Below are 288,358 nucleotides of genomic sequence, written 5' to 3'. Positions count from 1 at the left end.
ACAAGAAAGCAAAGCAAACAAGAATCAAACACTACTCCTACTCCTACGCTAAAGAGTCCATGGGCCTACTCACGTAAAGTGATATTTCCAATGCAGCTACCGGCCCATTGGTTGACCCATGTTGATGAAGGCATGGTTGACCAAAAATATATTTAAGTAAACCAACACACAAGAAAGATAAGATAGCAAAGACCAACACGGTCGAAATTTGAATGCATCCATAGGAAAGAAAAAAGTAAAAGCGCAAGACAAACACTCTGTGGACGTACCATGGTGTTGCAACTCACTATCCGCAGACAATGAGCATGTCATTAGGGGATTTTTGAGGTTTAAAATGGGCCTCCTAAGGAAATTATAAAATAATAGTGGAAATAATAAAACAATATTATATTACATCATCAAATTTTAGACTAAAAAAGAAAAAATTATTTTCTTAACTCGTATTTTCAACTTATCTCCCTATAGGTTTACTCAAATTTAGAGCGGAAACACTCGTTGGATGAAAAAATTGATTCCTCATCCAAGGAGTACCCATGTTTGCATACTTTCAATGGACCCTACTACAAGAAAAATGAGAAATACATGAAAAACATGATTGCAATCACGTTTTTTCATGTATTTCTAATTTTTCATGTAGCAAGGTCCATCGAAAGTATACAACATGGGTACTCCTTGGATGAGGAATTAAATTTTACATCCAACTAGTAATCCTGCTCTAAATTTGAGTAAAGACCTAGGGAGATAAGTTAAAAATACGAGTTGAAAAATTAGTTTTATTATTTTATTATTTTTTAATATTTTTACTTTTTTACTCCAAAAATGGTGAATCATCTCACATGGTTCACATCATCATCTTGAATATTATTGGTTCTTATAAAATTTATTTTGGTCGTAAATTTTTCTTAGGAGGCCCATTTTAGACCTCAAAAGCCCCCTAATGACACTCTTCTGATCATGACACATGAGCAAACATGAAAAAGGAAGACAACTTTCGCTTAGCAAGAGTACTCGTTGTGTACGATTCCTCCAATTCATGAGCCATGGGATTGTGTGGTACAAGTGGAGGATGTGAAATCTGTGGATAAGATTGATCTTCAATGCAAATAGGAGAGTGATGAGGATCCTATGGTGTTTCAGCAGATTTCTGATCAGAAGAAGAACTGACCTCAAGACAACGAGTGCCTGACACAACCATCAACTTTGGCTGAAGTGCCTCAGCAGCTTGAGGGGTTTCCACTTCATCAACGGGTATATCATCAAATACCGATGTCTTAGAAATATCAACAACGAATGAATCAACATCGTGATCTAATGAAGGAGTAAAGAGATCACGACAGCCACGATCAGAAAATCCAATATGTTCATCAGCAACGTCATGATCTGAAGAATCATACATAGAGGTTGATGAGAAACAAGAATGTTCACCCTCTAAATTTTTAGAAAGAAAATATAATAGATTGGGATGATTTTGAAAGAAATATGCGTCCTCTTCGCAATCAAATGAAAAACTAACATCCGTTGTGTTAGAAGAATGGCTGGAAGTAGAAACATCCGGGAATGAATTTTCACAAGATAAATAAGAAATGGAAGAATCACAAAAGATGTAACAAAATTGAGGATGAGGTGTGGATAGAAGGAGGTCATCCTTCGCCATAGGTTCTTCTTCAAATTCCCACACATACTCATCATAAATGACAACACAACTTGACTACTCAACACCAACTCCGTCATAAACTTGATCCTCGTGAACAACAAATGTGGAGTCTAGAATGGGAGAACATGAAAAAGTACAATTCGAAGGATCAAAGGAACCAAAGGACAGAGGTTGAAGACAAGATAACGTGACAACCAATGGGCTTGTAGTCCAAATCTACGCAGAAGTTTAGAGCAGGTTGGGTGGGAGGATGTGACAATTCAACAGATATGCGCGCACGTTCTCCCACCTCTCACTGTGGAGCTAGAGCAATTTGATGATAAGTAGATGGAGGGTCACTTGTGACAAAAACCTTGTCCATATTCTATTCGACAGTTCTAACACCGAGGTATGCTGGGAGGGGTTCGAATGATTCTAAGATATGAGTATTTTCAGATATGTGAAGAAGATATTGAAATATTTCATTGAGAAATGTCCAATTAATTTCATCTTCTGGGATTTGGAAAGAGAAATTTTGGAAGCATTTCCAAAATTTTAAAAGATATTCATTAGGTGATTTCCATAATTGCAAATTTTTTTTATTGAGTGCTTTATGATCATAGTGATAGAAAGAAGGGCCCAACTCTCCAATCATATGATCATAAGAGTGGATGGAGGTTGCGGGCAATGTGACACACCATTGTAGTGTGGTACCTTGAAACATGAATGCAAACAATGAACAAGCAATGTGATCTTCATGGATTTAATTCCTTTCATAGAAACCCATGAAGGCAACATAGTGACTAAGAAAATATGCTTCACCTTCACCATCATATGTGTTATGTGACAAGTCATCAAGGAGATCCTCCGACACTTCAAAATCACATCTGTGAGACAAACATGTCGGAGGATTAATTGTAATGTAAGTCATTAAATATGTGCAAAGATTCAAAATAGACTTTGAGGACTTGTCATATGGCACTCCTTCTAGCGCCAGAAATGTTGATACTGCTGGACCTGCCAACATGTCAGGGGATCTCCCCAGTAAGAAGTCCCAACTATACCTTAGACCATTTGGAGAAGGAGCCCCAGCAGTGGGTAGTAAAAAAATTCCTTGACTGTGATAGCGTGCAACGGTAAGTATGATATCTTTGTCGGAAACAAGTGTTTGACATTGCAATGAGTCAAGTGAGATGCATGGGGGTTCTAACACATGGAGGGGAAAGGAATTGTGTCCCTTCAAAGCCTATAATAGTACGTAGCCTGAAATGAACACATGAGCTGAATGACATCACAAGATGGAAAGAAGAATAGTCCACAATCCAAAGTGACGAGTTAAACCAACAACACGATTACAAAAAGATTCATACAATTACATACAAAATAGTTCATACACAAATGTTTAAGTTAAATAACATACACTGCTAAAGAAACCAAAATAGTCCAACTAAAATAACAACATGTGCATGAAAACGTGTTGGCTCTGTTTTATATATATATATATATATATATATATATATATATATATGTATATATATATATATATATGTATATATAGATAAAGTGAAAGTTCCATCCATACATAGACCATTGGCAGCTACTAGCCTCAATAGTGGAACATTACAATCAACTCTGCCTTCTCCTCCAAAAAGATGTACTCAATCTACAATGTGGAGAAGCCAAGGCTTGTCACAATACTCTCCAAGCCTTTTCTAAGCAATGCCTAACCAAAATATTGGCTCCCAAAAGCTTGTACTATGAGTTATGAAATTCTATATATAGCAAAGGGTGGGGTGACCCTTGACATTCCCCTTTGACTCTTGGACTATCCTCATGGCTCTTCATGTTACAATAGTGACTATTCACATTCTGCTAATGACACTTGAATTTCACTTACAACATGTTTACAATAATACAATTTCCACATATACCCATGTGGGAAAAAAATAAGCTTGAGTTAGCCCAACAAGAGAAACAACATCACTCGAGGTCTTGGGGAAAGACCAACTCAGTAACCTCCTCGCGGTGATCTTTGGTGACGAACTGATACCAAGCTTGGTACTTCTCTATTGTGTCCTTGTACTATTTGATGACATCTTTGTCGAAGAGGACCCTTACCTCCATGGATTCTGGGTATATCATTCTAAAACCTCTTTTAAGCTCATCCTGAAGCATGTGCATAATTTTCCTGAGTGTGGCTGGACCATTGATGTACCTTTGCATGTTCTCTTTGTTGAGCTGCAAGTCATTGCTAGTGGCTATGCACATCAAATGATCTATGTAATTGTCAACATCCAACATGACTTAGTTCTTCCTCATGGCTTGGGTGAGGCTTCTGATGGAAGGTATCTTATGTGCTCGCACTATGAAATCCAAACTCCTAAAAAACCATGCATAGGAAGCCTCAATGATCATGATGAGTAGAGGTTGCTACTCATAATTCTGAATTTGCATCTGAATCTATTATTTGTCTAGCTCAATCCATGGCTTCATCTTCTTGTGTAAGTAAATCAGGGCTCCCTTGTACCTCATTTTCCATTTTTGAATGTGCGCAATAGCAATGTGAATGTCTTTTAGAGTTTGGGTTGTCTACGCACACTACTGCTGAAAGCCATATAAATGGACATCCTCTTTGTGCATGGTTACAAATCTTCAATACGCTATCTACATGGTGGCCTCCAAAGTTGATATCTATTTCGTTGTTGCTTTCTTCATCTCTGTCATGGCATATCTTGTGGACTGCTCTGCTCTTTTCCTAGCTTCTTGCAAGTCGTTTGCCATTCGATCATTTTCTGCTATCAATAACTTGTCAATCGAACTCATGGATTTTGCATAAGCCTTAGAAACCTCGACCATGGGAGCTACATGTATTCTAACATAAGGTACAATCACCCTTTCTTGTGTGTGCACAGGTGATGTATGATTATCTAGGAGATGCTTTCTTCATGCTTTTACAATCCTCTGCTGTGTCTCGCCAAACGCGAGATTGTACACATCTGTCTCCAGATCATCTTCAAGGAGAACAAATTCTCCTTGCTCGCTTTAGATTGGTTGTGGTTCTGGAGGTGGTGGAGATTGTGTTATTCCCTCGAATTCCCTCGGCATGAGATCGATGTCTTGGTCCTCTAGCTCCTCTTCCATCTCCATTTATGCTACCTCAACAAACTGCTCAACCTGCTGAGCAAGTTCCCGAACCTGCACATGCTCACCCTGTTCATCATCTGCTGGCTTCTCTACTGCTTCGACTTGTATCTGCACAGTCTTCTCTATCAATGTTCCTTGTCCTTCTTCTTGTTCCTGTTTATGCCTTTATTCATTCTCTCTCCTCTTGAGCCCTTGTTCTTCTTTCAAATTCTTCTCTGTCTCCTGCAATCTCCTTTCCGTATCTTCCAATATTTGCTTCTACCTATTTCTCTACACTACTCTCCTGTCGCGTCTTCGCCTCTTTTCTTTTATATCAAAAGCTAGTCTCTCAATAAGTGGATCTTCTTTGAACTTGTAGCTTTGATCAACCTCTATGATGTCCTCAATATTCCTCTAGCCTTTGTCTTGCTCCAGTTTGTTGCTCACCTCTGTTGTTGTTTCTTCCTGTGGTACTGCTTCCTGCAGTGTCGCTTTCCATTCTATAGCCATGTTGACCGGTTCATTAAGCCTATAGGAGTTATAAAAATACCTCTAAGGATCTTCCTCTTGCCAATGAAATTCCCGTGGACCCATAGGAAGTACACCTTTACACAATGGTTCTTACATATGCAGTGCAAATCATACAGATTGAAACTCTTGGTGCCAAACCCGAACTTCTTCAAGTCCTCGGTTCGACATCTGTATCTTTCAAGGTACGGATCTCGTACAACCCAATCCACAAAGGAAGAGTGGGACATGGTGCCTCCTTCCTCCTGTGCAATGCTGCTGACAACCCTATGGAGATGTGGTATGCAATCTCTTGCATGACCAAATTGTTTGTGGAAAACCTCGGTAGCTCATGCGGAGGCTTCTCGGTGACAAACATCCTGATGAAGATGCCACCATGTGAGGCATACCAATCTGCAATGTTGAGAAACGCCTACATCTCTTCTTGGGACATGCAAGTTGGGTCCTTTTCAAATATCATCCTGTATAGCGGGGTGATGAAGTGGTCAGACAACCTCGTCATGACTCGTCAGTAGATACACTCAGAGAGCAACTTGCAATAAACATTCAAAGCTTCTTCTGATGGTGTCCATGTCCAACCCATGCTAGGAAATGTTGTTGGGCACAGATTGCATCAAGAAAGTATGCATACATATAGAATATTGCTTGTCCATCCTTAGGCAGATTCTAGGCATTTGACACATGCACTTTCAATTGAAGACAAAACATGTCCGACCAGTTAAAATGCCTTCATTCGCCAACTAATCTAACATAACAACCCAAATTTGTGGGAAGGTCTATGTGCTATCTTGGCCATACAAGTGACATGCGAAGATGACTAGGAGTTGGTAATCCTTCTTGAGTGACTTCGTCTTGTAGACGTGGTTGGGTGTCATCCTGAACTTTGATGGCTCTTTTACCAAATGCTTCAAGATATCTCTTGAGTTCACATTGTTGTTTGGAGTGAAGAACATCGCATCCATGTAGTTCACCAGTTGTGACAAGTGATACATCAGATGGTAGTTTTCCCATCTTGAAGGTTGCAAGTTGTGTCCCACTAGTGCTGCTCAATGTCATTGTCTCGAGATCAGTATGTGAGACAACCTAGTGAATGATATCCATGCACAAGAAGGTTGGGTACCTGATTGCAATCTTCTACAAGCCCGACATATGAATGTGGACATAGACTTGAAGATCTTCCATCTCTTCCTTGAATGTGTCTTGAAATATGTCTTTTATCTCTTGCAATGTGATATTCATGTCCTTCTCTACGAACAACTGCGTGTCTGCATAGATGGGCAAGTTTATTGGCACCTGTTCAACCATGTCTCTAGTGCTACTCTCTACACTTTTCTTTGATCCATCTCTCTTGGAAACCATGATGCCTGTACTGCTGAGAGACTTATCAACAATTGATATACCTGGAGATAGTGCAGACACTCATTACAAGAAAATGTAAGTTTAAAAACACAATGTTCTTCATGGATCGATCATGCAACAGACCGGGTGACTACTGGGAAAAATTGTGCAGTAGCGACTCTCAGGGATGGGAGAATATCAGTTGGAACTATGCATTGTGCAGTCTCAACTACTAGTGAGACTTGTTGTTGACTGGAACTACACAGAGTGCAGTCCAACTGGGTTGACTGTGCACTGCAACTATGTAATAAGCAGTTCAGTCCAACTTGACTGCTGGCTAGGACTACGCATTGTGCAATCCCAATGGGAAATACTAGGCACTGAGTTCCAAAAAAACATATATCAAAGCTGGAGGCTAGTGAAAAGCAATATCTGCGCAATTCCTGTGGCCAAGGCAAAGCCTCAAGTTCAGTGATGCATAGAGCATGCTGGTGAAGGCAAGATCTAAGCCAAGTCAACCCAGATATGCTCAAGGGCGACTTGGAAACGAGTAGATATGAAAGTGACATCAAAGGATGGTGTAAAAAAGAGTGAATGATCATACATGTAATCAAAATCAATGTAGGAATCAATCAAACGGACGAACAATGAAGCTGGTGGAGAGGGTCACCGCAACGATGATCGTTAGTGCAAAAAGAATGTTATCCTTGCGACACTTAAGAAAGACAATGAAAAACTTGAAACAACACTTCTACAAGTTAAAAAAAACTAAAAATCCAACGGTCATTCAATAAAGCATGAAAAACAACACTCATATAAGCCAAGGAAATAAAAGTGATAGAGAAAGAAGCAAAAGACTTGAAAAGAAAAACTTACCTGGCAAAGTTGCGCCCATTATAGCAAAGGTTCCTAGATGCCTTGGAAATGCTATAGCTCCAAGATCAAATGTGTAGAATGAGCTATGGGGTGTCGTTTAAATATATTTGGTAGATTTAGGGTTTATGATTCACATGCCACAAATCTAGGAAAAAGCGACACTTGGCGGGAAGTTTCTAAAAGCAACTTGAATCTAACTCCCAGTGCTAAAAATAGATCCCTATTTTTTAGGGATGCTTTTTGATTTTTTATTTTTTGGGAAAGGGATGACATGCATGCATGGGAAGATTGCACAGTTCTAGAGGGAACTGGGCAACTTTCCGGCACATGCATCAGACAACAACATGAGGAATGCTTCTGCACAATTCTTGGTTTGAGTGGCTCTGTCTGTCTCTCATGCTCTACACAATTTCCTAGCTAAAGACAAGCTACTAGTTGGGTCTGCACAATTCTTGAGTCGAAGCCCAGTGTCTGGATTCTCTATGCAACTCTTTGAGCAAGGTTGTCTGTGAAATGCTCTCCACATTTATGGAGAGTAGAGCTGACTGCCAGGATGCTCTGTGCAATTCCTGAGAGCAAGGTTGGTTTCCCTATAGGATTGGTCAATTTTCCAAGGCACTGCAAGAACTAGATGTAAACCAAGTCATTGCTTCAACTCGTGGTTGGAAAACAAGACAAGTTAGCAAACACATGTTGTCAAGCCAAAGATAAACTCAACTGAAAATGCAAGTACCTGAGCAGTGCAAGACATGCTGCTAAGATTTTGAGGAGGGAGGCTCCAAAACAAAGCAAAGGTAAAATTTTGGAGGGTGTGTTTAGCCGCTACAACAACATCATAAGCATGCGCTACTACATAAATTTTTACATCAATCAAGAATATTATTAAACTAGATAAAGTCCCCTGATAGTTGCTAGTGTGTTTACTTCCCTTCCAGAGTGTTTACTTTCTTGTAAGTTGGATTTACTTTCTTGCAAGAGGGCTTTACTTTCTTTCTAAGTGTGGTTTGTTTTAATTAGTGGTGGCTTGTGAAAGAATCCTTTTCTTTCCACTATAATGAAGTTTAGAATAGTACAACCACATAACACATGATAACATGCACTAACATAATATACGATGCATGATAGTTTGCAAGTTTTAAACAAATTCCAGTTTGAAAATTAAATGAGTACATTTTATTGCCTTCCTAAGAAATTAGAAGGATACTTAAAAACCACATGACATAATGAGCTCACTAAGAAAGTTACCTCAAGGAATGTCCAAGGTTTGAATAACCTTGACAAAAACGTATTTTTTGAAATATAATAACTCTAATTGGTAGAGTGCATATCATGTGTTTCGAAGTTAAAATAAAATATATTTTCTATGTATGACCTTATTATTTGGTTAAGTTCGTAATGCTTGTATTGTGGTCATTGTTGTAATCTACATTAGAGTACACAAAGTTACGAGTAGTAAGGACATTAAGCAATCACATAGCAAAGCACATAAATAAATAGAGAAGATAAGAGACATAAGTAGTGGAGATTCAATGAAAGCACACTTTTATTATATATCTCTTAAAGTCGAATAAAACCGATATATATTTATCTATATCTATATATCTATATATCGATATATATATATATATATATATATATATATATATATATATATATATATATATATATATATATATATATATATATATATATATACATATATTATTGAGACAATTATAATAGTCCAACTGTCCGACCCAACTTAGCTTGACCCGACTTAGTTGTCAATTTAACACAATTGTCGACTTACTTACATTATGTGTTTTCCAACTCAATTAGGCTAGCTAACTAATTTGACTTTCCCGTCCAACATCTCCCCCACCCTCAAATCCTTCTTTGTCCCGAAGAAGGGGAAATTTGGAGTCATTGTGGTCGTGTACTGTCAAGCGGTTTCTTGTTTCTTTGGATCAAATTCTACCTATTTCTTTGAATCTTCCTACTAGGTCGGTTATTTTATTATAATGGTCTGAAAATATTTCTCATTTTTCTTGTCTTCTTTCATATTTATATTTTTTTCAATCCATATTTGTTTGAACTTTGCTATTTAATAGAGTGCACATATTTGTTTCTTACTCCATGTTTCTGACATATCTACCTGAATGATCTGTGATTCCTCTTTTTAATCATTCTCCCACGGTTATTTTAGTTACTTTGTTTCTTATTTATAACTTTTTTTTATGATAAATTACTAAAATATGATTAAAAGGAAAAAATACTAATTTACAAGTAATTTGGTCAGTTAGCATGCAACAAAGTGGTTTTCAAGCTAACCCGTGTCCCTAGCACCTCAGAGATATTTTCACCAGGAACATGACAATATTGTCAAGAGATGTACTTCTTGAGTCAATAATCATTAATAGGTGACTTGAAGAAGTGCCCTTGTAATGCCTTCACCTGTATAGCTCTCGAAGCATAGATATCTTCAATAGAAAAGGGTCCAAGCAATGTAATCTCTAATTTTTTTGGTTTTTCCTTCATTCGAATGTCATAAAATATTACCAAATCATCGAACCTTAAATTCTTTGTTTGTAGGTTCTCTAACTACCATGCCTTTTGCTAATATTTGTTGGCTTATTGATAATAGAGTGCATGGAGTCAATCGTTGAACAATTGAATGTAGTGGCATATGATTTTTTTGTAATGGTTTCCTAGACCTTTGGCATATATCACACTTTTGTACTTGTACTTGACAATCTTGGAATAATGCTGGCCACCATAATCCAACTTGCAAAATATTCCTTACGGGTGTATCAACTTGATAATGTCCTCTAGATCCTCCTTTATGTGTTTCATTAATAATATTCTCTTTCCTGCTCCAAAACACATTGCTGAAGTGCCTCATCAATACCAAGTTTGTATAATTGACCATTTATTAGTGTAAATGGTGTTGTTTTAATTACACAAGTAGTTTTCTTTTTTTCAAAGAATCCCTAAGGTTCCTCTCCTGTGTGTAAAAATTTTGCAATATTAGTGAGATATGAAGGGATTACTTCATCTCTAAACAAATGTGCATCCAGGAGCTAATCTTCAATGTTTGACAATTCTTCTCCAGATTCTAGTAAGGATAAATGGTTAGGTCCGACATTCGTTTTACTAGGTTAAAAATTACTTCAAATTCAAATTCCTAGAATAGTAGTCATTAGAGAAATTTTGAGGTCTAAAATGGGCCTTAAAACAAAAATGTAAAACCAAAATCAACTTTATAAGAACTAATAGGATTGATGATGATGATACCAACCATGGGGGATGATTCACCATTTTTGGAGAAAAAGAGTAAAAAACAAAAAACAAAAAACTACTTTTCAACCCCAATTTTCAACTTATCTCCCTACAGTTTTACTCAAATTTCAAGTGGAAGCACTCATTGGATGTGGAATTTAATTCATTATCCAAGGAGTACCCACGTTGAATACTTTAGATAGATGTTGCTACATGAAAAATAAGAAATACATGAAAATACATGACTGCAATAACATTTTTCATGTATTTCTCATTTTTCATGTAGCAGGTTCCATCAAAAGTATGCTACATGGGTACTTCTTGTATGAGGAATTAAATTCTACATCAAATGAGTTCTCCCACTTGAAATTTGAGTAAAACCATCGGGAGATAAGTTGAAAATACGAGTTGAAAAAGTAGTTTTTTCTTTTTCCCTCTAAAATTTGATGATGTAATCTAATATTTTATTATTTCCACTATTATTTTATAATATTCCTTAGGAGGCCCATTTTATACCTCAAAATATATCTAATGAACCATCAACAAATGTGTCCTTGATGTACCCGTTTATTAATAAGATACTTCAACACTTGATGATCAATATCAAAGATGAATGGATTCAGAAGGAAGTAGTGTCAGAATTTCTTTAATGCAAATATCATGTCTAGAGCTTCCCTATCAGTTGTAAAATAATTCATTTCAACTTTCTTAATTCTTTGACTGATGTACACATTGGGATGGTCTGTTGGTTCATCATATGATTTTACCAGGGTTATGCCAACTACCACATTTGACATGTTGATGTGAACATGAAACTACTTTTACCAATCAGGGAATTCAATTATGGGTGCCTTGACTAGTTTATTTTTTAATAGCTGGAATGATTCATCGCACTCCTTCTACCAGTTCAATGGAACATCCTTTTTCAAAATTTCATCTATAGGAAATGTTGTATCAGAGTAATGCCCTATGAACCTTTTGTAGTATCCTATATGCCCCAAAATTATTTTGATCTGCTTTTGATTCACTAGAGTTTTCAGATCTAAGATTATTTTGATTTTTTCCATGTTGAATTTTATTCCTTCTTGTGATACTACATGTCTTGATAATATTCCTATAGGTGTTGCAAAGATATGTTTTTGAATATTCAATGATAAAAAAATTTGTATGAATCTCTCCAACATCAGCTTGAGCCATCTATATAATCCTTAAGCAGTGTATAAACTATCCAATCATCAAAATAGACTGCCATTTTTTTATAGATGTATTCTTGAAAATATTTTACGACAATCGTTAAGAAAAATGCTAGTGCATTTTTTAATCCAAAAGGCATTACTCGATATGAAAAAGGTCCAAATTTAGTGACAAATGTAGTTTTCTCTCGATCTTATTCTACTATTGGTACTTGATTGTATACTGAGAAGCCCTCTGTAAAATAATATCATTCATGACTTACAACTTCATTTATAATTTCATCAACAAATGGAATGGGAAATGGACCAATTACTGTAAATTTATTCAAACCATGATAGTCAACACATATGAACAACCTAGTCAAGTCATGCTTTTGCGGTTGCACGACCATAGGAATTTCCCAATATGATGTTTCTATTGGGTAGATGATGCTAGTGGAAACCATCCCCTCTATTTATTTTTTGACAATGGGTTTATATTTGTGAGAAAGCTTATAAGGTCTCTTTTTTATCGGCTTGGCTTGGCTCCTAGTTAGGTCATGCTTTTTGGGTTGCACAACCATAGGAATTTTGCTAGGTATATGAGCTTCTTCCATTTCTAATTGACTGGCCACTTTCTGTTTTGATGTGCATGACACATAATTACAAGTTGATGAGATGTGAAATGTTGATTCTAGATTGAGATTGTTGAGTGATTTTTTGTTTATAAATTCTTTTATTTGTGCAACATCATCAAGCATATATATATATATATATATATATATATATATATATATATATATATATATATATATATATATATGGAAAAAAAGTAGCAAGAAAGGTTAAATTTGACTTTAACCTTAGTTAAATTAAGTAAAATTGAATTTCCACATCAACATGACTACTTGGATGGAGTTAACTAATATGACATGGATCTTGACACTTAGTTACCTCAGTAAATTTGAGTTAGAGGGCTTGGAGTTCAATTATGGATGTGCGATTGCTAAATTTTAGTAATGCAGTTCAGTTATTTTCAGTTCTGTTCAGTTAACTAAACTCTAAATATTGTTAGAGTCAGTTGAAGGTTAGTTGTGCAGTGGGACAATAGTCTAACTCAAAGATTTGTTAGTTAACTGATTAATCAACCCAAAATAGCTAGTGCATGTATGGAATTTGATTTCATCAGTTTAAGTAAAAATGACAAGGCAATGTAACATCAGTTGTAGACTAGTATTAAGTGTATAGGTGTTGCATGAAATCAATGGTCAATCCTTGGGAATTACACAAACAATTTGGAGGAAATTCCTAAAGAATAAGGGATAATTTCCTCATGAATTTTGCAAGGAAATAAGAGGGTAGGTGAGTTTATATTTGGCTAAGTGTTGGCCAAAGTTGTTCATTGAGTAGAGAAAACATTTATTCTTTTGCAGGTTGAGCTCAAAGTTGGAGCTAGAAATTGTAATAGTTTCTTTATTCATCTGATTAATGCAAATAAGCTTGAGGGTTTTTCCCAATTGAGTTCCCCTAGAAATCAATATGTATTTGTGGTTTTTACTATTTAATGTCTATGCATGTTGTTCTATATTATGAATTTCATTCCATAGATCAATGGGGTAGAGTTGCGTCTCTTGATTTTAGATTAAATTTCTTGAGCAGTTGCAATTCTATCAAATTTTGACATGGTATCACAGTTGCAGAAATCACATTAGAACCAGTATTTTGAACTTGTCCCTTAGGAATTTCGAAGTGGTAACTTTAATACAACAATTTTTCTTCAGGATCAGGAGAATTTATTTCAATGGATTGAGATTGGAGTATGCCTTGGAGGGTAGCTTGAATTTGATAGCCTGGAAGGATTGAATGGAAGAAATGCTCAATGATAATGGTGTGTTAGAATATGTTAAAAATGACATTGCAAAACACCCACACTCGGATGAAAAACAAGTAGCCCAATGGAAGAAGGATGTTACAAAGATGAGGATAATTCTTCTGGAAGGTGTACAAGAGACCATGTGGTCTCAAATATCCATGGAAAAGAGACACCAATTGTTATGTGGAAGGAACTGACTCAGTTATTCGAAAATAACAGTGATCATAGAAAATCGGCCCTGAAAGACAAACCTCAAAACAGTAAGATGCATAAGAATGATATTATTCCAAAATATCTGTCAAAGTTTACACAAGTTCGAGATGAGCTTGGAGAGGTCGGAGTGAATGTATAAGAAGATGACCTGGTGAGCCTAGCTCCTCTAGGCCTTCTAAAATATTGGCACAACTACCAAGAATTTGTGAATGGAAGGGAAAAACTACTGAATCGGGAAAGGTTATGGTTTGATTTGGTTTAACAAGAGTTCAGGAGAAATAACAGAGATGGAACTTCATCAAAAGTTGAGGATGACAAGAATTTTTCATTGGTTGCAAAGGGGGAGAAGGAAAAAGGGTAGACGACCCAGAGAAAACTTGATACCATCCAAAATAATCGCAAGAAGAAAGACATGAGCTAGATAAAATGCTTCCACGGCCACGAATTCATGTGCTATCCAACAAAATGTCCCCATAAGAAGTCTACCAAGAAGCCTTTCGGAGGAGTAGCAGGTGAAGCATTGGCTTCAAAATTCGAATTAGAATTCACCCTAATATCACCCATGGACAACACTATTATGTGGAGTGTGTGGTACCTTGATTTTGGTGCCTTATTCCATATGACAGGGTGTAGGGAGTTTTTCAGCAGCTTGGAGTAGAAGGATATCTAGATGCATATCAAAATGGGGGATGATGGGAGGTATATTTCTACGGGAATTGGTATTATCACCTTTGAGAAGGAGAAAGCCTCTCCTCTTCACCTCAAAGATGTTATGTTTGTACTAGGGTTGAAGAAGAACTTGATCTCTATAATAGTATTGGAGGATTGTAGCTATGATGTTGTGTTCAGTAAAGGGAAAGCCTTTCTAAGAAACATAGCTACCAGGAAACTGAAGCAGATCTGGGTTCGAGTAAAGAACATTTACAAAATTGAGGTGGGAGATTACACTACATTGAGCAGTAAGGTGGGAAAAGTGCAGAGTCGCAATGTTGGAGAACCCTAACATAGGAGATTGGGTCATCTACACCATGGTTCCTTAAAAATCATGAAACAAATTCATTAGGGGAATTTTGAGGTATAAAATAGGCCTCCTAAAGGAATTATAAAATAATAGTGGAAATAATAAAATAAGATTAGATTACATCATCAAATTTTAGAGGGAAAGAAGAAAAACTATTTTTTCAACTTGTATTTTCAACTTATCTCCCTATGGGTTTACTCAAATTTCGAGCATAAACACTTGTTGGATGCAAAATTTGATTCCTCATCAAAGGAGTATCTATGTTGCATAGTTCTGATGGAACCTGCTATACGAAAAATGAGAAATACATGAAAAAAGTGATTGCAATAACGTTTTTTCAAGTATTTCTCATTTTTCGCGTAGCAGGGTCCATCGAAAGTATGCAACATGGGTACTCCTTGGATGACGAATTAAATTTTTCATCCAACAAGTAGTCCTGCTCAAAATTTTACTAAAACCTTAGGGAGATAAGTTGAAAATACGAGTTGAATAAGTAGTTTTATTATTTTATTATCTTCTAATGTTTTTACTATTTTACCCCAAAAATGATTAATCATCCCCCATTGTTGACATCATCATCTTCAATCCTATTGGTTCTTATAAATTTTATTTTGATTGTACATTTTTCTTAGGAGGCCCATTTTAGACCTCAAAATTCCCCTAATGTACCACCAGTCTCCCTAAAGGCTCCCTTGACTAGCAGGATGTCTGTAAGGGTTGCACATTAGGGAAATATGTCAAATCCACATTCCACGACTGAGATAGAAAAGCAGAACAGTTTTTGAGTGAGTTCACTTTGATGTTTTTGGACCCTATTCTATAGTCTCCACTGCAAATCATAGGTACTATGTTATTTTTATTGATGATTTCGCTATAAAATGTTGAATCTTCTTCATGCAAAAGAAGGATAAAGTTTTCTCAATTTTTTTTTAATTCAAGGAATTAGTTGAGAAGGAGATTGGGAAGAAGGAGAAGGATATCTGGAGCGACAATGGAGGTCAATTTGTTTCGCACGGCTTAAAGGATTTTTGTGCGAAAGAAGGTATTCGAAGAGAACTGACAACACCCCATAACCCATAGTAGAATGGGGTAGCTGAGAGGAAGAACGAGAGCATAGTGGGAGTAGCAAGGGCAATGTTGCATGATTAGGGGCTTCCATTACATCTATGGGAAGAAGCATGCAACACAATAGTCTACTTGCAGAATTAGAGTCCTCATAGGATACTTGGTATGATCACACTAGAGGAAGCTTTCTCTGGGAGAAATCATGATGTGTCTCATTCCAAAATTTTTGGAGCTTCAGTATATTATCATGTCTCCAAGGATTTGAGGAAGAAACTTGAGCCCACGGCATAGTTGGGAGTTTTTGTAGGATACACCAAAACTCCACACAATTACCAGGTGTATTATAGAGGATGAAAGTTGTAAGGAGATATGTCTAATTCAATGAGGAGAAGGCTATCAGATGCTCTCTTGAACAAAAACTAAGTATGCAACCGGAGAAAGAGCTTCTATCTCCAAAGGAGGAGCCTTAGGATGAGCTTCAAGAGGTTATGGAGCAGACATGAGGCAGAGTGGAGGCACCCACTCAACAAAAATATTCTAGAGAGGGGAGAAAGAGAACTATTGGGAATGGGTCCCCTAGGGTCAATTTTGGGGTTAAAAGCCCAAGTTTTGGGGAAAAAGCCCGAATTTTGTATAAAGGAATGTAAAGTCTCTGCATTTTTTGGTCGCGAAGGGCAAAGATATCAAGAGTCAAAAAGGGTTTCCACCCTTAGTTTAGATAGGTTGTGTTAGCTTGATGAGATCTGCCCTTGGTCTGCGAACTATTGGATTGTATAGAAAGGAGGTCTTAGAGGAGTCTAAGATAGTTTAGTTCATAGATGGAGTCATTGATGAGTCTGTGAAAAGCTAAGAGTGAGAGTCTTAGCGTAGGAAAGAGGCTCTGCAGCTGAGTGTGCAGAGGCCTAGGGTAGAATTCTCCAACTGAGTGCGCAGAAACCTGTAGCTGTATTCACAGGGCAGTTAGAGTCTGTACTGGAAATCCGAATCATCAATAAAGAGAAGTATTATGAAATTACTGTGCATTTTACTTCTATCAATTGCATGCGATTATGTTATGTTAAGCACTGGGTTTATGTTTTATTGCTAATTTGATGCACAAATATATATGTTTTCCTCTGTTATATGAACGCAAGTAGAGATATATGTTTACACGAAGACAATATTAATTGCATGGTAGAATTGGTGAACACTTAAGATAATTCGGGAAACTATACAAAAAAGTAGTTATAGAGGCGCGTAAGTGCCTAAATTGCTTGTTAGGGTTACGTGAAGGATGATCGCAGACCTTCGCGGAAGTTCTGAAAGACTAATAAAGAAGTACTTTGATAAGCCCTAAAGGCTTATCGTTCTGTGCGAAGGTATAGATAAAGTGTAAATTGACTTCACAACCACCTCAGGGTGCGAAAACTTGGTTCCTACATCACCCCATACTACTTCGGGTAAGACTTCAGTTCGCGTTCCACAGGCTGATGCCGAAAGGGCCAGTAGTGTAGGGATTTGCTTGGCTGACTAACGTTGAACCTGGGTCAAGGCCCATCAAGCCAACAAGAACTAGATAGGCTGAGAAATTGTTGTAGGATGCAAGGGAGAAAGTGGGAGACCCCGCATCATAGTGTAGGTAGAGGAGGTCACCTGAAAGGTAACTAGTTACAAGGATCTCATGATAGATCTCAATGAGAAAAATCCTTCTTCATTTGAAGAAGCAATTGCTCAACCTGTTTGGGTTTAATCCATGTTGGAAGAATATGAATCCATCATGAAGAACAACATATGGAGGTGGTGTCTAGACCAAAATGGAAATCAGTGGTTGGTTCAATATGGATCTACAAATTAAAGCATACAACTGACGTGAGCATCGAGAAGTTCAAGGTCATATTTGTGGTCAAAGGATTCTCTTATATATAGGGAGTGGACTATGAGGAAACATTTACACCAGTTGCAAGATATTCCTCAAGCAGATCCATTCTAGCACTGGCTTCACAAATGGGGTGGAAAATCCACCAGATGGATGTGAATACCACCTTTCTCAATGGTGTTGTTGAGGAGGAAATTTACATAGAGTAGTTGGAATGATTTGAGATATATGGTCGAGAGTCACATCTATGCAGACTCAAGAGAGCATTGTATGGTCTCAATCAGGTGCCCCGAGCATGGTACACATGGATAAAGAGTTATCTCATTAGATTTGGATTCACCAAAAATGAAGAAAATGTGAACCTCTATCAAATTATGGTAGATGGTAAGTTTCTTATTCTTGTTTTGTATGTCAATGATTTAATATTGGCAGGTGATGAGCAACTGATCGACTCTCGCAAATGGAATCTTGCAAGTGAAATTGAGATGAAAGACATGAGCCTCATGCATTACTTCCTTGGGATGGAAGTGTGGCAGGGTGATGGGGAATTTTTTGTGTCTCAAGGAAAGTATGCTACTGAGATACTTCAAAGGTTTCACAAGTTGTAAGCCCATAGACACACCTCTAGCTAAAAAATGGATTAAGTAGAATGCCACTTCAGGTGAAGAGGTTGATGCTACCATTTATAGGAAGCTTGTGGGCTCATTGATGTATCTTGTGAACACATGACTTGACATGTGATATGTAGTCAACCATATTAGACAAGTTATGGTGAGGACTACCAAACTATATTGGAAGGAAACAAAGAATGTATTACAATACCTTAAAGGCACTACCCAGTATGGATTATGGTGCAAATGAAAAAAGGGACTGAAGATGCAAGGATTCACCAATGCAAATTGGGTAGGGAGTCCATCCAACGGGAAAATTACATCAGGTATTATCTTTAGTGTTAGGTATGCAACTATTTCCTGGTACAAAAAGAAGCATAGGTCTGTGGCGCTTAGTTAAGCAAAGGTTGAATACATGGCTGCAAGTCATGCAACATGTAAAGCAATCTGGATGGGGAAAATATTGGTGGGACTATTTAGTCAGGATATGGATCCTATTGCGATATATTTTGATAATCAGAGTTGCATTAAGCTCTCTAAGGGTCTAGTATTTCATGACAGGTCCAAGCACAATGATATTTGGTATCATCATTTGCAGGACTCTATGCAAAGGCGAATCATGTTACTAAAGTACATTCCAATTGAGGAGAAAGATGTTGAATTATTCACAAAGGAATTTTCAAAGGGGAAATTCAAATTCCAAAGGTGAAGGATAGGGGTGGTAGAAAATCCTTTTCTTGCTAAGAGGGAGTGTTGAAAAAATGTAGCAAGAAAGGCCTAATTTTACTTTAGCCTTAGTCAAATTGAGTAAAATCAAATTTCCACATTAGTAGGACAACTTGGAGGTAGTTAACTAGTGTGATATGGATCTTGTCACTCAGTTAGCCCAGTAAATTCAAAGGTAGAGGGCTTGGAGTTCAGTTATGCATGTGTGATTGCTAAATTTTAGTAATCCAATTTAGTTATTTTCAGTTGTATTCCATTAACTGGCCTCTAACTATTGTTAGAGTTAGCTGAAGGTTAGTTTTTGTTATATACCTAGGGGGGATAATATGGGGTACAAAGGGAGGTACCCAAGGTAATAATGTAATAAGGGGATGGGCCATAGTAATAAATAAGGTGGTTAACCCATATCATGTAAGGGACCACAAGTAGTTAGTAATAACATAATGGGCCCATGGTATTAGTTCGATGATATGAGGGAACCATGGTAATGACCCATGGTATTGTATGTATGAGGCCTATATAGAGGCTAGAGACTCCACATGGAGAGGTGTCAAGGATTATTGTGTGAACAGGCATATGGCTTGTGGAGCGTTCTCCTTCCTTAAGGAGTGAATGTATGGTGTTGCCCTACCTTAAGGGTTTGATATCAATAAAGTGAATCATTTCTATCTATATTCAGATCTTGTTATTCTTGGGTTTATTTCTATTCTCATATATTTTTTGGGTTAGATCTATAATAGTTTTGCATTGACACAACAATTTAACTCATAGATATATTAGTTAACTGATCAATAAACCCAAAATAGCTAGTGCATGCAGAGAATTCGAGTCCCTTAGCTGAATTAGAGATGACAAGGCAATGTAACATCAGTTGTAAACTAGTCTTGAGTGTACAAGAGTTACATGCAATCAATGATCAATCCTTGGGAATTGCACAATCAATTTGGAGGAAATTTCTAAAGAATAGGGGATAATTTCCTCAAGCATTGTGCAAGGAAATAGGAGGCTAGGTGAGATGATGTTTAGCTAAGTGTTTTTCATAGTTGTTCATTGAGTAGAGAACAATTATTCTTTTGCATGTTGAGCTTAGAGCTAGAGATAACAATTGTAACAGTTTCTCTATTCATCTGATTAATGCAAAGAGGCTTGAGGGTTTTTTTTTTCCAGTTGGGTTCCCTTAGAAATCACAGTGTGTTTATGGTTTTTCTTATTGCATGTCTATGCATGTTGTTCTAAATTGCGATTTTCATTCCGCAGATAAGTAAAGTAGAATTGTGTCTCTTGATTTTAGATTAAATTTCTTGAGCAATTTCAATTCTATCAAATTTATACATTTTCTTCTAGTTGGAAGTCAAAATCCTTAATGAAATTTTCTTTTAGCTCTTCCATTATAGATATTTCCCTTGAAACTCTTCTAATTTGTAACATTTATTAGGTATGTCATATAAATTATTTGGAAACATGTGGGGCCAGACTCTCTCACATCTATATCCAACTCCATGCCATTTTAGTTCACAATTTTGTATATTAATGAGATGGTATTGTCCAAGACTAAAAATAGGTTTATTGGCTTGTGTTGAAGTTTTACGCCCTCCAAACCGTTCAATGAAATATGTTGTTTCAGTCATCCGAGTTTGGAGTTGAGATGAGTGGGTATCCCACCATATTGCTGCTTGACCTATAAAATTTTGCACTAGAAGTTTCATACTCCCTTGTTCTCCAATAGAATTGGTTACTAGTTCAACATGATTGACAGGGGAATCTCATTCCTTGAATCTAATCATACTTCTAGAATCTTGATTTAAGTCAGTTGGAAACATTGATGGTTTTTCTCTACAATTCCTTTCTCTAAGTATAGGCATTGGTTTAATAGAATAACAAAGTCATACTTTTGTTGTTGGTATTGTTCAATTGTACAACACTCTTTTTCTTTTGATTCATAATTTTTGACTTTCCATTCATAGAGATCTGTATTAGAACTTTGGACAATTAGAATTGTCTAGATGGCTTATGGAATTTGGTATGTTGGATTTGATGTCAAGAAGATGGGCTCAAAGCCTACATCGGACCCTCTCCATTGAAAAGTGCTTTGAAAGATATTTCCAACGGTGTGTTGAAGTCTACAAATGGCCTCATGGATCGAAAGTTATTGACTACCAAAGGTAGTCCTAATAAGGTCATAATATCGGAGCAAGATGGCATATCAGGACCTTGGGAGAATATAATACCAGAGGTTAAAGTCCGTTATAATTATTTTGATAAAAAATTTCGATCTGATATCAGAGGTCGAAGCACATCGGGACACGATATTAGAACCTCAGAGCAGGGGGGATATCAGAATATCGAAATATGGAGGCCATCAGAACAACAGATGTTAGAGAACATCCAGACCCAACATTAGAACCTTAGATCAGAGGGCATATCAAAAGATCAGAAGGTGGAGGCCATTGGAACATCAAATATTGGAGCAGACGAAACCTTGGTGGGTTGAGTCCATCAAAACCTTAGAACCTTTTAAGTCCTTATAAATTACAATTATTTGAAAGTGTCAAGGTTTGCGAAGGAGAAGAAATACAAAGGAAATCATTGAAAAACCAGGGACTGATGGACCCTTTCTCTCTCCTCCAATTGGACACATGGCAGTAGGTGATTGAACCTGGGCGGTTGACATGGCAAATGGCATCAACATAACATGATTGTATGATGGAAAAGTGTTAGTTTGATTCAACATTTTTGGTGGCCTAATGTGGAAAATCCAGGTGACATGTGTCACCACTAAGGAGGTACCATGTGGAGTGATGGTGACAACAAGCCATCATCTTAGAGGTCGACATATCAAAGGTTGGAGTTTTCGTAACTTCTATCTAATTATTTTGTAGAAAATTTTTGATCCGATGAAAGGGGCTCTAATGTGTTGGTGCATGGTCAAGGGGACTAATAGAAACAAGGGTGTAGAGTGAGGCTAGCACCTAAGTGCTATGGAGAAGATTAGACATCGAGGATTTCAAAACTCCAATTTAAATGAACTTTTAAGAAAGTTATGATGTAGGGAGCTCTAATGTATGTTGGTCTATGCCTGTAGAAACCCAAAAGAACCAAGGGTGAGAGCTATTCACAGGGAGATAGTCCCCCAACAAGAGAATAAAGGCCCTAACACCTAAGCACTAAGCTGGTGGTCTCAGACAATGGTCATATGAGAAAGAAAATGATAAGGGGGATAAGCACTAAAGGGATAAAGGAATAAAAATTATGTGATTTCATAACATTCTTTTAATATAAGTTATGACGAGTTATGGCTCTCATACCACAATACAAAGTGTTAAAGGATGGATGGTTCAGTTGCTGGAGAGTAAATGCATGTAGAAGGATGGTGTTGCTGGAATCAATAGCGATTATCAAAGACTATAGGGTCAAGGCAATGAGGACCACGATGTATAGAAAAGAGTGTTGAGGCTTGTCCCGAAGTTGAAAGAAATCCATCCCTGATCTTCTCATGTACACCTTATAGAAATAAATGAATAACAGAGAAGCCATGCTGAGGTATAGTTAAGGTCTGCGAGCCATGAATAAGCAAAGGGAGTCACATTGGAGTGTTCAAATGGATTGCGATTAAATTATTGGCATGGAGAATAACATAGGGATATGGTGAAGTGAACGAATCCCATTCTCATGTTTTAATGCAATGAAAAAATTTGTAAATGGGAGATGCAACAGAAGAATGTAGTTCCATGCTAAGAGTACACTCTCTAGCAGTGTGAATGTCGATAGATACAACATTGAGCCCAATGCAGTAGAGGAAAAAAACTATGTATTTCCATTGAGAAATGTGGGAATACAAATTATAGTGAATATGCTGAAGTGAGTGGAGTAGATTGTGTGAAAATTTGAGCATCTGGCCCTTGTGTTGAAATGAAGCAGAGTGTTATAGAGAGATGGTGCAATAGAATGTTGAAAAAAGTGCAACAAGAAATGTTAAATTTAAAATGTGCTAAAAATAGACATGCTAAAAATAGCATGCTTAAACATAGCAGTTTAGCTAGTGAGGTCATTGGCCACATTGGGTGAGAGGTGAAACTACTAAAAATAGAAAGTTCTAAAAATAGCATTTCTAGGTCCCTTCCTATTTATAGCAGTCCTTGGTCTATCGATAGGAAGTAAAATTAATTTTGGTCTTAACAGCAGTTGGAAATATTAATTAATTAATTCAGTTGAGTTAATTAGTTAAGGAAATTCGAATTTGAAGTCTTTATGAGCATGCATATGAGTTGTCCCACTGATTGAGGAATTTATCCTTAATTTCCTCGACTGATTGAGGGAATAAGTATGAGTTCTATAATGAGAGAATCAGTTGACTTAGTTCTAACTAGTCAAGTCCAGTTAGATTATTTTAACAAGTTGTTAAAATAATAAAATATAGTTTGTTAATGCTTGCATGCATGTGACAACTATTATTTTAGATAACTGAGGATTCACTCATGGATAACTGTTTCATGTCAGTTTTGTCAGAGACCTAGTTGAGATCAGATGTGGGACAATGTACTATCATATGCTTGGATATTTCTAGTAATTATTCCTTGCATGGAGAAGGATCTATTATATGAGATTGGAGGACTTGTGGCCTATATATTGAGGCCTAGGTAGTCCATGATTTTTATCTTCTGATTGAAGATCATCAGAGTACAGAGAGAGCAGGATAGCTATTGAGCTGATTCTTTTTGTATGTTGAAGAGGATTTCCACTTGATTGATAATACAAAGTTGGGGTTTTATGCTGGTGCTTTGCCCAGTGATATATTCTGTGTTATGTGTGATTGATTTCTCTTGATTAGTTATGCATGTTTATACTTGATGTTTCTCATGAATTTGATTATGATTCCGCTTAATGTTTTGTAGAAGTAGAACAAGGATTATGCTTTAGGACATTGCATATATCGGTTTGTTCTACAGGTGAAATTTCTACATGGTATCAGAGCACAGGTGATCAAGCAAGAACAATATACTAGCAGGAGAAATTCGAAGTTTATTATTCAGGATATAGACCTCAAGTTCTTATCAAATCTATTTCATCAATGGCGTTCTATGGTTTGAGGCTTGAGTATGCCCTTGATGGTAGCTCAAACTATATAGCTTGGAAGGATCGCATGGAGGCAATTTTGGAAGATAATGGTCTTAAGGATTTCATTGATCAATAAATCCCTAAGCCTACTGACAAGACTGAGCAGGTGGAATGGAGGAAGTGTGTGGCTAGAGCTAGGAGAATTCTCTTGAAGGGAGTGCGAGATCACATTCTCTTAAGCCTCCATGGGAAGGAGACTCCACATGCAATGTGGAAAACATTGAAAGATTTATTTCAGAATAGCAGTGATCAAAGGAAGCTGGCACTAAAGGACAAACTTTGAAAGATCAAGTGTGAAAGGGATGAGACAATCTCTATGTATCTGACCAAGCTCATCACATGCAGGGATGAGATTGCAAGTGTAGGGGTCATGACATCGGATGAGGATATGATGAGTCTAGCACTCCTTCGCCTTCCTAAGAGCTAATGTAGCTACCAGAACTCAGTGAATGGAAGGGAGAAACTACCGGATTAGGAATGACTATGGTCGGATTTGATGCAGGAGGAGATCAGACAGAGCACCAGAGGCAGTTCTTCATCCATGCATGACGAGGAGAATTGTGCCTTAGCAAGTAAGGCGAAGAAGGGGAAGGAGAAGGTTTCTCTTTCTGAATCCAGTTCTTCCAATGATGGGAAGAAGGTTGAAAAATCAAAAGTGCGATGCTTTCGTTGTCATGAGGTGGGCCATTATGCTACAAATTGTCCACAGAGGAAATCCAAGAAGGGATCCAGGGAAGGATCTGAAGGTGAGGCGCTTGCTTCACAGTTTGAGTTGGATTTCACACTCTTTGCATGCATGGTTTCATCCATGGTATGAAGTGGTTGGTTTCTTGACAGTGGAGCTTCTTTCCACATGACCGACGACAAGAGTTTGTTCAGTACTTTGGAGAGAAAGATCTCCAGATACTCATAGTGATGGGTAATGATGAGAAGTATAGTGTCTCAGGTGTAGTCACGGTTATTTTTCAGAGGGAGCATGGAGCTCGCCTCACCTTGACTGATTTCAAGTATGTACCAGGACTGAAGAGAAACTTGGTGTCAATCACGATGCTAGAAGACAGAGGCTATGATATAGTCTTCAGTAAGGGAAAGGTTTTCCTTAGACACATCATCACTAGACAAGTGAAGCATATTGGTTCACGAGTCAAGAACCTGTATGCTCTTGAGGTTCAAGATGCATGAAAAGCATTGAGTATCAAGGCAACTGATGGAGACTTGGTGGTTGAGAGGGAGGGTATATTACCTCTCAACATGCAGAGCTAGAAGAAGTCTCAGACAATTATGGAGGAGCCACGATTGGTGCAGCAGCTTCAGGAGGTTGTGGAGCAACCACAACAGGGGAAGTTGAGTGGAGATCGAGTAGAGACATCTACTCATGCAGAGACCTCCAGTAGGGGGAAACTTCAAGCTAGGTGGGCTAAGGTATTACATGCAGCCATACCTCCAGGTAGGAGGTGGGGCGATATAGAGTGATCATCCCAAGGAGGAGGGGCAGGATCCTTGAGGTACCCAACCTCTTGGATGAGACCTTGCTACGGGAGCCCCGATAAGGAGTAGCAGGAACTGACTGATTGGGTAGAGACAGATGTGGATGGAGTGGCAGAGAGAGCGATAGTGCAGGGAATCCCAGGACAACACATAGCTAGCAGGCTGCAACAATGCGTGAGGCACAAGTGTTTTGCACAGTGCTAGGTGGCACAAGGAGGTGTGCAATGGTGCGAGATGTTGTAGTAGCGCAGATGTCAGAGAGGAAGCACTTGTCAGCAACAAGTAGAGCTTCAGCATCAGAGTATGTTCCTAGCCCAACAAAGTGGTCAGTTGGGAGTGTTTTTGTTCCAAGTGTTGTTGGAGCAAGTGGACCGGGTAGATGTGTTGCATGCAGAACATTCCAGAGTTACAGGATTGGGTTTGAGAGAAAGCCTTTCTTGTTGAGAGGGAGTGTTGAAAAATGTGCAACAAGTAATGTTAAATTTAGAATGTGCTAAAAATAGACCTACTAAAAATAACATGTCTAAAAATAACAGTTTAGCCAGTGAGGTCATTGGCCACATTAGGTGAGAGGTGAAACTACTAAAAATAGAAATTTCTAAAAATAGCATTTCTGGGTCCCTTCCTATTTATAACAGTCCCTGGTCTATCTATAGGAAGTAAAATTAATTTTGGTCTTAACAACAATTGAAAATATTAATTAATTAATTCAGTTGAGTTAATTAGTTAAGGAAATTCAAATTTGAAGTCTTTGTGAGCATGCATATGAGTTGTCCCACTGATTGAGGAATTTATCCCTAATTTCCTCCACTGATTGAGGGAATAAGTATGAGTTCTATAATGAGAGAATCAGTTGACTTAGTTCTAACTAGTCAAGTCTAGTTAGATTATTTTAACAAGTTGTTAAATAATAAAATATAGTTTGTTAATGCTTGCATGCATGTGACAACTATTGTTTTAGATAATTGAGGATTCACTCATGGATAACTGTTGCATGTCAGTTATGTCAGAGACCCAGTTGAGATCAGATGTGGGACGATGTACTATCAGATGCTTGGATATTTCTAGTAAGTATTCCTTGCATGGAGAAGGATCTATTATAGGAGATTGGAGGACTTGTGGCCTATATATTGAGGCCTAGGTAGTCCATGATTTTTATCTTCTGATTGAAGATCATCAGAGTACAGAGAGAGTAGGATAGCTATTGAGCTGATTCTTTTTGTATGTTGAAGACGATTTCCACTTGATTGATAATACAGAGTTGGGGTTTTATGTTAGTGCTTTCCCTAGTGATATATACTGTGTTATGTGTGATTGATTTCTCTTGATCAGTTATGCATGTTTCTACTTGATTTTGCTCATTAATTCAATTATGCTTCCGCTTAATGTTTTGTAGAAGTAGAACAAGTATTATGCTTTAGGACATTTCATATATCAGTTTGTTCTACAGGTGAAATTTCTACATAGAAGGTTCAGAGTAGAGTATATGATGTTATGATCAGGGGATAGGGTGCTTCTCTGTGAGGCCTAGAGAGCCTGTGGGATAGTAGAGGACCCATAGCATAAGTATGACATTGAAGTGAGCCATATTGGTATTTCTCTATGTATATTTATTTTCCCCTGTTTTTAGTTTGAAAATTGTATGAAAGGTAGAACAATGGCTAGATCAGTTGGTGGTCTGAATTCATAAGAGGTTGGTGCCTCTTGGTAAGTAGGTGCTTGCTATATTAAGGGGGTTGATGCCTCCTATGAGTGGGTTCTCACAAAAAAATTGATGTAATTAAGTATGTGCTTAATTTACATCATAACAACAAACAAATTGGTGTTTTTATCCCTTTGGGTTTCCATGTAAAATTTTTGGTTTTTATGTACATGTGAATGTATTATATTTTTGTTCATTTGTATTATGTATGAATTCTCTCATAAGTAACACAAAATAGAGGAAAGAACTAAAGACATATTCATAAAAAGTTTTAAGAACCTAACTATTATTGATTCACCTCTCCCCCTTAGTAATTCCTTATTTCAACAATTGGTGTCAGAGGAAAATTCCTTCAGGAACAATCTAACCATTGGAATGTAGATCCATAAGGAATTATCTCAAAGTAAAAGAGTCAAGAGGCTTACTCATGCATAATACCAGTATTTCATGTGACAAACTATGCATTTTGGAAGGTAAGGATGGTAGCGTATCTTATGTCTTTGGGCGTAGATGTTTGGACCACCGTACTAATAGATTATGATTCCCCTGATGTTCCTCCCTTTGATGTATATGGAAAAAAAAGAATGGAAATAATGCTAAAGCCAATAATTCCATTCTCTTTGGCCTTAGTGAATCCAAACTCGTAAATGTTATGCATTGTAAGTTTTCCAAGGAAGTGTGGGTGAAGATCAATAGGATTCATGAAGGAGATGCAAAGTCAAGAAGACCAAACTTAAAACCTTCATAATGAGGTTTGAAAGTTTAGAAATGAGTGAAGAAGAAAGCAAAGAAGAATACATCCTCAAAGTTGATGAAGTAACCAATATGATTAGAGGAGTTGGTGAAGAAGTCAAGGAAGATATGATTGTTCAAATGTTCTTAAGATCCTTACTCATGAGATTTAATTCCAAAGTCTCAACTATTGAAGAAATGGCTAATTTAAAGGATGTAAAGATGGACCACTTGCTTAGTACTCTCACAGCATATGAGATGAGAGTAGGAAGAGAGAATTCTGAATCCAAGAAGGCCAAGGACCACAAAGACCATCAATATTGCTCCAATTTTGAATCAGATCAAGAGTTGGCTCAATTTTCCAAGACACCAAAGAGTGGCTCAAGAAAGTATAAAGGGAAGATTCCCTTTAAATGCTTTGACTATGGAAGTGCTGGAAATTTTTCATCCAAATTAACTTACAAGGAAAAGACAAAAAAGGAAGATGATAAAAAATTTAGAAACAAATATAAAAAACAACAGAAGAATAAGTTCTTTGAGAAAAAGGGATTCTATTCCAAAGAGGATAACTCAGCACCAGAATAAGATAGAGAGGACTCTTCAGGAAACAATTCAAATGAGTATTTACTCATGGAAGTTGATGCAAACTCCAAGAAAAAAACTATTATTGACTTTGAAGAGGAGGAAGAAGAAGTAGGAGTAGTGGACATTGAAGGGGAACTCATCGGTTCTCTTGATTAGTTAAAGAATGATTGGAAAAAGAATAGGTAGCTAAAAGAATAATTGCATCGTGCTGATGAAGGTATGTACAACTCAGACAATGAAAAGTTTTTTTATCAAAAAGAAAAACTTAAATAAGCCATTAAAATAAATTATAGTTCAGCACTTTTGCTAGAAGAAAAACAGGGAACATGTGAGAGACTATGAGAAGAGAACAACAATTTAAAACAAGAGTTGTTCAAGGTGTAGAAGGAAACAATCACAAAAACACGCAAAGATGAAATTCTGTCCTTGAAAGTCAATTTAGAAGAAGTTAAGTGAAAGGAAGAGGTTATTCGTGATTTTATCCATGAATGGGAAGAAAATTGTCAGGGTATTGAGGCAGAGCTTGTCTCCCATAGAATGGATCTTGAGAGAGTGGAGACTGAGAAAGGTTTAAATGAAAAATTTGAAAAAGACACAAGAAATATAGATCAAATTCTAAATAGTCAAAGATATTCAAGAAACCAAACAAGTCTGGGATACTAAAGAACACATGAATCTTCTATGGGAAATATAAACTTTAGGTCCGCAGGATTTGAGGAACTATAGACCTATGCAAAGAATATTCAAGAAAAAATCAATGAAGGCAAAAGGGAAACAAAGTAAAGAGGGGATCATCACTAGAATAATAAATCCATCCACCCCAAGGAGCCACACCAATGGAGAATGAATAAATCAACCATACAATAGAGGTACCTACATGAAAAAACTCATAGACCTTCCAACAATAGGTACACTTATTTATTTTATGGTTGTTATTACAAGTAACACATCTCTTGACATAAGGTTGTTGATTGTAGAACGATCAAAGTTGAAAGAGATGAAAATCGTAGATATAATAAGTATCAGAATTTTAGATCTCAAAACTCTCCTCTCAAAGATCAAAATTCCTTCTCTCCCTTGTTAAGTGATGTTGAGTGTTTCAAATGTAATAATTTTGGGCACAAGGCAAGTGAGTGCAGAAGCAAGTTTGAGTACCTATCTAAGTCCCAGAATATTCGGCAGCCAACTTCTCAAAAGGATAAGGAGAATTGGAAACAAAAAACTGAAAAGAGCATGCAATGTGGACTTTCTCTATTCACACATAATCAAGAGAACAGATGGTATGTGGATAGTGGTTTTTCCAAGCATATGACTGGGGATAAGAGCAAATTTATGTCACTAAAAGAAAAAGATAGAGGGAACAATGTCACTTTCGACAACAATGCCCCAACAAGAATTAAGGGTAAAGGCATAGTCAATATGGATCAAAATATGAAAGCTCAAAATGTGTTGTATGTGGAAGGTCTCAAGCACAACTTTCTTAGTGTAAGATAGATGTGTGATAATGGCTATGATGTGATCTTTCGATCCAAGGATTGTGAGATCCAAAATGAGAAAGATGGAAATCTGGTGGGAAAGTCAATCAGAACTCACAATAATGTATATGTGTTTGATTAATCCATAGTAAAATTCTATTTAAGAAAAACAAATGGAGCACAATTTTGGCATATGAGACTTCATCATATGAATTTTGATAGTTTGATAAGATTCAACAAGTTGGGAGTGGCGAGAGGTTTTCCAAGACTATGAAGGCCTAGTAATTCAATCTACAAGTCATGTCAATTTGGTAACCAGAATAGGACTCATTTCAAGTCAAAAGAATTCTCTTACTCTAGACCATTGGAGCTAATTCACATAGATATTTGTGGCCCAACTAGAGAAACAACCCTAATAGGAGAAAGTAATTTTATTCTACTCATTGATGATTTTACCAGGGTCACTTGGATCATGTTCTTAAAAGAAAAATTAGAAGCATTTAAGAATTTTAAAAAATTTAAAGCTCAAGTGGAAAATGAGAAAGATTTAAAGATCAACTGCTTAAGATGAGACAAAATAGGAGAATACACTTCAAGAGAGTTTGAATAATTCTTTTAAGAGCATGGAATTAGAAGGAAGTATTATGTGGCTAGAACTCCCCAACAAAATGGATTATTTGAGAGAAAGAACAAAAAAATATAGGAAATGGCCAAAGATATGATGGATGAAGTTGATGTATCCGACATCTTTTGGGGAGAAGCAACACAAGTAGAAGTACACCTATCAAATAGAACACAACTCATGCCTAATAGTGATAAAACACCCTATTAGTTGTGGAAGGGGAGACCAACATCAGTTAAATACTACAAGGTGTTTGGGAGCAAATGCTTTATCAAAGGGAGTAATAAAAATACCAGAAATTTTGATTCACACACTGATGAGGGTATATTACTTGGGTACTCTATTCGAAGTAAAGGATACAAGTGCTACAAAAATTGAACAAAGAGGGTTTAAGATTGCATTGTTGTAGTAGTAGATGAAATAGCTTCACAACCTAAGTCCTCCAAAGGAAACATGAACTCAAATGGAGAAGAGAGTCCAGAAATCAAGCCCTCAGATCAAGATGAAATAGATTTAGGGAACAAAGACGTGGAAACGAGCATAAATCCGAGACCCAAAACATTTTCTAGGTATGTACAGAAAGAAAAACCTGATAGTCAAATTCTTGGAGACAAAAGACTTGGTGTTTAGAGCAGGAGGAAATTTTTTAGTAGTTCAAGTTGTGCAAATATTGCTCTTCTATCTCAGATTGAGCTGAAAAATCTCAGCTAGACAAGTGACGATAAGTTCTGGGTGAAAACTATGAATGAAGAACTTGACCAAATTGATAAGAATGAGACTTGGGAGCTAATTCCAAGACCCAAAGAGAAACATGTCATAGGGACAAAATGGGTCTTCAAAAATAAGCTAGATGAGCAGGGTCGAGTAGTTAGGAATAAGGCTCAATTGGTTAGCAAAGGCTATGCCCAAATAGAAGGCATAGATTTTGAGGAAGCCTTTGCACCAATAGAAAGATTGGAAGCTATCATAATGCTTCTTAACTTTTCCAATCATAAAAATATCAAGGTATATCATATGGATGTAAGGTCTACATTTCTCAATGGAGATCTAGAAAATGAGGTTTGTATTGAGCAGCCAGAAGGATTCACACTCACAGAAGATAAATAGTTTGTGTGCAAACTGGAAAGGGACTTATATGGACTCAAATAGGTTCCCATAGCTTGGTATGCAAGACTGGAGTGATACCTTTAGGAACAAGGCTGTAACAATCTTGGTTAAAAATCCATGTAAAAATATATAAGACCACGGTCATGGCACACATATTCCAAGATGAATGGTGGACAAAACATCCTAGTGGGTGTTCATTCTGGTTATTATGGCTAAACAAAATTGGAAAAGGCAGTGACAAAGGCTTTCGAAGGCAAAATAACATTTTGGCACATTTATTTATGAAATTAATGGAAATTAGGAGAAAATAAAGGTGAAAGGTAATAGGTTGCATGTGAGGAGGAAAATGAAGAAAATGGAAATTGAAGAAAATAGAGGCCTCATTGATAAAAAGGATTTTGAGGATCACTGGGCAAGCCTGGTCTGTATAGAATTTTGTCAGTTCAGTTTTGGAGCTCTCCCATTATTCTCTCTTTTTCTCACTCTTGGACACAGAGTTTTCTTGGAGCACTTTGGCATTGAATCAAGAAAGGAAAAGAAGGCAAGAGGAAGGAAGGAGAAAGCAAGGAAGAGCAAGATCAAGTAGCTACACCATGATTCTTTGCAGGTATCAATTTTCATGTGTGTTTTCCTTGCTAGATTTGCAATGCATGTGGTTTTTTTGCTGTCATGGCATGGGTTTTTCTAGGTGTGACCTTGTTTTTAGCCTAGCCTTGCCATTTTTGGATAGTCATGGTGTGATGGGGTTCTCATGTTTTGGTTGAGATGGATTGCCATATGGATTCGAAGCTGAGTGAGGTGGATCTCCAAAAGAAAGAGCACATGGCCTACTGATACCTGAACCAGACAATGGATTGTGGTAAAGCCACTGGCCTAGTGACCCCTTAATCGTATTGTGGGTTGCAGTAAAGACAAGTATTGCGTGCATAGGAATCCTTAACCGGTTAATGGCATGATATACAGTAAAGGCAAGAAGTGGTTGCACTGGATTAGGCCTAGGAATACTTACCAGTGAATGACAGAATATATGGTAAAGCCTAGAGAGTGTTGCCTTGATTTAGGGCCTAGTGATCCTTGGATCAAACTATGGATTGCGATAAAGCTTGAGAGACTAGGAGACATGAAAATCCCTCATGGTGTAGGTGAAAAAATCCAGTGGCATCCATGCTTGTTTTGGCCTAGTGATATGGTGGAGATCATGGTAAATCTTTTTATTACATGTTTATTGCATTGGCCTAGTGATCTGGGATGGATTACTGTAAAGCCTGGTTTCTATTGATGAGGGTGAGGTGGTTTATCCTCTGGATGCCCTGGCTGATTCTTTTGGTTTGAGTCCCAAATTCATGCTTGGAATATGGCACGAGGGTGAATGGTTGAAGAGAGAATTAGCTCAACCATTCTATGGTTGAGTGGAATGTGGTAGTCCCATCCTGGGTTGGATTTTTCATCATTAATATGAGGTTATTTATCATTATTTCATGAGTATTATACTAGTTTATATGTGGATTCTATGGCTAATGTATCCTTTATATTTTTTTTGTTATTTTTATCGGTATAAGCATGTATTATGACAGTGATGATATATGGATCTCCTTGATATGAAATAGGGACCTAAAGGCTTCTTTTCTGCTTACAAGAACCTCTCCCACTCCAAAGCTTATATATTCCCAAGATCTATGCTTATGATTGACAATTGCGAAATTAAAAGAACTTGAAATAGGTGTATGCTTGTGTTTGCCTTTAACTATTAAGTGCTTATGTTCATTTTCTTAAACTGATATGAAATGCTTATAACAGTAAATAAAGAAGTAAATAAGCAAACCACAAGACAACAAGCTTAATATGGAGTTCACCCTGATATCTTGGGCTATGTCTCCTTGAGCTCTAATAAAATTGATTAGGCTCTTTGGGATTATGGCTTCAATTCTTTTACAAGTTCCACACTCAACTCCAATAGGTTAAGACTAAACCATTGGGCTCAAAATACCATTTTTATCCCTGGCCGTTTGGCTCTCTAGCTCTTGGCTCTTGGCTCTAGCTCTCAGCTCTGGCTCTGGCTCTAGCTTTGGCTCTTAGCTCTAGCTCTGGCTCTTGGCTCTCGCTTTGGCTTTGGCTCTCGGCTCTGGCTCTGGCTCTAGCTCTGGCTCTGGCTCTAGCTCTGGCTTTGGCTCTAGCTCTAGCTCTTGGCTCTCAGGTTTAGCTATGGCTTACTTTGCTTCTGCAACTTTGCTGTGCTCAAGCTCTCCGGCTCTGCAACTTTGCTGTGCCCAGCTCTCTAAGGAATCACCCCTTTTTCCATCGCCCCAACGTCTGGTGGCTTTTCTGGATTTCTTGAGCTCTTTAGCTCTACAACCCTGTGGCTCTTGGATCTGTCAGCTCTGCGAAGGGGGAGAGAGTACCATGTGATTCTGTCTCTACCCCTAGCTGTGATCTCCCTTGAGAGAGAACTCACTTCTCTGCTGCTACATTTTTTGTGAGCTCCCTGTGAGAGTCATATTCTCTATCTTTTGAGGAATCCTCTGACTCTACAGTTCCCCCATTCATTCCTCTGTCTCTCATCATGAGGAATCATTCCTTTCTGTGGCTCTACATCTCTTCGACTGGCCCTCTGGCACACTGGATCTATGGCTTTGCATCTGGCCCTCTGGTTCTCTAGCTATGTGGCTCTGCATCTGGCTCTATGGCTCTCTGTGTATAATGCATTCATGTTACAATGCCCGCTTATAGCGTGGCACAAATGAATGGGATCCATTACAAGGAAAATACACAGGCGGCCTTTTTTCAGAATGAAATATGCCAAATAACACATTCTCGTTCGTAACGGAAAAACAAAGGAATACACAGAAAAAACCATCATGGACCTTAAGCCTGGACTTCAAATGGTCTTCAATCACATCTATATCCCTCTCGGGTCCGTCCTGTGATCGCAAATCGCAATCGCACAGGCAAAATGCTTAAAACCTAAGAATTTGACAAATACACGTAAATACAAAGAAATCTCGTAAATCTGGATTTCAAATATTATTCAAGCGCATTTATAATCCTTATCGGGTCTGGGTTTGATCGCATATCACAATCACTCAGTGCATGTCTCCTTTGTGTTGCAATCCAATCGCCTATCACAATCACTTTATCGGCACTATCGCATCGCATATCGCTCTCGGTGTATCTCATTATGCACTAGCCCTTGTATCGGGGATTTGATGACCGCTGATCGCCGATATCGACGCATCAAATATCACATGTCGGCACTGTCACATATCAGCATATCACAATATCACTTATTGGTGGTTGCTACTTCCATGATCCGCAGCCCTTAAGCTTCCTTGATCAACAATTTCCGATTAGATCCTAACCGTTGATTTCCCATTTAATCCGATGGCTGACAACGCTCATCGCAATTGGCCCATTGCAAGTCTTCATGCCTTTGGTTAAGTCCTTCCCTTTGGCATTTGCGATGTGATTTTTGCATATAAGGCCTTAAGCCCATTTTTATAAGAATTTCTCTCCTTTCCGAAGGACAATGGGCAAACTTATTTTTACAATAACTTCATCATCCGAAGTCCATTTTAGTCCATTCAAATTGCATTAGATTCATATTGAAGAGATCTATGAAATGGGACTATTTTTAGAAGCATACTTTGAATTTCATTTTTGAGTAAAAATTCATCTAGGATCATTTTCTGATCATGCCTTCCCACTAAAAAGCTTTTGGACTCCAAAAGACTGATATACTGATCTGAACAGTAAATGAGAGTACCTTACCCTCTTCTTTAAGCCTCCATACACTTTCCTTGCATAGTGCCTCTAAACCAAAGCCTTTGAACACTCCCTTCTTGGATGTGCTTGTCCTCCCAGGAAGAACTATCTTCCTCCTTGACTTCCTGTAGAACTCCTGCTGAGAAGGTCACAGAAGGTAGTTTGAACTTCTCTGCCTTGATCATTGATCCAAGGTGGCTCAAACCAATGTGAAGTTACATCTGCTTCACTAAATTTTGATTTGCACCTGTTTGACATACTGTCAACAACAATTGTTAACAACAACATGATTACAGAAAACAACTGGATGGCCTAAACTCCTACTTCAACAAAAGAAATAGATTTCACATCTTGTGAACACCTCCATGTCTTTACATCTGCATATAAATGATTGACTAGATAACAAGCCAACAAAACATGCCTTTAAAACAATTGCCCCTTCAGGTCAAGTATGTAGAAAAAGAATTCTACAGTTCTTTTTCAAAGATGAAACACTTCATCATTATCTCCATCTTGGAGACCAAATCAACTTTTCTCAAGTCAATATTAACATTACATGCATGTTTACAGCAAAGTAATCAACCCTTCAAGTTAATCACACATACATGTTCAAATACAAGGAAATCATCAACATCCATGTGTTCATGCACATCATTCTCATGCATGCATTTCATCCTTCAACTTTCGCTTAAGTACATTGTACTTTCGAAGCTGAAATGAAATATAATGTTGCAGCAATAAAGTGAGTCTCCTACTCAACTTTTTCCATTCACCTTCTTGATAAAAACCTGCAACTTGCATTCCATTAACAAAGAAATGCAAATAGATGCATTATATCAAATAGACATCCAATCTTTAATTGGATAATAACTCTAACCATTTCCTACCAATCCATTTCAGAGGTCCTTCCTTTGTCTGCACATCAGCATCAACATGTGAATCATCTTGAAACACATCATTCATGGAATCTTTCTTTCCATTCCTGCCATTTTCTCTTTCCACCTTCTTCAATTTTCGTGAAAGCATTGTTGGATTCAGAGTCCAACATGTTGCAGCAATATGTCCTTGCTTATGGCAGTAAGTGCAACACATGTGCATCCTCTTGAGAGCATGATTTGCCTTGTCTAGTGGACCTTTGGCTTCTTGCTTCCTTTCCTTCAAAAGTTTCCTATATGTGGCCATTGTCTTCCAACATCTAGAAACATTATGGTTATCCAAACCACAAAAGGAACATGCAATTCTTTTCCCATACTTATATGGAAATTTACCATGCTTAACATAATCAAAAGGAATATGATTAGAACCAGATTTATACCTTTCTCTTTCACCTTTATTACCTTCATGAGGAGGTGAATCAAATGAAGAAGTAGCTCCCTTTGGAACACCATCAACCTCTTCAATGGTTTCAAAGTTTCCACAACTCTCTGGTTCAAGTGTATGCTGATATACACCTTCTTTCTGCAAAGTATGCTTCACACTATTGCATTCCCCAAGAATACAATCTTCACAATCTTGAGGTAGAAGACCTGCAATGAAACTCCTTCTTGGAGTTGTTTCAATGGTCTTCATGGCAGCTTTGGAACTTTCTCCATAAGCTTGTCCATAACCAAGGCCCAAATACTTAGGCCTTTCCTCAACTATTATTGGCTCAACAATACCCTGTGCATGTTTGCCCAAGCCTTTTCCTTCATAGCCCATCTTGGACATTAACTTGGAACCTATGCCTCTGCTATGTTTTTCAAAAGAACCAGTATAAACATTCTTAGAGGAAATTGAAGAAAAACTGGAATTATTTACCTCTTCTTCAAGTTGAAACTTGACTAAGGATTCTTTTGCAACAAAGAGCTGTGTCTCCAACTCATGCATCCTTTCCAGGTTCATATTTGCAATATGAAGTTGTCTTTCCATAAACTGCAATTTGTTAGAAAGCAACTGATTCTTCCTTCATGGAATTCAACTGCTGTCTAAGTATGAGGCTCTTCCTTCCATCCTCATACATTTCTTTCACCATATCCATCATGATGAACAAGTCTTGCTTCATGTCTTCATCAAAGAATCTTGTGAAGAAAGAAGAATTTGAGGACTCACTTGTAGAATTTGTCATTATCAAAATGAACAAAAGAATTTCAAACAAGATTAACAAAGAGATTATTTAGAAACCTTTTGCAACAAATCTCTTGTGCTTCAAGGATTTATTTGAGGTCCTTTGGGATAAGGAGAATGCCTTCAACCCTTCTTCCTTCATGTCCTCTCCTAGACTTAGCTAACAACAACTTTCCCTTCATCTCTGCAAACTCAAACAATAGTGAGTTTACAATCATCAAACAACAAAATCCTTGCTATTGTTTGGACACCTTTCAAGTCAAACAAGCATATAGATTTCTCTGTCAATCAAACATTTTGATCTAATACCACTTGCATCATGATGCAATCTGCTTCATGACCACCTGCTCTGGTATAACCAACTTTGATATCACCTTCTTTGAAGGTTGGGTTAGTCAACCTGAGGCTCTGATACCGCCTGATCTGAAATGGGGACCTAAAGGCTTCTTGTCTGCTTACAAGAACCTCTCTCACTCCAAAGCTTATATATTCCCAAGATCTATGCTTATGATTGACAATTGCGGAATTAAAAGAACTTGAAATAGGTGTATGCTTGTGTTTGCCTTTAAATGTTAAGTGCTTATGTTCATTTTCTTAAACTGATATTTAATGCATATAACAGTAAATAAAGCAGTAAATAAGAAAACCACAAGACAACAAGCTTAATATGGAATTCACCCTGATATCTTTGGCTACATCACCTTGAGCTCTAATCAACTAGATTAGGATCTTTGGGATTATGGCTTCAATTATTTTACAAGTTCCACACTCAACTCCAATAGGTTACGACTGAACCATTGAGCTTAGAATACCATTTTTATCCCTGGCCGTTTGGCTTTCTGGATCTCGGCTCTCGGCTCTGGCTCTCAGCTCTTGGCTCTGGCTCTCGGCTCTAGCTCTGTCTCTAGCTCTCGGCTCTGGCTCTGGCTCTATGGCCTTGTGGCTCTCGGCTCTGTCAGCTTTGCGAAGGGGGAGAGAGTACTATACGATTCTGTCTCTAGCCTTAGCTGTGAGCTCCCTCGAGAGAGAACTCACTTCTCTGCTGCTACATTTTTTTGTGAGCTCCCTGTGAGAGTCATACTCTCTGGCTTTTGAGGAATCCTCCAACTCTGTGGTTCCCCCAGCCATTCCTCTGTCTCTCATCATGAGGAATCATTCCTTTCTGTAGCTCTACGTCTCTTCGACTGACCCTTTGGCTCACCGGCTCTATGGCTCTATGTTTGGCTCTCTGGCGCTATGGTTCTATGGCTCTGCATATGGCCATCTGGCTCTGTGGCTCTCTGCATATAATGCATTCGTGTTACAACACCCACTTATAGTGTGGCACAAATGAATGGGAACCATTACAAGGCAAATACACAAGCAACCTTTTTCCAGAACGAAATTTTCCAAATAATACATTCTCGTTCGTAATGGAAATACAAAGGAATACACAGAAAATCCCATCATGGGCCTTAATCCCGGACTTCAAATGGCCTTCTATCGCATCTATATCCCTCTCGGGTCCGTCCTGTGATCACAAATCGCAATCACATAGGCGTAATTCTTAAAACCAAGAATTTGACAAATACACGAAAATACAAAGAAATCCCGTAAATCCAGATTTCAGATATTATTCAACCGCGTTTATAATCCTTATCAGATCCAGGTCTGATCGCATATCGCAATCACTTAGTGCATGGCTCCTTTGTGTTGTGATCCGATCGCCAATCGCATATCGCAATCTCTTTATTAGCGCTATTGCATCGGCGTATCGCATTGTGCATTGGCCCTTGTATCAGGGATTCACTGACTGCCGATTGCTGATCACCAATATCGACGCATCACATATCGCATGTCAGCACTGTCACATATCGGTGCCATTGATGATCGCATATCGGAATATCACAATGTCGCTTATTGACAATCGTTGCTTCTATGATCCACAACCCTTAAGCTTCCCTGATTAGCGATCTCTGATCAGATCCTAACCATTGATTTCCCATTTAATCCGACGAATGACAACGCTCATCACAATTGGCCCATCGCAAGTCTTCACGCCTTTGGTTAAGTCCTTCCCTTTGGCATTTGCGATGCGATTTTTTCATTTAAGGCCTTAAGGCCATTTTTATAAGAATTTGCCTCATTTTCAAAGGACAATGGGCAAACTTCTTTTTACAATAATTTCATCATCCAAAGTCCATTTTAGTCCATTCAAATTGCATTAGATTTAGATTGAAGAGATCTATGCAATGGGACTATTTTCAGAAGCATCCTTTGACTTTCATTTTTGAGTAAAACGTCATCTAGGATCATTTTCTAATCACTCCTCATGTTTTGGTCTATAAATGAATGAACAATGTGTCTATGAACTAATAGATGATAATGTAGCTAATGAGATAAGGGATCAATGATTCTTAGTGATTATCAGATAAGTATGAGACCCCCATGTTCAGATATATTGTTTACTCTTGTAGATTACATATTTGTGATATGTTTGACAAAATTCCTATCATCGTTAGTAGGGGTGCAATCAAGTGCTTGTTAATGTAATTTCATTTTTATCATTATTCCACTATTATATTTCATATATGAAGGTGTCATTTAGTTTTGGTAGTGATCCAGGCTCTGGGCTTGAAAAATTGGCTCAAATTCTAAGGATGCAAGGCACAACATTGGGCAGAAAAGTCCCTAGCTGTTGGCATACCCATGCTATGGGAGCGTCCAAATCCTCCTGGACGCATTGCGTGCCCATATTAAGGGAGAGCATGGGAGTTAAATGGTCTAAAAACTCAACGGAACTTAGGTGCTGGTTACCTGAGAGGTTGGGATGATTCCTGGGAGTCCTGTTGCTGATGTGGAAGGTATGTATGGTGTGTTTATGTCGGTTCCACTTCCTTAAGGTGACTTAGGATGTTGAATAATATCATAGTAACTTCTCATCGCATGTTTAACCCGGTTAGCAATTACTTGGGTAGATGTGAGAGGAGGGTGTTACAGAGTGGTATGAGACCATGGTACACCCCTTAGTCTGGATGGGTAGTGTGTTGGTCATGCATTCATGTCGATTGCATATGTGTTTCTTATGCTTGTAGTCCATGTGCTTGTTGCATTTGCATGGCGCTGATCATGGTTGTAATGATGTCACCATGTGAAGGTTGATGATGTTGTTGGTGTGATGATTTAGTCATGAATGCATGTTAGCTGTATATGCATTTTTTTATGCATGTTAGTGTCTATATGTTTTTATGCATGCAGATCGTCATATAGACTGTATGTTGGGCATGCAGGTATGTAGGTTAAGGATTGTTATATGCATTATGGTTATGTGTATGTATTTCATTCTATTGATGTTATGATTACATACATGATATATGCTAGTTGATTATTGTAGTCATATGGACATGTGTTAGATAGTCATGAATGATAGTAACATGTGGTTGTATGCATTGTTATTGTTGTTTTATGTTAGATAACTTGATGACTAAGTTATATGTTGTTGATGAGCATGATATATAATGTGTTTTTGTTATATGCCAATACCTTGATGATTAGGGTTATTACATTAAGATATTGATGTTAATTTGGGTTAGTCTATGCAAATGGTTAAGGTTATGACATTCAGGTATGAATTAATATGTTGTGATATTATGGCATACTAATCTAAATTGATCATACATACGTGATTTTTATGCATGAATGACAAATGTTTATGAGCTTATGATGTGAACATGTTAGTTAGTTATTGTTATGGATATCACGATCTTATTTGTGCTTGAGCTGATGTGTGGTAAATTTATATCGTGCTAACTAGATTGATTGTGTAGACAAGATAACCTCCCTTGGGATACATTAAGGTATGAGTTTGCTTATGTTGTATATTTGGTGCTTGGCTATTTTATTATGTTGTCTAGTTGATTAATTTAACATGGTATGTTTGCAAGTTGGTTGGATGTTTGATGAATTTCATACATGAGTATGTATCTATACAATTTCTTGCCTAAGTTAACTTGTTTTAAGATGGTTGTACTAATACATATGTGTTGAGACAACTGATATGTACTTGTAAGAAGGTGATAGTTGTATCATTATGTATTATGACTAACGAATGTGAGTTGTTTGTTGAGTATGAAATGGTTGTTAGACTTGGTAAAGGTTGATTTCAAATTAATATACATGATGTATTAATATTTGGAACGTGAGACTGACATGTGTGAGTAGTTGTAAGGAATCATACTTGGTATTAGCTTGAAAAGGTAATAGTTGATGTGTTTATATGACTAACAATTGGGTGACGTGACAGTGCATAGTTAGACTCTATTGCAAAAAAGTAAAAAGCTAAAAGAAAGGAGTTGGGTCAAAATTCCTTTGGCTATGTTTGGAAACTGTAATTTGAAATGAATGAGTGCTTTGCATATCGAAAGTCTTCTTAGCCTTGATTTCACCTGACATTATGTGGGTATGTGCTATATTCATGGACATGTATTTGATAGGTATAACAACTGGTGTCTAGTTATAGTTAGACCTGTCAAATGAATTGGATTCCCTTGAGAGATGGCGTGGATGTGTTTAGTTGCAAGAAAACATGTTTGTCACAAAAAGGTAAGGTAACCATTGTATTGTTATGCTTATTTATGCACTGACATTTATGTGTTGATGACATTGTGATGCAAGGGATTGCATGGAAAAGAGGCTACCATGAAATCTCAAAGAAGGCTCAGGTTCAACTTCCCATTGGAAGCACTGGGAACCATGGGGATTGAGTCATGTCGTCTATTTTTAGTCTTTTTCTTTTGGTATTTTGGTGATTTGTTGTGCTTGATTGCGGTTTTGTTTGCGTCTTATGCATGGCCATGCCACTTTTTTTGTGGTTTCGTATTGTTGTTGGTTTTCCATGGTTTTCTTCTTGTTTTCTTCTCGGTATTTCATTTATTTTTTTGAGAGTCTTGGGAATTGGTTGGGGAAGGATGAAGTTAATAGAGCTTGGGGAGAGTTGTGTGCTACCCGACAAGTAAGGTAAGACCTAGATGAATCTTGATGCATGTATAAGGGTAGTTGAAGGCAAGAGTATGACAACTAGTTGGATTGATTGGGTCCATTGGTGTAAATGGATGATGGAAGGAGCATCATGGGAAAGGTAATCAAAAAAGGTAAGGTGAATGGATTTGAGGCGTCATATGCCTTGGCTATGTTGGGAACTATTGTTCTCGATGTTGTGCATGTGTTGCCTGCATAAAGGGAGTTATCTTAACCTTGACCTTATGATATCTAGTAATTATGGTGTGATCATGATTATACCGATGTCTATATGTGTATACATGTATGTATGTATGTCATGTCTAACAGGGTCATCATGGATCATGATTTATTAATGCTAATATGTATATATATATATATATATATATATATGTCATTTTCTGAAAAATAGTTTAATGCTAATATTTATATGTACATATATGTATGTATGTATGTAGTTGTCTGACATGGTTGTTAGGAATCATTCTTGTAGAGGAACGATTTCTTACGCAGGTGAATGACATGAAGAGGTTCCTAGCTTATGAGGAATCAAGTGGAAGAGTAGTCATGAAAAATATATGAGGTCAATATCATGTGGTTATAAGTTGATATTATGTGATTATATTATGTCTATGTTATGGACAGGCTATACCGAGGGATACATCAGCGAAATGAAAGCAATGTGGTCTACGGGATGCTGGGATAAACATGGATGGTGGATAAGACGCTGGAAGCAAGGTTTCCTTATAGAAATAGTGTCATTTTGGATGTGTGGTAGTATTGTTGTGCATATGTTGTGTATGTTGTACATGTTGCATTTGTGATGTTATGTATATATAGGGTGTGTCCATGTTGTTTATGCAATGTTATGTACAGGGTGGTATAGATAGTGTTGTGTGAATATTTCATATGCAGTGTTGGGTATAGATGGTGCTATGTACATGTTGGATATGTGGTGATGTGTACATATCGTACTTGGTACATTTAGGATATGCAGCGTCGTTACATATGGTGTTGTGCACATGTTGGATATGCAATGTTGTGTACATATGATGCTATGTACATGTTGTATATGTAGTGCTATGTACATATGGTGTTGTGTGGATGTTGTACAAGTGGTACTATGTACATATGGTGTTGTTTTCATGATTGTACATGTGGTTCCATGTGCATGTGGTTCTATGTTCATGTTGTACATATGGTGTTGTGTACATGTTGTGCATGTGATGTTGTGTACATGTGGTGTCATGTACATGTCGTGTATGTGGTACTGCGTACATGTATTGTGCACATGTTGTACATGTGGTGTTGTGTACATGTTGTGCATGTGATGCCGTGTGCATGTGATGTTGTACAGGTGGTGTTGTGTACAGGTGGTACTATGTACATCTTGTACATATGGTACCGGTGCATGTGTGGTATTGTGCGCAAGTTGTACATGTTGTGTTGCGGGCATGCGGTAGAATGTATGTGCATTGTGTAGTTATGGTATCATGACATATGTATTCATTGTGTTGAACTTTGTGTATGTATTTTGTTGTGGTGTACACTAGATGTAGGAGTATGTATTGTGTTGTGTTATACAATGGATGTAGGTGTATGTGTGGTATGTCAGGTGTAGGTACATGTATTGCATGGTGTTGTATTCCAAGTGTACCTTATTGACGAGCTACCAATGAGGTATGATGTGAATTTATTTCAATTTATTTTAAATCTAATGGAATTTATGTGCTTGGTACAAGAAAGCATGGGAAATGCCCGAGTTGGGTGGTTGAAACTAACTACAAGCATTAGAAACAATAAAAAAAAGAATTGGAACAGGCAACAATATGTTGGTAAAGCATTCAGGAGAAGGGTCATTTTGGGACACTGGTACCCAATAGTGTCCATTGATTGCCTTGAGCATCCTATGACCAGTATGTTGGTATTAAGGCAGACATATGCCTTGGTTTCTAGACCTTCCAATGTGAGGAAACCTTGTCGAGCGATGGACTTCCCGGGATGGGGGTGCTAATGGAACTTGGAAGGTGTGTGACTGCATGGAAGGGGGTGACTGGATTGCCCGAGGAACTGTGGAGTAGAGAAGGGAAGGTCAGGGATATAATTTTTCTGGTCATCAACATTACCAGATGGAATCAAATGCACATTGGGAGTGTGCCCTAGAACAACTAGCCGGTAATTGTTCATTGAGAGGACAAGTGGTGTAGGATTGTGGCATTGGATGTTGGATGAAATTTTGACTTTGAAAGTGGATTTTGGACTTCCTGGGAAGGAGGTGAATCCTGCTATTAGGAGGTGTGAGGCTCTAGATTCCCTTGTTGCGTATGTAGGCATCATATCCTTTTATTTGTTATTGAGAAAATGTGCATATATGTATATGTGTATATTATTGTAAATATCGTAATGAGTTGTGTTATAAAACTCTAGTAAACGGTATGATTTTCATGTTTCAATAGTGGTCATTGTAAATATTGCAACGAGTTGTGTTATAAAGCTCCATGGGTAGTATGTTTTGTTTTTAGCAGGCTTGTTGGTTATATGTGTCATTGAACACCTAGGATGGTGTTCCCCCAAGGGGGAGGGTTCTGTAACAACCTGTTGTAGGGAAACCCAACACCCCCCATTACTTCAAATGATGGGGACCCTTTCCATTAATTTTTGGTTAAGCATCTTTTATGATTTTCATTTAAGTTAATTGTCTTACAAATTTTGCCATTTTTCATTTTCATCAGATTTCTATTTTCATTATTTCATTGAATCCAACTTTTCACAAGCTTTCCATCGATATTTGTTTCGCCTCATTTGGTCAACCGGTTTGTAAATGAGACTCTTTTGAAGTTTGATCATTTTCTCACTTAGGCTAAACAATGTAAATAAATGTATAATATTTCCATTTTTTGCAACTAATTAAGTTCAATAGTCATTCATAGTAAATATTAACTCTTAGTTAGTTTTTACTAATATTTTTTCATTTTTCACTAATGGTCCAACAAAATGACTCAGCTAAATTGTACGTTAGTTGAAAAACGTTTTGGGATCTTCGTAATTTACTCCATTTTTTTTTATTTTAAAACAAATTACTAAACTCAAAAACCCAAAATTGCAGTGGCTGAAGTACAATTTGTAGGATTATTAATTCACATGGCCCCACATCACATCCCTTCTCTTCCTTCCAAAAAATGTGATCTAAAAAAAGATAAAAATTTGCAATTGCGATATTGCATATCGCAATTTCATTTGTCACTTGTTCTAAAACTTTCGATCATGCGATTTACAATTTTAAAAAATATACGATGAGGTTAAAAAATTTTTATCATAAAATTTCTCTCCACCTTATAAGTCTCTACTCACTCACCCTCACATCACTTTCATTCCACCTGACCTCACCCCTTATCCCTCTGTTAACTTCCCTTATCCCTCCATACCCTACACTCCTTATAACTCAATTACTCTCCCCTCTCCAAATGGGCATACGTGAATGTCGTAAAAAAATTGTATTCTTTTTTAATTAGAATATAATATTGCTATATTAATATTATAATATTTATATATTAGTTGTAATTTTTAATTATATTTTTAATACAATACAATTATAATATTGATATAAAAGTATTTTAATTAATTATTAATTTATTTTTACTTAATTTAATTCTATTAATAATTAATTAAGTTTAATAATATAGTTATAGTTAATTAGTATAATTTTGAGTCTATGCAACAAAATCTCTAGAATTCTCGCAATTTTATCCAACTTTAGAAGCTTATAAATGAAGTTTTGCTTGGCTAAATGAGGCCCAGGACGGCTCATTGGAAAGATAAAATTATGGAGAATATTTCGTAGTTCCATTTCCATATTTGATCATTTATTGGGTCTAAAATCCAACAAAATATCAAGCTCCGAATTTTTAATAAAATTAATTTTCTGAGTTTAATTTTCTGCATTCTCATTTGCCCATGACTTCTTCTGAGTTTAGATCCATTCGTCAATGATCTCCTTGACCAATTAAATATCCACAGGCATCAACATAAAGCTATGATTTCCTTCTAAATTGTTTATTTAATTAAATTTGATTAGTTATGTTTTAGTTTCAGATTTGGTATTTTGATTTTATTTTTCCATTTTAATAAATCTTTGATTTGTTTTGCAGGGAAGTAGTTGAAGAGATGAGGAGAAGAAGATCTCAATCAATGAGAATGATCCAGCAATAGAAGAATGGAGTCTTCAACGAATAAAAATTGATAGAGAAGATTTATTTTTCAACAAACTTTCTTGTTGAGAATTCCTTTGTAAATTTATAAATAAAAAATTGTAGAATGTATTAAAGGGCTTCTCTCTTATGCAATTCTAGAATTCTAAAAGAACTACTGTAATAGGGATTTAGAGTTGTAGGTGAGAGGATAGAAAATATCATATTTGAGGATTATTGGGGATTTTTCTTTTGCATTTTCAATTATGCATGATCGACAGAGCTTGCACTACTACAACTCTTGTTGTAACAACAGAAGTTCAAAGATTGTAGAGGACTATTGGAGACCAGAGTCAGAGAAATGGATTCAATAAATTGGTATTTCTAATACTATTGTTTTAAATACGAGTTTCAGTTTATGATGGTAGGAATGTATCATTTTATTCATAGTTATGCATTATTGTTGATACGAGCAATTTGTCTCAATTATATGTTATTATTTATCTTTGCTCTTATGGATTGAATTTCGATTTCTAAGTAGATATTTACTCATAAATCTGTCTTTTAATATTGATTTAACAAATAATGACATGTTTTGAACTATTTCCTCATATTATTGTTTAATTATTCGAATTACTGATTTAACAATCAATATCATTTTGTGAACTACTTCCTAAATGTTGTTGGTTGATTGTTTCAGTTAAGAGGTCTCATAATAGAATGTGTTTTTATATTCATAATGTCAGTTAATTGAACTAATTTGTTAGCTTGATATTCATTATAAGCCAGAGATATTTAAATCCCAATCATTTAAATATCTTGCTCTTGATTGGGTTAGATCTATTTATGCCTAATTGAGATAGGATTAGGATTTAGTTTCCATTTTCTTGCATTTTAGAATAATTTTGCATTTAGATTCCTAGAAGTCTTCTTCACAAAGAAGAAAACTTTAGTTGTGGCTTGGATAAGCCCCAGATCAGCTTAAGGATCAATTTCTTGCCTGATCAACCAAAGGGCTGATCTGATGTCTCTTCTCCATTGGTGGATGAAAGTCATATTGTAAGCCATTGGAGATGGAAAGAAGGTAATTAGACCTAGTTAAGCCAGTCATAACCACCATTCCAAATGGAAAAGGAGTAGCTTTAAGGTTTGGATCGTGTGGTCATCCTTAATGTTTATGCAGTGAATTTCGAGGCACTAACACAAACCTGGTTAAAAATCCATGTAAAAATATATAAGACCACGGGCATGGGAGACATATTCCAAGTCGAATGATGGGAAAACATCCTATTGGGTGTTCATTCCAGTTATTATGGTTTAAGGAAATTAACAAAGGCAATGGGAAAGGCTTTGGAAAGTTAAAATGACATTTTGGCACATTTATTTATGAAAATAATGGAAATTAGAAGAAAATGAAGGTGAAAGGTCACAGGTTGCATGTGAGGAGGAAAATGAAGGAAAATAATGGAAATTGAAGAAAATAAAGGCCTTATTTATAAAAAATCTTCTAAGGATAAGTGGATAGGCTTGGTCAGTGTAGAATTTTACAAGTTCAGTTTTGGAGCTCTCTCATTATTCTCTGTTTCTCTCACTCTTGGAAACTCAGGGTTTTCTTGGAGCACTTTGGTATTTAATCAAGAAAGGAAAAGAAGGCAAGAGGAAGGAAGGAACAAACAAGAAAGAGTAAGATCAAGAAGCTACAACAAGATTCTTTGTAGGTATCGATTTGCATGTGTGTTTTCCTTGCTAGATTTGGCATACATGGTATTGCATGTGTTTTTTTTTGCTGTTATGGCATGGGTTTGCCAGGTGTGGCAGTGTTTTCAGCCTAGCCTTGCCATTTCCAGATAGTCATGGTGTGATGGGGTTGGCATGTTTTGGTTGAGCTGAATTTCCACATGGATTCGAAGCTAAGTGAGGTAGATATATGAAAGAAAGAACACATGGCCTAGCGATCCCTAAACCAGACTGTGGATTGAGGTAAAGCCACTAACCTAATGACCCCTGAACTGGATTGTGGGTTGCGGTAAAGCTAGGTATTGTGTGCCTAGGAATCCTTGACTGGTTAATGTCTAGATATACCGTAAAGCTTAGAGGTGGTTTCCATTTATTAGGCCTAGAATCCTTGTCGGTGAATGACGGGATATATGGTAAATCCTAGAGGGTGGTGTCTCGGTTTAGGGCCTAGTGATCCTTAGATCTGACTATGGATTGCAGTAAATGTTAGAAAATTATATATTACAGAGCAATGGAACACATAAAATACTGTAGAAACATAAACACAGAAAACACATAAAATAATAGAGACACATATAAATGGTTCACCCAATTTGGGCTACATCCATGGAGAAAGAACCAGTCCTTCCTTTACATTATCCAGCAAAATGAAGAGATACAACCTACAACAAATCCATTGTAATTTCCTCTTCGCTCTCACACAATCTCCTCTCTCTTTCTTGCTCAGAATACACATATCTACATAGCCGCAATACAATTCCCTCATGTATAGTGAGGGGTTTCCTTCTAGGGAAAAACCCCTAAATTAATCATAAATTCTATTGTCAAATCATCCACCTAATGAATGACTCATATTGACTATGAAATTACAACATTTTATAAGGAAAATTTGTATCTATTTTTAGCTTTGGGTGCACTGCCCCATCGGCCCCCCTAGACCCCTTGACGACGATTAAATGACGGGCGATGTTGTCGCCCCATTATGAACTGGGCTCCAAAGTGGCGATACCTCTGAATAAAGAAGGTAATCAGTCTCCACACCCAACAGTAAAGCCTGAGAGACTAGGAAAAAGGAAAATTCCTCATAGTGTAGGTGGATAAATCTAGTGGCATCCATGCTTTTCTTGGCTTAGTGATATGGTGGAGATCATGGTAAAGCATGTTATTACATGTTTATTGTGTTGGCCTTGTGATCCAGGATGGACTATGGTAAAGCATAGTTTCTATTGATGAGGGTGAGGTGGTTTAGCATTGGGATGTCCTAGTTGGTTATTTTGGTTTGAGTCCCACATTCATGCTTGGAATATGGCATGTGGGTGAATGGTTGAAGAGAGAATTGGCTGTACCATTCTATGGTCGGGTGGAACATGGTAGTTCCATCCTGGGTTGAATTTTGCATCATTAATATGAGGTTATTTCTCTTTGTTATTTCATGAGTATTATACTAGTTTATATGTGGATTCTATGGTTAATGTATCCTTGATATTTCTATTGTTATTATGCTAGTTATAGGCATGTATTATGACAGTGATGATGTATGGATCTCCTCATGTTCTGATCTGTAAATGAATGTACAATGCGTCTATGACCTAATAGATGATAATGCAGCTAGTGATATAAGGGATCAATTCTTCTTAGAGATTCTTAGATACGTATGAGATCCCTATGCTCAGATCTGTTATTTACTGCTGTAGATTACATATTTGTGATATGTTTTACAAAATGTTTGTCATGGTTAGTAGGGGTGTAGTCAAGTCCTTGTTAAAGTAATTTCATTGTATCATTATTCTGATGTTATATTTCATATATCAAGGTGTCATTTAGTTATGAGCAGTGATCTAGGCTATGGGCAAAAAAGTCCCTATACGCTAGCATACCCATGCTGTGGAAGCGTCCAGAGCCTCCTAGATGCATGGATTCCCATATCAAGGAAGCATCCGAGATTTCAATGGTATAAAAACTTAGTGGGACCCAGGGGCTAGTTACTTAAGAGGTTGGGATGGTTCCTGGGAGTCTTGTCGCTGATGTGGAAGGTCTGTATGGTGTGTTTCTATCAGTTCCACTTCCTTAAGGTGACTTAGGATGTTGAATTATGTCATAGTAATTTCTTGTCACATGTTTACATTGGTTTGTCGATTATTTGGGTAGATGAGGGAGGAGGGTGTTACAAAGGCTTTAAGAAAGGTACTGTAGAAAAAAATCTATACATAAAGGTTGAAGATGATCATCTACTAATTGTAGTTGTGTATGTGGATGAGATAATATTCTAGAAACAATCTAGAACAATTGGGATAACAATTTTCAAAATGTATTCCAGACAAAGTTCGAGATGTTCATGATCGGAGAACTATCCTTCTTCTTAGGACTACAAATTTCTCTGTCTAAAAATGGAGTATTTATCTCCCAATCCAAGTACCTATGAGAAAATATGAAGAAGTTCAGGATGGAATATTGCAAGCTAGTTAGCACTCCTATGGTTACAGGATGAAAATTGTGCAAGGAAGATGAGACACCGATCATAAATCAGATTGAGTACAACTCAATAATAGGAAGATTGTTGTATCTCATAGCTTCGAGAATAGACATCATGCAAGGAGTGGGTCTTGTGGCCATATTTCAGGCTTTTCCTCATGAAAGTCACGTCACTGTTGTAAAAAGAATTTTCAAATATCTTCAAGGAAAAACTGATTATGGACTGTGGTATGCTAAAAGTAGAGAGTTTAAGCTGAAGGCCTATAATGATGTTGATTGGGAAGGAAAAATTGATGATATGAAGAGAACCTCAAGTGCAATGTTCTTTTGGGGACACTGTTAAGTGTCTTGAACCAACAAGAAACAAGCCTCCATTTCTTTATCAACTGCTGAAGTAGAGTATATTGCAGCTACCACTTGTTGCTCACAAATTCTATGGATGAAGAATACCTTGAAGGAAATTAAGGTGGGGTTGATTGATCCTATTCCAATCATGTGTGATAATACTAGTGCTATCAGTATCTCTAAGAATCCTGCCATGCACTCAAAGACCTAGCACATCCCTATAAAGTTCCATTTCTTGAGAGAGCAGGTTGCAACCAATGTTGTTCGACTGGAATATGTGGCCACTAAAGTCCAACTTGCAGATATCTTTACTAAGCCAATGGCATGAGACCCCTTTGAATATCTCAAGCAACAGATAGGAATTGTGACTCCACTTCCCAAATGACTCAATGATAGCATGTGTTGGTAGCTACTCATCATGTGGGATCAATTGAAGAGTAAGCTGTAGTGGTTTAGGGGGCATATTCAAAGGAATCATTTTCCATTGATTCTAAAGGGGGAGAAAATTACTAGTGCATTGGAGAACAACATCAATGAATAAGACCATGCATAGATTCAATGGGAGCTTATTTTTTTGCCATCAATGCCAAAGGGGGAGATGATTGGACAGTTGGCACTGTCTAGATGGCTTGTTGAATATGGTATGTTGGCATTGATGTAAACTAGATGAGAATTGATACAAAGTGTTTGTAGCCATTTCTAAGGTAGAAGTGGCCTCAAAGCCTACATCTGACCCTCTCCACTAGAAAGTGCTTTGTAGAGCTTTCCAATGATGTGTTAAAGTTTGCAAATGGCTTCATGGATCAAAATTTATTGACTATCGAAGGTAGTCCTAAGAAGGTCATAATATCAAAGGAAGCTAGCATATTGGGACCTCGGAAGAATATAATATCGAAGGTTTCATTCCCTTATAATTATTTTGATAAAAAAGTTCTGATTTGACATCAGAGGTTGGAGCACATCGGGACCCGATATCAAAACCTTGTAGTAGAGGGAATATAAAAATATCGGAAGCTGGAGGCCATCAAAACATTATTGGTCATAGCACATCAGGACCTGATATCAAAACCTTGAAGCAGAGGGAATATCAAAATATCAAAAGATGAAGGCCATCAGAATATCCGAGGTTGGAGCAGAATAAAACCTCGGAAGGTCGAGGCCATCAGAACCTCAAAAACTCATAAGTCCCTATAAATTTCAATTCTTTGAAAGTGCCAAGGTTTGGGAAGGAGAATAAATACAAATGAAATCATTGAAAAACCAAGGACCGATAGATCCTTTCTCTCTCCTCCAATTGGACACATGGCAACAAATGATTGGTGCTGAGGGGTTGACGTGGAAGATGGCATCAACATGATGTGGTTGTATGGTGATTAGGGGAATTTTTATGTCTAAAATGGGCCTCCTAAGGAAATTATAAAATAATAATGGAAATAATAAAATAATATTAGATTACATCATCAAATTTTAGAAGGAAAAAAGAAAAAAAATCAACTCATATTTTCAACTAATCTCCCTCTAGGTTTACTCTATTTTCAAGTGGAAACACTCATTGGATGCATAATTCGATTCTCTATCCAAGGAGTACCCATGTTGCATACTTTTGATGGACCGCGCTACATGAAAAATGCGATTGCAATCATGTTTTTTCATGTATTTTTTATTTTTCGTGTAGCAGGGTCCATCAAAAGCATGCAACATGGGTACTCCTTGTATGAGGAATTAAATTTTGCATCCAACGAGAACTCCTGCTCGAAATTTGAGTAAAACCTTAGGGAGATAAGTTGAAAAAGTAGTTTTATTATTTTTTATTATTTTTACTTTTTTACTCCAAAAATGGTGAATCATCCCCCATGGTTGGCATCACCATCTTGAATCCTATTGGTTCTTATAAATTTTATTTTGGTTGTACATTTTTCTTAGGAGGCCCATTTTAGACCTCAAAAATCCCCTAATGCAACACATGGCAGTTTGATTTGACATTTTTGGTGGCCTAATGGGGAAATATGGGTGACACGTGTTACCACTAAGGAGGTTCCACGTGGAGTGATGATGACAAGATGACTTCATCTCAGAGGTCTGCATATCAAAGGATGGTGTTTTCGTAACCCCTTTCTAATTTTTTTGTAGAAAAGTTCTGAACCGATGTAAGGGGCTCAAATGTGTTGGTGCATGGTCAAGGGGACTAATAGAACCAAGGGTGTAGAGCAAGGCTAGAACCTAAGCAATATGGAGAAGATCGAGGATCAAGGATCTCAAAACTAAATTTAAATGAAATTTGAAGAAAGTTAGGATGTAGGGAGATTTGATGTATGTTTCCGTTCAGACGTATAGACCCAAAAGAACCAAGGGTGAGAGATATTCACAAGGAGATAGTCCCCTGATAGGAGCACAAAGGCTGTAACATCTAAGCACTAAGCCGATAGTCTTAGATAGGGCTCATATGAGAAAGAAAATGGTAAGGGAGCTAAGCAGTAAGGGGCTAAAGGCATCAAAATTGTGTGATTTTGTAACGCTCTTTTAATATAAGTTACGATGAGTTATGTGATGCCAACCTAAGCTGACTATACCCACATTATGCAAATAAAATTGCATGTCAATGGTGCCAGGAATTAATCACCTAATCCATGGTGAAAACCTTCACAAATAAATTTTTAAGGCTTCTTCATAAATCTTCATAACAACTTTGGTTAACTTTTATTACTCACTCCTATCAACCCAAACCTTGGTCTAAGACTTTGGTTAAACCCGACTTAACCCAAAGTACATTTAATTCCTTTATTTCTATTATAACTATAGTATAATAGAAATACACATAACTCGCTTAACTTTACCTTTCCACCAATCCACGACCTTTGCACATTTTCCGACGCTCACCTTTATCGCGCTCAGCCTCCACCGTTGATTTCACTCCATTAGATCAATGGCTGTTGTGTGATCTCCATTCATCCTCCAGAACTCAAACAAAATTTACTCCAGTCCATAACCCTATCAGGTTCCATCATCGTATTAACCTGCACACACCGTCTCCACATGATATCCATCCGATCAATCGACCAATGGACAATCCTGATCACCGGATCTCAACAATATTTAATCTCATTGAATAAAATTTCATTGGGTCTGTTTTTCAAAGATTCCTTCGTATTTTCTTAGCACACGATATCCGTCCGATCTCGGATTCAATGGATGAACCTGATCACCTGCGGACTTCAACTAATTAAGATATGGTTCATAAACCTCATCGGGTCCATTTTCTGGAAACCACTTATGGTTTTGATGCCACGCGAAACCCACTTCTGCCTAAGGAAACTGCTCTTCTATTCCACTAGCACTTGGGTTTAATCTCCACCGTTCATCTCTTTTAATTTATGTTGCGCGACTTAATCTTGGTCACCCATCATCTTCAACCTCGTTCATTTATATTATATATCCAACGACTCCTATGCATCGTCACCTCATTTCTTTGTCCTTCCCTTTACTTCTTTTTTATTCCATTTCCTCAGTGTTCTTCTGTGGTTTCGGGTTTCTTCCAGGGTTCTAGTCTTTAGTTGTTCTGCCACACAACTCTCTCCTGAGCTTAATCACTGTCACTCTTGAATCTTGACTGTGATCCTTCGAGTGGATTCAAGCGATCCAACACGATCCTTCATCCTCCACACTACTCTATGTTCTCCCTGAACTCCACCTGCATACATATACTATGCAGAAACTCTAGTTTTCACACAATTCATAGCTCCATTTAATCAATACACACCACACAATTTAGGAATCGAATTCTTTGTATTGATAATTAAATATTTACATCAAGAGTCTCTCTTTCTCTCTAGCATGATTTTCTAATTAGTGGCCTCTATTTTCCTACCTGCCCGTATGCTTAAACCTATCTAACTCTCAAACTAATTCCTAGTTAGCTAACCCTTGACTATGTCTTTTATGCTTACATTTATACAAAAGGATTCTACAACCAATTCCTGGTTTAGATCCATAACCTTTTGAACAAAATTCCTAAAATCTCTTCTTTATCCATAAGGATCCTCTTTAATCCACAAATCATGAAACCAACTCCTAATCTAAGATTTACAACTGATTCCCAAATCCTTACTCTATCCTAAATCTCTAATGTTCTCCAAAATTCGAGAACATTTACTGCTTCACAATACTTAATTAATTCCTATTCTCATTAAAATCACTCAAAAACCTAAATAATTACATTAATTTTAACAATTAGAAAACCAACTTCTTTAAAACACAAGACCCCCTATGTCTACTAAAATATAATCATTTTTCTTGAGCTGAATGCTCCTACATCATTATGGCTCTAATACTACATTACAAAGTGTTAAAGGATGGATGGTTTGATAGCTGGAGAGTAAATGCATGTAGAAGGATGGTGTTACTAGAATAAATAGTGACTGTCAAACACCACAGGGTCAGGGCAGTGAGGACCACGATATACAAAAAAGAGTGTTGAGGTCTATCCCGAAATTGAAATAAATCCATCCCAGATCTTCCCATGTACATCTTATAGAAATAAATGAATAATAGAGAAGCCATGCTAAGGCACATTGAAGCTTTGTGAGCCATGAAGAAGCATGGGGAGTCTCATTAGAGTACATTGGTGGGCTGAGATTAAATTCTTGTCATGGAGAATCACACAGGATATGGTAAAGTGAACAAATCACATTCTCATGGTTTAATGTAGTGACATATTTGTAAAAATGGGATGAAATAGAATAATGTAGTGCCATGCTAGGAGTACACTCTTGGGCAGTGTGGATGTTGACATAGAAAACATCGAGTTCAATGCTGGAGAGGAGAAAAACTATGCATTTCCATTGAGAAATGAGGGAATGTGCTAAAGTGAGTGGAGCAGCGTGTTTGAAAATTTGAGCAACTAATCCTTGTGTTGAACTAAAGCAGAGGGTTGCAGACAGCTAATGCAATAGAAGGCTGAGAGTAGAGTATATGATGTTGTGAGTTGGGTATAGGGTGCCGCTTTGTGAGGCCAAGAGAGCCTGTGGGAAAATAGAGGAATGAGAGAAGAAGTATGACACTGCAATGAACCAGATTGGTATTTCTCTATATGTATGTATTTTCCCATATTTTCAGTTTGAAAATTGTATGAAAGGTAGAACAATGGCTAGAGTAGGTGGTGGTTGTTGGGTGCAAAAATTGCATACTTTTTCCCTCCATTTCTACTCTCTCTCTCACTCCTTTAGATCATTTAATTTCAATAATCACCCTAAATGCATAAGGTAAACCCTCTTTGATTTCTTTCACAAAGTGTTTAATTAATGAAGTAATACTAGTTATGGAGAATTTGCCTATGCAAGTTACTAATCTTACCATTTCCGTAGATCTGGTGGTCAAAGGTTACGGGTGCAAAACACAATAGCAAATTATGAGTTTCCAGTATCATATCGGCAAGTGCTGTAACAACATAACGGATTCGAGCCTGTTCTAGACCTTTCTTGTCTTTCTCTGCGCAACTAATTGGCTGTTGTAACAATTGTATAATGATAGAACATTAGTTGCCATCTTCAGGAATAGCTTTGTCTTTGTATTGTATAAGAAGGGTTTCAATGCTATGAATCGGGGTTAGCCATGCAAGAGATCGAGATTGTAACATAAGACTATTTAAGTTAATCAAATGCAAGTTATTTTTCTGTTCTTTCTATAAGCTATGAATCCATCGCAACCCTGATCAAAGAGTTGGGCCCAATCTTTTGATCAGGTGCTGCTTTATTTTTGTGTGTTGTTATTTCATATGTGTTGAGCTAATTTGATTGTTGTTAATCGCTGTAAATGCTTTTTATAGTTATGCAATTCATTCTTAATTGCTGTCACAGTGACTCTTTCGTTAACTTTGTCTGCTGAATCTAAGATTAGAGATTAGTGATTGATTGTGGCATTTCTACCTGCATATATTTTGCGCGTTGCCTTGAAAAAAGTTACACACCCAGATTGATAAATTAATGTGGAAAAGAGTTGAATAGGTATTCACACTCGGACACCAACATTTTGGTGCCATTTTTGGGGAGGCTAACAAGGTGCAAGAACACGATCTACACTGATCTTTGGATCAATATCTCATCTTAGGGAGGGAATTTATTGCCCTACTCTGAGTTCTGAGCGTAGTGTTTTGTTTTTGTTTTTTGTTTTTTTTTTTTGTTTTGTTTTGTTTTTTGTTTTTGTTTTTGTTTTTGATTTTTGTTTTTGTTTTTTGTTTTTTTGTTTTTTGATGATTATGTAGAAACCAATCTCCCATTCTGGGGAGGGAATTGTTACCCTGCTCCAGATCCTGAGCCTTAGTTGTTTTCTCTGGGTTTTCTTTCATTTTCTTTTTGATTTTTATATAGGGGCCACTCTCTCGTCCTGGGGAGGGAAAGAGTTTCCTCACCCTACTCCAGTTCATGAGATCTAGTATTTTCTCCTAATTTATTGTTTTTAAACCACTCTCTTGTCCTGGGGAGGGAAAAGAGTTTCCTCGCCCTGCTCCAAGTCTTGAGCTGTGAAATTTTTAATGTTTTCTTTCCAATAAATGTATGAATAAGGGTTCGAATAAGAGGGGTAAAGGAGGACCCCAAAGGCAAGGAAGGAAGGATTTGGGGAGAAATACCTATATCCAGGAAATTATTACAAAAGCTACATCAGAAGCCTCTTCGTGAGCTGCTGCTAGGGTGAGGGTTCCCACAAGATCCGAAGGACATTTTGTGGAACAACCTATACAACCTCTAGAGGTGGAAGTATCCCTTTCAATAGCTGTAGGAGAAACAAGAAACAAGGCATCAGAGAAAGCAGAGACACTTCCTTTGGTATCAGATAGGGAGGAGGTAGCCAGTAGAGGGTCAGAAGAAGAAATCCACTCAAGGATTGAAGAAGGAAGCTTCAAAGGATTCTCTTCACCTCATGATCAAGGGAGTGCTGTCAAATATTCACAACCACCAGTTGTTACACAACAAGAACTTGTTGAAGTTCCAAGCGAGTATTGGAGGATATTTATGGCACCTGCAACATCTTCAATTGATTTCCCAATTGGGGAAATTACGGGTGATGCACCAATGAAGCCTATTCCATTGACCGCACTGCCAAACTTCCATGGGATTTCCATGGAGGATCTAGACACTTTCCTGTTCGAGTTTGATATCGTTTGCAGAGGGTATGACTATGTCAATGATGCTCAAAAGTTGAAAATTTTTCCTGCTACATTAAAAGGGATAGTGTTAGAATGGTTCATGGGTTTAGGAGGGAAAACCATTTCTACCTGGGATGAGATGAAGAGGACCTTCCTAGAGAAATATCAGGATTATTGTAAATCCTGGGACATTAAGGAATAAATTTTCAAGTTTATGTAGAAGGAGGATGAAAATATGGAGGACTATGTAAGCGATTTAAGTACACTCCCCATAGGTCTGGCCATAGTGACTTGGATAAGGATATTTTGAAAATTATTTTTCTTCGGGCCCTGAGGGAAGAGTCTTTGGAGATGTTAAACATATTAGGCATTGGGGATATATCTAAGGAAGACTTTGACACCATTTGTGAACTCTGTATTTAGTGTTCAAGAGGAGCTGCAAGGAATAAACAAGGGATCCAAACTTTCAAAGTGTCAAGCGGGGGAATCACAAAAGCAGAAATTAGGAACCTGCTGGATAATTTGAAAACTAATATCCTAAGTATATTATCCTCCCAAATGGATGCATTATAGAAAAACTAGAAGCAGATGGAGTTGGAAAGAACGATGCCTATTTTCTGCCCACGGTGTAGAAAGAAACACCCATTGAAGGAGTACCAACTAGAAACAATAAAAACATGTTCTATATGTGAGTAGAACCACTCCACCGGTGCATGTCCATCACTTCCAGCACTAAAAGAAGTATTTTAGGGAACAAATGAAGAACCAAATCATCTATTCATTATGGGGTTCAAGAAACCATGGTAGCCACAGTCTTCAGGCCTAAATCTAGGTACGTCTCATGATCCTTTTCAATATTATAACATGAATGCTTAGTTAGTTCCTTTTTGGCCCTATTATTATCAATACCCAACTTGGCAACCATGGTGTTCTAAACCTAATTCAACTTCTTCATGGTCTCAAAGTTGGCATAGTCCTGTTCCCCCTACTGCTCAATTTCCTCAACCTACACAGCAACAACAGTTACAACTGCCCTCTAACGTCCCCTCCAATAATCCTCCTCTCCAGCCTCAACTTCCTATTCAGTGAAACCCAAATCCAAACAATAAGGGCACTCAGCAAGCAGACACCCTCAACCTTCCTTCGTACAAAATTTCTACTGCAGGGTTTAATGAGATAAATCTATGATCTGGTCGGGTAGTAAATGCTCCTACATCACCCGTTATCATTGAACATCTTGATGATGAGAATCCAGAGTCTCAAGCAGTCAGGGATGAGACAACCCAACCATCTGCAGAACATTCTCCTTCTCATTTGACTATTACTCAGGCTTGTCAAACCAATCCTCCTTATCTAGAATGATTAGCCTTGATTAAACTAGTCCCTCAAAAAGAGTTTGATCTTTTAGGAGAATTGCATAATTTGTTTGTCAAAATCCCCCTACTTTAGGCTATGAAAGATGTACCTATTTATGCTAAAACTATTAGAGAATATTGTTCCAAGAGACCTGGGAAGAAAAAAAAAGATCCGCTTACAATTCATGTTATGGGGAGATTATCAGACATTATGCTGGGAAAGGCTATGCTTGTAAAATATGGGGATCCTGGGAACCCAATTCTAATAGTTCAGATTAATGGGGTAGATATTCCGAATGTACTGGTAGATTTGGGTGCTGCAATTAATGTAATCACTTTCGAAACCATGCTTACACTGGGATTGCGTGACCTCAAGCCAAACCTTACAGTGCTATAATTAGCTGATGGATCTACAATCAAACATAGGGAAATTGGAAGACATAACGATTTCAGTGGACTCTTGGCGCTACCCCGTTGATCTCCTAGTCTTGCATATGCAGTCCCCAGCTAGTGGTCATCCCCTTATTTTAGGATGGCCATGGCTTGCAACTGCTGATGCCTATATCAGATGTCGATAAGGAAACATGATAATTTATAATGGGGAAAATATGAAAAATCTTATTCTTTATCCCCTTGTAGAACCTAGCTCACAGAAAAATCCCAAGCAGAACTCTTTGTCCTTGGATGGGATCGAAATTGAACAACAGGAACTTCAGCCAGTGCTTACTATGGGGAAAGCCCTCTGCTTTAAAAATGAGACAGAGGATGATACTATTAGCACTTTTATTAGCAGCCCTCATGCTATTGTAGATCCAACTCGGTAGTTTTTGGAATCAGTCATGAGTTGTGAGATATAGGAAACTATCGGATCAGAAACCGAAGGTGAAGACATACCTGTAACAGCACTTTCTGACAGCATACCAGTGGAGATTGAGCCAGGGAAGACATTGAATATCAACCCAAATCTTTCACCGGCCCAGATGAAACAACTCCTTAAGATCCTTCGAGAAAAGAAATAATTTTTTTCCTGGGATTATATATATATGAAAGGTATCCCTACCAATTTGTGTACTCATCATATTTACATCAAAGAATATTGTCGACCTGTAAGACAACCTCAAAGAAGGATGAACCCTACTTTGAAGAACATTGTCAAGGAGGAGCTTCAGAAGTTATTGGATGCATGATTTATTTACCCAATCTCGGATAGCTAATGGGTATCCCCACTGGTCATTGTTCCTAAAAACAATGGTAAATGGCAGATTTGTGTAGACTATAGGGAGCTGAATAAAGTAACCCTGAAATGTCATTTTCCCCTTCTATTTATCGACCAAGTCCTTGATACCCTGGATGGAAAGAAGTTATTCTCTTTCTTGGACGGGTCAGCGGGTATAAAAAAATCCAAATAGCTCCTGAGGATCAGAACAAGACTACCTTTACTTGCCCTTGGGGGAAATTTGCTTACCGAGTCCTTCCATTTGGTCTTTGTAATGCGCTCGCCACCTTTCAGAGCGAAATATTGGGGATTTTTCTGATTTACTCAATGATAGTGTTGAAATTTACATGGATGATTTCACACCATATGGGGGGTCATTCAAAGAAGGATTGGAAAACTTGGAGAAAGTTCTTAAAAGGTGTAAACAAATGCATGTTTCTCTGAGTACAATAAAATGTCATATGATGAGAGAAGAGGGAGTAGTGCTGGGACATTTACTTTCAACTACTGGGATACAAGTTGATCCTGCCAAGGTAAAGGCAATTCTGCATTTTCTTGTACTTAAGACACCGACTCAAGTACATAATTTTATTGGTTGCACTGACTACTATAGGCATTTTATAGAATTTTTTTCTAAAATTGCATTTCCACTTTTTCAGCTATTAACTAAAGATGCAGAATTTTTATGGACAGATGATTGTGAAGTAGCTTTTGAAAAGATTAAAGAACTAATCTGCCAAGCTCCAATCTTACGCTGTAGTAACTGGGAACTTTCGTTTCATATCCATGTAGATGCCTCTCAAATAGCTGTGGGGGTAGTGTTGGGACAACAAGAGTAAAAGAAGCCGTATGCGGTCTATTGCGTCAGTGAGAATTTAACGTCTGTTGAGTTAAACTATAAAGTAACAGAGAAAGAGTTCTTGGCTATTATCTATGTTGTTAATAGATTTCAACACTATTATTGGGTATCCTACTTTTGTGCACACTTACCACACAACAATCAGGTATTTGAAAAACAAACCTGTAAATCCTGGGCGTATAACAAGGTGGTTGTTATTACTTCAAGAATTTGATGTCACCATTATAGATAAAGTAGATAAGGATGACGTAGTTGCTGATTTTCTGTCTAGATTAAATGATGATAATGAAGGAGAACCTCTAGAAGATAGCTTTCTGGATGAACATTTGTTTGCAATTTATACTAATACCCGTTGGTATGCAGATCTTGCTAGCTATTTGGCTATAGGAAAAGTACCTAAGCATTTGTCATACAGGGAACAGTGAAGGAGTATTCATCATAGTGCTCGTTACTCATGGATAGTAGGATATCTCTTTTATATAGGGGGTGATCAACAAATCCATCATTGTGTAGCATAAAGTGACATCTATGAGGTTTTAAGAGCTGCTCATGATGGCCCTTGTGGGGGTCATTTTGCAGACAAATGAACCGGCCACAAGGTGTTACAGATGGGATATTATTGGCCATCTATCTTCAGTGATGCATGGAACTATGTTCGAAGATGCGATAGTTGCCAATGGATGGGTCAGCCTCGTCGCTCAGACGAAATTCCATTACAACCACAAGTAGTTCTTGAGCCTTTTGAAAGATGGGCCATTGATTTTGTGCATCCATTTAACCCACATTCACATCAGAAAGTCCACATTTTAGTTTTCACATATTATATGACAAAGTGGGTGGAAACCAAGGCTGTAGCAAAAGAAACAAAGTAGGTTGTCTCAGACATTCTATTTGAAGAAATCTTTGCCAGGTATGGTACTCCGAGAGAGATAATTTCAGATGGAGGAGCATAGTTCACATCACACATGATAGAAAAGCTAATGGAAAAATATGGGATCAAACAAAGGATAACAACCCCATATCATCCTCAGGTGAATGGTCAAGTGGAGAGCAAAAACAAAGTATTGGAAAACATTCTCACCAAGACCATGGCAAATCACCGCCGCGATTGGGCTGAAAAAATTCCTGAAGCTCTTTGGGCATATAGAACAACATGCCAGAACATGATAGGATTTTCACCATTTGAACTTGTCTATGGAAAATCCCCATTGTTCCTGGTAGAATTTGAAATCAATACGCTCAGAACAATTCTATAAGTTGGACTGGATATTTCAGAAGCCCAGAAACACTGGCTGGAGTAGCTGAATGAGCTGGATGAAATTCGTTTAATGGCTGTCCAGAGAACTGTTGCCATATAGCAGCAGAGATCAAAATGGCATGATAAATTTATTAAAAATAAGGTTTTTCACAGAGGGAATTTGGCATTACTATACGGTGCCCGCTTTAAGGATTTTAAAGGAAAGCTTCGCTCGTGATGGCTGGGACCATATGAGATTGATGTGGTATTTGACAATGGAACTGTCAGAGACTATTTGAGAGCACCCTAGCTCATATGGTCTAGGTTGGCATCATCTTGAATTCTCCTTTGGATGAGCCTATGTATGCTGTAGAGCGCTTTGCACGTTTCTTCTTCATCTCCTGATTATAGTGGTTCCTCCCTCTTGATGATGTTGCATTGGTTACAATTGATGATTCCCATGTTTCTTTCATTGTAAATGGACATCGACTTAGACTCTACCATCGGCCAGCCTCTAGAGAAGCCTTCATCAAACATCTCTCTGAAAAATTTGGATTGAAGGTTGTTGGTGCAGAAGATAACTCCTCTGCACCGTTGAACTAATATATATATATATATATATATATATATATATATATATATATATATATATATATATATACATATAAATATAAATAAAATGTTGTTACTCCTTGGGTACTGTTACTCCTTGGGTGCTGTTACTTGTTGCTGTTGTTACTCGTTGTTGCTGTTACTCCTTGGGTGCTATTACTCGTTGTTTCTATTACACCTTGGGTACTGTTACTCCTTGGGTGTTGTTACTCGTTGGGTGTTGTTACTCCTTGGGTGATGTTACTCCTTGGTTGCTGTTACTCGTCAGGTGCTGTTACTCCTTGGGTGTAGTTACTCCTCGGTTGCTGTTACTCATCGGGTGTTGTTACTCGGTTTCTATTACTCCTCAATTGTTGTTACTCCATTGATGTTGTTACTCCACCGATGCTGTTACTCCACCATTGCTGTTACTCCGTTGTTACTCTGCCAACTATCAGGTAGGTCGCTAGGTACGTCTCCATTGAATTTTACGGATTTAATTAAATATTCCATGGATAAGACATTTACATGCCTTAGATGGCTATTTATTAGTTGGGGGGTGCCGTCATAATTAAACAATGACGTAATTAAAACCACACTAATTATTGAACCACTACCATCATTAAAACTTGTGCGATGGTATGATCCATGATCTTCATCATTATTCCTCATAATCATTGGTATGCGTCGGGATTTGAAATATATGCATTTTCATTTAATACATAGTAATTACCATACCATTCACCGCATCCACTATGATTCTCTTCGTTTCCCAAGAAATTACCCACCATTTTACCGTCGTTCCACCTTATTCATTTTTTTTACCATACTGTTACTGAAAGAAGTTGGTCGTTGTCACTCCTCCCGACGGTCTACTGTGTCCAAAGTGTTGTTACAGTTTCTACAAGATGGGTGGTCTGGATGTGCGTCATGAACCCAAGGGTACAATCCTGGCCCGCAACAATGTAGATGTGTGGCGGGTATTTGTAGAGGCAAGATGGGATGTTTACTTCAATAGACTACAGGGGTTCAACGAGGGGATCATAATGGAAATTGTAATGAATTTGGATGATAATTTATCATGGGTTAGAGGATTAGAAATCCATATCATAGAGGAGGCCATTGTAGAAGTCAGTGGGTTAACACAGCAGGGGTAGAAGTGGCTCTCAAGGAAGGCTCCACTGCCCAACTTCTTGGAATTATTTTTGCAGGTTGGAGAAAGCGTTGTTGTGAAGGGAAGGGGGTATGACCGAAAGTCCTTGCCACATCCATGGGGTGAAGTAGTAGGATTTATTATCAAATATATAACCTGCGAGGGGCGTTTTACCACCATGTTCAAATACCATTTCAAAACTCTAGCCCACCTCTGATTTCCACGGGCACAAGTTCATTCTCTGAACATGCCTTTCTTCTTGATGAAGAGTCTTCAACTTATGGGATGCTCACGCCAAGTACTGGAGATCCTCACAAATCATGGATTGGTTTGACTGCTAGTTATGCATGCAGTGACCAAATTGCAAGTACTTTAGGCGCAATACCTCGGAATGATGGAGGAGGAAGTGGCTGTTGTTATAGCTGCTAGAGAGGAAGAGCCTAAGGAATTGGAGGGGCAAGAATCAACATCTCTTGCTGGTACATCAGGAGAGGAAGAAGAGCTCGAGGAAGAACTAACATCTCCTGCTGGTACATTAGGAGAAGAAGGAGAGGAGCCTAAGGAAATGGAGAAAGAAGAAGAGGAACTAGAAGAAATGGAAATGGAAGAGGAAGAAGCAGTTGGTAACACAATCGAGGCTGTCACACAAGAACCAACCCTGGTTGTGGAACCTGTTAATGCAGAAATGGAAATGGAAGTGGAAGAAGTGGTTGGTAACACAATCAAGGCCGTCACATAAGAACCAACCCTAGCTATGGAACTGATTAATACAGAAATGGAAGTGGAAGAAGCTGTGAAACCCGTTAGTACAGAGATGGAGGTGGAAGAAACTGTGGAACCTGTTATTGCAGACATGGAAGTAGAAGTGGAAGAAGCAGTTGGTGACATAGTTGAGGCTATCACACAAGAACCAACCTCGTCTATGGAGCCTATTATTGCAGAAATGGAAGTCGAGGAGACGATTGGTGGTACAGTCGAGGCTGTCACACAAGAACCAGCCTCGCCTATGGAATCTATCGATGGGGCTACAAAGGCAATGGATGAAGTTGATGTTGTTTTGCAGGAATCAACTTTTATTAATGAAGTGCAAGGAGAGGAAGTTCTGGTCAAAGAGCTGGCAAGTGATGTTGTTACACCAGGACCAACACCACTTGCCCAAATAAATGTGGATGTTGAAATGAGTGGGGGTGCTACATAAGAACCACCACCAACTCAGTCAGGACAAGAAAATGTGGAAGAGGTGGATCTTGAGGTTGACGATGTTCCACAAGAACCAGCGTCGACTACAAGAAAAGAGGCACCACATGAAGAAGGCTCGGCCCAATTGAGGGATGAAGGCGAAGAAGAAAGAAAATTAGAAGTAGTAGGCGAGACCAGTATCGATGAAGCAGAGGATATTCCCCACTCTTTATTTTAGGCCACAGTGTGAAGAGGAGCAAGGAAGGTCTGTTCCTCCACAGACTCCACACAGGAAATTTCTATTCCTCCCATATTAAAGTACGTCGGCCTGAAGGAGGGCACAACCATTGTTGGCTCATTACTTGAGGATTCCCAACAGAGACCTCCTGAAGAATAGGTCAAGGAAGGAACTTTGACAGCAGGATTGGAGCAAGGGGAGATCACCGAAGGCACTATTCAGGTGACAAAAATTCTTGAATTGAGACATGTTGAGGAGGAAAGTTGATCCAGGTGGCACTAGACACATGTAGAAGTCCCAGAGGACTCAGAAAGGGTCAAAATTAAAAGTGGTCAGATTTCTTCAAAACTAACACCAGATGGAAGTGCTCATCGCCCTAAATCCAACGGTGTGAATGACACTCAAATTTGAGCTTGTATGAGGGAGAAAGAGCAAGTCAAAGTTTTGGTCAAAGTTGGGCCGTGGGCCAGGTTTAAGTGTGCTACAAATTGACCGAGTCTTGGACGTGGAATCTGGCTCCCGAGAGCAGTCGAAATTGTTGCCTCTTTAATTTTTCTAATATTCCTTATATTAGACAAAATCAAAGAAGTGGCCTATATTTAATAAAAATAATAATAAAAAAATATTAAAATAGGTGGCGGGCCATGACCCTCGCCACCTCCATCGGACCTCCCTCAATATATATTAAAAAAAAATTGAAATAAATATGGGCTGACAGGCCATGACCCCCATCGGGCCCCCAACAACGATACTACACACATTAATGTGGTGCGGGCCATCCCTGGCGGACCCGCCACCCACGGTGGAACCACCACTTATATAACAACAAACATTAATGTTGGTTACAACCCAAAAGCCGTCGCACCAAAAAATATTAACACCATTAACAAACCTTAATTGCACATTGTTTTTGGGAGAGGTAGGATTTGATCCCCTGACCCCTTGATAACAAACTGCCATTGTTAGCCACTGCACCAACGACCATGTGGCTTGGCAACTCTGCTGAAAAAAATTACTTAAACCATTGTTCAGCGAGGGGAGCGACCAATGGATCTATGATGAGGAAATAGAGAACGTCAAATAGTAGACGGACGGAGGTGTGGCAGCATAGAGGCGTCCCCCTAGGCATGATTCGCCTTCTGAGTAGTAGATTTGCAGATTCCCAGTGGAGGAGAATCTTCGAGAATCTTGAGGGAATCTCTCACATTCCTTGGAGGCTGAAATTCGCCAGAGTCAGAATGCAGCCAACTTCATACTCATTTTTCTCAGAATTTCGCAAGGATATTGATGTCGAAAACATAATTTTTATCTAAGCAGTAGATCTTCAGATGGCCCAGAGGAGGGAATCTTTGAGGAATCTAGGGGGAATCTAAAAGATTCCCGTAGCCCCAGATTTTCACTTTCTCAGAATTCAGAAATTTGACAGTCGATTTTACACTATTCAACGCCACGAATCTAATGGTGCAATCAGATTTTCCATTTGATCATTCCATTTTTTGACCACTTTCCAAAGTGGAGTGCAGGTGTTAGCATTCAATGTGTGAGCAGTCATTTCCATGAGATTCGATGCCACGAGATTGATGGTGCAGCCGGATCCTACAGTTTATCATCATCTTCTTCAGATGACTCTATGATGTGAGGTATATGAAGTGTGATCATGTACTTCTTTATCTATTTGTCTGAGATTCATTGTGCTATATAGATCCTTTTTTGATGTTTGATGTGGGATCTTGTTTTGTACTTGATGTGAGATGTACTTATTTTCATGTTTTTATTGAGATCCCTTTTTCATCATATTGACGGGATCCTCATGTGTCGCCATGTATGTATGATTTGATATCCCTTTGATGCCATGTTGGCAGGATGCTCATTATTAACATACATGAAATTATATCATGCTGATAGGAGTCCTTTTTGAATGAGAGTGTTCCTGCATGGGAACATCTTTTGGAGCCACTCCTGCGTGAGGGCATATTCCTTGTATGTTAGAGAAAACACATGCATGTACTTCATCACTCTTTCTAGCACTTAATGTAGTGGCCTACACCATCTTAACACCGAGCTCAAAGACATAGTCCCTCCTGGATGAACTCTGTTATCAACGTCTTATGTCTTATGATGATAATTCTTGTCATGTTCCTTCTTCTTTACAACATGCATTTATGTTCCTTTATGCTATTTTAAATGCAATTCTAATCACATCACGAAAGCAAAAGATTTTGGTTAAATCTGGGAGTTGAGTCAACTCGGATCAAGTTTTGTATCAGAGCGGTCTTTGCGTGGATGTGAGTTGCAAGCGTGTATAATGGAACGTGCAGTGATAGAGGATGAAAAAGCGATGTATGCGACCATGCTCAAAATGTCCCAAAGGGTGGAAATAATGTATGAAGCTATACAAAAAGAGACAGAGGAAAAGGAGAAATTGTAGCTTTAGTTGCGAGCAATGGAAGAGGCCCTGGAAGAACTGAAGCACAACAAATAGAATCTTCAAACAGAGAATGCTGAATTGAAGATGCTTCTACATGAAGAGAAAGAGGAAAAACAGAGTTTTCTATGACAACTGCAAGCTAAGGATGAGGCCTTGGAAAGGCTGCAGCATGACCCATGTGAGGTAAAACGTAATTCTCTAAATTCATGTATGTGTCCTGATGATGATTTTGCTATTTTTGAAAATCATACCATAGGAATTGGGTCCAAACTATTGAATAAAATGGGTTATGAAGGAAAAGGATTGGGCATTAATGGCCAAGGCATTTTCAACCCCATCAAAGTAGAAGACTTACCCCGTAAGGCAGGACTTGGGTATGACAGGAAGGAAGTTGGGGAATGTGCTAAGACAACTAGAGAACCACCAACAACAGATGATGAGAAGCCCTCATTGGTTCTTTCCAAATCGACAATGGATGTAATGGATGTTGATTTCCCTTTAGTTTCATCTTCACATAGTATGATTTCTGTTGGAGATGTGGAGATACCAATTACAGGGACAAACATGAGGCTCCTTACCAGGATGAGGTACAAGGAGGAAAAAGAAATTGGTGTTAATAACCAAGGCATAAGTCAACCATTGGAGGTTGTGCAAAAACCTCAATTTACAGGCTTGGGATATACTGAAGGAGAATGCTCGAGGGTGTCAGATTCTTCCGAGATGTGCCCATTGCAGGCAAAGAGCTGAGGCAAGCTCTCATCGCCGTACTTACACCAGATACGATAGGGAAATGTATAACCAATCTCGATATTCGAATGTTCATTTCAATTATAATCATGTTGTTAATGATGGACATAAATCAAGGCATCAAAAAACATGTACCTTTTGTGGATTACATAACCATACATTTTCTAAGTGTTGGAAAAGAATAGAAGCACCCAAAAGGAGGAGGCATGAAAGACCCTCTCAACAGCAGGTAAAGAAACATGTTAAGAAGATCTAGAGGAAGAAGATGTATTGTAGTCATTGCAACAAAGGTGGCCATAAAAGAGCCACTTGTTGGAGGCTCCATCTAGAGTAGCGCCTTCAAGACAAAGCGTCGGTGCATGAGCTAGATAAAACGGTTGTCCGACTAGCAAATGCACCACAAGGAGGCGACCCATTCACATTGATAAGTGAAAAATGGTTTCTAGATATGTTAGCTTGTCATGGTCATGCTTTTGTAAATCATTTGTTGCATTTTAAGATGTAAAAGTGATGATGTGTTTTCCATCACTTGTTGAGCAACAATGATGTCTGGTCTTGTTTTGTGTTGCATTTTTAAACTCTAAAAGTGATGTTTGTGTTTCCATCACTTGTCCGAACAATAATATTGATTGGCCTTATTTTGTAAATGATTTTTTGCAGTGATGATGTGTTTTCCATCACCTGTTGAAGCAATAATGATATTTTGGCCTTGTTTTCATAGCCGGGCTATTGTTTCCATTTTGATGTAAACTTGACCATTGAGTATGTGTTATAAACTCGTGGCAAGTATGGGATGCTTGGGTCATTAGTTTTTCATGTAAGTCAAGCATGTAATTTGAAAAAACAATGTATTACAGGTTTGTCGAGGTTGCAGGTGTTGGCTCATCTCTTATGGCCCTGAAGGACAAAGGTGAAAGGGAAGGAAGGGTGACTTATTAGACATTTGTAAGTGCAGACAAGGTACAAAGTAGTGGCAGATTATTTTCATGCTTTTAGAGGACCAAAAGCTCCTTAGTGGGGAGGATTTCCAGGTGGCTCCAGACACATGCAAAAGTCCCAGAGGACTCAGAAAGGGTCAAAATTCAAAGTGGTCAGATTTCTCCCAAACCAGCACCAGATCGAAGTTCTCATTGCCCTGATTCCAATGGTGTGAACGACACTCAAATCCGAGCTCGTATGAGGGAGAAAGAGCCAGTCAAAGTTTTGGTCAAAGTTGGGCTGTGGGCCAGGTTTAAGTGTCCTACAAATTGATCGAGTCCTGGACATGGAATCTGGCTCCTGAGAGCAGGTGAAATTGTTACCTCTTTAATTTGTCTAATATCCCTTATATTAGAAAAAATCAAAGAAGTGACCTATATTTAATAAAAATAAAAATAAAATATTAAAATAGGTGGCGAGCCATGATCCAGGCCACCTCCATTGGACCTCCCACAGTATATATTAAAAAAAAATTGAAATAAATATGGGTCGATGGGCCATGACCCTCGCCGGACCCCCAAAAACCATACTACACACATTAATGTTGTGCGGGCTACCCTCGGCGGATCCGCCACCCACGGTGGAACCACCACTTATATGACAACAAACATTAACATTGGTTACAACCCAAAAACCGTCGCACCAAAAAATAACAACGAAATTAACAAACCTTAATTGCACGTCATTTTTGGAAGGGGTGGGATTTGATCCCTTGACCCCTTGATAACAAACTGCCATTGTTAGCCATTGTGCCAACGACCTTTTGGCTTGGCAACTTCATCGAAAAAAATTATTGAAACCATTGTTTAGTGAGGGGAGGGGCCAATGGATTTGGACGACGGAATGAAAAGAATCAAACAGTAGATCGACAGAGGTGTGGCAGTGTAAAGTGGTCCCCCTGGGCATGAAAAACGAGGCAAATTCCTAGAATATTCCAGGGAATATTCTCATGCAGATTCTTTGAGGAATCTTTAAGATTCCTTGGGAGGTAAAAATTCTTTTTATCAGAATGTAATCAAGTTTACAGTCAATTTTCTCAGATTTTCGCAGGGAACACTATGTTGAGGTTAGATTCACCTTTTGAGAAGAAGATTTGAAGATTCCCAGTGGAGGATAATCTTTGAGAATCTTGAGGGAATCTTCTAGATTCCTTGGAGGCTAAAATTCGCCAGAGTCAGAATGCAACCAACTTCATACTCATTTTTCTCAGAATTTTGCAAGGATCTTGATGTCAGAAAAAAAATTTGATTTGAGCAGCAGATCTTCAGATGACCTGGAGGAGGGAATCTTTGAGGAATCTAAGGGGAATCTAAAATATTCTTGTAGCCCTAGATTTTCACTTTCTCAAAATTCAGAAATTTGACAGTCAATTTTACACTATTTAAGGCCACGAATCTAATGGTGCAATTAGATTTTCCATTTTATCATTCCATTTTTTGGCCACTTTCCAAAGTGGAGTGCAGGTGTCAACATTCAATGTGCGAGCAGTCATTTCCATGAGATTCGATACCACGAGATTGATGGTGCAACTGGATCCAACAGTTTATCATCATCTTCTTCAGATGAATCTGTGATGTGAGGTATATGTAGTGTGATCATGAAATTATTTATCTCTTTGTCTGAGATGCATTGTGCTGTAAAGATCCTTGTTTAATGTTTGATGTGGGATCTTGTCTTGTACTTGATGTGAGATGTACTTATTGTCATGTTTTTATTGAGATCCCTTTGTCGTCATGTTGATGGGATCCTCATGTGTCACCATGTATGTGTGAGTTGAGATCCCTTTGATGCCATGTTGGCAGGATGCTCATTATTAACATACATGAAATTATATCATGCTGATAGGAGTCCTTTTTGAATGAGAGTTCCTGTAGGGGAACATCTTTTGGAGCCACTCCTGCGCGAGGGAATATTCCTTGTATGATAGAGAAAACACATGCATGTACATCATCACTCTTTCCAACACTTAATGTAACAGGCTACACCATCTTGACATCGGGCCCGGAGACGTAGTCCCTCCTGGACGAACTCCATTATCAATGTCTTATGTCTTATGATGCTGATTCTTGTCATGTTCCTTCTTTGTTACAACATGCATTTATGTTCTTTTATGCTATTTTAAATGAAATTATAATCACATCACGAAAGCAAAAGATCTTGGTTAAATCCGGGAGTTGAGTCAACTCGGATCAAAATGCTCCCGAGGATAGGAAACCAAGTAAGGAAGACTTGATGAGGGAACAAGTCAATGCCTCGAAAGATAATCCACCACCTCATGAACCAGCTGCAGGGCTGGGAAATGAATTTACTGTTAAACAAGAGTGGGTGGAACAGTGTGAGAGGAGGAGACCACCTCTCAAGGAGAGGTATCAACTTCAGTTTGTAGAGACCATGTGGTTAAAAATGGAGGTTCAAAAGATGAGAAAATAGGTATCTTGGCTGAAAAAGAAGGTAAAGAAATGTAAATGGAAGGCTGTAAGGCCCAAGGTCGAGGTCTCCTTAGCAGATGTACAGACTGAAGATGTTCCCACAACTTCTGCTGCTACACAGATTGGTCCTATAGAACAGTTGTTTGAGGCCTGAGAATTCTTCTTAGTGACTGAAATTCAGAGATGGAAATCTACCGTGAATGCACAAAAGAAGGAGACAACAAGGGTTCCAGAATAGGCTGCTATGATTGTCATCGAGTATATAGACTAGCTGGATAAAGAAAAGTAGAGGTAGGAGAAACAACAAAAAAATATAAGGGATTTAGAAGGACAGATATAGGTATTGAAGGTAGATAAAGAACAGATGTTTACCCTAGCACAATAGGTAATTGCCTGTTGGACTCTTGCCCATAATTACGCTTTGTTTCTTTAGGAGTAGTTCGTTTTCTTCTACCTGGAAATCATCTACAAAGAGATCAACCATGAGATCGAGGACTTGATACAATTCATGCGTATAATAAGAATCCATGATATCATGAACCAACATCTGATGTGTGAGCTCTACATGCATGGTTATTTATTAAAGGATGACGAGAACTTCAACCCGATTCTGTTCATGGGAGATGTGCACCTAAGAGCCTTTACCTCCTACACCATTAACCAAGTTAAATGGAGGAAGGCTTGTGATACTTTTGAAGGAAATCAAGCTACAAAGCCACTGATAATAAGGAGGGAGAATGGCCAATCAATGACTATTTATAACAAGCACTATACCTTTCTAGAGATTGAGGGGTCTAAGGAACGAATGTTGGCAACACAGAGATGGTGTACTGACCTTTGTGTTAGACAAATAGTCACTTTTTAGGACAAAGCCCTTGACAGTTGCCAAAGAATATGGATGATGTTGTCATCAACTGTCAAAAACCGTGAGCCTTTCGGGGCACACAATTTTGCATGAGCATTAGAAATGGTGCCACATTTTGTTGCATGCATTTAGACCTGTGGGGTTCAATGGATGGGGTTGAGGTTTCAGTTTCCCATCATATGGCTGCCAACAGAGCATTACACTCCAGCATACAATGTGAGTAATGATTGGTGGAAGGATGTCCTTATGACAGAAGGATAAAAGCCTCCAGGGACAGAGATGGCCGAAGAATATGACCTTGCTCAGCTACATGTTGACTAAACGGTCCAACCTAGATCTGAAGAGATGACGAGTTGCATGAGGACATGCAGAAGGACTAGTTGGGGGGAGATGTTGGGTGCCAAACTTGCATACTTTTTCCCTCCATTTTTATTCTCTCTCTCACTCCTTTGTATCATTTAATTTCACTAATCACCCTAAATGCATAAGGTAAACCCTCTTTGATTACTTTCACGGAATTTTTAATTAATGAAGTAATAGTTATGGAGAATTTTCCTATGTGAGTTACTAATCTTACCATTTCCGTAGATCTGGTGGTCAAAGGTTACGGGTGCAAAACACAGAAGAAAATTCCAAGTTTCCAATATCATATCGGAAAGCACTGTAACAATATAATGGACTTGAGGCCTGTTCTATATCTTTCTTCTCTTTCTCTCGGCAAGTAATTGGCCATTGTAACAATTGTATAATGATAGAACATTAGCTGCCATCTTGAGAAACAATTTTCTCTGTGTATTGTATAAGAAGGGTTTCAATGCTATGAATTGGGGTTAGCCATGCAAGAGATTGAGATTGTAACAGAAGACTGTTTAAGTTAATCGAATGCAAGTTATTTTGTTGTTCTTTCTATAAGCTATGAATCCATCACAGCCTGAGTCAGAGAGTTGGGCCCACTCTTCTGATCAGGTGCTGCGTTATTTTAGTGTGTTGTTATTTCATATGTGTTGAGCTAATTTGATTATTATTACAGTGTTTTAGTTAATTGTTGTGAATGCTTTTTACAGTTCTGAAATTCATTCTTAATTGCTGTCACAGTGACTCTTTCGTTAAATCTGTCTATTGAATCTAAGATTAGTGATTGATTGTGGCATTGCTACTTGCATATATTTTGTGCGTTGACTTGAAACAAATTACACACTTGGATTGATAAATTAATGTGGAAAAGAGATGAATAAGTATTCACACTCGAACACCAACAGTGGTCTACATTCATAAGAGGTTGCTACCTCTTGGAAAGTAGGTGCTTTCTATATTAAGGGGGTTGGTGCCTCTTGTTAGTGGGTGATCACAAATAAATTGATGTAATTAAGTAGGTGCTTAGTTTAAATCTTAACAACAAACATATTGGTGGTTTTCTCCCTTTGTGTTTCCACATAAAAATACATTCATTATGTACATATGAATGTCTTATCTTGTTGTTCATTTGTATTGTGTATGAATTATCTCATAAGTAACAAACAATAGAGGAAAGAACTAAAGACACATTCATAAATTTTTTTAAGAACCTTATTATCATTGATTCACCCCCCCAGTAACTTATTTCAACAATTGGTATCAAAGCCGAGTTCCTTCAGGAATTGTCTAACCACTGGAAGGTAGATCCAAAAGGATTTATGTCTAAGCAAGAGAGTCAAGAGACTTACTCAAGCATAATATCAGTCTTTCATGGGACAAACTATGTCCTTTGAAAGTAAGGATGGAAACATATATTCTCGTTGGCCTTAGTCAATTCAAACTCCTAAAGGTTATGAACTATAAGGCTGTCAAGGAAGTGTGGGTAAAGCTCAATGAGAGTCATGAAGGAGATGACAAAGTCAAGCAGGCCAACCTTCAAACCTTCATAATGATGTTTGAAAGTTTAAAAATGAGTGAAAAAGAAAGAATAGAATAATACTTCTTCTGAGTTGATGAAGTAACCAATATGATTAGAGGACTTGGTGACGAAGTCCAGGAAAATATGATTTTTCAAATGGTCTTAATATTCCTACCCATGATATTTAATGCCAAAGTCTAAGCTATTGAAGAAATGGCTAATTTAAAGGATCTCAAGATGGGCCAGTTGCTTGGTACTCTCATAGCCTATTAGATGAGGGTAGGAAGAGAGAAGTTTGAACCCAAGGAGGCAACGTTCAAAGTATCCAAGAAGACCAAGGAACATAAAGACCATCAATATTTCTCCAGCTGCGAAACCGATCAAGAGATGGCTTAATTTTCCAGGAACTCAAGCGTGTCTCAAGAAAGTATAAAGGGAAGCTTCCCTTTATATGCTTTGAATGTGGAAGAGTTGAACATTTTTTGTCCAAATTCCCTTACAAGGAAAGGGCGAAAAATAAAGATGATAAAAAATTTAGAAACAAATCTCAAAAACAACAGAATAAGAAGTTCTTCAAGAAAAAGGGACTCTATTGCAAAGAGGATAGCTCAACACCAAAATCATACAATGAGGACTCTTCAAAAGCAATTCAAATGATTATTTACTCATGGAATTGGAAACAAACTCCAAGAAATAAAATATTATTGATTCCGAAGAGGAATAAGAAGAAATAGGAGAAGGGAAAATTTTAAGAACCACCCTAAATTTATATGTATAATAAATGGGAAAATCCCCATGATACATAGGAAAAATGGGAGGTGATTTTATCACTAATATATATATATATATATATATATATATATATATATATATATAGAGATATATTTGGAAAATATCTCACCAGGTTATATTATCTTGTAAAGTCATGGCGAATCTTTCACTGAATAATAAAACATTGTGAAGTCTTGGTGAATGTTTTGTTAAAGTATGAAACCATATATGATAATAATAAAACATATTCATTAAACTGTAATATACTAACATACATGTTTGGAAAAAAGAAACATAATTTTCACTTCCTACAAACAATGTTGCAAGTTTTAGTGCCCATGCTTGTCATGGTAGGAGAGATTAATGTTTTCTCTACCACTTTTGTCAAGCTACCACTTTTGCCAAGCTATCAATTTTCTTTCTTATTCCATAGACTCCAACTGCGAGTTAAAAAAAAACACATCAAGTTTGTTTACCCCAACACGCCAACAAGTAGCAAGCCCCAACTATATAATATAATGAAGTAGTAGGTATCCCAAACGCCTGAAGGGGATCTAATGTTAAGAAGTGACTGTTGTCAGAAGCCTTCCAATCAATATATAAATATATAAATGTAGATTTATTATTATTTTAATTGGAAATCTTCAATTAAATAATAAAATTTAATTACGTCTCTCCCAATCTAAATTTCTTATTAGCATAATTCACTACCTTCATACAATTTTTAACAACGTTGTAACATGTGGATTAATTTCCTTTTTGGTGCACAATGTCCACCTTTTAGGACAATATGGTGCAGTGACCCAACCCCTACAGATCATTACGACAAACTAAGAATAGAAAAGAAGATGAAAGGTTGTACAAACCAGCATATTTTTCAAACAACTAATCCAAGATCAGTACCTTAAATTTTTCATGAAGATATCATATTGAGAATGTTTGAAAAATGGTGGGAAATCTGGGCAATGACTATCTCTCTTCTGCGAGGGTGATGTGGAAAGAGTTAAGATTTCATTGTTTTGAATTTCTTTTTGGTTAAATCAGAAAAACCAATATTAATGGAGATATCGGTATTTTTTACTAAATTTTGTGAAGTGACTAAATGTAGCTTTAACCATTCACCTTAAGATTTTTTTTACAATATAATTTCCTAAGTCTATTTAATATCTTCATTATCATAAAAACCAACCTATATCCATCTTAACTCGACATATACCACTCTTAGAGGGATGAAATCTATATATCCCTCCCAACACTTGGTAGACCCGGAATTAAAATGGATCTAAGCTGATAGAATTTCCCCTTTAAATAGTCTATGCTCACATGAATACCATGGTATTACCATGGGCCAATACCATGGGTTATCATAAACTTGGAGCTTAAAAACTACTATTAGTAATTTATAAAAATTAATAAAATTAATAATTGATTTTTTTTTTAACCAAGTTAAAATGTTTAAGTGACATTAAATTACAAGATCCATTTTTACTCTTGATCTACCAAGCCCTGAGAGGGATCAAATATTTTTTCACTCTATGTTAGTTTACATATTATGATATTTGATCCAGAGTAAAGATGGATCTATGCTAGTTTAATTCCCCCCTTTAAATAGGCTGCATTCCATGTGAATACCATGGGTCAATACCATGTGCCATCTTTATTTTTATTAATACTAGTATTAGGGTTAATAATTTTTTTGCATGGTATTAATAATAATTTGGCCCATGGTATTTGGCCCATAAGCTTCACCTAAATATAACACATTTTTTGAGTGTTCGTAAATATAAGGTGGCTTATTGAGTAAATATAAAAAATGTTTTGTTTATTTACCATACCTCTCGTTTATTTATATTTTCTAGTTTACCATACCTTTTTTATAAATATGGTATTTGGCCCATAGGATTCAATTAAATAAAATCTTTTTTTTAGCCTTCTTAAATAGAAAGAGGGTTATGGACTAAATATAGAAAGAGGTTTTATTTATTTACCATACCTCCACTTTATTTATATTTTTATTTATTTACACCTTGCTTGATCATAAATATAAGGTGACATATGGAGTAAATATAAAAAATGTTTTATTTATTTACCATACCTCTCGTTAGTTATATTTTTATTAATTTACCATACTTCTTTTATAAATATAGTATTTGGCCCATAGGATTCACTTAAATGAAATCTAGTTTTTGAGCCTTAAATAGAAAGAGGGTTATGGACTAAATATAAAAAGAGGTTTTATTTATTGACCACACCTCTAGTTTATCTATATTTTTATTTATTTACCATACCTTTGGAGTAAGTATAAAAAGAACTTTTATTTATTTACCATACCTTGATTGTATTTATAATTATATTTATAACTATCATAAATTCATTTTCTTGAAAATGAGGGCTAATGAAAGATTGTAACTCCTAATTTCAAGGGCTAAATTTAATTTTTTTTACCGTCTCCCTTAAAATAAGGTGGGCTAACCTCCATACCTAATTTTTTTATAAAATAAATTTGAGGTGATTTGTAACAATGTACTATGATACAAAATATTTGCCCAATAAAAATATAAAACCCCTTAATTTAGCCCATGGGTGAAAATTCGCCCCTAAAATTTTCCATGAGTAGGAGTAGTGGAATTTCAAGGGGAACTCATAAGTTCTCTTTATGAGTTAAAGAAGGCTAAGAAAAATAACATGCAACTAAAAGAAAAACTACAGTGTGCTAAAGAAGGTACGTACAACTCAGACAATGAAGATTTTTTAATCAAAAAGAAAAACTTGAAGAAACGATTAAAATGAAATATAGTTTAGCCCTTATACTAGAAGAAAAACATGGAACATGTGAGAGACTAGAAGAAGAGACCAAGCATTTAAAACAAGATTTGTTCAAGGTGTAGAAGGAAACAATCACAAAAACACGCAAAGATGAAATTTTTTTCCTTGAAAGTCAAATTAAAAGAATCTAAGTGAAAGGAATAATTTCTTCATGATTCGATCCATGAATGGGAAGAAAAATGTTAGAGTCTCGAGGTAGAGGTCATCTCCCTAAGAACAGATCTTGAGAGAGTGGAGATCGAGAAAGGTTTAAATGAAAAATTTGCAGAAGGCACAAGAAAGATAGAGTCAGATTCTACACAATCAAAGGTCTCTAGGAAATGAAACATTTCTGGGATACTCAAGAACACAAGAATCTTATATGGGAAAGATAAACTTCAAGTCCACAGGAGTTAAGGAGTTGCAAACCTATGCAAAGAATCTTCAAGGAAGAGTCAATTAAGACAAACACCTATCAAAGAAAATAGGAGATCATCACTGGAATAATAACTCCATTCACCCCAAGGAGCCACGCCAACAGAGAATGAATCAATCAGCTAGACAACAGAGGTAACTACGTGCACAATCTCATAGACCTTCCAACAATATGTACTCTTATTTATTTTATGGATATTTTTATAAGTGTCACATATTTTGACATAAGGTTGTTGATTGTAGAAGGATCAAAGTTGAAAGGATGCAAATCCTAGATATAATAAATATAATAATTTTAGATCTGAAAACCCTCCTCTAAGAGATCGAAATTCCTTCTCTCCCCTATTAAGTGATGTTGAGTTTTTAGATTGTAATAATTTTGGGCACAAGGCATGAGAGTGAAGAAGCAAGTTTGAGTACATATCTAAGTCCCAGAATATTCGACAGCCAACTTCTCAAAAAGATAAAGAGAATTGGAAACAAAAAACTAAAAAGAGCATTCAATGTGGACTTTCTCTAACCGCACATAATCAAGAGAAAAAATGGTATGTGGATAGTAGTTGTTCTAGGCATATGAATTGGGATAAGTGAAATGTTTTTTCGCTAAAAGTAAAAGACAAAGGGAACAATGTCACTTTCAGCAACAATGCCTCAACAAAAATTAAGGGTAAAGGAATAGTCAATTTGGATCAAAAGACGAAATCTCAAAATATGTTGTACCTGGAAGGTCTTAAGAAAAACTTGCTTAGTGAAAGAAAAATGTGCGATAATGACTATGATGTGTTCTTTCGATCTAAGGACTATGAGATCTGAAATGAGAAAGATGGAAAGTTGGTGAGAAAATCAATCAAAACTCAAAACAATGTATATGTGTTTGAGTGACTCTAGAGAAAACTACTATTTAAAAATAATGAATGAAGAATGGTTGTGGCACAAGAGACTTGGTCATATGAGTTTTGACAGTTTGATAAGAGTCAACAAGATGGAAGAGGTGAGAGGTTTCCGAAGACTGTCAGACCTGATAATTCAATCTGCATGTCATGTCAATTTGGTAAGCAAACTAGGAGTCCTCATTTCAAGGCAAAAAGGTCCTTTTCTTTTTTGTGTAAGTTAGAATTTGTATTATAAAGAAAATATAGTACAAGACTTCTGCAGCTGCAGAAAACGGGCCGCTAAACAGCAGGCCTAGCCACAGTAGACTAAAGGAAAAGACGGCCCACCACGCAGGGCGGCAGAGAAACACTTAGGCTGAAAGGGCAGCCGAAAAGGATAAAAAATCCACCTCGGCTCCTAGGAGAGGCAGAGAAAAGATTACAGCTATGCTAACAGAAACTAGAAAAAGAGGGAGAACCGGCCAAAACCAAAGATTCTACACAACCAGGGTGGAATCATTTGGTCGTCCTTTTTTCCCTTTCTTTTTGCCTACTTTGACCCAGCCACCTGGACTTTGCTGGTTTGGGATGATCTGTAGACTGCGTTGGGCTGAGGGAGAAAGCTCCTTGTTTGAATCCGAAGGAGAAGTCTCATGAGAATGCTTCTAAGAAATAGGAGGGACTGAGACTTCCTTATGACAAACTGAAGTTGAGACCTGTGCTGGCTTTTCGGCCAAGATTTCCTCATCTGGCTCCTCATCCTCTTCATCAGAGCTGGAAGAGACATCCAATGGGGGAGGATCATGAGGTATCCATTTTTTTGACTTTGGCTTGGAGTTGGCCTTCTTTTTTTGGGGGGGCATGGAAGGACACGAATTTTGAAGGTGCCCTGTGAGATGACAAATTCGGCAACGAAAGGCTGTATTCTCGAAATCCAGGGATTGGGTCCAATGGAAGTCTCCTATTTTAAGAATGATTTGATCGGGGAGTCCTTTGCTTATGTCTATCTCTGCGCAGATTCTGGCGTAGGTGTAAATTCCTTTTTCCACTCTTGAGTAGTCTGCGTTGAGGAAACGTCCTAAAGAATTACCGATTCCTTCAAAGACAGCATAGTGCCATAGGTGCGCTGGAAGGTTGTGAAGTCTAACCCAGATTGGCAGTTTGGTAATGACTGCTGTGGATGGATCGAAATCTGGGAACCATGGAGTTAGGAATAAACCCGCAGAATTCCAAAACCAAGGGCCTTCTGTTAGGACTCTTTGGTAGTCCGCGCTCTCACCAAACAGGGTGATGAAAAATCCTTTTGAACAAAGAATGATCCTGCAATTCTTGGTCCAATTTGAGTGAATCCACTGATACAGATCTGCTGTGCGAGGCCAGAGACCATTGAACCTGCCTATGATGCCTGTTTCTGCATACACCTGGTGATTTATTTCCAGCGAAGGATCATTTATTTCAATGGATGGGACTTCCTCCAGCTTGTCTACTAAGAAAGGCTTAGGAACTTGAGCTGGTGGGATTTTATTCTTGGGCTTCTGAGCATGGACGACATCCTTATAAGAAAATGCTGCAGCAGAGGAAGACTGTCCAACAGCTCCCCCTCTTAGTCGAAGGGAAAGAGTGATGGATGCATTTCTCTAAATGTTATAACAGGACAGGGGACAGGAATCCTCCAGTTGTTTGCCTTCATAGATGAGACGCTGAAACCCTGTAGGAATCCCCGCCTTATTTTCCAGGAGTAGCTTGAGGTGCTGCACCAGATCTGAAGATCTCACCCATTGCAGCAATGTCTTGCCGGAAAAAAGTACAATCAGAACCTAGAATGGTTCTGAGACTTCTGTACTCTGCGGGCTGCTGTGACCCTGAAAGCCAGGAATACTTGAATGCACGCAACTATCAGCGCATTCCATTTGATCTGAAACAGAGCCCAGGGCTCTGTTTGGGAAAAAGTCTCGAAGTGGCATTTTGTCAAACAGATGCCACTCATCCTCCTTGGTTCCGATAATGACCTTGGGCATGATGGAGAATCGCCTGGCCTGGATTGCATGCAGGTTAGTGTCCTCAGACAGACCAGCCAGATATGCCTCCGCCGCTTCTCGCAGCGCAGCAACTACTGACGTCGGCAACCTCAAATCTGTCTTGAAGTCCTGGGCGAGCTTCCGCATCCATCGCTGGAAGGGCAACTTCCGCGTTAGCAGCTCAGTGCTCTTCTGGTGCTTTCGTGTTCCACGAAGGGCAACCGTGCAAGGCTTGAGACTGTGGGGTTTTCTCACTCCTCCCGTCGTCGGGGCAAACTTCCGAGTCGCCTTGGTAGCCAGTTGCTTCCTCGGCACCTTCCCGCCTGTGGAGTTACGAGCTCTACGTTTTGTTCTCGCCTCCTCCTCATATAAAACAGCTTGCATCTTTGACCAGCCTTTAGGAGCTGGAAGCTCCACGACCTTTGCAACGGCTGAGGCCTGCACCGCTATGGCCATGGCGGGGCACGAAACTTGGGCATCTTCCACTGTGCTCGCCATTTTTTCGCCGTTCTACAATCGTAAGTTCATTAGACTATGTTTAATCAAAGGGGCCATCCTGTTGAGTACATATCTGGCAAAAAGGTCCTTTTCATATATACCACTAGAGCTAATTAACACAGATATCTGTGACCCAAATAGATCAAAAATTCGAAGAGGATAGATTTTGTTTATGTTGCTTAGTGACGATTTTACCAGAACCACTTGGATCATGTTCTTAAAAGAAAAATGAGAATCATTTAAGGATTTTAAATGCATCAGTTAAACACTACATTGTATTTGTGATAAAATGCTTTATCAAAAGTAATGATAAAATTCTAGTAATTTTGATTCACGCATTGATGAGGGTATATTACTTGAGTACTCTGATCGAGGTAAAGGATACAAGTGCTACAACAAATGAACAAAGAGGGTTGATGATTTCATTGATGTAGTAGTAGATGAAATATCTTCACAACCTGAGTAATCAAAGAGAAACGTGAACTCAGATGGAGAAGAGAGTTTAGACATCAGGCCCTCAAATCAAAATGAAACATATTCAGATAATGAAGACATGGAAATGAGCACAATTCCAAGGCCCAAAACAACTTCCACGTATGTATAGAAAGAACACCTTACTAGTCAAATTCTTGGATACCAAAGACTTTTTGTTCAGAGCAGGAGGAAATTTGTTTACAGTTCAAGTTGTGCAAATATTGCTATGCTATCTTATATTAAGCCAAAAAATCTTAGCCAAGAAAGTGAGGACGAATTTTGGGTGAAAGCTATGAATGAAGAACTTGACCAATTTGAGAAGAATGACACTTGGGATCTTGTTCCAAAACCCAAAGAGAAAAATTGCATAGATACAAAATGGGTCTTAAAAAATAAGCTAAATGAGAAATATCAAGTAACTAGAAACAAGGCTCAATTAGTTTGCAGAGAGTATGCCCAAATAGAAGGCATAGATTTCGAGGAAACCTTTGCACCAGTAGTGAGACTAGAATCTATAAGAATGTTTATTTCCTTTTCCAGTTATAAAAATATCAAGGTATATCATATGGATGTATGTCTACATTTCTCAATGGAGATATGTAAGAAGAGGTTTATATTGAGCAACCAGAAGGATTCACGCTCATCGAAGATAAAGAGTTTGTGTGCAAATTGAGAAAGACCTGATATGGACTCAAACAAACTCCCAAAGCTTGGTATGCAAGACTGTATCAATACCTTCAACAACAAGGTTTTAAGAAAGGTACTGTAGATAAAAATATATACATAAATGTCAAATATTATCATTTACTAATTATAGTTGTGTGTGTGGATGACATAATCTTTGGCAACAATCTGTAACAATTAGGACAACAATTCGAAAAATGTATCCAAATAGCGTTCGAGATGTCCATGATCAGAGAATTTTCCTTCTTCTTAGGACTATAAATTTCTCAGCCTAAAAGTGGGGTATTTATCTCCCAATTCAAGTACTTACGAGAAATTATGAAGAACTTTTGGCTGAAATATTGCAAGCCAGTTAAAACTCCTATGGTTACAGGTTGCAAATTGTGCAAGGAACATGAGACACCATTATTAAATCAAATTGAGTACAAATGAATAATAAGCAGATTTTAAGTTGAATATCGGAGTATCCATAGTAATAATCATACTTGTCAACATTTCAAATCCCAACAGGGATCCATCATCAGGCCAATTACTAAATGATGACAGAAGAAGAGCTTAGTGAGAGGATAAATAGTATTAAGATAATTTGATTTCAAGGAGAAAATAGGCTTAAAATTTTTATCTATCTTTATTTTTATTTTTATTTTATTTATAATAATTATTAACCATGTTTAAAGTTTTATTATAATTTTTATAATAAGAAGCTTGTTGTATCCCACAACTTTGAGAACAAACATCATGAAAGCAGTGGGTCTTGTGGCCAGATTTCAAGCTTTTCCTCATGAAAGTCATGTCACTCTTGTAAAAGGAATTTTCAAATATCTTCAAGGAACAACTGATTATGGATTGTGGTATGATAAAACTAGAGTTTAAGTTGAAGTCCTATACTAATGTTGATTGGGTAGGAAGTATTGATGATAAGAAGAGAACCTTAGGTGCAATATTATTTTTGAGAATCTGTTTAGTGTCTTGGGTTAGAAATAAACAAGCCTTCATTTCTTTATCAACTGCTGAAGCAGAATATATTGTAGCTGACACTTGTTGCTCGAAAATTCTATGGATGAAGCAGGGCTTGAAGGACATTAAGGTAGATTTGATAGATCCTATTCCAATCCTGTGGGATAATACTAGTTCTATCAGTATATCTAAGGACCCTGTCATGCACTCAAAGATCAAGCACATCCTATCAAGTTCCATTTCTTGAGAGAGAAGGTTGCAACCAATGTTGTTCGAATTGAATATGTGGTCACTATTGTAGATATCTTTAATAAATCACTGGCATGAGAGGACTTTGAATATCTCAAGCAACATATAAGATTTGTGACTCCTCCTCCTAAATAACTAAACTATAGCGTGCGTTGGAAACTACTCAACATGTGGGATCAATTGAAGAGTAGGTTGTAGTTGTTTAGGGGGAGTATTCAAGGGCATCCTTTTCCATTAATGTCAAAGGGGGAGAATATTACTAGTCCATCAGAGAAGAAAAATAATGAAGAATACCATGCATGGTTTTAGGGTGAGCTTATGTTGTTTCCATCAATGCCAGAGGGGGAGATGATTGGACAGTTGCCATTGTCTAGATGGCTTGTGGCATTTAGTATGTTGGCGTTGCTGTCAACCAGACAAGCATTGAGTAAAGATTTTGTAGCCATTTCTTAGGTGAAATATGGGATTAAATCCTACAACAATGCCTCTCCACTATAAAGTGCTCTAAACAAGCTTTCCAACGATTTGTTGAAGTCTACAAATGGCCTCGTGGATCTTGAGTTATTGATTGTCAAAGGTAGTCCTAAGCAAGTTGTAATATCACAGAAAGCTGGCATATCAAGACCTTAGGAGAATAGAATATCAAAGTTTTGAGTCCCTTATAATTCTTTGGAGAAAAAGTTCTGATCTGATATTAGAGGTTGAAGCACATCGGGACCCAATATCGAAACCTAGGAGCAGAGGGAATATCAAAATATCAGAAGCTAGAGGCCATCAAAACATCATAGGTCGAAGCACATCAGGACCCTATATTGGAACCTCAGAGCAGGGAGAATATCATAATATCAAAACGTGGAGTCCATCGGGACATTCGAGGTTGGAGCATACTAGAACCTCGGAAGGTCGAGGCAATCAGAACCTCAAAACCTCATAAGTCCTTATAAATTGCATTTATTTGAAAATGATGAGGTTTGTGAAGGCAAAGAAATAAAAGGGAAATCATTTAAAAACCAAGGACCGATGGACCCTTTATCTTTCCTCCAATTAGACACATGGCAATAGGTGATTGGCTATGAGGGGCTGACATGGAAGATGATATTCGAATTCAAGCTTCTGTGATCCATAACTTATTAACAAGAAGATTTTTGGAAAAAATCACATTGAAAATATTTGGTCGACGCATTTCGAACAAGCTAGTGTGGTTCATATTCATGACAAGATGAAGAGACAGATCTCAGAAGAAGGCTAAATAAGAAGATAGGCCATCCTAAGCGCTAAAAAAAAACGACTATATTTGATTAGGGAGGGAAAATTGTATTGTTTATTTATTTATATATATTATTATTATAATTTAACCAAACAACTATATTTGACTAGGGGAGGGAAATATTTAAATTGTTTAAATAATTAATAATTAATAATTAACAATTATTTATTTAGTTAATTTATTTATTCACTCATATATATAGATATATATAGATATATATATATATATATATATATATATATATATATATATATATATATATATATATATATATATATATATATATATATATATATATATATAATACTAAACGGCTATATTTGACAAGGGGAGGGAAATATTTAAATTGTTTAAATAATTAAAAATTATTTATTTATTTAATTTATTCTCTTATTTATTTACTTATTATTCTAATTATTCGTTTACCTGACTTGGAAAAAAAAGGATTAAAAAAAACATTTAAAAATAAATAAATATAAAAATGAATAAATAAAAATATCAATAAAAATTATTAAAAGGAGAGGGGGTTCTTCTCTTAAAAATAATAAAAAAAATAAAAAATGATAATAATAGTCCTGAATAAATAAATACTGATAATGAATAAATAAATAATACTCATAAAAATTAATAAAATAAATAAAAAGAGAGGGTAATCCTCTCTAATGAAAAATAAATGAAAGGAAGAGTAAACATGGAATAAAACAAATAAGAAATGGGATAAAAAACACAGATAAAGATGGAGAAAAAATAAGAGGAGAGGGCAGGAATCCAACAACTACTAATTTTCCAGCCATCATCCTATTAATATTATTAGAAGACCTCTCAATTTCAATAGCTTCCCTAAACTTGCGATGATGAAAATGAGAAATCTTTGCAACGACCTTAGCCTCCTCAATGCATATATGATGCTTGGTCTTCATTGCATGTTCTGCCAGATCTGAAGATTTGGTCCTCAGCTATTAACCAAAGGATTAAGGAACATGTTGCTAATATCAAGCATGGGAGGACCAAATCTTCAGCTCTGGCGGAACATGCAATGAGTACCAAGCATCACATATGCATTGAGGAGGCTAAGGTCGTCGCAAATATTTCTCATTTTCATCACCGCAAGTTTAGGGAAGCCATTGGAATTGAGAGGTCTTCTAATAATATTAATAGGGATGATGGCTGGAAAATTAGTAGTCGTTGGATTCTCGCCCTCTCTTCTTAGTTTTTCTCCATCTTTATCTGTGTTTTTTTATCTCATTTCTTATTTGTTTTATTACATCATTACTCTTCCTTTCATTTATTTTTCATTAGAGAGGATTACCCTCTCTTTTTTATTTATTTTATTAAATTTTATGAGTATTATTTATTTATTCATTATCAGTATTTATTTATTCAGGACTATTATTATCATTTTTTTTATTTTTAAGAGAAGAACCCCCTCTCTTTTTAATAATTTTTATTGATATTATTATTATATATTCATATATATATATATATATATATATATATATATATATATATATATATATATAATACTTTTTTTCCAAGTTGGATAAATGAATAATTAGAACAATAAGTAAATAAATAAGTGAATAAATTAATAAAATTAAATATATAATTATTATTTATAATATATATATATATATATATATAAGTGAATAAATAAATTAACTAAATAAATAATTAAATAATTATTAATTATTTAAACAATTTAAATATTTCCCTCCCTAGTCAAATATAGCCGATTTCTTCTAGCAGTTAGGATGGCCTATCTTCTTATTTAGCCTTCTTCTAAGGTCTGTCTCTTCATCTTGTCCTGAAGATGAACCACACTAACTGGTTTGAAACACGTCGACCAAATATTTTCAATGTGATTTTTTCCGAAAATCTTCTTGTTAATAAATGGAAGATGATGTCTGCATGACGTGGTTATATGATGGAAACGTGGTAGTTTTATTTGGCATTATCAGTGGCCTAATGGGGAAAATATGGGCGACACATTTCACCAATAAGGATGTGCCACATGGAGTGATGACGACAACATGACATCATCTCAGAGGTTCGAATATCGAAGTTTGGAGTTTTTGTAACTCCTGTCTAATGTTTTTGTGGAAAAGTTTTGATCTGATCAAAGGGGCTCAAATGTTTTGGCACATGGTCAAGGGGACTAATAGAACCAAGGGTCTAGAGCGAGGGTATCACCTAAGCGCCATGGAGAAGATCATAGGTTGAGGATTTCGAAACTCTGATTTAAATGAACTTTGAAGAAAGTTACGATGTAGGGAGATCTGATGCATGTTTCTGTTCGGACATAGAGACCCAAAAGAAACAAGGGCGAGATATATTCAAAAGGAGATAATCCCTTAATAAGAGAATAAAGGCCCTAACACCTAAACACTAAGCCAATAGTCTCAGATAGTGGTCATATGAGAAACAAAATGATAAGGGGGATAAGAACTAAAGGGCTAAAGGCATTGAATTGTGTGATTTCATAACGTTATTTTAATATAAGTTACAATGAGTTATCGATTTGATACTACAGTGCAAAGTGTTAAAGGATGGATGGGTTGGTAGATGGAGAGTAAATGCACGTAGAAGCATGGTATCACTGGAATAAATAGTGATTTTCAAAGAACATAGGGTCAAGGAAGTGAGGACCATGATGTACATAAAGCGTGTTGATGCTTGTCCTGAAGTTGAAAGAAAGCCATCCTTGATATTCCTGTGTACACCTTATAGATATTAATAAATAACAGAGAAGCCATGTCAAGGTACATTCAAGTTCTGTGAGCTATGAAGAAGCATGGGGAGTCTCATTGGAGTATGTAGGTGGACTGAGATTAAATTCTTGGCATAGAGAATCACACAGTGATACAATGAAGTGAACGAAGCCCATTCTCATGATTTAATGCAGTAACAAAATTTGTAAAAGTGGGATGAAATAGAAGAATGTAGTTTCATGCCAGGACTAAACTATCAGGAAGTGTGCATGTCGACAGGGACAACATTGAGCCCAATGCAATAGAGGAAGAAAAATCTGGATTGCTATTGAGAAACGAGGGAATACAAATTATAGTGAATGTGCTAAAGTGAGTGGAGCAACATGTGTGAAAATTTGAGCAAGTGGCCCTTGTGTTGAATTGAATTAGAGTGTTGTAGAGAGCTAGTGCAATAGAAGGTCGATAGAAGATTATATATTGTTGAAAGAAAAGGATAGGGTATCGTAGTGAACTAGATTGGTATTTCTATATATATATATATACATATATATATATATATATATATATATATATATATATATATATATATATATATATATATATATATATATATATACATATATATATATATATATATATATATGTATGTATTTTCCCATGTTTTCAGTTTAAAAATTGTATGAAAGGTAGAAAAATGGCTAGATCTGGTGGTGGTCTACATTCATAAATGATTGGTTCCTCTTAGTAAGTAGGTTCTTGCTATCTTAAGGGGTTCGGTGCCTCCTATGTGTGGGTGCTCACAAACAAAGTGATGTAATTAATTAGGTGCTTAATTTACATCATAACAACAATCAAATTGGTGGTTTTATCCCTTTGGGTTTCCACGTAAAAATACATGTGTCAATATGTGTATGTTGCTCATGTGATGGATTGTATGTACATATGAATTTCTTATCTTTTTGTTCATTTGTATTATGTATGAATTCTCTTATAAGTAACAGTCAATAGAGGAAATAACTAAAGACATTCATAAAAAGTTTTAAGAACCTCTCTATTACTGATTCACCCCTCCCCTCAATAATTTCATATTTCAACAATTGGTATTAGAGCCAGGTTCCTTCAGGAACATTCTAACCAGTGAAAGGTAGATCCATAAGGAAAGATATCTAAGCAAGAGAGTCAAGAGGCTTACTCAAGAAGAATGCCAGTCTTTCATGGGACAAACTATGCATTTTGGAAAGTAAAAATGAAAATGTATCTTATATCTTTAGGTGTAGATGTTTGGACCACCATACTAGTAGATTATGATTCCCCTGATGTTCCTCCCACCGTTGTAGATGGAATACAATTGCATGGAAATAATTATAAAGCCAAGAATGTGATTCTCTTTGGCATTAGTCAATACGAACCCGTAAAGGTTATGCACTGTAAGTCTGCCAAGGAAGTGTGCGTGGAGCTCAATCAGAGTCATGAAGGAGGTAACAAAGTCAAGCAAACCAAACTTCAAACCTTTAGAATGAGGTTTGAAAGTTTAAAAACGAGTGAAGAATAAAGCATAGAAGAATAATTCCTCAGAAATGATGAAGTAACCAATATGATTAGAGGACTTGGTGAGGAATTCAAGGAAGATATGATTGATCAAATGGTCTTAAGATCCCTACCCATGATATTTAATGCCAAAGTCTCAACAATTGAATAAATGGATAATTTAAAGAATCTCAAGATGGACCAGTTGCTTGGTACTCTCAGAGCTTATGATATGAGAGTAGGAAGAGAGAAGTGTGAACCCAAGGAGGTAGCATTCAAAGTCTCGAAGAAGGCTAAGGAGCACAAATACCAGAAATATTGCTCTAGCTATGAATCAGATCAAGAGATGGCTCAATTTTCCAAGAAACTAAAGCGTGGCTTAGGAAAGTATAAAGGGAAGATGCCCTTTAAATGCTTTGACTGTGGAAGAGTTGGATATTTGCCTTCCAAGTACCCTTACAAGGAAAGGATAGAAAAGGAAGATGATAAAAAATTTAGAAACAAATCTAAAAAAAATAATAGAAGAACTTCTTCAAGAAAAATTGACTCTATTCAAAAGAGGATAGTTTAGCACCAGAATCAGACAGCAAGGACTCCTCACAAAACAATTCAAATGAGTATTTACTCATGGCATTTGATCTAGACTCCAAGAAACAAAATATTACTGACTATGAAGAGGAAGAAGAAGAAGAAGAAGTAGGAGTAGTGGACTTTGAAGGGGAACTCACAAGTTCTCTTGATGAGTTAAAGAAGGCCAAGAAAAATAACGGGCAACTAAAAGAACAACCAGAGTGTGCTGAAGAAGGTATGTACAACTCAGACAATGAAGAGTTTTTTTTATCAAAAAGAAAAACTTGGAGAAGCCATTAAACGCAAAGATAGTTTAGCCCTTATACTAGAATAAACACAGGGAAGATGTGAGAGATTGGAGTAAGAGAAAATGCATTTAAAAAAAGAATTGTTCAAGGTGCAGAAGGAAACAATCACAAAAGCATACAAAGATGAAATTATGTCCTTGAAAGTCAAATTAGAAGAAGCTAAGTGAAAGGAATAAGTTCTTCGTGATTTGATCCATGAATGGGAAGAAAACCGTCAGAGTCTCGAGGGAGAGGTCTTGTCCCTAAGAATGGATCTTGAGAGAGAGTAGACCGAGAAAGGTTTAAATGAAAATTTTGCAGAAGGCACAAGAAAGCTAGATCAGATTCTAAACAGTCAAAGGTATTTAGGAAACAAACAGTTTTGGGATACTCAAGAGCACAAGAATCTTCTATGGGAAAGATAAACTTCAGGTCTGCAAGATATGAGGAACCGTAGAGCTATGCAAAGAAGATTCAAGAAAGAATCAATGAAGACAAAAGGCCATCAAGGCAAAGAGGAGATCATCATTGGAATAATAACTCCATTCACCCCAAAGAGCCACACCAATGGAGATTGAATCAATCAGTTGGAAAACAGAGATACCTACGTGCAAAAACTAATATACCTTCCAACAATAGGTACACTTATTTATTTTATGGTTATCGTTATAAGTGTCACATGTTTCGACATAAGGTCGTTGACTGTAGAGGGATCAAAGTTGAAAGAGATGAAAATCCTATATATAACAAGTATCAGAATTGTAGATCTCAAAACTCTCCTCTTAGAGATCGAAATATATTCTCTACGTTGTTAAGTGATGTTAGAGTGTTTCAAATTTAATAATTTTGGGCATAAGGTAAATGAGTGCAGAAGCAAGTTTGACTACCTAAATAAGTCACAAAATATTCAGCAACCAACTTCTTAAAAGGATAAGGAGAATTGGAAATGAAAAACTGAAAAGGGCATGTAATGTGGACTTTCTCTATCCACACATAATCAAGAGAATATATGGTATGTGGATAGTGGTTGTTTCGAGCATATGACTGGGGATAAGAGAAAATTTATGTCGCTAAAATAAAAAGACAAAGGGAACAATGTCACTTTTGGCAACAATTCCCTAGTAAGAACTAAGGGTAAAAGCATAGTCAGTCTAGATCAAAAGATGAAATCTAAAAAATGTGTTGTACGTGGAAGGTCTCAAGCACAAATTATTAGGGTAAGCCATGTGTGATAATGGATATGATGTGATCTTTCGATCCAAGGAATGTGATATCCAAAATGAGAAAGATGGAAATCTGGTGGGAAAAGCAATCAAAACTCACAATAATGTATATGTTTTTGATGACTCTAGAGTAAAATTCTATTTAAGAAAAATGAATGAAGAATGGTTATGGCAAAGGAGACTTGGTCATATAAATTTTGACAGTTTGATAAGAGTCAACAAGCTGAGTATGGTGAGAGGTTTTCCAAGACTGTCAAGGCCTAATAATTCATTCTGCAAGTCATGTCGATTTGGTAAGCAGAATAGGACTCATTTCAAGTCAAAAGAGTTATCTTCATCTAGACATTGGAGCTAATTCACACAAATATCCATAACCCAACTAGAGAAAAACCCCAAGAGGAGAAAGGTATTTTATGCTGCTCAGTGATGATTTTACCAGGGCCACTTGGAGCATGCTCCTAAAAGAAAAATCATAGGCATTTAAGAATTGAAAAAAATTTAAAGCTCAAGTGGAAAATGATAAATATTTAAAGATCAAATTCTTAAGATAAGATAGAGGAGGAGAATACACTTCATGACAGTTTGAAGAATTCTGTGAAGAGCATGGCATTAGAAGGCAGTATTCTGTGGCTAGAATGCCACAACCAAATGGAGTAGGTGAGAGAAATAATAGAAAAATACAGGAAATGGACAGAGCTATGATGGATGAAGGATATTTATCCCACATCTTCTGGGGAGAAGTATCAAAATCAATAGTATACCTATCAAATAGAACACAACTCAGGCCTAATAGTGATAAAACTTCCTGATAGTTGTTGAAGGGGAGACATGCATCAGTTAAACACTACAAGGTGTTTGGGAGAAAATGCTTGATCAAAAGGAATGATAAAAATCCTGTAAAGTTTTATTCACGTGATGATGTGGGTATATTACTCGGGTACTATGCTCGAAGTAAAGGATACAAGTTCTACAACAGACAAAGAGGGTTGAATATTTCATTGGTGTGGTAGTAGATGAAATAGCTTCAGAACTTGATTCCTCCAAAGGAAACATGAAATCATATGGAGAAGAGAGTTTAGACATCAGGCCCTCGAATAAAGATGAAACTGATTTAGATAACGAAGGTGTGGAAATGAGTACAACTCCAAGGCCCAAAACACCTTCCATATATGTACAAAAAGAACACTGTGATAGTCAAATTCTTGGAGACCAAATAATTGGTGTTCAGACCAGAAGGAAATTTATTAGTAGTTCAAGTTGTGCAAATATTGCTCTAATATCTTAGATTGAGTCAAAAAATATAAGCTAGGAAAGTGAGGACACATTATGGGTGAAATATATGAATGAAGAACTTGACCAAATTGAGAAGAATGACACTTGGGAGCTTATTCCAAGACCCAAAGAGAAAAAATTCACATGTATAAAATGGGTCTTAAAAAATAAGGTAAATGAGCGGGGTCAAGTATTTAGGAACAAGGCTTGATTAGTTTGCAAAGGGTATGCCCAAATAGAAGGCATAGATTTCTAGGAAACCTTTGCACCAACATCAAGGCTAGAAGCTATCAGAATGTTCCTTGCCTTTTCCAATCATAAAAATATCAAGGTGTTGGGTGTGGAGCCTGATTATCTTTTGTATTCTAAGGTATCGCCGCATTGGACCCCAGTTCAAAACGTTGCCACCCGTAAAATATTCGCTGTAGGGGGGTCTGGGGGGGTGGCTGCAACCTTTTGGGAGACCCCCCCTAGTGGAGGGATCGGGGGCAGTGCCCTCGAAGCTAAGAATAGATGTAAACTTGCCTTGTAAAATGTTGTAATTTGGTAGTCAATCTAGGCTGTTCATTAGGCAGAAATCTAACGGTAGAAGTTATGTTTAATTTAGGGTTTTTTTCCATAGAAGGCAACCCCTCGCTATATATGAGGGAATTATATTGCGTCTATGCATATCTGTATTCTGAGTGAGGAAGAGAGAGGAGATTGAGAGTGAAGAGGGAGTTACAGCAGATCTGTTGTAGGTTGTATCTCTTCAGTTTGCTGGATAATATAATAAAAGAAGGACTGGCTGTTTCTCCATGGATGTAGCCCAAACTAGGTGAACCACGTATATTTGTGTCTCTCTTGTTTTATGCATTTTATGTGTTTATATTTCTACAATATTTTATGTGTTTCATTGCTCTATAATATATAATTTATAACAACTGGTGTCAGAGCCAAAGGTCTATTTGGCTGATAAACTTGTAGGAGAGAAGGGTTCCTGGTTCGAGTGGGAGCAACGGTGGAATATGGTAGGTTTAGGGTTGAAAAATTCAACAGCCAAAACTACCAGCTGTGGAAGATGTAGATGGAATATTATCTGTATCAGAGAGATCTATTCCTACCATTGAGCGAAAAGACAAAGAAGTTGACGAGTATGATAGACACAGAATGGAATATCCTCGACAGAAAGGCACTTGGAACAATATGGTTGTGCCTAGCGGCATCGGTAGCGTTTAATATTTCAAAGGAAATGACAACAGAGGGTTTAATGTTGACATTGGCCAAAGTATATGAAAAACCCTCAGCCTCAAATAAGGTATTTCTTATGAAGCGTTTATTTAATATGAAGATGTCAGAAGGTGGATCTGTTGCAGATCATTTAAATGATTTTAATACAGTTACAAGCTAGTTAAGTTCTGTAGGGGTAACTTTTGATGATGAAGTTAGGGCTCTGTTATTTCTGTGCTCATTGCCAGAAAGTTGGAATGGTTTAGTTATGGCCATTAGTAACTCTGTCTCTGGATCTAGTACTTTAAAGTTTGATGATGTTGTTGGTGCAATCCTTAGCGAGGAAATGCAATAGAAAAGCTCTGGTGAGACATCAGGTAATGCTTTGATTGTAGAGACTAGGGGAAGAAAAATGGAAAGAGGAAAGAGCCCAAGATATCGCAGTAAGTCAAGAAAAGGCAGATCCAAGTCCAGATTGGGGATAGTGTGCTGGAAATGTGGGAAGAAAGGACACCTGAAGAAAGACTGCAAGTCTCGGAAGGAAAAAGAAGGAGACACGCAACAAGAAACTAATCATGAAGCGAATGTAATAGGTGATGTGTTGCAATATGCTTTGATTCTTTCATTAGAAAATATTATTGATGCTTGGGTGGTAGATTCAGGGGCCTCATTCCATGCCACACCTGATAAGAAACATTTTCATGATTATGTTCAAGGAGATTTTGGACAGGTTCGATTGGGTGATGATAAACCCTGTAAAATCATTGGAATGGGTATAGTTTTCATAAAAAAAAAAATGGAAATCAATGGCTATTGAAGGAGGTAAGGCATGTTCTAAATCTGAAGAAAAATCTGATTTCAATAGGGCAGTTGGGAGGTGAAGGTTGCGTAACTACTTTCACAGATAAAACTTGGAAGGTCACTAAAGGATCCCTGGTAATAGCGAAAGGAGGAAAGGTTGGTACATTGTATTTATGCAATGGTATTTATAATTCTGTTAATGCTTTAACTTCTATAGGAGAAGATACGCCATTGTGGCATCATAGACTTGGGCACATGAGTGAGAAGGGGATGTAGATTCTTCACTCAAGAAATTTGTTGCCAGGTTTGAAGCATGTTGATTTAAAATTATGTGAGAATTGTGTTTATGGAAAACAAAAGAGAGTCAGATTCCTTAGAGTTGGGAAAGAAAAGAAGAGCGAAAAATTAGAGCTTGTGCATACAGATGTATGGGGACCTGCTCAAGTATCATCTCTTGTGGATCTTGTTATTATGTTACTTTTATTGATGATACCAGAAAAAATTGGATTTATTGTATTCGAAATAAATCTGATGTATTTGATACTTTCAAGAAATGGAAAGCTTTGGTTGAAAATGAGAGAGGAAAAAGGTTGAAGTGTCTCAGATCAGACAATGGAGGTGAATATTGCAGCAAAGAGTTTGATAGGTACTGTTATAAGAATGGAATTCGCAGAGAGAAGAAAACTCCAGGAACACCACAATAAAATGGTGTGTCAGAAAGGATGAACAGGACAATCATGGAGCGTGCAAGGTGCATGAGATTGCATGCAAGATTGACTTTACAATTTGGGCAGATGTTGTAGACACTGTTGTTTATCTAATAAACAGAGGGCCTTCAAGTTCCTTGGATGGTGGTATTCCAGAGGAGGCATGGACAGGTAAAAAGGTAAACTACTCTTTTTTAAATACTTTTGGTTGTGAAGCTTTTGTCCACATTAATAAAGAAAATAGAACAAAGCTTGAGGCAAAATCAAAGAAATGTACCTTTATTGGATATGGTGTTAAATATTTTGGTTATCGCTTTTATGATTATGAAAAACATAAAATCATTAGGAGCAGAGATGTCATATTCAATGAAAAGGTTTTGTATAAGGATCGGCTACAGGAAAAGAAACAGGAAAAAGAAAACAAAGAATACACAGTGCTTGACGAGATCACAGAAAAAGTGATGGCGCCTGAAAATCATAATGATCAACAGCCAGAACAACAACCACAACAACAACAAGTACTTCAAACACCTGAAAGTGGTGTTAGAAGATCTACCAGGATAAGTAGAACCCCTGAACGATACTCTCCTTCATTCTATTATGTATTGTTGACTGATTATGGTGAACTAGAATGTTATGAAGAAGCAGTGCAGGTAGAAACCAAGAAGAAGTGGGAGCAAGCCATGAAAGAAGAGATGGACTCCTTAGCACATAACCAAACTTGGGACTTAGTCAGGTTGCCTATAGGTAAAACAACATTACAGAATAAATGGGTTTATAGGTTGAAGGAAGAAGATGGAGTAAAACAAAGGTACAAAGCTAGACTTGTGGTGAAGGGGTTTGCACAGAAGAAAGGTATTGATTTTGATGAAATATTTTCTCCTGTTGTTAAAATGACTTCAATCAGAACTATTCTAAGTCTAGTAGCAGCCGAAGATTTGCATCTTGAGCAATTAGATGTAAAGACAACCTTTCTCGATGGGGATTTTAAGGAAGATATATATATGTAGTAGCCACAAGGATATGAGGTAAAAGGGAAGGAGAAACTAGTGTGCATGTTGAAGAAGAGCTTGTATCGCTTAAAACAGGCTCCAAGGCAGTGTTATCTAAAATTTGACAAGTTTATGTCTGAACAAGGTTATACTAGATGTCACTCTGATCATTGTGTTTATCTGAAGAAGAAAAATGATGGCAGATATATTATATTGTTATTGTATGTAGATGACATGCTTGTTGCAGGGTCTAACATGCAGGAAATAAATGTGCTCAAAAGGAAATTGGCAAACTCATTTGCAATGAAGGATTTTGGTGCTGCAGAACAAATCCTTGGTATGAGAGTAACTAGAGATAGGAAGAATCGCAAATTAACATTGTCTCAAAGTGAGTACATAGAAAAGGTGTTGAAAAGGTTTAATATGCAGAATGCAAAACCAGTTAGTATACCTTTGGCTATCCATTTCAAGTTAAGTAAGGAGGAGTGTCCCAAGACTCAAGAAAAAATGGCTCATATGTCTAAAGTTCCATATGCATCAGTAGTTGGAAGCCTAATGTATGAAATGGTCTGCACAAGGCCTAATATTGTACATGCAATGGGAGTTGTAAGTAGGTACATGAACAATCCAGGAAAAGAACATTGGATGGCAGTGAAGTGGATTCTCAGGTATTTGAGAGGTACCACAAATCAAGGATTATGCTTTGGTGGTTCAAACATTGCTCTACAGGGATATGTTGATGCAGATATGGCGGGTGATAGAGATAATAGGAGGAGCACAACAGGGTATGTGTTTACTGTAGGTAGAATAGCTTTCAGTTGGGTCTCAAAAGTACAAAGTGTTGTTGCACTCTCAACAATAGAAGCAGAGTATGTTGTTGCTACAGAGGCTAGTAAAGAAATGATTTGGTTACAAAGGTTTCTGGATGAATTGGGTAAGAAACAGGAGTTGGGCAGGTTATATAGTGATAGCTAGAGTGCCATACATCTTGCAAAGAACTCTGCATTTCATTCCAAGACTAAGCATATATAGCTCAAGCACCATTTCATATGGTCAGTGTTGGAAGATGGACAGTTGAAGCTGGAAAAGATACACTAGCCAGAATCCTGTAGATATGTTAACAAAATTTGTAACCAGGGAGAAACTGAGAATCTGCTCAGTTTCAATTGGTCTTCAAGTATGATGAAGAAGATGAGAAGCAACGAGGTCCAAAGTGGATTCATTGTCCAGAAAATGAAGCAGCAGTGGAGTTTCTATAATTAGTCTCCAAGTGGGAGATTATTGGGTGTGGAGCCTGATTATCTTCTGTATTCAAAGGTATCACTGCATTAGACCCCAGAAATAGTCACTGCAGGGGGGGTCCAGGGGGGCAGCGGCTGCGACCTTTTGGGAGCCCCCCCTAGCAGGGGGATCAGGGGTAGCGCCCCGAAGCTAAGAATAGATGTAAAATTTACTTGTAAAATGTTGTAATTTTGTAGTCCATCTGGGTCGTTCATTAGGTAGAGATTTGTCAGTAGAAGTTATGTTTAATTTAGGGTTTTTTTCCCTAGAAGGCAACCCCTTGCTATATAGGAGGGAATTGTATTGCATCTATGTATATTTGTATTCTAAGTGAGGAAGAGAGAGGAGATTGAGAGTGAAGAGGGAGTTACAGTGGATCTGCTGTAGGTTGTATCTCTTCAGTTTGCTAGATAATATAATAAAAGAAGGACTGGCTGCTTCTCCATGGATGTAGCCCAAACTGGGTGAACCACGTATATCTGTGTCTCTCTTGTTTTATGCGTTTTCTATGTTTGCATTTCTGCAATATTTTATGTGTTCCATTGCTTTGTAATATATAATTTTCTAACACAAGATATATAAGATGGATGTAAAGTGTTAGCGCTTGAATTTGGCCTCAGGCTGAAAAAGACAAAATCCAAGGCAACATCAAACCACTTAGCCTCATAGCTAGCCCTACGGGGCAGGAGAGGGCTCTCTCCGGGTCTATCTCGACAAAAGATCTTCAAAGGGTGGAGATGACCAATAAGAACACTGATTTTAGGCTAGTAAACTGATTGAGAAGGTTTGATTTCATATTTTTAGGGTTTTGGTGGAAAACAGGGGGAGAGCAATTTTGGGTGCGGGGATGGGACACAGCTTTTGCAGAGGTATTTTTGGGGCAAGGTAGGAGATTGTCTTGATGCCTTTGATTTAAGTGAATGGATAGGAATAACCGGTGAGGAGCTAAAGAGAGAAAGAAACCATCGAGAGTTCTCTTTAGACAGAGGAAAACATAGATATTAAGCAAACTTAAAGGCAGAGCATATAAATTATGAATTCTACCTTAACACTTCATTTACTTAATGTGCAGAAAAGAGAAATAGGAAATTGATACACATAACAAATCTTGCAAGTACATGAGAGAACACACCATCAACACAAATAACCACAGGAATCCCAAATAGTGCTGCAAAACCCTGGTCTTTCCTTTGCCAAAATTGCAGAGATACAAAGTGTAATACAATAGAAGCTAATCCCTCCAGAGTCCAACCTCTCCAACCATGAAAATGATTTAGAAAATACATAATATAGAGCATGCCAACCCATTCCCTAGCCTCTAGGGGTCGAGCTCATCATCCTAGGAGCTGTTTCAACCAATTCTAAACTGAGCACTACAATCTAGGCAATCAAAACAACTTGCCTCTATAAGCTAGGAAACCAATTCATTCATTAATTTTTTGCTATTTTATGAATGAATCTTCTAGAATAGGTAAATAAGTGTCAATTCAACATAAAATTACATCAATTACATCAAGGAGGGTGAAAAATCCCACCACAAGTCAAAATTGGTCAAACTTGGGCGAATTCCTGAGCTGAAGGTGCAAAACTGGCAAATTTCCCTGATGCGTAGCGCCCCAATTCTCAACACGTAGCGTGCCTTTGAGCCAACTTTTGAGGCACTTTCCGGAATCCAAATGAGGCAAAAGTAGGCTTTTTGGAAAGGTCTGGATGTCTACTTTCCCGCCCAAATGGAATTTCTCAATTTGGTGGTAATTTTCCCCTCCAAAATTGCAATCTCCCAAGACTGCTCCCTGTGTGTCCAAAAAGTGGCAGAAAGTCATTTTTTGCATGTTTTTTGACCTTCTGAGGGCTCAAAACCTGATGAAATGTCTTGGTAATTGCTGAGAAAGTGTAATTTGTCATGAGAAATCCAAAAATACTGAGTTTTTGAGGAATGGACTTGCCCATCTTCAGGGTAGCGCGCGGCGCGCTACGCGTTGAGAGCAAAAACCTGTGTGTGGCACAAAAGTCAAAATTGACTAAAATTGCTCAAAATTTCCTGAAATTTGAGCTGGAAGTGCATCATTGAGCACCATGCTCCTTCAAGGTAGCCTCAGCCAAAATATGAAGGGGAGTGGGCCTTTTCCTCCGTTTTAGTGCCTTGGCCAACCGTCCTTTGAGCACCTTCATTCTTGCTTTACACACATGCATTCGAGCCCATAAGTGATTCTTCATGTGTCGGAGCATGTCTTTGTCCCTGTTTGCCTTTGCTATCAACCTCTCTAAATGTGTGTTCACCTGAATGAGCATAGAGCTTTGCTCCTTAGGTGTCAAATCACCGGGTCTCTTGCGAGCCAATTTCCGGTCTTCTCAGATCCTCCGCAACTCATCAAGAGAGTGTTCATCCTCTAATTGCTTGTTGCGCTACTCCAAATAATTAATTGTCCAATTTTCCATCTCCAATTTTTGCTGCAACAAGTCATTTTCAGCTCTAAGCTGCTGGATGATCTCCTCTGACTCTAGGCTAGGAGAAATGATATCAAGGTCAACAACATCTATGCCTGGAACACCTGATGGTCCCTCATCAATCTTGGGCTGCTTGCCTCTCTCTGGTACCTGTGCTGCTGTTGAAAGCGAGGCCCCTTCCACCTGATGTGGAGATAACACTCGCTGTGCTGATGAAGAAGGCGAGACCCCTTCCACCTGATGTGGAGATAATACTCGCCGTGCAGATGCAAATAAGACCCTGTGGCCTCTCTGATATGTAACATAAGGAGGAGTGCTGACATGCTCGGGCTCTGGAATATCAAACTGATGTGAAGGCCCTTCCTCATCACGAACAACCTCAGGAGGTGGCTATGGCACTGTGAACAAGTCACGAGAAATGAAATCCTCCCATGGAATACCCTGTTGTGCCAACTGATGCATGACCACAATCTTGATCAGTGCATAATGATAGATGCTCTTGTGTTGCTGTGCTGGGCTCTTTCTTTGCACCAAGGGCACCATCCTCTCTATATTTCGGCACATGAAGAATGGAATGTTCATCATTCGTACCCATGTGAAATTCATCAACAAACGGATATGGTACGAATACAAACATGAAAATCTACCCTCACAAGTGAAATAGCGAATGATGATCCTCATCAAAGGTGCATACTCGTCTCTTAAGAATCTGAAGGGAAAAACACCAGTTAGGTACCTCATATATGCAGGTTTGATATATGGATCATAATGAAATCTGTCCAACTGCTGGCGCTTGTTCCATTCTTCTCCAATATTGGGTATCCCTGTTGCTTGAGCAACAATCTCAGGTGACAATGTGAAGTCCACTCCTGCAAGATTCACATGCCCATTGTGCAAATGTAGGACAAACAAGCGGGCCAATTCCTTGTGGTGTTGAATTTGGGAGATTCTCTCACAATATTCATAACATGATAGATATCGGAAACATGACACTGCAAGTGGACAAGCTTGTAGATAAGCCAAAGAGGTGGGTTCCTCCCTGACATGCTGACCACCCTTACCACCCCTGTGATGCCTCCTTGGCACCTCTACATCTGGTGTTGATTCACGGTCATCACTTTGCTCATAATCTGTTTCGGTTTCTGACATGGTTTTGGAGGCAAGTGACTAAAAAATAATGCTTACTGTGCACCCAATGAACTGTTGTTTTGACTTGTTTAAATGCTGTTACCAAGGGGAAAAACACACATGGGAAATGTTAGGGAAAAGGGAAAATTGAGGGGATTAGGGAAAAGAAATGTGAAAGGAAATTTTAGGAAAGGAACATGGAACATATACAATCATAATTTGTAGGATTGTAATGGGAAGTGGGGTTTAGGAAATTTACATAGGATTTTAGAAATTAGTAGGGTTTGGGGATTTTAATGATTTTTAGTAGGGAAATTATATGATTTGCATGGAAAATGTCAAGGAAAATGGTGAGGAAAATATGGGGAAAGAGGAATGGGAAAATGGGTAACCTTGGGCAGCAAATTTCAATGAAACCCTAGCACATTTGAAATTTTAATATTTGATATAGCAAGGTAGGGTTTTACTCCATATTAGCATCGCATTTTTGCATTTTCCTTGCTCATTCATCTTAGCCAAACCAAAACCACCATGGATTAGAGGCCTACCTGTAGAGCCTCTAACTTGCACCTAATTATCTATCATTACCTACAGCTTTTCCTCACTTATCCCTCTCTTTTGCCCTATTTTCCTCATAAACCTATCCAGATCATTACATTTGATGTCTTTAAGCATGATTGGTTAACTTTGCTAATGTTTGACTGTTTGTCTAGATTTTTGACATATGCACAGAGATTCCGCAGCTGTCTGGCAATTCCGCAGCTATCTAGTCATTCCGCAGCCTTTTCATTGATCTCTATGTTACACGTGTCATTTTGAAAAACGAATCACATGGGCACGTGGGAATGAAGGTGTTAAAGGTTCCTATGCTATTGGTTTGGTCAGCAACGCCACGCACACCTCCGGTCAACGTGGATCAAACTTCGGTCAACAAAGCCAGCTCAAACGGTGCTGCGTGAGCTGATAGGTCATGTCACTCCAGATGGCGATTCCTCCACGCTATGCAGGTTATGGGAGACAGGATCTAACCTTGGATTCAACCTCCATGATGACCGTACCCTCCAGATAACACACGGACCTGTTTACGTGTTGCTGTACCATTTAATTAGCATGACTGTCAGTTAATTTCTAGTTTCATGTTTTACGCAGTAGGTAGTTGTTCATACGCCTATAAAATCCAGCGTCTGCGCACGCTTAAGGATTAGTTTTTTAGTTGCTTTGTTTATGTAATTGCTACAATTTTAGTGTGTACAGAAACTCTGTTTTGAAGCTGCTGTTTCAGCACTTTTTACTGTAATTTCTGCATATGAGTTAATAGAAGACTGTGCTGTTTTGACTCCTTCAAGTAGCTGATCTTTCCTTGGGTTTTGTGGATGGAGGGCCCCCATTCATAACAACCTTTGTACAGTAAATTTACCTTTATGTTCTTGCCATTTCCTTCTTTTGAATTCAACAATTTTCCTTTTCTTTAATACATGTACAGTTTTGATTTACTTTCACTGTCATCTCATTTCCAACATTTACTTTAACTGATCAAGATTGTTTTCTGCAGGTGTTAGCCCGAGATTGTGTGTCTTTGTTGTATTTTCTTTATCTCTAATGGTATTTTTAGTTGTCATATTCATAGTTGCTGCCTTTATTCTGTTTTTCTAGCTTGATTTCTAGTTTAGTTTCTCAAGTTGTATGCTAACATATTGATGGTCTCCTTATCATAAGTTGTTCATATTTAAGAGATCAGAATACTAATAAATCACAGCTTGCTTTGAGTAGTTTTTGACTTATATCACTAACTCTTTCTTCACTTGTTACACATTACAATGTATGTTGGAAGCAAAATGTTGGAGAGAGGCACAGTGGTGTTATAATTTGTCATCTTAGAGCTTGATTACTTTTTAGACTTATATCTAACTACTTCTTAATCGTGTTTCACATAGCACTATATGTTGGAAGCAGAGTGTTAGGAAGAGATGAACATTATAATTGGTCTTTAAAGTGGTTTTTCTTACCTTTTTATTGCAGCAGCATGAGTAGTGACTAGTGCCATTAGAAAGTGGTTTTTATGCTTTGCTTTCAGTTTCATTTCAAGTTATTTCTTTCAAGCTCTTTCTTTGCAAGTTCCAAAAGTAGTTAGAAGCTACCATTTACACACACTCACTCATTTAGAAACCACCATACACACACAAATCACTCATTTGTTTATAAAATCATCACTCCATCTTAGGAAGTTAAATTGACCACAACACCCCCAAACGACAAAAAGATCTAAGAGGTTACTTAAGTATATACTGTACACCTTCACTTCATCAGCTTACGAGCCCCGGGTTGACAATTTATGATAGCAATTTAGACAACACTAAATTGAGTAAAATTTTTGGCGCCGTTGCCGGGGAAGTGAAATTAAGTAGCCATATTCTTAGAAAAAAAAAACATAAAATTTCAAGAAAAGAAGTTGATAACCTATCAAAGTATGCTCTCCTCTTGCACTTCAAAGTGATCTGGAGGATCAGAAAAGAGAAAGTTATTGATTTAGTAGTTTCTTGAGTATGCTCTCTTCTTGCACCTAGAGTGACCTGGAAGATCAGAAAAAGAACTATTAACTTGACTTGAAGAAAAATAATAAAAAAATGACATGCATAGAGCTAGAGATTCTAGGGGAAGGTTTTTAGCTAGAGCTCGAAGTTCAATTTTTACAAGTCCATCTGCTTCAAGGAATAGACAAGAGACACCTCCCTCATCTCCAACCGACACTCCTAGCCCTAGAATTCCTGGAATTCAAGAGCCAAGAATTGACTCTCCCACACCTTCGATTGAATTTGAACCAGGAAGAGACCCTTCTCTTTCTCCTACAGAAAGACCAATTGTAATTGAGGAAGTAGAATCATCTGAAGAAGAAGGAGAAATCTCTTCTCATTCACCCTTTGTAGAAGAACCAGAAGATCTTGAAATCCCTAGGGGAACCATCATGGCAGAGGAAGAAGGAGGTGGTAGAGGTAGAGGTAGAGGAGGAGGAGGAAACAACAATGGAGGAGGTAGAGGTCCCCTTGGAGGAGGAAATAGAGATGGGGATAACTCATTTGGGTTTCCTATTGTTAATGAGGATTCCCGGGCTACTATCAAAAACATATCGCCATCTATCCTCCCAAATTTCCATGGGTTAAGAACTGAGGACCCTGAAACATTTTTATTTGAGTTTGAAGTTGTGTGTCGAACTTATGACTATCTGGATGACTCTCAGAAACTCAAATTGTTCCCTTCAACATTAAAAGATCAAGCTTTGAAATGGTTCATGGGGTTACTCACTCAATCCATTAGGTCTTGGGATGAAATGAAACAAACATTTTTGGATAGGTATCTGGACTATTGTATGTCTACTAATCACAAGGACGAGGTATTTAAAATGATACAAAGATAAGATGAGAGCTTAGAAGATTTACTTGAAAGATTTCAATATAACCTGAAAAGAGCAAAAATGAGTAACTTGGATGAAGAGACCTTAAAAGCCCTCCTGTTAAAAGTCATTAGAGATGAATGAATAGATATCTTGAACATGATGGGGAAAGGGGATATATCTCAACTTTCACTCAGTGATATAGCAGAACTATGTATCCATCTCTCAAGGGGCAAATCAAAAACTCAAAAAGGGCCTAGAGATCCTTCTCTCCTTAGAGCAAAGAAATCTGCAACGGGATCAGTAAGTAGGGCTGAGATCGGCAATATGCTTGATGAATTCAAAACTGACATCTTAGGGAGTCTTAGCGAACAATTAGATACCCTTAAGATTCACAATAAACAAAAAGCGAAAGCTGAGGCTTTGGCCATTTTTTGCCCGAAATGTAGAAAGAAACATGTTTTAAGGGAATGTCCCTTGGATGCACACGTTGTAGAAACATGCGTAATTTGCTCAGAAACTCATGAGACCAAGGATTGTCCTTCAATTCCTGGCCTCAAAGCAGTCTTTCAAGAAGATCCAAATACACTTGAATCTCTCTGTTTTGTTGCAAGGAGACCTTGGCAAGGGCAACAGAATCAGGGGTTTAACAACTCTATCAATTTTCAACCCCAACCAAATTGGAATCCTTGGCAACAACCCTGGTCTCAACCTCAAAATCCTTTTCAATCATGGATGCAAAGCATGCAAAATCATTATGGGAGATTTGCTCAATTCTATCAATATCCTCCATCAGGGAAAATTTTAAGAACCCCCCCTAAATTTATAAATATAATAAATGGGCGAATCTCCATGGTATATAGGAAAAATGGAAGGCGATTTTATCAATAATATAATATGTATATATAATTTTTTGGCGAATCTCTCACCAGGCATGGTGAATATTTTACTCAATTATAAAATCTTGTAAGATCTTGGCGAGTCCTTCACTAAATAATAAAACTTTGTAAAGTCCTAGTGAATCTTAGCATAGGCTACATGCTGGTTTAATTCCCCCATTTAAATAGGCTACATTCCAGGTGAATACCATGGGTCAATACCATGTGCCATTTTGGTGAATACCATGGGTCAATACCATGTGCCATTTTTATTTTTATTAATTCTAATATTAGGGTTAATAATGGTTTTTTGCATGGTATTAATAACAATCTAGTCCATGGTATTTGTCCCATAGTATTTTGGCCATAGGTTTCACCTAAATATAACTCATTTTTTTGAGTGTTCGTAAATATAAGGTGAATTATGGAGTAAATATAAAAAAATGTTTTATTTGTTTACCATACCTCTTGTTTATTTATATTTTTATTAATTTACCATACCTCTTTTACAAATATGGTATTTGGCCCATAGGATTCACTTAAATAAAACCTCTTTCTTGAGCCTTCATAAATAGAACGAGGGTTATGGACTAAATATAAAAAGAGGTTTTATTTATTTACGATACGTCTAGTTTATTTATATTTTTATTTATTTACCATACCTTTTGAGTAAGTATAAAAAGACGTTTTATTTATTTACCACACCTCCACTTTACTTATATTTTTATTTGTTTACACCCTTACATGTATATAAGGTGACTTATGGAGTAAATATAAAAAATGTTTTATTTATTTACCATACCTCTCATTTATTTTTATTTATATTTTTATTTATTTACCATACCTTTTGAGTAAGTATAAAAAGACGTTTTATTTATTTACCATACCTCCACTTTACTTATATTCTTATTTGTTTACACCCTTACATGTATATAAGGTGACTTATGGAGTAAATATAAAAAATGTTTTATTTATTTACCATACCTCTCATTTATTTATATTTTTATTAATTTACCATACCTCTTTTATAAATATGGTATTTGGCCCATAGGATTCACTTAAATAAAACCTATTCTTGAAAATGGGCGAATGGAAGGTTGTAAGTCCTAATTTCAAGGGCTAAATTTACCTTTTTTACCCTCTCCCTTAAAATAAGGTGGGCTATTTGAGGTGATTTGTAAAAATGTACTATGATACAAAATATTCGCCCAATAAAAATTTAAAACCCCTTAATTTCGCCAAAGGGCGAACATTCGCCCCTAAAATTATCCTTGTCCTCCATCTTTTCAGAACTAGCAAGCTCCACAACTTCCAAATCAAGGTCAACAACTATCATTGCCATACCCTCAACAACAACAACCTCCTCCACAAAATCAAAATTCTCAACTCTTGCTTCAATCCCAACAGAAGTCAAATCAACTTCCCTCTCAGCCATTACCAAATCCCAATAATAGGAACCCTCAAAATTCTTACATGATGGAAGGTCAACCATTCCCTACCTATATGATTGTTCCTCTCAATGAAGTACAACTCAGATCAGGTAAAATCCTAGATCAACCTTCTATAAATGTTCAACAGCCAAGCATTTCTGAGGAAGAATCTCTTAAAGTCAATAAGGGTTTTGAAGCATCACTTCAAAACCAAAATATCCAAAAAGAAAAAGAATCAACCCCCACAACTCCCATAGTTGAGCAACCTACATCTTTAGCTACACCTCCTTTTCCTGAAAGATTACAAATTGACAGAGGAGTGGAAAAGAAAATTTGGTTGCCTGACTATAATTTTCTAGATGAATTGAAGAATGTCTGTATCAAGATCCCCTTGTTACAAGCCATTAAGGAAATTCCCATTCTAGCAAAGACAATAAAGGAGTTGAGTTTGAAGAAAACAAGAAAGAAAACCAGAGATACCAAAAGGATCCATCTGGTTGGAAAAATTGCAGACATTATGATGGGTAAGATTACCATGAAAAAATATGTGGATCCCGGTAGCCCTATTGTCAAAACTCATATTAATGGGGTTGAAATCCCAAATACTTTGATTGACTTAGGAGCCGCTATCAACATCATGAGTAGACAGACCATGGATCAGTTAAAGCTTCCTAACCTTCTCTTTACACCTACTTTACTGCAACTTGCAGATCGATCAATCATTAAACCTGATGGTGTATTGGAAGACATTCCAGTCTCCCTAGACTCTTGGGAATATCCAGTTGATTTTATGATTTTAACTCCCAAGAACAATCTAGGAGGACATCCTCTTATCTTAGGAAGACCTTGGCTAGCAACAGCTGATGCTTTTATCAGTTGTAGGTCTGGGGACATGTATATATCAAATGGTAATTCCACCAAGAAATTCAACTTGTATCCTCCAGCAAAGGCAATAACAGAAATAGGAGAAGATGAGTGGGTCGATGATGAGGATACTATACAACCTGTTCTAACCATCTCTGAGATCAGTGAAGACAGTCAAATCCTAAATACATTAGAAAATTTTGAAATATCTTTAGAATATGACTCTACACAGTTTCAGTTAGATGCGGACATTGAATATCTCTCCTCTAGACAGATGTCTCTTTTCTCAATGGAAGAGTTTGGTAGTTCTACAGTTGAAATCCTTCCAGGAAAAACATTGAACGTTAATAGAAACTTGGAAAGACCACAACAAGAAAAATTAACCAAACTTTTGCAAAAACATTCTACTTCATTTGCATGGGAATACATTGACATGAAAGGAATCGATCCTAAGACTTGTATTCATCGCATCTATATTGAAGAAAACAACATACCTATTAGGCAACCGCAGAGAAGGATGAATCCAAACCTTAGGGAAATCGTGAAAGAAGAACTCCAGAAATTACTCAAGGTAAACTTCATTTACCCCATTTCAGATAGCCAATGGGTTTCTCCCTTGGTTATAGTGCCCAAAAAGAATGGTAAATGGATAGTTTGCATTGATTATCGAGAATTGAACAAGGCAACCTTAAAGGATCATTTCCCTCTACCTTTTATTGATCAGGTACTAGACACTTTAGCAGGTAAAAAGTATTTCTCATTCTTGGATGGTTTTAGTGGGTATAATCAAATTCAGGTAGCACCTGAACATCAAGATAAGACCACATTCACCTGTCCATGGGGAACTTTTGCCTACCGAGTACTCCCTTTTGGATTATGCAATGCACCTGCTACTTTTCAAAGTGCTGTATTAGGTATCTTTTCAGATCTAATCCATGATTGTGTAGAGGTCTATATGGATGATTTTACAGTTTACGGTAATACATTTGAAGAAGCTTTGGAAAATTTGGAAAAAGTACTGATAAGATGTAAGGAAACAAATCTTTCTTTAAGTCATGAAAAGTGTTTTATGATGTTTACTGAAGGGATTGTTTTAGGACATCATATTTCAGGAGATGGGATTAAGGTTGATAGATCCAAAGTTGAAGTCATCTCTAAGTTACCGATTCCAAATTGCCAGAAAGATGTTAGAAGTTTTCTTGGGTTTACTGGATATTATGGAAGATTTATTGAAAACTTCACCAAGATAGCATCTCCTCTCTTCAAATTACTTACAAAGGACTGTGAATTCAAATGGGATCCTGAATGCCAATCTACATTTGAAGCTTTAAAAACGAGAATATCTGAAGCACCCATTCTAAGAGGGCCAAATTGGAAACTTCCTTTCCATATTTCTACAGATGCTTCAGATACAGCTCTAGGAGCTGTTTTGGGACAAAACGATTTGATCCCTTATGCCATTTATTACACCAGTAAAAATTTGACTCCCACTAAGTTAAATTATACTGTGACAGAAAAAGAATTCTTAGCTGTGGTACATGCAATCAATAAGTTTAGACACTACATAACCGGCTATGAAACTTTTGTTCATACTGATCATTCTGCCATAAGATATTTAATGAACAAACCTGTTACTAATGGAAGAGTCACCAGATGGCTCTTACTTCTACAAGAATTCAATATTACTGTGTTAGATAGACCAGGAAAACAAAACACAGTAGCTGATTTCTTGTCTAGAATCCAAAATGCTAACGAAGATTCTCCTGTAGAGGATAAGTTTCATGATGAGTATTTGTTTGCAATAACTACTAAAACCCCTTGGTATGCAGATATTGCTAATTATTTGGTCACAGGGAAACTACCTCCACATCTTTTTCCTAATGAAAGGAGAAAGATTATTCAGCAGAGTTCAAGTTATTCATGGATTTCTAATGAATTGTTCAAAACAGGGCTAGACTGTGTGATTAGAAGATGTGTTCGGGAAGATGAGATGCCTGACATCCTTAAGGCAAGCCATGACGAGCCATGCGGTGGACACTTCGCTGACAAGAGAACAGCCTATAAAATCCTTTCTTTGGGATATTATTGGCCTACTCTTTTCAAAGATGCAAAGCAATATGTCAGAAGGTGTGACAGCTGCCAAAGAATTGGGAGACCAACTCTTTCAAGTGAGATGCCATTGCAGCCACAGGTACTCATCGAACCTTTTGAAAAATGGGCTTTAGATTTCGTTGGACCCATTAATCCGCCATCTAAACAAAAGAAGTTTGTACTGACTATGTTACTAAGTGGGTAGAAGCAAAAGCTTTGCCTTCTGCCACTGAAAATTCAGTTGTTCAATTTCTTTTTGAGGATATTTTCACTCGTTTTGGTGTCCCAAGAGAAATTGTAACAGATCAAGGAAGCCAATTTACATCTAATCTGATGGAGAAGCTGATGGAGGAATACAAGATCAAGCATAGAACATCTACTTACCATCCGCAAGCAAATGGTGAAGTGGAATCTACAAATAAAGTCCTTGAGAATATCATCACCAAGACTGTTCATCTGCATAGAAGAGATTGGGCTGAAAGGCTACTTGAAGCTTTATGGGCCTATAGAACTACATGGAGGAGTACCACAGGATATTCTCCCTATGAACTTGTTTATGGGAAAGAAATCCTGCTCCCCATTGAGTTCCAAGTCAAAACTTTCAAGATGGCAGTCCAGTTGGGGATGAATCTTTCAGAAGCCCAGAAGCACAGAATGGAGCAGTTAAATGAACTAGATGAGATAAGACAAGATGCCATTTTAAGGACCGATCTAGTTCAGCATCAAAGAACAAAATGGCATGATAGATACATCAAGGAGAAGAAGTTTCAGAAAGGAGATTGGGCACTATTGTTTGATTCCAAGTTTAAGGACTTCAAAGGAAAATTTCAAACTCATTGGCTTGGGCCATATGAGATTGATGAAGTTTTTAGCAATGGAGCAGTTCGAGTAAAGACTATTGATGAATTTCATACTCCTCTTATTGTGAATGGCCATCGCTTGAAGGTCTACCAAAAGCCACTCTCAAAAGAGGAATTTGTCAAGTTGTTCAAAGAAGATTCTGCAATAAGGTTGGTGGAGAAGGATTCTTCTCCTCCATCAGCCTGATCTTTGGTTTTAAAAAAAAAAAAGAAGAAAAAAAAAAAAAAAAAAAAAAGAAGAAAAAAAAAAAAGAAAAAAAAAAGAAAAAGAAAGAATAAATGTATAAGCCTGAAAACCAATCTCTGATTGGCAGTCTTATGCAGAAAATCTGAGGTGAAAATCAGGGTCACCTGACACCTCATATTTTCCAAAGAAAAAATCTCTCTCTTCTCCTTATTCCATCTCATTTCGCCATTTCATCCACTTCATTCGCCATCTCATTCATTCCATCATTCTCATTCCACCTTATTTCTTTTTCCTCCATCCATCCATTCCGTCTCATCTCACTAATAAAGTCATTTCCAGGACTATTTCATACAACCAAAGTTGTTTGTGTGCAGACAGAAGGTATTACTGCAGTTTCCGCAGCTGAGGAGTAATTCCGCAGCCAACATCCCAATTCCGCAGCCGATACACTCTGTGCATGCACATAAAAAAATACACTCTGTTTCAAGAAGAAACCTGCAGTCAGAAAAAATCACCAGCATTATTAGAAGGCAAGGTCATGTAGCAGCAATAAACAATTAAAGGTTAGCATCATATGAGCAAAAGGAATCAAGATGCGGATACACAAGGTATGTTCTAATTTCTGACCAACAGTTATATCATTATGCATGGTTTTCGGATTATGTTTTGAGGCACCTAATGTAATGATTGCAAAATCCTTCCACTCCTCGACCGAAAATCCACGTAACCCTCATCCATAACGGTCCCTACTCATTACAGTTTCAAACCCAAACACGGCTGCTCTTTCATTAAAACTCTTGTACCAGAGTGACGTATACAACTGTACTACGGCACCCTGAGTTATAATTCCGCAGCCAGATGTACACCAATGACCGACGTCTATGGGATTTAACCGTTTTCACCCATTACTCATAACCCTCCTACGCATACATAATTCCATTTCCGCTGTTGATTCACTCCCTCATTTCCATTGTTCTTCACTGCTCTGTCTTATTCACTATTCTGTCCACCGTAAGCACTCTCTGTTTCATTTTTTTCTCCACTAAAACCTTGACCACTGTTGTAAGTGCATCACGGCTATTTTGCTGTAGCCATAAACCCACTGTTCAAACAATTTTCTCCCGTATAACTCTTTCACCAAGTGTTAAAACAGTGCTGTTAAGGTAGCCAGAGAGCTGATGGGTAAGCTATTGAGGGCAGAGCCTGAGGGCTCTAAATTTTTAGAAGGCTATCCCCAAACTAAAGACTCTTTGCAAAAGGCCAAATGGCTCCAGTTCATTCAAAAATTCAAGGGATACCATAAGGAAGTCACAAAGGCTTTTGCTCGTTCTTTCAAAGACAACAAAGTGGAGATTGGAGATCTGAAATTTACAGTTACAGAAGGTAGTTTAGCACAAGCAACTTCATTACCTCAAACTGGGGAAAGGTGGTTCAAGAATCGATCAGTGGAAGACCAGGAATGGAATCAAATATTGAAAAATCCAGGTATGGACACTAGTATTTTTAAAAAGGGAATCCCTGTTAGTCTTGTCAAAGAAGAATGGACAGCTTTGCTTCTGTTAGTACAGAAATTCTTTACATGTGAAGGAAGATTCAGAATTTTGTTTACCATGCTAAAATTATGATGCATTTCATGGGTGAGCATGACATTAATCTTCCTTATTTTCTACTATCTAGCCTTAGAAAAATGTGCTCAACAGTCCAAAGAAACATAAATAATATTGAGCCACATTTATACCATCACGGGCTTGTCAAAATGCTAATTGAAGAACAGTTAAAGGCCAAAAGGGATACATGGGAAAGATTTCTTGTGAGGAACCACTTCCAAGAGGCAGGAGAAGCCTCTGGTAGTTCACCTAAAGTGCCCAGAAAGAGTAGAAGAAGAAGAAGAGAAGAGGTTACCCCAGAAATTGTTGTCCAAGTAGAAACTGTCCCTGAAATTGTTGTCCAAGAAGAAACTGTCCAAGACCTTGTTGAAGAAGAAATTGCTGCCCATAACTCTGAGGAAGAAATTGACCCTGAGCTTGCTGTAGATATTGACCAAACAGCCCAAGAAATCATTACAGAAACCCTGCTAGAAATTGTCCAAGAGGCTGCTCAAAAGAAAAAGGAGAGTAGGAAGAGACAAAAGAAGGATAAGGGAAAAGCTATAGCCCAAGAAACCTACCTTACTCCTGAAAATTCCAGTGAAGAGGACACTCAGCCATTGGCACATAGATTGGCCCAATTTCATGAGGCTGCCCTTTCCAAGAAGATGCAAAAACAAAAGCAAAAGCAACAAAAGGAAAAACAGAGCATCACCACCGTGAGGAGGAGCAGCAGGCTACAAGACAAAGTGGGGGCCACAAAGGACAAAGAGTCACTCTTTATTGACTTGAGCACACCCGAAAAGGTTGCTACAAGACTTGACTTTGAGGCAAGGCCACCACATGTTGAGGTTACTCCTCCACGAGAGCCCTTTTCAACAGGAGCATGAAATCGAATTTGAGCATGAGCCTAGTCCAAAGAGGTCACCAGAGATTGACCCAGATCAGCAGAGAGTATATAACTACTTGGAGACATTAGAACAAGCTGTTGCTGGTCCAAGCACTGTTCTACCTCTTGAACAGCAAGTTCACTCACTTAAACAAGAAATTTTTAAGCTTGAAGTTTTAAACCGCCACATCACACAAGAGAATGAAGCATTAAAGGAACAAGGTAAAGTGGACAAAATGGTCCACAATAATACAATGCTTCATTTGGGCCTTTGGCACAAGGAGAACAGGAAGCTAAAGAAAAAATGCAGGAAGCTAAGCAGAGCTTTGGTCAATTTAAAATTCAGATGCTTGGTGAGGAAACCAAGAGTCAATGTGGCTACACAGAGGAAGAGGAGAAGACTAGATGTCTTAGCAGAGGCATCTCAACAGGTGGATTAAACAATGTTTTCGTTGCATGAGGACATGCAACACCCTCGTAGTGGGGGTATGTAGAGCCTCTAACTTGCACCTAATTATCTATCATTACCTACAACTTTTCCTCACTTATCCCTCTCTTTTGCCCTATTTTCCTCATAAACCTATCCAGATCATTACATTTGATGTCTTTAAGCATGATTGGTTAACTTTGCTAATGTTTGACTGTTTGTCTAGATTTTTGACATATGCACAGAGATTCCGCAACTGTCTGGCAATTCCGCAGCCATTCAGCAATTCCGCAACTATCTAGTCATTCCGCAGCCTTTTCATTGATCTCTATGTTCCACGTGTCATTTTGAAAAACGAATCACATGGGCACGTGGGAATGAAGGTGTTAAAGGTTCCTATGCTATTGGTTCGGTCAGCAACGCCACGCACACCTCCGGTCAACGTGGATCAAACTTCGGTCAACAAAGCCAGCTCAAACGGTGCTGCGTGAGCTGATAGGTCACGTCACTCCAGATGGCGATTCCTCCACGCTATGCAGGTTATGGGAGACAGGATCCAACCTTGGATTCAACCTCCATGACGACCGTACCCTCCAGATAACACACGGACCTGTTTACGTGTTGCTGTACCATTTAATTAGCATGACTGTCAGTTAATTTCTAGTTTCATGTTTTACGCAGTAGGCAGTTGTTCATACGCCTATAAAATCTAGCGTCTGCGCACGCTTAAGGATTAGTTTTTTAGTTGCTTTGTTTATGTAATTGCTACAATTTTAGTGTGTACAGAAACTCTGTTTTGAAGCTGCTGTTTCAGCACTTTTTACTGTAATTTCTGCATATGAGTTAATAGAAGACTGTGCTGTTTTGACTCCTTCAAGTAGATGATCTTTCCTTGGGTTTTGTGGATGGAGGGCCCCCATTCATAACAGCCTTTGTACAGTAAATTTACCTTTATGTTCTTGCCATTTCCTTCTTTTGAATTCAGCAATTTTCCTTTTCTTTAATACATGTACAGTTTTGATTTACTTTCACTGTCATCTCATTTCCAGCATTTACTTTAACTGATCAGGATTGTTTTCTGCAGGTGTTAGCCCAGGATTGTGTGTCTTTGTTGTATTTTATTTATCTCTAATGGTATTTTTAGTTGTCATATTCATAGTTGCTGCCTTTATTCTGTTTTTCTAGCTTGATTTCTAGTTTAGTTTCTCAAGTTGTATGCTAACATATTGATGGTCTCCTTATCATAAGTTGTTCATCTTTAAGAGATCAGAATACTAATAAATCACAGCTTGCTTTGAGTAGTTTTTGACTTATATCACTAACTCTTTCTTCACTTGTTACACATTACAATGTATGTTGGAAGCAGAATGTTGGAGAGAGGCACAGTGGTGTTATAATTTGTCATCTTAGAGCTTGATTACTTTTTAGACTTATATCTAACTACTTCTTAATCGTGTTTCACATAGCACTATATGTTGGAAGCAGAGTGTTAGGAAGAGATGAACATTATAATTGGTCTTTAAAGTGGTTTTTCTTACCTTTTTATTGCAGCAGCATGAGTAGTGACTAGTGCCATTAGAAAGTGGTTTTTATGCTTTGCTTTCAGTTTCATTTCAAGTTATTTCTTTCAAGCTCTTTCTTTTCAAGTTCCAAAAGTAGTTAGAAGCCACCATTTACACACACTCACTTATTTAGAAACCACCATACACACACAAATCACTCATTTGTTTATAAAATCATCACTCCATCTTAGGAAGTTAAATTGACCACAACACCCCCAAACGACAAAAAGATCTAAGAGGTTACTTAAGTATATACTGTACACCTTCACTTCATCAGCTTACGAGCCCGGGTTGACAATTTATGATAGCAATTTAGACAACACTAAATTGACTAAACACTACTTGAAAAAATTTGGAGAGAGAAGCAGCTTTGATGGCTTGCTGGCGATTTCCTGAGCAAGAAACCTGATGCGTAGCGCGCTGCTGCAACTGCTCAATTCGCCCAATGAACTTTGAAATCGACTTGACAACTATTCTCTTGGAGTGTTGAGAGGCAAATGAATTACCAATGAGGGATGGCATGCTTTTATAGGCTTCCTTTTAATTTTTTACTTGCCCAAAACCCACTTTGTAATGTTTGAATGTTGACACTTTTTGCTTTAATTGGCTCTGATCTTTAATTTCATTTCTTTGAAAAATTGGTTGAAATGATGATTTCTTCTGAAAATTTTTGCAGGGATAGATTCTGGGATGCTTTGGAAAAGGAGACCAAGGCCGCACTTCGACATTTGAAGAATTTGAAATTTTGATAATTTTTACAAAAATGAGATAATGACCTTGTTTTCAAAAACAGAGTTTTTGAGAACAAGGTAAAAATTTAGCTGTACAATGATGAGAAATGTTTAATGAAGGACATCCCTCTAGCCTGCTGGTCCTTGATGACCTCTCAAGACAAAATTAGACTCAACCCTAGACCTAAAACCTAAAAACTTAAAGCAAAATGAATGACCCTTTGAGGACTTTATTTATTTGAACAAACCTGAACCAGCAGTGCCAAACAAGAGGGGAATAACGACATAAACTCCTTCCACCGAGATTATGGCATGCCTAATGGAATGCAACATGATCACACTGATGAGACACCTAACTATGAAATGCAAAGAGCTTTTGATCTCTGGTGGAGGGCTACTAGACCGACTCTAACATTGGCTCCAATGGGGATGGTAGCTCCTTGGAGGTGCCAAGAACAACAGATCTTTGGGAGAGCAGACCAGCGCCTTTGTCCATTGGGCTATTGAGTCGATTATTTCGGCAAACGACACAAGACGTTTGACTCGTTGACTGAATGAAAACTGACTGAAACTTACTGAAACTTGACTCAAACCGACTCGATGGCAAACTGAAATAACTTGAAAAACTCACTCAACAGACCAAACACAAATGACTCATGACTGACTTAAAACAAGACTTTTCAAATCTTTTTGAAGGGCAACAGTCCATCAAGATTTGAAATCATGATGACAACCACCTGTGTTTCTTACAAGACAATATACATCAAACTGTATCAAAATGCCAATGCAACCAATCAAGCAGATGCCTTCTTGATTGATTCTCCTGATTAGATCTTCTGGTCTGTTGGGTTGTGTTATATTCTTTCCACGACTAACCGAAATTTTTTTTTGGACCCTATATTAGGTTGGGCGAACCTACCTATGGTTTTGTGCATGATTTTCGCACATGGTATTGGACGCGATGGTTTTTCGGTCCATGGTATTGGATGCTTCGACATGTATAAATATGTATTGTAACATTGAAAGGAACATAATGAAAAATCAAGCTGGTAGTCCCGGTTTTGGGATCCAGGGAAAAATCTCTGTGCATATGTGTTTTATGGGTTATGCTCTCGCATTGTTTATTTTCTTTGTTTAAGAATTCGTATGCAGGTAATTTCTGTACAGGGTTAAAACCTACATTTGGTATCGGAGCCAGGTTTTGGCTTCAAGGGGACGCCTTTGTTGCTGAGGGGTTTCGCTCGGGCCTGTGGTAGACCCTGTTCAGTGGGAGATCTGCGAGATCGATTATGGTGGTGAAAGAAGATGGCGAGCAGTGGAAAGATCGAGATTGAGAAGTTCAATGGTCAGAGTTTTGAGTTGTGGAAACTCAAGATGGAGGATCTGTTGGTTGATAAAGATCAGTGGATCGCGGTAGATCCGGGTACTAAACCGTCGGGAGTGACCGATGAAGAATGGAAGAAATTGGATCGGAAGGCAAAGAGCACAATACGATTGTGTGTCTCAGATTCAGTATTGTTGAATGTATCAGGGGAAGCTACGGCAAAGGCTTTGTGGGTCAAGTTAGGGACTTTGTACCAATCTAAGTCTCTGGTGAATAAACTATTCCTGCGGAAAAAGCTGTATAACCTGAGGATGAAAGATGGAGACTCGGTGACAGAGCATCTGAATGCGTTTAATACTGTGGTAAGTCAATTATTATTTGTTGATATTAAAATTTCAGATGAAGATAAGTGCATCAGTCTATTGTGTTCTCTACCAGATTCGTGGGATAGTCTGGTTATTGCAATAGGTAGCAATGCAACTGCTTTGCAGTTTGATGAAATAGTCTCAGCCTTGCTGACGGAGGAGATGAGATGGAAGAATATGGACAACCAGAATGGTGATGCCTTGTCTGTACGAGGACGGTCCCAGAACAGAAACAAAAATAAGTCATCGAGTGGGAGATCTAAATCTAGAGGGAGATCTAAATCTCCAGGAAAACCTACAAAGGTGGTGTGCTGGAAATGCGGAAAGGAAGGGCACTTCAGAAGGGATTGTAAATCTAAAGCTCCTGATAAAGGAAAGGGATCTGATGATGCTCCTTCTGCAAAGGCAAAAACCACCTCAGATGAAGGTGGGGATGTGTACTCGGCTTCTTCAAGTACACATGTAGATCATGAGGCATGGTTGATTGACTCAGGTGCATCCTTTCACTTCACTCCCCATAGAGAGTGGTTCTGCGAGTATGAGAAATACGATGGTGGTGATGTCTTCTTAGGAGATGATAGGAAGGCTAGAATCATTGGTCGGGGAAAAGTAAAGTTGAAGTTGCAAGGTGGAAGGGTTAGAACACTTCCGGGTGTTCTACATATTCCTGCATTGGCCAGAAATTTGATTTCTGTAAGCAAGTTGGATGATGCAGGTGTAAAGACGGTGTTCGAGAAAGATACCTGCAAGATGGTTCGAGGAGCACTGATATTGATGCGGGGAGTTCGGATTGGAACTCTGTACAAGCTGCAAGGTAGCACTGTTGTTGATGGGTGCAATAGTTCTATGGTTCCTAAAAATGGAGTAGAAAATCTAGTGGTCTCTGGAGAGAAGACCATGTTGTGGCATCAAAGGCTTGGACATATTGGAGAGAAGGGCCTTCGAATACTTCATGGTAAAGGTATGGTAGAAGGTATGAATGATAGCTCTCTGGATTTTGATTTCTGTGAAAATTGTGTGTATGGGAAGCAGAATCGAGTGAGTTTCCCCTCTGGTGGTAAGAGGACGAAACAGATATTAGAGCTTGTGCACAGTGATGTGTTTGGACCTGTGAAGGTTCCATCACTGGGTAAGTCTGTGTACTATGTATCATTCATAGATGACTTCTCAAGGAATACATGGATATATTTCCTTAAGAAGAAATCTGAAGTCTTTGACAGGTTTAAAGAATTTAAGGCTCTGGTGGAAAATCAGACAGAGAAGAAGATAAAGGTGCTGAGGACAGATAATGGTGGAGAATTTTGCAGCAAGGAATTTGAAGAATTTTGTAAGAAGTGTGGTATAGCACGGCAGAAGACTACTCCATATACACCTCAGCAAAATGGAGTCGCAGAAAGAATGAACAAGACGTTGATGGAAAGGGCAAGAAGCATGCTCAGTGGTGCCGGGTTAGGACAGGAATTCTGGGCAGAGGCGGTGGATACTGCACGTTACCTGATCAACAAATCACCCTCATCAGCGTTGGAGGATAAGACTCCACAAGAAGTATGGATTGGTAAGAAACCCTCTCTTTCACATCTGAGGGTATTTGGATGTGATGCATATGTACATGTTCCAAAGGAGAAACGAACCAAGTTGGATAGTAAATTTGAAAAGTGCATCTTTATTGGGTATAAGGATGGTTTAAAGGGTTATAAGATTTGGAACCCAGTCACACGGAAGGTTGTGTGCAGCCGAGATGTGGTGTTCAGAGAGGTAAAAGATGTTATTCAATTTGAAGTCAAACCAAAGGAACCTGAGAAGATAGAGTTTGAGCCAAAGGAGGAAGAATCAGACTCTGCAGCAGAGGAGGAATCAGAAGATGAAGAGCCACAAACTCCGGCTGTGAGAAGATCAGGTCGAGAAAGAAGGCAGCCAGAAAGGTATAGTCCATCTGCTTTCAGTTCAAATTTTGCTTTGTCTGTTACTGATGATGATCCCAGAACTGTGAAGGAAGCAGTGGATTTAGAGGATGGAAAACTCTGGAAAGAGGCCATGGTTGATGAAATGGCATCTTTGCACAAAAATGAGGCTTGGGATCTGGTAGAGTTGCCGGCTGGAAGGAAACCCATTGGCAGCAAATGGGTGTTCAAGAAGAAGACTAATGCAGAAGGAAAGGTGGAGAAATACAAAGCTCGGTTGGTAGCAAAAGGTTATTCCCAGGTGCCGGGAATTGATTTTGGTGATATTTTTTCTCCTGTTGCCAAGGTAGCTTCTATTAGATTACTTTTATCTATTGCTGCTGCTTTTGATTTTGAGGTAGAACAGATGGATGTGAAGACAGCATTTCTTCACGGGGATTTGGAAGAGGAAATCTACATGAGGCAACCTGAAGGCTTTGCGGTGAAGGGTAAGAAAGAACTGGTATGCAATTTAAAGAAGTCTCTGTATGGGTTAAAACAGTCACCAAGGATGTGGTATCAGAAATTTGATACATTTATACGGGGACTTGGCTTCACCAGAAGCAAAGCAGATCATTGTGTGTATTTTAAATTAATTGGTGACCGTGTTATTTATCTGGTCTTGTATGTGGATGATATGTTGCTGGTTGGAAATGACAAAGAAATTATCCAGGATTTGAAGACCCAATTGTCCTCCAAATTTGACATGAAAGATCTTGGTGCTGTAAACTATATTTTGGGCATGGAAATTAAAAGAGATCGGGCAAAGAGGAAGCTCTAGTTAAACCAGAGGAAGTATGTCGAGACAATACTGCAGAGGTTTAATATGCAGGATAGTAAGCCGGTGAAGGTTCCTATTCCTGTAGGTGTGAGGTTATCTGCTGAACAGTGTCCCAAGACACAAGAAGAGGAAGAGGACATGTCCCGTGTTCCATATGCAAGTGCAGTCGGTAGCCTGATGTATGCAATGGTCTATACTAGACCAGACATTGCACATGCAGTGGGAGTATTGAGCAGGTTTATGTCAAAACCTGGGAAGGAGCACTGGACAGCAGTGAAGCGGGTTTTCAGGTATTTGCGTGGCACTAGTGATTATGGTTTGTGCTACCAAGGAAGACCAGGATTGGACAGAGTGTTGGATATTCATGGTTTTGTTGATGTAGACTGGGTTGGAGATCTGGATCAGAGAAGATCTACAAGTGGGTATGTGTTTAACCTATTTGGAGGTGCAGTCAGTTGGATGAGTAAGAAACAATCTGTAGTGGCACTATCAACTACAGAGGCAGAATACATGGCAGCCACTCATGCAAGCAAGGAAGCAGTTTGGTTGCAGAGATTGTGTTCAAGTATGGGGTTAGTACATGGAGCTATAAGAATAGACTGTGACAGCCAAAGTGCAATTTTCTTGGCAAAGAACCCTGCTTATCATTCAAAGAGAAAGCACATTGATGTTCAGTATCACTTTGTGAGGGATATGATAGAAGACAAAAAGGTGTTGCTGGTAAAGGTGGACACTTTGAAGAATACTGCAGATGCATTGACAAAATCTGTGAGATCTGAGAAGTTCTCTTGGTGTAGAGAAACAATGGGTGTTTCAGGGCTGGAAAAATGACTAAGCTCTCCTGTGGCCCCCTGTGGAAAGAAAACAACAAGTGGGAGATTGTTGGGTTGTGTTATATTCTTTCCACGACTAACCAACGTAGTTAAACGGGGGGTTAGAGGTGGGCGGTAGCCCCCCTTCGTTGCGCAGTGGGGGGGTCACAGGGGGGCGGCAGTCCCCCCTGTCCGGGGGGTTTGAGGGGGGCGGGTAGCCCCCCTCTACGGGGTCTGGGGCAGTGCCCCGGGAAATTTTTTTTTGGACCCTATATTAGGTTGGGCGAACCTACCTATGGTTTTGTGCATGATTTTCGCACATGGTATTGGACGCGATGGTTTTTCGGTCCATGGTATTGGATGCTTCGGCATGTATAAATATGTATTGTAACATTGAAAGGAACATAATGAAAAATCAAGCTGGTAGTCCCGGTTTTGGGATCCAGGGAAAAATCTCTGTGCATATGTGTTTTATGGGTTATGCTCTCGCATTGTTTATTTTCTTTGTTTAAGAATTCGTATGCAGGTAATTTCTGTACAGGGTTAAAACCTACATGGTCAACGGTACAAACCTATCACTGGGCATCCAAAAACATAGTTGACCATGGCTGCAACAAAACACTGTACTAAACACTTTCACTGCTGGCTGCAACAAACTTGCTAGAGGATCGTAAAAAACATGAAGATTTTCCATTGCCACCTCTTGCTGAAAGAACAAGGTGTCCTTTGTTTCAAATTCTGATCTGCCTTCATCATGTGCTTCAGTAAAAGTATGCTCATGGGCTTCAAAAAACTCTGAACAGGTAGATGAGCAGATCTCCTCTTGTAAAAACATTTCAACACATGAGACATATGAAGAATTTGAAAGGTAATCCTGTATGCTATGATCTTCTGTAGTCTGACAATATGGTAGGTCATCTTCATATGATATCACAACCAAATTATCAAGTTCCTTATTACATTCTTCAATATTATCAAGCACAATATTATCATTTACATCGTCTACCACAAATTCACTCAAAGAAACTTTTTCACTTGCTTGAGCAAAGATCTCACCTTGTTGTTCATGAGCAAACTGAATGACCTCCTGATGAAGACTCTGTTCTGATGAAATGGGAGCACTTAAATTTGTAACTTTGTTTTCTTCATGCCAAATGATCTCAACAGCCAAGTTTTTCTTTATAGGATTCAGCACAAGGTATTCTTGGTCATCATGATCTGAATGTTGATCTGAAATAGTTGACTTGACTGCATCACATGAATCTTGACTACCCTGCACGCTGTCTTCTTCTGTGGGCAGATCTGAAATAGAACCCTCTCTTTCATCATTTTCAGCCATATGGCCATCTTCAAGCTGCTGATCTTGATTCTGCTGCAAAATTTCCTGATCATCTTGATGGGTATCCACTAGGTTCTCTTCATGTTGCTGAAATGGATTCTCATACAGAGCCTCCATGATCTCAACATCCATAAAATTATCATCTTCATAATATTTCTCAAGGCTTTCAATAAAAGTTGAAGCATGTTTGCAACAGTCATGAACTAAATTTAATGATGGATAAGATGCTTGATATCTTTCAATAAACAAGGCATGAAAATCCTTTAAACAGTAAATACAGGTCTGCGACAAATTTTCATACCAGGATTGAGCTGCACCTTCCAGAGTGGCCAGGAATATCTTCATCAAGCAATCTTAAGGAAAATCCACTTTCAACTTGCGAATATGCATATGAAATCTAACTAGATGTAGAGCAGCATCCTTCTTACCATCATCTTTAAATGTAGGCAGATTCCTTGACCAATCTACATTCGGAATTTTATTCAGAAAACCTGGAATGTGATCTCGGCTCATGGGAGCATATCTTCTTGCAATCCGATCCATCTTGAAAATCTCAAAGCTACTGATCTCTCTGCAGTGAAGTCACCATGAAGCATTGATCTCTGGAGTTTTCAGTGAAGGAGTCGCTAGTGAATGATTTCAGCCTTGTCAGTGTCTGATCGTTGTCCACCATCAACAATCAAATCTGAACTTGATACATGTACTGGGTTAAAACGCAATCGAAGTGGCCGTATTCACAAGCTCATGAAGATTGACTGAAGCAGCGTTTATCTACTTCCGCTTATGCAAAGCAAAAGCGTTTCGAAGGCTACCTGGCATAACTTCAGGCTCCGTCTAAGACTTATGAAACAAACACATCAATCCACAAACAAGTTTGTTCTCCCCAGTATGGTCGCCAATATGTTAGCGCTTGAATTTGGCCTCAGGCTGAAAAAGACAAAATCCAAGGCAACATCAAACCACTTAGCCTCGTAGCTAGCCCTACGGGGTAGGAGAGGGCTCTCTCCGGGTCTATCTCGACAAAAGATCTTCAAAGGGCGGAGATGACCAATAAGAACACTGATTTTAGACTAGTAAACTGATTGAGAAGGTTTGATTTCAGATTTTTAGGGTTTTGGTAGAAAACAGGGGGAGAGCAATTTTGGGTGCGGGGATGGGACACAGCTTTTGCAGAGGTCTTTTTGGGGCAAGGTAGGAGATTGTCTTGATGCCTTTGATTTAAATGAATGGATAGGAATGACCGGTGAGGAGCTAAAGAGAGCAAGAAACCATCGAGAGTTCTCTTTAGACAGAGGAAAACATAGATATTAAGCAAACTTAAAGGCAGAGCATATAAATTATGAATTCTACCTTAACACTTCATTTACTTAATGTGCAGAAAAGAGAAATAGGAAATTGATACACATAAAAAATCTTACAAGTACATGAGAGAACACACCATCAACACAAATAACCACAGGAATCCCAAATAGTGCTGCAAAACCCTGGTCTTTCCTTTGCCAAAATTGCAGAGATACAAAGTGTAATACAATAGAAGCTAATCCCTCCAGAGTCCAACCTCTCCAACCATGAAAATGATTTAGAAAATACATAATATAGAGCATTCCAACCCATTCCCTAGCCTCTAGGGGTCGAGCTCATCATCCTAGGAGCTGTTTCAACCAATTCTAAACTGAGCACTACAATCTAGGCAATCAAAACAACTTGCCTCTATAAGCTAGGAAACCAATTCATTCATTAATTTTTTTCTATTTTATGAATGAATCTTCTAGAATAGGTAAATAAGTGTCAAGTCAACATAAAATTACATCAATTACATCAAGGAGGGTGAAAAATCCCATCACAAGTCAAAATTGGTCAAAGCTGGGCGAATTCCTGAGCTGAAGGTGCAAAACTGGCAAATTTCCCTGATGTGTAGCGCCCCAATTCTCAACGCGTAGCGCACATTTGAGCCAAATTTTGAGGCACTTCCCGGCATCCAAATGAGGCAAAAGTAGGCTTGTTGGAAGGGTCTGGATGTCTACTTTCCAGCCCAAGTGGAATTTTTCAATTTGGTGGTCATTTGCCCCTCCAAAATTGCAATCTCCCATGACTACTCCCTGTGTGTCCAAAAAGTGGTAGAAAGTCATTTTTTGCATGTTTTTTGACCTTCTGAGGGCTCAAAACCTGATGAAATGTCTTGGTAATTGCTGAGCAAGTGTAATTTGTCATGAAAAATCCAAAAATGCTGAGTTTTTGGGGAATGGACTTGCCCATCTTCAGGGTAGCGTGCCGCGCGCTACGCGTTGAGAGCAAAAAACTGTGTGTGGCACAAAAAAGTAAAAATTTACCAAAATTGCTCAAAATTTCCTGAAATTTGAGCTGGAAGTGCATCATTGAGCACCATGCTCCTTCAAGGTAGCCTCAGCCAAAATATGAAGGGGATCGGGCCTTTTCCTCCGTTTTAGTGCCTTGGCCAACCGTCCTTTGAGCACCTTCATTCTTGCTTTACACACATGCATTCGAGCCCAATAGTGATTCTTCATGTGTCAGAGCATGTCTTTGTCCCTATTTTCCTTTGCTATCAACCTCTCTAGATGTGTGTTCACCTGAATGAGCATAGAGCTTTGCTCCTTAGGTGTCAAATCACCGGGTCTCTTGCGAGCCAATTTCCGGTCTTCTCGGATCCTCCGCAACTCATCAAGAGAGTGTTCATCCTCTAATTGCTTGTTGCGCTGCTCCAAATAAGTAATTGTCCAATTTGCCATCTCCAATTTTTGCTGCAACAAGTCATTTTCAGCTCTTAGCTGCTGGATGATCTCCTCTGACTCTAGGCTAGGAGAAATGATATCAAGGTCAACAACATCTATGCCTGGAACACCTGATGGCCCCTCATCAATCTTGGGCTGCTTGCCTCTCTCTGGTACCTGTGCTACTGTCGAAAGCGAGGCCCCTTCCACCTGATGTGGAGATAACACTCGCTGTGCAGATGAAGAAGGCGAAACCCCTTCCACCTAATGTGGAGATAATACTTGTCGTGCAGATGCAAATAAGACCCTGTGGCCTCTCTGATATGTAACATAAGGAGGAGTGCTGACATGCTCGGGCTCTAGAATATCAAACTGATTTGAAGGCCCTCCCTCATCACGGAAAACCTCAGGAGGTGGCTGTGGCACTATGAACAAGTCACGAGAAATGAAATCCTCCCATGGAATACCCTGTTGTGCCAACTGATGCATGACCACAATCTTGATCAGTGCATAATGATAGATGCTCTTGTGTTGCTGTGCTGGGCTCTTTCTTTGCACCAAGGGCACCATCCTCTCTATATTTCGGCACATGAAGAACAGAATGTTCATCATTCGTACCCATGTGAAATGCATCAACAAATGAATATGGTACGAATACAAACATGAAAATCTACCCTCACAAGTGAAATAGCGAATGATGATCCTCATCAAAGGTGCATACTCGTCTCTTAAGAATCTGAAGGGAAAAACACCAGTTAGGTACCTCATATATGCAGGTTTGATATATGGATCATAATAAAATCTGTCCAACTGCTGGCGCTTGTTCCATTCTTCTCCAATATTGGGTATCCCTGTTGCTTGAGCAACAATCTCAGGTGACAATGTGAAGTCCACTCCTGCAAGATTCACATGCCCATTGTGCAAATGTAGGACAAACAAGCGGGCCAATTCCTTGTGGTGTTGAATTTGGGAGATTCTCTCACAATATTCATAGCATGATAGATATCGGAAACATGACACTGCAAGTGGACAAGCTTGTAGATAAGCCAAAGAGGTGGGTTCCTCCCTGACATGCTGACCACCCTTACCACCCCTGTGATGCCTCCTTGGCACCTCTACCTCTGGTGTTGATTCACGGTCATCACTTTTCTCATAATCTGTTTCGGTTTCTGACATGGTTTTGGAGGCAAGTGACTGAAAAATAATGTTGACTGTGCACCCAATGAACTGTTGTTTTGACTTGTTTAAATGTTGTTACCAAGGGGACAAACACACATGGGAAATGTTAGGGAAAAGGGAAAATTGAGGGGATTAGGGAAAAGAAATGTGAAAGGAAATTTTAGGAAAGGAACATGGAACATATAAAATCATAATTTGTAGGATTGTAATGGGAAGTGGGGTTTAGGAAATTTACATAGGATTTTAGGAATTAGTAGGGTTTGGGGATTTTAATGATTTTTAGTAGGGAAATTATATGATTTGCATGGAAAATGTCAAGGAAAATGGTGAGGAAAATATGGGGAAAGAGGAATGGGAAAATGGGTAACCTTGGGCAACAAATTTCAATGAAACCCTAGCACATTTGCAATTTTAATATTTGATACAGCAAGGTAGGGTTTTACTCCATATTAGCATGGCATTTTTGCATTTTCCTTGCTCATTCATCTTAGCCAAACCAAAACCACCATGGATTAGAGGCCTACCTGAAAAAATTTGGAGAGAGAAGAAGCTTTGATGGCTTGCTGGCGATTTCCTGAGCAAGAAACCCAACGCGTAGCGCACCCAGGCTGATGCGTAGCGCGCTACTGCAACTGCTCAATTCGCCCAATGAACTTTGAAATCGAATTGACAACTATTCTCTTGGAGTGTTGAGAGGCAAATGAATTACCAATGAGGGATGGCATGCTTTTATAGGCTTCCTTTTAATTTTTTACTTGCCCAAAACCCACTTTGTAATGTTTGAATGTTGACACTTTTTGCTTTAATTGGCTCTGACCTTCAATTTCATTTCTTTGAAAAATTGGTTGAAATGATGATTTCTTCTGAAAATTTTTGCAGGGATAGCTTCTGGGATGCTTTGGCAAAGGAGACCAAGGCTGCACTTAGACATTTGAAGAATTTGAAATTTTGATAATTTTTACAAAAATGAGATAATGACCTTGTTTTCAAAAACAGAGTTTTTGAGAACAAGGTAAAAATTTAGCTGTACAATGATGAGAAATGTTTAATGAAGGACATCCCTCTAGCCTACTGGTCCTTGATGACCTCTCAAGACAAAATTAGACTCAACCCTAGACCTAAAACCTAAAAACTTAAAGCAAAATGAATGACCCTTTGAGGACTTTATTTATTTGAACAAACCTGAACCAGCAGTGCCAAACAAGAGGGTAATAATGACATAAACTCCTTCCACCGAGATTATGGCATGTCTAACGGAATGCAACATGATCACACTGATGAGACACCTAACTATGAAATTCAAAGAGCTTTTGATCTCTAGTGGAGGGCTACTAGACCGACTCTAACATAAAGCATGAATTTATAAATGGGGATATGGAAGAAGTAGTTTGTATTGAGTATCCAGAAGGATTCACGCTCACGATAGATAAAGACTTTGTGTGAAAATTTAAAAATGCCTTATATGGACTCAAACAGGCTCCCAAAGCTTGGTATGTCAGATTGGATCGATACCTTCAGCAACAAGGCTTTATGAAAGGTATTGTAGACAATAATCTATACATAAAGGTTGAAGATGATTATATACTAATTGTAGTTGTGTATGTGGATGACATAATATTTGGCAGTGATCTGGAACAATTGGGACAAGAATTTTCAAATTGTATGCAAATAGAGTTTGAGATTTCAATTATCAGGGAATTGTCCTTCTTCTTAGGAATGCAAATTTCTCTGTGTAAAAAATGGGGTATTTATCTGCCAATCCAAGTACCTACGAGAAACTCTAAAGAAGTTTTGGCTGGAAGATTGCAAGCTAGTTAACACTCCTATGATTACACGTTGCAAATTGTGCAAAGAATATGAGACACCGCTAGTAAATCAGTTTGAGTATCGGTAAATGATAGGAATCTTATTGTATCTCACAAATTCAAGACCAGACATCATGCAAGCAGTGGGCCTTGTGGCCATATTTCAAACGTTTCCTCACGAAAGTCATGTCATTGCTGTAAAAAGAATTTTCAAATATCTTCAAGGAACAAATCATTATGGATTGTGGTATGCTAAAAATACATATTTTAAGTTGAAGGAATATAATGGTGCTGATTTGGAAGGTAGTATTGATGACAGGAAGAACACCTCAGGTGAAACATTCTTTTATGGAAACTGTTTAGTGTCTTGTGTTAGCAAGAAAGAATCCTTCATCCGCTGCTGAAGTAGAGTATATTCCAGTTGCCGCTTGTTGCTCTCAAATTATATGGATGAAGCAGAACTTGAAGGACATTAACTTAGATTTGACTAACCCTATTCAAATCATGTGTGATAATACTAGTGCTATCAATATCTCTGAGAATCTTGTCTTGCACTCAAAGACCAAGCACATCCCTATCAAGTTCCATTTCTTGAGAAGGAAGGTTGCAACCAATGTTTTCGACTTGAATATGTGGTCACTAAAGACCAACTTGTAGATATCTTTACTCAGCCACTAGCATGAGAACCTGTTGTAGCGGCTACAACCACCCTCCAAAATTTTTCCTATGGTTGCACTCATCTTGCACTGATCTAGGTATTCATGCTTCAACTGATACTTATATTTTCATTTTCGCTTGTTTTTTCTCACTTATCTTATCTTTCTAAGTCACAAGCTAATCTCCCAACTTGGTCTCACAGGAGTTCTAGGCTTGCTTCCAAAAATTGCATAATCCTTGAGGGCAAGCAACCTTGATGATAGGAATTGCACAGTCCTGACTGGTAGTTATCATTAAGCTCAAAACTTGCATAGTCATGGGAGACAACCTAGCACTGACCCCAAAAAATACGTAGTCATGGGAGGCAACCTAGCACTAACCCCCAAAAATGCGCAATCCTCACTAAGCTCGGAAACTACGTAGTGCACTGATCTTGAAAGCTACCCAGTTCCCCAAAAATGCACAGTCTTTATCGACAATGTGCATGGGAAGTTTCCCTGGAAAAAGAAGAAAACAAAAAGCAAAAAGCATCCCTAAAAATATGTATCTATTTTAGTATCCCAAAGGAGGCACTTACACTATTTTTAGAAACTTTTGCCAAGTGTCACTTTTTCCTTGAATTTAGGCACACGTATCACAAACCCTAATTCACCCAAATATATTCAATTGATGCTTCTAGAGCTAATTTTGACACTCGATCTTAGAGCTCTAACATTCCCAAGGAGATCAAGGAACCTTTGGTGTGATCGTTGTCATGTTTCTGGGTGAGTTTTGCTTTTGTCATCTTTTGCAGCTTTTTTTGTCGCATTTCGTCATTTGGCTTGTGTGAGTGTTATTTCACCTGTTATTCTTCATGGTTGTTGGTATTTTAACTTGTTTTAACTTGTATAAGTGTTGTTTTAAGTTTTATATTTCCTTTCCCAAGTGTCACATTTGTTTTCCTGTTTTTGCACCTATGGTAGCCGTTGCGGTGACTCCCCTCACATGCTTGATTTTCCTTCCATTTTATTAATTTCTCCACTTGATTCACATGAATTTAATTTCAATTAGTCATATTTGCACTCTGATTCACACAATCTCTCAGATCTTCTCATTTTCCACACTTCCCTTGGGTATATCTAAAATTCCCTTGGTCGGTTTTCACTTTGCCCTCTAACACTGCACAATCCTAAGATGAAAGCCACAAGCTTAGCATCTAGAATTGCATAGTGCGTAGTCCAAGATGGCTCCAACTACGCACTGTACAGTTCCAGGAGCTAGCTTGTCATGTTGGCCACTCAGGCTGAACAATCCTCCCCATATGATGCTCAGTTTGCTGCTTGAACTTGCCTTATAAGTATATTTTCTTAAGATTGATATTTTCTTTCCATGAGTGTCTTTTTTGTCCGACAAGTACAATAGTTTTTTATCCCCTCTCTAGCAGTCACTGTTACCATTGCATCTAAGAGAGCTCCTTCAAAGGAAACCACTGAGAGGAAGCACTTGGGAAGAAGTTGAGCTTATTTACCAGCGTATGTAGATACCCAGTTTTTTATAGAAAAAGGATAATCATTGAGATGACAATAGGTTAAAGATGATTTTTCGAAGGAATTTGAGGTAGACTTAGAGGACCAACATGTTTATCTTAGTGTTCGGTAGTCAGGGCTATACAAGGTTGCCTATAGGTATCCATATTTCTTGTGTGCAGATGTCATCAGCTGGATTGTCTTACACATTGATGAGAAGACCATGACATTGAGTAGTGCCAGAGGGAAAAATCTTGCCACCTTCTGGGCAGAAGACTTTCAACAAATTTATCACTTTCCCAATCCAGTAGAGCACTTGGAATCACTCTTCTATGCCACCCACTGCTATGTGAACATGAGAGACATTGTCAAAGGATGGGTGGAGGTGTCATCGAAGTTTCAAAAGACACCCACCCATGTGTACAAGAAAAAGTCCCTAAGGAAGGCTTACCAGTTCTTGGTTATCTTCGCTTGCAGGATCCATGGTCAAGAGAGCATGGAATCGTTTCTTGAAGGGCGGGAAGTCCTATTGGACCAAGTGGTGAATGATGGAAAGTTGTTCAACTAGTTAGATTTGTTGGCTCGATAGTTGAAGGCCCATGTAGCAAAAACTTACAATCCTCATAATAGTGAGTGAGAAAGGTTATATATGTTTGCATACTTACTAGATGCAATATGTGCAGAACAGCATTTCCCTGGCATGAAATGGACATGGACACCATGAGAAACTATTGTGCGAATATATTGCTCTCGGAATGCAGTTATTGAGGAGTAATGGCATGGCTAACTGACCACTTCATCATCCCACTTTACAAGCTTATCTTTGAAAAAGATCCACCTTTCATGTCACAATAAACAATGGAGGTGATAGTAGACATCATTGATTGGTATGCCTCACTAGGTGACATCTTCATTAGAGCATTTGGTGGAGAGAAGCCTCCACATTTTTTACCAAGGTATGCCATTGACAAACTAGTCATGCAAGAAGTATCATACCATCTCACCACAGGGTTGTCAGTAGCACTACATACGAAGAAGAAAGAACCATGGACTACTCCTCTTTTGCAGAACGGATTATACGAGATAAATAACTTGAAATTCATGGATGTCGAGGCAAAGGAGATAGTGAGATTTTAATTTTGTACTCAAGACTTTAATCTGTATGATCCCTGTGGTATTTTCAAGGACCATTATGTGAGAGTTTACTTTAAGTGGATCAAAGGTGTATTTCATTAGACAAAGGAGGATCCTTTGAGGAACTAATACAATTCCTCTAGACTCCATGAGCCGATCAGTTTAGCAGGGACTTCACAGGCTTCTCCACATAAGATAGCAACAACAGGAGAAGGAAACAATCCTATACAGGACAACAAAATAGGAAGATTGATGATAGTCCAGAGGGAGAAAAAAACTGCAAAATGAAAGAAGATCCCATTTTTATGAAAGAAGCTTTGGTAGTAGAAGAAAAGAGGAAGCAAAGGGTATACAAACTAGAACAAAGGAAGAGAGAAAAGTTGAGGTTGCAGGAAGCAGAACTAAAGCTGCAAGAGGGAGAGAAGAAGCTGAATGAAGAACAAGAGTTGAGGAGGAGAGAACGAGAAGAGAAGAAGAAGAATGAAGAAGAATAGAGGCAAGGTGCAATGATAGAGGAAACAAATCCGATACAGATTGAAGAGAAGGAACAAGACCAACTAACAGCTGAGGAGGAAGGTGAACATATGTAGGATCGAGAGATTGGTCAACAAATTGAGAAATTAATTGAAGTGACAAACATGGATATGGAACAGGAGTTGCAGAATGAAGATGTTGATTTAATGCAGAGCACACCACAATCCAACCCTCAGTCTCCTTCACCTCTATCAATAGAGCCAGCCCCGAGCAAGCAAGGGGGTGTTGTTCCCCTAGATGATGATCTAGTAAAGGATGTGTACAATATATAATTCGATGAGTTCCAAAGGAGGATTGTACAAGACAAGAGAAAGAAATTTCTCGATGATCATGCATCATCTGTATTCATTAGAGAAAGGGTGATAGTGTCGTACACCATGAAGCATCCAAATTCCATTGCTGAAGCCAACTTGGACTATGTAGAAGCAACAAGATAAAACATTCAGTATTTGACGACTGGGAATAAGAAATTGGAACAAAACTTGCAGGCTGCTAGGCAAGAGGTAAAACAACTCTGCGTAGCAGTGTAGAATGTAGTTTCCACACAGGTTTACTTAGAGGAAATGAGAGCAATGATACTTTCTAAAGTATAAACACTTGGGGAAATGATGCGGAAGCTCTATGAGGGGTTTTTCACCATACATAAAGAAATTGTCAGTTTACATGGCTTACAGTAGTAGAGAATTTTTTTTGTTAAAACTCTCAAGAATATACAAGATGCCATTACATATGTGCAAGAGTGGACAATGTGATACAAAGGGGCATCACTTGAATTAGTGAAGAAAATGAAGCGACGGGAAGAGTTGGATAAATCAAAGGTTCAAATGTTGATTCAGAAAAACAAGCAACTTACCTCATTCATTGGAAAAATTTAGGCCTCATATGTATGTTTGTTTAGTAGTTTGGATGTCTTGGTGAGAACACACCAAATCCCATCAGTTGGTTCCCTCACCAAAGCCAAATCCAAGAACCAAGTCTAAAAGGAGATTGACGAGTACTTGGAGTAGCTAAGACATAATTCCACTAAGTAATACTTGGAGTTGAACAAATAGAACATGAAGAATTTCATCTGTGGTCGTGTTCATGTCAAAACAATGTTGCTCATGCTTCAGAATGAAATGGACATAGATTCTAGATAGTGTACCAAAATTCCATGGAGGCTAGATTCTGCTTCTAGCCAAAACACCATTACACAGTTTGGGGACATCATCACATAGTATCAATCTTGGCACCAATATGTGACCAAGAAGCAACAAGTGGAGGTTGCTGAGCTAGATTTTCCCCAAATTTAACAATCATAGTGTTGTGTCTTGTTAGGTTGCCAAGTCGTCTCTACCCTATTTTTTCTTATATGGGTACAAGTGTAAAATGTGATATTATTTGTAATTATGTTGTAAGTGAAATTCTAGGTGCCAATATTGGAATATGAAGAGTCATCATGTAATGTGTCATTTTTTAAAGAAGTTGAAGAGTCATGAGGGTAGTCCAAAGGTCACAAAGAGGAGTTGAAGAGTCACCCCCTCTTGCTATAAATAGAACCTCATAACTCATGTAATATGATTTTGGGAGCCAAGATTTTGGCTAGGCTTAGTCTTAGAAAGAGCTTGGGAGTATTGTGAAGAGTCTTGGCTTCTTCATAGCATAGAGTGAGTATACTTCTTTGGAGGAGTAGGTGTTTTTGAATTTAATGTTCCACTATCAGGGCTATTGGTCATCAATGGTGTATCTATCAATGGAGATTTCACTTATAATAATAAAATCAGAGCCAACACGTTTTCATGCATATGTTGTGAATATAGTAGTACTATTCTTGTTGTCTTTGCAACGTATGTTATTTAACTTATGCTTATGCTTATGAACTATTTCATTTTCATTTGTATGAATCTTGTTGGATGTGTGTTGTTGTATTAACTCATCACTTTAACTTGTGGACTATTCCGGATCTTAGATTGTGATGTCTTTCTGCTTGTGTGTTCCTTTCAAGCTACTAGCTATTACAGGCTTCCAAGGGGCAAACTTCCTTTCCCCTTTGTATGTTGAAACCTTCATGCATCACACTTGACTCTCCATAGGGTCACACACATTCTCTCATCCAAAGTTATCATACTCCCCTCTGCGTGTTTCCGCATTCAAGGCATAATATTACCACCCACTGGTTGGACTCCTACTCCAAACGGCGCGAGGTCTAGTTGGGACTTCATATCGGGGATATACCTTGCATGTTGGTGGGTCTAGCACTACCAACATTTTTTGCACTAGAAGGAGGGTTAGATGACAAGTTGATCCCTTGAAGTCTGTTTTGAATTTCTTTACACATTTAATGAATTCTCACCAAATCATAATCCATACATGTTTTTATAGACACGCAAATATGAAAGTGCGGTGATAATTATTCATGAATTGTCCAATATGAAATTCAATGGAAAGGGTGAAAAAACCTTATTTGAACATATCACACAGTTTCTTGATTTTTTCACAAAGCACAACATCCACTGTGAGGATGTTGGTTGTAGGATGTTCATTCTTACGTTCAAAGGGCATGTGAGACAATGGTGTAACACATTTCCTAATGACTCCATTCACCCTTTAGAACAACTTTTCATAGAGTCATGCCATGATTTTGATTTCTATTATCGTAAAGCTCTTAATAATAAAATTGCAAAATTGCAAAAAGCACCAGATGAATCTATTCATGATTTTCACGATCATTTCATCCATTACTATTTTGTATTTCTTGGTAGACAAATTTCTATATCTTGTTCACATTTATGAAAATCCACATGAGTTAGAATCTTTTGAACCTCTCCCAACATACCTCGGGGCTAGAGATTCTAAATCTGAGACACACAAGGTTGTTGTTCCAAGTGAATCTCAGTCCCCTTCTCATCAAACAACTCTAGTTCCACAGTTTGAGGTGGGAGAAGTTGAGAATTCATCTCTTGATCTACCACCATCTTATCTTACCCTACTTACTCAAAGTTTCAACGCAGGTTTCAATTGTGAGTCTGATGGTTATGATGAAGTATTATCTCCTCATCCCCAATCCTCTGTTCCTTCCGATCCTTTGGATTTTGGTGTGTTGTGTTCCCTGTTTATCTCTATTTTGATGTTCACAAGGATCAAGTTCTCGATGGGGTTGGTGTTGAACAACCAACCTACAATAACATTTTCGATGAGTATGTGTGGGATTCTGAACAATAATTTGAGGTGAAGGATGACCTCCTTCCATCCACACCTCTTCTGCATTATTCTGACATTCTCCACGATTATGCCATTCATGTTCAATCTTGTGAAAATTTATTTTCTGATGTTACTACTTTCGATCATTCGCGAGAATCGTGGAATGCCATTTTTTCATTTGAATGCGAAGAGGACAAATATTTTCTTCCTAATCCTCCCAATCTATCATCTCATATTTATGGGAACATAGAGGGTGAAATTTCTCATTTTCCATCATCCCCTCTTTATGATTTGTCAGATCATGAGGATGCCCCTATTTGTAATCTTAAACTTTCTGATCGTGGTTGTCGTGATATTTTCATTGATTCATTTGATCATGATTCTCATTCTTCCACTGTTGGTGTTTCTAAGCCACTGGTCTTCGATGACCCATCTTCTAATGAATTATAACCTCCTCAAGATGTCGAGGCACTTCAGTTTGAGCTGATGGTTATGTCAAGTTCTCATAGTCTTGAGGTAAATTCCACTTTTGATCAGAAATGTGTAGAATCTTACCAGGCTCCTCATCACTTTGCTGTACATGTTGAAAATCAATATATTTCACAATTTTTGCATCCTCCATCTATATCACAAGATTCTATCACTCAGTCATTGGAGGATTCATATGTAGTAAGCATTTTTGAAAAACAAAAATTTTCTTATTTCTTCATGTTTGCTCGTTTTTCAAGTTCAAAAGTTTGTGCTTGCATGTCTTCGACTCACAATGTGTTTGGACACCATGGTACACCCGTATAATTTCTTTCATGTGTTTTTCATTTTTACTTTTCTGCGAGTTCATTGAAAATTAAATTTTTTTTGTTTGTATTAGATTATCTTTCTCATTTGTTGGTATGCTTGTATATCTTTCTTGACATGAATTCCCTCGCCTACATTGGCTAGCTAATGCGTTGGTGGCTGAATTGGAAGTATCACTTTACGTAAGTATGGTTATGCTTTGTTTAGGTTAATAATAGGATTGGTATTGCTTTCTTTGTTGTTTCCTTCGATTTTCTTTACTTTTTTCCTCTTTTACCTCACTTCTTTCCTTTCGTTTGTTTTCTTCTCAGTTATAAGATTAGCTTCAACATGAGACCGTGCTTGGCTTCTTAAACAAGCAAGGTGAAATCGAAGAGGAAGTTGTACTGCTATCAATGTGTGGTTATATTCTTATTCCCTCTATGTGAATCTTGCATTTATTTTCGTCAATTATACTCTAATGGAAAATATGTTCCTTTCGGAGAGAGTCATGGTGAAATCACAATGATTTCACCCTTAACTAGTACCGCCTACTCTAATCAGTCTTCTATTTTATTTTAAACTAAGTCTTGTAGAGTAAGGAGGGGAGGAAAAATTTAACAAGTATGTTAGAGGTGTATATAAATATCCTTCTTTGAAGGGACAACCTCTTCTTCTCTCAATAAGTTGGGATCCCTCTTCTGCCCCATGAAATAAATAAGTGCCTATGCATAGTTCTTTGAACAATTAAAATGAAAAAAATAAAAATTGAAATAAAGGGCGAAAGAAGAGAAAGGGTTCCTGCACAGAGAGGTGAAGCAAGAAACTCTATTGGGTTACAATCCAGGCTCTCTTGCAGTGGAGTAATGCTTGTGTTTCTGAAGTGACTCTGCTGGGGTATTGTCCAAGCCTATTGGCAGTTGAGAAACTCCAATACCCAATCGAAACAACTTAGTTTGACTTGGATTGGTATGTGGGTTGCCGATGAAGAGAATTGTAGGGACTATATCTTGAACTCAAGATAAGTGAAGAAGCTATGATAATCAAAGAAATGAACAATCCTTTCAGAAGAATTAAACCTGTTTTACATGAGATAATATCCATATAAAGAACTAGACTGCTACCAGTGTGTCGCCAATGTTGTAGCGGCTACAACCACCCTTGACAATTTTGCCTATGCTTTGATTTCGGTGCCTTCCTTCTTATCCATAGGAGCTCATCTTGCACTGATCGATGTATTCATGCTTCGACTGAGACTTATCTTTTCATTTTTGATTTTGTTTTATCACTTAGCTTATCTTTATAAGTCACAAGCTGGTCTCCAAACATGGTCTTGCAATAGTTTTGGGCTTTCCCCCAAAAATTGCACAATCCTTGAGCGAAAGTAGCCTTGATGATAGGAATTTAACAGTCCTGATTGGAAGTCAACCTTGAGCTCAGGAACTGCGTATTCATGGGAGGCAGCCCAACACTGAGCCCAGAAAATGTGAAACCCTCACTAAGCTCAGAAATTGTGAAATGCAGTCAGCTAGAAAGTTGCCTAGTTCCCGAGAACTTTGCAATATTTCCTAGCAGTGTGCATGGAAAGTTTCCCCAGAAAAAGAAAAAAAAGGAAAAGAGAAAAAATAATCCCTAAAAAATAGGGATCTATTTTAGTATCCCAAAAGAGGCACTTGAGTTATTTTTAGAAACTTCTGCCAAGTGTCACTTTCTCATTGATTTTAGGCATGTGTGTCATAAACCCTAATTTCCCCAAATCTATTTAATTGAGGCTTCTAGAGCTCATTTTTATACTCGATCTTAGGTCTCTAGAATTCCCAAGGAGATCAAGGAACCTTCGGTGCGATTGTCTTCGCTTTTACAGATGAGTTTTTCTTTTGTCGTCTTTTACCTATTTTTTAGTTTATTTTTGTTGTTTGGTGTGTGTGAGTGTTATTTCACTTATTTCTCTTCATGGTTGTTGGTGTTTTAACTTGTTTTAACTTGTAGAAGTGTTTTTTTAAGTTTTACATTGCCTTTCCCAAGTGTCGCATTAGTTTTCCTATTTTTTCACCTATTGTCACCGTTACGATGACTCTCCTCACATACTTGATTTTCCTTCCATTTGATTAATTGCTACACTTGATTTTGGTTCATTTACTTTTGCTTAGTTAGATCTACACTTAGATTCACACTATCTCTCAAATCTTCTTGTTTTCCACAATTCCCTTGGGTATATTTGCACTTCCCTTGGCCAATTTTCACTTTTCCCGGCTAGCTCTATGCAATCCTAAGGCCCAAGCCAAAAACCTGGCCTCTGGAATTATGTAGTGCATAGTACAAACTGTCTCCAACTTTGCACTACGTAGTTCCAGGAGCCAACCTATCATCTTCGACACTTATACTGTGCAATTCAAAGTCTATCCCAGGCCTCTACCCAGTATGACTTGCACATTGCACAGTTTCAAGCCACAAAATTTGAACTTTGCTGCTAGGAATGCACAGTGCACATTTCCCACAGGAAACTAGTCCCTCTTGCAAATGAGAATGTTGTAATCCTCCCCATCTAATGCCCAGTTTGTTGCTTGAACTTGCCTTGTAGGTAGATTTTCTTAAGATTGATATTTTCTTCCCATCCATGTATTTTCTATCCCACAGGTACAACGGCTGTTGAGAACCTATCCAACAATCATTGTTACCATGGCACCTAAGAGAGCTACTTCAAACGAAACCACTGAGAATAGTACTGGAGAAGTAGTTGAGAAAACATCAGTTGATTTTACAATGTATTCAGTGATCCAGGTGAACGTTGGTGGCCACCCGCCTATTCCACTAAGGCCCCCCACCACTATCTCTTTTAGTTTTCCATTTTCCTTAATTGTAGCATAGTTTACTATTTTTGGCAAGTTTTTGGGTCTTGAACTTCTGGAACCTTTTTGAGGCTCTAAATAATGTTTTTTGGGAAGCCCGTGGCCAACATGGGTGTTTTATTACTATTGGCCACTCATAAGTTGTTTTCATTGGATAGATATTTGTAATGAGGTATTGTAGGCATCAAATGAAGATCGTATGCAAAATTTATGACCCCAGGAAGTTGATGTACCAATTTACCCAAACGGGGCCCATAGTATTGGCGCTTCATCTCCTAAGGTTAGGTTTTTGGATGTTTAGGGTTTTCCATTATTTCTCAATAATAAATATGCCTTTGATCCTCATTGTAACATAGTTCATAGGCATGTAGCTGTCGCATCTCTTCTCAGAGATAAGCTACCATCCCCCAATGTAGTCTTATTTCCATTTTATTTGTAAGCATATTTCAGTATTTGATATTAATGAAATGAAGTGTTATTTCTAGTGCATCTCTATATTCATGTTTATATCTATATTTTGTTGTGTTCCTACATAATTCTAGATCAATGGTATCAGAACGTTCTTCTCTTTCTTTGTTTTTCTTTGCATGTCCCCAATGAGGTCAGGGTATATCCTCGCAAACCCAAAGGACTTCCCATGGTGGAAGAAAAGAAAGATGAGGGAGCATGAGATCCCTTCAAAATATTTCTCAAAGAATCCCTCGAGTGACAAAGGAATGTTATGATGGACAAGTTTTCCCAGATCCTTCATCAGAAGCCCATAGGCGACTCATCTTCATCCTGTAACCACTCTGGAGGAACCACTCCCTTCAAGGTAAAAGTAAACTTTGATATTCCCATATTTGAAGGGTAGATAGATATAGCCACCATAGATAGATGGTTAAATCTATTGGAAGTGTATTTTTCGGTTCATGATTTTTCCAAGAGGGAAAAGATTATTTTTTCACTCCTCAAAGCCGCCCCCCACATCAAGGATTGGTGGGAAACATACAGTGAGCAGAAGGAAGAGAGGGAACCCTCACTATTTTCAGCCGCACCCACTTGGAACTATTTCTAAGACAACATCAAGGAGTATTATTACGCTGTCACATCAAGGATTGGTGGGAAACATACAGTGAGCAGAAGGAAGAGAGGGAACCCTCACTATTTTTAGCCACACCCACTTGGAACTATTTCTAAGACAACATCAAGGAGTATTATTACGCTAGCGGGAGTTATGAAGATAAGTACATAAAGTGGACCATACTATGGCAGGGAAGGGTCTAGGATGTGTCAGAGTTCACAAATGTTTTTCATACCCTTCGCACGAAGTTGGGTATCAAGGATTTTGAGCAGCATCTAGTACTAAAGTATCACTACTATCTACACAAATATATCCAGGATCAGATGGAGTTCCTGGACATCTCCTCGCTGAGCACTACCTATCGATACACTATCAAGATCAAGCAGAAGCTTAAACAGAAGAAGTACTTTGGATTTGCTAATCTGAAGCAAGGGAAAGACACCCCCAAACTATAAAACAAAGGAAAAATCCATGTCGGGGTGACCCAAGACAACCTGTCAAATCCACAAGAAAAGAACAACACCACGAAGTTAAAGAAGGACATAGGAAAGTGGTGTGAGTTCCATAAGAGCCCCACTCACAACATAAGTGATTGTCAGGCCAAGTAATTGTTAGTGTCCGAGTTGAAGGCTTCAGAATAAGATGCATGTTTCTTCCACTCACAAATGTGGGTGAAGGGTTCACCGCTGCAATTCATTGTCGGTAGTGGGAGCCAAAAGAGCCTCATTTCAGTAGAGGGCATGAAGCGGTTGGGCCTACTGACCACACCACACCCAAAACTGTACAACATTGGGTGGCTTCACCAAGGACGAGATCTCCGATTCAGCCAACATGTCGCCTTCCCTACAAGATCAAGCCCTTCACATATGAGGTATTATGTGATGTTTATCCTCTTGACATTTGTGATGTATTATTAGGACAACCATACTTGTGGAAGCAACATGTTTTATATGAGTCAACACCTTGTTCTCTTATTATTTCTGTGGGTAATATGTAATGCATGATACCAGAGGTAGCTCTGCTGACCACCATCTCTTTGATCTATGTTAAGTGATGTAGTAAGATCATCTCCTAGACTAGGATTTTTTTTTTTCTTTCTGTTTCACTCACAAAGTAAGGGGAAGAGTATAGTCACATCCATGGCTGCTAGGAAGGATTTCTCTATGCAACAGAAGCAGGGGGATACATTCGTCAAAGAATACAGGGACATCTTCTCCTCACCCACAGGGGTACCCTTGCACTGTCAAGTCAAGCATTCATTCAAGCTAACTCCTAGAGCACCTATACCCAACAGGATGATATATCGTCGCTCCATTATGGAAAATGCCAAGTACAAGCAATGACATGATCAAAATTGGGTGCCACACAAGTTTCAGGTGGGCGACAAAGTTTGGTTGCATTTGCAGAAATAATGCCTTACCAAAGTCCATCAGAAGCTCAGACCACTCTAATATGGTCCTTACACCATTACCAAGGCTATGGGAGACAATGCTTTTGAGCTCATCATTCCCCCATTCCTTGGCCTCCACCCAGTGTTCAATGTGGATTGCCTTCGACCATACTTCCCACTGTTGCTAGACACATCAAACATTGCATAACAACTCACACTAATAGAGTTAAACCCATACTGCATGGAATAGGCTACAAATGATCCGATTATGGACAAATAGATCCAGAACAATCACCAACAGAAGATCCAACTATATCAGGTTGTCAAAGCTAGTCAACTCCTGCACCAAGGCAAGTGGCTCACCAGGGACCAAGTTCATCAAAAGTTTCCCCATCTCATGTAGGCACTCAACGCAATGGGGACCATTTATTCCTAAGGGGGGAGGACTTATCCAGGTGTATGTTGGTGTCCACCCACCTATTGCGCAGGTACCCTCGACCACTGTCTCTTTCATTTTTTTAGTTTCCTTAATTGTAGCACAATTTACTATTTTTGGCAGTTTTTGGGTTCTGAATTTCTGAGCTGTTTGAGGCCCTAAATGACAATTTTTGGGAAAATTGGGGCCAACAATAGAATTTGCCCAATATTGGCCACTTAGAATTTTTATTCCTCGGATAGGTCTTTCTAACGAGGTATTTTGTGCATCAAACATAGATCATATGCCAAAGTTACAACCCTGAGATGTTGATGAACCAATTTACCCAAGTGGGGCCCATAGTTTTGGTGCTTCATCTCCTAGGGTTAGGTTTTTGGATGTTTAGGGTTTTCCATTATTGCTCAATAATAAATAGGCCTCCAAGCCTCATTGTAACATAGTTAAGAGGCACATAGCCACCCCATATCTTCTTAGAAATAAGCTACCATCGCCCAAGCTAGTCTTATTTCCATTCTATTTGTAAGCATATTTTAGTATTTGATATTAATGAAATGAAGTGTTATTTCTATTGTATCTCTATATTCATGTTTATATCTGTATTTTGTTGCTTTTCTGCTTAAGTCAGGATCATGCAGATACTCATTTTTTTTTATAGAAAAGGGATCATGACTGACATGGAAGCAGGTTAAATATGCTTTTGCAAAGGACTTTGAGGCAAAATTAGAGGACCAACAAGTTTATCTCATAATCTGATAGTCAAGGCTATACAAGGTGACATGTAGGTATCCATCTTTCCTGTGTGCAGATGTCATTAGCTGGATTATCTCACACATTGATGAGAAGTCTATGACATTGAGAAGTGCCAGCAAGAAGAATCTTGCCACCTTCCAAGCATAAGACTTTTAACAAATGTATCACTTTCCCAAGGGAGTAGAGCGGATGGAATCACTCTTCTATGCCACCCACAACTATGTGAACACGATAGAGATTGTCAAATGCTGGGTGAATGAGCCATCAATTTTTTTATAGACACCCACCCATGTATATAAAAACAAGTCCTCCAGGAAGGCTTACCAGTTGTTGGTTATCTTCACTTGCATTATCCATGGTCGAGAGAGCATGAAAGCCTTTCCTAAAGGGTGGGCAGTCTTATTGGACCAAGTGGTGAACAATGGGAGTTTTTTCAGCTTGTTGTCATTGTTGGCTCAAAAATTGAAGGCCCATGTAGCACAAACGTAGAATTCTTCCAAGGGTGAGAAAGCAAGGCTTATATGTATGCATACTTACTGGATGTAATCTATGCATAATAATGGTTCCCTAGGATGAACTAGACATGGACACCACGAGAAACTTTCATGCACATCTATTGCAATTTGCTTTCAGAATGCAGTTATCGAGTAGTAATGGCATGACTAACTGACCATTTCATCATCTCACTTTACAAGCTTACCTTTGAAGAAGATACACCTTGCATGTCATGAGAAACAATGCAGGTGATACCGAAATCACATATTGGTATGCCTCACCAGGTGGAACCTTCATTAGAGTGTTTTGCGGAGAGAAGCCTCTACATATTTTACTAAGGTATGCCACTGAGAAACTTTTCACGCAAGAAGTATCATACCATCTCGCCATAGGGTTATTAGCAACACTGCATAGGAAGAAGAAAGAATCATGACCCATTCTTCCTTCACAGATTAGAATATATGAGATAAAGAAATTTAAAGTGCTAGATGCCGAGGCAAAGAAGATAGTGAGATTTGAATTCAACACTCGGGACTTTAATCCATATGATCCCCATGGTATTTGCAAGGACCACTATGCAAGAGTTTACTTTTTGTGGATCGGTGAGGGATTTCATTGGTCAGAGGAGGATCCTTAGAGGTATTGCTACAATGTCTCTAGAATTGATGAACCAGTCAGTTTAGCAGGCACTTCATAGATGCTCCATAGACGAAAGGAACTCTAGAAGAAACAACAGTTGAAGGCAACAATCCCATGCACGACAAGGGAAAGAGAAAGATTGGTGACAGTCCAGAGAGAGAAAAAAGTTTCAAAATGAAAGAAAATCCTATTCTTATGAAAGAAACTTTGGCACTAGAAGAAAAGAGGAAGCAGATGGTAAAAAGAGTAGAGTGTAGCAAGAGAGAAAAGTAGAGGTTGTAGGAAGTAGAAATGAAGCTACAGGAGAGAGAGCAGAAGCTGAAGGAAGAACATGAGTTGAGGAGGAGAGAATGAGAAGAGAAGCAGAAGCAGGAAGAAGAACAAAGGCAAGGCACAATGAAAAAAGAGAAAACATTGATATAGGTTGAAGAGTAGGAACAAAACCAACCAACAGCTAAGGAGGAAGGTGAACATATGTAGGATCAGGAGCTTGCTCAACAGATTGAGAAATTGTTTGAAGTGATAGACATGGAGATGGAACAAGAGCCGCAGAATGAAGATGTTGATCTGATTCCAAGCACATCACAAGTCATCCCTCAGTCTCCACCACCTCCAGTAGCAGAGCTAGCCCCTAGCAAGTAAGGGGGTTTTGTTCCACTAGATGATGATACAATAATGTATGTGTACAATCTATCATTCCATGAGTTCTAAAGGAGGATTTTACAAGCACCGAGAAAGAACTTTCTAGATGATCACACATCACCTGCATTTTTTAGAGAAAGGGTGATAGTGTTGGGCACCAGGAAGTCTCCAACTGCCATTGTCGAAGCCAACTTGGCCTATGCAAGAGAAACAAGATAAAAAATTTAGTATTTGACGATCGAGAATGAGAAATTGGAAAAAAAACTTCTAGGCTACTAGGCAAGATGCATAACAACCCCACACAAAAACACATAATATGGTTTCCTCACAAGTTTAATTGGAGGAAATGAGAGAAGGGATACTTGCTGAAGTATCAAAACTTGAGGAAACCATGAAGAATATCTATGAAGGTTTTGTCACCGTACATAAAGTAGTTTTTTGTTTGCATGGCTTACATTAGCAGAGAAAAGAGTTTATTAAAACACTCAAGAACATACAAGCTATCATTGCCTATGTTCAAGAGTGGGAAATGTGACACAAAGGGACACTTCTTGACTTAGTGAAGAAAATGAAGCCATAAGCAGAGCTGGAGAAAGCAAAGGTTCAAATGTTGATTTAGAACAACAAGCATCTTGCCTCATTCATTAGGAGCATTCAGGCCTCATATGTACGGTTGTTTAATAGTTTGGATGTCTCGGTGAGAACACACCAAATCCCATTATTCAGTTCCCTCACCCAAGCCAAATCCAAGAACCATGTTCAACAAGAGATTGAAGATCACTTGGAGCAACTGAGTCAAAATTCCACTAGGGAATACTTGGAGTTGAACAAACAAAACATGCAGAATTTCGTCGGTGGTCCTGTCCATTTAGAACAATTTTGCTCATGCTTCAAAACGAATTGGAGACAATTTAAAAGCCAATGTGCCTGGATTCCATGGAGGCTAGAGTCTTCTTCCATCTAGACACGATTACGTGGTCTGGGGACATCATCAAACTGTATCAAGCTTGACACCAATATGTGACCGAGAATAAGCAAAGAGGAGGTTGTTGAGCTAGACTTCTCCCAAACTCAAGCATCATAGCATTGTCTTGTTAGGCTGTCAAGTTGTCTCTTGGAATATGAAGAGTCATCGTGTAATGTAATGTGTCATTTTGTAAATAATTTGAATAGTCATGAGGGTAGTCCAAAGGTCACAAAGGGGACTTGAAGAAACACCACCTCTTGTTATAAAAAGAACCCCATAACTCATGTAACATGCTTTTGGGAGCCAAGCATTTGGCTAGGCTTAGGATTAGAAATAACTTGGGAGTATTGTGATGACCCTTGGCTTCTCCGTAGCATAGAGCGAGTATACTTCTTTGGAGGATAAAGTGTTCTTGATGTTAATGTTCCAATATTGGGGCTAGTGGTTGTCATGGTGTATGTATGAATGGAACTTTTAGTTATAATATTAAAATCAGATCCAACACGCTTTCATGCATATGTTGTGAATATAGTAGGATTATTCTTGTTGTATTTACAATGTATTTTATTTAACTTACGGTTATACATATGAAATATTTCATTTGCATTTGTAAGAATCTTGTTGGATGCGTGTTGTTGTATTAACTCATCACAATAACTTGTGGACTATTCCACATCTTAGATTGTGATGTCACTCTTCTCATGTGTTCCTTTCAAGATTCGTACTATTTGAAGATTCCAAGGGGCACACTTCCTTTTCCATTTGTATGTTGGAACCTTTATGCATCTCACTTGACTCTCCACAGGGTCACACACTTTCTCTCACCCAAAGTTATCATACTTCCCTCTGTTTTTCTGTAGTCAAGGCATAACATTACCACCTACTACTAGGAATCCTACTCAAAATAGTGCGAGGTCTAGTTGAGACTTCATATCGGGGAGATCCCTTGAATGTTGGCGGGTTCAACTCCGTAAATAGAACCCTTTCAATATCTCAGGAAGCAGATAGATGTTGTGACCCCCCTCCTCCTAAATGACTCAACTATAGTGTGCGTTGGAAGCTACTCAGCATGTGGTATCAATTGAAGAGTGGGTTGTAGTGGTTTATGGGGAGTATTCAAGGGAATATTTTTCCATTAATGCTAAAGGGGGAGAAGACTATTAGTACATCAGAGAAGAACAACAATGAAGAAGACCATGCCTGGTTTCATGGGGAGCTTATGTTGTTGCCATCAATGCTAAAGGGGGAGATTGTTGAATATTTGGCATTGTCTGGATGGCTTGTGGCATTTTGTATGTTGGCATTGATGTGAACAGAACTAGTATTGAGTGAGAGATTTTTCATCCATTTATCAGGTAGTAGATGGGCTCAAAGCCTACATCGGACCCTATCCATTGAAAAGTTCTCTTAAAGATCTTTCCAATGGTGTGTTCGAGTCCCTGAATGGATTCGTGGATCAAAAGAAGGTAGTCCTAACAAGTCATAATATTAGAGGAAGTTGGCATATTGGGACCTCAGGAGAATAGAATATTAGAGGTTGAAGTCCCTTATAATTTCTTTGAGAAAAAGTTTTGATCCGATATTGAAGGTCAAAGCACATCAGGACCTAATATTGGAACCTTTGAGTAGATGGTATATCACAATAATAGAAGATGGAAGCCATAAGAAAATTAGAGGTTGGAGCACATCGAGACCCAATATTGGAACCCCAGAGTAGAGGAAATATCGGAATATCAGAAGGTGGAGGCCATCAGAACATTGGAGGTTGGAGCATACTAGAACCTCGGAAGGTTGAGGCCATCGGAACCTTGGAACCTCGTAAGTCCTTATAAATTACAATTATTTGAAAGTTATGAGGTTTGTGAAGTAGAAGAAATACAAAAGAAATTGTTGAAAAACCAAGGAATGATGGACCCTTTCTCTCTCCTCCAATTGGACACATGGAAGTAGGGGATTTTCCTTGAGAGGTTGATGTGGTAGATGACATCAACATGACATTGTTATACGGTGGACACGTGATAGTTTGATTCAGAATTTTTGGTTGCCTAATGGGAAAATCCCAGTGACATGTGTCACCACTAAGGAGTTTCCACATGGAGTGATGACGAAAGCATCATGTCATCTCAGAGGTCAGCATATTAAGGTTGGACTTTTTGTAACTCCTATTGAGTTTGTTCTGGAAAAGTTTCGATCGAATGAAAGGGGTGCCAATGTGGTGGTGCATGGTCAAGGGGACTAACCAAGGGTGTAGAGTGAGGCTAGCACTTAAGTACTATGGATAAGATTGTAGGTTGAGTATTTTAGAATTCCTATTTAAATGAATTTTGAAGAAATTTACGATGTAGGTAGCTCCGATGTATGTTGGTGTCTGGACGTAGAAACCCAAAAGAACCAAGGGCGAAGGATATTCACAAGGATATACTCCCCTAACAGGAGCATAAAGGCCCTAGCACCTAATCACTATGTCGATGGTCTTAGACAATGGTCATATGAGAAAGATAACAATAAGGGGGCTAAGCACTAAGGGGCTAAAGGCATTGGAATTGTGTGATTTCGTAACATTATTTTAATATAAGTTATGATGAGCTATGGCTCCACTATTGTAGTATAAAGTGTTAAATGATGGATGGGTCAGTAGCTAGATAATAAATGCACGTGGAAAGATGGTGTCACTAGAGTAAATGGAAACTATCAAAGACCACAGGGTCTAGGAAGGGAGGACCACAATGTACAGAAAAGAGTGCATAGGCCTATCCCAAAGTTTAAAGAAATCCATCCCTGACCTTCCCATGTACACCTTATAGAAATAAATGAATAACATAGAAGTCGTGCTGAGATACAGTCAAGCTCTGTGAGCCATGAAGAAGCATGGGGAGTCTTATTGGAGTATGTAGGTGGAATGAGATTAAATTCTTGGCATGGAGAATCACACAGGAATATGGTGAAGTGAATGAAGCCCATTCTCATGGTTTAATGTAGTGACATAATTTGTAAAAAGGGGATGCAACGGAAGAATGTAGTGCCATGCTAGGAGTACACTCTCAGGTGGTGTGGATGTCAATAGAGACAAGATTGAGCCCAGTGCAACAAAGGAAAAAAACTCTAGATTTCCATTGAGAAACAGGGGAATACAGATTGTAGTGAATGTGCGGAAGTGAGTGGATCAGAGTGTGAGAATATTTGATCAACTGGCCCTTGTGTTGACTAAAGCAAAGTGTATGAAAATTTGAGCAGCTGGCCCTTGTGTTGAACTGAAGCAGAGTTTTGCAGAGAGTCGGTGCAATAAAAGGCCAAGTGCAAAGTATATGCAGATGTGAACATAGGATAGGGTGTTGTTGTGTGAGGTCGAGAGATTCTGTCAGATAGTAGAGGACCTAGAGCAAACTCTATGACACAGAAATGAACCATATTGGTATTGCTTTATATATATGTATTTTCCCCCATTTTTAGTTTGAAAATTGTATGAAAGGTAGAACAATGGCTAGAGAAGGTGGTGGTATACATTCATAAGAGGATGGTGCCTCCTGGAAAGTAGGTTCTTGATATATTAAGGGGGTCGGTTCCTCTTGTGAGTGGGTTCTCACAAACATATTGATGTAATTGAGTAGGTGCTTAATTTAAATCATAATAGAAAATAGATTGGTGGTTTTCTCCCTTTGGGTTTCCACGTAAAAATACCAGTGTCAATATGTGTATGCTTCTCATGTGATGGATTCTATGTACATACAAATGTATTATTTTATTGATCATTTGTATTATGTATAAATTATCTTATAAGTAACAGACAATTGAGGAAATAGCTAAAGACATATTCATAAATTTTTTTAAGAACCTCACTATTACTGATTCACACCCCTGCCCCCGCATAATTCCTTGTTTCAACACAGAATTATAACCAATGGAAAGAAGTGAACCTATTAAAATTTCTCTGAAGGAATTAGGTTCCACATTATCCCTATCTTCATGTAATACTTGAAAAAACCTTCTTTTTTCTGACTCTTCTTCGCATGGTTCAACCAATGGTTTTCCTTCCTAGGGGTCAAAAGGAATAATGATATTCTTAGCATTACCCTTTAGTTTGATTCTATGTTTTTCTAGTGAAATAGTCACTTTCATTCTTCAACACCAAGGTCTGCCTACTAGCAGTGGATATGCTGGTATACCATCAACTAACTCTATGAACTCAACGTCCACCATACTTGGAATTCCCATAATTGATATTTTTACTTGTCTCAATGTGCCAATAGGTTTAATGAATCGTTGGTCAATAAGCTTGAGATGGTTGTTTTGTGTATATTTGGCCTTCCCATACTAATCCATGTTTTGCAAGGGAGAAAATAATTTTTCTACTCAAATGAAAAAACGACTTGTCTTACCATATACCCATTTATGTCTAGTTTGACTTGTAGATCATGATCTTCCATTAGTTTCTCTTGTGAAAGCTGACATACATTTTTGTATTTCTCCTTACTTTCATTACAATATTTTAACACACTTAAAATATCTACTAGATGACCAACTGAATGTTCTTATTTTAAGAGTTCCAAAAATTCTTCTAGAATAATATCCTTTGATAATATCTTTTTATTATATTCTTTTATAAAGAATTTTACTGCTCTTATCATTCTGTCATTTTGCACCTGCATATCCAGATGTCTAGTCTCATTCCTTGTTGATCAGATGATTTTTTTATTATGAAAACTATTATGTCATTCTCTCCTGACCTTGTGACGACATGAATGATATTTGAATTTAGAATATCTTGCTCGAGGATAGTATGAATCAAATTCATAATTCTTTTGTTTAAGACATTTTTAATGATTTTTTAGCAATCCTCCAAAGAGTGATCCAAGCGCAAGTCAGTTTTATCTTTTAAAGGGAAAGTAGGGATTTTATGACCCTCTTTCCAACAAGTAAAATAGTAGAATCCTCCTCGAACCTAACCTCATACTCACCCTCTATCGTTGTATCCTTTTGGTCGACCACCATATCCTCCACGACCTTTTCCTCTTCCTCCATGCATTGCTGGCTTGTTGTACCGATTTTTTATTGGGTATGATAGACGACATGATAATTTGGCTTATTTTTCCCATTGAGCTAACATTCTTGCTTTGAAAGGTTATTATCATTGCAGATGGCACACAATTTTGGTTTAGAGTTACAAATATATATCAAATTGTGCTCGTTGAACATATTGATAAAGTAGTTGAAAATTTTACAATTGTCCTTGTTGTGCCCTTCAGTTTGATAGTTAATGTACCTTACATTATTCCTCTGAAATGTTAATTCCATCAATGAATTTTGTAATTTCTCAATTTTTTCTTCAAGCTTATTATCAACCAATGAGTTAAGAAATTGTCCTTCGTCATCAATTTTAATTCGTTGAGCCAATTTGAGGACTTATTCACAGGTTTTAACTTCATGCATCCTCAAAGACCCATGGATATTTTGAAGAAAACCAACCACATACCATTACACTAGTAAATGATCATCAATGATATATGAGATTTGACTCTATAAATATTTAAATATTTAATCATATTCATGTATTGTTTCACTAGGTTTCTTCTTGATTTCTTTTAACTTTTGTGTTACTAGGTGTTTTACATCTTGTGCATTGAAGAAAGTAAGAAAACTAGTTTTAATTTCATTTTTTGATTTTGTTTTTTCAACAATATTCATAAAAACTGGGTGAGTTCATATTTCCTCAAAGCCACTACAAATTGTGACATTTGTTTGTTTTCTTCAGCGATATCTTTCGTAGACCAAAACTTCTCGTAGACAAAACAATGCTTCTTAGGGTGTTCATCTCCCTCATAGAGGGGTATGTGATTTAAGCCAATTTTAATTTTTAGAGGATTATTTGTTCCAAATATTCTGAGAATACATGATTGGTCAATGTTGGAATGATCAATGACCAGTCGATTTTTCAAAAGCATGCTATCTCGTTGCTTGTCAACGTTGTCTTCAAGAAATGACTTGTTAGTTTAAGACACTCTATTTATATACACAATAAATTGACTTTCTTTAGTTCATGACTATTTGTCAAATGGGTTTATATTTTTGAATTCATCGACCAATAATAATTGTGGCATGGGGGTATGATCGTGATATTTCTAAGCTAGAGAACAATTTCTCATTTTCTTTGTTCCCATTGGCTATTTGGTTCTCAACAATATTTTCAATTTCTAGATGATTTCTTCATACATCCTTCTTATGTCAAAAAATGGGTATTCCTGAATAAATATGTGATGTTTTCTTAAGAAATTATTTAATGGCGAGACTCAATATTGATACAGTCAATATTCATGGTATTGTAGGTCTAGATTCATCAATTTTGATCTCGTCTACTTTCCTTCTAGGACTTATTTGTAAACCATTACTCTATTTATATGGGAAATGATACAACTCTTAAGTCATCCGAGTATTCTCGTGTATCTTTTCTCTCATGCTCCCAAGTGTAAATTCCCCCTCCAACATTTACCCAAGTTCACAAGCCTATTAGGGTAAAAATGAGATGAGTATCACTATGACCTGATCCAACCTCCTAGTTCCAGTTAAGGAAGTGGGGCATACAAATTGACCATATACTGACATCCTATAGTACTGGTCACTCAGAGGCTAAAAAACCACCCTAGGTGACCAAACCATGAGTTAGAACCCTTTTTATCTGCTCTAATCCCCTAACCACATCCACAACAAGGCATGCATGTGGTTATGAGGCTATAACATCACCTATAAACCTAGTTGACAACGATTATGACCTAAAATCTTTGATTATGAGCATGGAGTCCTGGAATGTGTGCCATGTTTTCAAGAAAACCTCTAGACCAATGCTAAAAATTACCTGAGACTTTCCATAATCATAAATAACATGACAACGAAGTGAAACATTCAATCTCAAATCAGAAACTTGACCCGGATTTCCTAGAAAACACTACACATTTCATCAAACACATGACAAACATGTAAGCTATAGGTCATTAATGCATATATGATCATATTAGTCTGGGACTCATCTAAGAATCACCAAGAAGGCTCTATGCCCTGTCCACATAGTTTCAACAACACTAGTTGGTCCATACATTCATCAATCAATCAATAACTAAAAAATTCATGGCAAGAGCCATATATGGTACACATCTTATAACCAGAAAATAAACAACATAGGAACCATGGAAACTCAACCATACTATCACCAAAAAATGATTACAAATGCTCAAACATAATAATATGAAAGTGTCTCATATTGACATATGAAAATGCCAACCAAGTTAGGGAATTCCAATTACCACCCGACCATAGATTGGGCTGAACCAAATCTCTCTTTCAAGCAATCACCCTCGCACCATATTCCGACCATGAATGTGGGATCTCATGGAATAAACCAAGAAAAAACCAACCAATTCTTTCAAAGGCCAAACCACCTCAACCCTCAATCACAGTGATTCAACCTCTAATGTCAAACATAAATAACACCAACCATATCAATATCTACCTAAGTTATTGAAGGCTCCATTAACTAACAACTCAACCCACAACCTTCCAGGGCTCCAAAGTCTTTGTCTAACCTAACTCTGAGGAATAGTAAGCCAACCCACCAAGGGATCCATGTCCCAACCTAGGCTCCTTTACTATTAACTCAATGAAAGTTGTTCCAGGGCTTCGAGAGTGTTTGTTCCAACCCATAACCATATGGAACATGAGCATCAATCATAAAACAATCAAGTGGAAAAAACCACAATGCCATGACTATCTAGGAAATGGAAAGGCAAGGCTAAAACACTGTCAATATAGGCAAATATCCATGCCAATGACAACACATAACTAGAAAATCACATGCATATACCATGCATCCAAAAATCAGCAAGGAAATCACGCATGCAACCTGTTACCTACCAAGCCATCCAACTGTAGTTTTTGATTCAATTGTTGCCTTGTTCTTTCCTAATTTCCCTTTCCTTCTTTCTCCAAATATAAGTGAATACTAGAGTGCTCCAATCATGCCCCAAGCATGCTCCAAGATTTATCTAGGTGTGCAAGAATATGAGAGAATGGAAGAGAGCTCAACCCAAAACTATCAGAAGACTAGCAATCGATCCTTAGAATCCTTTTTTATCATTGGGGCCTCTATTTTCTTCATTTTCTTTCATTTTCCTGAATCAATTTCCCTTGCATGAAAATATGTGTCTCTTCACCTTCCTTTTTGTGTATATTCCTTTATTTCATAAATAAAATGCCGTTTATTGCCTTTTTTCATTTGCCAATTCCTTTGAAAATTTCCGTAGCCATAAATTAATCACAATTCATACCCATCACTATGTTTTTCCCAAGATTAATCTTGGAATACATGTCCTATGACCTTGGTCTTATTTTTATTTACATTGAAAATCAACCAGGGGTTGTTACAAATGCCTCCCCTTGGGGGAACACTGTCCTCGGTTTTCTATGAAACCTATGACCAACAAACCATTGAAAACAAAACATACTACGCATGGACCTTTATAACATATCTCGATGTAGTATTTACAATGAAAAAATATTGCAAACCATGACCAACATGGAAAACATGACAATCATACTGCTTATTAGAGCTTTATAAGAAAACTCATTACAGAATTTACAACAACATCCATATATATATACATATACCAAAAAATAATTTGGTTGATCCAGCAAATAATGAAGGATATAAGGAGGGAACATTTTAGGGTCTAATATTCGTAGGTGGGCTAATTTTCATGCTTTTTCCAAAAAAAGAATTCGCCAATTTCAATTTTCTTCTAAACTTATTTGCCAATTTTTTATAGTACACCATTATTTTACCTTAAAAATCACCAAAGTATTATATCAACTAATATAAAGTCATTGGAAATCTAAATATTTCTACAAAAATATCGCCAAATTTCACAATTTTCATATTAGAGACCAGTAAGATTCACCAAGGTTTTAAACTTCAAAATAAACTTCCATCCTTAAAATTTTCCCTAGATATAAGACCTGCATCTGACTAATAATATCCCACATAACCTCATTGGCCAAAAACTGCTTCCATTTCACTTTAACCTGCTCGATTTCTCTGTTCTAGAGTACGAGGTATTTCCGTTGCAATATGCATTGTGGTTCTAGTTTGAATTATCCCTCTGGTTCCACCTGTAATACAAACCAATCAATCACATGATCAACATCCTAGATGTACTTATTAAGTAATGAAACATGGAAAACATCATGGAATTTCACTATCAGAGGCAATGCACTTATGTAGGCCACTAGTCCAATCCTCTCAAGGATCTTAAAAGGCTTGTAATATGAAGGTTCCATTTGGGCACATAATCAAATCATCAAGGAGATCTTCTTGGGTTTGATGCACAAGTACACATGTTCCCCAACATAAAACTCCTTAAATACTCTATGTTGATATGCATACCTATTATGCATTCATCTTGGAATAAATGTCCCATGACCTTGGTCTTATTTTTATTTACATTGAAAATCAACCAAGGGTTGTTACAAACCCCTCCCCCTTGGGGGAACACGGTCCTCGATGTTCTATGACACCTATGACCAAGAAACCACTAAAAACAAAAAATAATACCCAGGGACCTTTATAACATATCTTGATGTAGTATTTACAATAAAAAACTACCACAAACCATGACCAACATGAAAAACATGACAATCATACCACTTATTAGAGGTTTATAAGACAACTCATTACATAATTTACAACAAAATCCATATACATATACATATACAAAAAAATAATTTGATTTATCCAGCGAATAATGAAGGATATAAGACCTACATCTGACAAATAATATCCCACATAGCCTCATCGGTCCCAAAGTGCTTCCACTGCACTTTAACCTGCTCGATTGCTTTTTTCCGGAGGACGAGGTATTTCTACTACAATATGCATTATGGTTCTAGTTGGAATTATCCCTCTGGTTCCACATGTAATACAGACCAATCAATCACATGATCAACACCCTGGACATACTTATTAAGTAATGAAACATGGAAAACGTCATGGACCTTCACTATAAGAGGCAATGCAATTATGTAGGCCACTAGTCCAATCCACTCAAGGATCTTAAAAGGCCCGCAATACGAAGGTGTCATTTGGGAAAATGATCAAATCATCAAGGACCTCTTCTTGGGCTTGATGTGCAAGTACACATGTTCCACAAAATGAAAATACTTAAATACCCTATGTTGATTTGCATAGGTATTATGCATACCTTATGTTTCCTTTAGATTCCTTTTGATAACCTGTATCTCCTATTCCATATCTGCCAACATATCCAGTCGAATCAATGTTGGGAAAAATAAATGGGGGGGGGGGGGGCAGGGGGGGTGAATCAGTATTTAAAAACTCACTTAAACTTTTTTTTCTTACTCTTCTTTATGTATGCAAATTTACTAAAAGAAACCTGCATATATACGTGACTGTTATGCAGAAAAATAACGTATATATGTTAACTTACTTTTCAATTAATTCATCATATGTTTGTCTTGAACTAGTGTATCAGAACGTCATTAAGCATTAGTTAAACAATAACTATGTGCGGTAAGAACAAAATAAACCGCCACACATAAGTGACACACATGAACACAAAGATTTTAGGTGGAAATCCAATGTGGGAGAAAACCACCATTGTTGTTGTCTGTCTTCTTTTATTACTAAGAAAAACTTCTTACAATCTTCTACTAGCGTAGACTCATACCAGGAAATAGCCACCCACCTGTAGAATTCTACAACCTTCTCTTGTTCTCTAGCACCCATTGGAATGGAGCTCCAACCTCCTAATCTCATTTACCGGTGCCCATTGGAAGGGAGGCCCAACCCCTTGATCAAATTTACCAGCTACCACTAGAAGGAAGCTTTGACTTCCTCACTGAAGCCTCCAACCCTCTGTTAGATGATCCAAAAATACAATTTTATCATAGGTTATAAAATTAGAATGAAATAATTATTAATTTAAGATATTAAATTAATAATTATTATTCTAGAATGTTTAATTATTTAATGGAGACTTTTAGAATTAGCATATTGTTGTAACTAGATATGACTCTCCAAATGTGTTGTATCTTAGGCTCTATTTTAGGAGATTTGTTAGCTAGTTGGTTTTTATAGCATTTATTGTAAATGGACACTTGTTATTTAATAAGTGATCCATAATTAGAGGTAGTTAGGACATGGAGCTTATAAATAGCTCATTCCAAGAGTGTTTGAGTTGTTCGGGTGTAAACTCTTGCAAAATCAATCATGTAATTATTTTTTTCTGATTAATAAAATTATGTGTCTGAGGACACTTCTGCCATTATTGTGGTATCAGAGCTCCAGTAATGCTACAGTGGATGTGAAGAGGAGATTCCAATTCTACAAGTTTTTGGAAAACTCCATTGAATTGATCAGCGTATGATTGTTATTCAATCCTTGGTGTAATTTGAGCACGGATTGAGCTATAAAGCTGGGTCATCATTTCATCCTCAGCTTTCTGATTCTGACAAAGCACCGCAGCCTTTGAGAACATATGCAACAAGACTATTCAAAACCGCTTCTACATAAGCGTGAACAATATTTTGGATTTGGATGCCAGATTGACTTCTTTTTTACGTGTAAAACATAGACAGCAACCTCACGTTGCATCGCTTGTTGTAGCCAAAAATAGTAACGTACTTAGATTCATTTTTATTTCTGAAAGCAGATGATGGAATGCAAAGCTTGATTTTCTTTGCGGCTTGGAGGGTGAATAGTCATGTTTCTATTCACAAAGGTTAATATGAAATGAGCTATTGTAGAGGAAAGCAAAGTTTATATCTTCAATTCGTTGAAAAAATTTAAGAATATGCTTTTGAGTCATCATTTCAAATTGTTTGCAAACTGCAATTTATTACTGCGAATTCCTTCAAAGACTTTGAATGCCTTCTGTATCTATGAATGCATTGCTATTTGATGTGTCAAAACCCCACCCATGCTTGCCGCGGAGCTTGAGGTAATTTCACTGTTTATCGCCATTGAAAACAACAGATGAAGGAAGAGGGGTTGGAGCTTATCGGATTCGATATTATGCTTGGACAATAAGATTCAGATTTGTCATTTCCTGGAACTTGTACAGTATGGTCAGACATTTATTCTTCAGCAAATTTAGATTTGTAAATTTGGACTCGGCAAACAAACTTGGATCTTGAATAGAACAGTTTGGTCTTCCTAAAAAATGAAAAACTAGTGGTGAGGAACATTTAAAAAGTTTGGAGAGAATTAATTTAATAAAATTATATGTTTGAGTGTTTCCTTATGTAGCCAGAAAGTGTGAAGCCAGAGTGAAATACTCAGCGTGAGCCAACCCACGTAAGTCAGCCAGAGTGAGCAAGAAGCCTACCAGCAAGAAGCCAACAAGAATCTACCCTTCAGCCAGCGTGGAGGAGAACCTGGAACAAAAAAAAATAAAAAATCAGTCTCTTAATTTTTTAATTTTGTAATGTTAATGGAGTGAAACGTTTTTTCCATTGTTTGTAATTTTTTGCGGAGAGACAAGGAATATTTTTTATTTGGAGGGATAAGGTATATTGTATTTTGGAGAAATCTCGTGATTTTTTAATTTTGGAGTTTATGGTTTGTGTAGTAATAAGGGGAATTGTAAATTTTGGAGTAATAAGGAGACTTTATTTGTAATTTGTTTTCAAGAAGTTATTTTTTAATTGGGATCATAACATTGTAACTCAAAGTAATTTTACTTTGAGGGGGGTAATTTTTTACCAGATTGTGCAAAAGCACCATTGGAAAAATCAAATTTTGAAAGTTGCCTTGTAAAAATTTGAGAAATTGACTAGAGCCAAGTGCAAAGCTCAGTCAATTTTCTCCTGTTTTGACGACTATTCGAGGGTCAAGGCCAAGCCCCGATAGTTCTTTTTTTGCGTCGTGTGTTGTTGTTGTGTTGCACATCTTGAGTTTTTTGGAGCTTGATTCGTGGTGTGAAGTCTTAACACTACAATGTCTAAGTTGATTAATTTGTTTTCTGATTCGGACAAACTTGAAGGCACCAAATCTTATAAAACATGGCATCGTCTCATCGAAAGCACACTCATTTACAATGAATTATGGCAGGGAATATGTGATGGAGATGTTAAGCCAAATAAACCCACAGATGCAGCTGCACTAGCAAAATGGGAAATGAAGAATGCTAAAGCCTTAGCTCTTATTAAATCTTCTGTGAATGATGAAATGTATGTCCATATAGAAAATGCTACAGATGCATGGTCTGCTTTGAAAACTTTTAAAGACCTCTTTGATACTCAGCCTGAATCAAAGAAAGTCGATCTACAATTAAAATTGTTGCAACAAAAATTAACTGAAAGCGGTGATGTTCTTGAATATATCTCAAGACATAAGAATATTAGGCAAGAAATTATTAATGTTGGTTTTCCCGCAATTGATGATAGCTTTATGGTCACAATTGTAATTGCTGGACTTCCTTCTTCCTACACGCATTTTTTGGAGACTCTACAAGTAACTGGGAAATTAGAGAAACTAAAGTTTCATGAACTCTGTGAAATGTTAACTCAACATGATAAAACTTTTGGGAAGAAGAAGAAAGTTGGTGAAGATGTTTTTCTCACAGAGGCCAGCACTAGTAAGTCATCAGCAGATAGTTCTCGAGGAAGAGGCAGATGGAATCATAATCAAGAAGCACATAATCAAGGTCGAAGCCAAAGCAGAGGAAACAATTTTAACAGAGGAGGAAGAAATAATTTTCAAGGTAGAGGAAACAACCAATGAAGAGGCAATTTTCAAGGACAAGGATATAATAATCAAGGTAGAGGAAAATCTCAAAATAGAAGTCAAAGCAGAGGTAGAGGAAAATCTTCAGGAAGAGGAAGAGACTTAAGTCAAATTGTGTGTCGAAGATGTAACAAAGTTGGCCATTATGCTGAAGATTTTCGAACTTCACTTAATAAAATTCCCAAGTTTCAGTAGCATTCAACGCAATTTGCAAATGATCAAGATGATGATAACTCAAAATATGTTTTTACTTCCTCATCAGCATCACAACTTTCATCCCTTCTTAGAAGTGACTATGAAGATGCCTGGATCTTGGATTCCGGGGCAACTCAACACATGACTTGTCGACGTGATTTTTTCTGGAATTTTCAAGATTTCCAACTTAATTCCATTTTTCTTGCTGATGATATGAAACATACTCCTTATGGAAAAGGAGCAATTAATGTTTTTCTCCCTGGCATTGGAGAAAAAATGATTTCCAATGTATGGTATGTACCGAGTTTTAAGAAAAATTTGCTCTCTTTAGTCACAATTCGACAAGCAAGACATCAGGTGATTATGGAAGATGGTTTAGTCAAGATTAATTCAATCAAACAAAACTTGAAAACAGTCATGACAGGTTATGAAGATGAAAACTGTTACGGATGAAAGGGACAGTTATTCCAAGGCATTCTGATTTTGCAGGGGCAGTGACTACAGGTATTTCACCTATAAGACTATGGCATGTAAGATATGGACATTTGAATTTTGAGAGTCTTTCTCAATTGCATAAACAAGGAATGGTTAAATGACTTCCCACATTCAAAAGGGAAAATGCAAAATGTGAAGCTTGCATTTATGGCAAACAAAGTCGAGAAAGTTTTCCAACAACTTCATGGCATGCAAACAGGCGGCTACAACTAGTTCACAGTGATGTTTGTGGACCACTACAAACTTCCTTTGGTGGATGCAAATATTTCTTACTATTCATTGATGATTTCAGCAGAATGACTTGGGTTTACTTTTTGAAGAACAAGTCAGAAGCATTTGATAAATTTAAAATTTTTCGCCAACTTGTTGAAAATGAAGTCAAAGAAAAGATAGGTACTCTCAGGACAGATAATGGGGGAGAATTCACTTCAAATGAATTCAAAACTTATTGCAGTGAAAATGGCATAAGACGACATCTTACAAATGTTTACACTCCACAGCAAAATGGAGTAGTCGAAAGAATGAATCGCACCTTGTTAGGAATGGCGAGATCCATGTTAACTTTCAAGAGGTTAAGTCCAACATATTGGGCAGAAGCAATACATACAGCTGTCTACTTAAGAAACAGATCTCCAACTGCTTCTTTAGACGAAATCACACCTTATGAAGCTTGGTTTGGTTTCAAACCTCGAGTTAAACATCTTAGAGTTTTTGGGTCAGTGTGTTATGCCTTAGCTCCGAAAGAAAAACGAACTAAGATTGACTCAAGATGTTTAAAATGCACAATGATTGGCTATTCTGATGAGAAGAAAGGATATCATCTTTTGACCAATGGGAAATTTATTGTAAGCAGTGATGTAATTTTTGATGAAACTGAAAGTAAGAGTGCTGAAGAAATTGAAAATCTTCTTCACAAGTTAGAAACTAAGGGAAGTAAAAGAAATGGAAAAATGCAAAGTCAACCAACTTCACCAAATTGGTATGAACTTAATTTTCCTTCCTCTGAAGATGAGTCATCCAGTCCATCTACATCAACAACATCATCTGGGTCTTCTAGCAGTTCATCCCCATCTCCAAGCAACAGCAGTTCTTCTGACAGTGATTCTCCACATTCTTCACCTGAACGACGAACATCAGTTTATATTAATCCTCTTTACAATGATGGGGACTTTACAGAAGCGCGAACAAGTGAGCACCAACTTCTGAAATTGGCAGTTCAACTTTTGAAAGATGTAAATCCTGATGAACAGAATAAAACAGGCACCAAAAGGGCACATAGAAGTGGAGGCAATTTTGCCTTGATAGTAAATGATTTTACTGAACCTTCCACATATAAAGAAGCAGTGAAACAAAAAGAATGGCAATAGGTTATGGTTGAAGAATATCAAGCAGTAATTGATAACAACACTTGGAAACTTGTTGATTGTCCAACAAATGTTAAACCCATAGGATGCAAATGGGTTTACAGAATTAAGTATAATCAAAGGGGAGGACTTGAAAAGTATAAAGCATGACTTGTCGCAAAAGGTTTTGCGCAGCAGGAAGGCATTGATTATGTGGAAAATTTTGCTCCTACAGCTAAATGGAACACCATCCGATTAACACTTGCATTGGCCGCTCAGAAAGGATGGAAAGTTCATCAAATGGATGTGAAAAGTGCTTTTCTCAACGGAGATTTACAGGAGGAAGTGTATATGACCCAACCACCAAGTTTTGAAATTGAAGGACAAGAACATAAAGTCTGCAAATTGATTAAGGCTTTATATGGATTAAAACAAGCTCCCCGAGCTTGGTATGCAAAGATGGATGAATACCTTAAGAAAGTTGGTTTTCAACAAAGTGAATCTGATGATACTTTGTATGTGCGACAATAGGGAAAATATCTGGTCATTCATGTTATGTATGTAGATGATTTGATCATTACTGGCAACCATGATGATCAATTGCACAGGTGAAAAAGGAGTTACATGGAGGTTTTAAGATGACAGATTTGGGATTACTTCACTACTATCTTGGAGTTGAAGTCTTCCAACGTCCACATCATATTTTCCTTTCTCAGAGTAAGTATGCAGCAGAGGTTATTCAGTGATTTGGCATGCAAGATTGCAAGCCCGTTCTCACCCCCATGGAGCAAAACTTGAAACTTTAAAAATTTGAAGGGGGGGGAAAAGGTGGACAATACAACTTACAGACAGTTGATTGGCAACTTGATTTATTTGACAAATACTCGTCCTGATCTATCTTATGCAGTCATTATTCTTTCACATTTTATGCAGGAACCACGAGACAGCCACTGGAATGCAGCCAAAAGAGTTCTTCGATATATCCAAGGAACAAAATATTTTGGTCTTCTTTACACAAAGACTAAAAATTTTGTACTTGGTGGATATTCTGATGCCGACTTTGCTGGGAGTATTGATGATCGAGCATCAACATCAGGTTATTTAATGAACATGGGGTCAGCAGCAGTATCTTGGAGTTGTAAGAAACAAGCTACAGCGGCCACTTCTTCAGCAGAAGCAGAATACATTTCAGCATGGGAAGCAGCATGTGAAATTGTTTGGTTGCACAGAATTTTGCAGGACTTGGGCATTTCTCAGGCAGAAGCTACATCATTATTCATTGACAGCCAGTCATCCATCAAACTTGCCAAGAACCCAGTTTTTCATTCAAAGACAAAGCATGTGGACACCAAGTATCATCATATCAAATCTCTCATTGCCAAAGATGTCCTCAAGCCAGTTTATTGTCCTTCCGAAGATCAGATCTCCGACATTTTCACGAAACCGCTTGGCAGAATAAAATTTACTAAGTTCAGGGATGAACTTGGTATCTATTGTAATGTATCTTTGGATCATAGGGGGGAATGTTAGATGATCCAAAAATACAATTTTATCATAGGTTATAAAATTAGAATAAAATAATTATTAATTTAAGATATTAAATTAATAATTATTATTCTAGAATGTTTAATTATTTAATGGAGACATTTAGAATTAGCATATTGTTGTAACTAGATATGACTCTCCAAATGTGTCGTATCTTAGGCTCTATTTTAGGAGATTTGTTAGCTAGTTGGTTTTTATAGCATTTATTGTAAATGGACACTTGTTATTTAATAAGTGATCCATAATTAGAGGTAGTTAGGACATGGAGCTTATAAATAGCTCATTGCAAGAGTGTTTGAGTTGTTCGGGTGTAAACTCTTGCAAAATCAATTATGTAATTATTTTTTTCTGATTAATAAAATTATGTGTCTGAGGACACTTCTGCCATTACCCTCAACATCTCTATGGACCACGTTTCATAATTTTCATACTCGATAAACATGAACCAAAACATCAAATCTGTAGGCCACGTTTCATCAAATTTTCATACTGGATGCACTACCATCATTTAAGCCCAATACCAAATATCAAAATTGAAACTAATCACTGCAACAAATCACTCAATCATTGAACCAAATGAATCAACCAATTACTGAACCAACTGAGACCCAAATCAATCAACTTATTCTCAAATAACCAAAGTAGTTAGATCACTGTAACCAAAATACCAATATTGAATCCAAACACTATGTCAACTTACTGAACCAATTCAAAACCCTGATCAATAAAATTTCAGAATATATACACTACTTTACTTTAGAAAATTCATGTGTCTACGCAACTTCCTTGAAGCATACATGCATAAAAATATAAAAGCATTGAATCATGAAACTGAATCACTTCCATTCTGAAACGAACACTGAGTTACACCCAAAACCATTGAATTACTCTAGAATAATCATAAAACTATCACAGATAATAGAAACACAACAAAATTGATTAGACTAATCAGACACCTTATTCAACAAAACCCTAGCTTATATATGTGCTTTTCACAAAACACTTCCACGTGTATAAGCGCTCTTCAAGAATCAAACTAGCGTATAGATCTATATAAAGTGCAGAATCGACACGTGACTTACCACCATTAAACCTATGTATGTATGCTCCTTTAAGGTTATCAAACTCGCATATAGATCTAAAACTATTGAATTGTAGCTTCGCTACACATCAGACCTCCAGAACAAACCCATCTCTCAACATACATAATAAAACATGCATTCGACATAAATTTTACAGATCAAATCAATCCATTATCAATATAGTCATTTCAGATCTATTAGATCTAATCCATCAACAAATTCTCGGGTGCATACTTAGTTTTATATCAAAAATGTGATTAATAGCCCATTACATGCACACTTGCTTCAGATCTAACTATTCATGAAATATTCATCACTTGCACACACAAACACTCTGATATTAATCTCCTTATATAGCTTATGCCTTATCCAATACCTTAAGCCAATTCTGTAGTTATACCAATGGAATTCTTTGACGGGATCAAATGTTCATTGCCATGCTCATTACTATGGTCCAACACCATGGTAAAGACCCCTGGTATTTAGAATACCATAGTGCGGAAACTGTACACAACTTTTATTCACCAAGCTTGTGTATGTACATCAATTTTCTTCATAGAATGTACATATACGTGACTTTGCTTCACCAAACCTGTGTATGTACCTTGATTTTCTTGATATAACTTCCATATACGTGACTTTTCTTCACCATACCTATGTATGTATGCGAATTTGCTTCATAGAGCCTGAGTATACTTCTTCAAAATTCATCTTTATCATTCCTCTGTCTTTGAACTGATATTCCTTTGTCCAATATTTCTGTCACATCTGTACTACCCTGGATACTCATCCTACAACCATGATTTTGACATGTTTATTAAGTAGGTTTCCATCACAGACAACAAATTTGTCACAGTGCCAAAAATATCCCCCTTTGGACTTGATGGAAACCACTTTGGTGTTTGGTCACCACCACGTGTAGGTACCTATAAATACATATTTAGATATACCAAGCATTCTCCAAACACCAATATTATCTCCCCTTTGACATCAAGGGGAAATGGATCACCAATGTTGAATGAAGGCTTCTCTCCCTTTGTCGACATGAGCATTGCAGATCTTATCTGTTGAGTATGTATACTGAATACTGACCATGCTCCCCCTAAGAACATGTTGAATTTTATGAAGATATACAAATAAGCATATGGCTCTATGAATCAACCAAACATTACCTTTCCTATCACTAATGAATCATGCTTACATTTATCACCCAACACAGTGGGTTTACAAACTACATCACATGCCCAAAAATATGGGATTACATGACTTGACCACAATAGTACATACATGACTAAATTTTACAGTGATTTATAACATAGGTCTTTACATGACCTTTACATTAAGAAACATATATGGCATTTATAACCAAAACAAAAGACCTCAATAAAACCATGGTAGTCATAAGCAAATATCATACACCATATAGGATCTTTACCATAAGCATTTGTGAGCAGCAACATGAACAACAACACGCACCTTTTCATCATCAATTTGCGAGATAAGGCAATCTATCTTTAATATCATCAACTTGTGACCAAGTATGCAGCATAAGATTTTCCATAGAGATCTGGTATCAACTCATCTTGTTGACCTCATCAAGGCCAACTTGCTCTTTCCCTTAGTAAGAAGAACCTCAATCCATGTTCATAAAAGCATAACAACATATATTTTCATGCATAAATCAACATACGTGAGAACTAATCAAATCATCATAGAGTAATATAGGGAAATGTAGCATCATTCCGCAACATCATCAATATGTGACAAAATATGTCATGTCTACAAGTATTATTTAGCAGATGTAGCAGTAGTATATTAATAACCATGTCTTCATGAAAACCTATAGTAGCATCATTCTCTTGGCCCATTTTCTTCATTCAAGAAGAAATATCACACCAACACCACTTCATCAACATGAAACTTAAGTAATGATCCATGTTTTCCTTATCTGTAAGTCACCCATCAATGATATCCCATGACATAGAGATAGTAGTATGTATGTAGCTTCTCATCAATGAGGAAAGTCATTAATAGCAAGCCATAAGTTCACCATCGTTTATCAAACTTTGTTAGTAACCCATCTCCTTGATAACATCAAGAGAAACAATTCTCAAACAATATACCATGTGCAACATATCATGTACATCTGAGAACCAAGCACTATAGTCATCATCATCCATAATTGCAACTTATGCATCTTTGAAGGCATAATGAAAACAACATAAACGTAATGAGTGACACTCATCGTCATCAAATAGTGAGGTTGTATAATCAAGCTATCTTTATCTACTTTAACTTATGAAGATCAACATGTAATCAATGTACCATATGCATCATCAAAAGAAACTTCTATCATCATAAATCTGATCTGGAACATCATAAAAACTATGTGTCTCAAGAAATATATAAGTATCACCCATGGTTTCATCATAGGCAACCCATGACCGCAATATAACATGATGCGTTGTTCAAAAACTTTAGTAACATGAGCATAATTATGTAACAAGAAGTTCTCAAGCAATCATAATGCCAACAATGCATTATTAGAAGCATAAAAAATATTCCCCCTGAACTTGTGACAACTATTCACTATCAGGTCCGATCACATCAACTCATCCATCAGAAAGGTCATCAAAGAAACTTCATCAATCAATAAATCCATGTCATCAATGTCATATTGTAGCAATTCATAAACCATCATTAGCCAATATCAATTCTAAGTAGCATCCCCAAACTATAACCATCAACATCATAACATGAAAGCCAAATAATAACTGTCTAAGGCATTGTTGGCCCTCATTTTTGGTTCATTTTTTCTTAAGGAAACTTACTTAAGTCTTATATTATCCATACATTTTCCATCACATCCACCTCATTTTGATGTATTTTATGCACATTCAAGTATTTAATTTTAATTTTGCAATTTCTAGAATTTTTTATGAAAATTAAATTTCAAGTGCAATTTTTGGGCAGAATCAGAAATTCCCGTAATAGCTATATGGATGTCATATTTGCAGGATACCTAGGCTCGAGATGGATACATGTATGGAAAGCTTGGATACTAGGACTGAAATAACTCCAATTGGTTTGATCAAAATAAGCTAAATTATGCCTGGTCAAAGTTGGTCAAACAGGGCCAGTCATCCAGAAAATCCCTAGGAAAAAGGGCAGTTTTATGATTTTATGGGATTGTCCATATTTTTAGAGATAGATTGGATGGATTCGACTTGGAAAGATGGATATGAGTAGATATAGTTGTTAGAGATACTTTATATTAGTTTGTTTCATGATCTTCTATTTAAAGCCAAAACTTTGAAGGCTTATGTATGTAGTTTTTGTATAATTTATGTTGAAACATTTGAATATTTGAAGTTAATTTGAAGAACTTGCTTTAATTCCATTTTGATGTTCATTGGTGTGGATGAGTGACTAGAGTTGCAGTAGTTTATAACATCCTCAAGTGTGCAAGGAAAGGGTGGAGGGCCCCCAGTCCAAGCTAAGTACACTTCATTGTTAAACTAGATTAATTTTCATGAACTAGTTGCTTCAGAGTTATTTACTTGTTTTGTTTCAGATTTTCTTACTTGAATTGATGTGTAATGATTTATATTGCTGATGAATCTTATTTTTTTTATCACTTTGATAAGAAGCGACAACAAAGTGTTCAAGTTGAATCCTCCTTCTATTGAATTAATGGATCAAAACTAGAATTCATCTTTAGTGTGTTTAAACAGTTTTATGCAATTTTAGTTTTCTAACAATAGCATAATGATGAGTGAATTAAGATGAGGAATACCAAATATCTCTTAAGTTAGGAGTCTCCTTCATTGTTTATTCATGAACCTTGAGATGTTAATTAATTATTTTTTATTTCTGTTCATTAAGCGATATTATAGAAGAAGGACACAAATGGATCTCTTAAGTTAAGAGCCACTTCATCTCAAATACATTGTAGAAGTGAATTAGAAATTGTTTAAATAGATTTATATTTGTAATATGCACTTCCTTAATTCCTTATATTTTATCTTCTATGCTTGGCTACATCTGATATCCATACATTGTGGACATGCTTCAAAGTTTTACAAACCTGGATTGATAATGAATACTTGTGTTAATTTGTGTTAATAAATTAGCTCAACATTTTGGCGCCGTTGCCGGGAGGCATTTACCAACATAGTCAAATAGAAGATAAAAACAAAAACTATAAAAAATTGATTAAAAAACAAAAAAAATTCAGTTATGTTACATTTTTCTTAGTTATGTTTCTTTATGCCTAGAAATAGAGATCCTAAAGGTAGATTTATTAAACAAAACCCCCCATCAATAGAAATAGGACCATCAAAACTAACCACACCGGTTGTTGGTAAACCAACAATAGATGAATTAGAAGAAAAAGAAAGAACATGACAAAGATTAACTTTAATTGAAAGACAAACCTTGTTGGCCTGGGAGGTGAAAAGAAAACAAACTCCAAAAGCAACACCTACTTCAGGAAAACAAAAAGAAATTGTTAAAGTAAATCAGCCCATTTTTGAATCCATAGATCAACCTATTTTCGAACAACCTGAGTCTCAAGTTGACATCGAAATAGCTGAAGCTATGACAGAAGAAGGGCATGGATCTATTATCTTTACTCCTGAACAAAGACTTGAATATGAAAGACAACAAAGAGAATGGAGAAGACAAAGAGAGGAAGAAGCAAAAAGAGAAAATGATAGAAAGGGAGAAGAGGATAGGAAAATAAAAAATGATAATGAACAAGAAAATGTTGGTGATCTGGAAGCTACTTTTGGCTTTCCAATATTGGATACAAGCGCAATATTAGGAGAAGATGTGAAAATGAAAAATATTCAACCTTCTGTATTGTCTAACTTTTATGGAATGTTAAGAGAAGATCCTGATTCATTTATGTTTGAATTCGACATCTTGTGTAGAACTTACGGATACACAGATTGTAGGTTTTAACCCCGTACAGAAATTACCTGCATATGAATTCTAAAACACAGACAATAAACAATGCGAGAGCATAACACATAAAACACATATACACAGAGATTTTTCCCTGGATCCCAAAACCGGGACTATCAGCTTGATTTTTCATTATATTCCTTTTAATGTTACAATACATATTTATAGATGTCGAAGCATCCAATACCATGGGCCGAAAACCATAGGTAGGTTTGCCCAACCTAATATGGGGTCCAAAAACATTTTTCCTGGGGTGTTGCCCTGGACCCTGTAGAGGGGGGCTACCCTCCCCCCTCAAACCCCCTGTGACCCCCCCGCTGTGAAATCGGCACAACGAAGGGGGGCTCCGCACCCCCTCTAACCCCTCGATTCACTACATGGGTTAGTCATGGAAAGAATATAACACAACCCAACATTTTCCCACTTGTTGTTTTCTTTCCACAGGGGGCCACAGGAGAGCTTAGTCATTTTTCCAGCCTAAAATTTCCATTGTTTCTCTACACCAGGATAACTTCTCAGAGCTCAAAGATTTTGTCAATGCATCTGTAGTATTCTTCAAAGTGTCCATCTTTACCAGCAACACCTTCTTGTCTTCTATCATATCCCTCACAAAGCGATACTGGACATCAATGTGCTTTGTCTTTGAATGATAAGCAGGGTTCTTTCCCAAGCAAATTGCACTTTGGCTATCACAGTCTATCCTTATAGCTCCCTATACTAACCCCATACTTGAACAAAATCTCTACAACCAAACTGCTTCCTTGCTTGCATGAGTGGCTGCCATGTATTTTGCCTCTGTAGTTGATAGTGCTACTATAGATTGTTTCTTGCTCATCCAACTGACTACACCTCCAAATAGGTGAAACACATACCCACTTGTAGATATTCTCTGATCCAGATCTTCAGCGCAGTCTGCATCAACAAAGCCATGAATATTCAATGCTCTGTCCAATCTTGGTCTTCCTTTGTAGCACAAACCATAATCACTAGTGCCACACAAATACCTAAAAGCCCACTTCACTGCTGTCCAGTGCTCCTTCCCTGGTTTTGACATAAACCTACTCAATACTCCCACTGCATGTGCAATGTTTGGTCTAGTATAGACCATTGCATACATTAGGCTACCGACTGCACTTGCATATGGAACACGGGACATGTCCTCTTCCTCTTCTTGTGTCTTGGGACACTGTTCAACAGATAACTTTACACCTACAGGAATAGGAACCTTCATCGGTTTACTATCCTGCATATTAAACCTCTACAGTATTTTCTCGACATACTTCTTCTGGTTTAACCAGAGCTTCCTCTTTGCCTGATCTCTTTTAATTTCCATGCCCAAAATATAGTTTGCAGCACCAAGATCTTTCATGTCGAATTTGGAGGACAATTGGGTCTTCAAATCCTGGATAATTTCTTTGTCATTTCCGACCAGCAACCTATCATCCACATACAAGACCAGATAAATAACACGGTCACCAATTAATTTAAAATACACATAGTGATCTGCTTTGTTTCTGGTGAAGCCAAGTCCCCGTATAAATGTATCAAATTTCTGATACCACATCCTTGGTGACTGTTTTAAACCATACAGAGACTTCTTTAACTTGCATACTAGTTCTTTCTTACCCTTCACCGCAAATCCTTCAGGTTGCTTCATGTAGATCTCCTCTTCTAGATCCCCGTGAAGAAATGTTGTCTTTGCATCCATCTGTTCTACCTCAAAATCAAAAGCAGTAGCAACAAACAAAAGTAATCTAATAAAAGTTACCTTGGCAACAGGAGAAAAAATATCACCAAAATCAATTCCCGGCACCTGGGAATAACCTTTTGCTACCAACCGAGATTTGTATTTCTCCACCTTTCCTTCTGCATTTGTCTTCTTCTTGAACACCCATTTGTTTCGAATGGGCTTCCTTCCAGCTGGCAACTCCACCAGATCCCAAACCTCATTTTTGTGCAAAGATGCCATTTCATCAACCATGGCCTCTTTCCAGAGTTTTCCATCCTCTGAATCTACTGCTTCCTTCACAGTTCTGGGATCATCATCAATAATAGATAAAGAAAAATTTGAATAGAAAGTATATGGACTATACCTTTCTAGCTGCCTTCTTTCTCGAACTCATCTTCTTACACCTAGAGTTTGTGGCTCTTCATCTTCTGATTCCTCCTCTGCTATAGAGTCTGATTCTTCCTACTTTAGCTCAAACTCTATCTTCTCAAGTTCTTTGGTTGGACTTCATGTTTAATAACATATTTCACCTCTCTGAACACCACATCTCGGTTGTACACAACCTTCCTTGTTGTTGGGTTCCAAAGCTTATAACCCTTTAAACCATCCTTATACCCAATAAAGATGCACTTTTCAGATTTACTATCCAACTTGGTTCGTTTCTCCTTTGGAACTTGTACATATGCATCACATCTAAATACCCTCAGATGTGAAAGAGAGGGTTTATTACCAGTCCATACCTCTTATGCAGTTTTATCCTCCAACGCTGATGAAGGTGATCTGTTGACCAGGTAACATGCTGTCTCCCCACCTCTACCCAGAATTCTTGTCCTAACCCGACACCATTGAGCATGCTTCTTGCCCTTTCCATCAATGTCTTGTTCATTCTTTTTGCAACTCCATTTTGCTGAGGTGTATATGGAGTAGTCTTCAACCATGCTATACCATACTTCTTACAGAATTCTTCAAATTCCTTACTGCAAAACTCTCCACCATTATCTGTCCTCAGCACCTTTATCTTCTTCTCTGTCTGGTTTTCCAACAGAACCTTAAATTCTTTAAACCTGTCAAAGACTTCAGATTTCTTCTTAAGGAAATATATCCATGTATTCCTTGAGAAGTCATTTATAAATTATACATAGTACACAGACTTACCAAGTGATGGAACCTTCACAGGTCCAAACACATCATTGTGCACAAGCTCTAGTATTGTTTTGCCTTCTTACCACCAGAGGGGAAACTCACTCGATTCTGCTTCCCATATACACAATATCACAAAAATCAAAATCTAGAGAGCTATTACTCATACCTTCTACCATACCTTTACCATGAAGTATTCGAAGGCCCTTCTCTCCAATATGTCCAAGCCTTTGATGCCACAGCATGGTCTTCTATCGAGAGACCACTAGATTTTCTGCTCCACTTTCAGGAACCACAGAACTGTTGCACCCATCAACAACAGTGCTACCTTGCAGCTTGTACAGAGTTCCACTCCAAGCTCCCCACATTAATACCAGTGCTCCTCGAACGATCTTGCAGGTATCCTTCTCGAACACTGTTTTTACACCTGCATCACCCAACTTGCTTACAGAAATTAGATCTGGCTAATACAGGAATATACAGAACACCTAGAAGTGTTCTAACCCTTCCACCTTGCAACTTCAACTTTACTTTTCCGCGACCAACGATTCTAGCCTTCCTATCATCCCCTACAAAGACATCACCACCATTGTATGTATCATACTCGTAGAACCACTCTCTATGGGGAGTGAAGTGAAAGGATGCACCTGAGTCAATCAACCATGCCTCATGATCTACATGTGTACTTGAAGAATCCAAGTACACATCCCCACCTTCATCTGAGGTGGTTTTCGCCTTTGCAGAAAAAGCATCATCAGATCCATTTCCTTTATTAGGAGCTTTAGATTTACAGTCCCTTTTATAGTGCCCTTCCTTTCTGCATTTCCAGCACACCACCTTTACAGGTTTTCCTGGAGATTTAGATCTCCCTCTAGATTTAGATCTCCCACTCGATGACTTATTTTTGTTTCTGTTCTAGGGCTGTCCTTGTACAGACAAGGCATCACCATTCGAGCTCTCCATATTTTTCCATCTCATCTCCTCTATCAGTAAGGATGAGACTATTTCATCAAACTGCAAGGCAGTTGCATTACTACCTATTTCAATAACCAAACTATCCCACGAATTTGGTAGAGAACACAACAAACTGATGCAATTATCTTCATCTAAAATTTTAATATCAACAGATTCTAACTGACTTACCACAGTATTAAATGCGTTCAGATGCTCTGTCACCGAGTCTCCATCTTTCATCCGTAGGTTATATAGCTTTTTCCGCAGGAACAATTTATTCACCAGAGACTTACATTGGTACAAAGTCCCTAACTTGTCCCACAAAGCCTTCGTTGTAGCTTCCCTTGATACATTCAGCAATACCGAATCTAAGACACACAATCATATTGTGATCTTTGCCTTCTGATCCAACTTCTTCCATTCTTCATCGGACACTCTCGTTGGTTTAGTACCCAAATATACCATGATCCACTGATCTTTATCCACCAACAGATACTCCATCTTGAGTTTCCACAACTCAAAACTCTGACCATTAAATTTCTCTATCTCTATCTTTCCACTACTCGCCATCTTCTTTCACCACCAGAATCGATCTCGCAGATCTCCCACTGAACAAGGTCTACCACAGGCTCGAGCAAAACCCCTCAGCAACAAAGGCATCCCCTTGAAGCAAAAACAGCTCTGATACCAAATGTAGGTTTTAACCCTGTACAAAAATTACTTGCATACGAATACTAAAACACAAAAAATAAACAATGTGAGAGCATAACACATAGAACACATATACACAGAGATTTTCCCCTGGATCCCATAACTGGGACTACCAGCTTGATTTTTCATTATGTTCCTTTTAATGTTACAATACATATTTATACATGCCAAAGCATCCAATACCATGGACCGAAAACCATCACGTCCAAAACCATGGACCAAAAACCATAGGTAGGTTTGCCTAACCTAATATAGGGTCCAAAAAAAATTTCCTGGGGCGCTGCCAGGGACCCCGTAGAGGGGGGCTACCTACCCCCCTGTGACCCCCCCATTGCGCAATCAGCGCAACGAAGTGGGGGCTCTGTGCCCCCTCTAACCCCCTGGTGCACTACGTCGGTTAGTCGTGGAAAGAATATAACACAACCCAACACAGATGACACACACAAACTTCGTCTCTTTCCTGCTACTTTGAAAGCAGCAACCTTAAAATGGTTCATGGGTTTAGGAGAGCGAACAATAACATCTTGGGATGAAATGAAGACAATATTTCTTAAAAAATACCAAGCCTATTGTAGGCCTAGGGACTCAAAAGAGGATGTTTTTAGAATGACACAACAAGAAGATGAAAGTTTAGAAGAATACTTAGAAACATTTCCTTATAATGTACAAAAATCTAAACAACACTCGCTAAACCAAGAAACCATTCGAATGATATTTCTTAAGGGTATAAGAGATTAATACCTTGACATTCTGAATGTAATGGGAAAGGGTGACATTTCAAACTTTCCATTTAATGAAATTGTAGAATTATGCCAAAAATATTCTAGAGGAAGATAAAAAACTAGAAGAAGAGATGTTAGTTCAAAAGTAGCAAAATCAACAGCAGGAGGGGTAACAAGAGCAGAGATAGGAAGCTTGCTGGAAAACTTCAAAACTGATCTCCTAAGTACATTAGGGACACAAGTAGATGTTTTAAAAGAAAACAAAAAGAAAGAAGAACAAGAACAAATCTTAGTAATCTTTTGTCCCAAATGTAGGAAGAAGCATGCATTAAGAGAATGCCCTTTAGATAGTGTTCAGGTATGTGGTCTTTGCATAGAATTTCATTGAACAAAAAACTGTCTAATGTTGAAAGAATTGCAAATGAATCCAATGGAAGAAGTGCAAGGAACAAAAGGTTTCTATTATGTGGCACCAAGAAGGCCTTAGCAGTCAAGGATTCCTCAACAATTTCCTTAGAAATTCCCTCAACAAAATTATCAGTATCCTCCTCAAAAATCTTGGAATACCCCAATGCCATGGCAAGCTTGGCCTCCACAATAATATCAAAACCAACCTGCACAAAGTTGGAGAGGATATGGTTATGGAAACCAGCCACCTCAACAAATGTATCCTCAACAACACCAACAACAATACAAGCAACAATACCAACAACCATTCCCATACCAACAGTTCCAACAATATCCACAATCCATGCCATTTCCACAACAGAATTCTGTACCATTAGTAACACAACCACAACAGCTACAATTGTCTTCAAACCAGCCCAGACCAACTCAGCTACCAGCCCAGCCGGTGGCAAATTTGAGCAATAAAAAGGATAAACATGCATACAATGTGGAAGAAGCAACATATTTTCCAACATACTCCATTCTTCCCATAAATGATGTCCATTTAAGGTCTGGGAAAGTACTTCATAAAAATTCTCCTCTAATCGTAGAAGAACTAGTTGAACAAGGAGAACAACCTAAAACATCACATTCAGAAAAACAAAGTCAGAAAGGAAAAACTATCATAACTCAAACACCACCCTATGCAGAGAGGTTATTAGAGTAGAAAAATCAAATGACCCTTCCTAAATTTGATATTCTGGATGAATTGAAAAATGCTTATGTAAAATTCCTTTATTGCGAGCGATTAAAGAAATACCAATTTATGCTAAAACAGTAAGGGAATTATGCATCAAGGAAACTAGTAAAAAGAAGAAGGATCCTACTACAATCCAAGTCATTGGAAAATTAGCAAGCGTCATGTCTACAAAGACAGTAGTAGAAAAATATATTGACCCTGGTATCCCTATGGTTACTATTTCAATAAACAATTTTTTAGTTCCAAACACATTGATAGATTTGGGAGCATCTATAAATTTAATGACTATAGAGACAATGAAACATTTGGATTTAAACAACATTAGAACTACTACTACAATCTTAGAGTTAGCAGGCAGATATAAAGTTATACCAAAAGGAATATTAGAAGATATCATAGTCTCTTTGGATTCATGGGAGTATCCTGTAGACTTCCTCATTTTGCAACCAAAAACAAACTTGGGAGGACATCCTCTAATCTTAGGCAAACCGTGGTTAGCCACTACTGATGCCTTTATAGGATGTAGATCTGGAAGTATGATTATTGCACATGGAGATGAGAGAAAACACATCACACTTTATTCTCTAGCACAATCACCTTCTTTAGTATCAATGCTTGAAGAACAAGAACAACATAAAACTAAATCAATTCTAAGTATTAACCAAGTCTTTGATCTTAGAGAAGAAGAGGAGAATGAAGATCTATTGGATCTTTTCATCTCAGAACCGGATATTTCAGAGTAGCTTAGAGTAACTCAGTATGAAGCTACAAGTAATCTTTTGAATTAGTGTTTTCAGGAAACCTGTACAATTCAATCACTGCAAGAATCCTTTGCAAACATTTTTCATGTAAACACAATTACAAATTCAACAACAAAAACAATTGAGATATATCCAAGAAAACATTTGAATATTGGTAACCATTTACAATCGTCACAAGAGCAAGAGGTAATAGCATTACTACAAAAATACTCGAAAGCTTTTGTCTGGATTACACAGGTATGTAGGGAATTCATCCCAACACATGCATCCACCATATCTATACAGATGACCAGATTAAACCAGTAAGGCAGCCTCAAAGGCGAATGAATCCCATGATGAAGGAAATAGTGAAAGAAGAACTATAGAAACTACTGCAAGTTGGGTTCATCTATCCTATTTCTGATAGTCAACGGGTTTCTCCCTTAGTAATTGTACCGAAGAAAAATGAGAAGTGGAGAATATGTGTGGATTACCGAGAATTAAACAAAGCAACATTAAAAGATCATTTCCTACTACCATTTATTGATCAAGTCCTAGACTCATTAGTTGGGAAGAAATTCTTTTCCTTTCTAGATGGGTTTAGTGGGTATAATCAAATTAGAATAGCAATGGAAGACCAAGACAAGACAACATTTACCTGCCCATGGGGATCCTATGCATACAATGTTTTTCCATTTGGACTACGTAATGCACTTGCAACTTTCCTAAGAGAAGTTCTTGCAATATTTGTTGATCTGATCCATGAATGTGTAGAAGTCTATATGGACGATTTCACTGTATATGGAAAAACATATGACAATTGTTTGAAAAATCTTAAGAAAGTTTTGAAATGATGCATAGAGACAAATCTATCCCTGAGTAATAAAAAATGATATATGATGTTAACAAAAGGGATAGTCTTGGGACACCATATTTCCTCATCAGGAATAAAGGTGGATCCAGCTAAAATTCAAGTCATTGTAAATTTGATGCTACCTACAGCTCAAAAGGAGGTAAGAAGTTTCTTGGGTTATGCAGGCTACTATAGGCGATTTATAGAAAACTTCAGTAAAATAACACAACCTCTATTCAAGTTACTTGCAAAGGATGTTGAATTCCAATGGACAAATCATTGTCAAAATGCATTTCAAATATTGAAAGAAAAACTATCAATTGCCCTCATTCTTTGAGGACCGAATTAGTATTTGCCATTTCATATTTCAACTGATGCATATGATACTGCTATAGGTGCATCACTTGGACAGAAAGAAAACTTGTTCAATTATGCTATATACTTCATAATAAAAAACTTAACACCAACAAAATTGAACTACACAGTCACAAAGAAAGAGATGTTAGCTATAGTACATGCAGTAAAAAAATTCAGGCATTGCATAACAGGATACCAAGTGTTTATTCACACATACCATTCAACAATCAAATACTTAATGAACAAAGTAATCACAAATGGCAGAATAAAAAGATGGTTACTGTGAATGCAAGAATTTAACATTACAATTCAAGATCAACCGGGGAAAGACAATCAAGTAGTTGATTTCTTTTCAAGGCTTCATACACCCAGTGATCCAAATCCTGTTTCAGATAATTATCCAGATAAGCATTTGTTTGCAATAATTGTAAAAACACCATGGTTTGCAGATATAGCAAACTATTTATCCTCTGGGAAATTACTAGCTCAGTTCATAAGGAAACAAAAATGAAAAATCTTTAGAGAAAGCTCTAGATACAGTTGGGTGAATGGTGATCTATTTTATACTAGCTTCGATTTAATAATAAAAAAATGTGTTAGAGAAGACGAAATACTAGAAATTTTGAAAGCATTTCATGACGAGCCATGTGATGGTCATTTTCCAGACAAACAGAAAACCTACAAGGTGCTTCAACTGGGCTACTACTGGCCATCAATCTTCAAAGACTCCAAAGCCTATATCCAGAGGTGTGACAGCTGCTAAAGAATAGGAAGGCCAATAGTATCAGATGAAATGCCACTTAAGCCACAAGTGCTCATAGAACCATTCAAACAATGGGCTCTGGATTTTGTGGGACCAATAAATCCACCATCAAATAAAAAGAAGTACATCTTGGTATGTACAAATTATGTAACTAAGTGGGTTGAGGCAAAGGCAGTAGTAAGGGCAACAAAAGATACAGTGGTCACATTCCTCTTTGAGGAAATATTTGTTAGATTTGGGTTACCAAGACAGATAGTAACTAACCAAGGCACACAGTTCACTTCAAAACTTGTTCGGTATCTTATGAAAAGGTACGAGATCAAACATAGGAAATCAACACCGTACCATCCTCAAGCAAATGGACAAGTGGAGGTGACAAATAAGGTCCTAGAAAACATAATGACAAAGAAAGTATAGATGAATAGGAAGGATTGGTCAGAAAATTTAAGAGATTCACTATGGGCGTACAGAATAACATGGAAAAACACCACTGGGTTTAGTCCATACCAGTTAGTGTATGGAAAAGAAGTCTTACTGCCCATAGAATTTCAGATACACACATTCAAGTTAGTAGCAGAGTTAGGACTAGAACTGTCTGAAGCACAACAACAATGAATAATGGAATTGAACCAACTTGATGAACAGAGACAGCAAGCCATAGAACACACAATACTGGTGCAGCAACAAAGAATTAAATGGTACGATCGATTCATCAAGAACAAGGAATTCAACAAGGGAGACTGGGCATTACTGTTTGACTCCAAATTCAAAGATTTCGAGGCAAAGTTTACAACTCATTAGATAGGGCCATATGAGATAGAAGAAATCTTCGATAACGAAGTCATTCAGATAAAAACAATTGATCAAGAGTCTACATCATTTTTAGTAAATGGACATAGGCTTAAAGTTTATGTTGACACCTAATCATAGGGATTGGGTGAACAAATGTAATTAATGTAAATAAATAATAGAGAAAATGGAGAGTCATCGGGAGATGAACTGAAAAGTCACTCCCTCTTGTATATAATAATGAACAACCTGAATGAAGAATACAATTACATTTGAGGAGTTACCTCCTGGTTTGACATGGTATCAGAGCCAACTCCCAAAATTAGTTGTAACTCCTTGTATAAGTTTTCTGCCATATTTTGTCTCTCATATTCTCTGCACTCTCTGGGTTGTTTTCCATATGGTATTTTTTAATCATTGTCTGCGCCCTTTGCACTCCCTGGGCTGTGCATAATTGTCCTCCTGTGTTTTCTCTTCCCTCCTAACAGTCGACCCTTCGACCCTCTCACCTCAGCCTCTCTCCCATTACCAGCATGGAGGTTCCACCAAATACGTGGTCTCTGCATTTTCATAAGTCTGGCTTGCAATTTCCAGTTGGAAGGATTGCTCAGATGTGAGACCAGGTGACTGGTATTACTCTTCAGGCGGGTGTGGTGCTCACAATTTTGCCAATCACTCCAGTTGTTTCAAGTGCGGGGCATATAAAGAGGAATCTGGCAGTGGAGGTTCTGGGTACGAAACCTCCGGAGGTCGAGGATCTAGAGGATTTGCTTCTTTTAACAGTGGTTCTGGTGCATGTTCTGGTTGGAAGGATTGCACCCTGACACATTCAGCTAGTAGAAACGACGAGGAGCTCAACAAATTTCTTTTAACTGTTATTTTGATATATATATAGATATCTCTGTGTGCGTGTGTTTCTTTTAAGTATTGTTTTGGCATATATACGTTGTTTTCATATTTACGTTGTCCCATGGTATAAACGCTCCTCCATAAAATTGTATACATTGTCCCAAGTATATCACACCGTTTGGCTCCCATGCTGTCTGGTATAACCATATTGGACCTCCCCAAAATAATACCTTTGTTTTTTAATATATCAGAGTGCAATTTTTAACCACAAAGAAGTGCATTTTTATATATTGGCAGCAGGGTACATTTTTTTTAAAATGCATTCACTGATATCTATTGTGGGAGTGGTTCTCACTAGCAAGGAGGATTATCCAGAATGGTCATGGAAAATCAAACACACTCTCATTTTAAATGAGCTGTGGAAAGGAGCGTGTGTTGGAGACGGAGACAAAGAACCACAACAACCTACCTCAGACAAGGAATTTGTCATTTGGGAAAATAAGAACAACAAGGCTTATGCATTGATTGCAGCATCAGTAAATGAAGAGGTGAGTCACCATATTTCGCCATTTTCAAATGCTTTCAAAGCCTTACAAAAACTGAAGGAACTCTATGACTCACACTCTGCACTTGAAGTTATTCAACTCATGATTAAATTGTTCGCCCTTGAATTACAAAATGGTGATCCTCTTTCTCTTGCATCAGAAGTAAAATATATTATGCATGATATCAAAGTCACTAATGTTGAACTGGACATTCCTCTCACAGCTTTTATCAAGGTACTTTATCCCACTTACTCAAATTATCTTGAGTCATTGCAAGCAAATGGAAACCTCAAAGATATTACCTTTGACTCCCTTGAGAAAAACTTTTCTAAAAGAGAGAAAGCTTTTGCGAAGAAGACAGCTCCTCAGTCTTCTGAGGAGGCTGTGTGTCTTGCACATAGAGAAAAGAATCTTGCTCAGGAGTCTTCCAAAGGAAGAGGAAGAAATTTCAGAGGCAGGGGGGTAGAGACTGTCAAGGAGAAAAGTTAGATTTGCACTGCATATGCTGCAAAAGAGATGGATCACATGATGCATCCACATGAAAGTTGCCTTGGGACAGAATTGAGAAGGAAAGAAACCAACCCAAAGGTAAAAATAATGACAAAGATAAAGGTAAAGCACCTGATTCTGCTCACTATGTTGTGGCACACTATAATATTGGAGTAAATGAAGACTTATTTAATGCTTCACTTGCTTCTTGGAAAAATGATTAGTTGCTTGATTTAGGAGCAACTTGCCACATGACTTTTAGAAGATATTTTTTGAATAATTTATAGGCAATGTTGATGGAGGAGTATACTTTGCAGACAAATCAAAACTCAAGCCATCAAAGCTTGGCACAATCAGGCTTAAATTGCCTGGTCTTCCAAACTTTCTTTTGCATCATGTTCTATATTTCCCACAGCTGAGGAGAAACTTGTTGTCCTTGGTCCACATCTGCCATCAAGGACAATCCATTCATATGTTTGATGGCAAGCTTAAGGTGAGAAAATAATTAGACCACTCACTTGTCATGACAGGGATAGAAGAAGAAAGTCTTCTCAAGTTGCAGGGTACCTTTGCTCATGCACACAATTTCTCATACAATTCTCATTATGAAGAAGGTACATTTCCATCAAGTTTATTATGAAATGCTAGATTTGGACACTTGAACTATGAAAACCTCCACTTGTTGAAGAAAAATGGTGTTACTGGTTTGCCTACAATTCCTAGGAAACTTAACAATGTGATGCTTGCATTCTAGGAAAGCATAGAGAACAATATTTTCATGATTGACATTCCAGAGCACATAGAAAACTTGAACTTGTTCATTTAGATTTATGTGGTCCAATGCGTGTTCCTTCTACAAATGGAAATAAATATATGATGACATTTATTGATGACTACACCAGAATGTGTTGGGTTTATTTATGGAAGAACAAATCTGATGCTTTTCAAACATTCAAGAACTTTCATACATGGATTGAAAATGATGCACAATCTCATATTGGATGTATTCACACTGATAATGGAAAAGAATACACTTCAAATGAATTTGAAAACTATCTTCTCCAACATGGGATCAAACATCAAACAACTGTGCCTTATAATCCCCAACATAATGGAGTAGCTGAAAGAATGAATTGGACAATCTTAAATATGTTGCGCTCCATGATGTTTTTCAAGAATGTAAAATTGATGTTTTGGGCTGATGCAGTTCTATGTGCTATATATGTAAAGAATAGATGTCTATCTAATGCTATTAGAAACAAGACTCCTTATGAAATGTGGTATGGGCACATTCCTTTGGTAAAGCATGTCAGGGTCTTTGGTTCCACATGTTATGCCTTGATACCAAAGGTACATAGAAACAAACTTGGTGCAAGAAGTCATATGTGTATCTTCCTGGAGTATTCAAACACCTCCAAAGCATACCATCTCTATGATGAAGTCAATAAAAAGTCTGTTGTATCTAGAGATGTAATATTTCTTGAATCATCCAAAACTGACAATGTTGTTGAGCAGCAACTTGATCACTTGGATAGATTCACAAATGCAAAATCATTTCAAGAATTTGATAATCAGATTCCACATCTTGAAGGGGGGGTTCTTATACTAGATCAATCTATGGAATCTTCTTCTAAAGTAGTCTCTCCCCCGCATGAAACTCAACAACGGATGATACTTTGAGTGATGTGATTGACAAAATTGGGAGACTCAATCTTGATTTAGTCCCAACTCAATCAATGGAGCAACCTAGACCATCTGAGAAAGGTCCCCCAAAGTGGCTAACAAAGACACTTGAAAGTGTTCATCCTAATGAGGTTGGAAAGGCAGGAACTAGAAATTCAAACCAGAAAAATGGAGGTGATTTAGATGACTCTGATTCACCTATTGATATAGATGTTTCTTATGATTGTGAATTGAATTTTTCTACACATTTTGAACCAACTTCCTTCAAAGAAGCTTCTTCTCATGATGAATGGAAAGAAGCAATGCAAAAGGAGTCTAGTGCCCTGATAAAGAATGGCACTTAGAAGCTGGTTGATCCTCCATTGGGAACCAAACCAATTGGCTACAAGTGGGTCTACAAGAACAAGTATAAAGCTGATGGCCACTTGACAAACATAAAGCCAGGCTTGTGGCAAAAGGTTTTGCACAAAAGGAAGGGGTCGATTATGAGGAGACTTCCCCCCCCAAACAAAATGGGCTACCATCCAGACACTCTTTGCCCTAACATCTCAGAATGGTTGGAAATTCCATCAAATGGATGTAAAAACTACTTTCTTGAATGGAAATCTAAAAGAGAATGTTTTTATGTCCTACCCTGAAGGATTTTTTGTAAAAGGACTGTTGGAAATAATACTGAGAGGGGGGGGGGGTGAATCAGTATTATCAAATTCTTTTCAATATACCTTCCAGATTTGTACTTTAATTTATTCTTCAGATATTGATCATTAATTTGTATGTCAGTGCCATATAATAATGAACAAGAACAAGAAAAATAGATAGGCACACCAAAGAACACCAGATATAAGGTGGAAACCCAATGTGGGTGAAAACCACCTGCTGCATTATGTCTCTATCTTTTTCAATTAGAAACTTCTTTTACAAGGATTTTGTACTGGTGCAGTCCTTTACCAGTACGCAGGTTGCAACCTGCAGAGATCTACAACTCTCTCTCATTTTCCAGTCTCTCCTGGAAGGGAGCTACAACCCCCTTTACTCTTTTACTTCTTTAAGAACCACGTTTCATTAATTTTCAAACTGGATCCAAGAAGATCAAATAATCATCAAGTACATTCAAATCACCCAATCTCCTTATACAATCAACCAATGAATCACCCAACTTCTCATAATGATGTAAACAGAAAAGTACTACCAGAAATCTAAACCCAGAACTCTGCAGCAATAGATAAAAGACAACCAACAAATGTTTCAAGATAGGTCCGCAGCTTCACCAATAGTGGCCTGCGAATATCCGCAGCTCTTCTGTGTCTAAACTGCACATATCCGCACCTCGTCGGTCTACTGCTCTGCGTATCTCCGCACCACTGATTCCGCTGCCCTACGTACCTTTGCTCAGATCCGCACCTACACTGTCTGTCTGACAGCGCACCTCCGCAACTTGTTCTTCTGTTTCCTGCGAACCTCCGCACTGTGTCTTCTTCTACACTGCGTACCTCGCACTACACCTTCTGCTGCGCTGCATACCCCTGCACTGTGCCTTCTCCTGCTCTGCGTACCCCCGCACTTACACCGTGGATCGCATGCGAACCTCTGATTAGGGCCAAATTAACAGTCTTCCAATGTGCCACAGACAGTCAGATCCACAGATCTGATCATGCGCCCGAGAGATCACGACTTATCAATAGATTCACCTTAAGTTTTCTCCTTGATTCAGATCTAGCTTTTAAAACCAATCACCCAAAATTTCAGATCTTAAGATATTCAAATTTCACAAGTGTCTAGCCAAGTGATCTCTTTTCCTTTTTATAGGCAAGCCCTTATTCAAACCATGGGACAAAACCATCGAAAACCAATACAAGGGATCCAAACAGGGATTCAAATAATTTAGATCCTAAACCACAGGCCAAAACCATAGGATCATGAACGACGGGCTAAATACCAAGGGCAAAACATAAGAAACCCCATGTGAGCGCGCTTCTCTGCATTGGAGTGAGTGAACTGGGGGACCGCACTTTATGAACGGATGCCCTACAGGTATGTCCGCACTTCCTGGACTGCGAACCTGTGGGTCCGCACCTTTTGAACGATGCACCTGCGAACCTCTTATTTTCCATCATTTTGAGAGCTTGAAATAGAGTTTTTCCACTTGAGTGAGTTGCCATCAAGTACAACACCTGTACCAGAGAGCCAAACCAGAATCATAATGCCAACAATCTCCCCCTTTGGACTTGATGGCAACCTCAAGATCCTCAACGTCATTCTCCCCCTTTGACATCAAGGGCAAAGGGTTATGCTCCCCCTGAGAACATGCTTAGGCCTTTGCTTTGCTAATCATGCTCCCCCTGACTAAAGATCAGATCTGCAAATGAAAAAATTTATTCAAGAAGAACCATAATCCACCATACACCATACATGACCGTGAAAGAGATAGAGACATATTGCAGCAATATTCAGATCAACATCCATGTTCTCCTTTTGTACTTCCTCCAAGATCTTCTACCATAATGCCAACAATGCATTATTAGAAGAATATATGCTCCCCCTGAACCTGTGCCATTCGATCTTCGACCAATTCGCAACCCAGCAAATGTACGCGTATACCCCATATGAAACTTGTGTACAACCAACAATCTCTAAAACAAATGAGATTCAACAACAGGATGATGCATCAACAACCCCCAGCTTTTGCCTGAGGTATTCAAAGGTCTCCCTGGGCAATGGTTTGGTGAGTATATCAGCAACTTGTTCCTTAGAAGGAACATACTCCAACTTGACCTTTTGTTCAAGCACTTATTCCCTGAGAAAGTGATACTTGATCGATATGTGCTTGGTCTTTGAATGCATGACTGGGTTCTTTTAAATGCTGATTGCACTTGTATTATCACATAAGATGGAGATAGGTGGAGTACAAGTGATCTGAAAATCCTGCAAGGTCTGCATCATCCAAAGGAGTTGAGTGCAACAAGATGCAGCAACCACATATTTCACTTCAGCTGTAGATAAAGAAATCAAACTCTGTTTCTTGCTGAACCAAGATACTAATCTGGAACCCATAAAGAATGCACCACCACTTGTGCTCTTCCTGTCATCCACACTTCCGACCCAATCTGCATCTGTATAAGCATGAAGTGTGAGATCTGTATCTCTAGGATACCATAAGCCATAGTTTTGAGTTCCTTGAAGGTACTTGTAAATTCTCTTCACTGCCTAAAGATGAGTTTCCTTTGGATTTGCCTGAAATCTTCCAACTATTCCCACTGCATGCATGATGTCTAGTCGGGTACCTGTCAAATAAAGTAGACTTCCAATCATAGATCTATAGGTTGGTTGATGCACTGCTGCTGATTCATCATTTGCACTGAGGCTACATCCTGTGACCATGGGGTTACATACTGGTTTTGCATCTTCCATGCCATATTTCTTCAAAATCTGCTTGAGATACTTGGTTTGAGACAAGAAGATCCCGCCTTCATTTTGTTGGATTTGCAATCCAAGAAAATATGTCAGTTCTCCAAGCAAAGACATTTTGAATTCTTTCTGCATCACCAAGGCAAAGCTTTGACTCATAGCTTCTTCATTGTTGCCAAAGATAATGTCATCTACATACACAACAAGTATTAGCAATTTGTCATTTTCATTTTTTATATAAAGATTGCTATCTGTTGATCCCTTTGAAAAACGTTGTTGATGAAGATATTTGTCCAAACGATAGTACCAAGCCCTTGGAGCCTATTTAAGACCATAGAGAGCCTTTTTTAGTCTGCATACAAGATTTGGATCATTCCCAAGGATGAACCCATCTGGTTGCTCAATGTACACTTCTTCTTCTAAGTCTCCATTCAGAAAGGCTGATTTTACGTCCATTTGAAATACTTTGAACTTCTGAAAGCTTGAGAGAGCAAGGAACATTTAGATGGCCTCAAGTCTAGCAATGGGAGCAAAAGTTTCTTCAAAGTCTATTCCTTCTTGTTGAGCATAACCTTTACAAACAAGTTTGGTCTTGTTTCTAATTACTTCCCCATTTTCATTCAACTTATTTTTGAAGATCCATTTTGTCCCTATGACATTCTTGTCTTTTGGTCTAGGAACCAACTCCCAAGTGTTGTTCTTTTCAATCTGCTCAAGTTCTTCATCCATCGCCTTGACCCAACATTCATCTTTGCATGCCTCTCTTACATTTTGTGGTTCAGTGGAGGAGAGTAATGCCAAATAGCTTGAGGTTTCTGCAATTGTTCTTCTTGTTTGTACACCTGCCTCTTTCTTCCCCAAAATCAGAGATTCTGGATGATTCTTCTGAACGTACCTAGATGGAGTCTTCTCTTCTATCCTTATCTGTTCCTCTGGTGCCTCTTGAGGTTCTTCTTCATCATTAATCTGATTTTGAGAGTAGTCTTCATCTTCTTCGATATTTTCATAATTCACTTGCCTAGGAATGTATCCTTTTCCATCAACCACTACATCAATGCTGTCAACAATTCTTCCAAGTCTTTTATTATAACACTTATATGCTTTGCTATGGGGAGAATAACCAACGAGAATGCCTTCATATGCTCTAGGTTCAATTTTTCCAAGCTGTTCATCATTATTCTTAATATAGTATTTGCTTCCAAAAATTTTGAAATGCTTTACCGAAGGAGTCTCACCATAGTAGAGCTCATGAGGAGTTTGAGTGCTATTCACTCAGACATTTGTTTTGTTGAGAATAACAACCACAGCAAAAGTAGCTTCACCCCAGAAGGTTGCGGGAGTCCCAGACTCATCAAGCATAACACGAGCCATTTGTTGGACCGTTCTGTTCATCCTTTCCACCACTCCATTTTGCTGAGGAGTCCTAGCTGTAGAGAATTCCCTTCTTATTCCATGTTCTTCACAGAAATCGAAAAATTCATTTGAGGTAAACTCCCCACCTCTGTCGGACTTGAGGCACTTAATTTTGTGATCTGATTCATTTTCAGCCAAGGCTTTGAAAGATTTGAATTTTTCGAATGCTTCGTCCTTGTGTTTCATAAGTCCCAACCAAACCATCCTGGAGAAGTCGTCAATGAATAACATAAAGTATTCTTCTCCTCGAGGTGACCTTGTCCTAAATGGACCACATACATCTATATGGACTAGATCAAGAGGCCTGCTGGCTGATCCTTCCTTCTCAGGGAAGTTAGTTCTGGTTTTCTTACCAAACTGACATGATTTGCATATGGTTTTGTCTGGAATTTTGATATCTGGAAGACCACGAACTGCCTAGTATTTGCATGCTTTCCTTATTTGTGAAAAGCTTAGATACCCCAACCTCCGGTGCCATAACCAATGTTCATCATCTTTGCTCAAATAGCATTGTTGTTGTCCTTCTTCAAATATGTATAGATTATTTGGAGTTCTTCTGCCTTATATCACTGTTTTTCCTATATCAAGATCACGAGCACTACATCCATTTGATTGAAATATTACCTCTATTCCTTGATTGCACATCTAACTGACACTTAGTAGATTATGCTTCAAGCCATCAACATACAAAACATTTCTAGCTTTGACCTTTTCTTTTAACTGAGCAGTGTCTTTTCCTTTTATGGCTGCAGGGGTATCATTTCCAAAAGAAACTTTCTTTCCCTTTTCTAAAGCAGTATATTTCAAGTTTTTCTTTATCACCTGTCATATGCTTCAAACATTCGCTGTCGATGTACCATAGATTTTCTTGTCCTTCTGCATAAAATGCTATCCCACATATTTCTGTTTGTGGTTCCTTTATTCTCCATGTTCTGGTGCTTGAGGCTTGTTCCTTTGTTTGCCGAAACCTACTCCTGCATTCAGAATCTTCATGACCGAAGTTATTAGAAATAGAACATTCAATTTCATTTTCAAGGGCAGAAAAGTTGTTATAGGTCCTTTTCGTAATCCCAGTCATACTTCTTTGTTTTTGAGCTTCTCTAGTCATGATTGTCTTATAAGAAACACATTGAGCTGCTTTGTGACCAAAGTTATGGCAAGAGAAACATTGGCCATTGAAGAAACTTCTGCGATTACCAAATCTACCAGCCAAATGATTGTAATTTCTATTGTCATCCATTTTTGAAGCAAATTGAGAAGATTTTACCTGTGGCTGGTTGTAGCTTTTGTTCACCCTTAAGATGGATTGCCCCTGGTTTACCTAGTAGTCTTTGTTTGTTCTTGATGTAATTCGTCCCTGCCTTACTTGGTGATCTCCATTGGGCCTTTGCTCATTCCTCCTTGCTGCATCAAGATAACTCTTTGAGGTGGATGCTTGAGATGTTTCTCCATTATAACCCAAACCTGTCTTGATTAGTGGAGAACGATGTACATTGATAATCTCATCCAGAGTGTCAGATCCTTTAACAAATTTAAGATTAAGAGCCTTTGTTTTCTCAATTTCTTTTCTAAGGCCAACAATTTCACATTCTAACTTCTCAAGAGATTTTTCTTTTTCATCAAGTTGGAATTGTAGAGAATTAATGATCATATCTTTTTCTTCTAAACATATCTTGATTTGAGAAATATCTTCATAAAAACCATCTACATTTATAGCATCCATGTAATCATCATCTTCAAAGGCCATTAAAAGTTTATAATCATTACCTCGTTCATCTTCGTCACTATTTGATAGGCCATCACTGTCTTCATGAGTGTAGTAACTTTTCTTAGTTGCATTCTATTTCTTGTTCCATCTAACAGGTTCCTTCCCTTTGTCAATCTTATCCTTGTGAGGACATTTGGCAGCATAGTGACCGACTCTTCCACAAGCAAAGCATTTGAAAGGTAACTTACCTCGGAAACGACCAGTACCCCATTGGAGATTTCTGACAAAATTTGATTCTTCTTCTTCTTCTGACACGTGTCCTGACTCATAGTACTCTCCTTTGCCTGAAGCCTTGAAGGCAGCTTCTCTCTTGTCTGATGGACCTCCTTTCCTCATTTCATAAGCAGTTAAAATTCCATGCAGCTGTGACATTTTAAGGCTTTGTAGATTCTCCGTTTCTTCTATTGCAGAAACTTTAGATTCAAACCTAGGGGACAAAGATCTTAGAAATTTTTCAACCACAAGAGCCTCTTTTATTTCTTCACCCAAATTTTTCATACAATTAACAATATCATCTACATGAAGAAAATAATTAGCCACACTTTCATCATTATACATCCTGAGATTTTCATATTGAATCCTGAGGGTTTGAAGTTTTGCTCGTTTTACCTGATCATCTCCTTCATAGCTCAGAACAATCTTGCCCATATCTCTTTTGCGGATTTAAACTACATTACCTTGACAAATTCTGATTGAGATAGGCATCCTAATAGAGTATTGATCGCCTTTGCATTTGTTTCATATTTCTTCTTCTCAGCCGGATCTGTAGGAGTTCCTGATGGAAAAGTATACCCTGTATCTATGATATCCCAAACTTATGTACCAAGAGATTGAAGATAGGAAATAACTCTTACCTTCCAATAAACGAAGTTTGTCCCATCAAAAATCGGTGGCCTGATTGATGCTTCCCTCTCGTAGTTGCTCATGATGAAAGATCTTTCTTCAAGCGATCAAGCTTCTTCTAAAGAACCTGCTCTGATTCCAATTATTGGAAATAATACTGAGAGGGGGGGGTGAATCAGTATTATCAAATTCTTTTCAATATACCTTCCAGATTTATACTTTAATTTATTCTTCAGATATTGATCATTAATTTGTATGTCAGTGCCATATAATAATGAACAAGAACAAGAAAAATAGATAGGCACACCAAAGAACACCAGATATAAGGTGGAAACCCAATGTGGGTGAAAACCACCTATTGCAATGTGTCTCTATCTTCTTTCAATTAGAAAATTCTTTTACAAAGATTTTGTACTGGTGCAGTCCTTTACCAGTACGTAGGCTGCAACCTGCAGAGAGCTACAATTCTCTCTCGTTTTCCAGTCTCTCCTGGAAGGGAGCTACAACCCCCTTTGCTCTTTTACTTCTTTAAGGAACACATTTCATTAATTTTCAAACTGGATCCAAGAAGATAAAATAATCATCAAGTACATGCAAATCACCCAATCTCCTTATACAATCAACCAATGAATCACCCAACTTCTCAGAATGCTGTAAACAGAAAAGTACTACCAGAAATCTAAACCCAGAACTCTGTAGCAATAGATAAAAGACAGCCAACAAATGTTTCAAGATAGGTCCGCAGCTTCACCAATAGTGGCTTGCGAATATCCGCAACTCTTCTTTGTCTAAACTGCGCAGATCCACACCTCGTCGGTCTACTACTCTGCGTATCTCCACACCACTCATTCCGCTACCATGCATACCTCTGCTCAGATCCGCACCTACACTATCTGTCTGACAGCGTACCTCTGCAACTTGTTCTTCTGTTTCATGCGAACCTTCGCACTGTGTCTTCTTCTGCACTGCGTACCTCACACTACACCTTCTGCTGCGCTGTGTACCCCCGCACTGTGCCTTCTCCTGCTCTGCGTACCCCCGCACTTACGCCGTGGATCGCCTGCGAACCTCTGATTAGGGCTAAATTAACAGTCTTCCAATGTGCCACAAACAGTCAGATCCACAGATCTGATCATGCGCCCGAGAGATCACGACTTATCAATATATTCGCCTTAAGTTTTCTCCTTGATTTAGATCTAGCTTTTAAAACCAATCACCAAAAATTTCAGATCTTAAGATATTCAAATTTCACAAGTGTCTAGCCAAGTGATCTCTTTTCCTTTTTATAGGCAAGCCCTTATTCAAACCATGGGACAAAACCATCGAAAACCAATACAAGGGATCCAAACAGGGGTTCAAATAATTTAGATCCTAAACCATGGGCCAAAACCATAGGATCATGAATGACGGGCTAAATACCAAGGGCAAAACATAAGAAACCCCACGTGAGTGCGCTTCTCTGCATTGGAGTGAGTGAACTGGGGGACCGCACCTTATGAACAGATACCCTGCGGGTATGTCCGCACTTCCTGGACAACGAACCTACATGTCCGCACCTTTTGAACGATGCACCTGCGAACCTCTTATTTTCCATCATTTTGAGAGCCTGAAATAGAGTTTTGCCACTTGAGTGAGTTGCCATCAAGTACAACACCTGTACCAGAGAGCCAAACTAGGATCATAATGGCAACAAGGACATGAACATAAAGTATGTAAACTTTTGAAATCCTTGTATGGCCTCAAACAAGCACCATGAGCATGGTATGAAAAACTAACTGAGCATCTTCTGAAACTCAATTTCAAACATTATGATCTTGATGATGCAACTTTGTTTGTCAAGAAGGTTGGCAAAATAGTTGTATATCTTGTGGTATATGTAGAAGATCTTTTGATTCCAAGGAAGAACGAGAGCTACATTACATCCATAAAAAAGGAATTGAGGAAAGGTTTTGAAATGACGAATTTGGGCTATGTTCATTACTATCTTGGTATTGAAGTAACTCAACATCTGAAGTCCATATTCCTTTCTCAAAAGAAGTACATTGGAGATCTGTTGAACAAGTTTGGCATGAATGAATGCAATCCTCTAACTACTCCAATGGAACGAAACTTAAAGCTCACATCCATTGAAGGAAAATAATTTGAGGATGCAACAAAGTATAGACAGCTTGTAGGAAGTCTCAACTACCTAACTACTACCAAACTAGACATTTCATTTGCTGTTGGAATCCTCTCCAGGTTTATGCAAAAGCCTTGTGAGGGACATTGGTCTAGTGCAAAAAGAGTTCTAAAGTACTTGAAGGGAACTCAAGACTTTGGAATCAAGTATACACAGATGGGCGACTTCAGCTTGATTGGATACTCTGATTCGTACTTTGATGGAGATAAAGAAACTGGGGTATCAACTTCAAGTTGTTCTATGAGTCTTGGATTAGGATCTGTCTCTTGGAGATCACACAAACAATCAGTTCCAACAGATTCCACAACAGAGGAAGAATATGTGGCAGCAACTGAGGCAAAAAAATAAATTGTGTGGCTCAGGAAAATTCTTAAAGATTTGCAGGTAAAACAAGTACAATCTACTCCACTCATGATTGACAATACCTCGACAATAAAGTTGGCCAAGGACCCAAAGTTCCATGATCAAACAAAACAAATCAATACAAAATATCATTTGATTCGACATCATGTTGACGCCAAAACAATCGATCTTCACCATTGTTCCACTAATGAGCAGATTGTAGATCTCTTCACGAAAGTGCTTGGAAGAGAAAATCTTGAAAGATTCAGAACGATTCTTGGACTCACTGACATCCTTTCAGATTAAGGGGGGGAATGTTGACACCTAATCATAGGGATTGGGTGAACGACTGTAATTAATGTAAATAAATAATAGAGAAAATGGAGAGTCATTGGGAGATGAACTGAACAATCACTCCCTATTGTATATAATAATGAACATCCTAAATGAAGAATACAATTACATTTGAGAAGTTACCTCCTGGTCTGACAGTTTATGATAAGCCTATCAATAAAGAAGATTTTGTGAAACAACTGAAAAAAGAGATAGATCTAGAAGTAATGGAACGACATAGCCATATGCCTTCTAGTACCCTAGAAGAGGAAGAAAAAAAATAAAAAATAATAACAATAATAAAAAGTTTGCTAGTGAAAACTAGGAAATTGGCACCAAGCAAACAGGAATTCATAGAGGAAAACCAACTAGTTTTGGCCTGTATGAATTCACAATTTTTGTTTTACTCTCACAACAGTTTGATTTTGCAAAAGAACCTCCAAAACAAAACAAGACTTGAGGATAAGTCTTCAGATAAGCAAAGGGGAAAGTCACAAAAGAAACTTAGTTGAGCAGCTGGAAGTTTGAGCAGCTGAATTGACGACATAACTTGTATTGTATCGCAGAAGGGACCTGAAACATTATTGAAACCATTGAGTAGAAGGGACCTGAAATGTTAGGAGAAAAACATGTATATACTGTGTAAAAAGATACATGACGGTAGGGACTTGAGTTATTATCAATCAATTGTAGATGGGACTTGAACGACATCAACAATAAATGGACCTGAATCAATGAAGGATGCAAGAATAGGAAGCAGAAATAAATTTTATATTTCAATCCGTCTTAGACATTTCATCAAAGACATTTGACTAGAAGACATCATAAGAGTACAAGTACTGTGAGTACAAAGTTCTGCTCTTGAAAACTCAATTTTTTTAGAAATTTTTAGAAACATGTTAAAATTAAGTTAGTACCTGAAAGCATAATTTTACTTACATATTCATTTCACTACCCTCATCTTATTATTTTTACCTAGATATTCCTTTTATTACCCTCATCATATTATCCTATTCATAACCATTATCCTCTATTTAATACTATAAACATCCTCCAAATATTTATTTCATGTCCTATATTCATATTCCATACTCCATTTACATATTCCATATCCATTTCATCTCCTAACCACAAGTTTTTTCTGAAAAGCAAAAAAGGATCAGAATAGAGGGTTCAACAATTGAAACCCTAGAACCTGCACAACCAACTACAACATTAGTATCATGGAATTAATTTTAAAACATGACCTAAATATGGTCATTTCTAAAATTAAAAAGAGATATATTGAAATGAAAACATATGGAAACATGCACATTATAAAAAATATAAAGTGGAAATGATTTATTGTAATAAGTTATAATAGCGCATAAGGAATGATACTGTTGAAGTGACAAGGGTTATTATAACAAACATACAATGCAAATACATGTTATTATAATAATCAAACAATGCAAATACATGTTGTGAATGCTTAAGAGGAATAAGCCGTAGGTAATGGAGAGTACGATGACAATTTGAATGGAAACAAGACCATACACTGTGCAATCAAAACTATTCAAATGACAATAAAAAAATAATTCATAACAAATAACGGCCAACTATAATGAAACATATGATTTGCAAATAATACGATGGCATAAGTAGCATATCAGTCAAGGTCAAACAATGAATGCCATGACACTACTAAGGAATGGTATGCGGGATAGTCATGACAGCCATGATGGAATGAAGGACAGCCATGATGGAAGCCATCAGAGCTGATAAATGGTCAAACGAAATTTTAAATGCAAACAGCAAAGGTTTCAAAACAATGCTGAGAGTTTTCATACAGTTTTCCATTGAACACACAGAGTCTGCCATTGTATACTGCAAAAGCAATGAAATACTGCAAAAGCATTTAGCATACGATTGAGAGCCTGAGAGGATTTTTTGAGTGAACAAACATGAAAATAGAGGAAAGAGAACCAAGAAAGCAAAGGCAGAAGATATAGTGGTTTGGTATTGGAGTGATAAGAAGGAAATCCAGAGAGGATTAAGAGATAAGTCGAGAGGACTAACAGAGAAAGTGGAGTTAGTTAAGAAATATCTCGTGCAAAACAAGGTAAAATCGAAACTTGATCTCCCTCATTGAATGCAACAGGTGTTTATCAGAAAATCTTGGGATTCTTTCATTAAAATAGAAGTTAAACTTCGAGATAGGAAAGCGCTCAACCTTCTGTTGTCATTTGTCATTCATTGTCTCTGCCATCAGTCAAGGAATAGATGTTTTGAACCAATGTTTAACAAGTGGAAACCATAATAAAATGCAGGTCAATTGAGTTAAGATCAAAGGAAAATCAATATAAGTCATTGTAGCCAGGTAACTCCATTTGGAACCTCCACGTTCACTCATTAAATCATCGAATTGAATGTTTGATTACAGAACTAAATGTTTTCGTTGAGCTTGAGTAATGAAACGAAGTGTTTAGTGTATTCTTGAATACATAAACACAGTCTTTTGTCGAGATTGAATAATGAAAATAGAGTGTTTAAAGTGGAGTTTTGAAAACACATGTTGTCGTCGAGTTAAAACAAAGAGTTTTATTTTAATTTTGATTGCATAAACACGTGTTGGGTAATGAAACAGAACGATAAGTTAAGGTCTAGTTGCATGAATACATGTCTACACCAAATTGGTCAATGAAACAGAGTATTGAACTTGCAAAGAAATGCATAAAACAAATGGATTCATTGAGTACACAGTGAGTTCAAATAGCATGAACCGTGGTTCAATTGTGTAAGCAGTGGGTTCAAATTGCAAAAATTGTGGGTTGATTGCATAAACAGTGAATTTGATTGCATAGACAATAAGATTAATTACATACACAGTGGCATTAATTTGACAAACAGTAAATGAGGAAATAACTCTAGTTTGATATATGAATGAGATCTGAATAGTGGTGTTTGACATATGAACAAGTTAGGAGAGTGACAAGGAAAATCGAAAAAGGAAATAAATCATGCTATGATTAAAAAAAAAAAAACAGAGATCGATTTCCAAGTATTCTCTTATAAACAATGTTATGCATGAAAATTAATACTTTGTTTGTATGGAGAGAACAAGGATGTGATAAAAAGGGACAAAGAAGAGAGTGGATTTGACATTAGAGAAAGCAGTTTGTTTTTGTTTTTCAGTCACATAAGTTAAATAAAAACACTGATTCATTGATTGCAGAAAGACAGAGACAAAAAGAAGCTTGGTTTTATCATTCTAAAGAATAACAAGAGAGAGGTAAGCCTTCTACAAATTGAATAAAAAAGGAATTGTATGTATAAATGATTGTTATTTTTATTGTTAAAAAGGAAGTTAATGATAGTATAAGGTTATATCCACTGGTTTACAGAAAACATGACCACTAGGATAGAGCCAAAATTTCAAATAGAACAATGGAAGAAGGAAACAATAGAAAAGTTGTATCAAGTAGGGCTTATAGGCTTTTCACAAAGGTTCAATGGTCATAGTGAGGGGATAACCAGAGAATTTGTGAATAACTATACTCAGGAGCAAACAAGGGTAGGAAACCTAATCATTCCAGTGACTCAGGAATACATTTCCCAAGCATTAGACCTTCCATTGACGGGGGGAAATTATCACAAGGGTATACATTTCAAGGATAAAGCATGGACTTTATTCTTGGAGAAAAATAGGAAGGGAACCCTTGAAAGGGACAAAGGTATACCCAGGGAGTGGTTCAATGAGCCATGGGGGGAGCTAGTCTTGATTATTCAAAAATTCTTCACCTGTGATAGGGGACAAAGTGTGGCAACTTGTATCATGTTAGGCTCCTCCAACACATTAAGGGGGAAGTCAAAATAAACCTGCCATATTTCTTCTTCCGAAGTCTCATTAAGATGATAGAATCAACAAGAAATGAGAATAAACCAAGGGAGGCACAAGTCTATCATCAGGGGCTCATATAAATACTTGTAGAGCATCAAGTCAAAACATAGGGCATAACTTGGAGAGAGTTTTTAAATCAAAACCAGTATCAGGAACAAGTCATTGAGGAATAGAAAACAACAGAGCAGGAAACCAGGGGCATTATGACTTCACCACTTTATGCCAAAACCAGGCCTAAGAAGAAAACCAACACTGTCATGGCTGAAAAAGAAACATCCATCATATCCACTCCTAGGAAGCCTAGGAGGAAGAGCCTAATAGAAACATGTAGCAGGACCAAGAAGTACAAATTGTAGAAACATGTTCTACAGAGAAGTAGGTAGAGGATATAATTGAGAGACTAGAGAAAGAAGCTCTAGAGAAAGACTCTTATTTTGATGATGTGGCAGCAACATCATTTTCAAAAGACACGCAGGAACTTGAAAAAGAGTTACTCTTGAGCAAAATCAAAGAATTAATAGACCAGCTAGAAATAAATAAGATTCTAGAAAAGAACTTGAAGAAGGAAAACAAGGCAAGTAAGAAGAGTAATGCAAAGTTAGTTAATGAGAATGAAAAATTAATTGAAGAAATAGGCAAACTAAAGAGAAAGAATGACATACTTTGCAAACAGGCATTCAAGTTGCTTAAAGAAAAGAACATGTGGAGAAACAAATATGAAAAACAAAAGGTCAATGCTACTATGTATAAAGAAGAACACAACATGGGGATATATTATTTGTTAGAGGCAGCACAACATGAGGCATCAGGGTCAGGAACAGGATACATAGCAGGGGTAAGGAGATCCAAGAGGAAGAAACAAGCATGAGGACATTCTTAAAGATCTGCAAGGGGGAGATGTTAGCCCTCATTTTTTGGTTCATTTTTGCTTAAGGAACTTACTTAAGTCTTATATTATCCATCAATTTTCCATCACATCCACCTCATTTTGATGTATTTTATGCACATTCAGGTATTTAATTTAAATTTTTCAATTTCTAGAAGTTTTTATGAAAATTTAATTTCAAGTGCAATTTTTGGGCAGAATCAGAAATCCCAGTAATAGCTATATGGGTTTCATATTTGCAGGACACCTAGGTTCGAGCTGGATACATGTATGGAAATATTTGAAACTAGGACTAAGCTAACTCCAATTGGTTCAGTCAAAACAAGCTAAATCAGGCCCAGTCAAAGTTGGTGAAATAGGACCAATCATCTAGAAAATCCCTAGGAAATAGGGCAATTTTATGATTTTATGGGATTGTCCATATTTTTAGAGATATATTGGATGGATTAGACTTGGATAGATGGATATGAGTATATATAGTTGTTAGAGAGACTTTATATCAGTTTTTTTCGTGATCTTCTATTTAAAGCCAAAACTTTGAAGGCTTATGTATGTAGTTTTTGTATAATTTTATGCTGAAACATTTGAATATTTGAAGTTAATTTGAAGAACTTGTTTTACTTCCATTTTGATGTTCATTAGTGTGGATGAGTGATTGAAGTTGCAGTAGTTGATAACATCCTCAAGTGTGCAAGGCAAGGGTGGAGGGCCCCCACTCCAAGCTAAGTACACTTCATTGTTAAACTAGCTTAATTTTCATGAACTAGTTGCTTCAGAGTTATTTACTTATTCTATTTCAGATTTTCTTACTTGAATTGATGTGTAATGATCTATATTGTTGATGAATCTTAGTTTTTTTTATCATTGTAATAAGAAGGGACAACAAAGTGTTCAAGTTGAATCCTATTTCTATTAAATTAATGGATCAAAACTAGAATTCATCTTTAGTGTGTTTAAGCAGTTTTATGCAATTTCAGTTTTCTAACAATAGCATAATGATGAGGGATAGCAAAGATATCTTAAGTTAGGATTCTCCTTCATTGTTTTTTCATGCATCTTGAGTTGTTGTTAATTAATGAGTTTTGATTTCTATTCATTAAGCGATATTATAGAAGAAGGACACAAATGGATCTCTTAAGTTAAGAGCCACTTCATCTCACATACATTGCGGAAGTGAATTAGAAATTGTTTAAATAGATTTATATTTGTAATATGCACTTCCTTAATTCATTATATTTTATCTTATAGGCTTGGCTACATCTGATATCCATACATTGTGGACATGCCTCAAAATTTTACAAACCTAGATTGATAATGAATACTTGTGTTAATTTGTGTTAATAAATTAGCTCAACAAGAATATCATAGCCTTTCCTTAAGTCTATCCTACTGTTTCTTCACCATAGGAAAACATATGTGATAGTCTATATCAGAAATCACGTATATATGCGACTTTCCTTCGTAATATCTGTGTATAGAAAGTAAAATTCTAAAATTTCATAACCACAACTCCCCCTAAGCTTGTATTGTCTCTACCTGTTCACTATTACTACATCATATGCACTGTCAGTAATGTAAGAAATATGAATATCAAAAACAATTATGGGAGTCGTCATCAAGACAACATATGTATTACTCCCCCTGAGATTACACAACACTGATCCTGAGGACCTAATAATCATCTTATGTTCTCATGAGGTCATGTATCTCAGATAACTTCTACAATCATTGTTAGAAGTATTCTTTTAATTGTAATGGACTGCGATGGGCACCATATTATTTTACTCTGAGTCTGAATCCTCCTCATATCTGCGAGAATTCAGTTCTTTAAGCACATATAATTTGTCTGGGCTTCTACATCCTCTTTCTATGATCTTTCTAGATTCTTCATCTATAACTTTGCATTTGATTGATATAAACACAATTACATTTCCTTTATCTACCATTGGACCTACACTTAGAATATTATGCTTTAGCCCTTGAACTAATAAAGTATCATCTACTCTATGTTTATTAATTCTGGATCTACCCTTTCCTAGAACTTTTGTTGGAGCATTATTTCCAAGAATAACATTACCATATTGGTTTTTTTTAGGGACTCCATCTTACTCTTATCTCTAGTCATGTGATGAGAGCATCCACTATCTATGTACCATTCATCTTCTTCTTCAAATTAGCAGAGAGAAAGAACACACCTTATTTGTTCTTCTTCTTTCTACTCATTATGAGAAATATTGGTGGATCCATTGTTTTTAGGTCTTCTAAGATCAATATTCTTATCTATATATAGATTTTTTCCTGCATTCTTTTGCTACATTCCCAAACTTGTTACAAACATAACATCTTATATGAGTAGAGGAATCATAATATTTCTGTTTCATATTCCTTCTATTGAAATCAATGGATTTGTGACCAAATATATGCAAGCAAAACAATATCCCTTAAATAAGCTTGAGTACCTAGAAGTTGATGATCCTTCTGTGAAGTGGTTATTTACTTGTGATTGAAAGAGTCTACTTATATGATTAGCTGCAACGTGTCCATAATTATGACATATAAAACATTCAACAGTATTAATCAGAGGAGATAATTGATTAACATTTCTATAGTTAGGAGTAAATGACTTTCTTTGAAGATTCACTTTCCTTGGTTGTTGATCAGGTTGACTTCTTATCTCTTTGTTGAGCATCTCAGGTTTTTCATTGTTACCCTTTAAATTCCTTGCATCATCTTGTGAACTATATTCTCCTTAAATAGTTTAATGAAAACAAAGAATATATTTGATGGTAGGCAACCTTTGAATACTAAGAATTTTATCCAAAATCTTAGTACAATCTTGAAAGCTCAAATGTTTATCCTTTTCTTCTAATTTACCTTTTAGAATGCTTACCTTAATCTCCATTCTTTGATATTTCTTTTCTTTTTGTACATATTGTCTCTTCATAACTTCTTCAACCCTTCTTCCTTTTTCCCTTTCTCCTTTAATTTGAGAATATCTTCTTTCAACCCATTTTCTTGTTCTTCAAATGCTTGAAGTAGTTCTTCATTTCACTTATCTGATTTTTCAAGATCTTCTCTTAGAGAAACGATATCAGCTTCAAGACCTTCATATTATTGTTTAGATTCCACAACATCGTTTACAAATTTAATATGATCCTTGTTATCATATGCATGCAACTTATATTTAAGGTTAACAATATTTTTCAAAACATGATCAAATTTTGTTTTAAGATAAAAAATTTGTTATAACCTGTCTTCTTCTGAATCAACAACTCCATCTAACTTAAAAAAGGTTGTTTTGTTATCATGTTCATTTTTTGACACATTGTTAGGGATATGATTACCTGATAGATCCCTTGACGAGGAACCTTCCTTTGGGTTTTCTTTATGGATTGATTGTAGCTTATCCCACACTTGCTTTACAGTTGAATAATGCATAACCCTGTTTAATGTTGAGTAATGTATGTTATTAATGATGTCACTTAATTCCTTACTATTCTTTTTCACTTCCTCATCTAAAGGAGGAATTTCGGTGCATCCATTGCATACTAAACACTAAACATCAATGTCCATTAGATTAGAAGTCATCTTTTCTTTCCATTGGTGATACTTATCATTACATAGCATATGCATGCCTTCATTTTCCATTGTTAATGACTTGCCTTGATCTTGTGCTTCTAGGGCCAACATTTCTGAATATATTTTCTCTTTAGAGTGCTTACTTTCACTTTTAACCATGAGTGCAAGTTCAATTTTTTCACTGTCATCATTATTATAATTATTTCATAGACAAGGAAATGGACCACAGTTAGAGCAGAAGCCCATACCTGATAATTCTTTGTTACTGTGTTCTTCATTCTTGATCAACAGAAAGTGGGGTGTTGAATATTTTCTAACATCTGTAACTATTACTGCATCTGATATATTACTATCACAATTTTCTAAATCCCTCCTTCAATCTATCTTCTTCTTTCCTATCATCTTGATGGATCTCCTTCAAGCGATCAAGCTTGTTCTTAAGGACCTTCTCCTATACCAATTGTTAGGAAAAACGCTGAGGGGGGGAGGGAAGGGGGGGGGGGGGGTGGCGCCGGCGCAGGGGGCATGAATCAATGTTTAAAAACTCACTTAAAATTTTCTTTTCTTATTCTTCTTCTTATACACGAATTTATTGAAAGAAACCTACGTATATACGTGCCTATTCTGCGGACAACTAGCGTATATCTAGCTAAATTACCTTTCAATTCATTCATCATTTGTTTGTCTTGAACCAGTGTATTAGAACCTCATTAAGCATTAGTTAAATAGTAACTATGTGCAATAAAAAAAAAATAAACCATCACACATAAGTGACAAACATGAACACCATGATTTTACGTGGAAACCCAATGTGGGATAAAACCATCAGTGTTGTCATCTCTGTCTTCTTTTATTGTTAAGAAAAACTTCTTACAATATTATACTGGCACAGACTCATACCAGCATTTAGGCACCCACCTGCAAAAGGCTAGAAGCTTATATCATTCTCCAGTACCCACTAGGAGGGAGCTCCAACCCCGTGATCTCGTTTATCAGTGCCCACCGAAAGGGATCTCCAACCTGCTGATCAAATTTGCTAGCTACCACTGGAAGGAAGCTTCTACTTCCTCACTCAAGGCTCCAGCCCTCAACACTTCTATCGACCATGTTTCATAATTTTCATACTAGATCCACCTGAACCAAAACATCAAATATGTAGGCCACATTTCATCAAATTTTCAGACTGGACCCACTACCATCATTTAAGCCCAATACCAAATATCAAAACTGAAATAGATCATTGCAACAAATAAGTCAATCATTGAAACAAATGAATCAACCAATCACTGAAGCAATTGAGACCCATATCGATCAACTTATTCTCAAACAACGAAATAAGTTAGATCACTATAACCAGAATACTAATACTGAACCAAACACTACATCAACTTATAGAACCAACTGAAAACCCTGATCAATAAAATATCAAAGTATATACACTACTTTAGTTTATCAAATTCGCGTGTATACACAACTTCCTTGAAGCATACCTATGTACAGATCTCAAAATATTGAACCCTGAAACTAAATCACTGTCATTTTGAAACAACCACTGAGTTACACCCTAAACCACTGAATTTCTCTGAAATATTCATAGAACCATCACAGATATTCAATCACATACAACTAGGAGAATCATCATGCTTCAATCAATCAATTCAACTCATTCATCATTGTTAAACCCATATCATCAAGTAAGACTTCACTGACAGACAACAAAAACACAACAAGATTGATTAGACTGATCAAACATCTTATTCAACAAAACCTTAGCTTATGTAGGCACTGTCAACAAAACACTTCCACATGTATACATGCTCTTTAGGAATCAAACCCGCATACAGATCTGTCCAAAGTGCATAATCGACACGCGACTTACCGACATTAAACCCATGTCTATACGCACCTTTTAGGTTATCAAACCCACATATATATCTGCAACTATTGACTTGTAGCTTCATTGCATGTCAGACCTTTAAAACAAAGCCATCTATTGACATACATAATAAAACATGTTTCAGACATAAATATTACAAATCAAATCAATCCATTATCAATATAGTCATTTCAGATCTATTGGATTTGATCCATCATCAAATTCCTAGGTGCATACTTAGTTTTAGATCAAACAATTCATTAATAACCCATTACATGCACACTTGCTTCAGATCTAGATATTCATGAAATATTCATCACTTGCACACACCAACAATTTGATCTTAATATCGTTATATAGCTTATGCCTTATCCAATACCTTAAGCAAATTCTGTAGTTATACCAATGGTATTCTTTGACAGGATCAAATGTTCGTGGCCATGCTCATTACTATGGGCCAATACCATGGTAAATAACGTTGGTATATAGAATACCATGGTGCAGAAAATATACATGACTTTTATTCTCCAAGGTTGTGTATGTACACAAATTTTCTTCATAGAACCTACGTATACTTAAGTTTGCCTACAAAAAATCCTACAAACAACTTCTTGCAAAACATGGAAGTGGGCTTTGCATCTCTGTCTGATATAATCTTCTTGGGAACACCATGCAATCTCACTATCTCCTTGATGAAAATATGAGCTACCTCACTAACCGAATGAGTAGACTTAATACAATGAAGTGAGATACCTCACTCAGCCTGTCAACCACTACCATGATGGAATCATGCTTCTTTGATGTCCTCAGAAAAGCTATAATGAAGTCCATGGAAATGACCTCCCATTTCTAGTTTGGAATCAGAATTGGTTGTAATAAACCACCTGGATTCTTACACTCTGCTTTTACTTGCTGACAATCTAAGCATCTAGCAACAAACTCAACCACCTCTTTCTTCAAGTTTGACTAATGGTAGAACTTCTTAATTTTTGTCATTATCATTTGATATCTTAGGTGACCTGAATACAAATTGACATGAAACTCCTTCAAGATAAGATTCTTGATCTCACTGTACTTTGGTACATATATCATGTTCTTGTATCTAACCAAGCCATATGCAGTGAGATGATACTCCTCATTCCTATCACCTTCACCCAACTCTTGTAATCTATGCTTAAACTACTGATACTTGTCATCATGTTGTCCTTCCTACAAGATCTACTATTGCCAGTCTATCCCATAAGAACTCACTATTGCAATGTGATTCACCTGCACCCTTCTACTAAGAGCATATGCAACCATGTTCTCCTTTCCCTTGATATATTTGATCTTGAAATCTGACTCACTGAGATTAGCAAACCATCTATCTTTCCTGGCATTTTGATTAGGTTGGTTAAACAAGTACGTCAACCCGCTATGATTTCTCATCAAGAAAAACATCTTGCCAAGATGATAATGTCCCCACATCTGCAAGGCATGAGTGATAACTGCCAACTCAAGAAACTCTCATTTCCTCATCATTCAGAAACTCTTGGTACCATGTCAATTAAAGCAACTGGTTTCTCATACTTTGGTACGTCTCGAAGTTTATTCTTTAAAAATAAGTGTGAGTATATTCAACATTTTATTATGCACATGGCTGCATTGGAAGTATGCCTACACTTAAAGGTGATATTTCTCTATTTAAAATAGGGTAGGGTAATACGAGAATAATGAATAAAGATATATAACAACACTCTTGAGATTGTGATTCCCTAAAAGCATAGCTTTTGAAATTTCTATTATTATGCACTCTCGTGCTGAGACTTGTCAAAATAACTTCACACTTAAATACCTCATATTTGATAAAGTGACTTTGATTATTGATCAATATGTCAGTGAAGGGTACTGTTATAAGTTACATGTAACGATTTTATCATATTCTAACAAACTATCATCTAGGAAACCTTTTCAAGTCTCTCTTCGAAGGAATTGATGAAAAACCTCCTATGGTGGACCACGCCTACAAAACTCTAACAAGCTTTCATAAGAACCCTAACATCACCAACTTGAGAAATATTTTTAGTCATTATCTGAGATTTTTTTTAAAATAAGTATTTATGGTAGCATGACCAACCAGTAAAGAGTATTAATCAAAAACTTTTCACGCCATCCTACACTCTTAAGGAGTAAATTTGCTTCCCCACCTATTAAGTAACCTATTTGAGGTTAATCATAATCAGATTTTTGTTCTAAAAACATAAACAGATTAATTGAGGGATAAGAGGTCTCATTACAAGTTGACCTACTATGACCATGGGTCCTAAGGAGAATGACATTACTGCTACTGGTCACCAAGCCAGGGTAATGACTTTCAGCTAAAAAAGCTAGAAGACAAGAGGTCTCATCACAAGCTGACTTGTTCATTCTTGTTAGTTCTTGTGAATGGCACTATTGTTAGCTGGTTACCAAGCCAGGACAATGAACTTCAATTAATTAAAAAAGAGAAAAATTAGATGCTCTTAAATGAATCTGAATCTATATCTAATAGGTGGGACACAAGCATTTCATGGGGTTAAAAGTAATCCATGTTGAGGCTATAGACGCCTGCTAGTATAGGGCCATGCCTGTGGTATTAAAGTTAATTTTACACTATGATTTACTTGGTTGTCTTCATCTTTCCCTGAATTCATTATCATATATCTTTGAGAATGGATTTAAAATCCTTCCATGTTATGCCTTGGAGTTCTACCTTTTTGGAATGATTTTTTATGGACGTGGGACCCTTAGTGTAGGTAATTCACTATGCCCAAACAATAAGAGCTTCAACTATACATGGATAATGGTAAGATGGTAACTATGGTAAAGTATTATTATGTATACTTTTGAATCATGTCACCCATATTTACAATGAGGATCTTAAAGTGAAACTTCTGATTAAGGATGCCTTCGAGATATTTTTGAAAATTTTTAAAAGTTGGATATTTTATTCAAGTAATAACACCATCTTTGCAATTTAGTATTCCTATGGTAGCCCTTATGTTAGATCTTCTTGAAATCAATCTAAACAAAGAAAGAGTCAGCAAACACTCTATTTGTAGAACAAGCTCTATCTAGCGCAGGGAATGTTGATCACAAAGAATTGTAGGAACATCATTACGAATGCCTATAAATGTTTTTAGTTTTGTTTCTTTTTTGCAAGGGAGTGACAATACAACAATTGATTTCCTTTCATGAGGACATGCAAGATGGTCAACATGGGGGGATGTGTTGGGTCCCTATAATACTAGTGATTACCCCATTACTATTGTAGTTATACCCATCATTTATATTTTTTTGCCGCCCTTGCCCCCATATTGTTATTAATGTGCCCATAGAATCCCTCTATTGTTATATTTGTGGCTTTATATTATTATTGTTAGGTCGGCTGGATTACATTGTGATTCCTTAGACTCCTATATATAGAAAGGAGGTTTTTTCATTTGAATCATCGAAGAATTGTTCATTTATGTAATGTAAAGGAGGTTTCCCCCTCGAAGAGGCTGAATTCTAAGGCATTGATCTATCTTTTCTATCTTTTCTTGAGCTGGTTTCATAACATTTGGTATCAGAGCATTGGATTCTAGGGTTTCGCTGCTCCAAACAGGTCATTGTGGAATTTTCACTATAAATTTTTTTCTGTGATGTTTCAGAAGTTGCAAAAAAAAACCATTTGAGAAGAAATCGCGCTGAACCTTGGATCCGAATTTCAGAGCTTTTCGCGTGACATTTTCGGAGATATGATCTGAGGAAGTTGGTCTTTTTGCAGACTCCTGAATTACATTCAAAACAGGTGACTTGGGGAAAATCATCATAACTTTCTCTCTGAGGATCGGATTGAAATTTCGTAAGAAAGTACAGAAAGAGGACGGACTGTAGTTTCTTGTATGCATTTTTCAGATCCATAGGTCGAAAAAATGACTCGTGGCACGTCATACAAGTTTGCTCTACTGAAATAGTCTATAAGCAAGTCACTGTGGGAGATTTCACATTATTCCTTGGAGAAACCAATTTGGGTCAGACTTGTGGCATTGGAAAGAGGACTTAGAAGGCTACTACAGGTCAAAATTTCAGAACTGGATGATTCGAAATTACAGAGATACATCATATTCAATATCAGGCTTCTATAAAGTGAAAAAAGGTGTGTAGTTTTTTTTTTTCTAAATTTTTGCATAAGCTTGGTTTGAAGGAATTCAAAGGGCATAGTAAAGCATTATTATCGGTAACTGATGCCCCGAGAAAAGAAAATGCAAACACCTAGTAAGGAACCTGAAATCTCTAGCATGACTCATGAAGAAGAGGAAGAAATGCTACATGATATATCAAAATTACAAGAACAAGTGCAACAAATGTCACGCTCACAAAAGCTAACAAAAGCTAAGATAAATGGCGTGGAATCTAAGATAAATGGCATGGAATATAAGATAAAGGGCATGGAAGCTAAGATGGATGATTTGAAGACAGATTTGAGGACAGATTTGAAGACAAACATGGCAGATTTGAAGACAGATTTAACAAATTTTCTACAAGAAATACTTACTAATGGTGAAAAGGTTGTAAAGGAAACTCATGATGTGAAAAAAAGAAATGTTAATCATGATTCCATAGAATTTAATGTTGGATCGAATACCCACAATATTCCAAAAATCGATATGAGGAAGTTTGATGGCAAGGATCCCGCCACATGGATATTACAGATGGAGCAGTTCTTCGATCTCAATAATGTGCAAAACACACAAAAGGTACGTATGGAAACTTTATATTTGGAACCAAATCAGTTTGTATGGTATCAATGGCTTTGCTCTCGTAAACAATTTATCACTTGGGTAATTTTTATGGAAGAATTGATAGCACATTAAGAGGATACAAAAAGCAACACTTTTTTTAGCTAATTGATAAGTCTCAAACAAAAAGGTTCAATAATGGAGCACATTGAGGAGTTCCAAAAATTGAAGATAAGGGTAAAAGATATTCCAGAGGAGCATAGGATTGATGTGTTCATAGGGTCTTTAAAGGATAATATCCAACATGATGTTCACCTTTGGGAACCTGATTCATTAGAGAAGGCATTCAGGTTAGCAAGTAAAATGGAAAGCAAAATTATGGCAACCAGGAAGCATACCACTCACAATTATAAAGACGGAAGTGCGGTTTCCCCTAGTCTTCCACAACCTATAAGGTTGATACCACAACAATTGGAAGAAAAAAGATAAAAAGGGCTTTGTTACAGTTGTGATAGCAAATACACTAAAGGTCATAAGTGTGCTGAGAATAAATTATTCTACATAGATTGTGAAGAGGAAGAAGAAAAGGAGCAAGAAAGGTCAAAAGAAGAGGATATGCTCCAGGAACAAAGCCTAGATGAAGAAAAAATAAATCTGACCATATCTTGTAATGCTTTGGCGGGAATTACCACTCCTCAAACCATCAAGATAGAAGGACAAATCAAGAAGAAAAAGGTAATAGTGTTGATTGATTCAGGAAGCACCCACAATTTTATTCACTGTAGGGTAGCAAAAGAACTGAATTGCTTCCTATATCCAGCACCAGAGTGTCAAGTGATGATTGCAAATGGAGGAACAACAAATTGCTCTGGAAAGTGCCACAATATCAAGCTATCCATGGGAGAATATGTATTGACTAGCCCAATGCTTTCCATTCTAATGGGAGATGCTGATGTTGTACTAGGAGTCCAATGGCTACAATCCTTGGGTACAATAGCTTTTAACTTTCAAGAACTTTTCATCAAATTTTCTATAGAAGGAAAGGAAGTTGAATTAAGGGGTATTGCAGGGAAACCATGAAAGATAATCAGCTCTAATGGTATGACAAAGCTTCTAAAAAATGAGAAAAGGGGTGTAATTGCACAATTATGTTCGCTAGATGTTTCCACATTAGAATCATCTATTTCTCCAGATCTCCAAAAAGTCCTAGACAATCATTCCAAGGTATTTGAGACTCCCAAAGGTCTCCCACCTAGGCATGATCATGATCATGATATTCATCTGATTCCAGGAAGTGTTCCGCCAAACATCAAGCCGTATAGATATCCCTATGTCCAAAAAAGTGAAATTGAACGTATGGTTGCAGAAATGCTAGAGGTTGGTATAATTCAAATGAGTCAAAGTTCTTTCTCTGCTCCAGTAGTATTGGTGCACAAGAAGGATGGATCATGGCGCATGTGTCTGGATTATAGGGAGCTCAACAAGCTCACTATTAAAGATAAGTTCCCATTCCTGTCATTGATGAATTACTGGATGAATTGCATGGATCAATTTACTTCACCAAGTTGGATCTTCGTTCAGGATATCATCAAATCAGAATGAAGATTGAATACACTCCGAAAATGGCATTTAGAACTCATGAGGGTCATTATGAATTTTTGGTCATGCCTTTTGGCCTTACCAATGCACCTTCAACATTTCAAGGTTTGATGAATTCAATTTTCAAACCATTCCTTAGAAAATTTGTGTAAGTATTTTTTGATGATATACTTATCTACAACAAGTCTTGGAAGGATCATGTTGAACATGTTGACAGGGTGCTACAACTATTGGAGGAGAAACAATTATATACAAAAACATCCAAATGTTTCTTTGGAGTCCAGGGGGTGGAATATTTGGGTCATATTGTATCTCATGAAGGAGTTAAGGTAGACCCTAGCAAAATTAAAGCCATTAAGGAATGGAAAATCCTCACATCCATAAAGCATCTACGCGGATTTCTTGGGTTGATAGGGTATTATCGCAAGTTTGTTAATAATTATGGGAGAATAGCAGCACCTCTAACGACATTATTGAAGAAAGATGCATTTTCATGGACTCAGGAAGCAACAAAGGCCTTTGAACATCTTAAAGAGGCAATGTGCCAAGCATCGGTCTTAGCTACACCTGACTTCACAAAAACCTTTATTGTGGAATGTGATGCTTCAGGAAATGGAATTGGTGTTGTTCTAATGCAGGATGAAAGACTCATTGCTTTTGAAAGTCGTCCAATCAAGGGAAAGTTTTTAAGCAAAGCTATTTATGAGAAGGAAATGTTGGCAATACTCCATGCACTTAAGAAATGGCGACCCTACCCAATGGGAAGACACTTCAAGGTAAAAACGGATCATGATAGCCTTAAATACTTTTTAGAACAAAGATTATCCTCTGAAGAGCAACAAAAGTGGGTCACAAAGATGTTGGGTTATGACTTTGAAATCATCTACAAAAAAGGGAAGCAAAATGTGGTGGTAGATGCACTCTCAAGAAAGGATGAGGATGTGGAAGCATTGTTGTGCACTATTTCTATCATCCAACCAGATTGGATAAATGAAGCAAAGGAGGAATGGAAGAATGACGAAAAAGTGTGGGAACTTATTCGAAAGCTACAACAAGATTCCAGTACGTCTGATACATTTAGCTGGCAAAATGATTCGTTATGGTACAAAGATCGCTTATACCTCTGTAAGAATTCCCAGCTAAAGCAAAAGATTCTTATGGAATTGCACTGTTATAGACATTTTTGGGCACTGCAACCCCAAGCATAAAATCTCCATAAACCAAGGGCTCCTAAGTCCCTAAAAGTGTTGTTCCAACCCCTAAACGAACAAGGTCAACTGATTACAGCTTCTCCCAGAAGTTCTCCATGAAAAACTACTCAGAACTGGTCAAAACATGATCATTTCACCTGCTCCACAGGCAAAGTGCGTTGCATCTCACCTAAGTACACTCAGTGGGTGTGTTGCATTTCAAAAATCCCTTCTATGGGGTGCGATGGGTGAGAAGAGACAAATGGCAGTGTCAATCCGCAAGGTGGAGAAGCATGGAATCTTCCAGAAACTTCTCCTGTGACACTTTCCTTTTTGAATTCGACCAAGGATGAGTAAGAGATCGTCAATCTCCAAGTGGAAGCAAGAACTATCAGAGGGAAGACACTAATCAAATCACAAGCTGACTCATCCCCCTTACAGATATCTATATATGGATCCCTCATCCCATAGATCCAGAGGCTGGAATTTTGCATCTTGTAAGGAATTGTTGTTGGTTTCTTGAGGCAACATCATAGTGTTGGGTGATCTAAGCTTTGCATGAGGTGAAGAAGGGATTACCTGCTGAGACGATGATGCTAGGTCAGAACAACTGGTTGTAACTCTCTTGGCTCTTTCTTGATTATCAATAAAGCTATTCAAGTTTTCCTCCATACTCTTGTGTAATCTATGTTTTGTGCATTTGTATGGTCAATTTACATCTGATCCTAGATTGTTTATGATAATAGATCCATGTTCTCCTATAGTGTTATGCTGCTTTGATTCTATAGGTACTCTGTAAAGCTGGGGATACAAGGAAGCAAGTAGCAAAGGACTATCAGAAGAGAGAGGAATCGAGCAAGGAACTAAGCGCAAGACAGAGGTTGGTCTCCTTTATTCTTCTCTCATCTATCTTTCATAAGGGAAAAGGAAAGTAGTTTTACTTTGTTTGTTTCTAAGGTAGCTACCACACCTTAGTGGGATTAGCAATTCTGCATAGACACTTTTCCCTGTAACAAAATGACGACTCCGCTGGGGAGCGACTAGGTTGTTTGTTTATCTACATTTTGTTTACTTTATAAACTTACAGACAGAGCCTGAAGTTGAGCCAGGTAGCTTTCAAACCGCATTTGCTATGCAAATGCAAAGTAGATAAATGTCGCTTCAGTCAATCTCTGGGTTTTGTTTATGAATTAAACAACTGATTTACAAACTCTCTAATTGCCCTTGTGGTGGCTCTAGTAACCTCCTTAGATCTACCCCTATTGTTGATTTACTGATTACCACTTGCTCGGCCAAAATCCCTGAATTGAACTGCAAACTGTGACCTGGAACCCAAGAAAAGTCTCGTCCCTAGCCCAACGCACTCTCTGTTCTGTGAATCTGAAATTCAGCGCACTTCTTGAGTGTAGTAGGTGCGCTGCATTTCAAATTCACTATGTTATAGGTGCGCTGATCAGACTAGGAATTGTTCCTAGATTTTGGTTTCTGTGTTCACTCTTTTCAGATCTATTCAAGAATTTTGCTACCTATAGTCTGTACACCTCTATTTGAAACCCCTTTCCTTGCTGTTATTCTGCCTCCCTTGTGCAAAGAACTGTAAATGTTTTTGTGTATTTGTTGAGTCATTTTCAATTCTCCTTTGCAAAAAAGTAACGTAATTTTACTGTCGTTTCTTGATTTGAAAGTGTCGCAAGTGTTGTTTTCAGTCATAGAAGAGAGTTTGATTGCTCTTGATAGTCGATTACCCTGTTACTGTTGTATTTGATCTGAATTATTAGTTTTTCTAGTGTCGAAAGTAAGTCTTCATTTCCAAATCGCAAAGTGTTGTCATTGTCTTCATTTTGATTTTGAAAAGAAACTTGTTAGTAATTGTCTCTTGAAAAGTAATTCAGATTTGTGCATTAGCTTTCTTTTATCATTCACATATTAAGAAGGCTGAAAACAAATACATGCATGTGCATTTGCATTTAGACTGTTTGATTGGTTTGAATTAGGACAGTGCATATAGTGTGTGCTCTTTGCTCTTTGTTGAAAGAATTGTCTTTCTTTCCTTAGTAGCTAGGATTTTCATTGCACAAAGAAGATAAAAGACTGTTTATCATCTTAGATTGCATTTTAGGAATTGTACATCTACATCATGCGGTGAACCTGAAAGGAAAATTTCTTAAGCAAGATCAACTATAAAATAAATTTAATGAATCTAACAACGCTTTGGAACCTAACGCACAGCATTTAGAAGTCTAGGCTAGAGACGTATTCCGGCGTCGTAAAGCCTGGTAACTGTTGTTCTCACTGTTGGTTGGGTGATTCCTCCACTTTGAGACGATCAATGCCAGTACAGACTTGTGCTCCCACGTACCGTCGAGTATATTTTGGGAGACCACAATAGGCTTAATCCTTTATCCATAGGAAGCCGTGTCTGACGCCCCATCGATCGCAATGCACTGAATACAGCATTCGGGAAGATTGATTGTCGTACCGTAAAAAGTATTCTGCAGTTTTACGATTGGTTTTGTAATCCCTCTGCCTATATTTCCAGAGCAGTCCCTTTCGTTCCTTTTCAGACTCCTTAACGGGAAAGGTCCATCTGAGCACTTGTCACTTCAGGCTCATTAAAAATCGAAGGCAACTAGAGTCATCTTTTGTTTTTTTCTCGACTCTTTAAAATGGAAAAAACAAGTTGTGTCAAAGCGTCTAAAATTTATTATAAACAAAATAATCATCACCTTTCCTACGTTGGTCTTAGGTTGAGAAAATGGAGTCTACCAACCAAGGAGTTCCCCTTGGAGGAAATCCTAGTCCCTTCTCCTCTTGGGGAGATGTTGGTGCACCCCACATGGCCACATTGTCACTTCTAGGATTGACGATTGGTTTGCCCTGTTAACGCTCGAATTTGCCTCAGGCTGAGGAAGGCAAAACTCAAGGCAACATCAAACCACACTCAGCCTCGTAGCTAGCCCTACAAGGACAGGAGAGGGCTCTCTCTGGGTCAATCTCGGAAAAATATAATCAATTAGGCTCGATATGACTGAAAATGTAACTAATATTAGGCTAGGTATTAAGTGCAGAAGTTTAAAGGTGAGTTTTTTGGGGTTTTTGTTGAATCAAAAGGAAAGGCAATTTTGGGTGCGGGGATGAGACACAGTTTCTGCAGAGGTCTGATTGGAGCAGGGTAGGCAATTTTTGATGCTTTAAAAGCAATGAGGGGAATAGATCATACAGGTGAGGAGCTAAGGAGAGCAAGAAAACCCTCAAGAGTTCTCCTTAAACAGATGAAAACATAGGATATCAAACAAACTTAAAGGCAGAGCATTACAGATTATGAATTCTACCTTAACACTTCATTTGTTCAATTGCAGAAGATGAGAGAGGGAAAATGGTACACATAACAAACTTACACATACTGAAAGAGGCACACCATCAAGACATAAAGCCACAAGAATTCCAAACAGTGCTGCAAAACCCTGGTCTTTCCTTTGCCAAAATGCTGAAGTAAAATGTACAATAGAGTCTCAAAGCCTCTTCCCAAAGAGTCCAACCCTGAAAAAGACTAAGAAAATACATAATATAGGCAATATAAAACATTCCCTTGCCTCTAGGGGTCGAGCTCATCATCCTAGGAGTTGTTTCAACCAATTCTAAACAAAGCACTACAATCTAGGCAGTCAAAACAACTTGCCTCTATAAGCTAGGAAAGTAATTCATTCATTAAATTTTTGCTATTTTATGAATGAATCATCTAGAATAGGTAAATAAGTGTCAAGTCAACATAAAGTTCCATTAATTACATCAAGAAGGGTGAAAAATCCCATACAAGTCAAAACTGGTCAAACTGGCTACGTTTCCTGAGCTGAAGATGAAAATTGTGCCAAAAAACCCTCATGCGCCGCGTCCCTGAGCCCTATGCGTCGCACGCCTTTCCACCTACATTTGGGGCACTTCCCGGCATCTAAATTGAGATCAGGTTGGATTGCTGGAAAGACCTGGATGTCTACTTTCCAACACAAGTGGAATTTTCCAATTTGATGTCCATTTGCCCCTCCAAAAGTGCATTCTCCTAAGGCTACTTCCTGTTTGTCCAAAAAGGGGCAATGAGGTCATTTTTTGCATGTTTTTTGACCTTTTGGGGACCCAAACCTTGATGAAATGCCTTGGCAATAGCTGAGCAAGTATATTTCATCATGAAAAATCCAAAAATGCAAACCATTTGTGATTTGGACCTCTCAATCTTATGGGTTGCGCGTTGCGCGCTACGCTTTGAGCCAAAAAACCTGTTTTTTAGAGCCAAAAATTCAAAATTGACAAAATTTCTTCCAAATTCCTTGAAATTTGGGCTAGGGGTCCCCAATCAAGTACTATGCTCAGCCAAAGAGGCTTCAGCCAAAATCTGAAGACGATCAAGCTCCTTTTGTCTTTTTTTCTTCTTGACCGCTTTCTTCAATTTTGCCTTAAGACTCCTAATTCGTGCCTTGCAAACTAGGTTCCGGACCTTGTAATGCATAGCCATGTGTTTCAATAATGCATTGTCTCTATTGGCCTTTTTCAGTTGTTCCTCCAAGTAGATGTTGACCCTCTCGAGATTAGCCTCTCGATCCTCATTTACCTGTTGCTCTAGAGAGGTGAACTCAATTTCTCTATGTTGGGCAGCTTGGTGATTCTCACGGATGTTCTGTAGCTCTATGATCACGTGCTGGTCCTCAAGCTGTTTATTCCGCTGCTCTAGATACCTGATATATTGGGTCTTCTCTGATTCTGAAGCTGTCTCATCATCATGAATAGTAACAAAACCTGATGGCTCACCTGAAGGCCTCTCCTCATGCTTGGGCTTCTTGCCCTTATCCTGTACCTGTGGTGCTGCTGTCGAAAGCAAGGCCCCTTCCACACGAGGTGGAAATAACACTCACTGTGCTGATGAAGTCAACGAGACCCCTTCCACCCCAAGTGGAGATAGTACTCATTGTGTAGATGCAAATAAGGCCCTGTAGCCTTGCTGATATGTCACATATGGAGGAGCACTTATATGCTCAGTCTCGGGAATGTCTGGCTGGTGTGAAGGTCCTCCCTCATCATGAACTATCTCGGGAGGTGGTTGTAATGCTGCAAAGTAATCACGGGAGATGAAATCTTCTCGAGTAATTCCCTGCTGTGCCAACTGAATCATCACTACGATTTTAATCAATGCATAATGATAGATGCTCTTATGCTGATGTGCTGGGCTCTTCCTTTGTACTAAAGGTACCATCCTTTCTATGTTGCGACACATGAAAAACAGAATGTTCATCATACGTACCCTTGTGAAATGCATCAACAAACGAACATGGTATGCATAGAGTCGTGAGAATCTGCCCTCGCAGCTGAAATATCGGATGATGAGTTTCATCAATGGTGCATACTCATCCTTTAGGAATCTGAAAGGAAAAACTGCACTCAAATGTCTTATATACCCGGGCTTGATATATGGCTCATAGTAGAATCTGTCTAACTGCTGGCGTTTACTTCATTCCTCCCCTACATTTGGTATCCCAGTGGCCTGAGCAATAGTCTCGGGTGACAAGGTGAAATTCACTTCGGAAAGGTTTACATGACCATCCTGCAAATGTAGAACAAATAAATGGACTAGTTCCCGATGATGCTAGATTTGTGAGAACCGCTCACAGTATTCAAAACATGATTGATACCGAAAACAGTCCATTGCAAGTGGACAAGCTTGCAATTGAGCCAAAGAGGTAGGCTCCTCCCTAACATGTTGTCCACTTTTGCCACCTTTGTGATACCTCCGTGGCACATTAAGTACAATTACCTTCGGTGTAGAGTCACTATCATAATCCTGCTCATATACTGATTCGGTCTCTAACATGTTCTTTAAAAACAAGGTAGCTGGAATATATATATGATGATATATAACTATGTGCAAAATTGACTGTAGACTTTTTCTTTTTCTCAAAATGTTGTGACCAAGGGGACACAAATATACAAGGGAATTGTTAAGAAAGGGAAAATATTAGGGAAATGGGGAAAATGGAAATAAAACAAGGAATTTAGGGAAGGGAAGGGGCATGGAAATCTTGAAGTTTTAGGGTTTGGGATGAGGAAGGGAATATATGTTTGTAGTAGAAAGGATGGGTTAGGATTTGAGGGAGGATAGTGTAGGGTTCTATGAGGAATTATTGGGGAAAATATTGGTGAATAGCAGTGGCGCGCGTGTGTAAGATGGCACTGGAATTTTTTGCCTGATGCGCCGCGCGCCACTGATGCGTTGCGCGCCCAACCTGATGCGCTGCGCTCCCTGGAAACGGCCCAATTTGCTCACAAACTCACAAAATCGCCTGAGAAAAATGCTCTTTGCTCTTGGAATGTGGAATGGGTTGCAAATGAGGAGAAATATCTTCATATAGACTCCTTGTTGATTTTTGCTTAACCCAAAACCCATTTTCTTATGTTTGGTTGTTGACACTTTTTCAGGATTAATAGACTTCTGACCTTTTTAGTTTCCTCCTTAAATTTGATTGAAATGATGATTTTCTTTGCAATTCTTTGTAGGGATAGCTGTGATATGATTTGGCAAAGGAGACCAAGGCTGCACTTGGATGATTCAAGAACTAAAATTTTTGAATATTTTTACAAAAATGAGATGACGACTTATCTTCAAAACAGAGTTTTGAAGAGAAGTCCTAATTTATCTGTATAATGATGAAAATTATTGAAGTAACCACCTATCGAGGACATCCCTCTGGCCTGCTGGTCTTCTTAAACTTTGCAAAACAAGACTGACTCAACCCAAGACCTAATGACCAAGAACAATTGTTATGACCCAGAAATTTGAAACAGGATTGTACATGACCTTTGAAGACTTGTTTTTATGAATAGACCTGAACCAGCAGTGCCAAGCACGAGGGGAATGAGTAACACAAACCATTCCGTCAAATTTATGGCATGCCTAACGAAATGCAACTAATCGAAACTGATGGGACACCTAAACATGAAATGCAAAGAAGAGATTTGATCTCTGACGGAGGGATAACTAGACCGACTCTAACATTGGCTCCAATGGGGATGGTAGCTCCTTGGAGATGCCAAGAACGACAGATATTTGGGAGAGCAGACAGTACCTTCGTCCATTGGGCAATGGAGTCAAAAACTCAAACTAAAATGCGTGACTGAAAACCGACACAAACTAACTTAACAACAAAACTAAAAACTGACTCACAAATGACTCGTGACTCAACTAAAAACTGACGCGATACTTAAACACAACCGACAAACTGAAAATGATGCTCAAAGTGGAGCTTATTCATCAAAACCTACTCTAACAGTTTCATTCATCACCTGATCAAGTGAAATGAAACAACCAATGCAACCAAGTAAGTATTCCGTATGCTGGTTGAATTCTCTGCAAGTGCTCACTTATGAACAACAAGAGAGAACTACTGAAAGGCATCTCCCATGACAACTTAGAAACAGATCCGTTGAATGATATGGATTCTCTATCCGCCTCCAAAAACACAGCATAAGGATCGTGAAATTCAAGCACACTGGAACTTAGCTCATCCAATGGATTACCTTCTCTTTTCCTCATACCATGAATGCAAACTTTGAGCTGAGCCTTGTGACGAGACCTCTGCTGAAAATGACAAAGAAATCAGTTGTCGGATCAAGTTTGTATCAATACACGTTTCAAGCTCACATATGGTCAATGGAGAAAGACTTTGACTGCAAACCTCATCCAAACATCAGCTATTGGATCATGAAAAACTTGAAAAGACTGCTGCAAACCATTTTCTATTGGTTCCAATGTGATTACATGATTGCGCTGCTCATTCTTTACTGAAGATGTACTATGCAATTTTCCCTTCAAAAGCTGAAATGATTCAAAACAAAATGGTATGGAATCCTCTTGCATCATTTGATCATATGTGTTAGCTTCCATATATTCATGTGAAACTTGACAATCAATGGCACTTGGGGGCTGGAAATCTGAATATGAAAAGTCTCAAACAAAGTTTTCATCGCGCTGAAGAGGATCCAAATCAAGACTAGTCGATAGCTGATTTCTGATTGCATGGAAGTTGTCTCTGATGAACTGAAACGAATCAAAACAAAAAGGCAAAGATCCTTCACTTACTTCAAACTTTGATGCACTTTCCTCGTCACTGTCATAGCTGATATGTGATGGTTGAACATTGTATTCAAGCTGCTGAAAATGAACTTCTTCCTCCCACAAACTAGCTGCTTGTTTGATTGCAAGATTAGCTTCTGTTTGGAGAACATAATCATCATCATACTGATCAAACTGAGGCAAATCATTGGTATAAAACATATCATCAAGCATGCAGGTCATATCAACAGATCTCTCTTCTTCAAGATGATCTACAAAACAATCATTATGAGATCTATGACAACTAGGATAAGAAACAAAATGTTTTGGAGCGGCCATTTGTTCTTCTTCAATCAACAAGCCATGGGCTTGAACATCATAATCATTCCTTGCGTTGATCTTGTCCATCATCTTTTCCACTGCACTTACCAAAATGTCAAGCTTCACCTCTAGAGATGTTGATTCTTCCGGATCTATGTTTTTCATTTCTTCTTCCTTCATCCTTGCCCTTCGGATCATCAGATGCGCCTCTACATTTACTGCACGGTTTTGCATCTCATGAAGCGTTGCAATATCCCTTTCTCTCAGCTGAAGATCCATCTCCGGATCAAAGGCACCCGAATAGTGCAAGAGAGTAGATCTAGGAGTATGCCTTATCTCAACTGGCATTGAATAATAAACTTGATTAAATCTGGCCGAAAACTATTGTATTGTCTCCCCTGGTAATCTTTTCAGCTGGTTATACTCTTCTACAATCAAGAAAAGGTTCTTCCCGATCATCCACCTGTCGAGAAAAACTTTGACAAACTGCTGGAAATCTGAAATGCTTGCATCAGGCAGGGCTTTGAACCAACTCTTCACTTTGGCTTGCAAAGAAAGAGCAAAAAGCCTAATACTAACATCTTCTTCATCAACTTCAAAAAGGTCTAGAAAAGACTCAAAATTCTGCACATGTTGCTCAGCGTTGGCATTCTTACTTTCACCATCAAACCTCGGCAAGTATATATCATAGTTTTTGGGGAAAGCATGGAGAACAGAAGGTAAAACAAGAGGTTTATACAGATCTGGAATTTTACAAGGTGTAGGGGTATGTACATCAGGTATAGAATCGGTCTTGGTCTTTTGAGATTCATCAATTGGAAGATGGTCATCACAAAATTCGGAAAAATGATCCTGATCAAGCTCAAAGGCATGCAAATCTTTGGTATTCACAATCTTCAAAGGGAAAGAATCAAATGCAGGCCGAGGATCTCTTCTCAAATACAATATACCTTGCAAAGTCTTCTTGACATTCTCGGTAAAAGAGAAGAAATAATTTATAACAAAGAACAAAATGTCTTGGATGAAATTCCAACTTGAATACCTGATCTGTCCATGTTTTCCTTTCATGTTTTTGCTGGTCGGGATCATCCTCCAGTGGAGTGTTTGGATCTGATCTCGAAATTGATTTAGAGTCACCAGGTGAATGATTTCAGCCTTGCCAGTGTCTGATCGTTGTCCACCATCAACCATTAGATCTGAACTTGATACATGTACTAGGGTAATTAACAAGTTAGACGTCACGTTTACAAGCTAGACCGGAGATTGACTGAAGCAGCGTTTATCTACTTTCGCTAATGCAAAGCAAAAGCATTTCGAAGGTTACCTGGCATAACTTTAGGTTCCGTCTGTAGCTTATAAAACAAATGACATCAACAAGCAAACCATTTGTTCGTTCCCAGTATGGTCGCCACTATGTTAATGCTCGAATTTGCCTCAGGCTGAGGAATGCAAAACTCAAGGCAACATCAAACCACGCTCAGCCTCGTAGCTAGCCCTACGAGGACATGAGAGGGCTCTCTCCGGGTCAATCTCAGAAAAATATAATCAATTAGGCTCGAGATGACTGAAAATGTAACTAATATTAGGCTAGGTATTAAGTGCAGAAGTTTAAAGGTGAGTTTTTTGGGGTTTTTGTTGAATCAAAAGGAAAGGCAATTTTGGGTGCGGGGATGAGACACAGTTTCTGCAGAGGTCTGATTGGAGCAGGGTAGGAAATTGTTTTGATGCTTTAAAAGCAATGAGGTGAATAGATAAGACAGGTGAGGAGCTAAGGAGAGCAAGAAAACCTCAAGAGTTCTCCTTAAACAGATGAAAACATAGGATATCAAACAAACTTAAAGGCAGAGCATTACAGATTATGAATTCTACCTTAACACTTCATTTGTTCAATTGCAGAAGATGAGAGAGGGAAAATGATACACATAAAAAACTTACACGTACTAAAAGAAGCACACCATCAAGACATAAAGCCACAATAATTCCAAACAGTGCTGCAAAACCCTGGTCTTTCCTTTGCCAAAATGCTGAAGTAAAATGTACAATAGAGTCTCGAAGCCTCTTCTCAAAGAGTCCAACCCTGAAAAAGACTAAGAAAATACATAATATAGGCAAGCTAACACATTCCCTTGCCTCTAGGGGTCGAGCTCATCATCCTAGGAGCTGTTTCAACCAATTCTAAACAAAGCACTACAATCTAGGCAGTCAAAACAACTTGCCTCTATAAGCTAGGAAAGCAATTCATTCATTAAAATTTTGCTATTTTATGAATGAATCATATAGAATAGGTAAATAAGTGTCAAGTCAACATAAAGTTCCATTAATTACATCAAGAAGGTTGAAAAATCCCATCACAAGTCAAAACTGGTCAAACTGGCTACGTTTCCTGAGCTGAAGATGAAAATTGTGCCAAAAAACCCTGATGCGCCGCGCGCCTGAGCCCTATGCGCCGCGCACCTTTCCACCTACATTTGGGGCACTTCCCAACATCAAAATTGAGCTCAGGTTGGCTTGTTGGAAAGCTCTGGATGTCTACTTTCCAACCCAAGTAGAATTTTCGAATTTTATGTCCATTTGCCCCTCCAAAAGTGCATTCTCCCAAGGCTTCTTCCTGTGTGTCCAAAAAGGGGAGTGAGGTCATTTTTTGCATGTTTTTTGACCTTTTGGGGACCCAAACCTTGATGAAATACCTTGGAAATAGCTCATCAGGTATATTTCATCATGAAAAATCCAAAAATGCAAACCATTTGTGATTTGGACCTCTCAATCTTATGGGTCGCACGCTGCGCGCTACGCATTGAGCCAAAAAACCTATTTTTTAGAGCCAAAAATTCAAAATTGACAAAATTTCTTCCAAATTCCTTGAAATTTGGGCTGGGGGTCCCAAATCAAGTACTATGCTCAGCCAAAGAGGCTTTGGCCAGGATCCAAAGACGATCAAGCTGCTTTTGTCTTTTTTGCTTCTTGACCGCTTTCTTCAATTTTGCCTTAAGACTCCTAATTCGCACCTTGCAAACTAGGTTCCAGACCTTGTAATGCATAGCCATGTGTTTCAATAATGCATTGTCTCTATTGGCCTTTTTCAGCTGTTCCTCCAAGTAGATGTTGACCCTCTCGAGATTAGCCTCTCGATCCTCATTTACTTGTTGCTCTAGAGAGGTGAACTCAATTTCTCTATGTTGGGCAGCTTGGCGATTCTCGCGGATGTTCTGTAGCTCTATGATCACGTGCTAGTCCTCAAGTTGTTTATTCCGCTTCTCTAGATACCTGATATATTGGGTCTTCTCTGATTCTGAAGCTGTCTCATCATCATGAATAGTAACAAAACTTGATGGCTCACTTGAAGGCCTCTCCTCATGCTTGGGCTTCTTGCCCTTATCCTGTACCTGCGGTGCTGCTGTCGAAAGCAAAGCCCCTTCCACACGAGGTGGAGATAACACTCGCTGTGCTGATGAAGTCAACGAGACCCCTTCCACCCCGGGTGGAGATAGTACTCGCCGTGTAGATGCAAATAAGGCCCTGTAGCCTCGCTGGTATGTCACATATGGAGGAGCACTTATATGCTCAGTCTCGGGAATGTCTGGCTGGTGTGAAGGTCCTCCCTCATCATGAACTATCTCGGGAGGTGGCTGTAATGCTGTAAAGTAATCACGGGAGATGAAATCTTCCCGAGTAATGCCCTGCTGTGCCAACTGATGCATCACTACGATTTTAATCAATGCATAATGATAGATGCTCTTATGTTGATGTGCTGGACTCTTCCTTTGTACTAAAGGTACCATCCTTTATATGTTGCGACACATGAAAAACAGAATGTTCATCATACGTACCCTTGTGAAATGCATCAACAAACGAACATGGTACGCATAGAGTCATGAGAATCTGCCCTCGCAACTGAAATATCGGATGATGAGTTCCATCAATGGTGCATACTCATCCTTTAGGAATCTGAAAGGAAAAACTACACTCAAATGTCTTATATACCCGGGCTTGATATATGGATCATAGTAGAATCTGTCTAACTGTTGGCGTTTACTCCTTGCCTCCCCTACATTTGGTATACCAGTGGCCTGAGCAATAGTCTCGGGTGACAAGGTGAAATTCACTTCGGAAAGGTTTACATGACCATCCTGCAAATGTAGAACAAATAAACGGACTAGTTCCCGATGATGCTGGATTTGTGAGAACCGCTCACAGTATTCAAAACATGATTGATACCGAAAACAGTCCATTGCAAGTGGACAAGCTTGCAATTGAGCCAAAGAGGTAGGCTCCTCCCTAACATGCTATCCACTTTTGCCACCTTTGTGATACCTCCGTGGCACATTAGGTACATTTACCTCCGGTGTAGAGTCACTATCATAATCCTGCTCATATACTGACTCGGTCTCTGACATGTTCTTTAAAAACAAGGTAGCTGGAATATATATATGCTGATATACAACTGTGTGCAAAATTGACTGTAGACTTTTTATTTTTCTCAAAATGCTGTGACCAAGGGGACACAAATATACAAGGGAATTGTTAAGAAAGGGAAAATATTAGGGAAATGGGGAAAATGGAAATAAAACAAGGAATTTAGGGAAGGGAAGGGGCATGGAAATCTTGAAGTTTTAGGGTTTGGGATGAGGTAGGGAATATATGTTCGTAGTAGAAGGGAGGGGTTAGGATTTGAGGGAGGATAGTGTCGGGTTCCATGAGAAATTATTGGGGAAAATATTGGTGAATATAGGGGATGGGAAACAAAGGAAATAGGAAAACCTTGGCAACATTTATTTTTGAAAACCCTACAACAATCTTGGCATTTAAATCCTTACAGCAAATTAATGGACAAGGAGGGTTTTTACACTTGGTTTTTTCGTGGCAAATATAGCATAATTTCTTTACATAAACCTTTCAAAACCAAGAATGAGCCGTGGATAAAAGCCTACCTGTGATTTGATGCGTGAGAAGAGGTGTTTGAGTGTGTTTTGGACAAAGTCTAGGCATAAACTTCAATGCGCCACGCGCCTCACCCAACGCGCCACGCGCTCCTGATGTGCCGCGCGCGTGTAAGATAGCACTGGAATTTGTCGCCTGATGCGCTGCACGCCACTGATGCGCCGCGCGCCAACCTGATGCACCGCGCACCCTGGAAACGGCCCAATTTGCTCACAAACTCACAAAATCGCCTGAGAACAATGCTCTTTGCTCTTGGAATGTGGAATGGGTTACAAATGAGGAGAAATATCTTCATATAGACTCCTTGTTGATTTTTGCTTAACCCAAAACCCATTTTCTTATTTTTGGTTGTTGACACTTTTTCAGGATTAATAGACTTCTGACCTTTTTATTTTCCTCCTTAAATTTGATTGAAATGATGATTTTCTTTGCAATTCTTTGCAAGGATAGCTGTGATATGATTTGGCAAAGGAGACCAAGGCTGCGCTTGGATGATTCAAGAACTGAAATTTTTGAAGATTTTTACAAAAATGAGATGACGACTTATCTTCAAAACAGAGTTTTGAAGAGAAGTCCTAATTTATCTGTATAATGATGAAAATTATTGAAGTAACCACCTATCGAGGACATCCCTCTGGCCTGCTGGTCTTCTTAAACTTTGCAAAACAAGACTGACTCAACCCAAGACCTAATGACCAAGAACCATTGTTATGACCCAGAAATTTGAAACAAGACTGTACATGACCTTTGAAGACTTGTTTTTATGAATAGACCTGAACCAGAAGTTTCAAGCACGAGGGGAATGAGTAACACAAACCATTCTGTCAGAGTTAAGGAATTTCTAAGGAAGATGGTCATCACTTAAAAAAAGAGCTTTGATCTCTGACGGAGGGATAACTAGACCGACTCTAACATGCCCGTATGGCTTTTCTCAACCTCCGTCGTTCAGAACACCACGATTCCTGAAAAATCGAGTCAGCAACTAGACAATTCCAGAGTTACCCCCCAACCATCTACTTCGTCCAATTCTTCCTCTCCTCCTTCCTCTTCGCTTGATGGGGCTGGTAAAGCCAAAAATCAAGTATCTGAGAAGAAGAATGAAAAGAAGAAGAAAGAGAAGATGAAGAAGGAGCCAAAGGCGAAAGGGAGCAAAAAAGCGTCGTCTAGCGAAAATCCACACACTGCACCGACCAGGCCTAAATCGCCATGTGTCATTTGCAAAGGAGACCACTATCATAGAGATTGTCCCTGCATCCCTCGGATCTTAAGGGACTGGTCTCCTCGTTTGCACAACCCAGTGTCGTCAACCTCTAATGATCATGTTGAAAACACACCGTCAACTAGTGAAAGTGAAGCCCCTGGAAAAAAAGGAAAGTGCAAATTTCCTTGTAAATTGTGTGAAGGCGATCACGCCGTCCATCGTTGTCCCTTCTTGGACGAGGCTAAAAGATTTTTGGACGATCGTCCGGTTTCATCGTTACGACTTCCTCCTGGATATAAGAAACTCTTGCCGAGTCCGTCACTAGTTGGAAATCCGGCTGACCAGCCCAGATGGTCGGCCGGAGCATCTATCATTGAAGATAAATCATCTAAACCCATACCAGACGAAAGTCAAAAGGTCAAGGCGGCAGTTGACCTGGTCTTTCCTTCAGAGGTCTTATCTTCAGATGATACAGTCACCGAAGAGAACAAGGATGACACCATCCAAATTCCTTTTGTAAACACAGACTCCGATGAACATGGGGGCAGTTTACCCGTTCCTTTACCGCAGGAAGGAAGTTCGTCAGATTCGTACCCGCCCGTCTATTCGGTCCCACCTCCAAGCAACCTAGTTGTTTCCTTCGATTGGAATCAGCTAGGAAGACCCCATTTACCGGCTAGTATACCATTCCGAATCATTGCTCAAATATATATAATGGTTATGGCCGGTATCATCATAGATGAAGGGGCTTCTGTGAGTATCCTTTCCTCGACTGCTTGGAAAGCGCTTGGTTCGCCATCGCTTTTTCCTGAGATGAAAAATCTAACAGGATTTGACAAAGGAACCAGTCGATCATTAGGGATCCTTCCCAATGTGCCCATAACATTGACAGGGAAAACCGTTCATATGAACGTAATGGTAGTCCAAGGACCCCTGGATTATAATATACTCCTTGGATGAGACTATATTTATTGCATGGGAGCCATTGTCTCATCACTCTTTAGAGTAATGTGTTTTCCGCACGAAGAGTGGTCAAGCTCGTAGACCAGCTTTCATTCCCCGGTTCACGCATAGCAAATAGTCATATACCATCCCTGAATGGTCTTTTCACACAAGGAATGTCTCATCAATCCCCAGTTCGTCCACCTGATGAGCGCGAGTGATTTGGGGGACATGATTGAAACCCAGGGGGCATGCACTCTGGTCTGCTTCGGTAGGAAAACTTCAGATATAGGGTAGGTTTCTGTGAGGGATATATGACTAGTCTGATGCTCCCTTCCGTGATTGGAAAAGGGGGTTGGACTGGAATAAGATTCCCTTGTCAAAGTTATGTCGGTGGAGGCATTTGCGCCACTCGCCTTTGTCTATTGCGGTAGACATCGCCGAAGAAATGTTTTGTTTGTGCTGCAGATAAAACAATCTTTGGTAACCTGAAAAGGTAAACCTTTCGCGATAAAACAAATGTTTTGTCAGTAGAATAAGAGGTGACCTTGAAAATCTTTTTTATACCTGGGGGCATGCAAACCTTTTGGCATGTAAGCGAAGAGCGACCATTTATTTTTTTTGAATTTGTAGGTCCTCTAACCCTTTAAACTCGTAGGATTGGTCATTTCCTAACTTGCATAAAGAAAGGATGTGGGGAAAAACTTTAAAAATTGCCATTTTCATATATGAGACATTCTTATTATACGATTGGATTATTCGAGCAGTTTTAACACGAACTTCATGCTCGTTAAAAAATAAACATAAGCAATGAGCAAATGTTTCCCCCGGCATTTAAGCTCAATAAAAAATGAACCAATTCCCGGTAAACAACCATCGTGAATGTAATACTTCAGCCTTTAAAGCCTTGGTCGTGTTCCCATCATCACCTCCACTCTGTATTGGCCGATCATTCACCTCCATTTGATTGTTTACCCCTTTTGAGGAACAGCTGCGAAGAGTGATCCCGCTAGCCATCCTTGTAACACTGCTGTGATTGGAAAATTCCAAACCTTACCTGCAATCAGCTGCTACCCAATTCTATCACTCGTTCCTCAAAGACGAGTCTCCTTTAAGCTCTTTTCAACTGACTCGTAAAATATGAAAAGATTTCCGAGCCATTGGCCTCTCCAGCTCATTAAAGGGACCAGAAGTGCTATCCCTCCTTTAGATTTTAATCTTTTTGAACCTGAGGGATTATTACACAAAAATATCGAGCGCTTGTTTTGTTCGGATCGTTAAAAGTATCGAAAATTCATCCCTTCTGTATTGTTTTATACTTTTTCAGACTTAAGGGATTAGATGACGAAAAAGGATTTTTGGAGTTTCCTTTACGTACTTTTTCAGACTCTCTAAAATTGAAAAGGACCAAGTTATCTTTGTCATTAAACTCGTTAAAACCTAATAGCGACAAACTTGTCCATAACAGACAAGAACGAGTTTCACTATCACTAGGCTCGTTAAAACATAGCGATGGGTTTGCATGAAGGGAAAATTATAGAACAAACATATGTTATCCTCCTCAAGCTTGACAAAAATAAAGAGGTACTGGTCAGCAATGACTGGGGAAAAGTTGGGAAGAAAACTTGAAGAAACTTTGTTGGTAGCAAGTCGCTCTTGAAAATGACACTTTCACTCCGCATCCAAGTCGGGTTGGGTTGTTTCATTCACCGGTCACATCACCATGGTCACATCACACCATCCACATTTGGGGTTAACGCTACTAATCCATCATGTCAGTGTCGCCGGTATGTTCAAGAGAAGTCACTCAGAGAATTCACTTGTGTCTCACCCGCTGCAATACATTTACACTCCATTCTTTCATGACCGCCACCCTGAACCTTATGTCACCAGACTGTTTTCACCTCCATTAAAATCATTTGCTCCGTTCTTTGTCATTGATGTGGGATTCATTAAAGCCCTCCTATGACGGATCGCTTCTTGTCAACATCAGCTCATTATCCAAGAAGTCGATCTAGGAACACCCCTTTTAGTACTTTGAAGCTTGCATGCCTCAATGGCAAGTTTCTCACTTCCAGCAACAGGTTTACATCAATGACCTTCGACCGAAAGATTTTGCATGGTGTTCGACACCAAGTCCCTTATTCACACCACGTGAATTGTATTGTAGTACCTTGAGGGTCATTATCATTATCGGTGATTCCTCTCGCACCTGTTAACAGCTTACATCATTGGCTGGTAATCAGGTGATGTCTTTCCATGTTCGACTCCAGAACATCTCTCACATGGATCGACTTGTACCTTGAATGAAGATCGAACGAGATTGAAGAATCCGGATCTAGTTTCATCCATCCGGGCTGCGATATATATTCAGCAAAATAAAGACATCAAATGTACATCATTGCTGCACAGATAATCATCCAATCAAAGGGATGATGGCTCTACCAGAATCATTAGTCTACACTCAGACGATTGTCTATCCTATGTACATGAAAATGAATTTATAAAGCTGAGCATGGGAATGCCCGCCTCAGCTAGATCATGAAAATATTATGAAGATAATGTATTGTATTGTATCTTATTACAGGTCTCCTCGTAGCTTGAAAGAACTTCGGATCCTCATGATAAAGCATTTCACCTGACATCAAAAAAGATTAATGACCTCATGCTTTAGGGGGAAACTGTTATAGACATTTTTGGGCACTGCAACCCCAAGCATAAAATGTCCATAAACCAAGGGCTCCTAAATCCCTAAAAGTGTTGTTCCAACCCCTAAAGGAACAAGGTCAACTGATTACAGCTTCTCCCAGAAGTTCTCCATGAAAAACTACTCAGAACTGGTCAAAACAGGATCATTTCACCTGCTCCATAGGCAAAGTGCATTGCATCTCACCTAAGTACACTCAGTGGGTGCGTTGCATTTCAAAAATCCCTTCTATGGGGTGCGATGGGTGAGAAGAGACAAATGGCAATGTCAATCCGCAAGGTGGAGAAGCATGTAATCTTCCAGAAACTTCTCCTGTGACACTTGCCTTTCTGAATTCGACCAAGGATGAGTAAGAGATCATCAATATCTAAGTGGAAGCAAGAACTATCAGAGAGAAGACACTAATCAAATCACAAGCTGACTCATCCCCTTTACAGATATCTATATATTGATCCCTCATCCCAGAGATCCAGAGGCTGGAATTTTGCATCTTGTAAGGAATTGTTGTTGGTTTCTTGAGGCAACATCATAGTGTTGAGTGATCTAAGCTTTGCATGAGGTGAAGAAGGGCTTACTTGCTGAGAGGATGATGCTGGGTCAGAACAACTAGTTGTAACTCTCTTGGCTCTTTCTTGATTATCAATAAAGCTATTCAAGTTTTCCTCCATACTCTTGTGTAATCTATTTTTTGTGCATTTGTATGGTCAATTTACATCTGATCCTAGATTGTTTATGATAATAGATCCATGTTCTCGTATAGTGTTATGCTGCTTTGATTTTACAGGTACTCTGTAAATCTGGGTATACAAGGAAGCAAGTAGCAAAGGAATATCAGAAGAGAGAGGAATCGAGCAAGGAACCAAGCGCAAGACAGAGGTTGGTCTCATTTATTCTTCTCTCATCTATCTTTCATAAAGGAAAACGAAAGTAGTTTTACTTTGTTTGTTTCTAAGGTAGCTACCACACCTTAGTGGGATTAGCAGTTCTGCATAGACACTTTTCCCTGTAACATGCACACTTCTCCCTTAGGAGGGCACTCAGGATTTTTAAAAAATTACCACAGGGTTAAGAAGGAATTTTTTTGGGATGGCCTTAAATCAGATATTCAAAAGTTTGTGGCAAAATGTTTGGTTTGCCAACAAAATAAAGTTGAAACAATTAATACACCAGGTCTATTACAACCTTTATCCATTCCAAGCCAACGTTGGGAGGAGGTATCAATGGATTTTATCACAGGTTTACCCAAGTCTGAGGGAAAGAGTGTCATCATGGTGGTAGTTGACAGACTTACCAAGTATGCACACTTTTTTGCATTATCACATCCATTTAAAGCCAGTACAGTTTCTACTGCATTTATCGAAACAATTCAAAAGCTACATGGAAACCCAAAGATTATTGTAAGTCACAGAGATCCCATTTTCACTGGAAATTTTTGGACAGAATTATTTTCTTGTCTTGGTACTCAGTTAGCTCATAGCTCATCTTATCATCCTTAATCTGATGGGAAAACTGAGATAGTAAACAAACGTTTGGAAGGATATCTTCGTTGCTTTGTATCTGATAAACAGGCACAATGGATCAAATGGTTGCCTCTGGCTGAATGGTGGTATAACACTTCCTTTCATACAACAACAAAAATGACTCCATTTATGGCACTTTATGGGTATCAACCACCATCCATCACATCATATTTAAGAGAAAATTCTAAGGTTCAGGCAGTGGAACATGACATCGAACATCAACAACTAGTCCTCCAACTCTTAAAGGATAACCTCGTGTTGGAACAGAATAGAATGAAACAACAGGCAGATCAACATCGCAGTGAAAGGAGTTTTGATGTAGGTGATTGGGTATTCCTACGGCTACAACCATATAAGAAAATGTCCCTCAAGCAAGCTAAGAAGGATAATAAATTATCACCAAAGTATTATGGTCCGTACAAGGTGTTGCAAAAGATTGGTACTATGGCATACAAATTGGAGCTTCCTGCAGCTTCTCAATTGCACCCAGTTTTCCATGTTTCATGCGTAAAGAAGGTTATAGGCGCCAAGCTCCCAGTTCAAACAATATTGCCAGAACTTGACGAGGAAGGAAAAAATATATTGGAACTGGAAGCAGTTATAGAAACAAGAACTCGATAGCTACGAAATTAATCAATTTCAGAGTACCTTATCAAGTGGAAGAACTTATCCGCTGAAGATTCCACATGGGAGGATGAGAATTTTTTGCAGAAGTATCCAGAACTACTCAAGTGTTAAGGACAACACTTTTTTTAAGGCGAGGGGCATGTTGGATCCCTATAATACTAGTGATTACCCCATTACTATTGTAGTTATAACCCTTATTGATATTGTTGTGCCCCTATTGCCCCCATATTGTTATTAATGTGCCCATAGAATCCCTATATTGTTATTTTTGTGGCTTTATATTATTATTGTTAGGTCAGCTGGATTATATTATGACTCCTTAGACTCCTATATATAGAAAGGAGGTTTTGTCATTTGAATCATTGAAGAATTGTTCATTTATGTAATGTAAAGGAGGTTGCCCCCTTGAAGAGGCTGAATTCTAAGGCGTTGATCTATCTTTTCTATCTTTTCTTGAGCTGGTTTCATAACAGGATGTTAGGCCCTTGTTTTGTCTTGCTTTATATCACCTTTTACTCGAAATTCCTCATGCTTTTGTTTAGTTTGAATGGTTATTGTCGCAAGTATTTACTATTTCCCTTGTTTTAACGAAATTTAAACATGATTAATAATAGTTTGTGTGTTTTCAAGTTTAAAACTAAGTTGATCATGTTTTTATACATATGCCAATAGGCCTTCGTCTTGCATTCACCTTCATGCACGATGCAACGGATTCCCGTAATGGGATTCCTACGCCATTTTATGATGGCTTCCTGCACTTTCAAGAGTTCCTGGACTACACTCACGTTCCTGCACTAGAGTCAAGGAATGTGTAGGTTATGTTAATCATTCAAATCTGGGTGCTCTAATCTTGTGTACAGTTCTTGTTCTAGTGTAACATCAATTCTCAGTTGGGTTTCATGGATCCAATGATTGTGCACTTCTATTCTTATTGCTTCACTAGAACACAATGCATATATGGAGATGTTGAAATCAAATAGGAGCACGTTTATGCAGATATAAATGTCTCAGCCCCACCATTGTGATTCGAGCCACATCCATGTCTGAAGCCCTTAGAGAACGCAGAGAATGAAAGGCCAATGAGGTTCTATGCAGATGGAATTTACGATCTATTTCATTTTGGACATGCGCGTGCCTTGGAATAGGCCAAGAAAGAGTTTCCCAGTACATATCTTCTTGTTGGTTGTTGTAATGATGCAGTCACTCGTGCCCATGGGGCTTTGGATTGATGGTGGATGGGTGCACTATTAAGGCACTCCTTGCGATAGGTCACTGGTTCAAATCCCCGTGGGTACTTAGGTTAGTCTTAACTAGAAAAAAATGATGCAGTCACTCACATGTATAAGGGGAAAAGTATGATGAAAGAGGCTGAATGCTATGAATCTATTCGCCATTGCAGATGAGTTGATGAGGTTATGACATATGCTCCATATGTGATCACTCCAGAGTTCATTGATAAATATCAAATTGACTATGTAGCTCATGATGTGCTTCCCTATGCTGATGCAAGTGGAGCTGGCAAGGGTGTGTATGAGTATGTAAAATCCATAGGAAAATTTAAGGAAACAAAGTGGACTGAGGGCATCTCAACATCAGACATCATAATGTGGATACTTAAAGACTACAACCAATATGTGATGCACAACCTAGCATGTGGTTACACAAGGAAGGACCTTGTAGTTAGCTATGTGAAGGAAAATCAAATGAGAGTTAACATGGGAATAAGAAAATTGCATCAAAAAGTGAAGGAACAACAAAGAGCGCGTGGGTGAAAAGTTTTGACACCCAAAAGGATGAGGCAAACATGTGGCATCATGACAGTGAAATTATTTCTAGAAGCCACGAGGATTAATAATAGTGTGATATGCCCATGGATACGATGGCGAGGGCTCGATGATTCAATACCAGATTTTGAATTTGTATGGAACCTCATATTGATGGGAATCTGGTCAAATACGCAGACTCCTTATTTTGTCCAGGAATCCGTTAGCAATTCTAAAGTTGTATGCATGTTTAACCTCTGATCCAGATAATTAGGAGAAGTTGTTGTTATAAATATGAAGATCTTGTATTATAGAGGGGGATGGAGAGACAAAATATTAAATTTTAGAATTGTATTTTAGCAAACAGAGGTCGATTCTATTAGGAAGGAGGGGAGGAGACGGTCCCAATGTAGCATTACGCAAGCATAGTTCATCTGCGGATTGCTCCCCCTGTTTGTTGGAGTCTGATCCTTTCTTGCACGATGTAAAGACTGCGATTTCAAAGATTAATCAAGGAATTTCAAGTTATGTTATGTTTAATCATTTTATGCGTTTTATGATTTTAATCTCTGTGTGAACCAGGTCATTGATAGAGGGTGCAAGCTAGTTGGGTTGGCCGCCAGACCAGCTTGACACCGCTCTGAATCTTTCAGGATTAGGTTGGATTGCATTTAAATTGTCATTTGTTGTGTGGGAAATGTGTGGAAGATCAGATTATAATATTTAATTCTTTTCAGTCTCTTTCCTTCTTTAAAATTGATGTCATTTGATTTGTTGCGTGAATACGATGTTGGAAGAATTGTTCTTGCAATCTACCTTAGTTTTGTGAATGTACAACCAATCCATACCCAACAATATATTGTATGATCCCAACAGAAGTACATTTAAATGTGTTGCTATAGACATACCGTTCAACTCAAATGAACAATATCTCATCGAATGATAAACTCTTTTCTTGGTACTTGTAGCCAACTGTACCAATCAAGATTCTGCATGCACTTATTTATTCAAGAAACACTCATCCATTAAGCCAGAACTAATATAACTATAGTTAGATCTAGGGTCAATCAAAATAGAAACAACTTGATCACAAATTTTACCTTCCATCTTGATAATAGATACTTGATGATCATCCTGCCTATTATCCAATGCTTCATAAATTTGAGGAATATTATTTCCAACATCCCCAACTATCTGTGCCTACTAAGCAATATAAATTTGAGGTCTAGTACTCTAATGTTGTGGATAGTCTCTCATGTGATGATTCTTGCCACAATTCCAACACTTCAAAGGCTTCCTTTCATCACCCTTGTTCTGTTCCTGAGATTGAAATCCTTGTCCTCTATCAATTGCACTAAATTTCGTGTACGACAATGCATTCTCCTTGTTACCTGCATCCTGAGGTCTTACTCACTTCTTGTCCCACTTTCCCTTAGTCTTGTCATTACCTTTCCAACCCTTCTTAGGCTCTGACATATGCTTAAATACTCATAATAATGTTTCAATTTCCGAATTACTTTCTCCAATGTCTGAGGCTCATCATAAATTCTAATGGAAATCCACTAATGAATCTTTGAACCTTCATATTCTCATACTCAAGATATGGTACATACCTCAAACTCTCCAAAAACTTATTCAAGTACTCTTCATTTTTCATAGATCCCATCTTCAACTTGTAGAACTCCTTAGCCTTATCATCATACTATATCTTTGAAAAATACATCTTTCTTAAAAGCCTATTAAACTCATGCCAACTCAAATCCTCTATCTTGATACCTGTAACCTACTTTACATATTCCCACCAGATGTCTGCTTTCCCTTTGAGACTGAAAATAGATATCTCGACCTTCATAATCTCTTAATAGTCATGCAGCTCGAAGAACTTCCTCATCCCACACAGTCATGCTTCTGCATCTTCTGGTTTCTTCAACTGTCCTTCAAATGTAGGAGGTTTGGCTTTCTTGAACTCATCCGGAAAGTACTGCTTCTCACTCTTCCTATAAGGATAATAACAATGATGCCCATGCTTTTTATCTAAACCAAAACTATAATAGAATCCATAACCACTACCTCTCTTGTTGGGTGTATCCATGCATCTATCACCTCTTATTACGTCATCCATGTCTAACATGTGTTCTCCATGAGACCTGCTACCGTATGACCCATTTTTCCTTTCCTCTTATCGATAACTGATTTGTGGTTGTCCTTATCTCTGCAAATTTGATAAACTCTGAAGGATCACTGCATTGACCTCTACTTTCTTTTCCTTAGCTCTAGCAAGTCTTTCCTGTGACTGAATGATTTTTTCATTATCTGCCTTACAACCTTTGATTTCTTCCTTTAGACTTCTTGAGGTATCTAATATGTCAGGAGAATACTCATCTCTTTGTTGTTCATCTGATCTATAAGGAGAGTCACGCGAACTGTAGTCCACCATTTCACTTATCATCTCTAATCTTCTTTCAGAAAACATACCATGTCATATAAACCAAATACAAACATGATCAAACATACCTTAGTGAAGTTTATTGGAGGTTATCTTGTCTGCACAATCAATTCATATTAGCAAAACATATGTATATATAATGAAATCAACATATCAATTGTCTCAACATCAACATCATAACGACACAAGACCACAATAGTGACCATCACAATGCGTGCATAGAAAACGCATCGACAACTAAGATGCATGCATAACAATCATACATATCCCATCTAGTCCAATTGTTTGAACTTGGAAGCTCTAATACCACCTTGTAAATGCCCCCTCTCACAATTACCCAAATTCACAAGATTTCTAGGGAAAACATGAGATGAGTGTCACTCTGACCTTACCCAACCTCCTAGTTCTAGTTAAGGAAGTGGGGCTGACAAAATGACCACATATTGACATCCTACAAGGACTACAAGTCACTCAGAGGATGAAAAACCACCCCAGGTGACCAAACCCTGAGCTCGAACCATTTTTCTCTACTCTAGGCCCGTAACCTCACCCACAACAAGAAATGAATGGGGTCATGAGGTTATAACCACACTCATAAACCTAGCTGCAAGTGGTTATGATCTAAAATCTTTAGTTTTGAGCATACAACCTTGGGATTTATGCCACCTTTTCAGGCAAACTTCTAAACCACTGCCCAAAATTTCCTAAGACTTTCAAGAATCACAATGAACATGACAAAACAGCGAAACATTCAATCACAAACATGACGTAGATTGCCTAGAACATGCTATACATTTCATTAAACACATGGAAAAAATGTAATCTAGAATTCATGAATGCATATATGATCATATTAGTTTGATATTTATTTGAGAATAAACAAGAATGATCTACGCCCTCTCCACATAGTTACAACAACACTTATTAGTCCATACATTCATCAATAAATCAATCAATAACTAAACAATTCATGACAATATCCATAGATAGTACACATCATATAACCAACATATAACCAAAAAATAACTAGCATAGGAACCATGGAAACTCAACCATACTATCACCAACATAATCACTCCAAATGTTCGTAGATCACAATAGGAAAATGTCTGATATTAACATTTGAAAATGCCAACCAGGTTAGGGGATTCCATGTACCACCTGATGATAGATTTGGCTGAATCAAATCTCTCTTTCAGCCAATCACCCCTACACCATATTCCAAGCATGAATATGGAAGTCATGGAATAAAACAAGAAAAAAACAACCAAAGCTTCCAGAGGCCAAACCACCTCAACCCTCAACCACAATTCTTCCACCTCTATGGTTGGACATCACTAACACCAACCAAATCGGTGTCTACCCAATCTTTCCAGGGCTCTAGGAACTAATAAATCAACCCATAACATTTTAGGGCTCCAAATCATTTGTCCAACCTAGCTCCAGGGACTAGTAGTTCAACCCACCAAGGGCTCTAGAACGTTTGTCCCAACCTATGCTCCAGGACTAGTAACTCAACCCAGGTTGTTCCAGGGCTTCCAAATTGTTTGTTCCAGCCCATAGCCATAAGGAAAATGATCACCAATAAGAAAAAAATCAAGTGGAAAATACCATAACACCATGGGTATCCAATAAATGGGAAGGCAAGGCTAAAACCACTATCAATCCAGGAAAATATCCATGCCAATGACAACACATAACCAAAAAATCACATGCATATACCATGCATCCAGAAATCAATAAGGAAATCACACATGCAACCTGTTACTTGCCAATCCATCCAACTATAGCTATTGATCCAATTGTTCCCTTACAGTTTCTTGCTTCCCTTTTCCTTCTTTCTCCAAATCCAAGTGAATACTCGAGTGCTCCAATCATGCTCCAAGAATGGTTGAATATTTATCTAAGTGTGCAAGAGTATGAGAGAATGAGAGAATACAAGAGAGTTCAACCCAAAACTGTCAAAAGACTAGTAACTGATACGTAGAAGCCTTTTTATCATTAGTGCCTCTATTGTCTTCATGTTTCCTTCAATTTCCCTTGCATGAAAATATGTCTCTCTTCACCTTCCTTTCCTCCTGTTTACCTTTATTTCATAAATAAAATGCCAATTATTTCCACTTTTCCTTTGCGAGTGCCTTTTCCAATTTCCATAGACATAAATTAATCACAAGTGATACCCATCACTATGTTTTGCCCAACATTTAACTTGGAATACGTGTCCCATGACGTTGGTCTTATTTTTATTTACATGGAAAACCAACCAGAGGTTGTTACACTACGGTTGCATTTTCTTCCTATGATACTAATATCTTATTTCTTCACGTAATTTTTTTCTTTTGTCCCATGCTATTTTCTAAATATAAATCGGTTGCTTATATTTTCCAATATTGTTTAAATTATTCCATCGACTACTTTCTTCTTATTGTTTCACTGTAGTTGAATTCATTGCTTCCATTTTCGCTATTTATAATTTCTTTTATACTTCTCTAATTTTACTTGTTCTTTTCTTTTTCTTCATTTATTTATCACAAATCGTTACCCCCCATGCCATATTGGCCTACTTTTGGGTGACCAGGGAATACCCAGAATCCATATTTATTTACTTAGAAAGTAGTCCACACTTCTTTCATATCTTTTCACTGTGTTGAAAAATATTTTTCAGTCGGTTTACCTTTGTTGGTGGTCGACATTTATCATATGTTGCAAGGTTGGCTAGTATTCAATGATTTTTCTAGCACCTCTGTCGAGGATGAACTTATGAAATGGGTTAGGGATCGTACAGAAGAAACTATCATGAAAGTTGTAAAAAATTGGCCTTAATATGCTCAATGGAGGTCCTTTCTTCTATTGCTTGTTCCTTGCAAAATTCATCTAGAATTTTCTTGAGCCACTTGTGCAAATTCATTCAACCACTATTGGACAATTTTAGTAGAATTCAGGAATCAATTTCTATTTTTCTCATGAGAAACTTGGTTGAGGAATTTCTTGATTTATGTTGGAGGTCCTTCAATAAAAAATTTGTGTGCATCTGTAAAGAAGTTATCCCTCACTTCTGCTAATGACAATTTATTTCTTCTCACATATTTCTTCAGGTAATTGTTAACTTTCATCTCCCACCATTGTTGTATCTCTTCCAATGTTAATATTTATTCGTGTATGTTCTTTGAAACTCGAGTCCACTACTAGTGGCAACAAAATTAGTGTTTTAATCTAGGGAAAATTATGCATATTTACCGGTACTAAGGACATCAAGAAATCACATAGAAAAGCACATAAGTAAATACAGAAGAGAAGAGACACAAGTAGTGGAGAACCAATGGAAGCACATTTTTATTATATATCTCTTAATCAGAATAGAATTGATACATTGATACATTAATATATATATATATATATATATATCTTTTTGGGATGACTACAACTATTTAATTGTTTGACCAAACTTAACTTAACTTGACTTAGTCATCAGTTTAACACAATTGTCGACTAACTTACTTTAAGCTTTTTCCAAGTTTCTGACTCGACTGAGCTAGTCGACTAAGTCAACTAGCCCCTCCAACAATCATCCTAATGTGAAATATAGTATCACCACACTCATTTCCCTCTACCTACCTTAGTTGTTGTTATATGGTGGATTGAATCTACTCAAAGATTGGTTTGGACATTATTAAATCTTGACTATTGACCCTTGGATTTGTCCAACATATGTGACTCTAATGATGTAGATCAATGTGCAACCTTTTAGTGGTGGACCAATGACAAGTTGTCAAATTTCCCATGATTGGTTTGTGTTTATTTTAATATGGTCACAATCTAGGAACATAGAGGTGGATATTTAATGGTGAGGGAACTATCAGGGGTGAAAGAATATTCACCAATATCCCTTAAAATATTTTTTGCAAACACCATTTTTTTTTGCAATGTCCAAAATTACCATGCTCATAGAGAAAACTCTTTATATATTGACTCTTATAGTGGAAGGTCAGTGCACATTGATGACATTACAAATCTTTTTGAGATTCAACCTATTTGGTTTGATATGTATTAGGGTTCTAAAAAGATGGATGTGCAATGTGTTTAATCTTGAATGCACTACCCTTGCAAAGCCTTAGCTATATTGTATGTCTCAATACCACATGGAATTTGTTACCCATGACTCAAGATGATAATGGCTAATTCCTTAGTGGGAATATATTACTACAACAATAATAACATTTCTTTGTGGCTATGGCCATAAAAGTACTATAATTAGGCACAACCAAAACTAAATTGTTTGGGAATAATTTTAAATCTTATCTTATGCCCTTCAATGTAACCCTTTTTATAAAGAAAGATAGGAGAGGGCCACCATACATTTCCACCTTCAAAGGATCCATGAAGTATTCCTACTTAGAGAGGTATGCTTCACGCTCAATTTCACTAGCTTAAGACATGTGATAGGCTCACTAAGGATTTCATTAAAGCCATGTAATCAAGAAATATAAAGGATTTCTTATCTCAAGAATGCAATTGGACCATGATTAATCAAGAGTGGATTAAGAGGGTGCTTATGGTCCATTGCAAGTTTATTTTTCAATGGCAAGGGATTAAAACTAAGTGTGAGGTGGTGATTCACTTTTCTTCAACATGATCCCTAAAGAGTTCACAAAGAGGGTGTAACAATTAGGCCATTTCCATTGATCAATTGGTTTTTTCTCTATGTGATATGGATGATGATAAGGCCCTTGGGATGGATGGATATCTATGAGTTCTATAAGACCATATGGGATTTCTCTAGGCCAACCTATTGGAATTTTACAAAAAGAGGTAGTAATAAAGGAATATCTTGCGATTGAAGGTTACCAAGGGTATCATCAAGCTAATCCCCTATGTGGGGAATTATGTATTGATAAAATGTTGGAGATTTATTACTCTTCTTAACAAATTGTAGAAAATTATATCCAATGTCATGGTATTAAACATGAAGCATATCTTTCCCAAAATTATTAATCATGAGCAAATAATTTCATTCGAGGCCACCATCCCCTTATAGAATGTTGTTGTTATTGTATGGGCGGGTATGGAATGGGCTCATCCCATTTTCATGAAGATATATTTTGAGAAATATTATGATTGAGTTGAGTGATGTTTTATTGTTAGACTGATGAAGGCCTTGGTATTTGACCTTTTTTTGTTGAAGCTATTAATATTATATTTATTGAGGCCTTTGCTCATGTATCTACTATCAGATTTAAATATGAGGAAGTTGGATTAACTAATTCTAACAAATAAATTTTCTCACTCAAACAACACTTGTATATTGTCATTACATAGGATTGGTGTTACATTTTGTGCAATAAAGTTGATAGGGGTCTCAGTAATGGTATCAAATTTTTTTCATTAAACTAATTAAGGAGAAAATTTCTTGGGATAAAATGATGGATTCCGTAGATTTTTTCGTTAGCATGAGTCTTGAGCATTAAGTGTATTAAAAGTTAGTGTTCTCATTAGGTAAAAATCCCAATTCCAAATTTCCTTACACCCCTAAGATGGTATTGATTCAGCTATGTCAATTTTAAAGTTTCGTGGTATTCCCTTACATTTCATGGCTCTCTTAAAATGTGGGAAGAAGTCATGTAAAATGGTTGAGAAGAAGATTGGTAAATGTATTACCAATCCTCTATGGCCCTAGTAACTAAGTTTTATATTTGTATTTAATTTTGATTGGTATCCCTATTTGCAACACATGCCCTATAATATTGTATGTTGATGGCTAGAGAAGGTGTTTAGGAATCTCTTATGGGACAATAAATCTAGTGAAAAATTATATCATAGGGTAATTTAAGATCTATGATGTATGCCTAGTTAGTATGGAGGTTTGTGCATCATTAAAATATTATATTCAATCACAAGTCTTATGATCCAATTGGGTTGTTCAAGCCATGAATAGAAAAGAGTATTGGAAATTCTTGCTTAAACATCACATGTAGCTAGAGATAAAATAAATAAGTTACACGACACCATAAAAATGCCTTATTCTTGACAAGATAAAAATAGTAGTAGAATAGTGTTATAGAGCTCTATATTTTGGGTTATTTGCTGTGGTCTCATTAATCAAGTATATAAATACACTTATACACTAATATCCTTGGTTAATTACTGAAATCATAGGAGTCAATACATTATAAAACACTTCACTATTAAGTGATCTTTGAAAGTATGATTACTCTTTATGCTATTCCTTATTACCAAAGTGAGAATATCAATACATAATGGAAGCTCTTCATTTCCAATTTACCTATATTATAAAATAACTTCATTGAAAAATGATTTTATACCCAATATTTTGTCTCTAGATACTAACATTAAGGATACTAGCTCATGGCTAGGTGATGGTATATCTAATTAAGAAGAGTGCCTTACAAAGAAGTCTACAAAAGGAAAGCTAAGGCTATAAATATAAGTAGCAAGCTAGTCTCTTGTGGTTTATGATGTATTGTTTTAACATATTGACCTATATGAAGTTGCTAATGAGAGAGATAAGAAAGAGGTATGAATTTTCTCAATCGATCAAGAGAGGAATAAATCCAAACATGACATTAGTAAGAAACTATTAAGGAACTAATTATGGAGTCGAGTTTGGACTTTGCTTGGGTTTAACTTATCTTCCTAGTTGTAGTTAGTAATAGGTATGAGCTATCAACGAAGGAAGTAAGAATAAAGTGCCACAACAAATTTATGTAATAATAAAGTGCGTTATAAAATAGATTCAAAGAGTTATGGATTGCTTATTTCCTTGGTTGGAATTATTATATTTCTTGTGAACAAAATTGTATGAGCTCATAGTTGAGAAAGTAAGAATAAAGTGCCTAACAAAGATATCTTTTGTAGGTTTAAAGACTACTTAAATATGTTTTTAGGGTTTACCTAAAGACCCTTTTGTGCGTTAGTTATACATTTTCTTGATTTGGTTTATGTGGCTAAGGGGTTTTTCAATCCTAGTAGGGAATCCACATGGTACTTTGATTGTTACTTTTTGTTGAGGTCAATATTGTTATTGCTTTTGTGGCTTAGAATATATGGAAGGCCTAAGAGGTATTCAAGCCATTTAAATCTTGGAGATATCTCTCCTTGTGAATATGATTATATTTTAATGAACATTACATCTGGTGGTCTTCTTTGTTGTTGAATGAAGGAAAATTGGTGGTAGAAACCCCTTGTTTCTTTATCTTATGGTTCTTTAAGAAAGACATCAAAGTAACCGGTGATATGTTTGTTAACAAGATGATACATAGGTTTTCATGGTTGGAACTTAAGATACAATGTAGTCTAGTGAAATCTTACAAGTTTATCTTAGAAAGTGACCAATCTTGACACACAATGATTTATTTCGTAGGTTTGGCTTGCAATCACACTAGTCTTAGTGACAAGATTGGAAATGAGGTTGTGCCATGAGTTGATATGCTTGAATCCTTTCCTTTAGAGTTGTCTAAATATGTTATGGTGCATTAAGTCCAAGCATAAAACTTGCCCCATGTAGCAATGAAACCCCCAAAAGGAAACACTATATCATAAGAAATATCCTTTTGTTTGTTCTATAATGATGTATGCATTGCTTATAAATAATATAGTAACATATATAGGAGTCTAAAACCTATGGTTCCATCACTATAGATGAGTTGAAACTTTGAAACAATTGTTATGATTTTTGTCTCAACTAATCATCTTACACATGGGGAAATTCTTTTGTTGCTAATATCTCTTAACCTTCCATAACATGGAATCTTCCTCGAGTCATAGATTTTGACTCTTCCTATATGATTGTGTGAGTTAAATTGTTTTTCTTTTTGTTAAAAAAACTTAATTAAATGTTAAATAATAAATTAGAGCTTTCATAAAAAAATTCATAGTTTGATAATACACTAACATTTGTGAACCCATCCTTGTAGATCATAGTACATGTGCAATATATTTAAATGGAGATCACATACTTATAACAACTCTTTGCTTTTATGGGTGAGTCCCCTTGCAACATGCGAGAGAGCCATTCAATTCCTCTCATGGCTAGTTTATCCAGTTACATTGTGGAAACAATAGGATTTGGCTATGAGGCCAATCAACAATTTCGTGTGAGGTGGGAGCATTATCTTCCTCCCTTGGAGCATAATGACAGGTTTCCAATTCAAGCATGAATTTAATTTTTTATTATCTAATATATGATTTCCAAGAGTATACTTATGGTTAATAATTATCTAGGTACTAGTTCAAGATCCAACCCAAATAAATGTGATAAGCCCTTATCAAACGCCAACTTAATTATTTAATATTTCTCTTAAATATTAATGTTTTATAAACTTATACTTGATTATAACTCTTTCTCTCTATGTTTTACTAATGATAATGGAATTGACAATCACACCTTTTCCATATAAAAATCTGTAATTATTTTTATTAATAGAGCTGAAAGTCACTCCCTTTTCATATAAAAATCTATAAATATTGGGTAAATGAAATTTTATGTGAAAACTTTGTTATAGCACCATATGCCACTCTTGGTAGATCTGATGCTCTAATTATGGCCTAGGTCAACCCTTTCTTCTAGACTTGGTCCAAAATCTAAAAAAATAGTTTTTTGTTCCCTATACGCTACTTTGCCCTGTGATAAAAGCATGTACACACGGGTCAGCATATACCCAACCCGCGTAAATATGTTAAAACACTTAAAAAAATTAAATTTCCTTAATTTTGGGCAGAGTTCACGGGTTTTACCTGTTACTCACCTCCTATTGCCCGTGGCCCAACTGTTTCCCAACTGAAAAAACTAATTTGGAGAATTATAAATAAACCTCTATGGGAAGGCCTTAAGGGAGAAGATATGAGATATTGATACCATAGTGAGATTATCCCTGATCGAGTCTAATGAAATCCATGTGCCTCCTACAATCCCCAAAGCTTCAGGAAGCCCTTGTTTCCTTGTTAGAGATATTCTTCATCTTTCTTGAAGATATCCTTGTATTGGTGATGGAGGAAGATTGTTGAGGTCAGTAAAGGATGAATCTGGAGAACGGTTCCGCTTGGAGCCGGAGAAGGACTCAGGTCGTATTTCTCAACTTTACTTGTAGCTAACTTCAATAAAGGAATGTTGTTCTATTTCCGATATTAAATGTGTTTATGCATCTATTTATATTGCAATTCGCTTATGAATATTACATTGATGCATAATTGTTCATTCATTTATATGATTTAAAGTTAATATCATGAACATGCTTTATGTTTTTACTATTGTATATGTTTCATTTGAATAATTTTTAGGTTTCGAAGATATCAAGAGAATCTGAGGGTTTGCACCTTGTGGGATCTACTCAAACGTAGGACTCCTGGGTAAGGACACTCTTACACAGTTCAATAGAATAAGCATTTAGGTTGACTGCTTGAGCATTTCTTGTTGTGGTTTGCCCTCCGCTCTGTTGGGGTTCTCAACCCAAGACCCTAGGGTGGTCTCACCCACAACAAACTTTATGATAATAAATATACACAACTCATCATTATAAACCATCTCAGATTGATAGAGAATTTTTTTGTAAATCATGATTACATATCTTCATTATTTTTAAACACTATAATTAAATATATCTAAAGCATATTGATTCATGTAAGATAATATTTTGTTTCATTACTTATACATGTTTATAATTATATTTATATCTACTTTGGCCAATATTCATTGATGTAAGATAAAGTTTATTTAAATATATTAGTTATTTTTAAGTAGTTTATGATTTTAATTTTAATAATTATATATATATATATATATATATATATATATATATATATATATATATATATATATATATATATATATATATATATATATATATATATATATATCTATATCTATATATTGATCTGAATTTGAAACTACTTGAAATTTGTTTGCAAGGTATTCAATTCAGAATTAACCATGTTTAAAAGATTTCCATGTCTTGCAAAAAGAAAACACATGAAATTTTCAGTTGTTCATGACCCATTTAAGCATAGCAGAGTTATTTCCTTTTACTGTTTATCACATTAAAACGAATTTGATCTGCAAAATAAATCAACCACAAATGCAAAAGAAGTTGATAAAGCAGTTCACCCCCTCCAGGGCTACGTCTATTGGGTCCAAAGCTCCTAACCGGGCTTGTCCTTGCTTTTATTAAATGCTCAAATTGAAAATACAGCTGAATAGAAGCATCTACAGGAGAAATAGATGGTAAAAATGGATTCAAAACACTTGAATCCTTCAGGATTGACTATTGGATCACCTCCAATGGATACCTGCAACCCTATACAGTCTTCACAAAACTGGGCCCTTGTGGCTCCTAGAACTTTCACGGCTCCAAAACCTCTGCAAATAACCTCAAATGGCTGTAAGACCTGCACCAATGGCTTTAAAAGGTCAAAAATACCCAAAATCAAAAAAAAAATTCGTCCAAAACCGACTTTCCTAGCCAAAGTTATGGCCATTTAAAGTTTCTCCAGTTTTTCCCTAGAAAAACTCCAGCTAACTTTAGTTAACTCCAATTAGCTCCGCCAGTTATGGCGGGTCTGTCAAATTTGGCGCTCCTGCCAAAATTCCGCCAACTTAACTGCAGTTACATTTAATTTTTGGTGGTTGCCTCGGATTTCGTGCCAGGCGGAATATTCCTTTTTTAATTTTTTTTTGAAAAATTAAAATTTCTAATGTTATGGACAAATTCTTCTTTTTGCCATAACTTCCTCATACGGCGACCATTTTTCGAATCGTTTGTGGCGCCAGAATTTGGAAGACGAGCACTTTTCAGTCATTCAACTTTGAACCAGTTCTAAGCACTTTAAATTTTGAGCATTTTACCACACTTAGGACATGAGCACCTGATCACGCCTCCCCATTGGGAAGCTTTTGGACCCCAAAAGCCTTCAACTACCTATTAAAGAGGTGAGGGTACAGCTCCCTCACTCTTTCCACCTCCATCCACTTTTCCTTGCTCGATTTGCTGCCTTTGAAACCAACCCGAACATAATCTACACCGCCCCTTCTTGAAGTGTGTGTCCTTCTGTCAAGGATTCTATCTTCTTTCAGCTCATCTAAGAATTCTGGCGAGAAATCTTCTATAGATGGCAGCTGAACAACACTTTCATGATCAACAATCAAAGGAGGTTCATACAAACGTAAGTTCTCCACATTGACAACAGAATACATTTGCATGTAGGAAGGCAAATCTAATTGAAAAGCATTATTTCCAACCTTCTTGAGGATTTTGAATGGACCATAACGAATAGGCTTTAGCTTTTCACCTTCTCCTTGCATCCTTTCCTTACTAATGTACAGCCATACCTCATCTCCTTCTTGAAACTTGTGATCGACTCTATGCTTGTCGTGTCTTTCCTTGTACTTGCCTTGGTCCTCTTCTCAAGCTGTTCTTGAATTTGCTGATGTATTTGCTAAATTCTTTCAATGAATGAACGAGCTTTGTCAATGTCACTATGTCCCTCAATGGCAACATCTTTCTCAAGAATGAAATCAGGAGGTGATTTTGGCAAGTAACCAAAACAAGCTTCAAACGGTGAGGTGTTTCTGGAAGAGTGCTTGGCACGATTGTAAGCATGTTGTATGTAGTGCAAATGTTCATCCCAAAGCTTGGGATGCTTGCTGCAATAACCTCTCAAGAGGTGCATAATGGTTCTGTTCACAACTTCGGTTTGTCCATCTGTTTGCGGATGGAAAGAAATACTTTTCTTCAACTTTGTGTCCATCATCTCCCATAGGTTGGACCAAAAATTCCCCACAAATTTGGAATCCCTGTCACTAATAATGGAAGTAGGCAAACCAAAGTGAATCCATACATGATGAAAAAATAATTCAGCAGTTTGTTCAGCAGTTATAGTTTTCTTACAAGGCATAAGTATACACATTTTGCTGAAACGATCAACTACTACATATAAATAATCATGCTACTTTCGAGATTTTGGCAAACCTCCTACAAAATCCATAGAGATGCTCTCCCATGGTCTAGAAGGTACCGGCAAAGGAGTATACAAACCAAGCTTCCTGTTGCTAGGCTTGCTTGTAGCACATAATGAACAACCTCTTATGAACCTTGAAACAGAATCTACCATGCGAGGCCAATAGCAATACCTCTGTAGATGTGCAACTGTTTTGTTCACACCAAAATGGCCAACAATAAGAGAAGAATGAGCTTCTCTTATGACATTTATCCTCTCCCCCTATGGTATACACAACTTGCCCAAATGAAACAAAAAATTGTTATGCATGTGATAGTCATTTTCCTCTACATGATTTCCTTTACTCAAGTTAGCATACACATCTTTAAAGTCATCATCAGATGCATATTGTTCTATGTAACTATCATGTACAATGGAATCATTCTTAAGTAAAATAACAACACCAATAATAGGTCTTGAAAGCATATCAGTAACCTTATTCAAAGTACCTTTCTTATACCTTATTACCAAATGGAACTGTTGTAAGAAGCTCATCCATCTGAAATGTCGTGACTGTTGCAACTTGCTTTGTGATTGTAAGTACTGTAAGGGCTGATGGTCGGTATGTATAACAGTTTCTTTGCCCATCAAGTAGTGTTTCCACTTTTTGACGCTTTCTACCAACGCATACAACTCCTTATCATATGTAGGATAATTTACAACAGCACCATTAAAAGTTTCAGAATGAAAAGCAATAGGCTTACCATGTTGTAGAAGAACTGCACCCATAGCATAATCGCTAGCATCAGTTTGTATCTCAAATGGTTGTCTCAAATCCGGTAATACAAGGACTGGAGCTGAACGAATCTTCTCTTTCAAAGATTCGAAAGCTTTTTGCTGCTTGCCTCCCCATTGGAAAGCATGCATCACACTTGTCACTGCATGCATAGGAGCTGCTATAGAAGAGAAGTTAGAGATAAACTTCCTCCAATATTGAGCTGCACCCAAAAAACTTCATACCTCTGTTATGGATTTGGGAGTAGGCCACTTCACAATAGCCTCAATCTTAGCAGGATCAATTCTCAAAGCACCTCCTCCTACTATGTGTCCCAATTAAACCAAAGAAGTCTTTCCAAATTCACATTTTGACATTTTAAGAAATAACTGATTCTTCTTCAAAACATCAATTACTTTTCTAACATGCATGACATGATCTTCTCTAGACTTGCTGAAAATTAAGATGTCATCTAAGTAGACAATAACGAAATCATCAAGAAAAGGATGCAAGACATCATCCATTACCCGCATGAAAGTTGCAGGTGCATTGCACAAACCAAACGACATCACAAGCCACTCAAAGAGTCCTTGTTTGGTTTTAAAGGCTGTCTTCCAAATGTCACTTTCTTCAATTCTTACTTGATGATATCCACTGCGCAAGTCTAGCTTAGTGAAATATCGAGCATCTTTCAGCTGGTCTAGCAAATCATCTATCCTTGGGAGTGGGTAACGATTCTTTACCGTTATCTTGTTCAAGGCCCTGAAATCAACACACATACGCCAAGTGCCATCTTTCTTTGGAATCAATACAATCGGTGACCCACATGGCGAAGTACTTGGCCTTATGAAACCCTTGTCCAACAAGTCCTTGATTTGCTTCTTTATTTCAGCATTCTCCATAATAGACATGCGGTACATGCCTATGTTTGGAAGAGGACAATCTGGATGCAAATGGATTTCATGCTGAATCTCCCTCTTAGGAGGCAAACCTGTAGGCTCCTGAAACATCTCATGATATGCATCAACTACATCATACAGATCTGATTTAAGTTTTGGATCACAATTTTCAAATGACTCATGATTCACATCAACCTTGGGCTTAATCATAAGAAGAACAAAATTCTTACTTGAATTGACCAGCCTTTTTACCTGTCCTGCATTCACCATCGATATATTTGTCTTCTTGCGATGAGCTCTAACAATGAACTCCTTGCCATCTTTGAAAAGATGATATTTGTTTTCATGGCGTTGAAAGATAGCTTTCCTGTCAAACAAGTAAGGACTTCCCAAAACAATTCCTGCTATATCAAAAGGTACCACATCAAGTTCAACTGTGTCAATAAAATGTGCAGTAATTGCAAAGCGCAATGTGCACTTTCTTGAAACTTGTAAATTTGCATCCTTGCAAATCCATCCAAGTGGATATGGCTTCGGATGTGGAACAGTCTCAAGTTTAAGCTGCTTAACCAAGTCCTCTGATATAAGGTTTGCTTGTGACCCACTATCAAAAAGTGTGTCAATTTTAGTATGTTTTGAAATCACCCTCACATGAAACAGTTCAATTCTTTCTTCCTCATTAGGAGCTTGTACATGGCAGTTTGAGGTACTAGTGCTGGCTTGAGTTTCAATTTCTTTTCCCTTCAAGTTTTTCAAACCCATGGCTGCAATTTTGGTTTCATCACCTGAATCTTCCCCTAAATCTTGTGGTGTAGATGTAGTAGCAGCAGTTTTCTGTTTCCCTTTGGATTTGTTAAATTGAGGTCTTTTTTCAGGATATAATTTCCAACAATTTTTCTCCTCGTGACCTGGTTTAGAACAGTGTTTACAGATCACTTTCTCACTCTCCTGTTTGATAGATGCATTCATTTTTCCCTTTCCCTTGGAGGTTTTCTCTTTGTTTTTCCCCTTGGGGGGCTTGTTTCTACCCTCTTCAAATGTGTTTTTTCCCCTTGCCTCTAAATGGGTAGCTTGGACACAAACCTCGTCCAGGCTAGTAGGGTTAAACATCAAGATGGTGTGTCTAAGGTAGCTATGCAAGCCGCCGATGTATTTCAGCAAGGTTTCTTGGGTCTGTAAATCTACCCCTAACAAGAGAGCTCTTCTCCTGAATTCTTGGGTGTAGTCTTGGACACTCTGACCCTTAAGTTGTCTGAAATTTTGCCAATTCATAATGGCTTTCTGCATGTGAGCAAGAGGATAAAACTGTTTTTTAATGGCTAACAAAAATTCAGGCCATGTTAAGGTAACCTTACCAAATTTCTTGATCTCCTCTTTAGTCTTGGCCTCCCACCAGACCAATGTTGCTCCATCCATTCTCAAAGAAGCCAACTGAATCTTTGTGGCATCATCATGCATATTTTGGATCCTCAAGTAAACTTCCAACTGCCTAATCCAGTTGTCAAGCTTTTCTGCATTCACTTCACCATTAAACATAGGTAATTCGAATTTTACATCAAGCTTCAAAAAAGGACTTTTTCCAGAGGATCTATGCTTATGAACAGAAGAAGACGAGGATGAAGAGGAAGAAGGTGAAGATGGGGGTGGTGGATCACCGTTTCCTCCATGTCCTTTCTTGGAATGATCATCATCCTTCTTACCTCCTGAAGAGCCCTCTCCTTCATGTGGATGTTTGGACCCTTCTCCAGCCAATTTCTCATTTCTTTCTTGGTACAATATCCTCACCATTTCAATGAGGTCCAAGAAAGCCTTTCTGAAGACTCTTTATTCTTCTCTTGGATCTGTCTCTATAGGAATTTCTCCTTCATGTTCAAACATCCTTGAAGCTTCTGCTGAGACTCTTGAGGGTGAAATTGAAGGTGGAGGTGATGGCTCTCTGGCCTTCCTTGACTGAGGATTCTCTCGTTCTGTAGTCAACTATCCTTCCCCTATTTTAAGTTTCAACCTGGTAAGCATCAATACTTTGCAAGACATTTAGAAGATCTTTGCACAAAAACCTTGTGCTCTGATACCAACTTGATCTGAATTTGAAACTACTTGAAATTTGTTTGCAAGGTATTCAATTCAGAATTAACCATGTTTAAAAGATTTCCATGTCTTGCAGAAAGAAAACACATGAAATTTTCAGTTGTTCATGACCCATTTAAGCATAGCAGAGTTATTTCCTTTTACTGTTTAACACATTAAAATGAATTTGATCTGCAAAATAAATCAACCACAAATGCAAAAGAAGTTGATAAAGCAGTTCACCCCCTCCAGGGCTACGTCTGTTGGGTCCAAAGCTCCCAACCGGGCTTGTCCTTGTTTTTGTTAAATGCTCAAATTGAAAATACAGCTGAATAGAAGCATCTACAGAGAAATAGATGGTAAAAATGGATTCAGAACACTTGAATTCTTTAGGATTGACTATTGGATCACCTCCAATGGATACCTGCAACCCTATACAGTCTTCACAAAACTGGGTCCTTGTGGCTCCTAGAACTTTCACGGCTCCAAAACCTCTACAAATGACCCCCAATAGCTGTAAGACCTGCACCAATGGCTTCATAAGGTCGAAAATACCCAAAATCAAAAACAAATTCGTCCAAAACCGACTTTCCTAGCCAAAGTTATGGCCATTTAAAGTTTCTCCAGTTTTTCCCTAGAAAAACTCTAGCTAACTTTAGTTAACTCCAATTAGCTCTGCCAATTATGGCGGGTCTACCAAATTTGGTGCTCCTGCTAAAATTCCGCCAACTTAACTGCAGTTACATTTAATGTTTGGTGGTTGCCTCGGATTTCGTGCCAGGCGGAATATTCATTTTTTAATTTTTTTTTGAAAAATTAAAATTTCTAATGTTATGGACAAATTCTTCTTTTTGCCATAACTTCCTCATACGGCGACCGTTTTTCGAACCGTTTGCGGTGCCGGAATCAGGAAGACAAGCACTTTCCAGTAATTCAACTTTGAACCAGTTCTAAGCACTTTAAATTTTGAGCATTTTACCACACTTAGGACATGAGCACCTGATCATATATATATATATATATATATATATATATATATATATATATATATATATATATATATATATATATATATATATATAGATATCATTATTTTTAAACACTATAATAAAATATATCTAAAGCATATTGATTCATGTAAGATAATATTTTGTTTCATTATGTATACATGTTTATAATTATATTTATATCTACTTTGGCCAATATTCATTGATGTAAGATAAAGTTTATTTAAATATATTAGTTATTTTAAAGTAGTTTATGATTTTAATTTTAATATATATATATATATATATGCTATAGATTAAAATTTAGAAATTGATAACATTATGGATATTTTGAGAAATATTAATATTATATATAGAGATATTTTAACTATGAAGGATATAAATAATTAGATTATACATGGATATTAGGGACAGTTTCTAGCAATGAAGTAGATGTTTTAGCAATGTTTAAGGATATATGCTTAGACCTTTGTATCAAGGGTTTTACAAACTCTTAAATTGTCATGGTTGACATAAATAATTAATTCATCAAGTTAGGGCTTCGAAAAAATTATCTTTTACCAAACATAAGAGTGAAACTATAGGTTCATACCCTTCCCATAATACCAACATATATGACAAGGAATTTCCAAATTCTGATGCCAACCATGTATCTTGGAATGATGGGTAAATACTCTAGCACAGCTTATTCCATGTCATCCCCTTTCTAATGTGTAGAAAAATGAATGTGGGATTAATATGGAGAAGTTCCTAGAAAGGTTTGTGCTATTTATTTAATTGTGGTTTATTTTGTTTACTATGTGATTTGTCCTGGCTCCTATATAGCAGGGATGACAAGGTTGCATGACTCATAGCTAGTATGGCTCATGGCATATCCACTCAATAAACCTATTTCATAACACATGCATTCATGGGATGTTAAAGAATACTCATAATCTCAGTAGTTGATGATAAAAACCTCCCAAGATCCTTTTGTTGAACCCCCGTCTCCATACATATTTATAATAAAAATAGCCTCTATCTTTAATACATATCCCTATTTTTACCAAAACCCTTTGTTATGCCCCCACATACCTATAAACCCCCCTACCCCATACTCCCACCCCATACCTATAATATATTGAATCTATTTTTTACAATATAAAAACCCCCTTTATGAATGAACATGGTAATATATTGATCAACATGATGAAGTCCATGTGGTGTGGATTTAGGTGAACTCTTGGAGACATGTATCCCAATCTGATGCTTCTCTCCCCACCTTGTCTTTATGGATCACTATAAATGTCATCATAGATGTTGTGTTTTTCGTTACCTGTGTAAGGTCCAACATGACCTCCAAATGTGTGAAAAATAAGCAATAAGAGATCAATATATGGTTGTGAATTCCACCACTAGATGGGTTCAATGGGAAGAGAAATGCAAATAGAATTTAAGGGAAAATATTTGTTAAAACTGGTTGTTATTGATGTCAAAGTATTTCCAAATGAAAGAGGAAAATACATAGTCAAATAACATATTCCACTACCTTTCCAATGGTATATGGCACTCCCTCTAATTCGATAGGAATGAAGAGAGATGAAATTTTCTATCAAGATGACCCAACCAAAGTACAAGTAGACCTTATTTGGATACCATATTTTTGAAGGAATTTTTACTCTAATTACCTAGCTTAAATGGGATTATAGGATACATGGTTGGAAATATTTTTCCAATACCTTTCCAATGATAAATGGAATGCCTTTTACTCTTCATAGTTGAGGATAAATGAATTTTTGAATATTCACTATACATTATGCGAATTGCCCTAGTCAGCCCAGCCAGTGGACAAGTAGACATTAGCCCAACATCCAAACACATAATGAATAGGTATGAGAAAGAGAATTTCTAGCCACTTGAATCAAGCATTCAGTTCTATGTTTAGGAGAGTGAAGGAACAAGTTTGAAGTTCATACCTCATGAACTAAGAAAAAGTGAACTGAAGCCAAGTTGAAGTAGCTTTTTGTGAAAGGGTTTTGGCACATTTTAGAAGGGTTTTTGTCATTTTTCTTGGGAATATTTTATGGTTTGTTTGAGGTCTATTTTTTAGGGTCAAGTACAAGTTTCTTTAGAGGCTAAGAAAGCCAAGTCTTGGTGCTTTGACGACTAAGTTTAGGCTTGATTTGAAGTCCAAGTTCTGGTGTATTAAAGGATGAGTTGAGGTTGGAGTTTGCAATTATTGTAAGCTAGTTCTTACTGATGGGCCTCCAAAATAGGTGAATCATATGGCACATCATTCCACCCTTGAAAACATAAAAATTATATTAAACCCACCTCTTTCATTTAATGATACATTTTCCTAGCTTAATGGGTTCTTAGAATAGTTAATGAGGTTTTTCATATTTTATGGGCATTGACATGTTTATTATGCATGATTTGAAGATATATTGCACACATTTTAAGAGGATACAATACCAAAGATGTTCTTGAGACTTGTTCCTTGCTATAGGAGAGCCTCAACTCAATTGGTTGAGGGAATTTAATGCCCCTTCCTGTTGTTGTTAGGTGGACTAGGGGAACGATCCCCTTTTCTAGATATTTTTGGAGGGAAATTCAATACTCCTATCAATAAGGCTACTCCCCACTCATTGTATAAATAAGGCTTAAGTAGCCTAGTAGACATGTAGAGAGGAGTGTGAAGAATAGTAGAAAAGACTAGATTTGTATTTCCAAGCAAGTTTTGCAATTCTCTAATGTAAAACCAATTTCTTAGTTAATGGAAGTGGTTTTCTATTTCAGCTCTTAGTTTCTCTTTCCTCGAAGGGATTCAAAGTATCCATGGGCTATTCCCACCCTAGAAGCTATAGAGACCTCTTGTGTTATTGTTATGCTTTTACTTATTTAGGAATTTTAAAAATTACCTTTTCATAACACTCATGCATGGTTAGATAGAATGTTTTGATGAATACCTCTTTCTTATAGGTTATTTGTGCATTTGATTGTAGTAGTAGCACTAGTTAATGTTATTTGAAAAATTCATTTACTTTATTTATCTTGTTGTTACACATTTACTATTCATTTTTTTTTATTTTGTTATGTAACCAGTATTGCAGCTACAGGAAACACACAGAGTTTAGTTTTCCTAGGGTAAATTTGAAACGGGTTGTCTTGAAGCTTTGACTAGGTTGATTTCATCATTGTCTAACATTTCCATAGCTTCCTTGCCTCTCAAAATTCATTTTTTCTTGGTTACATGTTTGTTGGATTATGTCATGTAGAAAAACATGGACTCTTGTAGAACCCAGAAACCAACCCTCCATTCTCACTCAAATTTGCAATAAGATCGCATTTTGACTTCTTTTGTATATTACAACACTCTTGGAACATTTATAATGGAACTTGGAAGCATAGACACCTTGTAGATGCTTTGGTTGATTTATTTTAGAAACTCACTTTTTCCTGCAAATTACAGTTTTTAATTCACAGTCTTTCATTTCAGTAGTCTCCTTTTCCTTTCCTTACAAATAGCATAGAAGTGTGAAAGTATTATTTCAATTCATTGAAAATAGTATAGAAGTGTGCAACTGTTCTTTCTTCCATTGCAAATAGTATAGAAGTGTGCAACTGTTCTTTCTTCCATTGCAAGTAGTTTAGCTTTGTGTTCCACTTTCCTTTCAATAAGTCATTTGCTGCAATTTTATCTTTCTTGTAATATATATTAATTAACTTGGCCTTGTACATCTAGCCTTCATTTCAATGCTTCCACCTACATAAAAATAAACAAGAGAAATATATAGCTCTTTCTAAATATGTAGTGTCAACCTCTCTTAAGTTTGTACAAACTTGGGTTGATAGTTAAAGCTGAGACCCTTGGGAGTTGTAGCGTTTTTCTTGTAATACTTAGGGACATCACTTTTTGGAACCCTTAACACACCCTCACCCCTTTGGGTATTTCTTGGGTTGTAGAAGTTTTTACATAAAAATTAACTTTATCTTCAAGGTCTATTATGAAGAGGGGGTCACAAATTCCTCTTTTTCCAACCTCATTGAAACTCAAAATATATGCCACCATTTATTTGTCTCATCGGGAGCTTTCCAAAAATATAAATTTTATCTCAATCCAACCTCAGGATTGAAATTTATGCCCATCTAAATTTTGGGCCCCTTAAATTTTTCCACATTAACATGCCCCACCACATGGTGCTTCCAAGTGGCATATGTGGCTCTGTCAGGTCACTCACAAACCAACATGCCTCCTACCATGCCAGCATGCCCATGCCCATCGAATGAAGGTGAGAGGTGAATACCATTCCAAACCAAGGATGCAAGAAAAATATTTTAATGTTATCTGCTGGAATGTTTTCTCATCTAAAAATCTTTGTCAGGTAATAGATGGAAGGCTCTAATGAGAACGTTCCCATATTTTAACATCGATAATTGAAGTCATGGATTCTATTCCTTTCAACGTGGCAATACCTATGGTGCCACCTAACAACTGCATCATCTGGATCCATGTCATTTGTATCCTTCGTTTATTTTTGATGTTAGGGTGATGTCACCCTGACACGTGGCATCCATTGACGATGTCACGTGTCATCTAAAATTGGTCTCTTTGGCCATCTAAAAGGGACAATTCTACCTGCCAGGGGTCATGCCATAGAGTTGTTGCATTAGCAATATTCTAATCGTGGCATCCATGTAACGCTACCAACCTACGTGGAACCTGCCACCTCATCCCATGTTGGTGGGTCCCGCATGGCCAAGCCCATTTGTGCAAAACCACAGTTTTACGTTATATGAAGTTCAGGGCCCAAAGCATGATTTATCCATTATGCACCATCTTCTATTTCTATTTCTCGAGATGGAAATATTCTCATTCCTCCATTGTGCCACAATGCCTCCATACAATAAGGGCTTGTGCCAATTTGGGGATGCCACAATGTGAACTTTCACATTGGGTAATGGGATTGTTTCTCATCCTGCATCCGATCAATAGTGCCTAAATCTGAATGGTTGATCCATAGAAATGCAGAGGGATATAAGGCATGAGACAATTTTTTCACACTATGAAATGGGGAAAAATCTATCCCACGCTTCCTATCTACATCCCCTGTTTCCAAGGCAACCCATGCATACAACTTAGCGAGTGAGGCGCGATGCAATGTGAAGTTTCACATTAGACGATAGGGAAAATTACCATCCCATGCCACAATTAATAACGTCAACACCAAGGTTCTCTTATATAAATTGATTTAAAGGCTTATTTAGCAAAATGAAAGCTTGTTGCTTTTGATATACAAACTTGGAAACTCCAAGGAATTTCCTTGATTCTGTCGACCTTTCCTAGGATATAAATGTGGTTCACAGCATACCCATGATGTGAATGAAGCCTTCATTCATAACATTAGCATTACAACAAACATCACACAATTAGCTATGATGATAACAATGGGCTGTCAAGTAGGTCTACTATTAAGAACTAATATCAGTTAAATCATAGTTGTTACTTCATTGTAAAATTGGTTACAATAGCCTTTCAATTAAACACATACATATGCTTTATTTAATTTTTTATAAATTGATAATAATCAATTTATTGTTATTATTATTTTTAATTGGTTTTATTAGGCCTTAATATTATTATTATTATTTTTAGTAATATATTAATATTTAATAATAGTCTTATTAGGTATTAATAACTTATTATTTTATTGTTTATAATTTATTTTTTTAACAGTTTATTTTTTTCCACTAGAAAAAGCCGTAATATTTCATTAATATGAAAAATTACATATGTAGATGCTTATCGCATATGCCATGTTCACTATACATCTGTACATTTTACAAAAATTGCATGATTGTGCTGTTCGGTTATACCGCACAGAGTATTACTGTTTAAGTTGTTAATAGATTTAATGCCTTTCGGCATCCTTCAGTCTGTTACAAAAAAGGACTATACAAAAACTGTCATATATAGTGCTGCTGCCATATTCCTGTATAATTAAGTAGGATGTAGACCCACTGTGGGGTATCCCGGGTCTATATAAGGGCGATGGTAAAAATTTTGTTCCTGTTGGTCCAGAATCTCAGTGATCTCCCAAAATCCTCGTTCCATCAGCGCGGCCTCCTTGGACAGTTTATCAGCATCCTGGTTATGTTCCCTGTAGATGTGTGAAATAGTGATATGGTTAAATGCCTCTTTGAGCTGAAGAACTTCAGCAAGAATGATGCTAAGTGTGTGCATGTGACATGTAGAAATATCATTGAATCAATTTATGATAATCTGTGAATCCCCGAATATGTTGATGCTAGTGCAGTGATGGCTTAATGCAAAGTGTAGAAGGTGGCGCAATGTAATGAGCTCAGCGAAGTTGTTTGTTCCAGCACCCAGTCCTGCTTTTATATTGTAGGAGTGTTTGTCAGATAAGTGCAGTATGAAACCACCCCCACAGCTTTGTACATTTGCAGCTCCATCAAAATAAGCCCAAGGGGTACCCTGGTCAATGATGGGGGGAGGATTTGGTCGTCGGATTTTTGGGGGAGGCGGGTCCGGAAGCTCTTTGAACGCAGAGATAATGCCAACCTCGATAAGAGGCCAGTGGATGGCTTTGTCTTCGAATATCATACGATTCCTAGCTTTCCAAATGGACCAGTTTACTATAATGGGCAAATTTGCAGCCTTCGAGCCCTTGTGTCTTTTATCCCATTCTATCCAAGCATTGATTAGATCAGTACCACTCCATTCCCTAGAATAGTGTATAAAAGGTTTTATATTTTTCCACACTAGCTGTACAATACTACATCGCAGGAATAGGTGCTCTGTAGATTCAGTATCAGCTTTGCACAGGGCACATCTCGTCGGTCCATGTTGAGCTCGGCGCATAAGATGTTCTCCCGTGGGGATTCTATTTCTGAGGATGCACCAGGTAAAGAGCTTTGATCGAGGCGAGGCTGTAAGTTTCCAAATATTCTGCCACCAACTGTCCAAAACTTCAGGTTTCTTCTGATTGATTAACTGGATGTAGCCTTCCTTAGGTGTGTATATCCCGCTATCAGCCTAGTGCCAGACAAGTTCATCTGATCCCTCAATGATTCTAATGTAGGATTCCATCAGGGCAGCAAAATATTCGTGCCAAGCTGTGTGCCATCTCTGCAGGAGGTTTAGTTGGGTAGCTGTCTTCTAAGCTTGATGGAAAATGTCTGATTGCTCTTGATCCGCTATTTGTGCAATCACCTTGATGCCATGTGCAATAAGGAATTCCACTAGAGCTTGTGGGAGCAGATGTCTCCCACCACTGCCACTCCAAGGGTCTATTCCGATACGTGCTCTGTCTCCTCTCTTAATTCGCCAAACTAAGTTGTTCCTGATAAGCGGCAGAGAGTGTAGGAGAGCTTTCCAAATAGAAGATATGCCAGATTTGTTCCATGATGGGAGTCTGACCCATTCCATAATGTTGAGGGGCCATATATATTTGTGGTAGGTGATGATGGTCCATAAGCTATGGGATGTCAGCAAAGCCCAGCCCATTTTGGCTGCCAGAGCACATGCAAAGGTGGGGAGATCCTTTAAACCCCAGCCACCCCATTTCTTGGGCAGGGCAATCTTATTCCAACCGATCCAAGCGAAGGTGCGCTTTTCTTGATTACCAGCCCATAAGTATCTGTTGCAAAGTTGTTGTAGCTTTGATAGGATATTTCGAGGGATCCAGGCGAGCGCCATCCAGAAGACCGGCGTTGCTTCCAGAACAGATTTGATCAAGGTTAATCTTCCTGCCCTGGATAGATATCTAAAACTCCAGCAAGTTATCCTTTTTTCTACTTTTGTAACCAGCCAAACCCAGTCCGCAATCTTTTGGGTAGTGGGTTTTAACCAGTAACCAAGGTATTTTAGCCCTCTGTCCAGGGGTTGTGTGGTATATGGGAAGGCTTGACTTGCTGTGTAAGATTCATTGACTGAGGTGCCAACCAATGTAATAGTAGATTTCGTCTGATTGACCTCCATCCCTGTGGCATGAGCGAATAGCTTTAAGATCCTGTTGAAAGTAGAGGTATCCTGAATGCTGCCATCTAGAAGGATAAGAACATCATCTACGAACAGGAGATGAGTAAGGAAGCACTCATCTGAAATTTTAAGGCCCCTGATAGTTCCATCCCTTTTTGCTGAGATAATCAATCGGCTTAAAGCTTCCATCACCAAGAGAAATAAGAGAGGTGATAGAGGGCAGCCTTGTCGCAGCCCTCTCTCTGAGTGGAAGAAATGAGAGGCAGCTCCATTAATCAGAATGCTATAGGTGGGGGATGTAATGCATGCCATAATCCAATTGATGAGAGGGAGGGGAAAGCCCAAATGGATGAGGATCATCTTAATAAAGAGCCAACTGACTCGGTCAAAAGCCTTGGAGAGGTCGATCTTGAGGAGGATACATTTGAGGCGCTTGGTCCATATGGAGTGTATAGCTTCCTGGGCAGATCCAATGGCTTCGTGGATCTGTCTGTCTTCCAAAAAAGCGAATTGCTGAGGAGCAATATGCTTAGACAGAATGGGCCTGATCCGGTTGGCAATGATTTTAGAGATGATCTTGTAGAGGACATTACACAATGAGATAGGGCGGAAATCGTCAAAGGATGATGGGGAGTCCAATTTGGGAATGAGGGCAATGAAGGTGGAGTTTATAGCATGATAGAGCTGGCCTGATATTCTACTCTCCTCAACCACCTTCAGGATATCTCCTCCAATGATGTCGAAGAAGGAAATATAAAACTCAATGGTCCATCCGTCAGGGCCAGGACTCTTTTCCTTCTGAAACCACTTGATAGTACTTTCCAATTCTTCCATAGTGACAGGGTCAGTGAGAGCGCCCATGTCCTCATCATTTACAAATCTGGGGAAATGAGAGGCCACATTGATGATTTCAGCCAAATTTGTCCCAGCAAGACTTTTGAATAGCCCTCTGAAATGAGCCGTGCCGAGTTGTGAGAGTTTGTTAAAGGTGTCCGCCAATCCTCCTCCCGGAAGGGGGAGGTTCCAAATGGTATTTTCCACTCTCCTTCGTTTAGCGAAATTATGGAAGAATCTTGAATTCTCATTCCCAGATTTAAGCCACATTGCCATACTCCGCAGTCTGAGTGATTCCTCCCTGAGCTTGAGAATATTAAGCTTTTGATTCTCCAAATCTACCAGGCGGGCCTTATCCTCCATGGATCTGAATCCCAGATTTCTCTCATCCAAAAAGGTTTTAAGTTCTTCTTCCACCATATTGAGTTGTTCATCCTCTCTTATCTTCTTTGCTTTGGCCCACTCGATCACAATGTGTTTGAGCTCAGTCAAATTTTTGACAAAACCCCTTGCCATCGAGGATTCTCCATCAATGGGATGAGCTTTCCAGAAGTCTGTGACTAATTTGGAGAAGCTTTGATCCAGAAGCCAGAGGTGATTAAACTTGAAAGGGGCTTTTGGCTTTGGAAGAGGGCCCATGATTTCCATTAAGATTGGGGAGTGATCCGATATGCCCCCGGATCCTACCCATTGTTTGTAATGGTGTAGCTGATGGATCAGAGGACCTTTCAGCAGAAATCGATCAAGTCTGCGAGCCAGTGCCGCTGTCCCAACCCTTCTGTTTCTCCACGTTGGTAGAGGATTCTGCATAGGGATGTCAATGAAATCATATTGCTCCAAAATACTTCTCATGAAATCTGTGATGGAGTCTACCTGTGCCATAGAGCCCCATGACTCCCGGAACCCCAAAGAAAAATTCAGGTCACCCCCCAGAATGATGCGATCCAGAGACATCAGGCTTCTGCTGAGGAGCTGTCTCCAAAAGCTTTCCCTCTGTTGGCATGGACCATATGTGTTGACGATGCGGAGAGTAAGACCCAGATCCATTGAGAAGATGTCAACCCCCATAAAACCAAGTCCTCCCCAGGAAGAGTCCAATCTGATGGTTTTTGGGTTGATTCCAATCACCAATCCTCCCGACCTGCCATTGGCATCCATGGCTATGAAGTTCCATCTAGACGATATGTTGCTGAGGGAAAGGGAGATGGACTCAGCAGTGCCTAGGGTTTCTTGAAGGAGAATGATATCAGGGAATTCGACCTCAAAAAGTCGTTTGAGAGCTAGTTTTTTGGGGGGGCTAGCCAGACCCCTGTAATTAAAGGAGAGGCACTTCATGGGGGGCCCTGCTTCGGGGGTTTTGATGCTCTAAGGACCCCGTCAATGGTGGATTGTCACCCAGATGCGACTTCAGCTCCAACACGTCTTATAGCTTTGTTGAGATCAGATTTCCTTCCCCTAGTGGATAATGATCCCGCACCCGAAGGGACAATACCCAGCCCTATCTGAGGTTCAGAGGATTCCGCTTGGGAGGTCCGAGGGCGAAGGGAATATGGGTGGGGGGGAATTTTCCTGGAGGATGAATCAGAGGGGGGCGACGGAGAGAGAGACAAAGTGGGTGGAGCAGTGGAAGGAATCAAAGGAGGCGGGGGGATAATGCAATGCGCCATGGAACATGTCAATGAATTAACAAATTCAGATGATTTTTCAATAGAGATAGAGGGAGAGATAAGATTAGTACCCGAGGCCTGTGCAGCTGCTGCAGCTGCCCGAGCCCGAGTCATAGGAGGCGAGGGCGTGTCCTTCTTGATCAGCTCTGGTCTCTCCGGGACGCCTTGAGATACCGCGAATCCATGTGACGGTTGAGGGATGTATGGAGAGGTCCCTCTGGATGCTATGGGGGAGATCTTTGGAGAGCTATCCGGACTTTTGATCAATGGGCAGTCCTTGTAGAGGTGACCCACTTGGTGGCACCGGTTACAATGGAAAGGGACTCCTTCATAATCCAGAATCTGTATACGTCTGTGCTTTCCCCATTGCAATGTGATTTTTTCCTCCAATCCCTCTCGAGTATCCAGGTGTACCAGTATTCGGGCCACCGTTCTCTTCCGTGTATCAATATAGGATCCATCGTGATCCAAATATGTCCCCAATGCATTTCCGATTTTGGTGAAGGCTTCTTCGCTCCATTATTGTAATGGAAGCCCTGGCAGACGCACCCACAGAGGCCCTGCTGCGATTTGTTCACGTTCAGGATCAAATAGCGGGCTCCATCGCTTCAATAGCACAGGTGCCATTTCAATATGCCAATATCTTTCAAGTACTGCATTCGTGTGCCCTTCATTTGCAAAGTGGAGGGAGAACCACCCTCGTGGGAGAAACTGGACCTCCAGCATCTGTGAGAGCAGGGCTCCCCACATTTCTTTCACCCAGCGCATCAGCCTTTCCGCCGTGAAAGTACGCCCCCACACATGTCCAACCAAAACTGTACGTGCTATAGCCATAGTTTCTTCAAAATCCGAAGGGTTGCCGAAAGCTACGGTGATGTCTTTCGTTGTTTCCCTGACACACTTCGATTTCCGCTTCTTAGTGCGAGGCGCCGATGGATGATCAACAAGCGGATTTGAATCCCCAGACTGTGGCAAGGGTTTTGAGGGTTTAACGTTTATAACCGGAGTGCCGAAGCATCCTGATGGTTTTGCCCCATTATCCGGGTGAGGTTTAGGCGCATTCTCCCTCAGATCCGCTTGAGCAGAAGGTAAATCGGGCAGCGGTGATGATATCGGATCGAAGGCCAAGGTATCAGGCGATAGGGAGGTGAGGAGTAAAGCTGTGCCAGGTGAGAGAGGCGGTGCCTCCAGGCCGATAGACGAAGAAGAAGGATCCGGCAAGGTGACCACCGGCAAGCAATCCTGTGCCCTAGGTGCTTCAGATGTCGGTGGAACGAAACCCGGGGTTGCTAGATTAGGGTTATGGAAAATTAACTGTCCTTCTAACGGATCCTCGGAATAATCCACGAGGTCCGTTTCCCGTTGACGCTCCATACCGGTCAGAGACTGCAGCTTTCCGTCATCGAGGTCGATCTGTCGGCAGATCTGAACCCTATCTTCCGGTTCCCGCTCCAACCAGTGGTCCTGCAGCTGCGGTCTGCGGCTACCCGAAACCCTCGCGGTCGCGATAACCGAACGCCGTCAGAGCCCTTTTTTTTAACAGTTTATTATTTTTATTCTTTAACTTATATCTTAATTAGGGCCCTATTTAATAGTCAAAATAATAATAATAATAAATAAATAAATATAACATTTTTAATAAATTCTAATGTCTAATCCCTTACGTCTCTCCCGACACCACTGCTTTTAAAAAGGATTGGTCTCTATTTCTCTTTATCTTTGCTCTTGCTTCTTGTCCCCGATGATAGGTGAAGGGTTAACCTGAAACGTTGGATGTTTCAAATATTATTAACATATTTTTTTCTAGAAGCTTGTTTCATTAATCAAATCACTACTGAGGGGGGCAGGGGTGAATCAATAGTGATAGGGTTTAAAAAATTTCTTCAAAATGTAACACAACTTAACTCAATAGATATAAATATGTAATGAACATAAATTTTATCACATAAATGGAATAACAGATATCAATAAAATCATGCACAAGGAGACACAAAGTTTTCTCGTGGAAACCCTTAAGGGGAGAAAAAATACCCTTTTTATTGTTGTGCTACTCTAAATATTCTATTATCAGTTAAACATATATAGTACATAGATCAGCCAACCATTAACAACGAAGAGACATGACTCCTACTATAGTATGTTAGGCATCACCAGCTAAAAGGCCCCAAACTCCTCTCAATTGTTTGCTGGACACTACCAACAAGAAGCCATACTCCTATCTTGGCAATCCATCACTTACTAGAGGCCCCAAGCTCCTCAACCTCTATGGGGACCTTGTTTCAAAAATTTTAGACTGGGCCCAATATGATCTACTCAACATGCACACAACAACAACATCTCAAGTCCACAACTCAATCTTTGACACTCTGTTGATCAATGCTACAAGTATACAAGAGGCATCATTATGCTCTGTAGATATACATCCTCCAACATTAGTGTAATAAATTTATAATTTTCTTCTCATCATGATAGAACAAATAAAAACATTAATTACCTTCCATACCTCATAATGACCATATCCAATAAAATAAAATTAATTAACTGCTAAGCTCTCACACCAAATAGCATGTAAAAAATCCTTAGTAATGTATTGTGGTTTCTCCTTTCCTGTCTCAACACTAAATACTTCATGGCCAACACCTACGAACAATCAAACACATGCATAACCAAACACCTACAACAATCTGACATCAATGCCAACCAAACACTACTGGTGCCAAAAATCTCCCCCTTTGGTATTTATGTCAACTAACAACCACACAAAACTAAAATGGTTGTTTCACTCTCCCCCTTTGAAATTAATGAAAAAGGGATATGTCTAAAAAGATTATATCAATGTCAACAATGTCAACAATCGTCCACTGATCACATAGCTAATAAGGATGTGTGATAGACTCCCCCTAGACACAAGCTAGGTCGAATGAATACATACTAAAGCAAAAATGCACTTTGTCCTTTTGGCAGAAACAAACCTCTAATCAATAGGCAACAAACATATGAAAATGTATACATGTCATGAACATAACATTGTAGCAAAAAAAACACATATATATCATGAGAAACAGTAACATCATTAACTCAACACCAATAGTCTGACCCATACTCTCTCATCTACAATTCCATATGCAAGTAGTTTTCTGATCTGAACTAATAATATTGGTTTATCATGCAATAAGACTCTGAAAGAAAAGGAACAACATTCATCTCTCCCATTCATGAGAAATCCAAACCTTGATAGTAGCATATGAATAATCACTCTGTCAAGCATTAGTGACCACATAGACAATACTTCCACTCAAGTTAACACAAGACTCATGACCAACACCTCTTCCAAATACATCAAGTTTGACAAGCTCTAGCAACCATAATTTGACATGAAAACTCATATCAACAACATTTATCCATAGATTTACATGGATTAGCATTATGGAAAATACATGAAAATGTTAACTCTTGTAACAACTCAAAAAGACTAAACGCATTCTGACTCAAAATATTAATGGCAGTAGTGATACATTCATTTCTCCATACAATTATATGTTCACCAAAATCTAAAGACAACATATTCTTACAAACTATACTTAAACCTCCTTTACATGCAAAAACAACAACAACATGGTTATGGAGACAATACATCAACAATATAATGCTCATGAGCTCACTAAGCTAAAAAATACATCAGTAATAGGCTCTCAACACTCAATAGTATATGGCATATGGAAGACACAAAAGAACTCGAACAACTATATAATAACAACCACATAAGCTATGTGCTACAACAAAATCAAACTCAGTTAAGAACACCTGCCAAAACACATTGTCATATATATAGCACTCTTATAGCCATACTTTGCCACTTAAAACTTACTATAGTCTCTGCGATTAGTTATAGATCACACCAGCTACCTTTGGCTTCAGCAATAATGCACATACAAGCTCTACTTCATACAATATGCATTGTCCATGCACACTTACTGCCAATAAACTCTTTCATATATAAAATACAATGCACGAGTCTCTATTTCTACCATAGATCTCACATTCTGTCACATCATCCCACTATTCAACACTATTGGTTCAACACACAACACATCAAAACTAATCCATCGAACTTCTCTACAACAATCTATGCATAATTCGTCATTGGAAATTACAAACACAAGGCAGTGCACACTCAACATCAATCCAGTTTAATTCAACCTCTCCATGGTGTGCACTATGTCCAACATTTTAATATTTTTATACATCGCTCTCTAAAATGTACTTCAATGTGCTTTCCTTACTCTTCATGTATACAAAATTGGTTGACACTTTTACAATGGAACCCTGTGCATTATTTCCAATGCATTTCGTTCTGCAACAAAAACTCACCCAAATTGCTCTCTGTAGTCTGAAATTTGCTAACCATGTGCAACTCACCCAATCAAAAAAATCACATCACCTTTTAATCTCAGTTACATGCAATCCTCTTAACACAAAGGTGTGTGCTTGTCTTGTTACCTTTCCATGCACAAAACTCTAGGCTCCTTAGCACCATCACATACGCTCTAGAGGATAAATCGTTGATATACAACATGCACACTTATCTGTCACTGCAACAAATTCAATCATAGCATGCACACCCTCTAAAAAATTAATTTTAATCCAAGGCATGCCTACTTTTACTTTGATCCACGTAGAGATAAAACACATCATATCCTCAATGCAACCATGGCTCCATAAAAATCCCGATGTAAATCATTTTCCATTTGTGCATTCTTTGCAACTATGGAATGACCACCACCATTAGAATAATGAACAATCATGGAATGGACGCCACCACCAATAGAAACATCAAACATATCTCTATTTTCAATGATGCCCCTCTCTATGTTCATCTGTGCATTCCCCTCAATAATGGAATATTGTCTGCTACCATTACAATATTCATTTCCAAATTTGTCCACACCATTTTTTATTTTATTGTATAGATCAATAAATGATGCTTCTTCTCAGTTTCCATCATGGTCATGTCATGATATATTTCCCCTGTATTGTTATACTCCATGCATAGGTGCCACGATCTTATTTAGTCATTGACTATGCACACTAGTTTTTGCAAAACAAACCTTGCTCCATTTGTTTTATTTGCTCATGCAAGGACCACAATATATCTTCTTTACCATCTCAAATTCTAATGGAATAGGAACATGTTTTTCAATTTCCTTCCTATCTTTTATGTTGCACAAGATAGAATCAAATTAGCTTTCAATATTTCATATTTTTATTGCACAATATTCTTGATTGGAGACTCCTTTCAAGTTTACAGAGAATTTTGTCATTAAAATCACCTCCTTTGACTCAAATTTTCATTGTCATTTTTGTGAATCCAAAAAATATTGACCCATATCACCATGGGTGCTCTCCTCTCCTGCTCAGCCTTGGTAACCATGAACTTTGACCTCTCGACTTTTTATTGTGCCACTTGCTTCTGTTTGACTACTCTCATGAACTTAGGGACATAGGATAGATGGATGATGGCCACGTCATCCAAAAAAAATTAAAATCCTTGGCACGATGCAACACAGTCTCCTTGACCAGTCCAGGCATGGTCGACCTCTCAATGAAGAGCTAGTCTATGTTAATTGTGCCACGATGGCCTTCGATACCTCGTTTCCAATGGAGGGCAACACCCTGTCATCATAATCAAGGTCGAGCCTCTAGAATGTGTCAGGTAACAAGTCCACCTTGGGCCTGGGATTGATGAGAAAGGAAAAAAATCATCCACAATGCTGCTCTTGGCCATCCACATGGTATCGATTCCATTAGAATTGGCATTGGAATAAGAAACATAGTTTCTATGTTATGCAACAATAATCACTCTTCACAACAATGTGCATTGTCTTCCTTCCTGCATGTCCATAAATAATCCCTTTTTGTTCACAATAGTATAATGCACATCCCCATTTTTTTATTCCATGTGAACACACTTCAATTGCAACCAATTGTTCTTTGGAGGAACAAATCACCACAAGCTTGCACCACTAAATTAATTCATTGAATTTAAAATTCAATTTAAGACCAAATGAAAAAACACATTGACCACATCAAATAATTAATAATCCAACCACTCCAACATTAATTTCATGACTAGATCCATGCATACTTCCAAATCCAAGGCCACTAACATGATAACAAATTGATCAATGCATTCCATGACTAGATGGATCTACTACAACTTGAGCAAATTGACTTGGATTTTAATCACCATTATCAAATTATTAGTTTTGATATCATTGGTCAAGAAGTTGATCCCTACTAATATGAATATATCAACTTATTTATCCATTAATGCATTAACTACTATTAGGCACTACACTAGAACAACAAATTATTCATACATATTGAGACCACAAAGAAGATAACAAGCTTGAAATTTTATAAACCCCAAGGTGAGACACTGAACCATGAATATGGAGAAGGAGACAAGACACTATGTGAAGCTTGTAGCAACAAATCATATCAAATAATAGCCAAGTTACCATTTCAAGAATTTAAAATTGATGTCGTTGCTTGAGATAGTACCACCAAATTGAAGTGGTTCAGCTACCAAATGAGACAATGACCCATAGTCTATGATATCTTATTAAATATATCCAAGCTTCCACGTCAAGAGTATAAAGTGGTGTTTCCATTTGAGATAGAACCCCTAAATCAAAATGGTTCATCCACTAAAAGAGATAACAACCCATAGCTCAGGATGTCAAATAATATTAGGAATGTTTGTACAAATGTTAAGTCATTTACTTATAAATTCATAAAATTGAGTTCTCTAAACTGTTAAATAAAATGTGTAATCATAAACTCTCGAAATTCTCTTTGGAGTATGAAGACCTTGAACCTGCACAAATAGTCATACAAAGATGGAGAGAGAGAGCAGACTTCAAATCTCTTGTGGAGGAACTCCTATGCATACTTCTCTTCTTAGACCAGATCAATGCATAGATTGTATGTGTTACAAGATCCAATGAGACCATTTCAACCATTACATTGAATATCAATTCAATATAATCTTGCTTATATCACACTACTCTGAATCTTAAATCGTACCATAATGTGACTTCTTTATCAACTGCTCTTGTGTGATTTATTTATTTATTTTATAAATGTTAATAATTGATTCCTCTGTGTAGGTATCTAATCACATCAATCCTCATTTATTATTAATTTTTATTTGTAACATTTATCCATTGTTTGCATCTACAAGTGCAATCGTTAGGTTTTCAACATAATTTTTCTCCAGACTACCATTGGTTTCTAATTTCTCCAGATCGCATCAACAAAAAAGTTATTAAAAACATATTTCAAAAGTATGATCATGGTGCTGTATAATTTCACACAGGTTCAGAAACAAAAACATACTACAAATCAGTTGAAATGGTAAAACTAAAACAATACAAATCTTTTACAACTTATATTAATACTGAAGGAACCTTGTTTTCTTGGAGAAGCTCCCCATGAGCTCATGCACCTTCTATGACATGCTCCTCCTGAGGCTGAGATAGCCCTTAATTTTACTTTGGAGTTTCTTAATATTCCTTCTTCTTCCAAACCCTAATATGGTGGTTTTCATTTTGATCTCTTTTCGTATTTTCTTTTCTTCTCCAAATCCTTCTTTGAATAACTATCTTCTTTTGACTAAGTTCCTTAAGATTTGTAGGCAAACTACAATCTTTGGCCATATGACCAAGACTATCACATGTAAAGCATGTAATGTGATCAAGGAATGGTGTAAAAGGATTAGATCTTTTGTTGATCAACGTTATAATCTTATTCAATTTTGCATCAACCTTGCAATCCTTAGCCTTATGCCCAAAATCGGTACAAAAATAAAAATAGCAATAAAAGAGATTTTTATACCTGAAAGACTGATGAGAGCGATCTTGCTTGACTGATTTCTTTAGAATGCTCCTTATTTGGCTTCTTGTTTTGGTGAGAATAATTTATCTTTTTACTCGTGTAGTTAGCTAAAATGTGTCCAAGTTTTTGATAGTTGAAACATGTAACACTTTTTCTTGACACATTATTTGGTTCCCATTTTTTATGTTGGTTCCCTTTCTTGATGCCACAAGCTCATGCTTTATGCTTTTCAATTGTTGCTTCATTAGATCCATTTGATCTATATCTAATATTTTCGAACTCTTCTCTTATTGAAACCACCTAAACCTTTAATTGTTCCCAATGGTCGATCTGATCTTTGAGTTGGCTTCCAATATCTTCTTGAGATCTCCTTTCTTCCTCCAACTAGGTTTTTAGATCCATAATTTCTTTATTCAAATTGTACTCTATTTCTTCAAGTATTTGGAGAAGCTTTTTCCCATCTCTATTTTCTACTGAGATTTTCCCTATTTCTGCTAAAGTTGTGCTAAATGGATCTTGATCTTCAACCAATTTCTTCTTTTCTTCATAATTTCTCCATGCAGTGCATGCAACCTATCCCAGATCTCTCTTGCAATATTGAGATCTATTATTTTCTCGGCATCCAGATATTGAAGATTATCATACATTACACATCTTGCCTATGCATCCCATAACTGAGCTTGTTTTCAAGGGGGTTTATCACCATAACCATTTATCACCACTTTCTAAACTTCATATACTCAGGGAAATATTTCTGACTTTACCCTCTCTCTCCATGTTAAAAAATTTGTGGCACTAAGTAGGGTAAAATCTTGATAACGCATGACTCACCCAGATTTACCTTGTAGAAATGAAGTTGTAACACAATTCACTCACTATGATACCACTTGTTGGAAATCAGATCAATATTGAGAGGATGGTTAGGGGGGTAAATCAATAGTGATAGGGTTTAAAATTTTTCTTCAAAATGCAACACAACTTAACTCAATATATTTGAATATGTGAAATCAACAAAATTTTTAACACAAATGGCATAATAGATATCATGAAAATCATGCACAAAGAGAAACAACGTTTTTTGGTAGAAAATCTCAAGGGGAGAAAACCCACCCCACTATTGTTGCATTTCTATGAATTTTATATTATCAGTCAAACAAATACATTATATAGATCAGTTAGCGACTACCAACTAAGAGACATGAATCCTATAATAGTCTGCTAGCCACCACTAGCTATAAGGCCCCAACCTACTCTTGACTATTTGATGGCCACTACCAGTAAGAAGCCATACTCCTATCTTGAAAAGCCACCAATTGTCAGAGGCCCCAACCTCTATGTGGACCTCGTTTCAAAATTTTTAGAATGGGCCCAATATGATCTTCTCAACATGCACACAACAACAATATATCAAGTCTGCAACTCAATCATTGAAACTATGTTGATCAATGCTAAAAGTATACAAGAGGCATCATTATGCTTTGTAGATCTACATCCTCCAACACTAACATAATACATTTATAATTTTCTTCTCATCATAATGGACCAAATCAAAACATCAATTACCTTCCATACCTCATAATGACCGTATCAAATAAAATAAAAATAATTAACGATTAAGATTTCACACCAAACACAATGGACAAAATCCTTGGTAATTTCCCATGGTTTTTCCTTTCCTCTCTCAATACTCAACACTACATGGCCAATCACTGCAACCAATCAATCACATGCATAACCAAACACTTGGAACCAATGAAACACATGCTACAAGGTTGACATCAGTGGCAACCAAACACTATCGGTGCTGATAATATATCCTGCCATGCATAGAACACACAAAATATACATGGTAATACTAAGAAAGATAGTGATCCTTCTAGACCTTCGCAAAGGCCTGGGATCAGACTTTATAAACCCTAAAGAAGCAGTCTAACGACTTTCACGCACTAAGTATTAAACCTAGATCTTCCTTCAAGCAGATCTATCTGAATTCATCATAAATCACAACAGAATTAGCCCTTAACTTCGCGAACATAGATAATTACTTAAGATATTCATAAATATGATAGATTCATTAGATTCACACAACATTTATACATTTTTCCATATAAAACATATAATAGATCATTACATAAACATAATTGAAAATAATACTCAGATGCACAATATTTCTTCAAAATAAGTCTTTATCAAGCTTCAACGTTCAGATTACAGACTTCCTTACCCCGCACACTCAGCTGCGGACTTACCAAAGCCTCCTATGCACACAGTTATAGGAGCCTTCCCCTTTCACCTAAGTATAGGAAGTAGAGCCTTCCTACCTTAGCACTTGCCGAAAATCAATCTCTATCTTGGTTTAGTTTCTCTTAGCTACCTCTTAGACTTGCTTTGACTCAACTATATATAACTTTCTTCAATACAATACCATGGTTCGTGGACCATGGGTGAGTCTCAAAACTGACCTATTTACTTATCCAAAAAAGGGGCTAAAATCCCCTTGACTCCTATCTAGTTGCGCACTTCGCATCCACATTTGGTGAAGACTTTACATCTCTTACAAAATTTTTACAAAAATTGGGTTAACTAACCCCAAAACTGATCCTAGGGACTCTATCTCAATATGCCCCCAACACAAATATGGTGACTTGCCCTCGAGTCACTCAACTAGATTTTTACTTTGTGATGGAGCTCGCTGAAATCCTGTTTCAAGACTTCTAGCTCCGCGATGCCTTGTACTGCAGCCTACTTTACCTCTTCGACCAGCTTTTTTGTAGTCAGTCCCTCTACCGTGAGACTCATGGTCCTTTAAGTCTGTTGCAACGCTTTTAGACTCTATTGTATGGTCTGAGAAATCTGGTTGGCCTCCATTGTTCAAGGTTGAAGCTGAGCCTTCAAAACTGGTTCTTTTTGCTGCAACTCCTAAACTTGTGCTTGTAGTAGCTTTCTTTCTTGTAGGAGTGCGAAGCACTGGACTAGCAACAATGTACGTACAGTCACTCTGATTTCATCATATTTCTGTTGGGCCTCCTGGATTTCTATATGTAATTGTTGCAGGTTTAGGTCCTCCTGCAAAGTATCCCATAACTCCATGGCGTGGTTAAAAAGGAAGTCACAACCTTTAATTGCCTTGTCCAGAGTGGCAATGTGCTCCTTGATGGCAGTTCCACATTGCTCCCAAACCTCTGGTGGAGTAGTTGGCTGCAACTTCAGCTGTAGCTCTGATATCTTCATTTGAAAATCAAAAGTAACCCTACTAATATCATCCTTTGATGCACGTACTACAGCAGCCAATTTTCTTACTTTTGTAGTAGTTGCAGCATCCTTCGGGATGTTCAATTCTAGAATTGTCTTGCAGGCTTGTTCTATGGATGTCTCTAGGCTCTGACTTCATGTCTATAGCTCTTCCTTTTCTTTCAGCGCTTGAGCTATCTCTGTGAACATCTTTTCATTATTCACCTTGAACTCACTTATGACTGTGAGGGTGCACTGATCCCTCATCCATAGCTCGTCGGAGACCACCTAATGAAATGCATGGAGAGTCTGAAGTGGTAACGTGACCAAGTTAACTTCTGGAGATGTTCCCGTTGTTAAAAATTTAATGATATTAGAAAAATCATCATCCGTGGTGCACACCGTAAAGAGCTATGTGTTCGACAGTCCTTCCTCCAAATTACTTGGTTCCTCACCTGTTTCAATCCGTGATAGATGGTCTAGGCCTACATTGAGCCTTCCAGGCTTCACAATCACTTCAAAATCATACTCTTGGAACAATAGTAACCATCGGCATATCTTCCACCCCAACACAAGCTTATTGACCAAGTACTTCAACGCGGAGTGAGCTGTATAGATTTTAAAGTTTCCACCTAACAAATAATGCCCAAACTTCTACAATGCAGCTCTTCACACTCTATAGTAGAGTAATTCTTCTCAAATTTTGATAACTTTCTACTTGTGAAGGCTATTGGATGATCAATCTCTCCTTCCCCCGCTTGTGTTAATACTGCTCCTAGTGCAATATAAGATGCATCTACATGCACATGGAACTCTTTCTTCCAATCCGAGAACACCAAAATAGGCAATGTCACCATTTTTTCTTCAATAAATCCAAGTTGCGCTAACAGTCTTCATCCCAGAAAAACATAGCATCTTTCTTTAACAATTTCTCCATCGACACGGTTGTTTGGGCATACACCTTTATAAACTTCTTGTAATACCTAGCGTGTTCCAATGTGGCGCGTAGTTGTTTCACATTCTTAGGAGCCTCCAAATTCACAATTACAACGATCATCATGGGGTCCACCATCAATCCTTTCTTGCATACAACATGGCTGAGCAAAATTCCAAGGGGGACACAGAATATGCACTTCTTAAAGTTCAGTGTGATTTGATACCATCGACATGTATCCAGCATAAGGCGTAGACTCCCAACATGGCATTTCAGTAATCCAAACATAGTTCAATCATCAAAATATACCTTCAAGAATTTATGAATAAAATCTTTGAACACTACGATCACTACCTGGGAAAATATTGCAAGTATGTTCTTCAATCTGAATGGCATAACTGTATATTGAAAGAAACCCCACTGGATCGACGAAGGTTTTTTTCTTTGATCTTCTGGTGAAATCTTTATTTGATGATACCCAAAAAAGCCATCAATGAACAAATACGCCTCCTATCTGCCAACATTTTCTAACACTTCATTAGTAAACGGTGTTGGAAACGGATCATGAAGGCATGCATCATTTAGCTTCGTAGATCTACACATAAGCATATTTCACCTTTCTATTTCTTTTCTTGGAAAAAGATTGGGCATACCCAATCTGATTCCTCTATTGGCTCAATAATACCAGCATCAAGCATCTTATCCAATTCTTTGCGCACCTTCTCTTTATATTTTGGATTCAGCCGATAAGGTCGCTCCTTGACAAGCTTCGCATCCAGCTTCAATATGATCTTCATAACACATAAATCTCCGAGGATACCTTTGAAATTTGAAAACTTCATTGGGAATCAATCTTGGTACTCACGCAATAGCTCAACTATCTTATCAACCGTATCTTCATCCCAATAGTCTTTGATCTTTGTGAACTCAGGTTCTTCTTTAGATCCAATGTCTACTTGTCGAGTTTTCAATGGCTCTGATGCATTTGAGTTTGTTACCTTTGGTCCTTCGACTTTGTGCTGTCCTTTTGTTTCTGGATGTTAATATTCCACAAATCATCTTTGTCTTCTTCAATAGTCACATTGTAACATTCCAATGCATGGTGCAATTGTGTACTCCAATCTAGCTGAGCCCATTCCACCAGTTCCTTCGGCCTTATGAATATAGATGTTTTTATCTCTTGTAGCACCCCATCAATGTTGTCAAACCCATCCTAAAAGCTGAAAGTTAATAGAAAAATCTCCCTTAAGATGTCCCACTCAGTTGTTCCATGGCGAAGCTCCATCTCCAAATACTAGTTCATTGGGATTGTATCTAAGATGTGACAAAAAATGTTCACCCACTCTAGTTGTGGTTCTGTTCCCCACGCCTTAGTCCATCATGCCAAATGATCACGCATATCATCTTTCCCGCTATATTTTTTTATCCATGTATTAGCATACCCAAACCATAATTTCATTATCCATCGGTATTCTTTCCATGCAACAAATTTCTCCTTGTGCATACCCCACCAACGGGTAGGCATAGCGCGAAGCACCAACTCTAGTGTCTAGAATCAATTCTCTTCCGGTACTTCCCTTTCAAATTCATCTAAAAATAGTTCCATATTAGTCAAACCATCGTAATTCGGAAGGTTTCTTACCTCAATCGAGACACACCTCAGTGATTTGGTCATTATATTGCAGTAGAGCGTAGATACTTCATGTAACTGATTCTGCCAATGTTCAAGCTCTTCATTTGAATCTGAGGTGCAGGAGCTATCCCTATCCCACGAAATTCATCCATCGGCTGTAGGATTGATCCAATCCTCATCTCATGCTATTATCTTGTATATCTTATCCAAATCATCATCACTTTCTACATAGTTGCGAACAGGTTCAGTATAACGCGCTCCTTCTGTAGGGTCTAGTGGCACTACAACTCTGAGTGACTTCTTTTCAAATGTCATCTTTTGCTTCTTCAAGTTGATTACCTCATTCATATCAATAGCCCATTCAATTCCTAAGGGTTACTATCATTCACTATTTCAATGACCTCAAAGTCAGCTAGCGTGCTCACACCCTCAATGTTCGCCGTTACACCATATAAGCACCCCATAGGGATAATATTCTATTGATTTTGCATGTGCAACTGAATATGATACCACTGCAGCGCATGTCTCCCCATCCTTTCCCATGTCTACTTAGGCAGGACATTCACATCAGACCCCAGATCCAAGATTACCTGGTCCATTTCATATTCTCCTATCTACGCAGTTAGCCTCATCTTGCGCCCCATTCATGTCTTATGCTTACCAATCTTTCTTACTGTGCACTATTCAGCGGGAGTATTTTCTTTATTTGTACACTTGTCTATTAAATCTTGCAATCCTTCTACTTCTTTCTTATCGCACAACAACTTCATACAAGTCTTCAGGAAAGTAGCGAGTATTGAAGGATCTACTTCTTGTGTCGCACAAGTTTCTGGCATTTTCTCCTGACTTCCTGAGGTGGAGGCCTCAACGAAGTTCTTCTTTGCCTCCATGAAGGTCTTCTTAGCATGATTAAGATCAAAATCTACTTCCTTCTCAGCATCCTTGTGCATCCATCCATCTTCCTCAGGCTACATACCTTTATCTACACTAGTCGCCATATCACTTCTTAGCATGATATATATGATCTGATCTTCTTCATGGGGCTCAGCCCTCATCATTTGAATGTTCTGCATAGGCTGTTGGGGCTACGCCTTCTTTTCTTTCATATTTTCCATGAGGACTAGACATTCCTCTATGGCATGGTTAAACTGTCAACAATATTGAGATGAGGGATGCGTGGGGTTCGTAAAATATTGCGTGAAGTGCCCTGATTCTCCACATTTATAGAAAATTACCTACCCAAGCCCTCAATCTGGTCCTGTGCCTCTTCCTCGCCCTCGACCTTGGAATCCTCCACGTGCTACTCATGTGCCTTGATCCTGAGGCCGATTCTCTGCCTGCTTCCTATAGGTAGGGGTTCTATCCATCATCAACTCATAACTCCTACAATGGCGTTCAACATTTCCTACATACCTACTGAAATAAAAAAAAAACTACTGAGGGGTATGTACAAATTTTTGCAATAAATGGAAGTTATCAGTAGCATGCTATCATGTCATGTGACAGATAGCGCACCATAATGCAGCTCTTGCACTCGGCCCAACGTTATTCTTTGGTTTCAGGGGAACATGCCCTCCCCCTATAATATATTTCTTATAGACTGGGAAATGATCCTTATCATGTCCATGGCTCTTACACTTCATACATCAGACCTCAGCACGCACTTCTGGCTGAGATTCCTTTCCTTTCTTCAAGCTATGCAACTCCAAGTTCAAGCTTTCCAGTTGTGAATGAATCTGTTGCACTCCCAATTTTATATCCTGTATATGTGAGGCATCCAGCCTCATCATAATCTCCAAGGATTCCTCTTGCTTCGCTATCTTCTGTTGTGATAGAGGTACTCTTAAATGTGGCAAGAGCAACCCTATAAACCAATCATGATGTTGGGAATCTGTGTTTACCATATTGGCTTGCCTGATCAAGAACTTCAACCTCTGATCAAAGTCCCAAGGTGTCTCATCTATTTTCTTTCAGATTTCCTTAAATTGAATTACCGACTATGTCTCTTACTTAGGTTTAATGAACTCTCGATTCAGAGCTAGCAGGTATCTTTTGTAGAATTTTCTCTACAAATCAGCTAGCTCACTGATATCATCTAGAAATTTCACCTGCAGATCAAACTGATATATGCAATGTACTAAAGCATAATACTAGATCTACATCTACCATAAACTTTACAGAAGCTAATCAACCATGAGCAACATCAAGCATGAACACATATAACTAAAGAAGGAATCAATCAAACATAACATAGAATATATCACTGGGGAAAGCACCAGCATAATACCCCAGCACTGTATTATCAATCAAGTGGAAATCCTCAACAACATACAAAAAGAATCAGCTCAAAAGCTATCTTGCTCTCTCTGTACTATGATGATGTAGCTCATGGACTATCTAGGCCTGTATATATAGGCTCCACAAGCTCTCCAAGCCCCTATTTCCTTGTGCAGTTTTGATTGGGGTCCAATTACATAACATGTGTGAATTGGCCAAATCATAACTGTTGTCACCTTAGGTCCAACTACACAGTACTAGAAGGAATAATATTCCTTTCTCATGCAAGGAATATTCACTAGGAATATCCTAGCAACTGATAGTACACTGGCCCTCATCTGATCTCAATTGGGTCTCTGTCTGAGCTGCCATGCATCAGTTATCCATGAGTGAATACTCAGTTATCTGAAAATACCAGTTGTCACATGCATGCAAGCATCAAGAAACTGAATCTCTTTAATTTAACAAACTGTTAAATTAATCTAACTGAACTTGACTAAGTTAAACTAAGTCAACTGATCCTCTCAATATAGAATTCATCCTTAATTCCTCAATCAATGGAGCAAATCAAGGACACATCACCCATTTAGTGGAGAAATAATTGCATGTTCTCACAAAGACTTCAAGTTTTCTTTTCCTTAACTAATTAACTCATGGAGAATTAATTAATTAATATTCCAAACTACTGGTAAGACCAAATTCAAATTTTACTTCTTATTTTAGACCAGGGACTGCCTAAAAATAGGAATCCAACCAGACCTGCTAAAAATAGAACTTCTATTTTTAGCACTTACATTTTTCATTCCCTGTTGCCAAATCCAACACTGATACCCAAATTTCTATTTTTAGCACTTCTATTTTTAGCAATTTCTTATTGCCAATTTTCAACATCTTCCAACATCGCATTGGGGTTATCAGTGCAATACTTGATATACCATGTTAATGCGCAATCATGTAAAGCTATAACTAGCTGTGCTTTCTTAATATTATCATCGTAATCTGTTGTGCTGTTAAAACGGTTCCTGTGACAAACCAAAATTGTTCGGGATATTTGCTTACTGTTCCTTTAAAAATCAACATCTTCATTGTGTTCACCATGTTGAATGGTGTAAATGGAGGTGGAGGGGGTGAAGGCGTAGGTGTATGAGGTGGAGGGGGAGGTGGGGGTAAAGTGGATGGATGAGGTAACCTTAGAATACCCTACATAATTAACTGAACTACACTTCGTGGTGTAGTCACCATCATCCCTTCGTCATTGCTTGAAGGGGGTTCAATGAGAAGACTATATTTTGGGCTGGATCCTCTGTTTCTTCTAAAGAATATCCCACTTTGCATAGCCCCAAACATCGGGTAACTTCATAACCCTATTTTCACATAACAACATTTTAATCACAGTCTTTAATGACTTCAGATACTTACCTCGCAATCCTTTAAAGAGCCTTCATTCCACCTCACTATAGCTGATATTCATACCAATCACGAAATAAGTCACAAAGCTTCCCAATGTGTGATCAATCTAGTGATCCATAGCCCGCACGAGCTCAGGAGTCCACACTATAGGACCATTAAGCCTCCGCGTCCCTTGACTATCAGCCAATTTATACAACCACTCTTTTAGTTCTTCAGGGAAGAAATAGAAGAATGTGCCAGTCTCGTCTGTGTACAAAACTCTCTGCAACCACTTCTCCTTGGAAAATTTAGGGCTCTTGTTTTCTTGAGCCACGAACACATGTATGTTTTGATCCATCCACTTGTCAATCTCTTTCTTTGTAGGGAACCATTTATCTCACAACTCTTAGATAGATCCTAGTCTCGACAAAAGAACCATTTGTTGGCTTAAGGGGGCCTGACCCAAGTTTAGATTTGTTTGTACCAACCAACAAAACCCTAACTTCTAGCTCTTTCAGCAACTGCATAGCACAAGCTGCAGTCTCATCTGAAGCAGTATTGGGGGATGCTAGAACTAGGTTTCTACATCCACAGATAGTGTGATAAGTGGTTATAGCTCAGATCTGCCTTCGCGTAGCTCTGTATCCTTCTATGGCCTAACATTGTAACTCTAAGGGAATGGCTTCTAGACCTTGACGAAGGCCTGTGATCATACTTTATACACCCTAAAGAAGCAGTCTAATGAATTTCATGCACTAAGTAATAACCCTAGATCCTCCTTCGTATAGATCTGTCCGATTCATTCGAAATCACAACAGAATTAGCCCTTAACTTTGTGAACACATATAATTACTTAAGAAATGCATACATATGATAGATTCATTAGATTCACACAACATTTATACATTTTTCTTAGAAAGATATAATAGATCATAACATAAGCATAATTGACAATAATACTCAGATGCACAATATTTCTTCAAAAGCAGTCTTTATTAAGCTTCAACGTTCAGATTACAGAATTCTTTACCCTGTGCACTCAGCTGTAGGGGTTTGCGCACTTAGCTTCAGGCTTACCAAGGCCTCTTGCACGCTCGGCTGTAGGAGCCTTCCCCTTTTGCCTAAGTATAGGAAGCAGAGCCTTCCTACCTTAGCACTTGCCCAAAATAAATCTCTATCTTGGCTTACTTTCTCTTAGCTACCTTTTAGACTCGCTATGACTCAACTATATATAACTTTCTTCAATACAATACCATGGTCTGTGGACCATGGGTGAGTCTCAAAACTGGCCTATTTACTTATCTAAACAAGGGGCTAAAACCCCTTTGACTCCTATCTAGTTGTGCACTCTGCATCCACATTTTGCGAAGACTTTACATCTTTTACAAAACTTTTACAAAAATTGGGTTAACTAACCCCAAAAATGACCCTAGGGACCCTATCCCAACAATGAGAATATTAATGAACACATAGATATATAACTTAAATACAAAGCATGCATAAATATAAAGTAAAGCCTACACCATGATCATATAGAGAACTTAGAAACTTTCAAAGGTAGAGTTATTCCATGCACTCAGTACATAAAACTACACTCCAAATGGGGTAGCCCACAATTGTGAATATAGTAGTGAGCTTCCAAAGCTTGTAAACATATAAATATGTTTTAAACTCATAAAATGATAGATTAGTCCTGACATATTAGAAAACCTACACATAAATAAGAAAAATACAAAAACATAACTCAAACAACTTATAATCATCATAGATATACAACTTAGTCGGCCAATCATGAATAAATAGTAAATTATACAACCTTATATAAATGGCACAATATAATTCATTCGTCATAAATCCAATAAGGCATATTACAATCTATGGGATGACATGCATAATCCAAGAATACTTATATGAATTAGCCTGATATATTTTATAATTGGAGGGATTTCAACCCTCATCCCAATCATAGGCCAACTATACTGCAATCTTTCTTACAATTGACCACACTCAAGCTGGATCTAGGGTATGAAGAATTTCTTACACAAGGGAATTTTACACAAATGGTTTTCTCATTTAATGAGCTTCATACTTCCCACATAGGCTTAGACAAACATTGCATTAAACATAGTCAGTGGAATTGGTGCCCATAGTCACAAAGTATAAGCTCAAGGTCACTGAGAAAAAACTCTAGGTTATGACTTGATAAATATATCCACCTATTTTTTTGATTATTTATTGCATGCCTCCACCACTACGCATGCCACCTAGCATTAGTCTTTAAATCCTTCTGATAGTAACTAGAACTATTGTACACCAATGAGCTAGGGCTCAGAACATATGCCCAAATCCCTTGACGAACTTCTCTCTCTTTTCAACTATAGGTTCCTATCTCAATCTACCTCTCTTTCATTTTTCCTTTGGGTCCTTTCATATCCTCCTACAATTGTGTCCCTTCCTTTTCTTCACATCCTAACATGAAACATACATGCTTTCCTCTATCCATTGCCATATTTTCCAAGTGGTAGGTAGTGGCTTTCCACTTCCTCCCTATTTGGGTGGATATGGGCCTATTCACAACATGAAATATGTACCCAATAAGAAACCAACAAGTGTAACCCATTAACGCACAACCAATAATTGTTTCTTATAATTCAACTAGTAGGGGTCATGGCTTAAAAAAAAATAGATGGGAAGCAAGATTCCCTCAGAATAAGGATTTGTAAGGCTATCCACTTACCTTCAATTGTGTTAATTAATCAATAATAATTATCATATATTTGATCATGGGCTTAGTTATTCACGGTCCTTCCATGTCGCCATTACAATCACAACCATCATTACAATATCCAGGGGTATAACAGGGGGGTGTCACTGTTGGAAATAATACTGAGAGGGGGTGAATCAGTATTATCAAGTCAATTATTTTTCATTTCCCAATCAGTTTTGTATATGCTACTTCAGTTAGTGAAAACTGCGTATATATGCAACTACAGTTAAGGAAACTAGCGTATAACCTGCAGACTTATAATTTAATTTATTCTTCAGATGTTGATCATTAATATGTGCATCAGAACCATATAAACAGTAACCAGGAACAATAAAACAGAGCAGATAGTCACACACAAGAACAAAAGATATAAGGTGGAAACCCAATGTGGGTGAAAACCACCTGCTGCAATTCGTCTCTATCTTCTTTTAATTAGAAACTTCTTTTTACAATGTTTCTATACTGGCGTAGTCTTATACCAGTGCGCAGGATTCTACCTGCAGAAGGCTACAACCTTCTCTCGTTCTCCAGCTTCTCCTGGAAAGGAGTTGCAACCCCCTTAGCTCTTATACTAGCTGATGTACAAGTACGTAGGTGCTACCTACAGATGGCTACAACCTTCTCATTTCTTCCAAGGACCACGTTTCATAAATTTTTAGAATGGATCCATCAATAACATCAATCAAACATCAAGTATATCTGCATCAACCAATCTCCTTTGCACCCACCAAAACTAAATCAAACAATCACTTCTCTGAATGTTGTAACCATAATACAATAACAGTAACCAGAAACCAATCCTGAACCCAGAACACTACAATAATAGACAGAAATAGCTAAAGCATATTTTATGAGTCGTACACTACTTCAATATGTAGAACCTGCATGCATATGCTGTTGTATTGAGGCAAACCTGCATATACGTGTTTCTGAAACACCTAACCAGCGTGTATACGTGCCTCTTCTATGTGGAACATGTGTACAGATCTATAAAAGATAATTTACCCTTTACAAATATTCAGACATCAGTTATACCCAGATTATCAGATTTATAGATCAAGTCATGCGCCAAATATAACAGATCAAAATCACACAAAGATACTTCTCTTCAAGCCTTGAGATCTTGACCCATCAATAGAACTTATCCTTCTCCTTGCGCTCAGGTTCAGATCCAGCTATGCACCATAACCCAATGACCAGTATTCTAGATCTTTCTCTTCATAAGATATTCAATTCTTGAGTGCCTTTGCCTAATGATCTCCTTCCCCTTTTATAGTCTTAGGCCTTACTCAATACCATGGTCCAAAACCACTTAGAACCAATACTTGGGACCCAATACATGGGTTCAACACTTCGGACGAGATACCATGGTCCAAATACCAAGAACTAAATACCATGGACTAAAAAATAAGTTTTCCCACATGTACACGCTTTTCCTTGCATGAAAGTGCGTACATACGTATACGCGCATTTTGATCATCTATCCCACGTGTATACACGACTTGATTAAGAGGGACCTGCGTATATCTCTTTTTCCTTCATTCTGAGAGCCTGAACTATGATCTTGTCATTTGAGTGAGTTTCCATCAAGGAAAACACCTGTGTCATAATGCCAACAATCTCCCCCTTTGGACTTGATGGCAACTCCAAGTCACTCAAAGTCATTCTCCCCCTTTGTCATGAAGGGCAAAGGGTTATGCTCCCCCTGAGTACATGCTGAAATCTCTACTCTGTTGTGTTGTCCATGCTCCCCCTGACTAAAGGCAAGGTCTGCAAAAAGGATGTTCTACAAGAAGGAACATGACTCTATATATTATAAATGACCTTCCTATCACCAAAGACTCATACAAACATCCATCTCCCAACCAAGTGGGGATTGAATCATTCACCAACCAAGTGGGGATACACCAAAAGTTTACACATGATAAAACATGAACATCCATCCCAGGCATAGTGGGGAAATCAAAATAGGCCGTTACATGACCTTGATAATAAAAGAAATACATGACATAGAGACTAAATATCTAAGACAAGACTATGATAGTCATCAAAAACTATCACCAGTAGCATCTGTCAATCCTCATCCAGACCAGCAACCATGATCTCCCTCTGCACCTGTTCCACCTGAAGCAAAAACAGCTATGAAATAGAACCCAGATCTTCTAAGGTAATGCCAACAATGCATTATTAGAAGTATATGCTCCCCCTGAACATGTGCCAGCTAGTCTCTGTCAGACTTATATGAAACTCTTTTCATCCTGATTCTGGCCCACTGATATTCTTCAAACCCACATATACACGACTGCATCTACAGAAACCGACGTATGTACATGGATATGCTTCATTCAACTCACGTACACCCACTTTTCTCTGAAACAAATAAGTGCCAATAGCAAGATGATGCATCAACTACTCCCAGCTTATGCCTAAGATATTCAAATGTCTCCCTGGGTAGTGGTTTGGTGAATATATCAACAACCTGTTCCTTGGAGGGAACATACTCCAATTTGACCTTTTGTTCAAGCACTTGTTCCCGAAGAAAATGATATTTGATAGGTATGTGCTTGGTCTTGGAATGCATGACAGGATTCTTTGAGATGCTAATTGCACTTGTATTATCACATAGAATGGAGATGGGTGGGGTACAAGTGATTTGAATGTCTTGCAATGTTTGCATCATCTAAAGGAGTTGTGTGCAGCAAGATGCAACAACCACATATTCTACTTCAGATGTAGATAAAGCAATTGAACTTTGTTTCTTGTTGAACCAAGACACTAATCTGGATCCCACAAAGAATGCACCACCACTAGTGCTTTTTCTATCTTCCACGCTTCCTGCCCAATCTGCATCTGTATATGCTTGAAGTGTGAGATTAGTATCTCTAGGATACCATAAGGCATAGTTTTGAGTTCCTTGAAGATACTTGAAGATTCTTTTAACTTCCTAAAGATGAGTTTCCTTTGGATTTTCCTGAAATCTTCCGACTATTCCAACTGCATGCACGATGTCTAGTCGGATACCTGTTAGATAGAGCAGGCTACCAATCATGGATCTATAGGTTGGTTGATGTACTACTGCTGATTCATCATTTGCACTGAGGTTGCATCCTGTTACCATAGGAGTACATACTGGTTTCGACTCTTCCATGCCATATTTCTTCAAGATCTTCTTGAGGTACTTGGTTTGTGATAGAAAGATAACATCTTTGTTTTGCTATACTTGTAAACCAAGAAAGTATGTGAGCTCACCAAGCAAGGACATTTCAAATTCTCTTTGCATCACCAAGGCAAAGTTTTGACTCATGTCTTCTTCATTGCTACCAAAGATGATATCATCAACATACACAACAAGTATTAACAACTTATCATTGTCAATTTTTATATATAGATTGATATTTGTTGATCCTTTTGAAAAACCTTGTTGATGAAGGTACTTATCCAAATGATAATACCAAGCCCTTGGAGCCTATTTAAGGCCATAGAGAGCCTTTTTAAGTCTGCTTTCAAGTTTTGGATCATTCCCAAGGATGAATCCATATGGTTACTCAATATACACTTCTTCTTTTAAGTCTCCATTTAGAAAGGCAGATTTCACGTCCATTTGATATACTTTGAACTTCCGAAAGCTAGAAAGAGCAAGAAACATTCTTATCGCTTCAAGTCTGGCAACTGGTGCAAAAGTTTCTTCAAAGTCTATACCTTCTTGTTGAGCATACCCTTTACAAGCAAGTCTTGCCTTGTTTCTAATAACATCTCCATTTTCATTCAACTTGTTTTTGAATATCCATTTTGTCCCTATGACATTCTTATCATTTGGTCTAGGAACCAACTCCCAAGTGTTATTCTTTTTCAATCTGCTCAAGTTCTTCATTCATGGCCTTGACCCAACATTCATCTTTACATGCTTCACTAACATTTATTGGTTCAACAAAGGAGAGTAATGCTAGATAGCTTTAAGCCTCTATAATAGTTCTTCTTGTTTGTACACCTACCTCTTTCTGCCCCAAAATTTGAGTCTCTAGATGGTTCTTGTGGACTTACTTGGATGGAGTCTTTTCTTCTATCCTTATATGTTCTTCTGGTGCCTCATAGGTTTCTTCTTTATCATTAGTCTGATTTGATGTTGAAGGATAGTCCTCATCATCTTCAAAATCTTCGGATTTTACCTGCTTTGGATTGTTGCCTACTTCATCAATCACCACATC

At 37.7% G+C, this 288,358-nt stretch overlaps 1 protein-coding gene and 1 pseudogene across 1 annotated transcript; both read left to right on the top strand.

Annotated features, from left to right (window-relative positions):
* The first annotated feature begins 61,772 nt into the window (after positions 1-61,772).
* LOC149242457 (uncharacterized) lies at positions 61,773-62,709 on the top strand. Its single transcript, XM_089370840.1, has 3 exons — positions 61,773-61,958; positions 62,085-62,181; positions 62,372-62,709. The coding sequence occupies exons 1-3, from the start codon at positions 61,773-61,775 to the stop codon at positions 62,707-62,709; spliced, it is 621 nt and encodes a 206-aa protein (XP_089226966.1).
* Positions 62,710-90,986: 28,277 nt separating this feature from the next.
* Positions 90,987-234,410, top strand: LOC149242456 (choline-phosphate cytidylyltransferase 2 pseudogene; annotated as a pseudogene).
* Positions 234,411-288,358: the final 53,948 nt, after the last annotated feature.

The sequence above is a fragment of the Pinus tabuliformis genome, chromosome 8 (assembly GCF_031772625.1).
Source record: "Pinus tabuliformis cultivar Carrire ecotype Pingquan chromosome 8, CPIR1, whole genome shotgun sequence".
Lineage (NCBI taxonomy): Eukaryota > Viridiplantae > Streptophyta > Pinopsida > Pinales > Pinaceae > Pinus > Pinus tabuliformis.
The sequence above is the reverse complement of the archived record's forward strand: the minus strand, read 5'-3'. Positions and strand labels throughout refer to the sequence as shown.

Excerpts from the sequence above, each read along its gene's own strand:
- LOC149242457 (XM_089370840.1), top strand. The coding sequence starts at position 61,773 with ATGGATGATTTCACACCATATGGGGGGTCATTCAAAGAAGGATTGGAA. Across the intron at positions 61,959-62,084 it reads TACAAGTTGATCCTGCCAAG|CTATTAACTAAAGATGCAGA; the intron begins GTAAAGGCAATT and ends CCACTTTTTCAG. Across the intron at positions 62,182-62,371 it reads CCAAGCTCCAATCTTACGCT|ATTTCAACACTATTATTGGG; the intron begins GTAGTAACTGGG and ends TGTTGTTAATAG.